The 275,872-nt window shown below is 55.9% G+C and overlaps 10 protein-coding genes and 2 long non-coding RNA genes across 31 annotated transcripts in view; 6 read left to right on the forward strand and 6 right to left on the reverse strand.

Annotated features, from left to right (window-relative positions):
• Positions 1-206: 206 nt before the first annotated feature.
• Positions 207-24,627, reverse strand: NTRK1 (neurotrophic receptor tyrosine kinase 1). The gene is made up of 17 exons (XM_067569733.1): positions 24,425-24,627; positions 19,787-19,861; positions 19,303-19,374; positions 16,741-16,809; positions 15,440-15,594; positions 15,063-15,211; positions 14,369-14,495; positions 13,327-13,656; positions 12,190-12,207; positions 11,726-11,784; positions 10,020-10,122; positions 8,585-8,731; positions 7,847-7,977; positions 6,945-7,117; positions 3,489-3,729; positions 1,843-2,001; positions 207-536 (listed from the first exon to the last, which is right to left on the reverse strand). Exons 1-17 carry the CDS (start codon positions 24,625-24,627, stop codon positions 351-353), a joined length of 2,397 nt encoding a protein of 798 aa, XP_067425834.1. The 3' UTR covers positions 207-350.
• Positions 24,628-31,827: 7,200 nt separating this feature from the next.
• INSRR (insulin receptor related receptor) lies at positions 31,828-65,580 on the reverse strand. The gene is made up of 22 exons (XM_067569732.1): positions 65,466-65,580; positions 55,569-56,120; positions 49,934-50,246; positions 49,612-49,754; positions 48,629-48,773; positions 48,005-48,219; positions 46,252-46,378; positions 45,291-45,529; positions 44,636-44,803; positions 43,908-44,103; positions 43,347-43,388; positions 42,762-43,057; positions 41,917-42,053; positions 40,676-40,841; positions 39,534-39,639; positions 37,495-37,565; positions 36,441-36,670; positions 34,817-34,927; positions 33,658-33,817; positions 32,997-33,126; positions 32,535-32,669; positions 31,828-32,152 (listed from the first exon to the last, which is right to left on the reverse strand). The coding sequence occupies exons 1-22, from the start codon at positions 65,578-65,580 to the stop codon at positions 31,828-31,830; spliced, it is 4,122 nt and encodes a 1,373-aa protein (XP_067425833.1).
• Positions 65,581-67,191: 1,611 nt separating this feature from the next.
• Positions 67,192-99,771, reverse strand: LOC137167376 (death-associated protein kinase 2-like). Of its 13 annotated transcripts, none has more exons than XM_067569488.1 (14): positions 99,481-99,771; positions 98,272-98,474; positions 97,352-97,532; positions 77,812-77,933; positions 76,086-76,307; positions 74,495-74,633; positions 73,504-73,633; positions 72,700-72,748; positions 72,052-72,078; positions 70,958-71,110; positions 70,405-70,450; positions 69,852-69,941; positions 69,195-69,278; positions 67,192-68,718 (listed from the first exon to the last, which is right to left on the reverse strand). In XM_067569488.1, exons 4-14 carry the CDS (start codon positions 77,871-77,873, stop codon positions 68,638-68,640), a joined length of 1,083 nt encoding a protein of 360 aa, XP_067425589.1. In that variant the 5' UTR covers positions 77,874-77,933; positions 97,352-97,532; positions 98,272-98,474; positions 99,481-99,771; the 3' UTR covers positions 67,192-68,637. The 13 variants fall into 13 exon arrangements, with proteins under 13 accessions (XP_067425589.1, XP_067425591.1, XP_067425583.1 ...); XM_067569490.1 differs by having other exon boundaries at positions 99,687-99,758; XM_067569482.1 differs by lacking the exons at positions 97,352-97,532; positions 98,272-98,474 and adding an exon at positions 80,642-80,713.
• Positions 99,772-112,158: 12,387 nt separating this feature from the next.
• Positions 112,159-130,173, reverse strand: PRCC (proline rich mitotic checkpoint control factor). The gene is made up of 7 exons (XM_067569710.1): positions 129,383-130,173; positions 125,830-125,877; positions 123,120-123,704; positions 121,560-121,655; positions 118,790-118,933; positions 116,700-116,765; positions 112,159-114,481 (listed from the first exon to the last, which is right to left on the reverse strand). Exons 1-7 carry the CDS (start codon positions 129,902-129,904, stop codon positions 114,395-114,397), a joined length of 1,548 nt encoding a protein of 515 aa, XP_067425811.1. The 5' UTR covers positions 129,905-130,173; the 3' UTR covers positions 112,159-114,394.
• Positions 130,174-137,140: 6,967 nt separating this feature from the next.
• HDGF (heparin binding growth factor) lies at positions 137,141-164,905 on the forward strand. Of its 2 annotated transcripts, none has more exons than XM_067569711.1 (6): positions 137,141-137,592; positions 159,608-159,684; positions 160,856-160,994; positions 163,510-163,695; positions 164,004-164,221; positions 164,636-164,905. In XM_067569711.1, the coding sequence occupies exons 1-6, from the start codon at positions 137,506-137,508 to the stop codon at positions 164,640-164,642; spliced, it is 714 nt and encodes a 237-aa protein (XP_067425812.1). In that variant the 5' UTR covers positions 137,141-137,505; the 3' UTR covers positions 164,643-164,905. The 2 variants fall into 2 exon arrangements, with proteins under 2 accessions (XP_067425812.1, XP_067425813.1); XM_067569712.1 differs by having other exon boundaries at positions 137,143-137,592; positions 163,513-163,695.
• An 8,923-nt stretch (positions 164,906-173,828) lies between these two features.
• Positions 173,829-178,719, forward strand: MRPL24 (mitochondrial ribosomal protein L24). Of its 2 annotated transcripts, none has more exons than XM_067569552.1 (6): positions 173,829-173,956; positions 174,341-174,559; positions 175,103-175,198; positions 176,324-176,427; positions 177,037-177,167; positions 178,375-178,719. In XM_067569552.1, the coding sequence occupies exons 2-6, from the start codon at positions 174,377-174,379 to the stop codon at positions 178,509-178,511; spliced, it is 651 nt and encodes a 216-aa protein (XP_067425653.1). In that variant the 5' UTR covers positions 173,829-173,956; positions 174,341-174,376; the 3' UTR covers positions 178,512-178,719. The 2 variants fall into 2 exon arrangements, with proteins under 2 accessions (XP_067425653.1, XP_067425654.1); XM_067569553.1 differs by having other exon boundaries at positions 173,929-173,947; positions 174,338-174,559.
• Positions 178,720-179,730: 1,011 nt separating this feature from the next.
• On the reverse strand, positions 179,731-188,485 carry METTL25B (methyltransferase like 25B). The gene is made up of 9 exons (XM_067569551.1): positions 188,411-188,485; positions 187,115-187,246; positions 186,630-186,751; positions 185,784-185,997; positions 184,193-184,255; positions 183,064-183,207; positions 181,502-182,331; positions 180,872-181,056; positions 179,731-180,170 (listed from the first exon to the last, which is right to left on the reverse strand). Exons 2-9 carry the CDS (start codon positions 187,223-187,225, stop codon positions 180,052-180,054), a joined length of 1,788 nt encoding a protein of 595 aa, XP_067425652.1. The 5' UTR covers positions 187,226-187,246; positions 188,411-188,485; the 3' UTR covers positions 179,731-180,051.
• Positions 188,486-188,723: 238 nt separating this feature from the next.
• On the forward strand, positions 188,724-195,815 carry ISG20L2 (interferon stimulated exonuclease gene 20 like 2). Of its 4 annotated transcripts, XM_067569576.1 has the most exons (5): positions 189,447-189,645; positions 190,290-190,462; positions 190,914-191,781; positions 193,338-193,538; positions 194,233-195,815. In XM_067569576.1, exons 3-5 carry the CDS (start codon positions 191,038-191,040, stop codon positions 194,344-194,346), a joined length of 1,059 nt encoding a protein of 352 aa, XP_067425677.1. In that variant the 5' UTR covers positions 189,447-189,645; positions 190,290-190,462; positions 190,914-191,037; the 3' UTR covers positions 194,347-195,815. The 4 variants fall into 4 exon arrangements, with proteins under 4 accessions (XP_067425679.1, XP_067425677.1, XP_067425678.1 ...); XM_067569578.1 differs by lacking the exons at positions 189,447-189,645; positions 190,290-190,462 and adding an exon at positions 188,724-188,800; XM_067569577.1 differs by lacking the exon at positions 190,290-190,462 and having other exon boundaries at positions 189,447-189,639.
• A 9,413-nt stretch (positions 195,816-205,228) lies between these two features.
• LOC137167396 (uncharacterized) lies at positions 205,229-228,610 on the forward strand. The gene is made up of 2 exons (XR_010924107.1): positions 205,229-205,395; positions 227,475-228,610. It is a non-coding gene; the product is annotated as an uncharacterized lncRNA (long non-coding RNA).
• Positions 228,611-231,089: 2,479 nt separating this feature from the next.
• On the forward strand, positions 231,090-247,416 carry CRABP2 (cellular retinoic acid binding protein 2). Its single transcript, XM_067569479.1, has 4 exons — positions 231,090-231,461; positions 243,159-243,337; positions 245,226-245,342; positions 246,659-247,416. Exons 1-4 carry the CDS (start codon positions 231,392-231,394, stop codon positions 246,707-246,709), a joined length of 417 nt encoding a protein of 138 aa, XP_067425580.1. The 5' UTR covers positions 231,090-231,391; the 3' UTR covers positions 246,710-247,416.
• A 4,797-nt stretch (positions 247,417-252,213) lies between these two features.
• LOC137167414 (uncharacterized) lies at positions 252,214-261,578 on the forward strand. Its single transcript, XR_010924108.1, has 3 exons — positions 252,214-252,306; positions 259,685-259,870; positions 261,376-261,578. It is a non-coding gene; the product is annotated as an uncharacterized lncRNA (long non-coding RNA).
• A 10,163-nt stretch (positions 261,579-271,741) lies between these two features.
• Positions 271,742-275,872, reverse strand: part of LOC137167366 (dnaJ homolog subfamily A member 1-like) — a 13,864-nt gene continuing 9,733 nt past the window's right edge. For all 3 annotated transcript variants that reach the window (XM_067569471.1, XM_067569472.1, XM_067569473.1), the window contains exon 8: positions 271,742-275,611. In XM_067569471.1, coding sequence (XP_067425572.1) covers positions 275,399-275,611 — 213 coding nt within the window. In that variant the 3' untranslated portion in view covers positions 271,742-275,398. The remainder of the gene's footprint in view (positions 275,612-275,872) is intronic.

The raw sequence follows: 275,872 nt of genomic DNA on the forward strand, positions 1-275,872 counted from the left end.
CTGAGTCTGAATGGCCGGGAAGGTGCGGGCAACCGCATGTCCTCCCGCCACCGCTTTTGGAGGGCAGAGGGAGCAGGAGGGAGACCCAAGGGAGCGACTTCCGGGTGAGTTTCGTGGAGCCTTCGGGACGCCCTCGGCAGCGGCCCCAACCGAGGGACCAGGACAGCTGAGGCCAGAGACGGGGGAACCCCTGTGAGGTCCCATCACCTCCATCCCCCTTTGCCTCCCCAGGATGGGGGTGGGACCCTGGCTGTTGCGTCGACGGGGTGAGGGGTAGGCGAGGGGGTAGGCGGCAGATCCTGGTGGGGTCATCCCGACGGAAGAGCGGGTTTCCTTCCCCGCCCCCGTCCTTAGCCCAGGACGTCCAGGTAGACAGGAGGGGTCTTGACCAGGGCCTGGAGCCGGCTGTGAATCTCCTTAATGTTCTGCCTCTGCTGCGGCTCCCGCTGCCAGCAGCCCTGCATGATGTCGTACACCTCCGAGGGGCAGGTGCGGGGCCGCTCCAGCTCGCGGCCCTGCGTGATGCACTCGATGGCCTGCCGAGAAGTGGAAGAGGAGATGAAAACCCTCCTGCCCCTGTCCCTGCAGCCTCCCCGGCGGGAGGGCCAGGGCAGGCGTTTTCACCCCACAACATCTAACCCCGCGCGGCGGACACGGCCGACGCGCTCTCTCTGCCCAGAGCTCAGCTCAGCAACGCTGGAGATAAGTCACAGGGGTGGGAATCAGGACCCCCCCCTCCGGGTCCTTTTTCCAGCTCCGCTGCTGAGTCCCCCTGTTGCGTCGCCGCTCTGTGCCTCAGTTTCCCCATCTATAAATTTGGTGATGGGCGAGGAGGGGACAATTCCGAGTGGCCCTTAGCTGTCCTGGTCTGGAGGTCGTGGGAGTCTGTCCTCTGATGCCAGCAGACTGGGGGCGCTTTGCCACCCTGGGGTGAATGACGCCATCCACACAAGACACTGTAACAATCTCCCCTGTGCTCGGCTGGGCTCCTCCCCCCAGAAACCTCCTGGGCTCAGCCGACGGGAGAGAAGGAGCCATTAATCAGCTCTGGGGGCTCCCCCTCTAGGCCAGGGGGCTCTTAGGCCATGCGGTGAGTTCATTAGGAGCAGGTCAGGTTTCATCCCAGGCTGGCAAATTGGATCAGATCTTTCATGCTTTGGAGAACTGAAATATTGCCCCGCTCATCGCCCCCCCCTCCTTTCCCCTCAGCCCCTGCAATGAGCCCTTGAGCCAGGATGGCCCCTCTCCGCTCAGCCCCAGCCATCCTGGAGAGTAGGACAGGCTGGGCGATGTTAGAGGGGGAGGGTGTCTTGCCCATCGCTGGCACCTCGCAGTGTGACGGTCCTGCAAGCCGGTGCTCACCGATCCCCGCCAGGGGAGCGTTCGTGGCCCTGATGGACGCAGGGGAGAGAGCCGGAGAACACGCGAGTCCGTGGAAGAGCTGGGGATAGGACCCCAGGGTCCTGATCCCCAGTGCCTGGCTCAGACCCCAGACAGTACAATGGAAAGCACGCGTCCTGACTCTCGGTCCGCCCCTCTAATCCCTAGAGACCCCTCCCAGAGCTGTGGACAGAACCCAGGAGCCAACTCCCAGTTCCCTGCTGTAACCGCTAGACCGCACCACCACATGCTGGGCAGAATGCAATCGCCATCCTGCTTTAGCCATGTGGGATGGGTTTCACCCCCTACTCCCAACCCCCCCTTATTTCTTAGCCCATCTCCTTCCCCCTAGCTGCCTTCTTGGCCGCCAGAGACCCAGCAACCGCTCCAAGACCCCGCTCTTTGGAACTAACCCAACCGTCCTTCCTGTCCCCAACCCAGGCGCTGCCACCCACCCCTCACCTCAGTGTTGGACAGCTGGTACCAGGGCTGCTTCCCGTAGGTGAAGATCTCCCAGAGAACCACCCCGAAGCTCCAGATGTCGCTTTCGGCGGTGAACTTCCTGTAGAGGATGCTCTCGGGCGGCATCCAGCGGATGGGCAGCATGGTGCGTCCGCCCACCTGCCGGAGAGAGACCAGGTGTGGGTGAGATAGACATAGGGCTGGGCAGGAGGGCAGGGCCAGGATATTGCAGCAGAAAGAAAGAAAGAAAGAAAGAAAGAAAGAAAGAAAGAAAGAAAGGTTTGAGAGACAGCAAATTAAAAATAAAAGAAAGGAAATCAGGAGAGAAAAGATGAGAGACAAAGAATGAAAGAGAGAAAAGAAAGAGAAGGAAGAATGTAGAAGAATGAAAAAGTGGGAGAAGAAAGAAAAGAGAAAAAAAACAAAGGCGGCAGAATGACAAAGGGAGGAAAAGACAGAACGGGGCCCAGAAAGGCTCGCCGTTCATACCCTCGCGCCCTCTCTTCTTTCATTAACCCTTTCACAGCAGCCCATCAGGGCCTACTCCCCGCTTCTTGGCAGTGCCGCTTTTCCACTCGCTAAGTGCTCTGCGCTCCCTTTTCCACCGCAGGCCCCATTAAATATGCATACGGGGGCTGAGGCGGGGCAGGAGCTAAAAGGGAAAATTGGAAGAGGCCCCCTCGGAGCCCCCGGCCTGTCACAGGGGCCGATCCCAGCAGAGCCAGAGGAGATGGAGATGGATGGGTCTCCCGCAACCGACCCTGCGCTCTCGGGCCACAGGGGAGAGGGGCTGGGGTCTTCGAGGGACACACAGGACGAGATAGCCCTCCATTGGCACTGAACGCAGCCTCGTGGAGAAACTGCTCTGGGCAGAGGCGGGGGCCTGGGAAATGGGGCGGGGGGGGGGTGGGCAAAGAATTTGCCTATGGGACCCCCAACAGGATTCAAACACGGGACCTCCAAAGCAGAGATTTCTACCAGAGTAATTCTGATAGCTGGCAGCAGTAGTAGGCTGTTATCCTTTATCTGGCCCAGCCACTGAACTCCATTAGCTGGCAGCATTAGGCTGTCATCCTCTATGCAGACCAGCTGCTGAATTCTCTTAGCTGGCAGCAACCAGAGCCTGTTATTCTCTACATGAACTAGCCCCTGATCTCCTCTAGCTGGAAGCAGTAGTAGGCTGTTATCCTTTAAGTGGCTGGATTGTCCATGGGGGGACGAGACACAGAGGCAACCTGCATTTTCCCCACAACATTGAGGCCTGAGCCTTCACCCCACCCCAACCGGATGGGGGCTAATCAGAAGGGAGACAGGCACTGGGGGTGGGGGAGGGAAGGGGAGGAGGTGCTGGAAGGCTGAGACGGGAGTAGGAGTTTGGAGACCCAGCGCCACGGCCGCCCTAGTCAAGGGAGGGCCAGACACAGCGTGGAGCTGCTGGGTCAGGTGGGCGCTGTCGGAGCCGCCATCCTGAGTTCTCGGAGAGCGCTGCAGGGGCCTAGGTCTGTAGCATCCGCTCCGGGAAAGGCCCCGCTTGACTCTGCCAAGTTGTGGATCGGGCCCTGGGCGGGCGTGGTGGCAGTATCAGGCCGTGGGTGGATGTGGCGGCCGGATCGGGCCCCTCCCTCCCACCCCCGTGAGGCTCTCACCCGGTAGTAGTCCGTGCTGTAGATGTCCCGGGACATGCCGAAGTCCCCGATCTTCACCACCAGGCCGTGGCCCACCAGGCAGTTGCGCGTGGCCAGGTCGCGATGGACGAAGTGCAGCGAGGCCAGGTAGACCACGCCCGAGGCGATCTGCGTGGCGATTTGCAGCATCTGGCTCAGGGTCAGCGGCCCGAAGGACTGGCCGTTCCCGTTATCCAGGATCTTGGCATCCGGCCCGTGGGACCTGGGCAGGGCAAAGGCGAGGGGCTGCACTAAGGCCAGGCTCGGAGCGGACGGGAACCAGAACCGACCCGATTCTTGGTTCGGTACTTCAGTCTGACTCCCGGTCACACTTGGGCGCAAGAGAGCCTTGGCGCGGGTAGAAACGGCCCCCTGAGAATCCTCCCACCTGTGCACGGGGAGCTGTGTGCGTTTCACAGAGTTAAGGCCAGAAGGGCCCATTGCATCGTCTAGCCGGACCTCTAAGCACCCCCCAGACACACCCCCCAGGCACACCCAACAACGGAAACTTGCCTGAAGTGTTGCCGTTCCCAGGCTGAGAACAGGTCAGGCCAAGGTGTTACCAATGGCCAGGCCCGGCAGCGAACTGGTTAAGAGGGATATGCCCAGGTGATCCTAGCAGGCGAGCCATGCCCCAGGCTGCAGAAGAAGGCGGAAACCACCCTCCACCCCCGCCAATCTGACCCGAAGGAAAAATTCCTTCCCCGGGTGTATGTGTGTGAGGACACGTTCCTGAGTGTGTATGTGTGTTGATGTGCATATGAATGTACCCAGTTGAGTGTGCGTGTTGATGTGTGTGTGATGGGGTGTGTGTTTGGGCATGAGGGTGTGTGCGTATAATGGGGTGCGTTTGGACGTGTGAATGTGTACGTCTGATGGGGTGAAAGTACCCTATCGCCTCTTTATAAATTCATGGCACGCCCACATGTTGAATGCTGCGTGCGGATCTGGTCGCCCCATCTCAAAAAAGATAGATTGGAACTGGAAAAGGTACAGAAAAGGGCGACTAAAATGATGAGGGGTGTGGAACAGCTTCCATATGAGGAGAGATTAATAAGACTGGGACTTTTCAGCTTGGAAAAGGGACGACTAAGGGGGGACATTACAGAGGTCTATAAAATCATGGCGGGTGTGAAGAAAGTAAATAAGGACGTGTTATTTACTCCTTCTCTAACACATGAACCAGGGATCACCAAATGAAATTAATAGGCAGCAGGTTTAAAACAAATAAAAGGCAGTATTTCTTCACACAATGCCCAGACAACCTGTGGAACTCCTTGCCAGAGGATGTTGTGAAGGCCAAGACGGTAACATGGTCCATTAAAGAACTAGATCCGTTCAAGGAGGATAGGGCCATCAATGGCTATTAGCCAAGATGGACAGGGATGCAAAACCATGCTCTGAATTGTCCCTAGCCCCTGTTTGCCAGAAGCTGGGAATGGGCGATGGGATGGATCACTCAGTGATCGCCTGTTCGGTTCATTCCTTCTGCAGCACCTGGCACTGGCCACTGTTGGAAGACAGGACACTGGGCTAGATGGACCATCGGTCTGACCCAGTGTGGCTGTTCTTGTGTGTGCATTTGGGCGTGTGAGTGGGTGTTTGGGGTGGGTGTGCGTGCATGTAGTGTGCGAAGCTAGCTCAACTCCCTGCACCCGCAATCCTGCGGGGCCGGAGTTCGAGGTGCATGCCCGGCTGGGGGTTGGGAGGAGCTTTCCCCCACACTCCCAGGGCTCATCGGATGCCGAGCGCGGCTGCCAGCGCCGGGCGAGAGGGACAGGGACAGGACCGCGTGGCTCCCGGGAAGCAGAACCATTAGTGCCAAGTCCCATTACAATAATAATCCAAGCCACGTCTCAGAGCTCCTCCTGTGGACACGAAGCGATGCCGCCGGCAGCCCCCCCGTCTATCGGCAATACCTCGGGGGCCAATCGAAAAGTCTCTGCTTATTTCAGCTGATGGCCAATCTCCCTCTATTTAAGCCTCTCAGACAGCTAATCTAATCAATATTGCAAAGAGGGCTGCATTAGCAGGGCCGGCTGTCTGAGCTGCTGTGGTAATGGAGCAGCGGGGAGGGGGGTTCGAAGGCAGGGAGCGCCGCAACCGGGCGAATACTCCAGAGTAACGGGCCAGGCAGGGCTGGGGGGAAGCCTGGAGAACTCTGTGTGTGTGTGTGTGTGTGTGTGTGTGTGTGTGTGTGTGTGAGTTTGTGTCACTCAGCGTGTCACTGAGTGTCAGTGCGAATCTGATGTGTGCTGACGGGCGTGCACCCTGGTGTGTGTGTGTGCGCTAGTGTCAGTTTGCGTGTTACTCAGCGTCACCGAGTGGCAATGTGTGTGTGGTATGTGCCGGCGGGTGTGCGCCACGGCGGGTGTGTGTGGGGGGGAGGGGGGTGATAGTGTATAATTTACAGGGCGGGTGGGGCGTTGTCCCCCCCATGGCGGGCTGTCATCCCTTTCGGCCTGTGCCACCCCCGGCAACCTCCATGCCAGGTCTAGCGAAGGGATTGAAGCAGGGGTGTTATTTAGCTGTCCTCAACCCCCCTCTTATCTCTGCGGGGGGCCCCCGTTCTACCCAGGGCCGTCTGCAGATCCCCCGCCACGCCAGCACCCTGGACGCTAACTCCTTCCAGCCCAGGGCCATGCCTGCCCCGCCCCGCCCCGCCACGCTTGGAGCTTTGCATTTACCAGCGGCTCCTTAATGCCACCAAGAAGACAGAGCTGGCCCGGGCAGAGGGGCCGGGCACCGCACACAGGTTGCCAGTCTGCGTTTCCCTCGCCACCCCCACTCTCCACCGCCACCCCACATCCCGGCTCCCCCCCAGCGTAGCTTGCCCCAGCTTCATCTGCCCTCCCCCATCTTCAGACCCACTTGCTCATTTCAGGATCCATGTATCCACCATCCCTCCCCCCGCCCCCGCATCTCAGCCGACCCAGCGGGGCCGCGTCTCTCCACGCCCCGGCAGCCAGCACTACCCTCTTCCCTGCCGCTCTCCCCAGCCCGGGCACGAGCTCCTTCTCCCTCACAGCCTGCGTCGCTCCCCTGGGGACCCCCCAGCGATTCCTGAATCACCTCTCCCCACGGACCCTTCATTCCCCTGCCTCCCGCCGGCGCTGGAGCCCAGTGGGGAGGACGCTGCACCTTACTCATCACGTGTGGGGCTGAGCGCAGGGGCTGTGCCAAGGAGGGGCCCAGGGGCAGGGAGGAGCAGCTGCAGGGCTCTGGCTATTCTGGGCTGCCGGATGGTGCCTTAGGCTGGGGGCAAGTTAGAGCAGCCCCAGTGGCTGCTCTAGTCCACGCTGGGGGTGGAAGCAGCACAGAGCTCCCTGCCGGCCTCCTGGGTGGCACGGCTCAGGACCTCGCAAGGGGCGTCTTCCCCTCAGGGGTTCACGCCGTTTTCCATCCCCTGCCCCGGGCTGGCTGCCGGCCGGTGCCCACCTGAGGAAGCGGTTGAGGTCGCCGAACTTCATGTACTCGAAGACCATGATGAGGGGCTCGCCGTCCGTGCACACCCCGTAGAATTTGACGATGTGCTCGTGCTGCAACACCGTCAGCAGCTCCGCTTCCCGCTGGAAGTCCAGCCGGGCGTTCTCCGTCGCCTCCTTCAGGGCCTGCAGGCGAAGGAGACAGGCCCAGAGCGGGCAGGGTGAGGTCAGGGCGGGCGGAGCACCGGGGCTGGGGGGCGGTTCCCAGGGGCCGTCTGCTGCTGCTGCCATTTCATCTCTCTGGGCCTCAGTCCCCATGTATGGCACGGGGAAAAAGCCCTCCTGGTTAGACTGTCAACGCTTCGGGGCAGGGACTCTCTCCCCCCAGGGGTCTGTGCAGCGCCTGGCGCAATGGGGCCCAGATTTCAGCGATGTGCTGTGGTGATAGAGATGGCAGCATTCAGCGAGCTGCCTCTGGCCCCATCCCATCTAACGGCCAGGAGGTTTCACTGGGCCAGTCTCTCTTCATGTGAGGTTGTGGCCACATCACAGTAAGAGGAGCACGGGCTCCTTTGGGTCTAACCCAGAGCTAGAACCATAGGCCTGATGTTGGATCCGGCCTCTGAAGGGGTCTAGATTGGGTCCATGTTTAATGCATCGATGTGTGTTTATAGTGCCCCTGTGGGATGGAATCAGCATGCCTCAGACATGTGTCATATGGCCTATACTGCTAATGGCTCATGGGGATTCTCCTGTCGCTCAGGTGAATCTGGGTTCTAGTCCGACCCTGCCTGTTGCGAGTGGCTGCAGCTTGCAGCACCTTGACGGTCGTGAAGTCCCGGGCGGGTCCTGGGATCCTCCCGCCCCCCACCCAGCGGAGGTTTCCCTTGGAGCCGGGGGAGGAGGGTGTTTTACCTTGACGGCCACAAGCAACTTCTCGTGCTCAGCGATGAGGTTGTAGCACTCGGCCAGGAAGACCTTCCCGAAGGCCCCTTCCCCCAGCTCCCACTTCAGCACGATGTCCCTGCGCTTGATGTGGTGCACGCCTGCAAGGAGAGAGGCCTGCACCAAAGCGCCCTGCACCACCCAGGCCTGGCTGCCCCCAGCCCGGAGGGAGGATGCGGAGCTGGGCGGGGAGCGGCTGTCCCTCAGGGGAGGGGATCTGGATGGGAAAGAGGGCCGGGGGGGGCAGGGCAGGCCGGGGGGGTTCAATATGGAGAAGCAGGGAGCTGGGGGCTCCCGTCAGGAGAGGCAGGAGAGAAGCCAGAGGGAGGCGGTCCAGAGAGACTGCGGGATCAGGCAGGTGGGGTTAGGGGACATGGAGGGGCCAAGGGATCCAGGGGGACCCCTTCAGATCCACCGGCCCCCTTCCTCTGCTGTGCTCCCCACAGCCAGGACTCCCTGTCACCAATCAACACTCGGACCCATGGCCAGCCAGGGCCCAGCCCGCATTGGCTTCCCCCTGCAGGGAACTCGGACGGGCCCCCTGCATGGAGTCCCGCGTCGCTGCGCCCACTTACACCCCTGTCTACCCACGTCCTTTCCAGCCCCTCCACCCTGGGACCTGCCCTGCCCCCCCCCCCCCCCCCCCGCCACTTCCCGGGACCCACCCTGCTCCCCGTCCTCCCCCCCCGCCGGCCCCATGGCCCTTACATGTGTCGCAGAAGTACTGCGGGTTCTCAATAAAGTTGGTCTTCAGCCCGTCCAGCTTGCTCTCGGCTGAGGACTGGGGGCTGCTGCCCAGGTTCATGAAGTGCAAGGACATGGCCAGGTCGTCCTCCTGGGCCAGCACGGCCGCCCCTGCGTGGGGCGGGGGAGAGAAGAGATGTCAGGCCCCAGCAGCCCCCTGGTCTATCTCCCTCCCGCCCAACCTCCAGGCCTCTGCCGTGAACAGAGCAGGTAGCTCTGCAGTAATGACTGGGAATGTATCCCGGCCGGGAGCGACAGGGGACGGAAATGCTCCTGGCGCTGTTCCGGGCACAGCTTAGAACAGCCTCTGCTGTTGCAACACCTAGTGTCGACGGGGCCAGGGGAAGCTGCTGGGAGGAGCAGGCTATATCAGTTTGGCAAACTGAGCTCAGTTTCTAGAGAAAGAATCAGTCGATGGGAGTGAGAACAGGGGCTAGAAAGAAAGAAGACCCCGAAGCCGGGAGCTGAAGCGGACACCGACCGGTTTATTAGCCCCACCAGGCTCAGACCTGGGCCCCTTTTCTCCCCCCCGGCGACACGAGCTGATCAAACCCATTTCGAGTCCGAATCCATTCGGGGGGTAAATCAGCAGCTGCCACCTGCCTTGCTTGCCATGTGGGTGGTGCGGGGAGTGGAAGGGCAAGGGGGGCTCAGACCTGCATCCCTGCGCTGCCCACCTGCGGCTCATGCCACCCACGCAGGGCCGCTCGCACGGCCTGGCCTACAAGCCACTCGCCTCTGCCTAGACGCGATTGGGCACCTGGCGGGGGGAGCCGCGGCAACTTGCTCCGCACTGCCCTGGATCTCCCCCGCCCTGCAGGCGAAGGAGCCGCAGAGGAGCAAGGACAGACTGGCAGAAGCAGGGCGGGTGCGGGGGAGCGGCCGGGCCTCGTTCGGCGGGCGCAGAGGGGGATCCCTGCGGGTGGTGGGGCAGACCCCCCAACACTGCCCCAGGAAACACGCCCCAGATCAGCTGCTGCACTGAATTCTGCCAGCAGCCTTTTCAGGTCGCCAGCTGACCTGCTGCCTTCGGGGCAGCGAGATGCATAAGCTCCGAGCTGTACCACACGGCCCAGCTGTTCCCACCGTGCTCCCCAAACCCCAGATGGGTGGGGAGGGCTCGGCCAGAGAGCCTCAATGCTCCAGAGACACAGGGTGGGGGCCGGAAATCAACATAGTTAATGAAGGGGTGTGTAATGAGCTCACTAAGGGCCCTGAGGCCGGTCCACTTAGCAGATAACAGCCTACTACTGCTACCACTTAGTGGAGTTACTCCTTTAGCTCAAGCGGCAGAGGTCCTGCACTTCTAGTGCTGAAGGTCACAGTATCGGCGAGCCAGGAGATGGGGGGGGGGGGAGTTACCTGCGGCTACAGCGGCGACCAGGACACGGGGACTTACGGTTAATGCCGAATTTGGAAGGCCGCCCGCATTTGTTGAGCACAATCAGCATGATGGAGAGGAAGAGGCAGGCGAAGACAGCCAGTGCCACAGCCACGGAGACCTGGAGAGGGGAAGGAGACACAGCTTGATCCAGAGCGTGATCTGGGCTTGGGTTCGGATCCCAGGGGCTCCATCAGGGCCCTTGATATTTATTAACTAAGCCTCACCAGCCACCTGGGAGCTGGGCCAATGTTTCACAATGGGAAACTGAGGCATGGAGAGGGGCAGTAACTTGCCCAAGATCACCCAGGATTTTAATAGCAGAGGTCAGAACAGAACCCAGGCGTCCTGGCTCCCAGTCCTGCCTGTTCTAATCACTAGACCTCACTCCCCTTCCAGAGCAGGGGCGAGAACCCAGGAGTCCTGGCTCCCAGCCTCCACTGCTCTAAGCACTTGACCCCTCACTCTCTCCCAGAGCCAGCTATAGACCCCTCACCCCCTTGCTCTAACCACTAGGAATTCTGTCTCCCTTTTAAATGGGGGGAATGCAGACTGCCCACGCACACCACAACATATCCCGCCGGGGATATCGGCTGGTGGCTCCTTCACGGAGCCATGAGCACGGGCGTGTACCTGGCGCGGTTCACCCCCATCCCGAAGCCTGTCCCTTTTGCGGCGCGAGGGAGGCCCTGGCGCACATCTACCTGGAGTGCGCCAGGTTGCAGCCCCTATTCCGGCTCCTCCAGAACCTCCTCCTGAGGTTCTGGCTACACCTTCTGCTCCACGCACACCCCATCCGTGGCCCCACAAAGTCGCGGGACCGCCTCATCAACCTCTTCCTCGCCTTGGCCAAGGCGGCCACCTACAACACCAGGCAGAGGAGGCTGGCCGAGGAGGCGCTCCGCGACTGTGGGGCCTCCTCCGTTCCTCCGTCCGGCCACGTCTCTGGGCAGAGTTCCTCTGGGCCGCGTCCGCTGACTCCTGGGCCACCTGTGAGGCGCAGCGGGCGCTGTGCGGGGTCCTCTGCTGCGTGTAGTACTGGAGCCCTAATTAAATGGGGACTGGAAGCAGCTGAGTGAGTTTACGGGGACTGGGCTAGCGAGGAGCAGCTGTGCGGCGCATTAGACAGGCCCTATACAGGCTCAGAGGCGGGCACTGCAGGGGATGATCAGCGGGTGCTGAAGGGAGGAAGTAGGCGCAGTAGCCGGCAGGGGTCAGCTAGAAAGGGGGAGACCTCAGTGGGCGGTGAGCTGCCCTGATCTGGTGGCTCAGACTGAGTGGCCCCAGGCCCGAGACTGTACCTGTAACTAGTTGGTGGTGGGAAGAAAGCCTGTAAATAAAGAGCGCCCCACAAGCTGAAACGCCAGGGGGAGCCCAGGTTGTCTGGAGGTCGCCGCGCAGGCCCAGCTGTCAGGACTCCTGGGTTCTGTCCCCAGCCCTGGGAAGGGAGTGGGACCTCGTGGTCTGAGCAGAGGGCTGGGAGTCAAGATCCCAGGCTCTGCCTCTAACCTGTTGTGGGGAACTTGGGCGAGTCACTGCGTCGCTCTGTGCCTCAGTTTCCCCACCTGTAAAATGGGGGTCGAGACACTGACCTGCCTCACAGGGGGCTTTATTGGTTCCCGTCTGCCAAGGGCAGCGAGCAATAGGCGCAACAGAGGAGGGCAGCAATATTCTTGGTGACCTCTGTCCCTCCCCCCCCCAAAATCCACTTTCCCAGGGCTCACCCCAAACGTGTGCTCCTCCGACGTTTCCACCGGCCCGTCCAGCGTGCTGTTCCCCTTGCCTGCAGCAGGGGAGAAGGGCAGCAGCATTAGCTCAGCCTGGGGAATTACATCGGGAGCCAGAAGCGAACTGCAGGAATTCAGGGCTGGAGGGATCTCAGAATTTCCAAAGTTTTATTTGGGGAATCAGTGAGGAGTCTGGGGTTTGGAATGGGGCTAGCTGGAAATTCTGGGGATCTAGATTTCAAGCACCGCTTGGGGGGCAGGCGGGTTGGCTACAATGGATGGGCCCCATAGAACGCCCCACCCCACGGATCGCCCAGCTTCTCCGACCAAAGAAGGGGGTCTGGAGTGGGCGGGCGGGATGCAGTTCTGCAGCTTGCAGTGCCCAGGGTGGACAGTGCCTCTCGAGAGCCTGGGAAAGTTCTAGCAAAAAGCGGAGCGGCCACCACCTAGGAAATACTCACCCACCGGGGGCAGGGACACTGCGGCAGCGGTGGGGGGAAAAGGGGGAGGAAACGCGTGGTTATTCTCAGTACAGCATTAGCACCAGTCCTCGGGAACCCTGCCCTGGCCACCCTGCAAATCCAGCCCTGGTTCCCCCTCAGCCTCCAACCTTAGCCTAAATCCCATCCGGATCGAAGCACCCCCGCTTTGCTACTGGGGGGCGGCGGGGGAGGGGGGCGGCCCCAGTGGATCTTGCAAATCTCAGCTGACTTTTTGCTCAGCCCAAACCCAGGGCCTCAATTTCCTTCCACTCCTGCCCGTGTAAATCTGGAGTGACGCCCCATGGAGTGACTCTGGTGTAAAACCGGTGTGAGCGGGAGGAGACTCAGACGCCTGGACCCCAGCGGAACCGCGCTCCCTTCCTGAAGCTGGGGTGGGGGCGTCAGACACAGCAGCTCCAGTCCCGCAGCGGCCCTGCCCCCCTGGAGTCATTGGCCCTTGTGCGAAGCGAGTGTCGGGCGAGCTGTGGCATTTCACACCCACGGGGCAACAGCAGCAGCGGGTGTCGCTCCAGGGACGGGCCGGATTTTGCCCCTATCGCTTCAGTCTCAGCCCATCTCGACTAAGGATCTTGTCTGGAGCCGTGTGGCGGGCGGGAGCAGCCCTGTAACGGAGTGTTGTTATTCCGTGTGTTGTGACAGTGCCGAGAGGAGATCAGCGCCCCCATTGTGCCAGGCGCTGCACAGACACGGGGGCGACTGCAGCTCGTGGAGACATTTTAACCTAGCTAGAGCGGGGGCCGGAGCCGGGAAGATGCCGCAATACGGGCATGGGCCAGGGCGATCCGCCCAGGTACCCAGAGTACTGGCTGGGCTTGTGCGGCCCGCACTAGTGGGATTAAAGCTACCTGTAGATGTACCCTCCGGGCAAGAGACAGACCCTGCCTCAAAGAGGGGGAGGGGGAAACCGAGGCCCAGAGCAGAGAAGGGCCTTGTCTGAGGTCACAGGGCAGGACAGCGGCGGAGCCAGATACCTGTTCCTCCTAGCCACCCGCCCTAGCAATTCCTCCCCGCCCTTAGCACCTGCCCTCAGTGGGTCCCGGGGGGGGGAAGATGCTGTTCCCAGCCCAGCAGGGTTATTGAGGGGAGGGGGCATACCAACAATGGGCTCCTCGGGGTTGAAGCTGAAGGGGTTGTCCATGAAGAGGCCCAGGACGGTGCGGGAGTCGGCGCCCAGCGGGTTCCGGGCCAGCAGGGTGTAGTTGCCGTTGTTGACGTGGGTGGGCCGGTTCAGCTGCAGGCAGCCGTGCGCCACGGTGGAGTTGTGCTCGTGCTCCAAGATCTTGGTGTGGATGTACTGCCCCTCCACCAGGGCAGAGCCGTTGAACAGCCACCGGATAGCCGGGGCCGGGTTGCCATCCACCGTGAAGGGGATGCACCAGTAGTGCTGGGAGACGGCTTCCTGCAGGTCCACGATCACGGCGGGGACTGGGAGGGACGGAATGGGAGAGAAGACAAAGGGCAGCTCCAGGGACCAGTGGCGGGCTGCACAGCCACGTCATTAACCCAGCTACACGCCCACCTGGGCAGCCGGGGTTCCGGCCTGGGAGATTCCTCGGCCAAGGGCCTTTCTCACCAGAGCGAAAGGTGCGCTCCCGTTGGGGTTTGTCTACACTGCAGCTGGGAACTCAGCTGACCGGGCTGCTGGGAAAACTGGCTTATCAGCTGATAACATGGTACCTGTCTCAATCTTAGGTTCAACCATCACTGTAGTATCTGAGCCTCTCTCCCGCTCTGGGCTGAAGTTATCCCCGCAGCACCCCTGTGAGGCAGGGCAGAGCGACTAGCCCCCATGTCAGAATTGGGAAACTGAGGCACGGCATGGCTCAGGCTCTGCCTACACATTGCAATGAGAGGGGGGACACTGCAGCTCCCCGCCAGCCGTAGCCAAACTAGTTCTGATTTAGCTACGTCGAACAGTAGCTGGGAAGCCAGGGCAGCAGGAGCCGGGCTCGTCTTGCAAGGGCAATATTACTGGAGCAAGCTAGATCCAAACCGACTGCAGTGCAGACGGACCCCAGGTCACGCCGGGAGTCTGTGGCAGAGTGCAGACTTGAACCCGGATCTCCCTAGCCACTGGGCTATCCTTGCTCTTGTATACCGGCCTCCGGCTGCCCGGTCAGCCCCACGTGGCACTCACAGGTGACATTCAGCTGCACGGCTTCCTCGCTGGGGCCCGCCTCGTTCTCGGCCCAGCAGGTGATGTCCTTTCGGTTAAAGTCAGAGGAGACGTTGAAGATCTGCAGGGCGATTTCCGAGTCCGACCTCTGCGGGGACAGAGAGAGAGACCGCGCAGCCTGCTGTGACACCACCGCGGTGACAGACTCTGATCTGCAGCCCCCTGCACGGAGGGGCCATTCAAAATCTCCTGCCCCACCAGGGAAAAGGCTGAACTACAGGAGAATCTCCACTCGCTGCCACCAGAGTAGGGACTTGGAGACACGGTTGTGCTATTCTGACACCAGCCTGCAGTGGGCCAGTGCAGCACAAGTGAACGGGGTGAAGCCGAGGAGCAGGGAGTGGAATTTAAACGGGGCTCAGATTCAGTCTCCCCGGGGCACCCCTGTTCTCTGTGGCCATGAACAGAACCGGTGGAAACTTTTTCAATGAAATTTTCTTCCTTGAAAAAATGTGGGGTTTGTGGGTTTGTTTGTTTTTTTAATTTTTCTCCCCGAAAGTTGGAAATTTTAGACGTGGGGGAAAAAAAATCACAATTTCCCCCAGGAAGCGGGCAGCTTCGACAGGAAGTTTTCAACCAGCCCCAGCACTGACTCGGCGCCAGCAGCTCAGCAGCCTCTCTTGGCCCCAAACCCTAGTGAGCGGATTGCACTTGCCTTGGTGATGACAGGGGGCTCGGGCCCCAGGTCGGGGACGATCCAGCTCCCGTTTGCTGGCGGCTTGCCCGTGAAGTGGCACGTGAGGTTCACGTTCTCGCCCTCCCTCACCGGCATGTCCCAGTGCTCGATCCAGATCTCTGGCGGCTCTGCCAAGGACAGGGGAGGAGAAAGTCCACCAGGAACATGATGTTCACATGGGCCTGGGGAATGGGCTGCCCCCTTTGTGAACTGGCCAGGCTGGGGGCGGCAGGGAGGTGGGGCCCGGCCTCCATGGAGATAACGAGGGGACTCACAGGCCCAGGCTCTCCCCTCCTGAGAATTTCACACACACGCCCGTCCCCGAGCCAGCCATTTCCTCAGCAGAGCCCACCTACCGCAGTCCTTGAGCCGTAGGTCGTCCAGGGGGATTTCCTCTCTCTCCAGCCAGCAGCTCAGGGACTGGTTCCCCAAGTCGGCCCGGCCGCTCCCCTGCCACAGCTGCAACCAGCGGATGTCACACGAGCACTGGAAGGGGTTCCCCACGAGGACCCTGGGCGGGGGAGAGGGACAGGAGGCAGGTCAGGTGGAGCAGGGGGGAGGAGGGGTGCTAAGGGGTCTGTGTCAGAGCTGGGGAGAATCTGGGTTCTGCTGGAGTTTGGCGGAGGGTGGGGGGGACAAAGCTCTCACGCTGGTTCCTTCACCCCGGAGCTGACCCCACCCCTGGACTCCATGTCGCAGGCAGTCTGGGATCTAGGCGGTACAATGGTATTGAGCTCATCTCGCTCCAAAACAGGCAGAGCCAGCAGACTACAGGACCCCTCTAAACACTCACCCAACAGGGCCAACGTGGGGCTCTTCACCTCGGGAAGAGAACCCCTGATTTAGAATGAGTGGGACAGTTCTAGGGGCAAGAAAATTCACTTCACCTAACGTAAACCCGCTCGATAGCATCCTTCTAGAGCAGGCCTGGAAACAGGATCCAAGCACACGCGTCTAGAACTGAACTGGAAACAGGTTCCTAGCAGTCTAGAATCGATCTGGAAATGGGCTCCCGGAACAGCAGTCTAGGGCTGAACTAGGAAAGGGTTTCTAGTCGAGCTCTAGAACAGGCATGGAAAGCTGCTCGTAGAACACGAGTCTAGAGCTGACCTGGAGACAGGTTTCTATCGGAGTTCTGGAGCAGATTTAGAAGAGGGCAGCGCCCCCGAATTCAAGCAGAAACCTGACCGTGGACTCGGAGTGTTCTAGAGCAGGCCTGGAAACCGTTTTCAGAACAAAACTGGCAAGTTCCCGGCGCTCTGGCGTCTGCTGAGTTAGAGAGACGGAGGCAGGACTTTGGGGTTACACTCCATTTCCCCGGACCAGCAATTATTCAAATGAAGGGAGAGGATGGAAAAAAATCCCCAGCGCCCTGCATTTTATTGTCTAGCGTTCCGGTGCCTTCACTAACTCACTGACCCTCCGAGATCCCCCTGTCCCTAGGCTTGGGGAAGGCAGGACAGAGCCAGAGCAATTTATCAGGTGGCACCAGCTTACACCAGTTCTGGGGTTGGCCCACCCATGACAATGGCCCCCACCTTTGGCGAGGGGCTCAATCCTCCAGCTGGTGTCAATCCAGAGTGACTCCAGTGCAGTGACCCCCGGGGCACGCGATGGGGGCGTCAGGTTCAGGAAGGGCCCTTCTGGGGTTACTTACAGCTCCTGCAGGGCCAGGGAGTGGAACGTCCGCCAGGAGAGCGACTGCAGGTAGTTGGAGGAGAGGTTCCTGCCGACGGGAAGAGAGACACCCCCCCTGAGCTCCTGGCCGGTTGGAAAGACCCCGTCCCCACTTGCTGGGCTGTGCCCTTCCCCCCAGCCTGGCTCGAAACATCCCACGAAACTGGGCCCCTCACCCTGCCCTCGGGGGAGACGAATCCCCAGCCTCTTCGCTCAGCCAGGTGCCTGTGGGACTCCGCCCTGCACATCTCTTGGGTGCTGGCAGGGCCCCCTTACCACAGGGGCTGAGCATCGCACAACTGGTATCGTATGTATCCTCACAAGGGCAGGGCTGCTATCGCCATTGGGCTGGTGGGAAACTGAGGCCCAGCGACACTAAGTGACCTGGACCAAGGTCACACAGGGATTCAGTGGCAGAGACAGGAATTGAAGGCAGCTCCCCTACCCATTAGGCCACCCTTCCTGTCCGCCCTCATTTGCCTGGACTGCCTTATAAATTGGAGCGCAGGAGTCTCACTCCCTCACTGCCCAAGGTATTTAAACACCCGTGGCATCCTGGCACAGGGGGGCACAATCCCACGCGGTCCCTCCGTCGGCAAAGCGCGTCAGCGGGGATTTAAGTCCCACTGACATCCAGTGAGGCACGTGCCCCCGCACTGAGCTGAATCAGGAACACAGGCACACGGCGGCCCAGGGAACCCAGACACGACAGGACCCGGCGAGCGGTTATTCCGGGTTTCGCTTGTTACGACACAATCAGAGCCGGAAGGGGATTTTACGTCCCTCCTTCGGGGGTCGGCCTGTCAGAGCTCCCACGCTAAGAAGGGTTGGGCTAGGCCAGTACTTGGGAAGGAGAGCCCCCCGCTCCTAAAAACCTGGGGGTGGGGAGGCCAATAAACAAACAGACCTGTCAATTATCCCTCTTGTCATCTGCCAAGACTGTCAGTTCTTTGGGGCAGGGACTGTGGGGGGCGCCTGAGAGCCCCACTCGTGGACCAGGGCCCCGTGGGGCAAGGCACTGTAAAGACACCCAGCGAAAGCCCCTGATTCAAAGAATTTACAGTCTAAGCGGAAGAGAAGAGAGCGGGCGGAGGAGAGAGACGGCGCACCAGGGAACAGCAGGTCAGCGTGGCGGGCAGGGAGCGGCCCCAGCTCGCCAGCTGGCTAAGGGTTGTTGCGTGTTGTGGGTATCACTCATGCCAAAGGGAAGTTTGAAGGAGACACTGGGTGCCTAACGCACTTAGGCACGTCAGTAAATTCCCCCAAGGTGCCTCTCTCTGCATCCCTAGGTGCTTAAACCCCTCGGTCAATCCAGGCCCCTGCAGTGGGCCCCTGTCGCTTTCAGCAGATCCGGGAGCTGAGCGTTTGCTGTGCTGCAAAGCAGGGGAAGGGGGTGAATCAGGGCCCCGGCATCGTGCGCTGGGGGGGGAACAGGTCCATCCTCCCCGCCAAGTTAAAATCATCTGGGGATCATGGGGAGTCCCCCCGCACTGCCACCGACACCCCCCTGCCCTGCCCCAGAGTCGTGCTATCGATCCCCCCGCCTTCACTCTGACGGCAGGAGCCAAACAGCTGTAAACACCCCGAGGGGACGCCCTCATGTGGGGGGGGTTGAGGAGGGATGGCGAGAGAGACACCTGTCCCGGGGACGGGGGCGGGGCGATTACTGCGGGACAGGGACACCCGCCCCAACACAATCGCTGGCTGAGCACAGGCCTCCCTCCTGCTCCGGTCAATGATTTCTCACTCAGCAGCGAGGCCCTGCGGCCCCTGTCACACACACCCCCCCTCCCCGCCCGTGCTCCGCTCTCCCCCCCCCCCAGCCCCAGCCCCTGAGCCCCAGCTGTCCGGAGATCGTGTTCTGCTGCTCCCGTCAATTTCAGTCCGAGGGACAGCTGGGCCCGATCAATCCCCCTCGCCTCCAGGCAGGGGGAAGCCAAGCCACCCAGCAGCCAGGACAGGAGTGGGGGTTAGCCGGTGCCTGAGACTGATAGATAGATAGATACATAGATAGATAGATAGATGTGAATGGGGATAGATACATAGATAGATAGAGAGAGAGAGAGAGAGAGATAGATGGGTGTGAAAGGGGTTGTGTGAGGCTGGGGGGCAATCAATGGGGCCCAGTCAAAGCGTGGGCCCTTTCCAGAAGCCTGCGGGGGCAGCAGGGTGAGAGGCAGAAGCCCTGGAGGCAGAGATGCAAGAGATCAGCTGGCGAAGCTGAGAGCCGGCTCACAGGGCAGCCTGGCCCAGTGGAGCAGGCATAACCCGAGATGCAGGAGACCTGGCTTCTTGTCCCAGCTCTGCCCCTGGCCTGCTGGGTGACCTTGGGCCAGTTGCATCCCCTCTTGGCGCCTCAGTTTCCCCTCCCAACCTTTGTCTGTTTCGACCGCAACCCCTTCAGTGCAGGGACCGACACGTGCGCAGCAGGGCCCCGTCTCAGGTTGCCCATTGCCCTAAAAAGACTGGGGAAAAGCCAGGCTGCAGGGAAAGCAGCGGCATGGAGCGACGCGACACGGGCCCTGCCGGGGGCGCTACTCACAAATGGGTCAGCTTGGGGTTGGCGCGGAAGGCGTCGGCGGCGATGAACCGCAGGCCAGAACTGGCGATGGTGCTGGCAGGGGAGAGCAAAAGAGAGGTTGTGACTTGCCGACGCCGCAGATGCGTGATAGGTATTCTCTTCCCCCAATGGGTCCAGCACACATTAGAGCAGCCTTAAGGTTGCTCTAAGTGACACCGAAGCATGGGGAGCACAAAGGAGAGGGTTAAATCCACCTTAACCCCCCCACACACCCATATCCCTGCCCCAGGATCAATCCCAGGGGCCCCCTCAGTGGAAGCGGGGTGCAGAGAGGGCATGGCTGGCAAGGGGCGGTGGTGATCGCTAGGGGAGCCCCGTGTGCCTCCAGCCCTGCCCTGGATCACCCCAGGGGCTTTTGCTCCCCATTATAAACCGCTTGTGTGCTCTCTCCCCTCCCCCCCCCACCCGCGTGCACACACACGCACGTGCAAATGGGGATACTCACAGGTTCTTCAGCTCCCGCAGGGGCTTGGTGTCAGCGCGAGTCAAGCTCGTCACGTCCTTCTGGTTCTCGATGATCCTGCCGGGGGGACACAGCCCAGAGCGGGGATCGTCAGTCCCCCCGTGCCCCCATCCTGCCCTGCCCTGCCCTGAGGGGGCGCCGTGGCTGAGAATGTGGGGGGCAGCGGGGAGAGAGTGGGGGAGGTTTTATTACCTGGCCTAGGAGGCACAGGGTGACGGGAAGGGAGGTGGGGGGGTTCCTGGGAGGCTGGGGCAGGGGGAGCGGTCCAATTTCCAGGGGAGCAAGCAAGGTTTCAAAGGAAGTTTCCAGATCAGAACAATCGGGGCTGATGAGCCGGCAGGAGAGGCAGCTCGGTGGGGCTGAGTAAACAGAGCCCGGGATTATCACACACCAGCCTTCGGTTCTGTTCCTGGCTCTGCTGCTGGGCAGGTCACCTCCCCCCCCCTTGTGCCTCAGTTTCCCCCACGTGTACAATGGCGATAATAATGCTGACTTCCTTGGCAATGCACTCTAAGAGTCAGGGCTTATTATTAAAGGGGCCAAACAGACGTACCCGCACAATGCAGGGAAGGATCATGAACCCCACTTTATAGAGGGGGAAACTGAGGCACGCAGCCATGAAAGGCCAGACAGGTCCCCGAACAGAGCAGCCAGTGACCTGTCCATCCCCCTCCCCCTTCAGCGCTCTGCCAGGCACATCGAGGGGACTGAAAACAGTGCCAGACACCCCTGGGTAACCACAAGCAGGGAGAGCTCCCCTTCCCCCCCTCCCCCCGCCCAGGGGTCTCCTCCCCTATGCTGGAGAAACCTCACCCCCCAGTCCATGGGGAGGGGGCTGAGTCACTCTCTGGCCTGACTGCGGCTGAGACCCCCCCGACTCGTTGCACGTGGGCCCTGATCCTCCAGCAGCCGGTGACCCTCCCCTAAGGGCGCTGCCGAGAACCAGCCCGCCCCCCCCGGCCCCAGCTGCGCCCGCACCCCGCGGCTCCCAGCGCCCGGCCGCCCGTCCCAGAGTCGCTGAAGCGGCGGGGCAGGGGCGGGCCGGGGCCTGGCCGTTCACACGCTGCCCTCCCCCCGGGCGGCAGGAGCGGAGCGGAGCGGGGCCGGGGCTGATTTACAGCCTCTGGCCGGCCTGGGCCCGTCTTTCATCGTCAGCCCACGCCAGCTGCGTCCTGTCAGCGCCCTGCCACCTCCACCGCCGCCCCGCGCCTCCCCAGCCACCCAGCCGGCCTCTGAGTCCCCCCCCCCCCCAGCGTCTACCCAGGGGGCTCCGGATGCCTGGGTTCTGTCCCTGCCCCCGTGGGAGCTTGGCCAGCGTCCGTGCCTCAGTGTCCCCGTCCGTACCGCAGGGAGTCAGCCCGCCCCGCTCCGGCCTCGGGTCAGGGGGCTCCGTTCTGCTGCCCCGGGGAGAGGCGCTAGTGCCTGGGGTCTGTCCCTTTGCCAGCCAGGACAGGGGGCGAAGGGCCTGGGGGCGCGGCGGGGGGGCGAGTTTCCTATAAAGATCTTTACTGGATCCGGGCAAAGGCTCTGTAAGCAATGGCCGAGCCGGTCCATGGCACCGAATCCGGGGTGGGTGTTTGTTAATGTTAGTTGGGTTATTGCCGGAGCTGGTCCTCCCCGGGGGGCCTGTTGTTCGTGGCTGCAGCTCCCACCCGGCCCCTGCCGCCAGCCGGGGGTAAATCCCTTCTGGCTCCAGGCGGCACCGGGCCCGGCGCGCTGGCTCGGGTCCAGCGGCGCGCCGAGCTGCCAGCCCGGGGAGAGGCCGCTGGGTTTCCACGGGGTTCCTTCCCCGGGGGCTTAAACTGAAGCAGGTGCTCGAGGGCTGGGCCGGACGGGGGCTGGGGCCGTCAGCCCCCACACAGGAGCGGGGCTGCAGCCCGGGCAAGGATCGGAGCCAAGTGGGACCCCAGAGCAAGGACCCCTCGGAGCGCCGGGGGCCGCCAGGGTCACCCCCCAGTGGGCCGGGAGCAGGAACTGCTGGAGGAGGCTCCCTGGCCCGCACTGTGCAGGTCTTCTGCTCTGCACCGCCCCTGCCAGGAGAAGCCAGGATCCGGGGGGAGGTCAGACAGAACCGAACCCCCCCCCCCTCCGGGAGAGCGAACCGCTTGGCGCTGTGCTCAGGGGAGCGCGGAGGACGCGCACCGAACTGAAGCCCGGACAGTCGCCGGCTGCAAGCCAGAAACCAGCCCCTGCCCCCGGCTTTGGTGCCGTTACCCTGCCCGGGGCCGGGGGCCAGCTGTTGGAAACTCTGCATCCCCCCCCCCCCCCCCCCGCGCGGCAGGACCGGACAAGGCGCAGATAAAGGCAAACGTTAACCCGGGCAGGAGGGGCAGAGCATTGCACCCACCGAACAGAGAAGGGGAAACCGAGGCACGGAGAAGGGCCGGGACCTTCTGCAAGGCTACGCCGGGGCCGAGCGGCCAACAGCGCCCAGCTCTTTCGGATGCCTGGTCCTGGCTTTTAAGCACCGGGGGAATCCTGCCTCCCGCCTCGTCCCAGCCCGCTGGGGACAAACCTAGAGCAACCCCAGCGGGGCGCCCGAAGCCTGCCCGGGGTCAGAGCCTGGCCGTGGCCGAGGCGCAGCATGGGTGGGTCTAAGCGCCCGACCCCTCAGCGCACCAGGCGGCTCGTCACTAAGGAATTAGGGGGCGACGAGGGGCCCCCCCCTCAGCGAGTGGATCCCCCCGCCCCCCCAGATACAGCAGCAGGTGGGAATCAGCCGCAGGGACTGACCGCGGCTGGGGCCCTGGCCCCACCGACTCCAAGGGAGCGAGACCCATTTACACCAGATGGGGATCGGGTCTGGTGTCACCGGGTCACGCCCTCCCAGGAACACCTCCCCCCCCACCCCCACGGGGAGCTGGGGGGAGCAGACACGGGGGGGGGGAAGCAGGCCAGGCCATGCATGGTACAGCATCGGCGGGGACTGACTGGGGCGGCTGCCCAGGCCGGGTGGGGAGATAAAGGAGCCCCAGAGAAAGTGGGGTGAATGGAACCGAGGGGGGGGGGGGTTGGAGAGAACAGGGGACCGGGCGGGGCGGGGTCTCTGCTCCATTTCCTCTGGCAGTTCAGGGCCAGATTTCTCCTCCCCCTGGCGCGCCCCCTCCACCCCCCCCCAGCCCAGCCCAGCACCATCCCTTTGCCCAGCCGCGCCTGCTGTTATGGGGTGGGGGTGGGGCAAAGGCGTCTCTCACAGAGAATTGGGGCCGGCCGCTGCCCTCAGGCCCGATCGCCCCACGGGGGCAGAGCCAGCCCAGCCCCACTTCGCAGGCCGAGAGCGGAGGGGACGGAGCGGCCTGAGATGACACAGCGAGGGCGGGTCGGTGCCGGGAACTGAACCCAGGCGTCCTGCTGCCCTGCTGGCCACACTAACCCCCCCCCCCCCACACACACACACACACACCACACACACACACACACACACACTCACACACACACGCACACGCTGCTTCCCCGCTCCGGGAATGGGACCCAGGAATCCCGACTCCTTGCTCTGACCCCGTGGCCCCCCTCCCCTCCCGGAGCCAGGGACAGGACCCAGGAGTCCCGGCTCCCAGCCCCCCTGCCCTAACCCACTAGCCCCCCCCCCGCCCTCCCGAGGCCGGCACAGACATTTCTGCCGAGACGCGGGGCGAAGAGGGCAGCTGCTCCGCATGACCCGGCCGGGATGGAAATGGGGGTGTGGAGGGGTCTGGAGAGCCCCTAATGCGGGGCGGGTGGTTGGGGTAACCAGTAAGGTGCAGGGCGTGAGTCGTGGAGAAGGGGGACCGAGAAGATGGGACGATCCGGACCAGCTGGGCGGAAACCGCCCCACATCCCGCGCTTCGGGGGCGCTGGGCTTACGGGGGGGTAGATGCACCCCAGCCCAGGTCTCTGCAGCTACAGGCGACTGCCCGGGACCGGTGCTAACAGCATCCCCTCCCCCTCTGTGGGGCAGCATCAGGCCCCCATCGCCGCCCCCACAGAGCCGCCGGCTGCCCTTCTGTCATTTCAGCCGCCCCTCCCCCGATGCCTCCTGGGGGCGCAGCCCGAGGCCCCCCCTCTGGGCCGTGCCAGGCCGTGGGGCACAGGGGCCGCTCCAAATCCGTCCCGGGGTCCAGCCAGCTGGGATGGGCAGGGGTGCAGCTGGGGAGCGGAGAAGGGGAGCCGTTCCCCTCCTGGTCCCACAGCCTGCTCCGGTCCCAGCCGGGCGGTCACCCGGCCAGGCTGACACTCTCCTCCCGGGGGCTGTCGCCCGTCCACCCCCTGGCGCTCAGCCTCCCCCGTTTCTGCCTGGACCAGGGGTCATGGGACGGGCCAGTGCCAAGGGCTTTGCACCCACTCGCCGCCAGCTTGGAGGTGGGGGGAGCCCAGGGGGTTGGTTTGGGGGGGGGTCGCCTGACCTCTTCCGTCTCTGAGCCTCCCCCACCCAACCCCCCATACATGCCTCTGTCTCCCTGCTCCCCCCACCCCGATCTCCTGGGTCCCTGAACTCCATACCGGGCCCCCCCGCCCGCATCCACCCGCCCCGACAGCCGCACGCCCCATGTTCTGCGCCCGCCTGCCTGGGCACCCCGACGGGTCATGGCCCCCCCCCGCCCCGCCTCTCACCCCCCCCCAGCCCCGGCCAGCCCCACTCACACTTCGGTGAAGTTCTCCGCCCCCAGCAGCTCCCCCAGACCGCCGATGCTGTTGGGCTCCAGGCACTGGAGCGAGATGGTCCCGTAGCACCTGCACGCCCCGGGGCAAGGGGCCGCCCAGCCCGGGGCCAGGAGCAGGCAGCCCAGCCACAGCAAGGCCGGGCAGCGGCCAGGAGCCGGGAGCATCCTCCGGGCACAGGGCATGGTGCTGGCTTCGCTCCCCAGCCCCGGCACGGCTGGGAGCGGGTGTGCAGCGATGTGCCCGGCTTAAAGGCAGAGGCTGGACCAGCCCGGGCGGGGAGGAGCCTGTCTCCCCCTTCCCCCCCCCCCCAAGAGCCGGGCTGAAAGTGTCAGGGGAGCCTGGCTCGCTGCAGGCCAGGGGGAGCCCGCAGGGACTCGGGGGGCGGGGGGGGGGGGGGCTCCGGGCGCGGGTCCCGGCCCGGGGAGGCAGAGGATGGGGCAGAAGAGCCGGGATCAGCCAGGGGCCAGCCTCAGACTATCCGCTCTGGAAAGAGGCAGAAGACAGCCAAGGATGGAAAGCGGGGGGGGGGAGGGCACCAGCGGGGGGGGGGGAGCCCCGTACTGGGCTAGCGGGGGGCAGGGGGGAGCAGTCCAGACCGGAGGGGCGTTGGCAGAGCTGGGGGTGGCAGGGGGGCGCCAGTCGTGGGGCGGGCGGCTCGGGGTCTCGGGTTGGGTGCCAGGACCCCCGGGGGCCTGGCGGGGCGGGGCGGGGCGGGGTTCCCAGGAACCCGACCCCGCCGCCGGCGCGGGTGTCAGCCCGTGAGTCAGGTTCCGCGGAACTCCCGCCCCTGGGTGGCCTGAGAACACCTGCTCCGACCCCGGAGACACCCCCCCCCGCTCCCCCCGCCGTGCCGGGGCCGGGCCCGGCTCTGCTCGGCACCTGCCCTGGAGCCGGGGGAGGTCCCGGGGGTCACGAGCAGGGACCCGGCGTGGCCTGGCCCCAGAGCAGGGGCGGGGGCGCGCCGCGGGGGCGCGGCTCACTAGGGGGCGCTGTCCCCTCACACCCGCACGTCCCCGCCCCGCACACCGCACACACACACACACACACACCCCACAACCTGCGCCACACAAATGCAGCCCCCAGGTCTCACTTAATGCACACGCCCCTCCTGGCAGTTGGCAAACACACACACACACACACACACCGTCCTGGCACGCACACTCCACTCCCCATCACACGCACGCACACACACACACACCACACACACACTGTCCTGGCACGCACACTCCACTCCCCATCACACACACACACACACACACACACACTCACTGGCTGCCCCCACCCCGCCCTTCACATCCCGCGAGACGGGCCGCGCACAGGAAAAGGTGCGTGTGAAAAGGTCTCCCCTGGCTTCTCCGATCCCCGCCGGGGGGGGACAGGCCGCGATCGATTTACCCCACATCGAACAAACTCTCGGGGTTCGCTGCCGACCAGGGGCCCTTCCAGGCCAAGCCCAGCCCTCCTGCGCCGTGCACCTCGCCCCCAGGCAGCGTTTTCTGGCTGCGCCCGGGAGGTGGCTGCATTTTAGAGAAGCGAGGGCGGGGCGCGTCTCTTTCCTCGCCTGCTTGGGGATCCTTTCAGCCTCCCCCGGCCCGTCCCGTCCCACCGCCTTGGAGCCGGGGCGGGAGAGACTGGGAACAGCCTGCCTGGGTCTCGGATAACGGATGGCTGCCTCCCCGCTGGGGAATTACCGGAAATCACGGCCATTCATAACCGTCCCCAGCGCTTGACGAAGGAGGTCGGCACCATCCTCCCCATTTTACGGAAGGGGGGAAACTGAGGCACGGAGGTTGCCCAGTAGCAGAGCTGGGACGGGAACGCAGGTCTGCCTGCTCCCAGCCCAGTGCTCTAGCCCCCCGTGGCGGGGCTTGCCAAGGGGCAGAGTTAAGGCCGTTAGGTCACCCCAACGGGACGTTTCCTCCCTCCCAGCATGTTCCCCCCCCCCCCACGCGGCCACCCCCACGTGTTCAGAAATCGCCCGCACCTTTCGAGACGTCCGATAATTGATCAGCTATCTCAAGGCCCTCCAGACCCTGGCCCTGTACAGAGGGGTTGCATATCACTGCCCCTCTTGTACAGCGGGGGAAACTGAGGCAGAAAGGGTCTCCTCGCTGGCATTCCAATCCCCCGGGCTACTGGCCCGTGCTCTCTCCCAGGGACTGTGGTACAAGATGGGGCACCGGGGCCGGCTGGAGCCCCCAGGAGGGGGGGCGGAGATTATACGTCTTTGCCACGCCCTGAGAAATCATTCCATCCACCACGCAGGTGCAGCCCCCTCTGGTGAGGAGCGCGGCAGCGGGTTAACGGCCCGCACCAACGCTGCCCCGCCCTTGTTCCCCTTTGTCTCTGGTGCCCGGCCCAGCTGCCTGGACAAGAGGGGCTGCGGGCTACTCATTAGCCGGCGTGGCCGGTCCCCTCTCCCAGGGCCGGTGGGCAGCGTGTGAAGGTGCCCGGCCAGGTTAACAGGGGATGAGTGGTGTCAGACAAGGCCCCGCCCCGGGGTTGCTGGTTACAGCACGAGCTGGGCCGGGGAGGGCCACGGATCCAGGAAAGGGACGGCGGGGTCAGAGGCTCGGCGGACTGGGGGCTGCTGGTTTGGAGCTAGGGTGGGATTGAGTCCCTCGGACTGGTCCCTTGCCGGTGGCACCCGACCTGTGTGAGGTGCAAGCTCTCCGGGCTCCCGGGAGAAGCAGAGCTGCCCTGGCCCAGGGGCTGACTCCTGGGTCCTAGTCCCGGCTGTGCCACCTCCTGGCTGGGTAAGTCACTGCCCCCCGGGGCTGTGTGCCTCAGTTTCCCCAGCTGTCAGACAGGGCCGACGGGGACGGTCTTCTGACACTACGTGTTCACTGACAAATGATGGGGCGCTGGGGTCATTCTGCAGCCGGACTGAGTCCATCCCTGCAGGCGCCAGATTCACTCCCCTCCCCTTGCACTCGCTTGCGCCCCGTGCAGCCCTGAGAGAGGCGCCGAGGGGGAACCTGTTCCTGGCAGAGCAAACCTGGACGGGAACAACATGGGAACCATTGCCCCTGGCAGGATCCCGGGCAGCCCTGTTATCAGGGCATTGTCTGCCGGGATTTGCTCCCGTTCCAGCAGCCGGCTGGGTTGCCAGGCCCAGCGGATGGATAGTCAGGATGTTTCTCTAGCCCCAAAGATGCTCAAGGCACGTCCTGCCCAGAGCCCCATGACCTCTTCCCTGGCACTGTTACCCCCATGGTGTCCCCCTGTCTGCTGCCTGGCTCTGCCCCAGCTGCACAACTTCTGGTCTCCTCCTCCCACTCTCCCTTCCACTCCACCCTGTGGGAAGCCTCATCCTCCCCCTCCAAACCAGCTCACCCCTCATGGGTTTGAGCCCAGCAACCATTGGTACCAGAGCACAGATCTCCAGCTAACAATGTGCCTTGCTGGCAGCAGTAGTAGACTGTACTCTAGCTGCCAGCTGTTAGAGAGGGGGCATGACACACATTGTAGGTCACCCCAGTGAAGGCTGTGGAGCCAATAACCCGGGCCTCAGCACCCCCGGCCTGTCACTTTGTGTTGCTTCCCAGTAGCTAATCCGTTCAGAGGATAACAGCCTACTACCGCTGCTTGTGTAATCCACTGGTCAGCATGGGTTACACACACCCCCGAGCCCAATCCACAGCTATGGGACTGTTAGAGGGCCAGCTACAGAGCCTGGCGCTTTAGCTCACACTGTAGAGATGGGTGCTTTTAATTCCGGAGCGTCCTTGGCTTCATGTCCAGTGCTGGCTAAGACGACTCCTGGCAAACAAGTTCTGAGTTAACTTCCTTAACTCAGGTGGTACTAATGGGTGCTGAAAGCCATACGCTCAGACCAGAGCTAGCTGGAAAAGGGGGGTGGTGATATTGGTGGGGAGGGGAGGTTTTCCACAGAAGATTTCCACATAAACCAAAAAAGGAATTCCATTTTCTACAGAACATTTTTCGTCAAAACATTAGAAAAGTTTCCAGGTTGCAGACGAGAAGCGGAAATTCACTGCAGAAGGCAGCCATTTTTCCACTAAAAAAAAAAAAAAACAGGTTTGTCAAAATCCCAGTTTTCCCCTCCAGACATTGTTTTGACAGAACATTGGCAATGGCCCCTCGTTCGAGCCCCGCTGGGGAACGTTGAAATGATGCAGGGCCACGCGCTAGCCATGGCAAAAAGAAAACACGGAGCTTTATTACCTCATTTCTTTGCACGCCTCGGTGCTGTGGCTGAGGCTGGCTTATCTGAATCTCCTGCCAGCAACCAGCTACAATAAACAGCACATAAAACATGTTGTGTACCTCCCCGACAGACGTCACTGAGGTTGCAGGTGTGTAAGTGAGGGCATGGCTTGGTCCGGAGTGGGAAGGTTTTAAGCAGTGCCGCCTAGTTGACAGAGCACTGGACTGGGGGCAGAAAATCAGGGCTCTATTCCTGGCTCTGCTGGGTGACCTTTGGCAAGTCACTTCCCCTCTCTGTGCCTCAGTTTCCCCATCTGTGCAAGGGGAATAATGATACTGACCTCCTTTGTAAAGAGCTTTGAGACCTACCAATGAAAAGGACTGAACAAGAGCTAAGGATTATTAAAGAGGAGATGCTCAGAGATCCATAACCTCTTGGCTTCAAATCTTCATGAGACCAATCCTGCTTTCACTCCACCGTCGTCTGGGGGTTTTCTGCCCACAGTGGAGTTACCCCAGCACAGTTTTAAAGCTTTCAATTTTCCTTTCCCCCCAAAAAAACAAAAAGAGAAAAATCACCTTTGTATGTTTTTAAAAAATCAGTCAAACCTATCCTCCCAGATCCAGGAATGTGTCCCAAAGGGGATCCGAAAAAGGGCAGTGGAAAAGCTACTGGGGGATTGAAGTTTATTCTGCAACAGGGAACACAAATGGAGGAAGGGTCTGTCATTAGCAAACACTTTCTTTTAACCACATAGCATGAAATACAATGGCTGGAGAATCCTCAAAGTTCTCAGCAGCGAAGTTTTCATGGCAAAATGTGTCCGACTTCCCAGCCTTATGGAACAACATTCCAAGTCCAGGGATGTGTGAGGCCCGAAAAAATCCTGAGATTGGCTTGAAAATCATGAGGTTTTGTTTTTTATTTTTTTTAAATCGACCCTGGGTTCTTTGTCTTTGTCAGCTGCTTTCTGATCCATTGGGGGGTCATGTTTTCAAGGTTTTCTCCACAACCATGAGAGTCAGAAACGTTAAAAAAAAAAAACTGAGATTCTCACATCATCACATGACACCAGGAGCTGGCACTTTCGTGACTCATGCTGATACTGGGAATGATGCTGCCGACGTCCCGTGCAAAGCTCTCATTGATGTTCCCAGGGGAACAGAGCCTGGCACTGGGTGAGTAGGCAGCTGGGACAAGGAGATGAGTTTGCATCTTCCTTGATGCAAAAAGGTTGTCAACGTGCATGGAGAAAGGTTGGTGAAAAGCAACAGCCACCTAAAGGGCTGGTGAGGCAGGGGCGGGGAGGGCAGATTAGGAGAACGAAGGACTTGAACATCATGTTCACCACAAGGGGCTACTCCTCCAGTCAACCCACAGGCAAAACTCCCGTGGATCAGGGTGGGGGGTAGGGGTGAAGTCCATAAACCAAGCACAAGGGTTTGTCATGGAGGGAGAGGAATTGCTTCATCCTGCAATGCCCATGCAATGCACTAGGTGATCTAATGTCTCTGCACCCCTGGCTCCAAGGGGAATGCACTTCATGGGACCAAGGAAATCTTACCCCTCATCAGCAGTCCGGAGAGGAAAATTTTGCCCTAGCTGTTGAAATGGCCCTAAAATTGTCAACTTTTGGGGGTGGGGACCAACTTTTTGGGGTGTGTTTGTACAGCACCTAGCACCATGGGGTCCTGGGCCATGACTGGGGCTGCCAGGCACTACTCAAATCAGATAATAAATAATAATAATAATGTCTGGAGGCTTTCCGCCCATCCGCCTTCTGACGCCCGTTGGCCCATCGCCCCAGAGGACAACGCTACACCTTTGCCTGTGCAGATCCTTATCTGCGAGAGGTTGCTGACCTGCCTGAGAGGTTGGCTGGAATGCAGACTGCCCTGCGGTGGGTTTTAGAAAGCAACCCCGGGGTGACAGCCCCTCCGGCACCCATCTAGGCCTGGCCCGTAGAACCAACCGTGTGTCCTTGGGAGCCGGAAGATGCAAGTTCTCCTCCCCTGGGAAAAAGGGAGGAGGGATTCGACAGAGACCAAGTAACTGTGGGGAGCTGGTGGGCAGACCCCACCCAGCCAGTGGGAAATGCCGCAGCTGCACTCATGGCAATGGAGCTGTGTCCAGTTACACCAGCCGAGGCCTCCGTGTGACCCACGGGCTGGACGCACTGTGAGCACTGAAGGGTGCCGGCCCGTGCACCCTCCACGCAGCCACGCTGGTGTCCCCGAGAGCCCTGCCCAGAGATCCAATTCTCTCCAATGCCTGCTCTGAGCCAGAGACCGGCCGGTGCTCCCAGCAGCCCAGGGCAATCGTGCCGGTACAGTCCTGGGGCAAGCTGGACCTCAGATCCTCAGCTGCGAGAAATCACAGCTGCACCGAACTCGATGGGGCTCTGACCTGTCGGGTACAGGGGCGCGACAACAATTCCAGCCAGGGAAGGGTCTGTCTGCTCCTTGGCCGGAAGGGGAAAAAACATCCCCAAAGCTCAATCCCCCCCTTCCTCCCCAAAACAACCCAAACAAGAACCAAGAGAAGAAAACACAGGGCAAGAGGTGAGGGTCCCTCCCGACAGGAGCAGCCACTCGCCTGTGCTTCCCACCAAAAGGGAAAAGACCCCGGTGACCAGGGAACGGCCCAGGCCCCAGCTGCGCGGGCCAAAAGAAACAGGACATTGTTTTCTAGCCCAGCAGGTGTCTCGGGACGTTGATTGTCCCCGTGGCTTCGCCCCGCAGCGACAGGAGTGTCCATTCCGGGCACGTCACCCCCCATCCCGCCTCGAAGCCATCGCTGGCAGAGCAGGCTCTGTCGTGCGTCTCCCCTTTGCCCAGACACTCCACGCTGGCAATTCAAAGGCCCATTCACCAGCTCCCCCAAATAGTTCATCAGCCTCTAGCTCTTCCGCCCCTGCTGGAAGTCTGCCAGAAGCCCCGGCACCCAGGAGATGGGTGACCCGAAGGGCGTAGCCGGGGGAGGCTTTCCCCAGCCAGGAGGGCTGAAAACCCGCTGCGCACGCAGATCAGATCCAGTCCGGGTGCAGCAGGGAGAGGAAGGGGTGTCCGGGCTGGGGATCTGGGCCTGCGATGGCAGGGAGGCTGGTGGCCGATGGTGCACTGAACGGTCCTTACGGAACGGAGAAGAGCCACGGGGTCTGCTTTGCAATCGAGCGCTTCGGAGACAGCTGGGGCCGGGAGTTCACCTGCTCTCAGAGGCACGGCGTCCCGTTCAAGTGACAGCACTTCCCAGGATAGCTCTGGTCCTTCCACGGGGCGACGGCCGGCCCGGGGCTGCCGTCGGCGGCCAGCGGGAGGTGCAGGGCAGCCAGGGCGGTGGGCGGCTCCTCCTCCAGGAGGTTGTCTGTCTCCACGTCCGAGGGCTCGCAGGAGCCCCGCCGCTTGTTCTCGGCGCTGTAGAAGAAGGAGAGGCTGCGGAAGCTGGGGTTCATGTCGTCCTTGATGCTCTCCAGCAGCTGGGTGAAGCAGGGCCGCTGGCGGGGGTTCTGCTGCCAGCAGCAACTCATGAGCTCATGGCTGGGGTGGGGGGGAAGGAGGGAGATGGGTTTCAGTAGGGTCCAGCCAGCCAGGGGATCAGCCCTTCCTCGCCCCGCATTCCAGCTGGGGACTGGTGCCCGAGTTAGCGCCTGAGGGGCTAAACGTCCCCCCCAAGCCTGCACTAGGGCCGGCTCGGGGCTGAGCAGGGGGGAGCTGAGTCTCCCATTCAGCCCTTGGCCTCTCTGCTGAGACTTGCCTCCCCCAGCGTTGGGTCTTATCTAGAGACCTCTGAGCTGGAACATGGGCCAGGGGTGATGGGCACCATTCACGGGAGCTGGCCGCCCAGGAGAGACGGGAAGGGGAAACTGAGCCACGGCCCCCAGGTGCCGCCCCGGGCGGGGAGCACAGGGGAGCGACTTACAGTTTCTCCGGGCAGTTCTCGGGCCTCTCCAGCACGCCGTTATCCATCACGAAGCGCAGCACCTGCTCATTGGACATGCCCTGGTAGGGCTGCTCGGCCAGCGTGGCAATCTCCCAGAGCACCACGCCAAACGACCTGCCGGGGATGCAAGCACAGCTCGGGTCAGCCGCCTGCCTCCCTCCAAGAGCCGCGACAACTGCCTGCCCATCGAGGCGGGGTTCCCCCCGCCGATCCTCCCACCCCCGATGGAAATCACCCAACTACAGCCCTCATACGCCGGTCGCATCATTATTATGGAGCCAATTCCCTGCTCCGAGGCCCCACCCAGCACGGCTCAGTCAGCCAGGTGCATTATGGGAGGATCTCATCTTCCTCAGAGGCATCAGGGACCGTCCGCTGTTGGGAGCAGGATACGAGACCGGTCGGCTCCGTCGCAATGGCCCCGACTCCTCGAACACCTACCAGACGTCGGAGTGAGTGTTGAAGATCCCGTCTTTCAAGGCTTCCGGGGACATCCAGCGGACAGGAAGCAGCCCTTTGCCGCCTTTCCGGTAATAATCCGTCTCGTAGATGTCTCTGGTCATGCCGAAATCTGTCAGGGAAGAAGGAGCCAAGAAGAAAGGGGTCACTCACCAGGACCCTCCGCCCCAGCCAGCGCTGGGCCCTCTGCTAATAACTCGGGCATCTACACAGAGCTTCCCACCCCTGCAGCATGAGGAGGGCCAGCACCGTTATCCCCATTGTGCAGGCAGGGGACCAACACCCCTCCAGTCTGCTCCGTTGTGCAGCTTGCCCCCAGTCGCCCGCCAGGTCAGCTGTCATGCCAGGAAAAGAACCCAGGAGTCCTGGCTCCTTGTCCAGTGTGCTAAGCATCTCCTGTGGGATTCAGCCCCGCTGCAAACCAGGCGCCAGGTGGCCCAAAGCAGAGTTGGATTCGGATCAGTGATGGTCCAACTCCAAGAGGTCCATGGGTTCAGCCTGGAGCTGGCCCGAACTCTCCAAGCCCTTCGGGCCAGCAACATTTACATGCAAAGTCCACGTGCAGAGAGGTTAAAAAGGGAGGGGCTGGCAGCGGGGGCTGATGGAGGCCAGTCCAGCCGAAGCAGAGATGCCCATCACCCACCTCCAATCTTCACCGTGAAGTCCTCCGACACCATGCAGTTGCGGGCGGCGAGGTCCCGGTGCACGAATTTCTTGGCGTTGAGGTAGGCCATGCCGTCGGCGATCTCCCCTGCCATCTGGATCATGTCCTTGAGTGACGGAGGGGGCAGGCCAGGGTTGTTCTAAGTGACACATCAAAGTGGAGGGGGGATGAAGGGCATGTGGCTACTGAGGGGCGGGCACAAGGGTGGGTATGCAAGCGCATCCATCACCATCCGTGGACAATTTCTATGGAAGGAGCCGCTGAACCGGAGTCCTGGCCTTCCACCCGTCCATCGCCATGTACTGTGAACTTCATGGGCTCGGAAGACCCAGCCCCACGGGGAACTAAATTATTTTTTTATCATCTGCACCCTGGTGGTGGCTAGCAGCCACAGTCATGGAGCAAGACCCCATGGCGCTAGGCGCTGTACAAACCCAGAACAAAAAGAGAGACCCGGCCCCAAGCCCTTCCAATCTCCCCCCTCCCCCACTCCCAAATGTGGGGTTTAACTCCTTCCAAGCCAATTATAAATCACCCACGGGGTGGCTAAGGAGTTTGACAGCGGGGCAGGTAGGGAGATAGCTGGACAGATAGACACACAGAATGTGTAGGGATGGATAGACGGATGGACAGCATGGGGTTGGATGGACAGGTGGACAGTATGGGGATGGATGGATAGATGGACAGGATGGGGATGGATGGATAGATATAGTGTATATGGGGATGGATGGACAGATGGACAGGATGGGGATGGATGATGACAAAGAGTCAGTGGGCCATGGAATCTGGACACGGCCCCTCCAGATCAGGCCTGGGGGGCTCTGGCCAGGGGCAAGGTGGGGGAACTTTGCGGCCATCCCCCTTCTATGCATGGAGAACATCTGCGTCCAGGGACGTCAGCCCCACACACAGAAATACCCTGGGTCCACGCCCGGACAGCGAGCACCTTCCGCCTGCCCGAACGTTCACTCCCCGCCTATCAATAAGCTGACTGGCCACTTCCCAGCAGCCTCTGGTTGAGTCTGGGCACCAGCCGGAGCTTGGGTCCCATCTCCTCTCGCCCCGGCCGGCTCCTGGTGCTCTGCGTTCCAGGCCTGGGAGTCAACAGCCCGAGGCCCGGCCTCAGGAAGCCACCCACCTCTGCGTCCGGTCTGAGAGAGCGGAGGTAACTCTTCAAATCCCCTCTGGTCATCAGCTCCATAATGACCAGGGCTGGCTGGCCCTGGGACACCACGCCCAGGAGACGGACCTAGGGCCAAGGCAAGACAAGAGTGAGATGCCCCGGGTTATAAAAGCAGCACCAGGGCCCAAAGGCCGAGGCCAGGCTGGGCCAGAAGAGGTCGACGAGGCAGAAGGTCAACCAGACTAGAGGGGCCACTGATCCCGTCTGGGCAGACGGCAGGAGCTCACGTTAGCCAGATCCCTGCCCTGGTCTCGCTTGACGGGAGACGCAACACTGAACTGGACGGGCCAAGAATCTGTTCTGATACAGCAGCTGGTGGGATCCCGGAGTTCACGGGCCACTGGTCTGTCTTGTGGGGCAGGACCCCTGATTGGATGGACCTTTGGGCTGGTCTGTGGGGCAGGACCCCTGATTGGATGGCCCTTTGGGCTGGTCCATGGGGCAGGACCCCTGATTGGATGGACCACACATTAGTTCCAGAAAGAAAAGGGTCCGGATATCAAACTAAATGGTCTGGCCTGATATATTAGGAGATAAGACAGCAGAATGGATGGACCATCGATCTGCTCTGGCATGGCAAATCCTTTAGCTCGGCGGTTCCGACCTGTGGTCCATGAACCCCGGGTGGTCCGTGAGGCTACTAAAACTAGTAACGTGGTGGACCGCAAAACATTTGGAGGCTGAAAAGGAATCCACACACGCGAGGAGGTCGGGAACCGCTGCTCCAGCTCAAACCCGTCTCCCCTAAGGAAAGTGACAGCGGGACTGAGCAGGAGAGAATTAAAATAAAAAGCAACACAGGGGGAGACCCTGTCTCCAGAGTCTGGAACGCCAAAGGCTGAATTTCGCACTAAGCAGATCATCAAAACCGTTCTGTAGGAGAAAATGGCTCTTTGGTTTAAATAGACGTGTTTGCAGGAAATGTCTATTTTCAACGAGAGTTTTCAGGTTTTCATTAAAAAAAAACCTTAAAAGTCATAAATGTTCCTGTTTTCAGTGAAATTTTTCAGTTTTTGGCTTTTTGATTGAAAACCTGGGGGGGGGGGGGGGGGGGGAATCAAGGACATTTTCAGCTAAAACTATTTCATCTGAGTCAACATTTTTCACGGGAAAAAAAAAAAAGAGAGAATTTTCTCAACCAGCACTTCCGTGAAGTTAAAATTGGAACTGGTCCGAATTTTTCAAATTCCATGTAGACATTTTGCTTGAAAACTTGAATTTTGAGGGGAAAAAATGAGAAATGAAATTTTAGGGAATTCCCCCATTTTTCAAGGAGCTGCTCAAAATTTCACATTTTGATGAAAGAAAAACAAAACCAAACACCGGGAAAGGTTCTAAAAAATTGTCACGATTTTTTTTTTTTTAAATTAATAGATTCCAGGGCCAGAAGGGACCGTTCTGATCCTCTAGTCTGATCTCCTGCATCGCACAGGCCAGAGAACATCACCCAGTATCCTTCCACCAATCCCAGCTAGAACATTTCCTGAAAAAAAGACTTGGACCGAGATGGAGACTCCGCCACGACCAGCCCTTGTCAGAATCCAACCCCCCGTCCCTTCCCCACCAGACCCACACGTACCACGTGGTGACACTTAAACGCTTTCATGACTGAGGCCTCGTTCAGGAATTCAATCCGCTCCCTCATGGTGGCCAGCTCGTTGACGGTCTTCAAAGCCACCTTCGTTTCCTCGTCCTCTTTCTCGATGCCTTGGGCGATCCCTTCGTAGACCATCCCAAAAGATCCCTGCCCCAGCTCCCGGATCACTGTGATCTTATCCCGCGACACCTCCCACTCATCCGGGATGTACACTGGTAAGGAAGACACGGGTCAGGATTATGCCATGCTACCACAGTGTGCTTCACAGCTCCCACTAGTGGCTGAGCCACAAAAGAAAATCAAAGTCTACTACTGCTACCGGCTAAGAGAGCTGCTCCTTTAGCTTGAACTGTTCGTGCTGGGACCCACACCAATGGGGGGTTTTACTTCAGGTGCCGAGCCGATGGGTGCAGGGATGGGATTAACCCTTTAGGCGACTCTTAGATGAGACAAACGGCTGGTGGTTTAAAGGGCTGAATCCACGTGCCCGCGGGAACCTCGCGTGCACAGCTCCCCAGCCATGGGATCTGGCTCGCTCACAGCCTGATCCTGGTTCCTCACAGCTGCCTCCAAAATCACTGGGAGCAGCAGGCGCCCACCCAGCACCTCTGGGAAGCAGACTGGAACAGCTGCCTGCCGGCGGCAGATGTGTGGAGACTGGTTTAGCCTAAGTGTCTGGGTTTGAAAAGCAGCCCCGTGCACAGGGGTCTTTGAGAGTGGAGCACGCTCTCGCTACTCCAAGGATGCATCCAAGTGCAGGGCTGGGGCCAGAGAAGCCGTCCCAGAGGGCTTCACAATAAGACTCCTGTCCTGCTCTAAGAGAGTGTGCAGGGCCCAGGGTTCAAGCGCAGGATGGCAGCACTGACACAAACGGCCTATGCAATCCTTCCCCGCTCCGTGCCTCAGTTTCCCCTATCCATAAATTGGAAATAATCGTTTAGCGGCTCCTTGGCGCTGGAACCAGCAATGGCTCTTTCTTGGAAGCTGCCCCAACTTGCCCCCGTCCCGGCCCCTCTCCGGAGAGCTTCATACGTACTGTCCACGGTGCTGAAGTATTCCGGATTGACCGAGGCATAGAGCGTGCCGCTGGGGTAACCGTCACTGTTCCTAGGAGGGGGAAAAGCCGGACAAAAAATAAGCGCGTCGCTCCGACAACGTCCAGAGAGGGCCGCAAGTCATACCAAGCCAAGCAAGCTCCTGGAGAGTTCTCCCGCACCTGCCATAACTCATCCACATCCCAAGCCCCTGCAGCTCTGCTCCTCTCAAGATACGGCCGAGGCCTGGCAGTTCTGGAGCTGCTGTTCTCAGCGAATGTGCACGAGGGGACTGGTGCTCCATGGCCTTGCCCCTTGCACGGTCATTTGATAGTATATGGAGCGACTGCACCCAGAAGGCGACGCCCTGGTGCAAATGACTGCACGAGGGGCAGGGCCGTGAGGATCTGGCCCCGTTCAGGAGGAAAAGAACCCCAGCAGGGGCCGAGCCTGTGTTCCAACAAGCCTGAACTTTGGAGCAGTTTGTGAAACGCTCCTGAAAGTTCAAAGGGGGAAGTGGCCGCTACCAAGGAAAATGCAAACCCGGAAAATTCCAGTCCAGTTCAAATGCAACCGGAAGGTCCCGATTCTCATTGACAGCCAGGCCCCCTTTATGCCCCGCTTTTGGTAGCACAAAGGGCTCTGGAAGCCTGAGTCAATGACACTTGAGACCCCTTTTACACCGCAATGTACACCGGGATGTAGATAGGAATCGGGACCAAAGACAGGAAGGGGTCCGGCCCCTTTGAGCTGCACGGAGATCCGGGGCCATCCGAACACCCCACACGGATCTCAGCTCCCACATTCCCACTCAGATGTGCCTCTGGTTTGTGGCACAAGCATGGAGCAGCCCGGTCTCTGCAAGCCAGACTGCCGTCCACTCCTACCAGCCACGGCAAGGGCCGGGCCAGCCCCGTCTGGATGGCTGAGGGTTCCTCTGACTCTGCGGGGAGGTTATTTTCTGAAAACTGATGCGATCTAAGGCTCAGCAGCTGGTGTTTTCCTGTTCTGACTTGGGCAAGAAAATAAAACTGAGGGAGGTGGCGCCCTATCTGGGCTGGGATCTGAGAGCTGCTGTCACGTACTCCTGCTCCCGGCTGTATGAAAGATTTGGAGGGGGGGAATCCGCGGGCTGGAGGGGAAAGTGAAAGCCAGTGAACGCAAAGGAGTCCTTTAATTCTGGTGTTGCCGTCCGCTGCTGCTCCCCCCAATTCCTTTAACCGCCTCCCCCACCCCCCCAAAAAAAGCCCTGCAGCTCTTCATGCTTACTTTTTGCTGGCTTTTAAGCCAATTTGACCTCATCTGTCAAGAGTCATTGTTATTCAGTGAATATACACAACACGAGTGGCTAGGTGCACGGCTGGTCTGGTTGGGTTCTGGCAGCTTCTGAAGCACAGAACACAGCCTGTTTCAAGGGATATGACCCTCGTCCTGGACACGACAGTAGGGTTTTCAAGCACCAGGAGCCTGAATCTCAGTGTCTCCAGGCCAGTTGTACACTTGGGCAGGGGGATGAAGGTGCGGGGAGGGGGGGTCCCGTTGGCTCTCCCTGGACTCCAGGGACTGGAACACGGCCCACTGAAAAGGAAAGCGGCTTGTCTCCCGCTGGAGGGCTCAGGACACGTCGCTGTGCAAAAGGCAGGCAAGTTCCCAGCTCCCACTGGGAACAGAGGCCCAGATCCTGTGGGGCGCCCGTCTGGAGGCCCAGCCGGGCAGGAGATGGGAGGAGGGGTGGTTTTGTGCCTCCTGAATTCTGAGCCAGTCCAGGGGACCCAAGGTCTGCCCCAAACACAAAGGAACATCCCACGGCTGGTGCATGGACCGGTCCAGCCACGCACCTTCCCACACTGGGGAGGATGGGATGACTCAGGGTGGGGGAATCTCTCCCGGCTGGGACCTGGCTCCTTTTGGGCCACTCCTTCCCGGGGCCTAGCACCTGGGATTCCATAGCCTGGTCCCGGCGGTGACTATGGCTCCAGGCCCCCAGAGCCAATGGTTCCTGTGCCGCCAGCCTTCCCCCGCTCCAAGCAGCGTGACCTACCGCCTCTTGTTGTAGAAGAAGACGAAGACGACCAGGCAGGTGATCAGCACCATGACAATGGGCATGACGGTGAGTAGCACGTAGAAGCCGCCGGACTCCTCTTCGGCTGCATGGGGGGTGGGGGAATAAACAGGCCCGTGGGCACAGAGAGCATGGTCCCGATGTGTCCTCTCCTACGCCAGTGGCTGCTCTCCACAGAGGATAACTGCCTACTACAGCTGCCAGCTCATGGAGTTAAATGGCTGGTCCACATAAAGAATAGCGGCCTACTGCAGCTGCCAGCTTAATGGAGTTAAATGGCTGGTCCATGTAAAGATTAGCAGCCTACTACGGCTGCCAGTTTAATGGAGTTTAGTAGCTGGTCCGTATAGAGGATAACAGCCTACTACAGCTGCCAGACCTTCATCCCTGGGGGTGGCCCACATGGGGCAGTCCTGCCAAGGGGAGAGTGTGGAAAGCAGGGGTAGATTACGGGCTGTCCATAAATCACATAACACGTTTTTGGGTGATTTTTCAAGACACACCCACCCCTTGTAACACTGAAACAACTTTGCCTAATTAAGGAACCCCCCCCTCTTCCCCCCGATGCATTACGTAATTTATGGACAGCCCCGTAAAGCAGGATGTGCGGATCCTGGGATGGAAGGAGCCCTCGGAGACACAAAGGAGCTCCCCTGCTGCCGAGAGTCTCCCGTGGGGATTGAGAAGCCGAACAAAGAGCCAGAAGTGCCATGAATACCCTGTGCAGGGGGCTTCGGTTTATTGAGGGGCCCTTCCTCTGGGCTTCAGCTGGGGTCTCACCGAGACTTGGTTCGTAGATTATAAGCCCTGAAGGGACCTGAGCTGCTGCTCCCCAGTGATTCTTTCATCCGGCGCATAACTTCCAGCTCAGAGAGACAGCCATTTACAAAGACTCTTCCCCCCTCCTGCCCCCCATGGGAAGGAGCTGTGGTCTCCTGCACAGACAGACTTCCCAGACAGACTGTGGCTCTCCCAAGCCAGCAGACCTACCCCCTAAACCTCGGGCAGCAGAGTCTAAGGAAAGCAGTAGCCGGCAATTTTCCCCCATCCCCACCGGGAACTCCCTCTCCAGCCAGCCTCCTGCTGGGGGAGAGCTGGATCTGCCTCTCCCAGATACGTACCTGGGCCCAGGATGTAAAATTTGATGAGTCCAGTCCAAGACCCATTCCCGGCCAGTGAGGTGGCCCGGACCTTGGCCGAGTAATTCCCTGGCTGCAGGAGGGCCAGGTGGACACCCCCGTATTTGGCGTAGCGGTGGCGAGAGACACACACCACCGTGACGACCTCCTGGGGTGGGGAGAGAAAGAGACACCGAGGTTCCCGTGGACTTGGGGCCACTTGCCGACTAGCCCAGGGTTTATTCTGAGGCACGTTACGGTAGCACCTAGAGCAGGGCCCGGCTGAGCGGCTCGGACACACCGTGCAAGCCGGGACGTGCCTCCAAGAACGCACACGCTAAAAAGGAACAGGGTGGGAGGAGAAGGAGAGGCACGGGGAGGGGGTGGGACTTGCACCTGGTTAGCCAGGAACAGAACCCAGGAGTCCGGAGCCCAATCTGTGGCTGCTAAGACAATATCCAGCAAATCTCCTGGGCAAATCCTACTGCCTTACGTCTAAGTATTTGAGGAGCGCCTTTGTGATTAAAAAGGCAAATGCTTCTGTACTCCTGAGGGGTGGTCTGTAATTCCATCAGGCAGGGGGTGCACAGCGGAACAGAGAGGAGAGGGGATGATCTCGGGTGAGCTGGTTAGCCGGCACCTCGGTCCTTTGATGGGGTTAATGACTGCTCTGTAACTCGCTTTCTCAGAAGCCACCGCGTACTGCCTGAAAGTGGAGCAGGCTGGGTGCAGCTGTCTGGGGATATCGCAGTGTAGACCGGGGACGCTGCAGCCTGGAAATGCCCCGCTCAGGAGGGAGAGAGCCGGGGTCTCCACCCAAGAGAGGCCACAGCGGAGGAGCCGGAGCCCTTGCTGGACCACAGAGAAGTAATGCAAGTGCAGCTGCCCTGAATAGAACCCAGGTGTCCTGAGCCACCCCCCGCCTCTCTCTACCCAGAGCTTCAGAGACATTCAGCAACACGGCCGCTATTCAGGGGATGGGCCAGAACCGAGCCCTGGCTGGGCTGAGCCCAGGACAGCGGGTGAGCGTACACTGGCTGCTGTCTTAGCCGGCCCCAGGGCTAGAACCAGCGACCCCCCAATGCTGACTGCAGCCACTGGAGCTAACCGAGCAGCACCCCTAGGTGGGAGCCACAGCAGGCTGTTTTTTGGGAGTGCGGGGGGGTCTCCTATCCTGAGGCAGGGCAGGCAGGTGCGACGGGCCCGGCAGGGGAAGGGGGGGTGGGTGAAACTGGTCTGGTCACCTCGTTTTCCCGGCTGTACTTGATCTCGTACTTGAGGATGAGCCCGTTGGGGTTCTTGGGCTCCTCCCAGCGCAGCAGGACGCTGTTCTTGCTGGCCGGCTCCCAGGTGACGTTGCCGGGGATGTTATCCGCTTCTACTAGAAGGGCAAAGCAGAGAAGCCGAGGCGTCGCTCAGCGCGGGGAGCAGGGCGGGGTGGGAGGGTCTGAGCGCGGCCATCTGCGCCGATACCCAAAGCCCCCAGCCCTGGCCCCTGGCCCCGCCACCAGGACGCACAAGGTAAAAGCGGAGACCTCCCGGCTCACCCCAGCAGGGGCCGGCGGCACGTGGGGAGTGGAGAGGCTGGGCCCGTGGTCCCCGGACAGGCTGAAATGCACTAGCCCAGCAAACACGCCGCCCGCGTCTTGCGTCGACTCGCTGGTGCCGGAGCGAAGCGGGCGAGCGGCGCTTTGCCCTCCCGCGGCGCTGGGGCAGCTGGTGGTCTCAGGACCCAAGGGCGGAGTTACGGCAGCCAGGAGGGTTGCAGCAATTCAGCCGTATTCTGTTGTATTTGAACCCTCCGGCCTGCTGGCCCCGGACCCTCAATTCTGACCCTCAGCTCCCCCTGCCATCCCAGCTTTGGGACCCCACTGGACCCGCAATCCCCACCCGCAGCCCCCTGCTCCCTCAGCCCTGGGCCGCTCTTGAGATCAGGCTGGTGGATCTGAACCGCGATCCCCAAGGCTGAGATCGGGAAACTCGTTGCACGTGTGGGTGTCCTGCGGGCCATGACTTGCAGTGCCTTAGCCCCCGCAAACACAAGATGGAGGATTCCCGCGCCCCCCCTCCCCGCGGGGCCAGTACGTACACTCGGGCATGGTTCGAGCGAAGACGAAGGTGGCCGCGCTGCAGCCCACGGTGTGGGCCGCGTGGTTGCAGGCGTGGATGTCGATGCGGTACTCGGTGAAGTGGCGCAGCTGGGAGATGACCGTCCGGTCCCGCACCACTTTGTCCTCAAAGATCCGGAAACGTGCCTGGGCCTTGGGGGCGGCGCCCGTGCGGTTCAGGTGGGGTGGGTTCCCTGGGGGCTCCGGGGAGGCGGCATCGGGGAGAGGGTGGCCAGAACTGGTCACTGCCAAGATGTCCCTGCGCCTCTTCTGAGTCCTGCGGGAGAAGAAGGAGTGCCTAGTGGTTAGAGCAAGGAGGCAGGACCCAGGTTTCTATCCATGGCTCTGAAGTGGAGTGAGGGGACCAGTGGGTTAGAGCAGAGGGGGCTGGGAGCCAGGACTCCTGGGTTCTGTTCCCCGCCCTAGAAAGGGAGAGGGGTTTAGTGGTAAAGCAGCATGGGCTGGGAGCCAGGACTCCTGGGTTCTCTTCACAGCTGCTCTTAACCTCCCCCATGCGTGTTAATCGTTGTGCTGGACCCTGGTTCACACAGGGGCTCCTCACTTACCTCTGAAGGTTCTTGTTGACAGACGTCACCTTCCAAGGGGGTCTGGAAAGACACAGATCGAAGGGGACCAGTTAGCGGAGCCGCACGGACAGTGCTGAACCGGGGAGTCCGGGGTGGCAGGCGCACCAGAGGCAAAGAAGTGACTCCCTCTGGCCGGCCAAGCCCCTCAACCTCACAATCAGGAGTGGAGCAAAACTCACTCTTAACGAACAAGTGAAACTTACCTGGTCTGGAATTGCGCTGCAAACCGCCCCTCCCCCCGGGGCCAGGGTCAGCAGAGAGATCAGCAAAGCCCTTTGCAAACATTAGCGAAACCTCATCCCCAGGCCCCCGTCCCGGCCATCATCCTCCACATTTTACACGTGGGAAACTGAGCCGTGGAGAGGCAGGCAAAAGGACTGGCCCAAGGGCACAGTGCAAGCTCGCGCCAGAGCCATGGCGAGGATAGAACCCAGGAGTCCTGGTTCTCGGCCCCCAGAATCCCCTCCCCCAACTAAGCCCCGCCCCTGGAATCCCCGCCCCCAACTAAGCCCCGCCCCCAACCAAGCCCCACCCTGGTACCTGGGGATGATGATGGAGTTGTGCAGGAAGTTCTCAAACTTCTTCTGGAAGGAGACCGCCTCCCCCTCCACGTGCAGCTGCCCGCCGTCCCAGTGGCAGGGGCAGCAGCGCTCCTCCGCGTCCGCTTCCAGCTCGGGGCCCCCGCTGTCGTCCACGTCGAAGCGGGTGTCTGCGCTGCTGGTGGGCAGCTTGAGGCCTGGGGGTGGGGGCAGAGAGAGTGTGGCCGGGGGTGGGCGGGGTGAGACACTGCCCCTCGTGGCATCCCCACCGACCCCCTCCCAGAGCCCAACGGGAACCTGCAGCCAAGGCCCCAGGGGCCGCGTCCATTCCCGGGCCCTTCGACTCCATCCCCATCACCTCCCCTGTCCTCTCCTCCCACGGGCTGAAAACTAGGAGGACCCTGACACACACACCCGCCCTCCCTCTGCCCCGGCTCCCCATCCTGCCATCCCCTCTGTGGATGGGTCCTGGAGGGTCCCCCGGGAGCAGGGCTGAGCCATCGGCCAGGCTGGGGGAGATGCCAGCACCATCACTGCCTGCATCCCGCTGCAGCGGGCGCTAGGTATCATCTGCCCAGGGTCAGATGGATCCCCGAGACCGAGCTCCCCATCTTTGATCTACCGCCAGGGCCCAAGGCAGAAGCACCTCCTGTCGTGGCTCTGCAGTGGCCCCGCTCCCCAGGGCTGCCAGGCTGGCCCCCCCCCCCCCCCCCATGGCCGCCGCCTCACCTTTGTGGCAGTAGTCGTTGACGTAGAGCTCCATGTCCTCGGCCAGCTGCTGCCACAGCACCAGGTAGTAGGAGATGTTCCCGTTGCGCTGGGTGGGCGGCTTCCAGCGCACGATGATGTGGGAGGAGGAGTTGGACATGAAGAGGACGTCCCGGGGCACTGTGGGGGCTGGGCACCGGCATGGCCGAGACAGCTACGTTCAGCCCCAGAGATCCAGGGCTGGAGCGCCCCACCTCCCCCCCCACTTCCTCCCTGATTCCTCTTCTGGCTCCGCATCACCCCCTGGGTCCCGTCCCCCCCGCCATCCCGCTTTGCCCCCTTGTGTGTCGCAGAGCCGCCTGCACTAAACCACAGCCACCCTGGCACCCCATGGGGCTAGATCCTCGCAGGGTGAGACCCTTCAGAAAGAAGCCCCCTGTAAGGGGGGGGAGGCCATGTTGTAACGTGCTCTTCGTAGCTATTCGGGGAGGGATTCAAACCCAGGAGCGTCAGCACCAAAGCACCGGCCTCTCCCAGTGAAGCTAAAGGAGCAGCTCTGTTAGCCGGTAGCAGTAGTAGGCTGTTATCCTCCCTGTGCAGCAGCCCTCTAGGGGCTACACATGTTTTCTAAGGGGTAACCCACTCCAGTGCCCCCCCTGTGGGCACCCCCCCCTACCTGCGGGCATGGTGCGGATGTACACCACCTCGCTCTGCGCCCCGAAGTTGCGCCCCTCCTCGGCCGTGGTCAAGGTGATGGCGCGGACGAAGATGGCGTACTGGGTCCAGGGCTTGAGGTTCAGCAGGGCCACCCCCGGCTCCTGGTCGTTGTTCAGCGGCAACTCCACGTCCACCACATTCCAGCTGTTGGCGCCGCAGGCATCCTGCCCCACGTACTCGGTCACGTTCTGAAAGGGCCTGGCCCAGCAGATACGCCACAGCCCTAGCTCAGTACACCGGCCTCCTGGGGCCTCTACGGGCCCAGCCCCTCTCCCCTCCCACAAGCCCACAATAATTAGGGACGTTCCCCATAGCCCCAAGGGGCTCAGGGTACAGTTACGTGCCAGATGGGTGGAGTGGAGCGGGGCCTCTTTATGCCACTGGCTATCGTGGCCTCTTGCAGGAATTCCTTCTCCTGCCACTGAAATGCAGCCACCTCTGGGGTGGAGCACGGCAGCTGTTTAACAGCCCCACCGCAATGCTACACAACAGTCCGGGACCACACGTATGAAGAAGCAGGGAGGGAGGTGGAATGGCTCGACTCTGTCTCCCCCCTGTCGGCTGAACTAGCCGAAAGCAGAGCCGTGTTTCCCAGCCCCGAACGTGCAAAGCAAGGCTCCGGAACTGCACAGCCAGAAGATCAGCAGCGTGGCTCAAGTCTGCCCTCTCCCAGCCTCCCTGAAATCCCAAGGGATGCCGTGGAAGAGCCAAGCCTGCCAACGCATCAGCCCCGGGCCCTAGTTCTTGGCAGGACTGGAACCGCCAGCGCCGCAGCTGAAGGAGACACATCACTCGCCGGCAGCAGTAGTAGGTTGTTACCTCCTTGGGTTCCGGCCACATGAGAGGGCGGCGTGGCCCGCACTGAGTGGGTGCAGCAGGGCCAGGAGCTGGGCAAGGGGGGGGGGGTGGGGGGCACTTACGATTCCTTGTAGTAGACGATGAAGCTGAGGAGGTCACGGTACTCCGGGGGTCGGTAATGCTCCCACTTCAGGAAGATGCGGTCGGACTCGGTGACGTTGGAGACAAAGTGCAGAGTCTGGGTCTTGCCTGCCGAGGAAGCAGAGCATGGGGGGGGGCTGCGTGGAATGGGGCCACAGGGGAGCTCAGGGGAACTGTGGGGTGCGGGGCCTGAGGGGGGCTCGGGATGGGAGGGGGTGTGCAAAGTGGCATCTGGGGAGGACTCGAGAGGGGCCATGGGGTGTGAGGCCTGGGGGGAGTTTCCTGACGGTTCTGTTCTGCCTCTTACAGGGCGGATTGCAGTCCCCACTAGGGTCTGCTCCACAGCCCAGCGCAGCGGCGGGAAAGGCTCCCTCTGACTGCGACGGCCCCTTGGACTGGGGCCTTCTCCTCCAGCGACCACACACATGCTGCCCCCGGCCTGGAAACCCAGCCTGGGACCCAATGCCAATGGGCAGCGGGCACAGCGCGGGGGCCCACGGGTTACAGGAACCCCGGGCTGGGGTGTCTCCTTCCTACTAGATCACCAAAGGTTTGTACTGACAGTCCGCATCACGCTGGTCATCACAACCACAGCAAGACAGACGGACGGACCGTGTGTACGGCGCTGCATGTATGAGAGCGTCCGTCAGGCCTGCGACGGGGGGGGCTGGTCACCGGAAGGCGACAACCCAGCTGCTTTCAGGCAGACACCATTGATGCGGCTGGCTGCATGTCACTGGGGAGTGGTACGGTCGCCCAGTGGGCGCCCACTGACCTATTGCCATAGGTACAGAGACACACCCTGCACCCTTCACCTAGCAAGCGAGCCGACACAGGCGCCCGCTTCAGGAGAAAAGGATCGTGGCCACGCCTGGCTGAGAGCCGCTGGGAAGACACTGGGGCAAGCCAGCCTTAATTTGGCGGGGGGGAAGGGGGGTGTGTGTCTCTCTCATGAATGAAGTCTGTGCTCTCGAACGCGTGCTCTGATTTGCTTTTCCCATGCAACCCTGAGCTTCCCACGGCGCCACTTGCTACCCCTTGCCTCACGGCTCGTCTTGTTTTCACTAGAAACAAAGCTTGCTGCTGGGTGTCACGCGGACTGGTGCTGGGAGGAAGCCGGGGTGCGCTGTTCCGCTGGGAGCAGAGGATTTGGGAGGTCGGAGGACCCGGGCCTGGGTACCCCAGGGGAATGCTCGGGGGACTCTGGCGTGGGGGGCCTGCAGAGGCCTGGAGGGCAGGGCCGGTGCAGCCGGCGGCGTGCGGGAGCTGAGCCACGACAGGCACGGACGAGGCCGCTGAGGGCAGGTGGCAGCTCACAGCCCTGGGTCCCCCCAGGAAGCAGCCTCGTGCCCCCCCCCCCAGGACTGAGCGCAAAGCTCAGCCTCAGAAGCCTGTCCATCCGTGGGGAGCGCTGAGACCCACCCAGCTCGTGTCACCCACCGCCCACAAGTGCGCGGGTCTGGCTCTAAGAGGGGCATCCACCCAATTGCTCCCAGAAGCCCCCCCAGTTGGGTTTACTGAAGGGGAGGAAGGGGGGGCTCTTCTAGGGGCCCATCCTGTAAAGCCTCTCCGTGCAATGGCCGGGGTCCGGAGGTACGTGGCTTCATGGAGGCTCCCGGCTCCCCAGATGGGCACATGGGGCTCTCGGCAGCCAGCCCAGTGGATGCTGTTGGCTTCCCCACTCCTGAGGCTGCAAGGGTGTGACGCGACCCCCGCCGGGCGCCCGGGACTCACAGGAAGCCCTGTCGCCATTGGTGCGGGGGTTGATCTCGGCCTTGTTCTGCCGGCCCTTGGTGCCCGTCACCTCCTCCATGTGGTAGATCTCGGACAGGCACAGCTTGGGGTTGAAGGCGAAGTACACCTTCCCCACCGGGATGGAGAGCGTGTGGTGGCTCCAGTCCCAGAGCTGCTGCAGGTTCTGGTTGTCCAGGACGTACAGGGTGTAGTTCCTGAGGGCAAAGGGAGAGGGCGGCTGGAATCACGGGGCCAGGACTGACTCCTCCAAGCAGGGGGGTTCAAACACACGCTTCCCCCGGACGTGTGCATGCACGCCCACACACACGCAGAGCTCGCTCTCTCTCACACACACACCCCTCCATGCGATACGGGAATGCAAGCCGTGTTTTGCAAGCAGCTCGCCTAGTGCCCTGGACAAGGCAGGGTAGCAGTTCCCCTAACACCACCCGTCCTGCCCTCTGTAAGAGGAAAGGGGCCCCTACCCCGGAGCTGGCGACACAGACGTGGGAGGAACTGACCCTGGAATCCGTGCACGGCAAAGAGGTCACGGGCTGAAGGGGAGGAGATGGAACGGGGGCTACCCCCCCCCTCACCCAGACGTGCCATTTCCCGGCGTCTCACCCGTCCACCATGGAGTCCCCCCGGATGAGCTTGAGGTTCTTGAAGAAGGACAAGGAGACGAGGGCGAAGGAGTGCTTGATCTTCAAGAAGCCCGTGATGGTCTCGATGAGTCCCAGGCTGCCCTGCAGCTCCGAGGCCAGGTTGTCTGGGAGGGAGCAAGGAGAAAGAGCCCCTCAGACCCGGCCGCCCACCGAGGTTCACCCACGCCAAACGCCGGGTGGGCAGGCTGGGCTCTCGGACGCGGGTGGGGAGCGGTGAATGGGACAGGCACACAAACCTGGGTGCCTCTCACAAGTATCTGCGTGTGTACGCCACACCAATACCAGCACTGCACTTCGGCCCCCCCCCCTCGGGGCTAGGCCCTGTGGGGCCATTGACGAGCCAGTTAATGTCACTTCTCGGGGTCCCTGGTGTCTGACGGGGGGGTTTGGAGGTTTGGATGATTTCTGACCGTTCGTTGGGCCCCACGGAAATCAGACTCCGGCACCAGGGACACTTGAAAGATGGCGAGGCCAGACCCCCGGCGCGCCCGCAGCGCTTTCCACCACGTGTGTGTGTGTGCGGCAGCAAAGGCGGGGGACCGTGGGCCGGCGCTCAGCACCAGGGGCTCCTGGGTCCGGTTCCCAGTTCTGCCACCGGCTCAGCCCCTGCCCCTTGGCCTCTCTGCTGAAGCTGCCAGCCCATGGGCAGAGGGGCATCGCGTGGTGGGCTGGGACCCAGCGAACTCATGTCACCCACTGCCCCCGGGCGTCAACTGCTGGCCGAAGGCTGGATCTCAAGGGGACCTGCAGGAGATGGGTCCCCGCCGCTGGAGATGCAGCGGGCCTGATGCCAACAGGCGGCATAGATTTGGGGCTTCTCACGGCTGTGCGCTAACCCCTGGGGGGTGGGGGTCTGAAGCGGGCGGGGGCATTTGCACAAGGATGGGGGCTGGCCCGTCTGGCACGGGGGGGGAGGGGGAAAGGCGGGGGGCCAACACTCACAGCCCCTGCGGATGTTAACGATCAAGTTGCCCTCGACGTAGGTGCAGCCGGCGAGCTCCAGCGCCGCGCGGGTCGAGTCAATGGTCTTGGTGCCAACCTTGCACTCCTTGGGACACAGCCCCTCGCACTCGTGGCAGAAGATGCTGGGGAGGAAAGGCCAGAGCAGGAGGGGGCAGAGAGGTGGGTGCAGATCTGTGAGCGCCCCACTGCCCTGGGGCCCCCCCCCCCCACCCCTGCCAGCTCTGCAGTTCCAGGTGGGGGGAGGAGGTTCACCCTGGGTGCAGGGGGGACGGGGCCTCAGCCCCCAAGGAGAGGCGCTCACCTGCTTTCGTTGCGCGTGTACCCCGAGGGGCACTCGGACAGGCAGCCCTCGTGATGGATGACGAACTTGGAGGCCTCGCGGGGGTTCTCGGACACCTTGCGCAGGCTGGCGCAGTACTCGGCCGTCACGCAGCGCCAGTCCTCGTAGCGGTAGGTGCGGGCCGGGCAGGAGGGCAGGCACTGCCCGTTGAAATAGAAGTGGCGGCAGGCCACGCAGGCCTTGCTGTCCCACGGCCGGCTGCAGCCTCCCAGACACTCCGGGTGGCAACACTCCCCTGCGGCCGTGCACGCGATGCCGCCTCCGCAGGGACACACTGGGGTCAAGAGACGGAGAGACTGAGTATCGGTTAGTCCATTTCCCCCCCACGAGAACCCGATCAAGGTCTCAGCTCTCTGGGTCTGTGCCCCAGCCCCTGGAGCCGGGGCTTCACATCACAACCTCAGCCGCCACGGACAACCGATTTCTCGTCCTCTTGCTTTCGAGGACAGCTGGAAAATGGGACCTGAGGGTAACCACCATGGCAATGCCAGCCTGAGTGTGCAGAGAGCCTGAGTCCGTCGCTCCGAGAGGGGCGGAGCTGCCCCATTCCTCTCAACAGAGCATTCGCTCCAAGCCCCTCTGCTCTGACGGGCCCTGTCATACCCACCCCAGCAAGGAGCTCCCTGTGGGGCAGGCAGGGGAGGCGTGCAGCAGTCCTGCCCCCCGGCCCCCATTTTCACCTAGCTGCTGGGGTCGGTAATGGGGGGCCCTGCTACTGAAGACAGAGTTCCCCTACCACTCCCTCCTGCTATCTGGAAGGGGACAGAAAACATCCTGCCACTCCAAAGGGGGCAGGGCCACCGTGCAGGGCGGGGCCACGGTCACACCATGCCATGGCATGTCTCAGTCCAGTCTTCACCTCGCTCCCAGCTCCCTCAAACTGGGTCCCCCACCCCGTCCGCTCTGTGGGGATGGACTCCTCCCACTACGTGGCTGCCCCCTATTGGCGGAGGCTCCCATATCCCTTCCTAGTCCAGGCTTCCTGGTCAGACTATATTTCCCATGATGCTCCCTTTGGATGAGGCAAAGCGGTGCATCATGGTAGTGGAATGGCTGCACTGCATCATGGGAGATAAAGTCCAACCAGGGAGCCCAGTTTTTAGAGAACAGGGACATGATGCACCCAACTCCCATGGGGCACCACAGCGACAAAATATTTAGATTTTCGGCCAAAATATTTCACTCTTGGATGAAACACTTCGATCTTCCGCTGAAATGTCTCCGTTTCTGTGGATTCGGCTTTTCCATGAAAAATTAAAACTTTCCACTGGAAGTAGACACTTTTTGCTACAACAAACAAGTGCAGATGAAAGCTGAATAGTTGTGATGGAAAATTTTCACACACCCCCCAGCCAGGACTCCTGGGTTCTATCCCTCGCTCCACCACCAACTCCCTGTGGAACTATGGGTGCGTCACCTAGGGAAACTGAGGCAAAGAGCCTAGCGGCCAAGGGCTTTTGCCTTTCATGAAAGGCGCCGCGTGATCTCCAAGGGAACAACTTCCACCAGCGGCCAACTCTTCCGCCGCTTCATTCATGTGATTCTGAAGCCTTAGGGAGGTCAAGCGAGGGAGCTGCCAGATGCGCATAGGTCCAAGCGCCGCAGGGGTCCAAAGATCTCATGCTGACGCCAGATGGGGTCTGGGTTCTAGCCTCCACTCTCCCACTCAGTGGGTCCTGGGCGAGTCAGTTTGCCCTCTCCCCTGCCTCAGTCTCCCCCATCTGGAAAACAGGGCTGATCACGCCTGGATTGAGGTGTGACGCGTGTGCCGCTAAGACAGGGCATCGCCGGGTTTGGATGAAATATCTGAGCTTCCCGGCCCAGGGGCAAGGAGGAAGGGCTACCGGATGACGTTGGACCAAAGGTCTCACGGGGGACTTTTCTGGCTCAACTTTTAAAGCAGCAGGTGCCTGAGAGATAGTGCTGGAGAGAGAGAGAGAGAGATGGATGGATGGAGCAGTGGGGGCGGTGGGGATGGATGAAAGGGTCTATATGGATGGATGAATGGAGGGGTGCATATGGGAAGGAAGAAAAGGAGGAAGAGGGGGTGGAGGGATGGATGGACGGACGTGTGGAGAGATGGACGGATGAAGGGAGGGGGGAAATTGACGGACAGTGAAACGGATCACTCCAACCATCCCTACACTGAGCTGAGCCCTGCAGTTCCCTGGCGAGGCCTGCGGTGGGAACGGAGCGACCGTTGGTGCAGCCCTGTCTCTGCGATGCAGCAGCCGCAGGAGGTTACAGCCCCGATAAGGATCTGTGTTTACAGTGTATATTTCATTACGAGGCCTCCTGTTTACAGCAAACGAGCCCGGGTGGGTCCCGTATTTACCCCACCGCTGGGAAAACACCGCAGCTGGGAGCTGGCCTCTTCTCTACAGGACGATACAAAGCAGATCCTATTACTCCCCATTGTGCACCGAGCGATAAGCGCCTCACTCCGCTGCATGGAGACGCGGCACTCTGTCGGCTATCACGCAGCACCCATCCAACGGCCCCTCTCCAACGGGATTTTGCGGGAAGTCACAGGGCCTGCGTACCAGGTTTTGAAGTGGGACAAGCCCCCATGCAGCAACACCAGGGCAGGGGGATCTCCACTGGGGTTTAGACTGGTGCAGTTATCTACACCTTGCAGCTACATCTGTCCAGAGATCTCCAGTGCAGGGAGGCCCCAAGAAAAGGATCAGAGTGGACACCTTCCCTGCTCCGTCTGACTCAAGATAGCTGGTTGAACCAGACCTGCTAGGTCATTACAGAATGGGATGTTTTTCACAAGCTCCTAACCCCCTTAGGTCTCTAATGCCCATTGACTTTCAGCTCCCTTAGGCTCCAGGGAAAAACTCATGCAACCCAAATCCCAGTCAGAATTTCAAGGCGTGTACAACCTCAGAACCAGATCTGGATCCACATTTTGCCAATGATTCTGTGTCCCACGCCCCCCAACGCACACCCACAATGGTCCAAAACCCCAATCCCAAATTCAAAATTTGGATCGTTCAAAAGTCCAGGTCTGAATTTTGTGATGTGAATCCTTGTCTAGTTTAATGCTTCAATGGGGGGTGGGGAGGTAGCTTAGCAATGACAAATGGGAAAATCTCACCTCTAGGCCCAGCCCAGGTCATTAGACACTGAGGGTTCATTCAAACGGAAGGGGCCAGAGTGGGGAGAGGTGGGCTGGGAGCAAGGTAGATGGCAGAGTGATTATGGGCCACCTGGAAACAGGAGTTTGCGGTGTACAGTACAGCTACAGATTGTGATGGGTTTAGTTTTCTGTGCACCACCCCTCTAAAACTTCTAAGCAGCAGCGATTCTGTTCTCACAGTGGCTGCAACTTGTTACCAGATGACACACACACACACACACACACACACACACACACGGTGCACTTTCTCTAGGGAGACTTTACTTTTGTTCTTTTTGTCATTGGTTTTGCCCCTTGATCTTAACAAAAAAAAAAAATCATTTTAGGCTGAAAGTTAGCACTTTTCACTCTCTGTTTCTGCAAATTGTGTCAGAGCCGGGCACTTTCCTGAGCTGCTCACCAGCTGTTTCACAGATGAAAGTTATTTCACCAAACATTGGCAAGCCCTCTTCTCCACTTTTCTCAGGGACTGTTATTTCTTTGTCTCCCCGATCCTGCCACCCATAAACTCAGGTGGCCAAGGTAGTTCATGCGCCCCAGCAGACGACCCAAGATGAAAGGATATCAACAATAGCGCCCGTCAAATTTAAACAAACAAACTAACCATTTTCTAAAAATAGATGTCCTCTTAAATTTGTCACATCAACAGAACGTATGAAGGCGTGGCAGGTGTGGGATTCATTCATGCAGGAAGTCTAGCCTAGTGGCAGTGAGTTCCACAGGCTAATTACGCTTTGTGCAGCATTTCCTTCGACCAGTTTTATAGCTGCAGACCCTGGCTGACAGGCACATCCTACTTCTGACTTTGCCACTCAATGGCTATACCGAATTCTTGCAAATAAAATGAACACGGTTATACACGGATAAAGGTGACTTTTACTGGGATAGCTTATTTCCCTTCCAGGTCTACTCTTACACTTTATCCTGGCATAGCTATGTTGGACCTCAGGGATGTGAAAAACACACACACACACCCCAGTGAGGTAGCTCTGCCAAACCGCCCCCTCTGGGTAAACACAGCTTTGCAGACAGATGAGTGTTTTGGTCTGCGTTTTGGTTTTTGGTTTTGGTTTTGGCAGAAAAACCCAGTCTGTTAGCTACCACTGAATCCATGCTAGGGGCACAGGTTCTGTCACGCGGACATGGCCCAAGGGGTGTTTGTACCATTTTAGCTACACCAGGGTAATTAAAACAGCACAACTATTGTGTCTAGAAAAGCTCAGTTTCTCCCTGATACTGTAAATGAAACCCTGGCCCCCTTGGAGTCAATAGCAGACCTCCCACTGACTTCTCTGGAGCAGTGGTTTTCAACCTGGGGAGCTGCAGACTATGTCTAAGATTTCCAAAGGGGGTCACAGCTCTATTTGAACATTTTTAGGGGTCTGCAAATGAAAAAAGGTTGAAAACCACTGCTCTGGAGGCAGGATTTCAGCCTGAATCTATCTATACCAAAGCAATATTTCATGTCCCATGGTTTAGCATTTATTATTGTATAATAATATTGCATTCATACATCTAATGACTTTATTAACATTTCGATTACTGTAACACCCAGAGGCCCCAAACGGGATCAGGGACCCCATTGCGCTAGGTGCAGGACAAAAGGATGTGAAAACATAGGGCCTGATTCTTAGTTACACCGAGGCCTCTTTTCAATGCCAGAGGAAGGTTTACCCCAAGATATGGTGGGTTCTCCATCACGGGCCATTTTTAAATCAAGAGTGGCTGTTTTTGCTAGCTCCAAGGATTAGTTTGGGGGTGTTCCCTGGCCTGCATTACACAGGAGTTTCGACTACACGATCACAATGGTCCCTCCTGGCTTTGCAATCGAGGAATCTATGACGGGGGCCTCCGTGAAAAGGAAAAAATGAGGCTCCCAGGCCTGGCCCTGAGGAGTTTCCAGTCTAAGCTGTGTCGATGGCATCCAGGTGACGAATTGCAGTGTTGCGTTAGCCACTTCACTGCCACGCGTCTTTGACCACCTCACTTGCACTCCCCGCCCACTAATCCCTCTTTGCCGGGACTACTTTTAAACGCACCAAGCTGCTGGGCCAACATTGCCAGGCAGCCACCGCTGAGGCGAGATGCGGCAGCTGTTCGATAGCTGCCCCCGCAGCTTAGAACAGGAAGCAAATAACAACCCCCCGCTTGAAACAGCAGAAGCAGCTGATGGACAGGGGTCTCCATTAAGCACCAGGGAACTTCCCAAGGGGAAAGCACCCCCTCGGGGTTTGAAAAGGCCCACCTGCAGTCAGGACCTTGCTTTTGCTCCTCTTGTGTAGGGGGCAGAATCTCAGGCACGCCCCAGAAGCACTGGCTCAGAGGGGAGAGCACAGCCGGACCCGTCCCTGCAGCTCTTGGCCACCGTCCCGGTCCCCCAAACCACAGCTGCTTAGCTTCCCAAGCCTGCCCAGCACCTAAGAGCCAGAGCCGGGGGCGGGGGACACCAACCTTTCTGGCAGTAGCTAGATGTCCAGCAGCGGTACTCCAGCTGCCCGTTGATGCTGGTCTGGACGCAGGGCTTCTCCACGTCCAGGATGCCCGGGCACACATCGGCGCACTCCTCCACCAGCTTGTTGCCCACGATGTAGTTGTTCTCCACCGAGTCGAGCAGGAGCAGCCCCCAGTCGATGGTGGAGATGTGGCAGAGCTCCTGGTTGCGCTCGATGCGCACCGAGCCCCGCAGGACGTTGGTCAGGCTGTGCAGGCCGAGGTCCCGCAGGTGGGGCATCTCGAAGATGACCAGGGCGTAGTTGAAGAAGAGGCTGGTGCCACGGATGACGGAGAGGTTGGGGAATAGGTCGCGCAGGCTCTCCAGCCCGTAGACCCGGAAGAGGAGCAGGTACTCCGTGATCATGTGGAGGCGGGGGAAGCTCAGGCCCCGGAAGTCCTCGGCGGCGGTGGTGAACATGAGGAGGATCTGCAGGTTGCCCTCGACGACGGTGCAGTTCTCCAGCTTCCGCAGCTGGGAGACGTCGTTGCGGATGTCCATGCTGCCGCAGACTGGAAGAGAGCAACGCAAGGCGTGAGCGCTCCCCGCTGACTAGGAAGGGTGGCCGGCAGCCAGGGCCGTGGCCCAGGTTTTGGGAAACCTGCGTTCTAGTCCCTGCTCACTTAGGGCCAGCTCCTCAAAGGTATTTAGGTGCCTAGTTCTGCTTGTGATCAATGGGAGCCGGAGGATCTGGGCCTCAGTTCTCCATCTCTACAATGGGGATAATGGCCCGGCCCTGCCTCTCCGGGATGCTGTGAGACACAATACATTAAAAATGGTAGGTCGTCAGACACTACGGTGCTGGCGGGGCAGATAAGCACCTGAGGAACACAGGGCTGGCTGGAAAATTGAGAACAGAGCACTTCTGTCCCGCCGGCAAAGGGGGTTTTGTTGACATTTTTGGGGGGCGGGGGTGGGGGGGGTGTCAATTTTGGCTGACTGCTCCACTGGGGTAATTTGCAAAGAGACGTTTCATTTCAGGTTGGGATCATTACTACATCCAGCTGAGCCACTGCAGTGCCTCATGGGAGATGTAGTTCTAGGTCTCTCACGCTCCCGTTCTCCCTAAGGGACATTGCTCCCCGGCAGGACTACATTTCCCATGATACATCACGGTTTCCAGCGGTGGTGGCTGAGCTGCCACGGTGTGTCATGGGAGATGTAGTACAGCTGGGGAGCAGGCCCCATAAGTGAACGTAAGGGCATGAAGGATGCAGAACTACAGCTCCCATGAAGCACTGCGGTGGCTTGGGCGGCCATAGTGATTAATGTCAACCCAAAATGAAACATTTTGGACAGATTCCCAAGGAGCGAAAGAGACGCCTCCCCGTGCATTCACTTGTCGGGCGGAGGTGCATTGGCAATGGACCGAACTCTCTTTTCTACAACCTTTTGATATTTCAACTTGTTGTGACGATTCGGCGGGAAAAAAACCTGACAAAATCCCAGAATTTCCCACGGGCTGGAAATTCTACTTTTCGGTCAGTTCTACAGCACTCTCACGTGCGCTAGGAAAGCGGAACCGGCCCCATTCCAAAATCGATCTAGTTAAACGCAGCCAACAACTGAATGTAGACAGATAGACAGACAGACAGGGCAACCGAAAAGTAGACAGATAGTTATGCATGGCGACGGAGAGTATGTCTACACTGTGGGACTCAAGGCAGCTGACCTGTGGCAGGGCTTGAGCGTCTACACTGATTCTTACTGGGTTGCTAGATTATATGCGTTGCCTGTTAGTCGCCTCCTCATAGTGTCTAATGTCTAGTCGCCTAGCATTCCACATAGCAGGGATGGGCTGGTACCAATGGGAGGGAGGGATGGAAAATCCCAGCGATGGAAGGCAGGTGACCTTCGCAGCCTTCCTTCAGGCAGATAAGCCTGCAGGGAGAGAGGGGCTGTGCCGCCCCGGCGCACCTGGGACACTCCTGCATAAGAGAACCGAGGCCGTATGTGAGGGCAGCCGGATCAGACAGAAGGACAGATTCCTTGGGAGAGAGGCGCCCCCCCCCCCCATACATTCACTCCTCAGCCCCAGGCGCATTGGAAGCTCCAGCCAATTTAAACAGCTCACAGTCCAGATAAGCCCAAACTCAAACCCCCTAGACAGTGAAAGATTTGGGCCTCAGCACCCTCCTCTTTTCACTTTGGTACCTAGCTGATCCAGCCCCCCGGGGCTCTGATCCACCCAGACCAGAGCCCCATTGTGCTAGGTGCTGCATGTACATGTCATATGAACCATTCCCTGCCCCAAAGAGCTTACAATCTAAAGCTACAACACAGGCAAAGGAAGAGGAGTTCTCCCTAGGTGATAAATGGGGGAACACCCCCATTAAGTGATTTGCACAATGTCAGCCAGTGGCAAAAGAAGAACCTGGACTCAGCTCTCCTGTGCCCCAGGTCAGTGCTCTAACCACAAGACCAACCTTCCTCCCTAGAGCCTGCTGTTGGCACACCTCTAGAATCCAGGCCCCCCCATTTCCCTCCCCCTAAACCTTGATGGGTGCTGACATGGTTCTAAAATATGGATGCACAGTATGGTGGTAGCATTTAAAACAGTGTGGCTCAGTGGTTAGCGCATTCATCTAGGAGACCTGGATTCTGTTCCCAGCTCTGATTCTGGGTGATCTTAGACAAGTCATGCCCTCTGCCTCAGTTTCTCCAGCTGTCAAATGAGGATAATGATACCGACCTCCTTTGCAAAGTGCTTTTAAACCTACTGCTAAAAAGCAACATGGAGATGTTATCATTATAAGCTGAATCAAAGTCCCAGGTCCAAAACCACCTGAATTTTGGAGATGGGTGGGAGCAGTTTGAAATGATGGTCTGAATTTTGTGGTGCGGGGGCCTATATCCATAAGATGGGCAAAAATCAAAATTCTATGTTGGATATGAGTGAAAAAGTGTGTTGGTTTATTTCTCGGACCCTTTCCTCACCCCCAGGAAAATTTTGGAATGAAAATGTTCATTTTGAAATTTTTCTCAGGAAATTTTGAAACAAAGCTTTTCCATTTCAATTTGGTTCACATCGAAAATTTGATTCAGTTCAGCTTTGGAAAAAACCAATCAGTTTGACTCTAAATGAAATGAACATTTTTCTTTGTTTCGTTTCAAATTTTCCCATGGGAATAACCAGAAAACTTCCATTGAAAAAAAAAATGACATTTTCCAGTGGGGAAAAAAAAATCAGTTTTGACATCCTCTAAAAAAATCTTTTTTTTTTTCAGCGGGAAAAAATTTTGGTGGAAGTATTTCAGTTGGTTTTACTCCACATACAAACCACCCATGATGTGCCTTTCCCAGCTCAGCTCCTCCTTCAGCTAACACCCTGCTCCACCTGCCTGGGTCAGAAGCTGGCTCATCTGGTTGGTAGCAACCATCCTAACTCCCTGGCATCTGACTCTCTCTTCCCCAAGCACCTCTAATCTCTCTCCTATTGCTGATATTTACCGAGGGGGTTAGGTAACCTCCCGAGAGGCTATTCTCATTAACTCCCCTCCACCTTCGTGCCAGCATTGCTAAATATGTGTGTGTGTGACACCAGGACACACACAAACACAGCATGTTCTCAACTCCCCACGCCCAGGGAACTTGCACTTTCTGTCCCACACAGGTATTTCTCATTTGTTGCTCTATGGTTTTATATACAGGTTTCCCAAACAATCAGACGAAGGATGGTCTTAGGGATAAAGGCCTGAGCTGGACCTCACCGGTCAACTCCCAATTCTACTACAATCCCCCCTGCATGAGTCTGGACTAAGTTCTTGGTGCCTAATTTCCTTCTTAGGACAAGAGTTCTGTCTTGTCTATTTAGAGTGCGAGCTCTTCAGGGCAGGGACCATCTCTTGCTATGTACAGCACCTAGCACAACAGGACCCTGGTCTCGGCTAGAGCCTCAATGCTCTGTTGTAACACTCTGAATAGCTGATTCCGGCGCATGTTCCATGCTTGTAACTTTCAAAACAAATCCAGTAAAAATCTCATGTTGGCATTAACTTTAAGTGGTGGCCACCAGCCCTGCTATTAGACCAGCAGGGCCCTTTTTACATAAAACAAGGATAAGGTAGAATAAGATTTAAAACGAGCTGGCTTTTTAGGAACAAGTTGTGTTTGTTGGTAAACAGTGTCATAAAAATTATTTATTTACAGTGTAAACCTTTTAGGTACAGTGAAGGGCAGGGGAACACGGTGTGGGAAATTGATGTATTATGAGAATTACAGACATTAAAAAAAATGAAATAAGACGTTAATAGCACAAAACCCAAAGCGCCTTTTATTCTTGAATAGCGCCCACCGGGGAGAAAGTCGCCAACAGCTGGTCCAGACAACTTCCCCGTGTCCTTCACCCCACCTAGGCCTCTCATTGAGGTCAACACCAAGTTCCTGTCTGCTCAGGGGAACATTAGAGGACCCCAGGCGCTACGTGCTGATCCCAGAGGTCACCGGTTCTCATACCTTAGCCTGCTGGGCGTGACGGCCCCGCTGTCCTCCTCCCCCGGCTGAGACGCCTGGGAATTGCCCGTGGGCACAAAGGACTGAGTCCAGCAGCTCGTGAGGACTGGAGCTGCCCCACGGATTGGAGCTGGGGTCCCCTAAGACCTGCCCGAATACAAATAACTCTGGGGCCTGGAGTCTTCGATAAATGTTCCCTTGGCAGAAGACGCTGCCTGGACGCTCTCCTGGCTCACGTCTGCCTGTGCAGGCCCCTAAACGTGTCTGGATGCTGGCCAGGAAATTCACTGTGGGTCTGATATGAGAGGCCAGCGGGCAGAGAGCTGCGTGCCACCCACCCCTTGCTTATCACCACGGGGCCAGCCTCCCAGCGCAAGCTACCTGGTTCCCAGCTGGACAGAGCAGCCGGGGCACACGCAGACGACACCGCCCAGCATGCCATGGTACCTCAAGAACTAAGCAATGGGGCAGCGGCCTTGTCCGTGGGGCTGTCAGGAGAGAGAGCTGCAGTCCCCACGGCCAGCTGCCCCCCCGCCCATGTTATGCCAGAGGTCAAACTCCACGAGCCCCCTTCTGCCCTCAGAAACCAAGGGCGCTCCCCTGTTCACACCGCCCGCCTGAAACCCGATGCCGAGTTATTATCAAGAGAACAGTTTTTAGAGCAGCCTGTTTCCCAGCGAGGAATTTACTGTAAACACCCAAAATCAACACAGTGAACTGGGCTTCAACCCTAAACACGCCACCTGCCAGGAGAACGCTTCCAGGGCGAAGGAGCAGCCGACGAAGCTTCGCCAGGGAGCTGTCACGGGGACAGGATGGCTCGGGGAGCTGGGAACCTTGCAAGAACTTACGGAGGGCTTTATTTTCTGGGCATGTCCCTAGTCCCAGGCTCTGTCAGCTCCTAGGAGCTGGCACCTCCTGGCCGATGGTCCGTTTCCGTGGGACCCTGATTTTCCTAAACTCTTGCAACATCAGAATCCCAGGTGGGGTTGAGACACAGAGCTGCAGCGCTCCCAGGCCCTGCACGTTTGCTTTTCCCCTGCCTTGCATAACGTGCTATCACTTACACCTGTGCAAAAACCTTACAGGCCTGCTCCTCTGCCGGTGGAAATCAGCAGAGCCTCAATGGAGCCTTGGCCATTTACACCAGCGGAGGGGCTGACCTGCGCGCTGTTCCGGTCCGGTACCATTGGTGCGCCCGGTTTGCACAGGTGGAGACGCCAACACGAGGTGCCAAACCGTGGAACAAAGCCGCTGGAGCTCACATTTCTTTTCACCTTTGCCCCATTTTGCATCGCCGGGGTATTTCTGCTTTGCAGTTCGGGCAGTCCGCCAGCCCACTTCAGCTGGCATCGCCGGTGGCACATGTCACAGTCAGTAGTTTTCCCACCTCCGAGCTCTGTTTAGAGCAAACACGCTTTTCAATTGCAACTCTGTCATTACTGTGGTCATTCATTAACCCCCCCTCCCCCCCCCCCCCGCCCTCTGTCAGAGCAGGTGAGACGCTGGAGTTCTCCCCCAGCCCTGCTTGCCTGCCAACAAATTGTGTTGTGACTAAATTTTCTTTATTCTTTTAACTGACACTTTTCTTTACATCCCCCAATACAGTTTATGCCCCATGAAGCTTTGAAATGAGATGCCAGATGCTACTATTTTGATTCCTCTCTGTTTGTAAATACAAAGGGGTTTCAGGTCCTTTTGTTCCCTGCCTATAAATCCAGACAACAGAAGGCAGCCAGAGCTTGTCCCAAAGGTTACAAGCAGCAGATATTTGTTATATGCTGTAAATCAGGACAAAGCGACTGCAAAACGGTCACCAATTGCATCTCCATTCCAGGAACTCCTCACCAACACCACCATCTTCCAGATCATTGCATTGGTAGAACGACCCAAACGTTCCTGGGTCACCCAGCTAACCCCCAGCTGAACTCACAGCTCTGCAGTGTTGCTGTGAAATCCCCACAAGGAAATTAGAACCCAAACTCCGGCGTAAAAGATGACAGCTTGACAAGAAAGAGGATGGACGAGCTCGCAGTTAAAATGCTGGCTGAAGAGTCAAGAGGACTAGACCTTGCCCTGTTCGTAACTTTGTGACGAGTTCTCCCGTTATCCTACAGCCATTTACAGCCGGGCACCGGGTTAGCGAAGCAGACTGCACCGAACCCGGATTGATAGAGAATCAGACTTCCCGTTTCCCCATCTGTAACCCTGGCGTGATAATCCTTCCTTGGTCTGTCTGGGCTACACAGACTGCACACTCTTCAGGGCAGGGACGCTCTCTTACTGTACTTCCCAGCACAATGGGGCCTTGCGCTCAGTTAGGGCTGCCGGGATATCAATTCGAATAACCTTTAGAGTGGGGCAAACACTTAGGGCAAGCTGGGATTTCAACCTCCCAAATGGGGGCTGATTTCCAGGCAGGGTTTATATCTGGCCCTTCACAGCACCCTGTACCAGGGTAAGAAACACAGGAGACATCCCAAGAGAAGCCTGGAGCTGGCTCCAGAGCGGAGGTGCCGGGTTTTGATCCGTCATCATTTTTTCCTGAGGGGTCATCGAGATCGGGCGGGGCTTTACCAATCCACAAAACCAAATGGCCAGATCCCCAGCTCCACTGGCTAATCCATGTGGCCCACTGGGAACCAAGCCTCCTCCTGTTTACACTGCCCTAAATCAGGAGCGACTCCACTCAGACCCTCTCTCCATCTATAGCGCTGCAGCAGCTCTGTGCGCAGCGGCTCCAGCCGGCGGCTCACCGCAGGTCCCAGCCCCAGGGGCGTAATCCCGGCCCCCTTGAAATGAATGACAAAAATCCCCATTGCCCTCAGCGCAGTCCCAGGTTCCATCCCGGCGAGGCCAGATGTCCCCCTCTCAAGGCTGAGCAGCCGTTCCCACTGGTGCAAAGGCAGCTCCTGCCACAAACCACACCCAGCGCTCCCAGTTCGCTCTAGGGCCCCGATCCTGCAAGGTGAGGAGGGCCCTCCCCACCCCCCACCACGGGGGCTGAGGAATGCAGTTCGCCAGCAGGCTAAGGGAAGCGGCCCTCCCCCTCCCCAAAAGAGACAGCTGGGGCGCTCTCGCCCTGGGCGCTGGCTTTTTAGGCAGACCAGCTCCCACTAAATACGAAGGCCCAAAAGCCACATTCTCTATTCCCCTGCAGCCCCCTGGGCCCCAGCTCTGCCCTCTGCGTTACCCCAAAGCCCCTCAGCCACTGCACAGGTGCCGCAGCCCATTCTCTGTTACCCCAAAAGCTGCATCCTCGCGGAGATAGAGTGACACACACACACATCCTTTTTAACAGTCCTGCTCCAGCCCCAGCCCCCTGAGGCTCTCAAAGGGCTTCCTGCCCATTCATTATTAGTTCAACCTCCCCCTCCCTGGGAGATAGGTCAGGGTCATCCCCTGTTATTATCATTATTCCCCACTTTACAGATAGGGAAACTGAGGCGCAGGGGAAGGGCCGTGCCAGGGAGAGCACGGCAAAGCCAGCCATACTCCACTGCCCTTGTCTCAGTCCGTAGGCCAGACTCCCGCAGAGCTGGGACTAGAATTCAGTGGTCTTAACTACTTGCCTTCTCTTTCCGGTCCCTATGCCCAGAATGAACCGTTCCCATAACCCCCTTGTTCCCCAAATCGCCACGGGACATGGCAGGATTTTCTCCGCTCAGTCTCAGGCTCAGTGTTCAGAGCAGGGGTTAAAGTCGTGCCTTTGCTCACCTCCACGCTGATGTATTTCTTTAGATTCCTCCAGCCCCCTCTTAGCTACAATTTTCCACTTTCACGTCTCTTTCCATAGCTCCCTGCAAACCTGAATTATTTATGTACCTGAACTCCTGTTTTCTCCACCCACCCCCCAGGATCAATTCCTCATTGCCAGCCAAAAGCCCGTTAAGAAACCAAATAAGCAGCTCCCCTCCTCCTCCCTCACTCAAAAAACTCCTGCTGCAGCCCTCTGTTTTGAAGCCAAGCGACCAGTTTCTCGGGGACACTTTGTTCCATTGTCCACTCCACCGTTGCACTGAAAAATGAGGGGCTATAGCATTTACTGCTGGGGAAAGGCCAGTGGGTTTAGCAATAAAGGACCCTCAGAATTCCCAGCCTGTTTCAGACCGAGGGGCCCATCTACCCCGGTATCTCGTCTCCTGCCGAGCCCAGCACAAGCTGCTTCAAAGGATGGTGCAGAGATCCCTGTAGTTATGAGACAATGTAAATCACACCCTGTCAAGGGGACACTTGGTTCCCTCCTCATGGTGTCTGGGCCACAGATCGTGGGTGATGACCTGGCTGTAGCCGTGCTCCTTTTAGCTCAGACAGTAGACGCTCATGCATCTTTTGAGCCTGAGGGCCCAGGTCCAAATGACCACTAGAGGCCCCCTTGTGCCAGGAGCTGCACAGACACGCTAGTCAGCAATGGCCTCAGCCCCTGAGGGCTCACAATCAAAGTAGAGACCAGCACGTGAGGGATTGTTAACCCTGCTTTACAGACGGGGAAACCGAGGCACAGAGAAACAAAGTGACTTAACCAAGGTCACAGAGGGAGTCGGCGGCGGAGCTGGGAACTGGGCCTGAGTCCCCTTATTATTTTGTTGTCTGTATTACAGTAACTGCGAGAATCAGAGCCCCGCCGTGCGAGGTGCGACACGTACACATAGCAAGAGGCCATCCCAGCTCCAGGAAAGTTTACTGCCTAAAAAGACACGAGTGAGAGGGGAAACAGAGGCCCCCCTTCGCATTACACAAAAACTAGGGGTCACCCAATGAAGTTACTAGGCAAGATTTAAAACAAGCAGAAAGAAATACTTCTTCACCCAGCGCACAGTCAACCTGGGGAACTCCTTGCCAGAGGGTGTTGTGAAGGCCAGAAGCATAGCTGGGTTCCAAAAGGGATGAGACATGCCTGGAGGATGGGTCCAGCAGTGGCTATTAGCTAAGATGGTTGAGGACGCAACCCCCTGCTCTGGGTGTCCGTAACCCTCTGACTGCCAGACGCTGGGACTGGCCGACAGGGGATGGATCTCTTGCTAATTGCCTTGGTCTGTTCATTCCCTCGGAAGCAGCTGGCACTGGGCACGGCCACAGCCAGGCTAGGGGCTAGATGGCCCTTGGGCTGACCCAGTACGGCCATTCTTATGGGACTCGCCCAAGGTCACGGAGCGGGTTAGGCGCACAGCCGGGAATAGAAGCCAGACTGTCTTGCTCGCCAGCCTTGTTCTCCAGCCCCTAGCCCCTCTCTCCCCCCCACCACTGCCTCTGCAGTCCCAGCCCTCCCTGCCGTCACCCTCACCTCTGGTCACCCACCCCGTGGCACCTCTGCCGGGAGCGGCTCTGCCGAGGCCACGAACCCCGTCTGGCTTGGAGCCCCGGGAGCTGGCTTTCGAAGCCTGCTAGCTGGGTGGGGAACTTACTTCCAGGGGTAGCCAGGGCGGCCGTCAGCGGGAGAAGGCTGAGCACCAGCAAAGCTATCCCGAGCGGCAGGAGGCAGAGGGGCGACCAGGCGGCTGTCTCCTTCTTCGCCCCCATGGTCCATGAACAGAAAATCCGCCGGCCGTTCTCCACAGCAGGGCGAAGGGCGGTTACAACATCCCCCCGTCCACACGCACCCCCGGCTGCTCCTCTTCTGGGGCGGGAAGCAGGCGCCACTCCGGCCGCGGAGCTCGGGAAGGGAGGGACCCCCAGAGCCTCCCCCTTAATTCCCAAGGGGACGGCAAAGTCAGCGCCGGTCCTTGGCCTCCAGCGGCCTCGAGTCACCTTGCTCTGGGCTTCAAGGAGCAAGGCTCCAGCTCCCGCCCGAACCCCCTTCCAGCCTCCGTGCATGGGGCTGGGCGAGCTACGCAGCTGAGCAAGCGAGCTGCACACCTGGGCACCGAGGGGTGGGCGGAGCTGCCTCTCTGGGAGGCCCAGGTGAAGCTCCAGCCGGAGGGGCAGGGCCAACGCTGTCCCACCTTCGCCTGCCGCCCTGCACAGCTGCCCTGGCTGGGGTGCAGGCAGGGCGGTGGCATAGCCGGAGCTGCTGGGCCCGGAGCAGGCGCAAGGGGCAGTGGGCCGGGCTCTGCTTCACTTTTGTTTTCGATTGTTACATTCAAAATATTTAGCCTGACAACTGAACCGAGATGGGGCTAGGCCGGGGGGGGATAAGCTTGTTTGTGAAATAAGGAGCCAGAGAGAGAGAGAGACAAGGCAAGAGAGATTCCCCCAAAGGCTCCAGCTACCTGAGCGGGAGGGGATACCTCGCCTCTTGCCCCAGCTCCGCCACCGATCAACTGTGCAACCCCAGCGAGGCTCTGTGCCTCAGTTTCCCCAGCCGTAAGCGCAGGTGAACGAGAGCAGGCAGAGGATTCGGGGGCTGTTCCTGAGGGAACGTGCTGTGACCGACCGCCCGCCCGTTCAGTATGGATCAGCGCCCAGACGCCACAATGATGGGCGTGATGGCCGAGAGGGGCGTGTATTTGATCTACACCAAGGGGGACTCTGGAAGTTGGCTTACAAAAAACAACCAACCGCTGCTCACTGCTCTGAGCAGCTGCTTTTCAAGGGAGAAAGCCCAGTGCCCAGGCCTCCCTTCAGACGAGTAACCTGCGGTTTGTGGCAACATTAACCACTTTTCTGCGTCCGTGGCTTCATGGGCTGGGCTTTTCCACCGGTCACCTTTCGGCCAGGTGAGAACAGGCAGATCTACACCCACCCACCCAGGGTGAGCTCCGTTCCTGCATGGGGAAAGCTGCTGCTTTGCCACAGATGATAAAAAAGGGGGGGGGGGGGGAAGAGGGTAATAAAACCCCATCTGCAGAAGCAAAGAGCTACACTAACATGAGCTAATGCTCCCAAGCCCCCGGTGTGTCAGAGCTGCTTTGAGATTATTTGCATCATGGTCACTGCAGCCGGCTGCGTGGAGTCAGACGCATCAAGGGAGCCTTCGGTCCGAAGGGGGATGTGCAGAGGTGGCTGCTACCATTGCCGATAGCTGCACATCCAGCTGCTGGCTGCATTCAACGTCCCTATTCTTCCTCTGCAGACAGGCCGGCCAGGACAGGCCGGGAAGGCGTATCGTTCCCCCCCCCCCCCAGCGCGGGCTGCAGTTTGTTTCAGCTCTGCAACAGGGCGACTGTTGACATCTATCCCATGTGACGCCCCTTTAAAGGGACACGCCCTGCCCAGGTGTTGTCTGACCACTAGTCCTTCCTACCCTTCCAGGGACAGGCAGGCCCCTGAGATTGCAAGTGCTCCAGGGCAGGGAGAGCCATTGGGCTCTGTCCTGCACATTACGCAGCCTGGGTCCAGCACCCCAGAGGGCCCAGTTACCAACCTACCTCAGCCATCCAGCACAGGAGATGCCAAGAGCCATGAGCTGGGGCTGAGCGCCCCCCAGGGGCCAGAGCTGGCTCTGCTCGGATGATTCAGGTCCCCGCTCTGGAGCACCCCAGGCCAGTTCCTGAGCCCTCTTTGCTTTGGGGGTTAGAGTCCCGCCCCCCCGCCGCAAAGGCAATCAGCGCAGCCAGGGGAGATGCTTTGCACCTTTATTTCTTTAAAAATAAATGTGGGGGGCGGGGAGGGTAAACCTTCCCTGGACAGCAGCGGGGGAAGGGGGGGGGAGAGCTCTCCGGCCCTCCCCACTCCTTAGGCAGCGTGCAAGGGTTGTGGGGAGCTGGGGAAGGGGCATCCACCCAGCTCTCTGCCTGCCCCTCAGGGGCTGCAGCCGGGGCAAAGGCCCATGGCACTGCGTTCCAGCCGTTCGTGCCCGCGCAACCGCCCCCCACCCCCATCCCTGGCTCTTCCCCAGCGCCCGGGCAATGCAGGCTGAGCCTGGACGGGGAGCATTGGGGGGGGGGGTCCCCCCGACTCATTAACCCCATGAGTGCTGGAAAACCCAGGGCATCTGATGCTTGGGTTAAGGGGGGGGGGAACCATTGGATTAACCCCCTCAGTACTGGTGCCCACTGTCTGAAAGTGACAGAGGTGGGAGTTTCCAATTAACCCCCCAAGGGCCCAACACAGCGTCCCCACCGGGGTGTTTCTTACTGGAAAGCGTAAGAGGGGTGCAGAAAATGCACCCCTGCCGGCCCGAATGGTGCGGGGAGGGGCTCAGTGCTTGAGCAACAGAGGAGCAATGAAAGGGTTAATAGCGGGATCTCCTCCCCGCCCCCCCACACACACACCCCCACACAGTCACTGGGTGCCAAGGTGCTGCAAACACCTCACCACCCTCAGCTCCTCCAGCTGAACCTGGCCCCTTGCACCAGCTCCATCCAGGGCCAACTCCCCTTCCCCGGGTCCTCGGGCACCAGGACAGGGAGGGGCACGGGCAGCGGGGTGGGGGAGAAGAGGAAGGATCCCCTTTCCAGCCCCCGCCTGCTCACAGCCGGCCCCTGCCCAGCCAATGCCGCTTCCTGCCCTTCAGGCTGTGGGGGACGGAGCCCAGCTGCTGGGGGGGGGTCTGGGGCGTCTGATCCAACAGGGCTGTGAGCAGGGATCCCCCCCCACTTCCCTGCCTCTCCCGACGGGGGCTGCCCCTCCCCAGCTGATGCAGAGGGTGGGGGGCAGTGGGAGCATGCTGGAGTCTGCGGTTGTGGGGGGGCGTCCTCAAGAGCAGCTGCTTCTCCGCTGGCGCAGCAGCGTCACCGGGTGGCTGGTGGCATCCTCCTGGTCACTCTCGCAGTCGCGCTACAACCGGGGGGGGAAGAGGCCAGAGAGGATCAGGGAGGGGGGATAGGATGGAGGGCACGCAATGCCCCGTGCACACACAGCTGCACCCCCAGGCCCTCCCCCGTGCACGCACACAGACACACACAGACACACACACACACCCCCAGCCACAGGCCCAGGCCCTGCACTCGCTGGCCCCGGGCAGACCCTGCGCCGGCAGCTGCGGGAAGGTGGGGTTGGTTTGGTACCCGGACAATGAACCCTACCCCCAACATCTAATCCCGCCCCAAAAGCCTCCCCCACCCCCCCTGTGACCCCTAACGCTAACCCCTGCCCAGAGCCCTACCCCCACTCCCTACCCACCCCCTATGAGGCGGGCCAGGTGTAGACAGTCACCCGCGCTCTCCCCCCATTGCCACCTGCCCAGGGCTGGGATCCCACCCATGCCCCACGGGGGCGGCTGCGAGTGCAGGAGCTAATCAGCAAAGCCTCACCAGCTTCTCATCCTCCTTTCTCTGGCCACACAAGAGCTTCAGGTTGCAGAGCCGGTTGCAGGCAGACACCATGTTGTAGGAGAGCTGGGGGGGGGATGGGACACATGCAACAAGGCAGTTTAGGATTAAGGACACTTTGAGCCCCCAGAGCCCACATATTAGGAGGGTCCCCCCCCCCCCCCCCCACCAAGCAGCGACGTCCCCTCTTAATGAGCCCGCTGTTTGTTATGCCGCCTCTTTCACCGTAAGGGATTTCTTCCCCGCCACCAAAATGCAGCCACCTCTGGGGTGGAACAGCTGATGAAAAGCTTAGGACGGGGAAGCGAAGAGGAATCCTGCACCCAGCTGAGACCAGCCGGGAGATTTTAGGTTGGAGGAATGTGGCCAGAGCTTTGGGGTTACGGCCAGTGTGGTTTCAAAGGGTGCCACAGACTAATGAACGGTCTTCCTGTGGTACCGGGCTCCTTCTGGGACGTCTCTGAAAGATGGCAGCGTGACGCCCCCCAGTGGCGTACTAGGGACTGCCAGGGGAGAGCACCCCCTACTGAGCACAGCACCCCTTCGGCGCTGGAGCTCGGGGGCCAGCCCTGACTGGGAAGGGAGAAGGTCTCCTGCAACAGCTGGCTGTCCCTGGGGCTGGGCCCCCGGCCCATTTACCTTCCATTTCCTGCGGGCGTTGAACTTGCGGAAGTTTTTCATGTTGATGGAGGAGCGGCTGCGGTTGACGGCCTGCTTCCGGCTCAGGGGCTGCCAGGGGACAAAGGCATGAGCCGTCACTGGCTCCCAGCCCCCCCACCCCTCCAGCACGCCAGCCCAGCTGTGCCTGCAGGCAGCAGGGAGAACCCCGCACCCAAGGGCGTGCACAAGATGGGGGGCAAGCAGAGGCACGCCCCTCCCCCCCAATAATCGTCAGGGGTACAGAACTCCTGCCGCTCTAGGGCAGGGTGACACCGAATGTGCCCCCCCAAAAGGGGCCAATTTAAATGTCTGTGCACGCAGGGAATCCCCTGGGCCCCACAAACACCCAGCAGAGACAAGAGCTGAGCCCCGGGCTCCCCCGCTTGGCTCGATAGCTGGTCCCTGTGGGTTCCCTGCTCATCTAGGGAACCAGGCCTGGGGTCCCCCACGCCCCTGGGCATCTTGCTGCTGGCTAGCCTGGCTGTCCCTGCCTCCCCCAGGGTCCGTCTGGGAACGCAAGCAGCCCCCTCACCTTGATCCACGGGTGGACGAGGCACTCGGCCGCAGTCATGCGACTCCTGCAAGACACACGGCGGGGAGCACAGGGACGGTTTGCTGCTTTACTACCAGGGAAAAAACAACCTCTTTCCCCCTCCTCCTCTCCGGGAACCCTGGGCCCTTTCCCTTCACCGTGCATCCCCACGGAGAGCCCCCGGCCCTGGCATCACGGGGCCAGGCTGCACCCTCCTGCCGGCCTTTCCAGCTAGGGTTATTGGTGGGTGCATTGGCTTTCGTGAATTCCCCCTCCCACACACACTGGGATCACACCCCTGGCCTAGGTCCCTCGGGGTGTATCACCCTGTGCCGGGCGACAGAACGAGGCCCCCTCAGCTCCCAGCTGCGCCAGATTACGCTGGCTGTACCCAGACGGGACGGTCACCCACGCGCGGCCCGTTCCAGCCGGTGGATGAAAAGGGCTCCTGCTTTCTGATCTGCTCTGCCAAGGGAACTCTCTGCCCGCGGCTGGCCGGGGCCAGCCCCAGGGTCTGGCTGCCCACTGGGCCGCGGCAGCTGCCAGGCATTACCTGGGCTCCTTCACCAGCAGCTGCCGGATGAAGTCCTTGGCCATCTCGGTGGTCTCACTGAAGTACTTCTCCTCAAACTCGTAGCTGCCGGCGACGACATTGGAGAGGGTCTCGGCGTCCGTCTCACCCTGGAAAGGGGACATGCCGCTCAGCCTGCACGAGACAAGGAGCCGTTGAGAGCCGGCCCCCAAGCCCCTGCACTCCCCAGGGGGAGCCGCCAGGGACAGCTCCGGGCTCCCTACCGGATCCCTCTGATGCACAGAGGCAAAAGGGGTCTGCCAAGGGCGTGACGCCCGCCCACGCGAGGGGAGCCCAGCCTCGTCATCCAGAGGATATGGACTCCTGCAGCCACGGGAGGCGGAGAGCTTGGCAGTGGGGACTGTGCAGCTGACCCAGTCCTCAACTGATATCAAAACCCTCCCCACCCCCACAATCCACCCCCCAGTGCTGCGTTCTCCCCCGAACGCTCAGGTCAGGGACCCTTCCACCTGCCCTCTCACCCACATTTACACCAGCCAAGGATCGGGGCCCGCACAGGCCAGGATAGGGGCCCCTTTCCGCACACGCCCTGTCCCAATGGCATTTGCAATCGAAGGCCCAGATTTCCCTTTGCCCCCAGGCAGCTTAGAGCAGTTTTAAAGAGGGGGTGAGGTGCAGCGACGGTCACTGCAAGGATAGCGCAGCGTAAAGGGGCCTCGATGTAAATGAGAATCGGGCCCAATGAAAGGACGCGCACGTCCCAGGCAGAGGTATCCGAGGGCGGATCAGCCAAGCATCCCAACCCCCACCCTTGGAGAAGGGGCGTGCTCCCACCATCAGAGCTCGGCTCTGAACAACTGCACCGCAGGCAGCAGGGTCCAGTGGTTAGTGCAGGTCTGGCGCTCCGGAACCTGGGTTCTGTTCCTGGCCCTGCCACGGAGCCCCTGGGGAAGCTGTGACTCTGTGCCTCAGTTTCCCCACTCTGTATTATGATATTGACCTTCTTCAGGGACATGCTGGGGGGGGGGGAGAAGGGTCTCTGGATAACAAACAATGCAAGGGCTAAAGATGGGAGAGACAGGCAAAAACAGACACCCAAGAGGCTGGGTACTTACAAGATGTAGGTAATAACGCCAATGCTCCTGAAACATACAAAGACACGCTCTGGGTTAGCCAGCAAGGGAACAATCAGTACACACAGATGACGTTGGTAGGAATCCATGAGGGGACCCAGCTAAATAAACAGCAGAGCAGGGTAAGTGTCACCCCTTTTCTGCTAGCGACCCGTCTCCCAAACCCAGCCCAGCCCTTCGTGACGCCCGCGCTTTCAGGGAAGCGTCTGGACAAGCAGTTTTCACTCTGTGGGGTGTTAATCTGCAGTTGACTCCCACCGTTCCTGGCGATGGCCGGGATTGCTCCTGGACGGAAGGACAGAAACCTTTTTTGAAGCAGGAGGATACACTAGCTGCAAGGGGATGCAAGTCAGACAGAAAAACAGGCGCTGGGGCATTCCAACACCCCCCTCCCCCCCGATCATTTGTAGGGCTTTTCAGTTGGACGCGGGAGGCTGGGGAATCGTCTCGTCACTCGGGGTGTTTAAAACAAAGACGACGCCCCGGACAATGTGCCCGGGAAAGCAATCCCGGCCTGGGACACTGACTGGGGGATGATAAGAACTTCACCGATCGGACGCCAGCTCACGTTACACCCCAACCTGACCCACGACATTAAGGAGAAGCGGATGTGCAGGCTCCTGCCCTTACCACATGTCTGTCGCCGAGTTCAGGGGCTCATAATTAATCACTTCGGGAGCTGGAGTTAAAAAACAAACACACACACACACACACACACAAAAAAACCAGGAACACAGAATTGTCATTTTGCACCCACTGCCTGGCTGTTTCTGCCCCCTACGGGACACAAGATGTACAGCAAATCAGAGCAGAAAGGACTTCTCTACATACAATCCCAGGGTCAACACCCCCCTTAAACCTTGCTGGGTTTCCATCTCTGAAATCCAGCCATTCCCACTGCTTCTGAGCGGTGCTAGGGGACGCCGGGCTGCTCTTCCAGGCAAGCTAAGAACCCAGAGGCCTGGTTGGGGGCGGTCATGAAGATTCCCTGGTTCTTTGAGCAAAGGGAGGGCGGGTAAGAACCGTATCTCCCGCAACCCAACCCTCTGGTTACTACGTTCTGCCTCCTTAAAATCCACCCCCAACTTCAGGTTAGCAGGAGACAAGACTCTCCTTCGCTTCCCATCCTAAAGGGTCTGTGCTCAAAGCAGCTGCCGTGTTCTGCCCCAGAGGTGGCTCCAATTTAGATGGGGGTGAAATTCCTTGCTCTCGAGTATTCCCAAACGCTTTAGGATGAAAGGCGCTGCAGAAACACACCAGATTATTTTTCAAGTCCCCACCTAAGGCTTTCAGGAATCTTGCTAAACCACAGGCCTCAACAATATCCTGTGGCAGAGAGTTTCACAAGTTAACACCCACAGAATCCTATGCCAATGAGTCCCAGAGGGTCCTGGCGACCTTCCCAGTAGGGGATTGTAGTGCTCAGCGGTTTACCTATGTACTGGGGAGTCCCACAAAGGCTTTTGAAGGTCACTCCATCTTCCAGCTTTTGGGCCAGACCAAAATCGATTATCTTGATTTTCGGGTTGGGCACGTCTTTCTCCAGTAGCATAATATTCTCTGGCTGTGTGGGAGGGGCGGGAGACACCATGAGCCCGGTTCCCCACGGCCCCCCCCACGGTCATTGACACCCGTGCAAAGTGAAGCGTGGGAACCTGATCAGATCCCGGCCCCACCCCACAGCCTCCCCGGCTGAACCATGGCTGGGTTGCGGCGGCAGCGGAGGTCGGACCCGTGGCTCAGTGGGCGGGTGACTGGAGGCGGGGAGGAATCAAGGTGGGAATGCAGAGGGCTTCCCAGAGGAGCACCTTCTGAGCCTCCTGCCAGGCGAGGCTGAGTGCTCGGAGAGCCATGCAGCCAGGGAGAGCTGCCCTCCCGGTCTGGCCTGAATCTGAGCCTGCCGCCCTGACCCCGGTGTGGAGAAGAGGTCGAGTTTCTACAGCTGCTTTCTAAAGGGGGGGCCACAGCTCCAGGGAACTGCCAGCCCACATACACGGGTCCATCACGGACCCCTTTGGACGTGGGAAAAGCCACAGGCTGGGCACCAGGGGCCTGGGTCTCTGAGGCTGCTCTGAAAGCGGTTTGGAAACTCCCCCCTGCAGGGGGCTTCTCCAGCTGGCGTGGAACTGGTGTAAGGGCCCTGCACACGCCCGGCTGGAGTGAGCTACATGATGGGTATTTTCAGCTCCTCAGGGGCCCTAGGGAGAGGAGTGTGAGTTACAGCAGCCCTGAGGCTGCTCTAACTTACACTGAGAACCAGGCAAGGCACCCAAGGGCGTCTCGCCCCCTCCTACCCGTCTCCAACCTGCTCCCACACACCGGGCGGGAGGGACTGAGAATCAACGGCTAAGGGGCCAGAGGCAGTGGCCACGTCGGGCTCCTGGCCACCTGTCTGGGGTCGTCCGGCAGAGAAGGGGCTGGGTACCTTGAGGTCGAAGTGGGCCACGTTCCGCGAGTGCATGTAGGCAACGCCCTGCAGGATCTGCTGCAGGAACTCGATGGCCTCCGCCTCCGTCAGCATCTCCTTCTCAGCAATGAAGTCAAAGAGCTCCCCTCCACGGATCCTAAGAACAGAGAGGGACGGCGGGTGAGGACCTGGGGGGCAGAGAGAGGGAGGGGCTGCCGGGGGAAGCCGAGAGATGCCAGAGGGCTCAATCCTGCCCCCACTTACAGCAGGCCCCAGAAAGCGGCTGGAGCTGCGCTGGCCTGAGAGTCAGGAACGGCAGGCTCACGCTAGAACCGATGTGATGTAAATGCTTGGCCCTCCCTTAGCGCCCTGGCATTGCAGGATCTCAAAGCCCTGACGTGGGCGGGGTCAGTACCACATCCCCCATGGGGAAACTGAGGCATGAAGAGGGGCACGATTAGTCCTGGCGTCCTAGAGCGGGACAAGGCAGCGCCGGGAATAGAGCCCGGAAGTCCTGACTTACAGACCTGTGCTCGATCCACTAAAGCACGCTGCCCCGATTCCACTCTGCACTTCCTGTCCACCACAGCGGCCACGTTCCTCCTCAGAGGTGGCTGCATTTCAGAGCAGGGTGAAATGCTCCCTGTTCAATACTGCTGTTAAACAGCTGCAGTGTTCCACCTAAGAGGCGGTTGCACTTCAGTGGGGGGGGGGGGGGGCAGGGAAGCGATCCCTGCATAGACATCATGCAGAAGCCTTCTACACAGGAGGCGCTATCCAGACAGATTGTCATTCCATACGCGCAGGAGGCACATGGATCTGAACATAGAGATGCACATACAGCATGGATTATGTCAGGTCCCGGCCACCATGGGCAGTCACAAGGAGGGAGAGTGGGGGGCCGTGAAAGGCTACCATGGCATCCGCTAGGTGCAGGCCACTGGAGAATCAGGGCCTTTAACCACAGGATTAAATATTTGCCTGGATGGAAAAAAAAAAATAAAAAGCCAGCCAACTGAGCTCAAAGTGGATGCTAAATCAAATCCATGCTCCTCACAGCAGAGAGGCGCCATCCCAAGGGGAGCGCCCGGTATTTCCAACCCTCAGCTGCCTGCCCCAGAGAGCTCAGGGCCGGGAACTCACAGCGCCGTCATCTGGGGCTTTGAAACTCAGCACAGGCACCTCGACCCGCCCACGGGAAGCTGGCTCAGAGCCCAGGGCTGACCCGTTCGGGGAAAGGAGGGAGCCGCTGTGCTCTGCCAGGTTAAGAGTGGGGGCTAGTGGTTAGAGTGGCAGTGGGGACCGGCAGCCAGGACTCCTGGGTTCTATCCCCAGCTGTGGGGAACGGGGGGGGGAGCCAGAAGTGATGTATTGTGGTTAAAGCAGAGGAGACTGCGATCCAGGACTCCTGGGTTCTCTTCCCAGCTGTGTCACTGAATCGCTACATGATTTTGGTGCTAGTCTTGCCTGTTTCTCTGTGCCTCAGTTTCCCCATGGGTACAATGAGGATGATCCCCCGGCGAGTAGGGGAGGCTGAGGTTCTACAAACACAGATGGTTATTACAGGGGGATGAGGGGGAGCCCATGTGCCCCACCCCCACCCACTCACAGCTCCAGGACCAGCACCATCTCGGCCTTGCTGGCGAAGAGGTCGTGCAGGCGCAGGATGTTGGGGTGCTCCAGCTGCTGCAGGATGCTGACCTCCCGCTCCACCTGCTCGCGGTCCAGCCCCAGCCGGCTGCCTTTGCACTTGCGCATCTTCACGAACTTGGCGGCGTAGAAGGTCCCCGAGCTCCGCTTCCGGCAGCGCTTCACCACCCCGAAGTGCCCGCTGCGGGGACAAGGCGGAGAGAGACAGCCTGCTGGGGCGGGGAGGGCAGGGGCTGGAGCAGGCGGGGGAGGCAGGAGTTGGGCAGCGGGCATCAGTAAGCAGTGCCTCCTCCTCCCGCCCCCAACCATTAGACCCCACTCCAGAGCTGGGAATAGAACCCAGGCGTCCTGAGCCCCCGGGCCCTGCTCTAACCCCTAGACCACACTGTCCCATGAGCAGCAGCAGCCAATGGACTATTGAAACATCGTGTTTCCATGCAAGTTTCCTGCGCAATTAAAAACACATTCCAAGCAGGGAGAAGCCCAACCCACGCCCTGATTTCGAGCAGTTGGTCCCGTAAGAGCAGGGGCCAGCCCAGCCGCTGGCTGACACCACACACGGCCACCCCGAGGGGAGGAGGAGACATGGATCTGGCTCCTTGGCGTGGGACTCCCTACAAGGCATCAGCCATGAAACTGCCTCCTGCAAGGAATGTACGTTCGGGGTCCGGAGGGCTCTGGCATCTCCCCCGGCCCACCCAGCCCACTGCGAAACACCCGGCCCTCTAAACGCCCGGCCCTCCCGGCTTATCGCCTCGCTGCATTTCTCCTCGTTGTGTCAGCAACGCGAACGAGTCCTCTGAGGCTTGGCCTGGGAAGCGCCCTGCCTGCAGGACGTCAATGCCATCCAGATGTTGGGGCCGGGGGGCGGGAAGGGGGGGAGCCAGATGCAAGCTTGGATGTTGTCGACAGGCGGGAGCAGTGTGATCCACGCACAGGGCGGGCAGCAGGACTCCTAGGTGCCAGTCCCACTTAGGGAAGGGGAGTGATGTCTAGTGGGGGGGGGGGGTCAGACCTCCTGGGGTTTCCCACCCACCCAACCTTTGAGAGAGAGTACGGTGAAGGGTGGAAAAGTGGGAGCCAGGACTCCTGAGTTCCCATCCCAGAAAGGGGGAAGGAGGGAGGTCAGGACTCCTAGGTTCTATGTGGAGCTGTGGGACGGGAGGAGAGCCTAGCGGTTAGAGAAGGTGCCCCAGGCATGGCTGATGCTGGCTCAGCTCAGCTGAACCCACCTCCCCCGTGATGCCATCTGACCCTCTGAGCTGCAGGGGAATCCTGCCCAGAGCTGGCCCGAAGGGAAAGTCTGAGCCTAGGCGCCGATGGGTCCCAAACTGGGAGGGGGGGGAAGGAGGATGGTGACAAAAAGCCATGGGGGGGGGATCCTGCCGGGGAGGGAGGTGAAGAGCAGTTTCCAGCTGTGGTTGTTCCGACCGGAGCTGGGGTAGAGACACCCTCAGTTGGTGAGAGAGAAACATGCACGCAGGAAGACAGACAGCGCAACCGGAGCTCTCCCCATCGCCCCCGGAGCCCCGGCCAGCTGCTGGGCGGCACCTCCCCAAACCCTCTGCACCGGGGCGCGCACGCACAAAGGATCCTGGGGGGCGCTGGACCAAGCAGCAGCTGGGAGACAGCTCAACGGAAGAGCCCCGGCGGCGTCCTGCCCTGGGCCCACAGCACCTTCTCACCTGCCCAGCTTCTCCAGCAGCTCGTACAGCTCCTCCACGTTGCCGGCTCGGAACGTGGCCATGGCGGTGGGGCTCAGCGGCTCCCTTAAAAAGACCTCATCGTCCTCCGGGCAGCTGGTCTCCTGCAGAAGGCAGCAGAGGAGACACTGACTACAACTCCCCGGCGTAGCCAGCAGGACCCACGGCTCCCCTAGGGGTGGCACAGGCAGCTGCTGATGGCCGGAGGAGCCCCTCCTTTAGCTCAGCGGGTACAACCCCTGCGTTTGCTGCAGAAAGTCACCAGTTCAAGCCATGCAGAGCCAGCCAGGGGTGGTTCCCCAAACGCAGCACGGGCCCCCCAGGGGCCGGTCACTTACCCAGGCTGCATGTTTGAGGAACAGCCAGAGTCGTCACGACTCCTGGTTCCTACCCTGGAAGGGGAGGCTGGTGAAGAGGTCTGGAAGTGCAGATTCCCAGGTATAATCTCCCGTTCCAGGAGAGGAGGGGGGTGTAGTTTGCTCAAACATACCAGGCTGGGAAGCAGGACTCCTGGGTTCTATCGCTGGGAGTGGGGTCGAGTTAGTTCAAGCAGAAGGGCGTGAGAGGCAGGACTCCCACATTCTGTTTCCAGGTCCGGGAGGGGAGAAAGGGGCTGGGAACCAGGACGCCTGGGTTCTTTTCCTGGCTCTGCTACTGAATCCCAGCATGCCGCTGGACAAGTCGCATCCCTTCCCCATGCCTCAGTTCCCCCCCGGCGAGGGGGCTACTGGCAGCAGGGGATTGGGGGGCTGAAACTGAGAGAAGGTTTAATAGAGCTTTTGGGATGCTTGGCTGGAAGGGAGAAATGCCCCCGTTTCCGAGGTTAACATCAGCCCTGCCACGGTCACCGTGGGGCCTGCACCTTTAAGGTATACTGAGGAAAAGCAGGAGTTTCCCACCCTGCATTGCTACAGTAACACAACTGATTGTGCCTGCAGAGTAACAGAGGTGGGGAGAGGGGCCCGGCTGGGATCCCTGAAGACTGGTCTCCTCTGCCGCCCCTGCTTCGGCCGGCACGCCTCTGTCCACGCCAGCAGGCCTGCAGTAACTCAGCATCCTCCATCCAAACGGGAGGTTGAAGACCCGGCACTCTGAGAAACTATAAAAATTCCTCACACCATGAGCGACATCAGAAAGCTCCGACAGTTCCCACACACGGGTACCTCAATGCTACGCTGCCCCAGCATCTAGGACATGGCAGAGTGGTATGGTCTCCACCAGCAAGTCTTGACTCTTCAACGATAACCAACATACGGGGTGGCTGCGATGCAGCTAGCTCTGGGGTGGGGGTGCAGCAGTGGTTTGACGGCACATAACACTGCTGCACAGGGATCGGTCACCTGCCACAAACGCAGCCAGCTCTGGGGCGAATCGTGGCAAAAACAGCCAACTGCAACGCCACCGTGGGATCATTCCCCGAGCGGCAAAATGCAGCCAACTCTGGGGTGAGGCATGGCAGTTGTTCCGTCGTGCTGCACAAACTGCAGGGGAAGAATTGTGTGTGCATCGCACTCTCTAGGAGAGTTCAGGCTCTACAGACCATTCAAGTCTTGGCCTCTTCGTTGAGGCTGCCAACCAGGGGCCAGTTAGCGCCCCATGCAACGCGTCTGAGCAAACGAAGAGAGAAGAGCAGCCCAGGCCAGGCCGCCAACCGGCCCTCAGACGGTAACGGCTTGCAAGCCACAACTGTCCCTGGGAGGAGCCGAACGAGCCGGCGACAGCACGGGAAAAGACCCTCCAGCCAGCACGCATCCCCCTCTGTGCTCAATTCAAACTCAAAAGGCGTCAGCAGGCAGGCCTGAGAGCCGAGTCCTGCATCGAGCCCAGCAGTGGGGCAGATCTTCCCAGCAGCTGCCCATGCGCAATCTGCAGACTCCACGTGACGGAGACTCCGCCACGTCCCCCAAAAAGGCTAAGCCGGGGCGACTCAGCCCCGCGCAGAGAAACCTGCCCCTTACTTCCAGTCTGGGTCAGTTTCCAGCCACTCGTTCTGCTGCCGCCTGGCAAGTTAAAGAAACTTCGGCTACCGGCTACCTTCTCCCCTGCCTGGGTCCATGGCCCCGGACCACCCAGCTCTCAGCCGGATACGAAGCCATGCACAATTAATCTGTTTATAGAACAGCACAGCACTGTTAATCAGATCCTGCCCCTTAGCAGCCAGCCGCCCTGACGTGTCTCACAAGCTGGTCTGCAGATGGGGGAGTCGGGCCGCAGGGACCGGGGGAAAGTTGATAGAGACGAAAGGCAGCCAAGAGAGGCTGGTTTAGTAGTAAGGCAACTGAGCAGGGGCTTGGGAGACCTGGGTTCAAGTCCTTACTCTTCCCCAGACTCTATATGTGACCTTAGCGGAGTCACTTAGCCCCTGTGCCTCAGTTTCCCCCATTGGTACACTGAGGATTGTTTCCCTTTCTCAAGAATAAATGCATTAACGACTGTGAGGCGCTCAGGTAATAGGGGGCCAGATAAGTACATCAGCTACATTTAAAACTGATCAAACCAAGTTTTTTTAAAATGCAAAAATTAACCTGTGGAACTTGCTGCCACAGGATATGACTGGGTCCCAGCGCTCTGCAGGGTTCAATAAAAAAAGAGCCGATCCAATGGTTCCTGGTAAAGGGCTGCTCACGGGAGGGGGGAAACCAGAGACCCCACCACTATCCCAGCATCCCCAGATGGGAAAACGGAGACGGAGAGAAAGATCAGCTCAAGCAGCCAGAACAGGGTTATTATGCACTGAGCCAAGACCCCCGACCCCTCGAGGATCCAAGGAGAGAGCAGATCCCAGCCACCAAGCACCAGGGCCACCTCTCACCTTGATGGTGTCGGTGGAGCTCCCAGACCCCCCATTGGAGAGGCCCATGGCCCCACCATCCTCAGCCATCAGCTGCAAAGACAAACGAAGGGCACAGGTTAGCTGGGAAGGGACGTGGTGCCAAGGGGTGGGGGGGACAGGGCAGGGCCTGGCCGTGACGGCGAGCCGTGGTGCTTTCGCCTCCTGGGCTTGCTTTTGCTGTCAGCAAAGGGAGCCCTGCTCTCAGCTGGAGGTGCTGTTCGGGTCCCGGGTTCTCTCCCCAGCCCCCTGTCACCGCGGGGGGCAGGTGGACTGTGGGGTGTTGTCTGCAGCACCAGGACTCATTGGCTGGGAATGTCATCAGACAGAGAGAAGCAGAACGTGGGGGGGGGGGCTGATGCCCCTCCATCCTGACCCACAGCCCCACCCCACTCATTCAACCCTGAGCTCCTCCTCCCTCCCCCCCAGTTTTTCTACTGCCCTTCAATCCCAACCCACAACTCCCCCCGCCCCCTTTCTATCCCGGCCCTGAACATATACACAGCCCCGCTGGCAGCCCTCAGTCCTGACCCGCAGGCCCCTGCTATCCCAGCCCAGGACACACACCCCCACATAGTCGGCCGCCTTGCTCCACGCATCCAGCAGAGGCCACGGAACTCACTTCACCTGTCACCGTCCCTCCCCACCCGGAGGGCTGGGTGCCCATTAACCCCTTTGCTCTCCCTGCTCTTCGGCAGCCCTCGGGCTATGTCTGGAGGTAGCCCAAGTGCAGGGATGCGGAAGAGTGCCCATGTGAACCTAAATCAGAAGCAGAGGCGAGACAGACTTAACCATACACAAGACGCCCAGAAACTGAAGCCAGGAGAGACCCTGGAGAGCGATTACAAGGGAGATTATTCTGCCAGGTCACCGCTGAGCTGCCGAGGGATTTATGGCATTTGAGTCAGCTGTGGAGAAGGATTTAAAATCCCTGGGGAGGAGGAGGGGGGTGGGAGGCAGCTCCCCCTCTCCACCCTCAGATCTTCCAATGGGGCCGCTTCTCCACTGACTTAGCAGAGGAGATCCGGAGTCGCTGCCCTGAACTCAGTGGGGCCTGAGTCTCAGTGGCATTAAGGGGCCCCTTTGTCAACTTGCTGAGGGGAAAGTCACCAGCTCCAAGGCCTTGTTCGGCTGCCAGGGCAGCCTGACCAAATGGGGAGGGGCGGGGGGACCAGAAGCAGCCTGTGGTGTGGGTTGAGCTGCTAAGATTCATCAGGCAGGGTGGGAGGGGGCTGTCATTCCTCCTGTCCCCCCCCCCGCCCAGGGTGGCTGCAGAACCAACCCCAGAGAACCCATCCCCTGAGACCACGGTGATGGGCTGCCTGTGCAGGTCTGGCTACCGCGGTTATATACTTGTTTTTCCACCCCTCTCTGGTGAAGTTCAAAGGGCCCCGGAGGCGAGTCACGGCTGCCGCTGGGGAGGGACATGGGTGGGTTGGAAACAGGACAAGCCATCATCTCTGGATTAGTTTTTAAATAGTTCTCCCTCCCTGCCCCCTGCCACCTCGTGGCCTGAAACGACAAGCAAGCAGCTTTCACAGGTCTTCCAGATCAGCCAGACCAAAAAACTCCAATCAAACGGAGTACTGGAGACCAGGGCTCGCCACGTATCCCAATTCTGCTCGCCAGCAGGGCCTCCAGAGGATCCCACCCCTAATTCATCCTGAATCCCGGAGCCAGCGAGATCAGGGAGACAGGACAGAGACAGAACCGGGGATGTCCGGGAGGAAATACGTAGACAACAGCCTGCTTGCCCCAGAGGTGATCGCAACGCTAGAGGTCCCTGCACCCCCCACAAACCCCTCAGACTAATCCCAGCCCCCATATCCAGGCTGCTCAGACTTCTCTCCCACATGCCCCAACCAGTTGCCAGCAACATATCGTGACCACCAACCAGTTGCCATCTGGAGAGGAAGGTTGGTCTTGTGGTTAAGGCAACAGACCGGACTCCTGGCTCCTGTTCCCAGGTCTGGAGGAGAGTGAGGTCTAGTGGTTAGAGACAGGGAGGCCGTGGGAGTCAGGTCTCCTGGGTTTTATTCCCAGCTCTACTGACGACAGTTTGGGGGATTCCTTTCCCTCCTCCCTCTCCCTGTGCCTCAGTTTCCTCATCTCTACAAAGATGGGGGTAGGGTAAGAACGTTCCACCTTGCAGAGGGGTTGTGAAGCTAAACTCTCTGATGTTTATAGGGCTTAGATGCTCTGGGGAGAGGCCCATAAATCCAGTGTGTCAGCACCACAGTCCAGCAGCCGAGCCCCGGTTGGGCTGCCCACCCCGCCCTCGTTCCACGAACGCTGGTAACACAATCCCCCCAGCACCTTGTTAAAGGCCCCGGTATCGTTTACCCCTACTTCTTCAAACACCCTGCGTCAGTGTTTGCGTTTCCCAGGCCCTGCTCACGTGCCAGCTACAGACTCTTCTCATCTCTGTCCCTTGTTTTCCCATCAGGAGCACAGGGGTGATCAGACCGGTTTGATGCTCTGGTTATCTATGCAGACAAAGCCAGTAATACAAAGCCAAACGGGTGATCTGTCCCCTGCAGCAATTCAGGGGCTTGTTTAGCAACCCCAGGCACTTGGGATCTGAGTTTCCCCCCTTTCTTATACTGGGGTAAATCAGGATTAACTGCACTGAAATTAACCGGGGTGAAGCCAGCATAAGGAAGAGCAGATTGTATCCAAGTTTCGGCCTAGCTGCAAAAATTTGTTTAGCACCAGATGCTAATCGTCCGTCAGGTCTCCCATCCAGACCCGGGGCCAGCTACACAAAGAAGTGAGAGGCCCCCGGACAACAGCGGAGCAGCAGCTCTGCTCTTGTTACGGCTGAGACTCGCTTACCGTTTTACTACCGTTTTCCCCCCCCCCCCCCCCCCGAGGCCATGTCTACACCATCACTTTTGTCGGTATAACTTACGTCGCTCCAGGATCTGAAAAAGCACACCTCTGAGCGACGTAAGTTACACCGACAGACGCGCCGGCGTGGACAGCGCTAGGTCAGCGGGAGAGCTTCTCCCGCCAACACAGCGACTGCCGCTGGCGGAGGTGGTTTTAGTATGCGGACAGGAGAGCGCTCTCCCAGCGGCACGGAGCGGCTACACGAGCGATCTCCCAGCGGCACTGCAGCCACTGCGTTGCTGCAGGCTCTGTATTGCAGAGAAGTCCTAAGCGCTCTTCAATTCACGGGCAGACTTGGATGGTCGTCAACACTAGGGTACCTCATAACGGGCTGAGAAGATTAGGGGTCCAGATGTGGGGCCGTTTGAGTAAGGGGTTCCCGACAGAGAGTCCTCCCCTGCCCATCACAAAAAAACCACCAAAAACAACAACAAAAAACCAAACCAAACCAGCACAGTATCGAAATGACATGGTTCTCATAAACCTGAAACACAAGTGCTCTGTGGCTTGCATTCGCCAGTCCATAAAGTGAAAATGCCTAGAAAGAGGAAGGGAAACTGACCAGTGCTGTCCACAGAGCGTGACACAAAAGAGACGTCAGATTCTCAGCCTTCTTCTGGGTCTGATAAGAACAGGCCTTCTCGACGTCACCGACAGCAGCATTTGCCTTCTAAATATACCTCAGCAAATCTGTAGGCACTTATCACGTCATGGGAAGAAGAATGGACAAAAGACCCCAATGATTCATGTGGGAAGCGTTCACTGCAGCTGTGATATAAGTGATTCCACCCGCTGTTGTCATTGCTAGGCTGCAAACCTGCCAGAGTGTCCTGGTAATGCTGGGGACAGAACTTGGATCCTCCTGATCCAAAAGCATGGGCACCTGCACTAAAGGAGGATCCCTGCTAGCAGTACAGGGCTTATGACACACTGCTGAGCAGCGCTGATTCTGTCCAGTAGAGGGCAGTAAGTTCAGTAGTAGCTCAGAGGGGTCACCCGCCCCACTCCCCACCACCCTCTAGCACTAGTTCAGTGGGGAGAATGCGCATATGCCACCTGGGGACACTCACAGCAGCCTCCCAACCAGCCAGCGCCGGCTTAGTTTAACGGTTCTGAGATGAGCACAGCCGGAGATAGCACAGATGAAAAAACAAAGGCGCTACCCTGTGCTGGATGATCAGAGTGTCCATTGTGTAGTGCCAGCCCCCCCGCTCTCGGACGTGGCTGCCTGCTGTGCGAGCGCTCCCCGAGGGCAGCATGACTGACTGCTCGGCAGCCCCCGCGTCCTTAGCATCCCCCTGCTTCCTCTCTGGGGAAATGTGGGGTCAGGTTTTTCATACAGAGGATTGTCTAAATGCTTTATAAGGAGCCTGGTGAAAGAACAATAATCACCATTCCCAGCTCTTACGCAGCCCTCACAGCACTTTACAAAGGAGGGCAGTATTATTATCCTCAGTCTACAGATGGGGAAACTGAGCCACACAGAGCCGGGAAGTGATTTGCCCAAGGTCACCCAGCAGACCAGTGGCAGAGCTGGGGTAAAGCCTCCTCAGGCCTCCTGAGTCCAGCCCAGTACGTGACCCATGGGAAGCCAATTTCAGTTCTTTATCCTTGTTTCCTTCTAAGCAATATTAAAAAGTGCCCAGATTATTGTATGGACTGTACATACATTTGTATGGACAAATTATTGTATGGTACTGAGGCTGGCAATTGCTCTGAGGGCTTCAAGAAAGGTCCATGAGCACCAGTGGGACAGGGCAACGATGCAGTTACAGAGGGGGGACATGTCTTGCTGGCTCCTGGCTGCAAGTGGCTGGCTAACCATGCCTGTATCTCACTGCTGTCCCGTCTATATTACAAACCCAGCCATGCCAGAGGACTCAGAACAAAGACTGACCTTTCAACATAAAATAGAGGTCTCACCCTGGCACGGGGAGGAGGAGCCCAAGGTCTGAGCAAAATTTATAAGATATGGCAAGAGCCAATCTATACTGCAAAACAAAACTAGTTCCCCCTTCACTGTTGCACCTGGGGTGTAGATGGACCCTCCCTGAGGTCACAGTGAAAAGTGATGGAAGCCAAGAGGCCAACATTCTGGATCACTGCAAGCAGAATGATAAAGGGACAAGCCGGCTGAGTTTTGTTTCATATTGAAAAGAACCACCAGACATCAACAATTCAGATGCTTCAGGGCATGAGCCACCAGGGGTCAGGAAGAAATCTCTGTCTTTACAACACAGCACTACACAATCTTGTGCAATCTGCAGAGAGATACACCTGCCTCTGACGCATCCCTTCTAAAGAGGAGAGACAAGGCTAGACAGAACATCTGAGGGGTCTAACTGTGCAGAACCCGCAGCTTCCCCCCCTCCCCCCAGGTCACATGAAGCATCTGTGGCAGAGGTGGGAATTAAACCCTTACTTCCAAAGCCCCAGGTCCCCACACTAACCACTAGGCCATCCTTGTGCTGCTTTGCTCTACCTCCCAGCCCCACTCTGCCCTTGCACTGGGGAGGTACCTCAACCAACATGTACAACGGATGCCCAGGGATCGGTTATGTCACAGCTCCAAGGGGTGGGAGAATCCCCATCTCACGGGGTTTATACCCTCCTCCTTGGAACGCCCTCACCTGCACCCTGCTTAGAGCTGCACTTCCAGCCCCATGGGACCATCTGCAACTGCCCTCTGCCCAAGCAGCATCCCTGGATCCTGCACATCCCCACCCTGGTTTGTACATGCTCACGTCTTCCCCATGCCACCGCCCACTCCCTGTGTGTGTGTCACTGGGCAACACACACTTCTCCTTCTCCAGCAACTCCAGCCAGCTGCAAAGGTTATAGACACAACTTTCCCAGGCTGCGCACACCGCTCCCAGCGCACAACAGCACCAAGTGTGACATACTCACACCCTTTGCTCGCTTACACCCACCACACACTTCGTCTTCCCCAGCATACACACAATGCTCCCAGGACACAAAACACACTCCTCCCTACCATATGCACCCCGCTCCAAATTCCATATACACAACACACCCCTTTCCCAGCAGCCACACAACACCGCAGATTTATACACAATCCACTTCCCAGCATGCATCCACCCCTGCAAATTCTACATACACAACACACCACCCTTCCGCAGCATGCACATAATGCTGCAAATATCTCTCTCACACACACACACACACACACACACACACACACACACACACACACACACACTCTTTCCCAGTAGACACAAGAGGCTTCAACACACATCTACAAACTCTTATATAAACACCCGTGCGCCCCACAGCACACACCATTGCAGAGCTACGGTGTGTACACACGTACACACACACACAACCTACCTGCGGAGATCGCCCCCAGCCAGGCTGCTCCACCGCCAGGACCCCCCCAGCCGGGACGCCCAGCCAGGCGCTCCCCCCCACCTGTGCTCGGGGAGGGATCCCGTGGGGCCACCTTAAAGCCGTGCCAGGGCAGCCAGACTAGAACGTCCCGGCCAGCTGGGACCCCGCTCCCAGGCAGGGATCCTGGAGAAAGTGCTCCCCCCGGAGAGAGGCGTAAAACCCCCGCAAGGGGTTGGGTGGGGGGGGGAGGAGAGTTTTGCCTGCCTCCCCCGGCTCCCAGCGCACCTGCAGCCCAAGCCAAGACTGCTGCTCACCTAACGCCTGGAGGGCTGAGGGGGGGGTTAAAGTCCCAGAGAGGGAGGCGGAGCCGCAATGAGGGATCCTCTGAAAATTTTAACTCAGTCTGGGGCGTGAAAATCCTACCGGGGCGCCGGCTGGACACAAGGACGGCCTCCCTCCCCCCACACACACACTTCTACGGGAGCTCACACCCCCTGGCCCTGCTGCCAGGGGCTCAGCCCGTGCCCATTCATGGGGGGCCAGCCGGTCACTGGGAACAGGCAGTGTAAATTGGGGCCCTGGTTTTTAATATATTTATGTATTCATTTATTTTTTTTAAAACGATGCATTGTACATTGGATCTGCTGAGGGGCAGCAGCTGCTAGGGGGAACAGTTGATGCTGTGTCGGTCACTGTCCCCTTACCCTGCTGCACCGGGAGCTCCGCTGCGCTAGGTGCTGTACAGACATAGGGGGTGACCCAATCCTGGCCCGAAGAGCTTCCTGTCTAGACTGACAGAGAACATGGCGGAGGGGTGAACTCAAGGGAGGGACTGGCCCATGGTCACCTGGCTCTCCTGAGGATCACGGGGTGGGGGGGAGGGAGAATGACCCTAGCCACTAGACCACACTGCCTCTCCCATAGAGCAACCTGGAGGCAGAAATGGGAATGCCTCTTGGCTTCCCCCTATCCCCCCGTTCCAAAGCACAGCATGCTCAAGGAGGGCTCAGATTGCAAGCACTCTGTTCTGCGTTTGTACAGCACCTAGCACCTCAGGGTCCAGGTCCAGGCTTAGAGCTCAGAGGTGCTAGGATAATACAGCTAACCCACCCCATTCGTAACCATCCCCATTTTACAGATGGGGACACTGAGACATGCAGCAATGAGGTGACTTGCTCAAGGGCAACCGGGGAGGACAGCCTGTCCATGAAGTCAGTCACACACACACACACACACACCCCCGACCCCCTGTGCGAGGACCACTGCAGAGCCGGCTACAGCCCACTGCCTGCACCACCAGCCCCTGCCCGCCATGGGGCAAGCCCCACTGATATCACTCTGGGGTGGGGGGAAAAAGCTCCTGCGTGGGGGAAGAAGAGGAGAAGATGTCACGTGGGAGGCTTAAAGCAAGAAATGACAAAAAGAAGGGGCAACTGGGGGGTACTAAAGTAACCCTAAGCGGCTTTCCCCATCCCTCCCCACTCCTGAGACCCACTGGGCCTTGGGGCTCCTCTCCAAAGAGTCAATAAGGCCTCCACCTTTCTGAGCTCAGGGAAGGGGCCGAGGAGGTGGAGAGTTATTTCAAGCCAGTGATTGGGGGGGGAAGGGGGGGAGTTGCTCAGACCCTTTAGCCTCTCCAGTGGCTGGTCCCAGCAGGGCAGGTTATCGAGAGGCTGGAGCATGGCCAAGGTGTTCAGAGGTTTTGGCCTGAGCCTTCTCTCAGAGGCAGGGGTGAGATGCAGGCCATGCCCAGGGAGCCTCGGGTGCCCGGCCAGGCTCAGGCCCGCACTACGCACCTTGTGAGCGGCCGCAAGCTACGGCCGGACGTCCCCAGCACAGCTCCCCCGCTCGGGCCCCCAGGCTCGCTTCCCCTTCCGAGGGCTGGAGGTGACAGGCAGGACTTCTGTATTCTCCAGTAACCAGTTCCTGCTGCCTCGGCCCCAGCCTCGCAGGCCGGCAGGCTGCAAGAGCCGGGCTGACCTGAGGTTAAATGAGATGCCAGCTCTGGTTTCCCAATGGCAGTAATAGCCCCTCCTGCAAACACCCCACCTAGGGACCCAGCTGGGAATTGCAGCGGGTTATTAGTGGAGTCTGCACCGCTCTGCGGCGAGCAGCACGCTTCCAGTCTAGGAGACACGTCTGCAGCCAAAAGAAGCGACGAGGCAAGAACGAACCAGTATCACATTTCTAGGAGATAACGGCGCAGTCTGAGTCCAAGCTCTTCCATCTCACCCCCCTTTGCTCATGCTTGATTAGGGCTGGGTGAACAAACAACTTTTCGGTTCAGCGGCCAACTCGGAAAAACCTGGTTTTGAACTGAATTTTTTTTTTTTTAAATAAGGTTTAAACGGTTTTTTTAAAATCACATTTAAGTCGATTCCAAAAATGTCTTTCCCAAACAAAGCGAAACCGTTTAGACATTTCTAATATCTCTCCCCCTCCCCCGGTCCCCAGGCCAAACCTATTTGTCAAATTTGACCCAAACTCATCTATTGGTTCAGGTCCACCCAAATCTGCATTTTTCAGCCAAAAAAAAAAAAACCCCAAAAAAAACCACAGAACAAAAGAAACACCTGTTTACATGAAAAGTTTCCCACAACTCCATTCTCAGTTCCCTCCAAGCTGCAAAAGAAAAAGGAAAGATTTGCCATACAAAAGGGAAATAGAGAATTATTTTTTTTTAAGTTTTTCAAGTACATCCTTTTCCCTCCACTCTGTCCAGTCTGGCTCTTGTCCACATGAGGCTGCATGAAGAGGATTCCTGGGGTCTGTTCCCAGCTCTACCCTGGATTTGCTGTATGCTCCTGAGCCAGAACTATTATTTCTATTCCAGAAGCACTTAGAGGGCTCAACCAGGGCTTTATGCCCTAGGCCACAGTTTCTCAGCCTGTGGTACGCATACCCCTGGGGGTACGCGACACAGGCAGGGGGTGCCCAGGGAAAAACTGAGTGAAGGGGAGGCGGGCGGCAGCTGCCTTCTTCTGGGGGAGGTGGGCAGAAGCCCCCCCACTTCCCGCTGGGTCCCCGCTCCCAAGTGGGAGCCTGGTGGCAGCCTCCTGAGTCTCGCGAGCTAGGCTCGCAGCTGGGTGGCAGCCACCCACACCCCAGCTCTGAGCCGAGGAACAGCCTCCAGCGCCGCGGCTTGAAGGCTGCTCACATCCCTGGGTCCCAGCTGGCACAAAAGCTTCCTCTGCACCAGTTTGGATTGGGTGGCAGTTGCCCACCTCCTGGGCTGGCAGCCAGGCGGCAGCTGCCTGCAACTTGCCCAGATGGCAGCCCCTCTCCCTGGCTCAAAGCCCAGTGCCCAGAAAACTTGTCCATTTCACTGCTCCAGCTGAACAGTGAACTTGACAACTATGACAGCCCCAGATTTGACCAGTGACCCTCTTTTCTTGTCTCTCTCTCACCCCTTCCTCTTCACAAATCTATGGCAAAACATTCAGCGCAGCGCTTTATATTCCCCAGCACTGGCATGCCGCTCAAAGCCTCCTAGCTTTGGCCAACATCACCTCTAGCCCAGGTTCACACTTGAGTTGTGCACCCCTGGTGTAAAGATGGTAACCCTGCCCACACTAGATCTGACATATCATGGCCTTATGTACTCAGCCCTTCTTCCAAGGTACGGCTCACGTTCGTCTGTAAATATAAAATCCCGTGGAATATTGAGTGCTGGGCCCTTATTAAAGTTTTCAGAAGCTAGGAGGTACTTGCCACTTAAAAGGTTGAGAAACACTGGCCTAGGCCACGCCGCTTCGCACCCATGCCCTGCTGAGTACACACCAGGCCCTGGGTAAACAGCAAGTTCAAGGTGGCCAGCAAGGGAAATGGAAGGCAAACAGGGCGGGGTCTTCCCACAACAGGAAAAAAAAACAGCACCTGGAGGATTGCCAACAGAATTTCTGGGCATGGAGCTCAGCAGAAGCCCCAAGGTCCTGGGTAGTGACCCCTGTTGGGAAGCGCTGAGCCACTAAATGCCAAGAACGCAGCTCTGGCCTTTCCTCCAGACACGGATGGAGACGCTGGCAAGATGGATGGCTGGTTTTATCTCAAGTGGAAAGGACACAGGGGCCTGGATCCTCCACGGGTGCAAATCAGCATCTCTCTATTGACGTCAACGGGCCCAGTTCTCATCTGTGTCTCTGTCTGTCAGACGGCAGCACAGATTCCAGCGACACTTGCGTCGAGACCCCTTTGCTCTGCCAGTGCACATCGGAGCAGCAGGAGGAGCGGCGTTATTTGCACTAGCTGGGGGTCTGGCCCAATGACTCAAGTGGCAAGGGCCTGGCTGGAGAGAGAAGAGATGAAAAGGAGGCCGGTGGGTCCAGGCGGGGGGAGGGAAATGCCAGAACCACAGGGGGAGGGAAAACAGCTCTCGGACAATGGACTAGATGCTAACGGCAGCCAAAATCCCAGGGCTTCAGCAGCAGGTTGCTAACACAAACGCTCCATTGCCCTCTGGCTCTCACTGTGTTTCCCCAAACACTAACCAAGTCCTTCTGGGGACCATCGAGATTATCCTCATTTTTCCAGATGAGAGAAACTGAGGCACAGAGCGGGGACGTTACATGCCCAGCGCTGCAGAGCAAAATAAGAGGCTGTCAAGGGGCTTGGGATAGAGGGGGAGTGACACGTTTAGCTCTTTATAGGTTATCCGTCCATGGTGCCCCTTAATAACACCCACCTCTTGTATAGAACTCTTCACCCCGGGATCTCAAAGCAGAGGTCGGTCGGATTACCCTGATTTTACAGATGGGGAAACTGAGGCACAGAGCAGGGACGTGACTTGCCCACGGTCGCCCAGCGGCAGAACTGGGACCAGAACGCAGGTCACCTGACTCGCACCAAAGTTCTCAGCCCCTGCCCAGCGCGGAACGAAAGGCTAAAGAGAAGACACTCATTCTGCCGCAGGAATTTCACTTCCTGCCCCGCGGCAGCAGGGGGGTGATCGGGAGCGTCCAGATGTCCAGTGTCCAAAGCGGGGGAGTGAAGGAGGGGCCAGGAATGAGAGCCCCCAGGCTGTCTGGGAGAAGTCTGGAATAGCAGATGGCGGCTGGGGGCCAGGACCAAGGGACATTGGCACAGCTAGACATGTAAGGGAGCCTGGGGTGGAGATAGCAGGGGGCTGCAGGATGGGCCTGAGGGCACTGGCAGAGCTGGGGGGCGGGGAGCCCAGGGTAGGACAGCAGAGGGCTGTAGATCATGACGGAGGGGCATGAGCAGAGGTGCTGGGGGATGGGACCAATCTCACATCAGCCTCGCAGAACCCCACGGCCAGGGTAATATACTTGACCATGTCATTGTGATGCTGGGCAAGCAGGTTTGGTGCCTGGGCTCGTATATTTCTGTGGCCATGTTGCAGAAATTCTGCCCTTAAACGTGGCTTAAACGAGACCCATCAAAAGCCAGTGAGAACACGCCAATGCATCTGCAGCGTTTCTGCATTGCTCCTCCATCTGTGCGCCACCAGCGGTGGCTAGAAGCAAAGCAGGGTCCCTGTTACTGCCCAGAACGCTCCTAAGCCCAGGACTTCGTACAATCCAAGTCGCTGCAGGAAAACCCCTTCCCCAGAGGGAAGGCAAGTCTTGGAGTGGAGACTGATTTCTCTGGAGCGTCCAGCTTGTTCAGAGCTATCCCTTTAAATCTGAACACAATGGACTGTCCCTTAATTCAGAGTATGGGGAAGTGGTCTGGCTATATTTACGGACATGAAAACATGTTGCAGTTGCTAAATTCCAGACATTGTTTGCGCTAAATTCCAGCCCTGTTAGTGGGATGAAACGTCCATGGGAAGATCTTGGCAACAGCACGCCAGGCTGCTGCTCCTTTTGTCAGGGGCTAAAGGGAAACAGATGATACTGGGGTTATCTGACTCCTGGAGAAAGCAGGGTAGGAGCTGTTATCTCCTCCAGTTGATACAGGATGTGTGGCGTTGTCCATTTCCCTGGCTGGCCCCAGACTGGTGTTGGGGTTGTATCCAGAAGAGAGACAACATGGTTAGGGCAACATCCCGATTCCTGAACTCACCTGGGGGAGGGGAGTGTTCTCCAGTGGTTAGAGCAGGGGACTGGCAGACTCCTAGGTTATATTCTCAGCCCAGGGAGAAGAGAGGAGGGGAGTCTAGGGAGCAGAGCAGAGCCGGACTGGAAGTCAGAAAATCTAGCTCCAATTCCTGGCTCTGTCTGACCCTGGCCAAGTCACTTGTCTTTTCTGGGCTCAGTTTCCCCATGTGTAAAAAGGGGTTAATAATACTCCTGAGAGGATGAACGCCTGTGTGGGGGGGGGACTCAGGTAACACAGTCATGGGGCTGGCAAAGTATCAAGACAGAAGAAAAATCTGCATCACTTGAACATGAACTTTCAGCAGAGTTTTGCTTTCAACAAGATTGTTTCTGAAGCAGGAGAAGGATGTTTGAGCCTAAAACTAAAGGGGTTCCACCCATCTCTCCACCCACAACTCTGCTGCCTTCAATAATAAATCTCTACCCTCATTCATCACAGCTTCAGCTCCATCCCTGCACCTTCAGCCTGTTCGAGAGAGGAGAATGAATTAAATTCAGAGCTCGGGGAGCGTGACAGTCCCTGTTCTAACATTAAGGAAACTGAGGCACAGAGTGAAAGGGACTTGCCCCAGGCCACACACCGAGTCAGGAGCAGAGATGGAAATTGGTGTTGAGAATCCTGGCACTCAGTCCTGTGCTTTAACCACTAGCTGATTGCATTTTGCAAGGACACTGGCCCATCTGTGGTACCGAACATTGCAGAGACACAGGGCTGGGCTGTGATGGATATAAAGGGGGCAGGGAATTCCTTATTGAAGCTGCTGGACAGACAGAAAGACCGGCCCCCTGGTTCTCTCTGCCCTGAGCTGCCAGCCAATGCTACCTGTCACCACACGGGGTCTCCCTAAATCCTGGCCTGGACCAAGTGCTCATGCAATGGACTGAAAACCACCCCCAGGGCAGATTCAATTGGCCTTGGCCCCAGATTGCACAGAGAGGAGGGGGCTGGGCTGAGATGGACCACACAAGCTCCCAGGCTACCAGTGAGGAACCTCTGGCTCAATGGACCTCTCCACAGCCAGGGTCAAGTTTGCGCAGGAGGCAGAATGTGTGCAGTAGCTTGTGGAATGAAATCACCCAGGAAAAAAAGGATCATCCCAAATCTCCCCCCCTTCCACCCCTGCTACTCCCAATGCAGCTTACCAAGGGTCCAGGGGATTCTCCAGCCCTAGCAATTTTCAAGTCAAGATGGGATGTTTCCCTAAAAGATCTGCTCCAGGAGTTACTTTGGGGCAGTTCTCTGGCCTGGCTTTGATGAACACAACGGTCCCTTCTGGCCTGGGAATGTATTTGGCCTGCCTTCGGTAATGCACACAGAGCAACCTGTGTGTTTAGAAAGAAAGCTCAATAACCACCAAAAACCCCGACCAAATAAACAAAAGACTGCACTGCACGTGTATCTCCCCTTGGGACAGGAGGAGAGAACCACAGACAGATGCTAGGCACATTGCTTAATACCCAGGTGGAAGGCTGTCAGAGACAGCAGCAGGGCGGAAGAACCTATATAGAATAGAAGGCAAGAGATAAGTGAACGCCCCAAACCAGATGGCGAGCCCAAATGGTTGAAGGCCAAAACTGTAACTGGGTTCAAAAAGGATGAGAGAAGTTCCTGGAGGACGAGTCCATCGATGGCTATTAGCCAAGACAGTCAGGGACGCAACCTCTGACTGCCAGGAGCTGGGACTGGACGACAGGGGCTGGATCTCTTGCTAATTGCCCTGGTCTGTTCATTCCCTCTGACGCACCTGGCACTGGGCACTATCAGGAGACAGGGCTAGAGGGACCATTGGTCTGGCCCAGAATGGCCATTCTTATGTTCCAGAGGCCATCTCCAAATAACTGCAGTGGGGTCAGGATGCTTGCTGGACCCACGCTCCTGGAAGGATTGTGGGGAAGGAGGGGGACAGCTGGCAGTTGTTTCTCTGCCTGGGCTGACAGCGTTTTGCCAATGGCGTGCGGTGCTGCTGTTATGATCTACAGGAATTCCATTAGGGAACCAGCCAGAAGGGAGGAGGGGGAGGCTAAGTGGCTCTGGGTCTGAGCCATACCCACAGTTAAGCTTGAAAATAGTTCAACTATTCCTCAGAAGCAAAAACCACAAAACAGACATTCCAACCACACCCGTCCAGAGCAAGAGTACAGTTAACACCACCACCACGACCACCCCTAGTTCTCCTCCAGCACGTTTTGTCAGCGGATCTCAAGGCACTTGCCAAAAGGAAGTCCCTATCGTTATCCCCATTTCTCCAGATGTGGAAACCGAGACACTGAGAGGGCAAGTGACTTGCCCAAGGTCATCCAGCAGGTGGCAGGACCAAGAATAGAACCCGGGTCTCCAGACTCCCAGTTCAGTGCACTGTCCACCAAATAGGAGGCACCCACATCTGATGCTATTGCAGAGCCGGGCCAGCGATCAGAAGCCCACTGCACAGATTCTTAGCTATCGCTGGAGTAGCATAGGCCAGCAAGAGACTTTGCAAACACGCGGGGCCAAGATCTTCAGCTGTGCGGCCAACGTTCTTCGGCTTTGTCCTTGTTGGGGTCCTCTCAAAGGGCCAACAGGGAGTTAGGGCTCCGTGACCCACGAAGATCACCAGCCAGAGCTGGGCAGTTACGTGCCAGGTTGACACCTGCCCTTCTGGAAGGCAGTCTGAGACAGACCCATTTCACAGACACCACTGGGCACATATTAGATGGTTCTGTTGCTCTTTTGGGCTGATATTAGCCAATATTCAGGGTTCTGCTGGGTCATTACTATTAGGAAGAGAAACCGACAACATGAGGTAGGTATATTCTTTGGTGCCATCCTGTTTGTTTACAAAGAAAGAGCAGAGAGTCCCATGCCCCTGAACACAGTAGAAACAAACAACAGCTGCCATCTTCCTTGTTCAGTAATCCCCACGCCTGCCTCTCTGGTGCATTCTGTGCCCAAGAAGATCTGTGTCTGTTCTCTCTCAGGACCACTCTCACCACTGCTTCGCTTGCTGTCTGCTGCTCTCACATGCAGCTTGCTTAACAATCGCCTCATCTCAGCATTTACAGTCAGGGAACCCCTCAGCCCACACAGCTTAGCACTTGCAACTCATTGCTTTGGGCAGTGGCTTCTATTGTTTCCAGCTCTCACTGTGTAAAAGGGGCTTAATTGCTCCTTCCATTTCCATTCCATGTGGAAGAAGGCTGCTTAGCTTTAACCAGGTCTGTGATTGTCTTAGATCAAAGCCCTGCTTGATGGCCATTAGCATATCCTGGCATAACAGTAACAGCAAGAGAAAAAGCTTCATAACCCTCTCCGCAATTGCCAGCTGTGTAATTTCTACACAGACATCGATTTCCAGATGGCTACAAACAGGATTTAAAACACCTTTGACCCAGCTCACGCTGGGTTGCTCTCAGCTGGGTAAAACTCACATCACTATCAAGCCAGGGAATTGTGTCTTCAGTTCAACAGCGCTAGCAACCAAAGCAGTTCTGCTCTGAACAGACCAACCAGACAAAGCAGAAGCTCAGGAGGTTTCAGCAGCATTTGCCACTGTTCCTGGTAACAGGTACCTAGTGGCTCCTATCGATAAGAGTCCTATCCCCTCCTGCTAGCTGAACAAAACATAAATCAGCACTCCCTGCTGGTGCCCAGAGGGGCAGTTTACCAAAATCAGCTTCCTCCCAGCTAGGCAGCTGTATGAAATAAATATTATTCACAGCACTCAGTAAGAGGAAAATAAGCCAGCCAGTTTTCCATGCGAATTTCCAAATACAGGACCTCACTTTCAAAAGACACAAAGTGGGGAGGGGACAGACAAAAATAGGAACGGTGGATTCCTTTGATTCAGACATTCCTCTCTCTTCCTGTCCCACTAGCAAAAAGCAGAGAAAGTAGCCCACAGGTGGGAATAAACAACAGCTTTGCAAAATTCTGCTCCACTCAGGCAAGTAAATGTGCCCGATGGGCAAGTAAAAACATCCTTTGCTTTTTCTCTGGAGTGGGCGAATAGATTCTGTGCGTGGAATAATAAATGCTCCTGCCTCCGCATGTGGGCGTGGGGTGGACCTCTTGGGGTCCTTCCAGCCCCATATTTCTATGATTCTATGTCTGACTGTTTTGCAGAAGCGGTTCTGAAACTTGCCGGTTTAAAAGCATCACGACAAGATAATACGTCACCCTCCCCCACTATCCCATTTCTAGATAAAAATCACTGACCGTCCAAAATACCCCCCGAAATCTTCCCCGCTGCAGCAAAACCACAGAGGGCTAGATTCCCCACTAATGCAAATCAACCTCACACCACTGCAGCCCAGCTGGATTACAGCAGCGGGGGATCTGCTGATCACAAAGACAACAACCTGTTTGCACTGGGTGAACGTGAACAAACTCCGTGCTGCATCCGTCATTACTCACCAAGTTTTCAGCTCCAAATCCTCCCGGCTCCGGTGATGGTTCTCCTCTTGGGTTCCTTTGGAACAAGCCTCCCCCCAAACACAACCAATATGGACAGTCACTCCAGAATTTTCCTGGGTAACAAGAGGTCTTGTCTCCCTAGCATATAAGCAGCTGAGATGAAGCCACTCCAGTTAGTTTTCTGTTGAGAGGAGATAGTTATGAAAGAGCTTTGATCTAAGACACCTCTCCCAGTGGGGGAATTCTGGTCAGTTTCCTCTGCTATTGACAAATGCCATCTGTTTCATTCCTCCTCCTCTTCATCTAACTACCACCCCCAGACTCAGCAAAGCAGCTCCAAATAAAGTGACTCAGGTTTTCTAGATTTTCTTGCTCTTTCACGGGCTCCAAGAAAAATATCAACAGCAAATCCTGAAATGAGCAAGATCCTGAGAAAATCCATTAAAAATATGATCCTTCCTTCAAGTTCTCTTGAGACAGCCCGGAGATAGGCCTTGCCAACGGAAAATCATGGCCTACAGCAAGGAGAAGCTAGGACAGGTTTCTTAAGGACATTTGAAGCCGCATTGCCCATTGCCTTGATTTTTCCAGGAGCTGGAACAGCAAATCCCAGGGTATTTGAGTCCAGCTGCTCCCAGAACCACCTGCTCTCCTGCCTTCTGCTTAGCAGTTGCTCAGCTTAGAGACCAGGGTAAAGGCGAGTGAAAAGAAAAAAAAAAAAGGCGTCTCTTCCCCTTTCTCAGCCTTTGCTCTGTGGCTTGAAGCTGGGGGGGGATTGCAAACAGGAAACCTGTTTGACAGATAAAAATATTCTAACCAAACTGCCCTGAGGGGAAATAGGGTAAGAGTGGGAGGCTGCTAAGGTGTGAAGAGAAGGAGGAGGGACAGCTCCCTTAAGGAAGAATAAAACTGCATGTCACCTGAGGGGGAAGAAAGAGGGGAACTGAACCTCCAGACAGCTAAAGGAAGTTGGTCTTGCATGGAGTCCACCAAGGCAGCCGTGCCACAGTGGCTTGATTGTGGGTTAGTAGCCGAGTCCATAAAGAGCTACGTGCTTTCCAGGCATGGAAGAAGGGACAGAACTCGCAGTCTTGTCCACACAGGATAACTGCACCCGTGTCACCTAGGGAGAGAATTTAAACGGACACAGTAACACTGGTACAAGGTGCCCTGCGTGGACGCATTGATTCTGGGATGAGGATATCTGGCAGCGGGAGGCAGTGTGGCCCAGTGGATAGCACACTGGACTGGGACTCCGGTGAGCAGCAATCTGTTCCCGGCTCCGCTGGGTGACCTTCAGCAATTCACTTTGCTTCTCTGTGCCTCTGTAAAGCTCTTTGAGAACCACACATTATAAAAGCCCAGGGTTATTATTCCCCTCCCCCCCCCCAACTTTAGTTCATTTTGCTTGAGAAGAGGTTTAAGCTACAGCAAAGAGTCAAATGTGTTTAACGCCTTGTCCACGCAAGGAAGTTACCAGTTACGCCAACGTACACCCTCCTGTACATACTCTGTTTCAAGCACCAGAGCAATCAAGGCAGTGCTTCCACCGATTCAACTAGACAGATTGAATTAAGCATTTCTCTGCAGAGGGAGTTTCCACCTGACACACCCAGCTAGGTAACTGCAGAAAGCCAGGGAAAGAAAAAAAAAAAAAACCCAACAATGACTAAATTAAGCTTGTGTTACACCAGATAACCAGCCTGGCTGTTCAGACCCATAGAATTTGTAGGGCTTCACAAAGGAAGGTCAGTAGCATCACCCCCATTTTACAGAAGGGAAACTGAGGTACAGAAGGGAGACATGCCGAGGAATAGAACCCAGGTCTCTGGGAACCACTGTCACGGGAACAAGAACAGCACACGGAGTCAGCCCCCAGCCAATTGATGCTTGGCCCCAAAGGGCAGGTGATCTGTTCTCAGCCGCCATTTCAGATCAGTTTGAACAGCTCTACCTGACGTCCCTTCATTACCACAGGCCCAGTGGATACAGTTAAGGCCTCTTTTCTCCATGCGTTGCAGTCAACGAGCGAGCAGGAATGCTGGCGATCCCAAACATTTTATCTGGTTTCCCTTCGGCTGGGCCCACCCGCCCCTGACTCTCAGATTCGCACACAGGGGAACCCTTACCTGCCCTTCACGGGGGTCTCACTGCAAACATCCCCTTGTCTCCTGTATATTTAGACTATCAGCTCTCTGCAGGCGCTGCCTCTCACTCTGTCTGCTGACAGGAGGGACTGTAATTATTATCCCATGGCTCTAATGTAAGATTTATTACACATGGGGACTGATTAGGCTGTACGGAGAAGTTTGGTCCACTAGAGGGAGGCCAGTACCTTGCAGTTGCCTGCATTGGGTTGGCTCCAGTTTTCCTTATAAGTAAATTACAGGTTTTTGCCCTTTTTCTGCTTCTCGGTAGCTCACGACTCAACCCCCTTTTCCTGCCAAGGATGAAGGTTTCCAGCTTTTTATGGGAACCATTCATGACGTGTGATTGGCAGCCTCATACTCACCCCATGGGATTGTCCCGCCTTCCTGGACAGGACAGACTGGATTCGCTGGATTTGTGTGGGTGGGGTGGAGAGAATATTTCTATGAAGATCAGCTGTTTCTCCCAGTTGTGGTGGGTGGGGCCGTAACTTTTGATCAAGCTCACACTGGCTTTACAAGCTCTGGTAAAGTTAGCTCCCCCCGCCCCACTGAGAAGGAGACCTTTGCACTCACAGCCTCCAGGGACAAATATTTTAACCCCCATTTTGCAAGGGGAAAAAAAAATCAGGCATAGCGAAGACACTCACCCAGGGTCACTTGCAAAGATAGGATTTAAACCCTGGGGGTCCTGTACCAGTCCTCAGCTCTAACCACTAAGACCTTCCCTCCCACAACTGGGAAAGGAACCCAGGAGTCCTGACTCCCCAGCCACTTCCTCAACCCAGCACTGACAACTTTTAAATCAAGGCAGGATGTTCTTCTAAAAGATCTGCGCTAGGAATTGTCGGGGGGCAGGTCTTCGGCCTGTGTTATTCAGGAGGTCAGCCGTGATCACCATGGTGCCCTCTGACCCATCTAGCCCGTCGGTTTGCTGGGTCCAATAAACAACCAGAACTGGCTCTTTTCTAGCTATTTAAGTTCCCAAAGCCCTGGCCAACCGTTAATTGGTTAATTGACAAGCCTCCCACTGGATCACAAAATATCCTGCCTCGGGTGAAATCCGGGCTAGATTCTGGGAACAGAGAATGGTGCTGGTGGGGGAAGCTGGTGTCTCTAGCAGGTATCCCCGTCCTCATCCAGACGCAAAGGGAGAGTGTTGCAGGAGAAGGGGCAGCGTCAGGCGTTCTACAAATGCAGAGCTTCTCAGGTGCCAGAGAATCCAGGATCTTCGCCTCTCACAGGCCCCTGGCTCCCTGTAGGCGCTGCGTCCCTCCCCCGGCGGCAGCTCACCCCCCTGCACTCCTGCCTCCTTCTTCCTCAGGAGGAGGATTAGGCCACTCATGACTGCAGCAGCCGGACACCTCAGCCCATCGCACCAGGCACTTCGTGGACCCAGCCCCACAGAGAGTCCCTTCCAGGCTGGGGGGGGGGTTATAGGCTAGGCAGACGAAGGCGAGGTAATTCTCCGTTATACCAAAGGGGAGCCAAGATCAAGTGATTGGTCTAAGGCCCCGCAGGGCCGCTCGGGCAATGCAGGGACTTGAACCCAGATCTTGTGGTTGCAGCACCAGGCCGGCACCTCAGAGGGCTCCTCTAAGCATCTCTGCTGCCGTGAGCTGGCTGGGTTTTCGGACCCCCAGCAAATCGGTGGTGAGCACGTGGGCAGGGAAAGAACGCCGAGCTCCGAGTCTCATTTATACCAGCAAAGGGGTGTAAGTGCACTGGAACACCTGCTTTCAGGCCTCTGATTCCTGGCCCGGAGGGGCGTTGGCCTAGACAAGGATCAGAGCCATTGAAATAGCTCGCTGGTGCCTTCTGTCTGCTCTGCAGCCATCCCTCGGAGCAGGGACGGAGTCCAGCCTTTCTCAGCGTCTCACACCCAGGGACGTTCCCATGTCCCGGCCCTTGTGTCACAGGCCCGGTCTGGCCTCCCGCAGCTGTGACCCCAGCCTTGTATCTCCAGCCCCAGCACCTCGCCACTGCCTGACCCTTCTGCTGCTGCGCTTCCCTTTTCCATGACGTAGGCCTAGCACCTTCGCTTACCCGTGCATGAAAAGTGTCTTGTGGCTTCAGTCGCTGCTTCCTGCCCTTTGCGCGCAGTGAGAGCGCGAGGGAAGCTTGCGAGGTGCCCTGCCCCCAACCTGCACTCCTGCCAGGACCTCGCCAGGGGGATCAGAGCTCGGCTCCCCACGGGGAGCGGCTCAGGGCATGGACTTCAAGGTCAAGGAGGGGCCTGGGACAGGTAGGAGCCCCTGGGGGGAGAAACGGGAGGGAGGTCGTCAGCTGGTCACAGGCTCAGGTTCGTTCCCGTGAGGGAGCGCGGTGAAAGGGCTCCGAGTGAGAGACTGCGGGACTGGAGTCTAACTGGGGCAGCGCCCCACGCCACAGAGGGGGCAACTGCACGCAGAGAGTTGTGATGATGCAATGCATGAGTCCTGCAGCTGTTCAGACCCAGTTGTGGAGCCCAGGATCCCTTGGAGGGGACCTCAGTGCCTTCCCCCCCATGCAATCCTGGGTCCCTTTATGGAGGTTGCCCAACCCAGGGGGGTTGGGTTTGGAGAATGCAGCCCCACGCAACTCGTTCCATGCCAGCATCCGGAGGGCCGGGACATCCGCTCCCTGAGCTGCTGACCTGGTCTGGAGAACCTGATGGGCCACTTGCGATCCTCCAGGCGGCCCTTAAAACGCCTTCTCGAAGGGCCGGGGTGAGCACATCACCTCCTCCTCCTCCGAGCAGCTACGCTTTCAGACCATGGCCTGATCCTCCCTCACCCCGGGCTGCTCATTTGCCCCTGTGCAAAGCAGATGCAAACTGCTACCTAATGAGAACGGCCAGCAACCCACAGCCCTGGTGGTGCTTATGCTAAACAGAGGGGCTGGAGGGGGATCAGCTGCTGCTTTTTCTTTCTTAAAGGAAAAAAGCGAGCGATGAGGTGGGGAGGGAGGGAGGCGATCTTTCTTATGGGAACAAACTCGGCTGGTGAAAGAGAGACGCTGTCGAGCGACAGAGATCTGCAGAAGAGCTCTGTGTAGCTCGAAAGCTTGTCTCTGTCACCAACAGAAGTCAGACCCCTCAGAGATATTGCCTCCCTCACCTTGTCGCTCTGATGTCCTGAGACGAACGTGGCTGTGGAGGGCAACAAGAAACAAATTGTTAGCTCCGTTTCCAGCGAGGTTTCTCTCTGTAGCACAAGTGGAGGCCCTGATCCTGTGGGCACAGACACGTATTGATCCAGTTACAGGTGTGGGGCCTTCAAAGGCTCTGTTAGTTCTGCTCTCCGTTGGAGTGGCAGGAGATGGGATATTATTCAAAGGACTCAGAATCATCATGCCCTGGCAATCATGGGCAGATGTCTCTGGGAGGCTAAGAAGGTGGGATGCGTCGACTCGTTTCAATACTCACTGCAGGTTTTAATCAGTTCTCATGAAACACGGAGAGTTCACCAATACTTGGAGCAGGCCTATAACACAATCGAATAATTGGATTTCCTGTCATTATTACCGAAGCCCTCGAGGCCTCAGTCAAGGATTGGGGCCTCCCTGGGCTAAGTGCTGGAGGTAAACGTTGTGAGAGGCCCTGCCCCGGAAAGTTTGCAATCATGTCAAGAAACATAAATCGAACATTAAGGTTGCAAAAAAAAATCAAGCCTTCAAAAATGTAAGAAGTGCCCAGTAAGGCTTCCTGTGCAAACTGAATCCAGCCCCTGGTGCACCTGCCTTATGAGGCCGTCTTTGATTACACGCTCACATACGGGATAGTAAGCATTTTTTCCGCATGGGTAAAATGACGGATTTTTCCCTACCCTCTTTCTCAGAAACAGCCGATGGTTTTAGCTGAAATTTTCCACACAAAAAAAAAAAATTCCGCCCAAGGCCGGTACCCAGCATAGGAAACTTCAGCCGAACGGTGGAAGTGGGGCAAAGTTAAAAAGCAATCCAGAATTGCGTTTTATACGGGAAAGCAGTGCACGCACAGCACTAGGCACAGTCTAGAACAAGGACAGAGAGAAGGTGACTAAGCTGAGGGGCGGATTTAGCCGCCATCCCAGCACGACAGATGTCTTACTGCAGCCTCAGCGAAGATTCAGCCAAGCAGCTGCTTTTTTTGTTGTGTTTTTGCACCTTCTTGCTAGGGCGGAGATGCACGATGCTCTTTCCACCCTTCCTCACGCACCTGGAGCAAAGCGGCTGCATTTGGAAGCTGTCTGCACCCAGGGGATTAATTCCCCCACCTCTATAACATCATGTACACCTAGGGAAAGCAAGCACGCAGGGCTACCTGCGGGGTTCAGTTCTGCCGACTCCAAGAGGTCAAAAACCATGAGTCAGAGCCCAGAAAATCGTGAGATTGGTTTAAGAGTCATGAAATTTTGTTTTTTAAAAAAAATAAGCTGACATTCTCCCGCCAAGCCACCATCGTGAGTTCAACCTCTCCTGGAGTAACGGCATCCTCTAGACTGAAGCCCACCTAGGATCCTTCAGCCCAGCCAAACGTGGCATCTAGCCCCCTTCCTGCCAGGCTGTTCCCGGCACCAAGGGCTGAGGCAGGCCCCAAGCCCCCAAGCTCCAGGGAGACAGTGGCAAAGTTCCCATTTTCCTCACTGGGCTGGGATTTCCCTCTGGGCCGGAGAGGCAAAGTTCAGTGCCTGACAGCTGTCGGCAGACATGCCCTGTGGGCCGGGAGGCAGCGTGACCCAGTGGCTAGTGCATTAGTCTGGCACTCAGGAAAGCCGGGTTCTAAGCCTAGCGCTGGCCTGCTGGGGGTGACCTCGGGCCAGTCACGTCCCTTTTTCCCCCCTCTGTGCCTCAGTTGCCCAGGCTGTCAAAGGGGGCTGGTGACACCACCCTCCTGTGGCAAGCCATTTCAGATCGGCGGCTGAACAGGGCTAGGGATGATTCCACCCCCCGCTTGAGGTGGCCCAGACAACACCCCTGAGGCCAGGAAAGGCATTTTATCTCAAAGCCCTTCTGCGGATATTGTTATGGCTTGGAGGGTTCCTGGGAACCGGGGCAGTGGAATCCAGGCCGCTCTGCATCCAGCGCCACCTCCTTCTGCCCACCCGGTGCAGCCTCCCAACCCACCCAGGCAGCTCGCAGCAGAGGGAGCAAAGGCCAGGTGGGAAAGAGACCTGGGTGCGGGACAAGAGGTGCAGAAGAGGAGACCCTTGCAGGGGCAGGAGGGCAGGGGAGCGGGACGGCTTCAGACCCTGGGGGAGGACTGAGCCCCCCGTTTGTTTCCATCCGCAGGGGCCGGCGACTGGGACGTTCACGGGCCCCTCCTCTTCAGCACCTTCAAACCCAGCGAGTTCGGCGGAGACAAGGCCGACGAGTCAGCCCAGCCGGACGGCGCCAGTGCCGGGCTCAGCGGGGGGCCAGCTGGGGCCCAGGAGGAGCGGCCGCCCTGTTCTCAGAGGGACCAGGGCACCTACACCAGGGTAGGCAGCGGGTGCTCTCGGGCCCGCCCGGTCTCAGAACCGCCCTTCTCCAGCTGCTGGGGTCTGCGTAGGGCCCCTCCTGCCGCTCTGTGGTGCAGGGGCAGCGTCTGACGGGTGCCCCCCCCCCTCACTCTGCAGCATGCCGGGGTAGGGGGCCGAAGGTGTCTGAGTGTCTGTCTGCTGGAGTGGGTTAAATAATGGAACGAGTCTTGGACGGGGGGGAAATATATCAGGCACATTATCCAGCCCACCCGTGTGTCTAACGACCCAGCTGTAACTGTGCCTTCACCCTACCGCGGCCCCCCCCCCGGCTCCGCCAGCCTCCCCTCATCCAGACCTCTGTTGTTCTCACACCCCTAGGTCCCTCCTAGCTCGTGGGCGCCGGCCAGCACCAAGCTGGGCTGGCCTCCGCTCGGGGACGCCGCGGAGACGCGGGCGAGGCTGGGGGCCGGTCTGGACCCTCCCGAAGCCCCGTCGGCGCTGCAGGCACAGACCCGGGCGTGGTTTGAGCGCACGCAGGCCAGCCGGATCCGCCAGCAAGGGGAGCTGCCGCCCTGGTTTCACGGCTTCATCAGCCGGAGGTGAGGGGCCAGGGAGGGGAGCCCGGCAGGTGCCCCAGAGCCGGCGGTGGGAGATACGTGGATGGCAGGTCTAGGCCTGGCCGCAGCATCCCCAAGAGCCTGGGGCCGTTCTCGCAGACGGCAGGACGCCCTGCTCCTTCCCCCCCTCCCCGAGGGCTAAGGAAGGAGTTTCAACCTCCAGCCTATAAGAAGGGAGTGGTGAGCAATGGTTAACGTCGAAGGCCAGGGAGCCAGGACTCCTGGGTTCTTTCCCCAGCTCCTCTCCTAACCCGCTGGGTTCGACCCCGCTCGCTGGATGCCAGGCCCCGAAGACGCAGCGGCGGGAGGTGACGGTCCCAGCCATGCTGCCGAGCTCCATAGCCAGGGGTGTCCCGTCCCCCAGACCCTCCCGCTCCCCCTTCCACGCCAGCCGACCTTTCCCGGTGGCTGCTAGATACAGGACGTTGCAAGCCTGCAGGAGCCCCCAGGCCTAGACCGTCACTTTCCAAGCAGGGGGAGGGAGCCTGAGACAGTGTCCCCGAACCGCCGGCAGCACCTACCAGGCCCCCTCCCGCCTCGGCGCTGCTGCCCCTGGGTTTTTCCTGATGCCCTTTGCCCTTCCCACGCAGGGACACGGAGCAGCTGCTGCAGGACAAGCCGTTGGGCTCTTTCCTGGTTCGCTTCAGTGAAAGCACAGTGGGATTCGTTCTGTCATACAGGTGAGGTCACCCGGCCACCCCCTGCTCCTGCCCCAGCCCCGCAGCTGAGATCCCCCGGCTGCCCCAGCCCCACGCATTGCCCCTGCTCCACCAGGGCCCCATGGATGCTGACAGCCGAGCACCCCAGCTGCCCCCGCTGGTCAGTGTCTCAGAGCGAGGGATCATTGTTATTACAAGGAGCCACACGGTGCTGATGTGGGTAACCTGCTCGTGGGAGGGCGTCTTCCAATCCGCCCGGCCCCCTGGTGCCTTGAAGACCTGGGCGCTGCTGAGCCAGACCCCCTGGGTGGAAGTAGCACAATTCCCACTGACTCCAGCGCAGCTAGAATTTCACACCACCCCCCCGTGTTGATTTCTCTCCGGGCTTCAGGGGCAGAGACCGCTGCCGGCACTTCATCCTAGACCAGCTGGAAGACGAGCGCTACGTGATCCTAGGTGAGCAGAGCGCCCACGCTGAGCTCCAGGGCCTGCTCCAGCACTACACCACCGCCCCCGTCACGCCGTACTACGAGTTCCTGACGGCGCCATGCACCAGGGTAAGAACGACTCGCCCCGAGCGCCTTGCAGCCCACCGCATGTGCAGGGGTCGCTGGAAGGCCATGACTGCCATCACACGGCACGGGAATGTGCTGGTTGGTGGGGGTCTTCGCTGCCCTCTTCTGGAGGGGATCAGAACTGCTCCACTGTGTGTCATAGGCCCTGTACTGCTAGTGGGGATTCTCCAGGGCCTGCACTTTTACAACAGGAGGGGCTGAGGTCAGCACAACGAGCGCCGTGGAATCCTAGGCCGTCACAGGCATTACAGTAATTAGCACCTGAATGAACCATCCCCGCCCAACTCCCCGAGAGGGGCAGCAGCACAGAATCATCCCCAGTGCTCTGGGAGCGTTTCCCCCACAGGAGGGAATTGAAAGGCAGGGAGGTCAAGGTGGCACGGTGAGTTAATGGCATAGCTGGGCATAGAAGCCAGGAGTCCTGTGCTCTGCTCTGACCAGTATGCCCGGCACACTAGCAGAACTGGGAAGAGAAGCCAGGAGTCCTGGCACCCTGCCCTGTGCTCTGCTGCTGTGTATTGTTTGTATTGTCATAGCACCTAGGAATCCCCCAGTCATGGAACCAGACCGTGTTGTGCTAGGTGCTGTACGGACAGCAAAAAAATGGTCCTAACCACTGGCTCATGCTCCCTCCCCTTTCTTTTAATGCCGCATCCGTCACTCAGGAGATTTTCCTTTTGCTGCAGAGCAACGAAAGCCAAGAGACCGGCGGGATCCCGGCCGGAGCCGAAGCAGCGTCAGGCACCTTGCCCGCACCAGCAAACGTCCCCCCAGCAGCGGGTGGCCAAACGTACAGCTTGGTCCTCAGACAGCCCCAGGCGCCCGGCCAGCAGCCCTGCCTGCTGGCTGCAGAGCAAAGGAACGAGGGATGCCCTTCCAGGGAGGTAAACACGGGCACAGTCAAGGGGAGGAGGGGCAGGGCTGTGGGATGGAGATGGAGGCTGACTTCATTTCATTCCTCCCTTAGGCTTCCTGTTCCGTTCCCCCACTCCCCGCCAAAGCCGGTCCCACTCAGAGGCCGAGCAGCCCAGTGCAGGAGGCAGCGGCCTCTGCAGATCCCTACGCCCGCGTCAGCAAAGCGCCCGTCCCCGCCGAGGGGCCTGCGCCGGCCCAGCCCGCAGAGGTCAAGTACCAGCAGCTGATGCGCTTCCACACCTACGCCGAGCCCCGCGAGGGCTTCCCGTCCCCCGAGCGCCGCATCTACTATGAACCCGACGACCCCATCCCCTTCTACGCCATGGGGCGGGGCTGGCTGTACGGCCCCGGCCCCGAGAACGTCTACGCGGAAGTACAGCTGGCGCGCCAGGCCCTGCCCCAGACTCTACCCCGAGTCTTTCAGGACACGGCCTCCACCCTTCCTCGGGGCCTGTCCAGACCTGCCGCCGAGCCTTCGCCTGGGCACCACAGGCTCCGACGCAGCAAGTCGAGTCAGGGGTCCAGGAGCAAGCGGCTGCCTGCAGCTCTCACCGTAGGGGTGGCCCTGGGGAGGCCAACTGGGCCGTCCTCAGAGGTAGGTGCCATGTGGAAAAACGAGTGGGGAGCAGCACTTTAAATGGCTACCTGGGGGCAGGACAAGTCGCGTCTGAGGGGCCCTGAAACCCTCTAAGTGGCTGGTTCAAATCCAGCTAGTTACTCACACACGCTGGCTGTTCGGGACCAGTGTGCAATGAGTTTGGTGGGGCTCAGTCCAGACCTTAGTGGGTGGGGGGTCTCTCCCACACAACCCGCCAGTGCCTGTTCCCCCTTCTGTTGGCACAGAGACCAAGGACTTAATGAACTGAGGGGACTGATTTCCCCTGATCCCACCAAGGCACCGGCATCATTATTATTTTGGGGTATTATGGCAGTGCCTAGTGGCTGCATCTAGGATCAGAACCCCGTTGTGCCAGGCACTGCAGATACATGGCGAAAGACTGTCTCTGTCTTACAGTCTAGGTAGAGAAGACAAAAGATGGGAAGGGAAACCGAGGCACAGAGTGGGGACATGACCAAGGCCACTCAGCGGAGCAGTGGCAGAGCTAGGAACAGCTTTCCTGAGTCTCACGCCAGTGATCTACCCACTGGTCCACACTGCCTGTGAAATCAGGGCTGAGGCATATTGGTGGAGGATGATGGGTGGGTGGCAGGGGGGGCATGGATGAGCTGATCTGCTACCGTCCCTGCTCTGTGGGTGCACCGGGAATCCCTGCCCCACCCGTCTCCCCCGCGCCACATAGCGGGAATAGGAAGGGCACAGAGCTAGACCGCTTCCTGGCGTAGATTCTGCATCCCTTTCACTTTCCTTCTCTCTCCGCCTTCCTCCCAGAGCCCGCTGGAGCTTGATGACCTGATTTACAGCGGGAAGGCAGCCAGCCTGACCAGACCAGCGCCCACCAAGGGACAGGAAAGTCTAGAAAACATTTACGAGCTGATTCCTGGAGACCGTCTTAGGCCGCAGGCCTCGGGGAGCAGTCACTCCTAAGTAGGTATTAGGGGAAATCCAGAGGAAATCAAGTAAGCAGTCAGGAAAAGCCAGGCCTTATGCATCGTGTCAGCCCACGGGTAACGTTTACATCCACTGGGGCAAAGTGCAGGGAGACTCGGGCCCCTGGGCCAGATGCTGTCTCCGTTGCAGTCACTGAGTTTTGATTTCACTGGGGGTAGGATCAGGCCGTCGATGGCTGAAATGGTCCCGGTGCAGAGAGAGCCCACGAGGCCCATGCGTCACTGCAGCTCTGAACTTACCCCCGGGTGAGTGAGTTTCACTTGCAGGTGCTCACGCTCCAGCCAGCAGCCCTGCTCCGGCTCTCAGACCCTGGAGAGACTGACCGGGGGTGGGATTTAATCAAGCTCAGAGGAAAACGGGGAAAGGCATTTCGAGTAGTAGCGTTTTGGGGAGGGGGGTGGGGGGGCAAATTTTGCTTTTTAATTAAAAAAAACAAACCAACCAAACAGTTGCAGGCTAAACCGAGGGGAGCGTCCCTTCAAAGGTGGGTTACCATTTTAACACAAACTCGAACCTGAAAGGGAAGCAGCATGGGCTAGTGGCTAGAGCGCAGGACAGAGTCGAGAAACCTGGGTTCTAGGCCCAGCTCGGCCACCCGCCTGCTGAATGCGCTGGGGCAAGTCGCTTCGCCCCTCTGTGCCTCGGTTTCCCCATCAGTAAAAAACGGGGATGGTACTGACCCACTTTGAGATCACTGGAGAATAAGAGCTGGGGGGGAGGGGTCTAACATTACAGTTGCCCCATTCCTGGGTTTGGGGCTGGGATGGACTTTGAGCCACCTTTGCCCCCCCCGTGCCGCAGCCTGGAGCCTGCGTTGACTTACACTCTGCTTCCCAGGGCCATCGCTGGGTCGCTGGCCATGTGACCGCCTACCCCAGCACATGGGAGGAGGGCCCTTATACCAGCTCCACACCATGCAGGGAGCTGGGGGATCCTCAGCGAGCCATTTCCACCCACTTGGCAACCCCTTCACACTGCCAGGGCAGCAAACATGGGCCTGAGTGACCCAGAACCAGGCCCCTGCCGCTCAGTCTTTATATTCATCGCAGTATCTACATTCTACAGATCAGAAAAGACACCCGCCGAGGCCCTGTTTGCTAGTTGGTTTATCTGTAAAACAGTAGCACAGTTAACACCGGCTCAGTGGAAACAGCCAGCCACATCCACCTGCATCAGGGCGAAGAAAGAGCAAGGACAGACAGCACTACGAGACGAGGGGCGGGGAGTGTTAACTTCGCAGGACATGGCTAGATTTTCTCACAGGCCTAAATACGTTTTCTGCCGCCACCAAAGTAGGAAACCACGCACTTCATGGCTTGTGTCACTACACCCCCGCCACCAGCTCCCTGCGCCCCCTGCATCTCCCCCCAGCGAGCCCCGCCACTCAGCCCCTGCTGTGCCACTCACCCGCCCTCCCTTCTCGAGCCGGGAAAAGCAGGATCCTGCAGCTAACAAGAAAAGAACAAAGGTGAGACCCTTTGGAAAGCTTGACGCAAGCATTTTCTCTCTTTTCAGAGCCCTCCCACATTCAAGGCGACTGCAGGACACCCACTACCCACTACCAGGGCTTGGGAGCCTGGCGGAGGCGACTTCCTCCCCATCCGCTGTTCTCTAGGACACGGCGTTGCTGCAGACAGAAGCCCTCATGACACTGCTGCGCCAAACGTCCCCTCCTCTTTGTGCATAGAGAACCCTGCTCCATTCAGGGAATCACACACACTCTGTTCGGAGATTCAGGAAGATCCTTCCATCCGAATGACAATACGATACAATGGCAATTTAAAAAAAAAAAAAACCCACCCAGCAAGAGACTAAGCTCACAAAATCTGTCCCTCACAGCTATGGCACCAGCTTTGTCATCCATCCCGCACTCACTCCGGGGTTGTTTGGAACCCAAGACTCATGCCCTGGAGAAGGGGGGGGGAGGTCTTTGCTTCTTGGTGTCATCGGGCAAAAAGTCGCAAAAGCTGCTTCACGTAGCAACCTACCGAGTCCAAATGAGGTGACGGACGCCCACTGGCACCGATGGAGAGTCCCTCTGACTGGAAGCAGCAGAGCTGTTCAGATATGAACAATTCTTATTTTTAAAAAAAGGGAATAAACAGAAGCAAATGGAGTGAAATCAACTCGCTTGCAGGGGGTCAGCATTTAAACCCCATTTAAATGATGGATGGGCCTCAGGGTTTAAGTTCCATGTGAGACCTGCAGACCCTCTGCTGCTTGATCTGTAATGTGGTGGATTGTATTTCGCTCCCACAACTTCTCAGGGCAAGAATTTATCACCACCCTCTGCTGTCTATTAAATAAAAGCAATGGGCGTTCACTGAGCTGTGAACTGCCCTTAAGGTAGCTTAGCATTCTCAGAATAGAAAGGAAACTATTTATGTAACAGCTCTCACCACCACCCCCCGACAGGGCCAGGCACATTCAAAGGCAGCATTTTCAGAAAGGAAGGATGGTCTTTAGTTTCAGGCCCAGCAGCAGACACAATAGCCTCATGCCATCACTGCTGCAAGGAACAGCTGCCAGTGAGGAGTGGCACGGGCCGAACATGGCAGTGGATGGTCGAGATACTGGGGGAGGGGGGCACGACAGAGTAGCAGAAGCCCCTCACAGGCCCCAACATGATTCAGCTCCACAGTGAGAAGCCACGTGAATGTTCCCTGGCCCTGAAGTCTCCCTTTAAACTCTGGCTTCCCCTTCACACCTGCAAGAGAAACCTGAGAACCAGCCGAGTCTGTGCCTGGCGCTTTGAGATGCAGCCATCTCCTCAGACCCTCACTGGCCTGTCCCCCCCCCCCCCCCCCCAAGCTGTTCAATTCCAGGGGTCGAGGGAATAGTTCTGGTTTCCAACTTTTGGCCAGAAGGGTCACCTCCTCGTCCCTGATGTATAAATACTGCCAGTACTCAGACACAGAAAGTCAGCTGTGTGTACACTTAGAGTGGTCCCAGAGATTCAGGATCCTGGCCTTGATTCTCATCAAGACTAAGGGGTGGTTTACAGTACAGATTCATGGCGGAACAACTGCGTGGCTCAGGCATGTGGAAAATCTACACCTGAGTGCTGCAGTTATATTGACTGAAGTCCTGCTGTACATAGCGCTATGGCGACGGGAGAAGCCCTCCCATCAACACAGCTGCTGCCTCTCAGGGAGATGGAATACCTAGGCCGACAAGAGCAGCTGGACATAGGTAGCTTCTGCACTAAGCACTACAGTAGTGCCACTGCCTGTGTAGATAAGCCTAGGACTCCTTTTTCACAGCCCTGGCAAAGGAAAGTGGGTGTACATTACAGCTGTACCCATTGTAAAGCTCCTCTGTTCTGCGAGTATGGTGCAAGGGGGCCTTGCAGTACAGGAATCAGGCACTATGGATTCAGTGCATTAACACTGGGAATAGCGAATCACTCCTGTGTCCGTACAGTTACTGAAAGCGACAAGAGCATGTGAACAATTCTAGTCCCTGGAGATGCAACCAGAGGGAGGAGGGTGGTTCATTTAAAAGTTTTATTCCTTTATCAAATCTCTTTTCAGAGGATTTCACTGTACAGATAAGATATGAATAAATTACTCAACAGTAACTTTATTCTGCTCATTGGAACACTCAAAATGGGCTTTGCAAAGTACTAAAACATCCAGGGAACTAGCTAGAAATCCGATTTTAAAATACCCAGACTCAGACTTCATTCACCAGGTACCTTTTAAAAAAAAAAAAAAACCAGGGTAGAGAAGAGCAAGGTGTCCTTTGGCGTTTTCCTCCATGGAATCGCTGCAATCAGCTGCTTTAGTTGTAGCTACAACAAATAAAACCTTTGATGTTGGGAATGTAACTTAAACAACTGGACCGACTCACTCCTTGCTTCAGCATCGTAAGAATTCGGCAGCAACCAGGGTCAGATGAACAATGAACAAGGAAGTGAGGCCAGAAAGAACTGGACAGATACATGTATTTGGATGGCTGGTCTATGTATTATTTGCAGACATGCCAGTCATGGCTGTGGGAAGTCCACCAGCTTAAATGAAATGAAGAAACTTTCTTTTTTTTTTTTTTAAGTGTTCTGCGAAACAAGTTTTAAGTCTAAATACTGACTCCCTTTTCGAGCCAGGTACATAGAGTTAACATTTAAACCAGAATTGATGACTCGGCAGGAAGTAGAAGTGATACAGACAGGCTGATAGGTTAAAAAAAAGATTAACTGCAGGCTTTTGCCTAGGATAGGATTATTACAGGAAATACTGCTGTTTCACTTTGTGATTTAAGTTTGTGGTGAGCTGCAGGGCACCACATCACACCAGAAATACTTGGATTCAACTAGTATTTAGATCAGATTTTTACAGTGCTGTAGACCTTGGTTCAGAGGCCACACACCCAACATCTACCCCATTTGTATATATCCAAGAGCTTACAATAGCTTCTTGTGCTGGCAGAGGAAACCAGAATACTTCCATGAAGTCCAGAGATTGGGGGGGAGGGGTTTCATATTGAAACAAGCACCAACTTGTTAGCCAACATCCTCCTTGAAAACAAAGTTCCCCCTCAAAGTGACTCAATCTGCAGGATGGCATGGCTAGGAAAACAAAAAAATAAACTAGACATTTCAAATCTGCTGAGATCGCTTGTAAGAGGAGAAGTGTGTCGACAAATACAAATTGAGATCTCAAAGGGTTTTTCAAATAATAAAAAAAGTTTGCTCTTGAAACTCAAACTGCCTTTCAGAAAGGAAATCACACTCTCAACACACAGTAGTCCAAGGAAGGGAACAATGTCTGACTTGGAAATTTATTGAGACTCTACCTAAGGTTCTGGTGACTAATTTAAAGAAAAAAATTGGTAATCTACAGGAGAGCTCAAAACCTTGTGCCAGTCACGTCCTCTCTGGACAAGCCTGTGGCTGTCCAGTGGCAGAGTCCCCAGCTGTACAAACCAGACTTGATTTGAACCTTCTATATCATTAAAAAAAAATTATAGTGTGGGTTTCAGAAATGGTTAGCACTTAACTTTCCTCTTCACAGATAGGAAGTGCTGTATCCTCCCACCCACACAGCACACAGTTAGATCCAGGGGCCTCAATTCCTGGCAGGCCAGGAGAAGTCTGACGTGGTAGGTCACCTGGGCTAATGCCTACAGGTGAGGAGAGGTGCTAAAATCCATATTTGGCTTGGGTCTGACGCCGACTGAGTTTGTTTTCGGACCATGTGTTTTTCAGTTCCAGCTCTCGCTCCTTTGCCTGAAGAAAAGGAGGTGGAGAAGAGATAAAAATCAGACCAGTTGTTCCTTATTTTAGTAGTTCTTTGCCCTTCTTTGTCCCTTCACAATGAGAAGCTCAGAGCACTTTGTTCTCTGGTACCAAGGTTACGGGTGTAATACAGTGGTTTTGAACTTTTTGTCATTTGTGGACCCCTAAACAATTTCAAATGGAGGTTCAAACCCCTTTAGAAATCCTAGACAGTCTGTGGATCCCCAGGAGTCCACAGATCACAGGCTGGAATCACTGGTGTAATATAAATACCTCGATGGAGACATGAATTAGGAGGTAAGGGCTGCCTAGGCATTATTTCAGCCATGCCTGAAATGCCACTTCCTTTTGGGTGGAGCCTTAGCAAACGGAAGACAGGAAGTGTATAATCTTGTATTCAACTGAAACTCGGGGAGAGGGGGAGGAGGGACAACAGAGAAGCCAAGCTGGAACAATGTTTAAAGTCCTCAATCGTGTGAGAAGCGCCATGGGATCTTTAGTGACAAACCAGAGGGCTAGGCCCTCTGGTTTAAGTCCCAGGCACTGCAACACCGCCCCCTTTAACTCCATGCTGGGACACTGGCTCGTGCTGATTCTGAAGGAAGGGTGCTCCCTACAGGACCACTTCCTGCAGCAGCTAGTTTCTTCCAGATTTCACTCTGGAGACTCCCTAGTACTTCTGCTTACTTCTTAAGAGGTTCACAGACACGTTTCAAGCCTCAAAAGCCCAGTGGAGTTGGCATGCCACCCCTCTGCAAAGTGAGGGGACTGGGAACCCAATAGGTTAACGTGCCTCAAACCCACACAGCAAGTCAATGCAGAACCAGGAACAGACTCCAGGAGTCCAGACACTCAGGTGCCTGTTTTAACCACTAGTCACTAACTCCCTTTAGCTGACTAACAGTGGGTGACCCATCTCGTGACCTCACGCCACGTGACCTCCAAATAGAAACCTAAGACAAACAGTCTCTCTGCTGCTCAACATCGGGATGCCGGGTCTCAGACGGGAAGAGAAAACACTTTCTGCTGAGGAAGGCAACTGCACCGACTCGCTCACCCTCCAGCCAGAAAGCCAGAAGTGCTGGGGGAGCAGGAGTGGTAGTGGTTAGGGGCAGTAACTGGAGGCTCTCTGCCATCTAGTGACAAGACACTACTGGTTGCAGCATTCTGGACCCCATCAGAAGCAGCCCTAGATGGGGGGGGGGGGGGGGCGGGAGGGGGAGGAGGGGTGTCAGGGATCTACCAGAAATATCTTTAGAGGTATTGTCTGTCAGGATCCTCACCTTTCCCCCTCTGGCCTTGGCATGGCTTTCCCTAGAACTGAAGACATTTGTTACAGCTGTGCAGCCCATGGAGAGGCTGGTATACCTAGTCAAGTGTCTGGGGAACCCAGAGAAGTCACACAGTAACAGTACCAGCATTAATGCACACACTGTGAAGCTTGCCAAAGGGAGGGCCAGGCTGTAAATGGTTTGCACAAACCCTCTCCACCTACCTCTGCTGTTCTGTTTCCCTAGGTCATAGGCAGACCTGGTAAGCCTGGTGCCAAAGCTCCATTGCTAAGCTTTCGCTCATGGTGCAACAAAAGTCCCTGGCATCAGACAAACAGCAATGCTGCCTGCTATTCCAGACACACGTGGTATCAATGCACTGTCCTCTACCACTTGACTGTTGTCTCTTAGGGCTTTTATCTTATGCAGGCCAGCCATATAGATACCAGCCTGCACAGTACAACAGAGGCAGCACATTCAGCCCCGCTGGGGAGGACAGAAATGGGTAGAAAGGAGGTGGCTCGACCATTTCTGGTAGATGCATGGGACACAAGAGTTGAGAGGGAGAGGAGAGATACTCATGGCTCAGATGGGGTCTCAGAGGACACCACAAATGGATTCAACCCAAGGGGAGAAATTACTGATGCACCAAGAGTGAGCTCAGCCTATGTACGGAACAAAGAAAGCCACGGCCTCTGCCCCATACAGCTGGCTGCTGCCGTCAACTCCCCCACAAAACCGCCACAGGTTTCAATGGGAGTCCATCATGCATACACTGAGGTCTGCCTGAAGTAGGAAACACAGGGGGGCCTCTCTCCTGTAACTGCAAAAATAACTGACTCCTCCAGCTCATTCCCACTGATACTCCCTGCTCTTAAGTGACATCACATTTGTAACACTGTTGAGGGCTGTTTTCACACCCATGGTAGGAAACTGACCTGGTGGATCAGGTACGTGATCTGGTGTTTTCTTCTCTGCTGTCCTGTGGGCTGCTCTCCTTTTTTCTATTAAAAAAAAAAAAAATTCAAAATAACTATCAGTGCTGGCAAGATACTGCCCTGGCTAGTGAAATCAGCAAAGGGTGGTGTCACAGAGATAGGAAGCCAATACTACAGAAAGCAGAAGTGTTTGTTTTGCTTTAAAGACCTTGAGGATGGCAGTGATAGAAAAATAATTGCCAGTGATGGAGAATCTGTTACAAGATATGCTCTAGCTTAAAAGGAATATTGTGGGGAAGTTCTCTGGCCTGTGCTATACAGGAGGTCAGACTAGACAATCCCTTCTGGCCTTGGAATCTACAAGTCAGATCCCATGTTGAGGCAGCTCCTAGCCAGTCTTCCCTGCTCACATATTGGGGTCAAGTCCTTGTTTCAAGATGCTCTATCACCCTGCTGTACCTAATTACTTTGTATTTACACAGCACCTTCCGCCACACGCTCTGAATTTCATGAACACTGACTAAGCCTCACAGCATATACAGAAGCTAGGTGTTATACCCATTTTACAGACAGGGGAATGGAAGCAGAGACCGGTGAAGTGGGTTACAAGATCATAGTGAGACAAAGCCAAGATGGCAATAGAACCCAGACGTCCCAATCCCGAGTCTTCTGCTCTAACCTCCAAGCCATGCTGCCTTCTACATGAAAAGTTTTAATTTTGCAATTCACTATTTCTGTGGTCAGTCAATTGCAGTAAAAAAATATAGTTTGTTACTATTTCTGTTAGGGGAGTGGTCAGCGGCTTTAATAAGGATCATGTTCATGCTGTGCTAAGTGCTGTACAAATCCCTGAAGGTATCACTGTAGCATTCGAGTGCCTTACAAATCAAGACACCGTCCCCAACCTGAACAACCTGCAGTGTGAGCAGTAAGCTAGCTGTGGGTTAAGTTCTCAAGGTGCTCCATGACAGAGCAAACAGCCCTACTTCTCCTCCCTTTGACAGGGTTTACATTCAGAGCACGAAGGTAGACGTGAACTACGTCTTTGGTATCTTTATTCAAAGATCTAGCAGCACTTCGGGGACATCACTAAAGTCTTCCTGCTTCAGCTACTCACTCACTACCAACTTCATTTCTGTCCCATCGCTATTGGTTTCCAGTGATCGGCTTGGGAACGGCACCCACCCTACAGGCCGCACTGTCATCTGGATTGCTTCCCAGCTGCTCTCCCCCTTGCAGCTGGGTAATTGGAAAGGTTTATCCTTTAATTTCTATTCCTCTCTCTATTAGATTCACAGATTATAAAGCCATAAGGGATGATTAGATCATCTCGTCTGATCTCCTATATTTCACAGGCCACAGAATCTCACCCATTTACCCCTGTATTGGGCCCAATAAATTGTGTTTGGCTACAGCGCCTTCCAGAAAGGCATTCAGTCTGGATTTGAAGATTTCAAGGAATGGACAATCTACCACTTTTCTTGGCCATTTGTTCCTGATGGGTGTGTGTTATTTCTAATTTACATCTGTCTGGCTCTAACTTTCAGCCATTGGTTCTTATTCTGCCTCTTTCTGCTCGACAAAAAAGCCCTTTAGTATCCAGTGTTTTCTGCCCATCAAAATGCTCTACATCATAAATCAAGTCATCGCTAAACTAAACTCTCTCATTATAAGGCATTTTCTCTATGCCTCAAATCATTTTTGCAGATCTTCTCTGCACACTCTTCAATTTTTCAACATTCCTTTTAAAACAAGAGTATGAGAAATGGACACAGCATTGCAGCATCGGTCTTGCCAACATGAGTCAGAGATGTGAAAACAAGTTCCCTATGGCTCTTAAGGGAAAGCTGAACAGCAATCCCATGACTTGTCACCGTCTGCTCCACATCTACTTATCTGACCCGCATCTGAGCAGCTCACAATCATTAATGGATTTTATTCTCAATGTCTCTTTTTTACAGATGGGGAACTGGGACACAAGGTCGATGAAGTGACTTGCCCCTGGTCTGGGGCTGAGCTGGGAAAGGAAGGTAGGTCTCCAGCAGACCAGGCCAGTGCTCTACCTTCTAGGAAATACTTCCTACCCATACCTTGCTGAAAGATTTCATGGTCTTCTCCTCTGTTAAGGATTTGGTCATCCACTGCTGGGCTCCACTCAGCTGATCATCCCCTTTGATCTCCACAAAGTTGATCTCTTCCCTCCCACGGTTCCGCTTGCCTTGGAGACGCTTAAACTGAAAGAAGAATTAAAAACAAAAGTCAGAAGAGAGTTACCCTCATATTACATAGCCCTGCCACACCGGACCAAGCAAAAGTGACTGGGGTTTGGAACAACCAAGCTTCTCTGCGGTGCTGGGCCACCACCATGCTCATATTCCCATCCAGAGTCCTTCCTTTATAGAATAACTCTGCTCTTCTACAGATCTCAAAGCACTTTAGGAACAGTGAGCCCCCCAAACTCTTTCCCCACCACCCAACCCATAAGGCAGGGAAATCTATTTTAAAGATGGAGAAACAGACACAAGTGAAGATATTTGCCCTAAGCCACTGGCAAAGCCAGGAATGGAACCCAGCAGTCCTGGCTTCCCATCCCCACATTCTAAGAATCAGGGAAGCACAGAAAACGTTCAGCCACTGACAAATCCACCTTACACGATTGAACAGGTCTCCAAAGCAACACAGCAGGGTGGTGGCGTATGAAAGGGACTGAGGCAGCTGGAAGGGAACTGCACACAACAGCCAGTGCTTTCTGCAGCATCATTTGATTCCAGATGCCAGCTTTGCTGGCAGTTTCTGGATGGCAGCAGCAATTTGTAGTGCATTTCAAACAGATTTTGAGGTAAAGCTGCTGAGCCCTTGGGACATGAATGGAGTACATTGCTGAATTAAGTAAGGTAGATCCAAGGTATTTTAGCTGCAGTTTTTCTATTGCTTTGCAGCTGTAAGCCAGCTAGCACCTGTGCCGGATACCATACCAAATTGTGTGAGATATCCACTTCTTGCTACATCCTGTGTGAAAACTATGCTGGACTTGCTGGATTGTCTCCTGCTAGAAATAGCTGATATCAGCTTATAAACAAACTAGATCACCTGGAGATCTCTGGAAAGGGCTGAGGAGTGAGAAAAAATGCTTCTGAGCTGCCCATCTTGCAATCAGTGACCTTACAACGAGGACTAGTGTAAGAGGAAAAAAGGCAGGAAAACCTAATGACATACCTAGAGTGCTACCTAGTGGTTAGAACAGAGGACTGCAAATCCAGGAGCCTGGACTCTATTTCCCGGTCTGGTAATCGAGCAGGGGACTGGGAGTCGAGACCTGGGTTCTATTCTAAAGCTAGTTACTGACTTGACATCCAATTGGGGCAACTCTGTCTCTGCCTCAGTTTCCCCATCTATAAACTGGAAATACCCACTCTGACTTTGCGACTAGCTGAAAAGCATTACAGAAGAGCAAAGCCCTCAGACTAACACCAGCATACACCACTCAGGACTCGCTGTTTTAAGCTTTGATAAACAGTCGGATTCAGGGAAAGCTAGAAGAGTAGGAGTCTTAGCCACATGCCTTGTGCAGAGATCTGTAAACCAGCCACCTGGAATTCAAATCCCACTTTCACAAAACATGAACCTCCAAACAGAGTCAAGATCAGGTGCTCAACTGGGGAGAGGAATGTTTCAGTCTCCAGTCAGTGGTACTTCTCAGCACTCCTTTGCAACTTGTTCCTTCTACCTAGTTTTCCATAGCAGAGACCTGCAGAAGCAATGTCACAGAAGGGACTCAAATCTTACTTACTCAAGTGTTCATGAACCAAAGGAGCTGCAAGCACCAGCAAAGCAGAGTTATATTCCCAAAAAAACACTCATTCATTTGGTGCATCCATCCTACTCTAATTACTGTATTAGCCATACTGTGGTCAACGCCACTGGCTTTGACGAACATGCTTCCAAGAACATAACACAAAAACCAGGGGTCACCTAATGAAATTAAGAGGCAGCAGGTTTAAAACAAGCAAAAGGAAATACTTCTTCACACAACGCACAGTCAACCTGTGGAACTCATTGTCAAGGCCAAAACTATAACTGGATTCAGAAAAGAATTAGATAAGTTCATGGAGGATAGGTTCATCAAGGGCTATTAGCTAAGATGGTCAGAAATGCAACCCTGTGCTCGGGGTGTCCCTAAGCCTCTGACTGCCAGATGCTGGGAGTGGATGACAGAAGATGGGTCACTTGAAGATTGCCCTGTTCTGTTCATTCCCCTTGAATCATCTGGCATTGGCCAGTGTCGGGAGACAGGACACTGAGCTAGATGTACCATTAGTCTAACCCAGTATGGTCATTCTTAGGTACAGGCAACAAGGCCAGATCCTCAGCTGACGTAAGATGGTGTAGCTCCACTTACTTCACATCAGCTAAGGATCCAACCAAGAGTTAGTTTCCTTCTTAGCACGGGAGATTTATTAATTTCTGGGGACTGGTGTCAATGTTAATACAGGTTCTCATATCTTCTTATTTGGCTGTGTTGCTTATTCAGATTGGTGGGGTTTTTGTAAGGCACTCAACACCATTAAAAGCAAATGTATTATTGTTACATTTAAGGAATTCTTCCCTTTTCCCATGAGATTTGGTATTACCAAACTGACTGTGTGCACTTTAAGGGAGCAGAAGAGGGTAGCATCAGGTGTTGACCACTGACCACAACAGGACACTAGACCTGAAACAACAACAGCTGGATCTGGCAAAGCAAGTAGTGAGACACCATGCTTGAGAGGCCAGTGTTTTGAGCTGCCAAGCAGACCTTATGTTCCTATAACCTTTTAGCATCTAAATGAAAACTATGTGGTAGGATAGATAAATGCCAACCGCTTCATCATCCATGAAGGACGAGTCGGTGCCCATCTCCGGTGGTGGTCCTAGGGCTGGATCCGTCTCCTGGTAATAGCCACTGGGGTAGTAATCCTGTTATCGAGAGGAAAACAAGTTTGTCATCAAGGTGGAACGAGACTGACACTGGAACAAAACTGGACAGACACCACTGACTCTGGAACCAGATGCCCTTAGGGTGAAGTAACTTTAAAAGACTGCCCTCAGGGATATCACCTGACCTTAGACGTGTGTTAGCCTGTTGATGCACATCACGAATCATGCACATGCCTTGCCCTGAGCCCAACAAGAGAATGGATTTCCCCTCTCAGGAGGATGCTTAGTGCTTTAAACCCTCTTCCCAACTCAGATCAGCTCATCATTACTTTGGCAGCACCATAGGACTGAGTGGCTTTTTACACATGTACCTGGTGACTACCTAACTTAGACTGCAGTCAATTCTGCTGTGGCTGGAACCAGAGCTTTGAATCTTCACAACCAAACCTAAGGTGTACAGTACACTCTGATGTACTGTTCACTGCAGTTTTGCCTATTTTCAGGATAAATCCGACATGCGTGGATTTCCTCCTGCACTAGAAAGGGGTCCATGAATATTTGGGCAGCTCCTGAACTCCACTACATGGACAGTATGTTAATGCCTTCTCCCCACCCTATGGCTTCATGTGGAAAGTAGGTTAGAAGTGGTTAATGCTTGCATGTAAGACCACCAAGGCAGACTCAGAATGCTACAGAAGCAGAGTTAGTGTTTCAGTCCATACTGACTCAGTAGGAAGAGCACTTCGAACCAATATGCCAGTATAGTGTTAGGAGGCGCTGTGCCAATGGCAGTCATTTGGAGATGCAGTAAAGCCAAGTCCTGACTACCTTCATTAAAGAACCCAGGGGACCTTCTGCAAGAGCAGAGATATTAACTCCTAGTGTCCCCCAGCCAGATCCCATTCTTGGGAACTACAGTCAGCCTGCCTAAGCTATCCTTGCAGTTTCAGCCGAGTGTGGTGTATGCTTCCGCATTTTCTCTCCTAATGTTTAAAAAAACAAAACAAAAACAAAACAAAAAAAAACCAACCAAACCTAAAGACCCTCAAAGAACTTTCCAGCACATTTTCAGACATTACGAAGTAGCAAATAGGACATACACTCTGTTTTTTCTCCTTTAAGGTGTATACATATACTCAACTACTACTACCCTCACATAACCCTTCTGCTGGATCAGTAAGAGCCAATCCTGTCTCAGACACTGGCTCCAGTTTCTGTAATGGCTTTGAACTGGCGCCCGATTTTGCATCAAGACAATGGCAGCTGCAATTCAAAAAGTTAGGTAAACATTTAATACTGCAGTCATGCCTCAAGACCTCACAGCAGGGGTCTTGGTGTGCTGGGTGCGGTATGTTTCTTAAGTGATAGCCCCAAAGACCTCACACAGGCTCGATTTCCAAGAGTTATAAACCTGCTCTGACAGATAATTCAAAGCACCAATTCAAAGGCTTGTTTTGAAGCCAAGCCCATTATGTTTTACCCATTGATAATCCAGGTTCTTACCTGATAGTATGCCGCCGTAGCATTGGCATCACTGTAGCCAGGGAACTGGTTATATTGCTGGTTGCCATAGTCTTCTCCAGGCTTGGGTGCCCAGCTGTGCTGAGTGGTGCTTGAACCCGCAGCCGTCTTGAACTCCAGAGGGGCATTAGCGGCAGCATCCTGGAATTCAGGCTCCGGCTCCGTGCCAGGGGGCAGATCCTCTGTCAGTATGGTGCTGGAATACACATACGTCTCGGTGCTGACCATGCTGGGCTCACTCTTGTCAGACAAAGAAAAGAAATTCTCCGGCTCCACCTCTTCGTCACTGTCATCCTCCTCTTGGGTGATCTGCTTGGTCACCTGGAGGGCAGCACTCTTGGCAGCCGCCTTGATGGCAGATGGTGAAGGAGTCGTGGCCACCGCCGGCTTGGACAGAGGTTTTGGCTTGGAGGAGGAGGTCGGAGTCTTAGCTGGCTTTGACTCAGGGGCATTTTCTGCTGCTTTCCTCGAGAAAGAATAGGGCAAAAGCAACCGGTTTGTCTCTTTTACCGTCAAGTTTTTGGGTTGAGGAAGCAAAGCAGACAAGCCAGAGCCCTCACTGAGTCCCTGTTGCGTTTCATTCAGGAAAGATGGTTCACAAAAATAGAAGACAAGAAAATAGATGAGCAAGTTTATTTTCCTAACTCAGTGCCCAATATCTCCCCCTTTTCAGTTCTGTCTAATCTTGCCAAAGGGGGGGACACCGCCCCCGGCTCAGCATGCACTGCAGAGACTGAAAATTACATTGGCCTGAGATACAAAGGAGACTGTATTCTGCTCTGAACCGGTGACAGGAAAATCTGACAGACCAAGGGGAGTTGTAAGGGGTTTTGCAGAACACCAGCGCTGTGAACTGAGGCTTTATTTCACTTCTACAATGGAAAGGAAAAAAATGCCAAAGGCTTCCTTGCCCAAAATTAAGGGGAGCTTTTAAGTGACTATATCGCTCTCAAAGGCATTAGTCTACCTTCTCCAAATTAAAGCAATGTTCAGAGCCTTATTCTAAAGAAACTTTTAAGAAAGGTATTTGATCACTTATACCGTAGAGGGGTTTAATCCAACCTTCATACATACAGGCTGGTTGCAAGTAAGGGAAAGATTGATGAGTTATTCCTGCCAGCTTCTCACACCACACAGCCTAGTCTTCATCCAGCAGGCTATTCATTATGCACTAGTCATACTTAGACTGTAGGTGCTCAGGGTCGGGAAAGTCTCTGATGTGTTTGTAAAATGCCAAGCACAATGAGGCCCTGATCCCTGACTGGGGCCTGTCAGAACTATCGTAACACAAAGCATAATAAATTCCATCATTAAGTTCACACCTGGAAGTAATGGCAGCAGAATACTGGGGGAGCAAGACACTAGAGAGAGTCCCTACAATCCCATGCTTTTGAGCATGCAGAACTGTACTTTAATGATTTGTTCGGATAGTTCTCCTGTCCTGGAGGTCTAGTTCAGTCCTGATGCCACATCTGCTTTTGCTTCTCTTACCATTAAAGTAATATTGAAGTCTAGCCTCAATATCAACTGAGGATGATAATCATCACACCTAGGTCTTATATAGTGCTTTTCATGATTAGATCTCAAAGCACTTTATAAAGGAGGTCAGTATCAATATCCCCATTTTACAGAAGGGAAACTGAGGCACAGAGCAGTAAAGTGACTTGCCGCAGTCACCAAACAGGCTAGTAGCAGAATCAGAAACAGAACCCAGGTCTTCTGAGTCCCAATCCAGTATTCTACCCACTAGGCCATACTGCCTCATGACAGGTGTTTCCTAAGTATATCAGCCACTGCCCAACAATGTTGAGACCCATATAGGACAAGAAGCAATAAACGGTTTTTTTCAATTCTGCTGTTTATCCAACCTGCAATCCATCTGCAGGTATATTACTCTTTTTTAAATGTTGCTGCTATTATGAGCTACCACCAATTTCTGGAGATGGTTTGGTTGGTCTGGTAGTTTGAAAACACTGGAGTAACCAGCTTGTCTGTGGAGGTCTAGAGGATTTGGCTAAGTAATAAAGAAATGGAAGCAGGGTTTTAGGCTGCCTAGACTCCCACAGGGTCCTTGAACTGAAAATCTTGCTGCCCAAGTGCAACAAGTTGCAGGATCAAGAACTAAGTCCCCAAGGTCACACAGACAGTCTATGGGAGAGAGCCAAGAACTGAACCTCCATTTCCCAAGCCCTGTTCCGGTGTCTGAACCAAAAGACCATCCATTTTGAAGTCAATGCAAAACACCTCTTGACTTCAAAAGCAGCAGGGTTGGGCTTATGTCATTTTTCTGAAGTCTGCTGCATTTTAATAAAGTGTCTGATTATTTTCCTTCAGTTTTATGGCTTGGAGGCAAATTCAGGAATCCAAGTGACTGGACTGTCTGCCAATTATTCTGTTTGCTACCAGAGATTAAGTTTCATATGAAATGAATTTACTATGTCATCTAATCTGATTCAACTGACTGAAAGTTTTAGTATCAACCTAACCAGTTGTTGTACAGCCTGAATACCCTATACTCGTATGCCACAGAAAGTCCCCTCCAGAAACTCTGCCCACTTGCCACTGTACATTGGTGCCCCCTGAGTCCTGATAAGAGCCTGAGTGAGAGGCCCCAGGCGTAAACCCAAGATTGTGATAAACAAATTGGTTTCCCAGGAAGCATAAATTTGAGAATTACATTTTAAGTCATTACCTGAAGAGAATTTTTCTTCTTTGCTGGTTCATCTTCCTCTGAATCTGACTGAGAAAGAAAAAAAAAAGATCAATTTAGGCAATACTTGTGACAGTAAAAAAAAAAACAAAAAAAAAACCCCACCAGAATAAACGTACTCATTATCAAAGAGATCATGTTAGCAGCAGAGTCAGCTTTTTGATTTTCAAGGATCCTAGCTGCTGAAAAGGGGGTGGGAGATTGAAGTTCTTTCACTTGCAGTCCTTCTGACGTGGGAAGAGCAGGTCAAGAAATGCTGTCTTGTTAAAAGGCAGTCCTGGGTTATCATCATGAGAGAAACAAAACTGTCCACAATGGAAGCAAGATTGTGCTACTCACTGCTATGTTTAGTGACAGTTGTAACTAGTGCTATTTGGACAGGGCCATATATAAAGCACTAAGCTGATGTCAAAACTATAGCTATATAAACAAGTACACTGGTGTTAGTACTTTAAATCTCATAAGAGCAATTTCAATGCAACTGAACAATGTTTTGTCCAACTTAAGATCAAGCTCATCTGTTTAGTATGTGGACCAAAAACCACATTTAATTAAAATTAAGCCAGGATTTAAAATATTAAGGCTGTCACTTTAATACTGTTATAAAACAGGTGTGTGGGGAGAAAATGAGAGGCACAATTTACACATATTTAGCTGCTGACCAGTGATTAGCATGCAGAGTGCCAACAGCTCAGACATTTTAAAGATCTTTTTTGTTGTTGTTTTAATATGAGAAACGAAACATTTGAGGCAAAACTCAGTTTGAGTCCTTTATAAGTCAGGGCTCTGTTTTGAAATCACAAAAAACACCCACTCCAAAACTGAATGCCTTCTGCTTTTGTGTTTAGACAATGTAAACAGAAGTGGAAAGACAAACTCTTAAAATTGACAATCTGATCATTTAATGTGGAGACTTTTCAAAGGTACTTATAAGTTTTGGACACTCAAGTCCCATTAGAAATTAGTGTTTGGAGACGGATTCTCTTTTCCACTCTGCCATCATAAAGCGACCTTAGAATATAAGGAATTTATACAACCCTATAGCTTTCCATGGCACTTTACAGAGATTAAGGGAGACATGGCCCTTGTCCCAGTTTATTATCTCAATTATACAAATGCAGAACATGAAGCTAGATAAAGGAAATAGATAAGGAGAGCCCAAAGTTAAAACAAAACTCATCATGTAAGTTCTGATATGTTTAAGCAGAGACTGATAGAATTCACTGGTGGGATACAAGGTGACAGAAGGGAATTTTGAGAGGGGGTTTGAAGGACGACAAGGACACCTGTCACAAAGGAAAAGAGATTTCATTCCAGGGGTACAGAGTAGTAAACGATTAAGAATGGCCCCATTTTTATGCATTTCTTTACCAACCTTTGCTCATCAACAGGATAGCTAGTGATAAGCTGTGCCACAACTGTTCAGAGTTAGTATGTTGCTACATGAGAGGAAGGGATCAACACACGAAGATAAACAGATCCTTTTCATGTAAGATTATCCCACAATAGTTGTCAATAAGCCTCCTTATTAACTTTATTGCAATAGGTTAGCATCTGCTTTATTATGAAATGTGTGTTTCTCAGCCATATGCTGTGAAGAAGGGAATGGGCAAACAGGGGATGTAAGAGAGTGGAACACTACTAAGTGGTTTGCTAACAAGACTGATCAATACATTGCATTGCCAACAGATGTACATTGTCATTGGTGCCAGCAAAAGAGATAGAAATAAGAGGATTATGAAACAGGATATTAGAGATGGACAGAATGGAGCACACTTAGTGAAGTCATTTGCCTCCTATCACTCTAACCAGGATGGAGACCTGCACATTGCAAAGCAGTGTGAAGTTAGACAACAGGACAATTCATTCATTCTATCAATGTTTTCACTAAAGTCAAGTTCCCTATAAACAGGTCCCAAAGTATAACAACAAGATATTCTCTGCCACATCTCTGATGTTTTGGGCACCTTGGCAGAGGGACCTTTGGTCTGGAATTTGTTAGGCTACGCCACTTAACAGACAAACCAGAGCCCTGAGTTGTTGGGACTATGGAGAACAGTGTACACTTTGTAGTGTCCTCTCTACCATGCCTGCAGACTCCTAGCAAGGTGAGAGGGGAAAGAAGATTGACAAAATTCAAATTCTCTCAGGGTTAAGATGCTGGCTGACCAATGATATCCCTGCAACTATTTATAAATTCATGCTCAGAGTCCACCTCCTGCAGCTGCCTGTCTCAAAATAGGCAGTCTGTAGTCTCTTTAGAACTTTGCTGATTACTCTTTGCACCCTACAAAAGGAATAGGGAGACACTGTGCCAGTGAATAGGTCATCTTTCAGCAGAGACCTAAAACAAAGTCCTGACCATATGTGGGGTTTAACTCCAACTTGTCTAGTCAAATTCCAACTACATTCTGCCTACCTAAGATTTTGCCACAACAGCAACTGAATTAGGATATTCTTCCACTTCCCTGTCTGGTCTTGTAAAATAGGATTTCTGGTCACTGTTAAAAAGCTGTCACTTTCCACTCAGGAGGAGGTTGTATTCCTATACACCACAGGGAGTTTATAGTTAAGTCCTTCAGCTAAAATACTATGGCATCTTTCAGAATAGAAGGCATTGCTGAACCAATGTATCTCCTAATGGGAGTAGTCCTAAACACAACTAGTTTCACTATTAGATTTGACAACAAATCCCAGCAACGCTGACTATATCCCTAATCCTTTAGCGGTAAAGGAACTGAGTTTTGGGCAGGCTCTTTCAAAAGAGAAACTGAGCTCCTATCAGTTCTGCATACTCAAGAATGACGCTTTCCGCAGAAGTGGTTACCCTCTGTTCTTGACCAAGAATATTCCCCGCCTCTCCCTATTGTACAGCACATAAGCATCAAGAAATTGCAGCTGGTTAGGAACCCAGTGGGATCAGAGGCACCATAAACACACAATGGCAGATAAACAATGTCCCAAGGGGCATCCAAAACCTTCAGATAATTAAACAAATTTTAGTTATAACGTGAAATTTGGGCTAGCAAACTAAAAATTATTGTGAATCTCCCAAAACTGGTACAGTCAGGCTGCGGCTCACTAACTAGCTAACTTTTCTAACGAACAAGCCTGTGGATAAACCGGATTTGCTGCATTAAGATTGTAAATAAGGTTTCTACGAAAGCTTAATTCTGCAAAACACTTTTAGGATTAGATTTGCCGGCTAGGACCTACCTCCCTTGAGATGCCGCAATGTCAGGGTCAACTTTGTTTCGGCACCTTAATGCGCTAGGGTGTTTGGGGTCACGACAACATTTCATAGGCACCTGAACCGGGCACGGGGTCACCCCAAGAAGAGAGGAACAGTAACAAACATGCTCTCCCGGGGCGTGGAGGGTAGGGTGTTCTCCCCCACCGGTGGTGGAAGAAGACGTCCCCTTCCCAGGAGCGCCTCCACTCCGTTATAGAAGATGCTCATTTCCGGGGGCACCCCGCCACCCAGGGTGGCAGTGTCACTGGACACCCCCAAGAGACGGCTGTCTTTCATACTCACATCCCCCTGGTGCAGCTCGGGGGCCGCGATCCTCACTGGCTCCATCCTCTTCTTTGGCTTGGGGAGGCTGGAGCCCACCCCAGCCCCGGGGGGAGCAGCGGAGGCCATGGCCGGAGGGGGGAGATTCAGTGCAGCAGGGTCCCTGGGCGGGGGTAGGGGGAGCCCCCCGAGCCTGGGCTGCTCCCCCCCCAGGCTCCCCGCGGCTGTTGGCTCAGGCAGGCCCAGGCCCAGAGCAGCGGCCTGGGCGGGGCTCATCCCTGGAGGCGGGGTGCTGAAGCCCCGGATCCCGGGAGGGGGGCCCAGCAGGAAAGGAGGGGGAGGCCCCCCGTGGGGCGGGGGCAGCAGGGGGAAGCCGGAGGCCAGGAGCTGGTGGGGGGGCAGCAGGGGGGGCTTGGGAAGGGGCAGGGCGGAGAAGAGGCCCCTGCTCAGGGGGGGCTGGGCTGGGAGGGCCTCCTCTTCCTCGCCTGCGGCCTCCTCCGCATCGCTCTCCTCCTCGCTGCTGCCATAGGCCACCAGGGACATGGCCCCCTCCCCCGCCCCGCGGCCGGCCGAGGGGCAGCCGTGGGCGGCAGCGGCCGCTAGGCGAGCCCGGGGATCCGCCCGCTCGGGCTAGGCCGCGCCCGCTTGCCTCGGTTACCGTCGTTGGGGGGAGGGAGCGGGACTAAGCCGCGCGGGCCACCATGGCGCTGGCAGCTCCACCCCCGGCCCGGGGGGAAAGGGGAGGCGAAGGCTCCCTCCGGCAGCCGCTCAGCCCACCAGCGAGCGCGCGCGCAGATAATGGCCGCCGAGCGCGCCCTCCCTCCCCCCGCTTCGCCTCAGCACAAGACAACTACAACTCCCAGAGGGCACGGCGGCCCAGCCCCGTTGGCTCGCGGCAGGGGGCGGCCGCGCTGCACCTCGGGAAGCGGAGTCCATGCTTCACCCTCTCCCCCCTCCCCCCGGGGCCGGGACGACAACTCCCAGCCTGCCCCGCGCGGCCGGCCGCTAGTGATGACGGCACCATCGCCCCCCCCCCCCCCCCGGCCGCCCCAAGGAGAGACTAGAATTCCCAGAATGCACCGCGGCAGAAGGGCGGGCAAGGGGGATTCCCAGAGTGCACCGCGGCTAAATCCCATTGGTTCCTATGGCGACAGGAAGCAGAGCATGCTGGGATTTTGTAGCCCTTTGGTCACTCTTCCCGCTACCTAATACGGCAACTCCCAGAGTGCACTGGGCCCATAGGGATTTAACAGCGTTCCCAGATTCAAATGACTGTAACTCCCATAATGCACTGCAACTAATGCCCCCTCCTCCCCCACTATTCATTGTCTGCAGAAACGGTCTGCCGGAGAGAGCATTCTTAGAGCCTGGACTACAATTCCCATGGTGCACTGCAGTGGGTGGCCAGCGACGCCCACAATGCACCAGGGCGAACTCTTGATTTGCTACGGACGTGTGACCTCACGCAGTGCGTGCCAGGACTGTTAGTTAATCGCCAAATCAGGACCCAGGATGCCCTATGGCAGATGGACTACAACTCCCATAATGCTACTGGACAACTTCTCCATCCCTAACAGCAGGGGGTGCTGTAGTGCATCCTGGGATGCGTAGTCCTGTGGCCACCAAATGGAGAGCTCCCCTTTGAGTCAGTGCTGACTCCAGTGCCTCAGTGCCCTGACAGGGGTGCAGGGTGAGTGGCTCAGTAGGGGGCACTCTGCTCTCAGAGCCACTGCTGACCTCAAAGCCCCACCGGTGTCTGGGATTCCATAAGAGCCCTTTGCTAGGAGCCCTGCCTGCCGGTCTCATGCTCCTGCCTTAATCACAACCCCATTGTTCCCCTGAACTGCTCTGTTGGTCCCTCAGTGTAAAAGCCGCCGGTTTTCCCGTTGGGCGCTGTTTCCGGCGGTACAGCTGGGACATTAGCACTTCGCAGTTTTACTGTTTAGGTTCCACGTGTCAAACAACGTGCAACAGGCGCCTGACAGCACATCAAATCGTCATTCTGTAATGGGGCCCATCTTTGTATACACCTCCCAGTCATAAAGAACTTCGGGTCAGACCAACGGTCCATCCAGCCCAGTAGCCTGTCTTTCGACAGTGGCTAATGCCATGTGCTTCAAGAGGGAATGAACAGAACAGGCGATCATCGAGTGATCCATTCCGTCGGCCATTCCCAGCCTCTGGCAAACAGCCATCAAAATACCTACTTCCCTTACGCACCACGTACTGGATTCCACGTTCCCAGCCTTTCCTCTTTATTGCACATGCTGCTTTGCCATATCATTGCGCTCTATTTACAGGGATACCTCCAAATGAAAATCACCCAGCCAAATCCCTCAGTGTTTAGGATCTGGACCAGAAAGGGTAGAATCTGGGTTAGCTACAAACTGAGTAATTATTGCCCAAAGTCCCACTTCTCAGCACCCTTAGCGAAGAGCTGTGCAGTCCAGGAATGAATTCTGACTAAAAGGACCTTGGTTCTATTTCCACTTCTTCCACTGATTTGCTGCTTACTTAGTCAGGTCGCTTCTTGCACTACTACAATAGAAATGGATAAATAATCATAATAATCTCATGCATGCTGTTTTTACACTGGTATCACTCCACTGACTTCAATGGAGGTCCTCCTGACATGCAAGAGCAGAACGAGGATTTGAGATATTATTTCTCTTTGAAAATGCGGGGCCTGATCCAAAGCCCGTTGTCGCCATTTTCTAGTATGCTGTGAAGTATTAACATAAATAATTTAAGCTACCTCAAGAGAAATGAGCAAAGTACATTTTGTGATGCAGGTGCCTTAATTTTATCACTTTGGATGGATTGAGTGTTGGCTAATCTGCAGTTGGTCCCCAGCTCCTGGACATTAGCCTGAAGAATTGGCAAGTCCCTGCTGTATTAAAAATGGATGTCCTCCCCTGTTTTATTAAGACTTCAGGTTACAGAAGCTGAAAGAAGGTCAAATCCCAAATTTACTTCTCACTGGTTATGATCTTTACTGTGACTTTCTCTCCGTTTCTTACAAACTGGCACAGTGAAACAAAACTGGTTGGTTTTATTCATTTTTAGTGAGTTTCACTTTCTTGGCCATGTTAGAGCATGGGAGAGGAGGGCTGGTCTTGTGGTTGAAGTAGTGGTTTGGTACTTAGGAGAGCAGGATTCAATTCTTGCCACTGTTGCAGACTCACAGTGTGACCTTACAGAGCCGTTTCCCCTGTGAGTGCCTCAGTTCCCGGTTTGCGACACAGCAATATTAACCCATCCTCTGCCTAATCCATTTTGATTGCAAAGGCCTCAGAGCAGGGCAGTCTCTCTCCCACTACATGTATGTACAGTGCCTGGCACAATGGGGCCCTGATCTTGGGGCCACTATATGCTACCATACATATCATGAAGTTTGGGTTTCCATCAGCAGGGAAATGTTTAATTCTTCTTCCTGCTCTCTCTCTCTTTTCACAAGCCAATGAAAACCATTTCCACGTACAACAACCAAAAGATCGTGGAAGCTCAGATCAGGTCCAATCCTGCAGTCACTTCTCAGGCCAAACTCCCACTGAAGTCAATGAAAGTTTAGTGTGATGAAGGATGTCAGAGTCAGGACTTCACTCCCACCTCCTTTGACACCCATCTCAAAAATATATCGTGAGCTTCCAAAGACTACAACTGTCAGTGCCTCTTTACAAAAGATCTCCAGAGCTCCCTTAATGTACACACTTGATTCCATGTTCTGTAGGTTTCCTTCTCCTCCACCAAAAAAAAAAAAAAGGTATTTTTGCCCATGGTATTTCCTTAAACACGCCTCCTTGTAAAATGTGTTTCCAGTGCAGCACATTCGCACTGTCATTAAAACACCAAACCCAATCATTTTCCAGCAAGGGCTGTTTCAGTGCCAGAAGCCATTACAATCCGTGCAGGGCAATGAGAACAAAAGAGGAGAGAGGTATCGCTCTGGGAGTTGCTGTGGAAGCTTCTCTGGGATGTTCACAATTCCACATCAGTAGGTGGCAATGCACAGCAGCTACGCTTTCAACTCACTGAGATGTAACCTTGCGGAAGGAGCTTTGGTTAATATGTTTATGATATGGCTGGTTTCACACGGCTGTCTTACCTTTGAATGGTGGGGGAGGAGTAATACCTCTGTCTATAAGTTTGATTTATTTACTTAGATCATTATAATATGTTATTGTTGGCAGCAACCTGGTCTAGTGGTTGGGGCTCTAGACGAAGTCAGAGACCTGGGTTGTATTCCCAGCTCAGCTACAAATCTGCTGTTTGACCTTGGGCAAATCCGTTCTCCGCGCTGTGTCTCTGTTTTCCCTCTCACTCTTTGTCTGTGTGGACTATTTAGACTGAAAAGATCACCAAGGCAGGGGCTGTCTCTTGCTGTGTGCACACAGACCCTGATTTCAGCTGGGACTTCTACGGGTTGGCGTCAGCCAGGATCTGGACCCTGTTGTTCTAGACGCTGTACATAGATGGAGGGCTAACAATCACAGCCATACTTACACCGAGTAGCACATTGGCCTCCTTGATTTCAATGAGACTCTGTAGGGCATTAGGCACAATCTAGTGTGAGTCACAGTAGCATGATCTAGCCCATGGTAAGAGACAGTGCCTTCTGTCTTCTGTCAAATTGGGAGGTAAAAGAAAGGCAGCATGAACCTGAACGAGGACTGCTGGGCAGCCAATCACAATCACTAGATGGGAGGAAGCGTCCAGGCTTCGGAGCTCAGGAAGCAGATAGTTCTAGACGCAGATGGTAAAGGAAATGCTTAAAAAGCGGGGAATAGGTCTTCTCCCGCGAGATAAAAGATTGTGCTCCTCTCTCCCTTCCAGCAGTGAGAACGTTACCGTTATCATCATTAGGGTTCAGAGTGATCAACCCATTGAGATTAGTTGGAAAGTTCCGACCTTTTGAGTTATTGGTTCAGGCTGGTGGCAGACTCAGGCAGACATCACCGTTTCTGCGTACGACTGGTTCCCGCTTCACAGATTATCTTTGCCATCGCAGGGGCTTGAACTAATGGTAATACACATAAATTAATCATCATCATAATAGAGACCTAATTTTTTCAATGAAATCTGTATTTTCCTTCTGCAAATGGGGATAATAGTATTTCCTCCTCCCCACCCTTTATCTGTCTTGTCTATTTAGACTGGAAGCTTTGTGGGGCAGGGACTGTCTCTTGCTGTGTGTGAATACTCACAGCAATGTTTCTGCAGGGGCCACTAGCCATGGCTGTAATACTAATTATTATTATTACTAATAATAAAGCCATTGGGGGGAAATTACTAACTCTCGAAGACCCTGATCCAGCAAGGTTCTGAGCACTCTGATCCTGACCCAGCAAAGCACGTTAGCACACACACAAAGCTAAGCACGTGAGTGGTCTTACTGAACTCCATGGGGTTGCTCCTGTACTTACTTTGCTGGATCAGGGCCAAAGCAGCCCAGCTGAGATTCTCAAAGGAATTCTGGGGCCTATCTCCTGTTGAAATGAACCAGAGTTAGGTACCTACTTCTCTTTGATGATCTGGGCCTCAGCTCCTTGCAAGATCAAGCCCTCAACCCCTGGCCCTGCTATTTTGACTGTCCATGTATGAAAGGGAAGGGGGAGTACAGAAGTGGAAATCCCCAACATTCAGACCTTCATCAGTTTCAGTCCTGATTTAAGTTGAAGGCTTTTCATTTTAGTATTGGGGGAAACCATGGTCGAGAGAGATTATGAATCATACATTAATTCAGTAACCTCCCATCCCTTCATGGACTTTACTTGAAAATTCTCTGGCCTGTTCATAACTTTGGCTGCATTCCTGCAAAGATTTACTCACAGGTTTAACTTCACACCTTGTGAGCAGTCCCTTCATTCAAGGCCCCCCGTTCCTGGAATTGGACCCACACAACCAGGCCATTGGCTTAAAAATCATGAGATTTTAAACAATAAAACATTTTGGGTTCTTTTTATTCACCTTCTCGTTCTGGAGTCTTGGGGTGTGTGTGTGTGTGTTACATTTCCAAGCTTTTGTCTGCAACCGAAAGGGCTAGGAACTTTTCTTCTTTAAATGAAAGCTGAGATTCTTACCTAGTCCCATGACTCTAGCTTTAAGAAACACACTAAATATAGCCAGAGTTGGCCACATGGATGTGTACACATAAGTAGTCATTATTGGGGCCTTAAGTGTTGGCCCCATTGTTATAACTGTAGCTGGAAACTTTATTTACTTATTTATTTTTACAAGACTAATAGCAGCTCTGCACCAGGACATTCTGTCCATATACAGTATTTTTAGTTGGATTGTCTTGTATTTTCTTTCTTTTTTCCACCTTTTTTGCAACAAGACACATTTAGGCCCAGTTCCTGCATTCCCTTACATGCGTGAGTAACTTAAATACACTTTGCTAGCCTCATTGAACTCACAGAGGGAAAGTTACCTGGGTGCTTAAGGGGTTGTGGGAATGGGGCTCTTAACTACATTTAGTTTTCTTTTGAGCTAAAACAAAACAAAAGCCTGATCCTGCAAATTGTTTCAGAGCTCTTCGCAAGACTAGGCCCAGAGCAGAAGACAAGTTGAAATCAGCTCAGGTCCTGATGATAGCCACATGTTTAACTTTAAACCTGGGCATAAATTCCATTGATTTCAGTGAGCTGGCAGCTGGGTGTATATGCCAGGGTGCTGGAAAATTTTGTACAGTGGGGGTGCTGAGATCCCCTTGTTCCAGCACCTACCCACATATATGAAGTTAAGCAGGTGCAAGACCGAAAACAGTGAACCAAAACCCTGTCTGATTACTTATTTGCCAAATGTTCATCACTTTACCGGGCAACTTTTTTTTCCCTCCAAAACAAATGTAGCTGGATATTTCTCTTGCCCCCTACCCCAGGAAGTGACCCGCCCCTAGGTAATAAAGTATCATTGGTGCTGTGGTAATATTTTATTATGATTTTGCAAAAAGACAAATCGAACTGGATACTTCCTGCCCCATACAAAAAAAAAAAAAAAAAGTGGCTGGAAGCCGGCTATTTTATCATGAGCAAATCATCATGTTGCAACAAGACAAATTTAGCGGGGTGCTTCCTCCCCCCACCCCCAAAAATGACCAGAGACTAAATACTTTAGTTAGCATTGTCACTACTCATAATAAACACATAATAATAACAATAATACACTATTATTTTACAACAAACAAGACAAAGAAATCGAGCTGGGCTATGCCCTGCCCACCTCCCAAAAAAAAGCCACCTGCAGCTGGCTGCTGTGATCATTTCATGTTGCATTTTATGTGGCTGGATCCCTCCAAAAAAAATAAATCAATCACCGGGAACTGGACCCTTCATGGATTATTTTTAACTCTTCAGGATTGCTTTGGCAACAACTGTAGCCAGATCCCTGCCCCCCCGGTAGCTGGATACTTTGTTCGGCGGGATGTTCTTTTGGCTACCAGACCAATGGAGCTGGAGCTGCATCTTCCCCCCCCGCCAGCCACGCGGAGCCGGATGCTGAGCATGGCAACCTCGCGGGCTGTTTCTTTGCAACAAGTCCGGGGAGCCGAGGAACTGCACCGCCGGCAGCTGGGATTTGCTCGCACGCTGCCCCCTGCAACCCCCCCGTCCCGCCCCCATCTGTTCACTCTGAGCTCCGCGCCTTCCGCCTGCATGCACCCCCCCCCTCCTTGGGGGAGGGGAAAAGGGGGGGGGGCAGCCTTGCCTCCAGTGGTGCGCCTGGGACAAGGCATCAGCAAGCGAGCCTCCGATCGCATCCACCGCCGGGGGGGGGGGGCGGGGTGGGGGTGGGGGGGTGTGGGGAGGGGGAGGGGACGGAAGGGAGGGAGCAATTGAATTTCAAACACAAACAACTGCTGCATGGGGCACCCAGCGGCCCGTCGCCTCCCGGGAACCTACCTACTACTGCTGCTGCTGCGAGCACCTGGGCGCCGAGCCGCCCGCCCCCACCCCCCCGCGCCGCCCGCTCGCCCGAGGGCTGGGGGAGCTGCTCGCTAGATCGCTGGGTTTCGCCTCCAAACTTCGCCCTCAGGCCTGCTCTTCCCCCCCCCCCAGCCCCGCCAATTAAGGACCCCCCTCCTCCTCCTCCTCCGCCCAGCGCCCCCCCCCCACTTTCCAGCAGCCCGCCCGGCGCGCCAGGCGAAGATGTCCCGGTCCCACCGGCAGAAGGAGTACAAATGCGGGGACCTGGTGTTCGCCAAGATGAAGGGCTACCCCCACTGGCCTGCTAGGGTAAGGAGCCTGCGGGGGGGCTGTGTGTGGTGCAAGGGGGGGGATCAACACTGCCCCCCCCTTCAGTTTCAATGGGATTCTCAGTCCGTTGCATAACGCGGGCTGTTGCACGTTGCACGGAGCGGCGGGGTGGCATGGGTGGGGGGGCGAGGCTGGCCCAGGTTCGCTCCACCCCCCCCCGCTCACCCCACGGCTGGGAGAGTGCACCTCGGGCTGGGGGGGAGCAGCAGAGCCCCGCGCAGGAGCCTGTGGATTTAGATTATCCACCCGGGGGATCTGGGCTCGGGCACAGACTGGGAGCTTGCATTTTAGATTAGGCGCCTGGTCTGTGGGGGGCCCATAGAGGTGGAAGTGTGGCCATAACCTGGGGCCGGGGATTGGGTTATCAAACCGTCCATAGACCTGAAATGAGCCGGAGCCAGGGAGCCTTGCCTGGAAAACAGAGATTGCACGCCTCAGTCTGGAGAGTTGGATGGGAACGTGGCCTGGGAGCCCCCAGATTAGAACTGGAGCAGCCCCGTTTGCCAGGGATTATAAACCCCCCAGATTATCCCCAGAACCCTCAATTGTACGTAGGCGCACAGGAGTCTCCTATCCGCCTTCAGTGCTTGTAGTTTCTTAATGTCGCTTTTCCTCCCCATTTGAGAGGATCTCCTTTCAACTTCCACGTGAGGGGTGTGTTTTGTATAGTTGGGGTGGAAATCAGATCAGACCAGTTAGATTTAAAAAAAGAAATTAAATGTATATGGTGTTCTCTACATCAGCCCCCAATCTGAAAGTAGGCCGTATAATGAATATGTAGGAAACAAAGTAAAGCAGATTATAACTATGCTAATCTGTTACTTTATTTTAATGTATTTTTACATGTATTGTCTCCTGGGCACTTTCATGCTGGACAATATATTGCTATGAAACAAAAGACCAACTTGTAAATAGATGACAGGCAGGTGAATATTTATAAAAAAAAAAAATGTGCAGGCGAATCTGATTAGTGTTCCATGTGTGTTTACATGTGTATTGCAAGCATGAAAACAGAAAGGCCCATCTCTGAGAGCAGAAATTAGATCATACACATATATATGGGAGTCAGAAAGTAAATTATAAATGCATACCATGTGTTTTTGTGGCTGTTTTTTATGACCTCACCTTTATGAATATTTCCTGTGATCATGCCTTATTATTCCATCAGCACTAAAAGCTGCTGCAACTTAAAAATAAATATCACTTATACTGTGGCCTGCTAATGAAAATGGTGCAGTTGGTTTTAAAAAGTAAGCCCAGTTGTATTCAAAGTTCTCTGTTAGGAGAGTCTCTTGCATTTTTTTTTTCTCATCTCCTTGGAGACAGTAAGTGAAACTAGACTTTCCCTGTTGTGTTTTAGTTGGAGGAGGGGAGCCGGAGGGGCGTACCAATGGGATTGTCATATTTCATCTTCAGGGCAACAAACAGAGCTCTTTTTTTTTTCAGCATTAGATTCCAAATAGATTAAAGCTATGGTCAGGGGATCACAGGTACCAACTTGTGCCATCTTTGTCAGAGCTTCAAGGGTTGTTGTGTATTTATCTTGTAAATTGCATTTAAAAGGGCAGTAGTTCCATTCAGGCTACTGGGATCTGTGGGCCTAATTTTCAGATGATGAAAAGTAGCTCCAGTGTGTTACACCAGCTCAGGATCTGACCCTGTTGGGGTTCCTTTGTAGTTTTATTGATTGGAATTTTAACTTTGCACGTTACAAAACAACAAATGCACAGCTAACCCTAATAAAGTTTTTCTGTGAGGCTGTTGGCTCAGCCTAGGAAATGCGGGTATATTTCTGGAAGCACGTGTGCGTTGCCTGCCTGAAGGTTTTTCAGGTCAGGCCTGTAGACGACATATTTTATAAGCTTGTGACATAAACGTGGAGTGTGTTTTCTCCATTAGTTCAAGCTAAAGATGGGGGGGGAAACAAACCACACTAGAATTTCAGCTCAGAAGTTTCCTCCTTATTTTGACCTAGTTTAGTTTTGTGTGTCTGTTACAGAGAAACTCTGTTAAACGACCTAGTCCCGCAGGCTCAGGAGTCTGACCATTTGGTTCCCTTCTCAGGATCGGGGCCCTGTTTTGTGTGTGTGTGTGTGTGTGTGTGTGTGACTGGCTCAATTGTAATATAGGCCTGTGTGTAATTTCAGAGCACGTGTGGGGTCCTTAGAGTCATGTGGTATGCCAGATGCAATGGAGCTGGGCTGGACTAGGGCAACGTCCCTCAGTGCAACCACATGGATGAGGATACACCCGTGCAAACCCCTATCATGCAGTCATGCTGCACTGGTACGGAATGGGGTTACACCAGTGCAAGGAGGTAGTAAATCAGTGCAGGCCCCATATTGCACCAGCACAGTGTGTTTGTGTGTGTGTATGGGGGGGGAGGTGCAGTGTCTATAAGTACATCGGTGGAGCTACAGTCGTGCAAAAATCCCAGCAGAGACAGTGACGTGCAGGGCATAGCGAGACGCTAAGATGCCAGGGAAGTTGTGCATTGGTTGTAATTTAATTTTGCTCCTTGGTGGTGTTGCTTCATTGTACTTCGTTATTTCATAAGAGCTTCATTTGCTGTTACGGCTGTGTCCGAACAGCTGGGTGTTCTAAAGCGGGATTTATAAAGATTGCCCGGATCCTGCAGTCGGATCAGTGCCCCTGGACCCCTTGCGTAGCTCTGATCTCTGGATGCCCCTGTGGAGAGCCTGATTCTGTTGCTGCTGGGAGAAGTTCTGCCCTTGTTTGGGCTGGAACCAGAATGGGGCTGGTTGGAGTGTGTGTGAACAGCTACATTTTAAAAATCAATATAAATATTTGGAGCGTTATGGGGGAGCATTCTGCCGCTCCACGGGCTGGGCCTGTCCAAGTCAATGGCAAAGTCCTGATCCAGGCTTTTGGGCCCTGCCATAGTGTCGTTGTTTAATAATAATAATGGGAGTAAGATCAGGCCGATGTGCAGGCCTAGGACCTGATTCAGCAAAGCCCTTGGAGCACGTACATAAGCGCCGTGGATTTAAGCATATGCACCGTATGTGAATGCGTTGCAGAATTGGGGCCTGCACCGTGAGTGTCCTGAACCCTTTGATGTCACCAGAACACGTGAGAAGGGGCTGCAGTGCATCAGCCTGGGTGCGGGTGGTTTTCCAGGCTGCTTTATCTGTGCTACTCGGGGCCGGATCCTGCTCTGACAGAAAGACAGCAAGAGCTTTTGCTGTGCACTCCAATGGCAGCCAGCCTCCAATCGCTCTGGCACGAGAGGGTGGGGAGAGAGACTCTTGCTAGAGAATACGTTGCAGGTTATTTTTAAGCGGTTGATGATGCAGTTTAAAATTTTCCTTGGAGGATTTGCCCCCGCCCTCTTCCTCCTCAGCGCAGACGGTCCCGGGCTGAAAACGAAAGCGATTTCAAATGGAAAAACGAATCCAAAGAGCAGCACGTTTGAAAGCCATGGAGGTGGTTCTGCGCCCCACCCCACCCCAGTCTCACTCTCCTCCTTGCTTTTGTTGAATGACTTTTGTTTGGTTTCATATGGTATGTGGGGGGGGGGGGGGAAGGGGAGGGGATTATAACTTGGCACTGGCCTCCAAACCTGTTTGAAAGCGGCTTTTCTAGGAGGAGCCAACAGGCTACCCTGACTGAGCGTTTCCAGTGCCCCCTTCCAGCGCGGGGAGGGGGGAAGATTAGGAAGGGGGCAGCATAGGCTGAGTTCTTGTTCGTGTGCTTTTGACCTCTGTCTCGAGGGCGGCATTGATCTTCCGTTCACATTCGTTCCCTTTCTCCCAGCCCGATTAAGGGAGTCGCCAAAAAGTAGCGTTAGAGGCTTGCTGCGTTTCTCCGGCACCTCTCGAAGGCACGGAATTTCATTCACTGCTGGAGTTTCGCTTCGGGAGAGGGGAAAACCTTCTCCTTTGGCCGTGTGGGGCTTCGGGGCTGCAGATCAACCTGGGCCTGATTCTCATCTTCACTCAGGCCCCTTTACACTGCACAGAGGGGCCTAGGAGTGTGTGTGGGGTGGGGAATTACAGTAGCACCCACTGTTAGGCCTCTTGCCGTTTGTCAGAGCGGTGCAAAGCGGGCCTCGGCATCAGCGGGAATCCGGCGCTGAGATTTCAGGTGGTAGTTCTGCAGGGAGCAGCAAGCGTCTGAGCTCCCAGTAGATCAAATTATAAAAAGAGTGTGTGGGGGTGGGGGAGGAGGGGAACACAGGCAGATTTCATATTGGGCATGTGATCAGCTCAGTGCACACAAAGAACCGCTTTATTATTCTTATTAATTGTTTGTATGCCAGGGACGCCTACCGGCCCCGAGACACAGCGACAGACAGTCCCTGCCCCGAAGAGCTCACGGTCTATTGTTTCTCGGTGGCCAGAAGCAAGTTCGTCCCTTCCCGGCCGTGTAATGATAAGGGACCAGATTCTCCCTCCCCTGCCCTTTGTGCAGCTGTTTCCACCCGTGCAAAGTGGATGGAAAACGTTGCCAGAGTGGAACGACGGCATTCTTCTCTCGTTTTGCCCTGGTGTAAACGATGCAGCCAGGTGCAGGGTGGTGGGGAATCGGACCCCGTAGATTTGCTCGCGGTAGGAAGCACCACTCTCCGAAGCGAATATCCTGCAACTCGGGGTCTAGTCCCGCAGCTCCCCTGGCAGAGAACAATCCTGAGTCAGGGCAGGATGCAGCCTTAAAAGGGCAGATGCTCCTGACCTTACTCCCACAGGTAATCCCGTTACTCGCCTGAGCAAACTGAGCAGGGTTTGCTCCCAAAGAATGGGCCATTTTGGTTAAATGTTATGGATTTTTTTTTTTTTAATGTGTGTTTTGGTCTGGTGCATTTGTGCAAAAAACCCTGGGTCTAAATCAGGTGTGAGTGGAATTTAAAGAGACAGTCAATAAATTAAAAGTCGAGAGGAATAAACAGGAGGAAGGAGTTGACCCTCAGGGGATGGCTCGAGAGCCAGGTTATTTAGATCACAGCTCATTTCGGAGGTCAGTGCTTTCAGGCCAGCAGCTGTCTGGAAGCTAGCACAATGAGGTTCTTGGCTGGTCCCTGGGCTCTGCTGTAATTAACATGACTGACCAGCCCTCTGGCTTGCTCCTTGTAGGTTGAGATCTACTAGGATCCTCACTGCGTTTAGACTCATGGGACCCAGGCAGCTTTGCGAGCCGCCGCCGCGCCCCCCTCTCCCCCCACTTAAAAGAAAAAGGAATCCCGACAAACTAACCCATGAACAATGTGTGTGAGTTAGGGCTTGCAGGGGAAGCTTGGCCTTGTGGTGGCGGTGCGAGCCTGGGACTCTGGAGATCTAGGTTCAGTTCCCAGGTCAGCTGGGTCCAGTCGCTCCATCTCTCTGTTCTGCCTGCTAATAACGACACACATGATGGTAGCCCCTAGAGGCCCTGACCAAGACTGAGATGGTGCCAGGTGCTGTACGTACATGTGAGAAGAGACAGTTCTTGCCCTAAATATAGACAAGAAGCTGGAGGGGAAACTGAAGCACAGAGAGGGGCCTGGTCACCCAGGGGAAGGGATGGGCATAGTATCCAGGTCTGTGGAGCCCAGCCCTTTAAGCACAAGGCCACGCTTTCTTGGTGAGACCTTTGTCGTGTCCGTTCAGAGTTCCAGCTCGCGGGAGCAGGGACTGCGTCTCACACTGTCTGTGCAGCCCCTGGCACAAGGGTGCCCTGATCGATGCAGGGGGACACACGCTGCGTTCAGCGGCTACAGTCCCTCTGTGTTCCGGGCCATAGGTGTCCACTCCGCCGTTGTCGGATCCACGTCCCTTCTTAATTACAGCCACCTTATTTATCTACAGAGCATTCAGATAAAAGTGTAGCAGGTTTGCTCCTGATCCGTCCGGGGGGGGACGGGACTTGGTACCAATCCACAGGTGCTCAGCACCTGGCTGAATCATGGCCTCCAGAGGCTTAAGGAAGCAGGCTCATGCAGCTGGAGGCACGTGGTGGTTGCAGGTGCTGCTGGGGTTGGGTGGGGTGGATCGTTGGCGCCCTGCGGGATCGGGCCCGTCAATGCTTCTTGGCACTTCCTTCCTTGCACTCCCTGTCTCTTTAAACAAGAAACCGGATACAGTCGGCCTTGTCGCTGCAGGCCACGGGCTCTGCTGCTGCTCTCCGCTGGCCAGGCCGTTTGTTCTGAAAGGCAAGAAAGGAGTCGGGAGTGTCTTAAAGGGAAAGGCCCTTTGAATCTCCGTCTTCCTTCTCCATCCTTCTAGAACGATGCGGAGCCCCCACCTGCCAAATTCTGACGCGGATCCAGGGTTTGGTCCCAACCCGCCACCCGAGAGAGGCGGCAGCCCCGGCTCCGGGTGCAGGGGAAGGATGGGACTGGGCTGAACGTGGGGCCCGCTGGACTCCGACAGACCCCCGTTGTCCTCAGCCTGTGTTATAAGGGCCCAAGTGTTTTCCTTTCTTTGGCTGATGAGAGGAAGGATCTTGTCAGCACAGAATGATGGGGTATATGAGGGAGAGGGGATCTGAGTGGGCTTAGGATGCCAACACGTTAAGGTCTCTGCTTAACAGATCAGCTGTGGTCTGGTTTAACCGGACACTGACTCAGAGCAGGTCCTACTGAATCATCAATACCACTTCCAGCAGGACGGGGGGTTTCCCTTCCAGTCGCTGACCGACGTGGACCTTGCTTAGCTTGCCCTGGGAGAGGTTCCCCCGGCAGCGTACACGTTCCACCCATAACCCTCCTCCTGCCTGAAGAAGACCAGCAAACGCCCCCCCAAAGATGCAATCCGGTCGGTCACGCCAGTGGTGCCACCCCAGCATTCCAGAGCCGGCCCTGGGTGAACGGGCAGCACCCAGCAGTTCAAATGCCTCACCCAGCCTCCGTTCCCCCAGCGCACGGCGCCCACGGCTGTGCAGCTTTGGGCAATCCAAATCTGTAACCTCCTTCAGCAGGGGCTGTCTCTTAGTCTGTGTTTGCAGAGAGGCCTGCCGAGGGTCCATGGCTGCATATCTGACAATGGAAGAGATCGGCTGTATCCCCTGCCCGCAGGGAGCTGGGTAGGAACCAGGATTTCTGCTTTGTGGGAAATTGCCTGACTTCTAAGTCGGCTTTAGTTCAGTATCTCCCGCGAAAAGGGGTTCCCGCCGGTTTTTGTTTCGTCGAAATGTTCTGCTCGTCTGGTCGCGTCCAACGTAAACTCGAACTTCGGATGTCAGAGTTCAAAACGGACAGGCATTTTTCAGTGTAAAGTCAAAATGTTCCCTTCTGCAAATGGCAGACATTGAACAGGACGGCCTAATCAAAATGCTTCGTTTTTTTATTTTTCTTCCACCCTCTTCCCCAACTAAATGTTGTCAAAATCCCCGCATGTGGGAAGTTTCTGTTTCAATGAAATGGCATTTTCCAACGGGAAAAGGTCCTGCTGGAAAATTCTCACTCAGCTCTGGTCCTGGGGTGAAGTTTTCCTTGATTAAACGAGACTGCAACAGATTTTTCCGTCTGGATCTTGGTCTCGAATTTGCTGATTTAATTCGAGTTATTCTGGCTTTACACTGAGATTAGAACTTGGCCAATTTTCTGCTTTAGCGCATGCATGTACGCAGGGAGCTCGGCGACTCACCGAGTAGCCTTTTGCCACCCACCCATGAAAGTTGGTTTTGAGGCCTGCTTGGGAATACAAACAAACTCATGTCATCTGCACTCAGCCCAGCCTCTGCCTGTCTGGTGGACATCTGTCTGCCTCACATGGCGTGATCCGGTCAGCGGAAAGGGGTGGGGTGCTGTTTGGAAGAGGAGGTGCAGAGGACAGCTGTGTAGATGCCTCCGTTTACACAGAGCCCTAGAGCCCATGGGAGTTAATGTGGTCTCGCCTTGCCTGCCTCCTCTCAGCACTCCTAGGAGCCTCCAAATTGCAGGAAACCCTCATTGTGCTCCAGTCCCACCAGGTGCTCCTTAGGAGAGGCAGCCCAACCCCCTTCTCCTCCCCCCGCCCGGTGCATTTCATTGCTCCAGGCCTGCGTGCAGTAATGCAGACGCATCAGATGCCAGGCGGGGTGAGCGGCTGTCTGGAGCTCTCCGACGGCAGAGAGCAAGTGCAGCCTTATTTTCTTTTCTCTGTCTCTGCATCAGCCACTGTTCATAGGCCTGTCCCCTGCCCTGCTGCTTAGGCCCGTTTGTTCGGGGCAGTGCCTGGGGCTGTTGTCGGAGCAGATCCCTTGCTGGGAGAGCCGGGCTCTCTGAAACAGGGGCTCTGTCGTTCAAGGATTCAGCCTACGCTCAAAATGCTATGGTACCAAGTCCAGGAGCACTTCTGGGTCTTGCATTGCATTGCTTGCCACGGCAGTGGAGACCAAATGCTCAGCCTCCTGTTCCCACAGCCCACCTGAGCGAGGGGAGAATCACCCACTAGTTGTGAGCAGTCTAGGGCCTGTGACACACCACTGGCCTGCTCAGATTCCATCCAGCAGGGGGAAGCAGTGCATGTATTTATGGTGCACATTGGGGCTTCTTGCCACTACCACAATCATGGACCAAAATCCCCTCGTGCACGGCGCTGTACGAACAGATCCCTGTGTCGCTTATGATCTAAATAGCCAAGACAGACAAAGAATGGGAAGGGAAAACTCAGGGACAGGAGGGGAAGTGACTTGCCCAGGGGTCACCTAGCAGGGAGACCCTGTCTCCCGAGTCCCCCAGTCCAGTGCTCTAGCCATTAGGCAACACTGCCTGCTCATGACACTTTCTAGCTAAACCGGTAACAGACGTTGCCAGCCTGTTGCACTGCTACAGCAACGCTCTGAATTTTCACGGTGTGTCCTGTGTGGGTCATGATCCCCAATTTTACAGGTGGGGAAACTGAGGCACAGGCCTATGAGTTCCCATGAGAAGCTGTGGAAGAGAGACCCCGGCGCGCTCTGTGTCCTGACCACAGCCCCTGCTTTCAGGTAACCGAATGCTCTAGTCTAGATCACAGGACCCGTGGCTGGGAGCTGAAAGTGAGATGGAGAAAGGACACGGGGAAAGCTAGGGTGTGGAAAGCCGGCTGAGCAGGCCCCAGGAGAAGATAAAGGAGTCCTTTGGTTATCGCTGGGTCTCCCTGCACTGAGCCGGCGCCTGGCGGCTGGGTTGCTGCCTGACCTTCCTGCTTCCTTTGCACCCAGGCTCCTTTCGGCCGCTCTGGGCCCTGGCGGCGGGTGTCAGTTACATCCCTGCTCACCACGAGCGCGGTGTCCATGACACAAGGTTGTCTCGTGCTGCGTCCCGGTGGGCCTGATCCTGCCGGAAGCAGAGGGCGCTTGGCCACTCCCTGGCTTGCATCCCGGGGCCTGGAGTCATTTAGACCCTCTTGAAAATGTCACCCGGGGTCTCTCCGCTCCTGGTTCCCCCCAGGGATTGCGCCTCATGCAGGTCGCCCACACACAGCGAAACACCCTGCCAGGACCGCACCTCCAGCAGAAGAACTGCTGTGGGGACTGCGAAGGCCATGATTCAAAGCCCAATGGAGTCAGATTCCTCCTAGCTTAAAGGGCTTTGGATGGTGCTCTGGGAGAGTGGGACTGAAGGTGAACAGAGATGCTGTGCGGCCCACTGGTTGGATCTGGGGGGAGGGGGCGGGGGAACCCAGAAATGGTTCTCATCTCTGCCATTGACTCTACTTTTGGGAGAGGCTTGTGGTTAGGCTGTTGTGTCAGGAGCCCTGGGTTCTGGCCCTGGCTCTACCACTGCCCTCAGGGAAGTCACTTCCTCTCTTGCATTGTCTCTGTTTCCTCTCTCTGGTCCTTCTTCTCTATTCAGCCTGAGCTTTTTGGGGCAGGGACCGTCTCTTGCTCTGTGTCTGTGCAGCGCCCGGCACAATGAGGCCCCAATCTCACATGGCGCCTCAAGGGGCTGCCACGATACACAGAATGCCGTGGGCAAGGAGCTCGATCCCTCTCTGCCTCAGTTTACCCATTTGTAAAACTGGGTGTAACCCCTATTTCCCAGGGACACTGTGCGGTTTGAATTATGTGAGTCGGACTCCAGGGGGTCGTCGGACTCCTGGCCCATCCCGCATTTACACCAAGGCTCCTTTTCACTGCCGGAATTGTGTGTGTGTGTTTGTGTGTGTTTGTGTGCGTGTGAAATCAGGAGCCTAGCCTGCCATGATTCTGACTCATTGTTCCTTTCTCAGCACGGATCAGGATTAGTCGTAGCTGCTCCGGAACGGGTCCGGGATGTGGGAATACCTTTGCCACGCTCCCATTCCTATTCAGATTTCCTATCCGAGGTGGAGGATGTGGGGGGAGGCGGGCGGCCCATGCAACACAAACTCTTGAAAGATTAAGCCCTGTGATCTTGTAGTTGCTAGCACAGCCTAGGGCGGGACAGCTGCGCGGGAGGGCGGGCCTGACCTTTGTCCTATCGGATCAGGCTAGGGAACCAATTCCAATCCGCATCAGCTGTGCTGGGGCCGCTGGTTGGCTGGGGCCAGCCCATGGTTCTCTGCTGCCTGGCACGTGCATGTTGCTGCCTGGGCAGCAGAAGCCATGGGGCTTTTTCATATCAAAGCGGAGACTAGCACTAGCTGCTCTGTCTTTAATCTGGTGCCTTTCATTGGGGGCGCTCCTGAAACACTTTGCAGACGGGGCGCCTGCCAGCACTGGGGGAGCCCAGGGCTTGGACTAGCAGGAGGGCTGCAAATCAGGATTTGAGGGGGCACTGATGGAGCTGGGGGGGCGGCAGTGGTTGGAGCAGCAGAAGGGCTGGGGGCGGGATTGACGGGCATGGGCAGACCTGTAGCAGGGGAAGCTTGCCTCATTTAACAGAGGCAAGCTGGATTAGTCACCAACCTTGAGTCACTTCTCCCCGGTCCACGTGACCGCAGGACGGAGCTTTCCACCTTCAGCCTGTCTGGTATGGGTGGGCTGCGGGGCCTGGCTCCGTGGCCTAGGACTCGCCCCTGCACTGCCAGGCCGCTGAGCTGGGCTGGATCCCCGCCTCCCGTAGTGCCAGCCTCGGACTCTGAGCGGGTGGGACTCCCCGATGCTGCGGAGGAGAACCGGCGGAGGAAGGCAACAAGCCTTTCTCAGCATCACCCTGCTCGGCTTCCAAGGGGACACCCTACCCAGGCCCCCCCTCGACATTGTTCACAGGAATTGCACCGCTGAGCCGCACTGCCCCCGCAGTGGTGGCTCATATCTCATGGGGCTGGGCCCATGCTCTGCGCCCCGGGCATGTGGGGTCACAGCACCGCTCAGGTTTGGCCCGGCCGCCCCTCCCTCACGATGGCCTCTCAAACGGGGGGACCTGAGGCAAACTGACCCTTTCCCCCTTCTCCCCCGGGGTGGACCTGTCCCTGCCCATTGTAATGTGCGCACGGCTGCGGGCACCACCGCTAGCGGAAGACTGGGGTGTGTGGTGGAGCTGCAGAGATCTTGGGGCTGTGATGTCAGGAATCGTAAAGGTCCGCCCCAAGGTAGGAAGGATGGTCGAGTGGGTCGGGTCCTAGAGTGGGAGGCAGGATATCTGCTTTTCAAAAATGAAAGAAATAAATGAAATTTAAAAAAAAAAACAATCTCATTTTCGGAAGGGATTTATGCACTTGGGAATTAGGCTCTTCAGTGCATTCAGTTTGCAACGCTGAGCCCTGCAACGCTTCCAGGCCTTAAAAGTCTGGGCCGTGGTCGCTCTGTGCCTCAGTTTCCCCATCTGTAAAATGGAGATAACCCTTCCCTGACTCCCAGAAGGAATGAAATCCATTAATGATTACGAGGGGCTGAGGGCCAGGTCGATAGCCAGGGTGGTGAGGAATTGTGGAGATACTTTAATCCAGTAGCACTTAACTCTTATGCAGTGCTTATCATCGGTGGCTCTCACTGGCGTTATCCTCATTTTACATCTGGGGAAACTGAGGCACCAGGCGGGTTGACTTGCTCGTGGTCACCCAGCATGTCAGTGCCAGAGCTGGGAATAGAACCCAGGTCTCCTGATCCGGTGCTCTATCCACTAGGCCACACTGTAGCCCCTGCAGTGGAGTAGCTGGGGCCTCCCTACGCTCAGCTCCGCAGCATGCCTGTGAACTGCACGCAGCTCTGCTCTAAGCTGCTTAACCACACGTGGGTCCTCGGCTTGCGGCACCTGCTCCTTTGCTCCTAAGATTTCCAGACAGTAGCCAGTGCGTCCCCATCACGTGACTCCTTTTGCATCCAGTCTTTACCTCTGGCCTCCTTCCGGCCTTGGCTATCCGGTACCCAGGGGCACAGAGGCTGCATTTATCAATGACACCAAGAAAAACTGGCTTCTGGAGATGCGCCCCCCCAAGAACTCTTGGGCTGGGTCATCTTCCTCCCTAATCGCTGCAGGCTTAAGGGATCAGTGGGGTTTTTGCACCCGCGTCGCTGCATCAGTGCAAATCCCTAGGGTAGATACGTTGCACAGGTGCAAGCCGCACGGGGGCAAGCCACTTTTTTACACCAGTGCCGCAGCTGTTCCATTAGTTGTTTGCACAAGTGCAGCGCGCCACTACTGGAATCAACCCCCCCGCACCCTTACCGGTGCATGCTGGCATTAAACAGAGTCTCGTGCAATTCAACTGATGTGGGGTCAGGAAGGATCCCTCCACTAGTCCCCCAGACAGTGCATCTCATGGCAGCGCTTAGCCGTGTGCTCCTGGCCCCCAGCCTTCTGTGCGGCCCACTCCTCTCTGTCCCTGCGTGACTGGAGTGTCGTAGGTGGATGCTGCCCTGGGCGGTGAGATCTCAGTGCGGGGCTGGGCACCGCGTTGGCTTTGGCTGAGTCACTGGATGGGACTCCAGGGGCTGCTGGAGGACAGAACCGCAGGATCCACCTGGGGAATGGATCAAAACAAGAAGGCCCAGTCGTCCAGGGTGTCGCTGGAGCCAGCCTCCTCTTCCCCCCCATCTCCTCAATTGGAGCACAGAATCCATGGTCAATGAGTTCGTTCCATTCTTTGCCAGGGCAGGGGGCGTGTGGCTGGGGGGCCGGGTCAGTGAGGCAGCAGAGGGCCTGAAATCGAAAGCCCTGTTGCTTCCTGTCTGTTGCGGGCTGTTAACAGCTTCCCCGGCTGCGGTGCCACGGTCGCTTGGCAGTATATTTCCTGATCCTCCCGCCTGCAGCTTTGGCGCATGGCCCTGCCAGCGACGGGAGCGAGGAGTAGATGAGATGGGACCTGACCCTCCTTCCCCCACCCGCCCCCCTTCGCAGGACGCGCCCGGGATTCTCCTAAAATTGCTTCAGAGCCAGGTCGCCGGGATCCCAGTGCACGCCAGGGAGAGCTGAGCCGATGGGTCTAGAGATGCCCTGCCCTGGCACTCTGGAGCCCTGGATTCTTTTCTTGGCTCTGCCATGGACCTGGTGGGTGACCTTGGGCAAGTCATTTCCCCTCTCACTGTCTCAGTTTCCCCTCCCATCCTTTTTCTACACAGACTGAGAACTCTGGGCAGGGACTGTCCCTCAATAGGTGTATGTACAGCACCTGGCACATTGATACCTCTCGGCACCGCTGTAATAATAAAAATGGCCAGAACAGAAGACTGGGAGCTGGAAATTAGTGCGTTCTAGTCCTGGCTCTCACAAGACTTCCCTGTTTGATCTTGGACTGCTCCGTCTCTCGTTCTGTGCCTCAGTTTCCCTATCTGTAAAACAAAGAGGATGAGCCTGACCTTCCGGTTTCACCAGCCCAGGAGGGAAAAGTCAAGACGTTGATATGTGCATGGAGTTCAGGGCTGTGAAGCAGCCTGTGCTCTGAATGCGAGAACCTTCCTGAGCAGACCCCTCTCCTCCCCCCTCCCCCCATGTGGTTTGTCTGTATTACAGCAGATGCCTAGAGGCACCAGCTGAGATCAGGATCCATTGTGCCGGGTGCTCCCCGGACAGCCCCTGCCCTGAAGAGCTCATGGCCTAAACAGAGAGACAAAGGATGGGTGCGAGAAAGGATTATCATTCCCATTCGCCGCTGGGGAAACTGAGGCACAGAGCAGTGTCATGGCCTGATTTCCAAGCAGGTCCGGGCAATAGGAGCTGCGCTTTTTTAATTTATTTTATTTTTTTAAATTCACACCTCCCTTTGGGGCGCAGAGCGTCTGAAAATCCAGCCCCACCTCACGCAGCCGAGCCAGGCCTTGCACCCACACATCCCAGTCCGGTGCGCTGCCCACTGGACCCCATTGCCCCTCTGCCTTGCCGGTGACGGGAGACCGGGCTAGGTAGACTGCTGATCCCATTCCTCGTCAGTCTTGCAATTCCCACCCAGGGAATAGTCCTGACCTGGCCCTTCATTTTTCCCCGACGCGAGCTCTTTGCCCATTCAGAGCACGCTGTTCTCTGACTTCCTTCTGGCTGAAGTCCATATTGATTGATTTGTAACTCTTGTTAGCAACCAGCTGCCAAGAGTCCGGGTCTCCCCGGTGCTCACTGGCTTTGGAGGAGCTTCTGCTGTGGTGTCGGGGGTTTTTTAAACACTGGGGTGGTGGCGACAGGCAGCAGAGAGTTAACAGTGCACTGGGTGCTGTAGTAACCTGCTACTGCCACAGGTTCTGAGCCAGGAGCACTGCACCAGGCCACAAAAAAGGCAGCCCTGCAAAGCACCTGGGCTAATCTTTAACACGCTCTCTGGCACTGCACTTTGGGTGCTGCATTTGTCCCATTAGGGCTGATTGTGTATATGACATAAAAACATGGCATGCTGTGCCTACGCAGCCTTCCCTCCAAGGATCTCTGAGCCCTTTCACAAACCAGAACAAACTCTTCCCAGAAACTGTGTGGTCTAGGTAAGTGTGGTGCCCATTTTACAGATGGAGAAACTGAGGCAGGAACATGACTTGCCCAAGATCGTGCCGTGTCAGAGCCCAGGAATAGAACCCAGGAGTCCTGGCTCCTGCGGGTAGGCGGTTTTGATTCTCGCTCGTCTCTGTCAGAGCCCAAGCTCTGATTCCTCTGAGATCCCACCCGGGCCTTGTGGAACCAACTCCTCTCTCCGGAGTTCTTCCAGCCCTCCTGGGAGGCTTTCCCTGGACATTTTGGCTGGATTAGTTCTGGCTGAAACCTGGGGCTATTTTTAGAAGCTATAAAAAGCTTTTTGCTTTTATTCACACATGGGTGGCTGGTGTGTGTGATTGTTATTTGCTAAAACAACAGCATCTGCTGTAAATTTTAACTGGCTGTCATGGAGGGGCGGGGGAAGATGCAAACCAGAGAGAAAGGATGGTCCAGAGCTTGGGGCACAGGCCTAAGTTGTGGGGAGACCTGGGTTCAATTCCCTGCAGTGTCATGGACTTTCGGTGTAACCTTGGGAAAATCCCTTAGACTCTCTGTGCCTCAGTTCCCCATCTGTACAGTGGGGGTAATAATGCTTCCCTATCTCACAGGGGTGTTGGAAGGATGACATGCTAAAGATCGTCAAGCTCTACTGATGAAATTGGCTTTGTTATTAGCTAATGAGACCTCAACTAGGTATAAATGCCCTGCATGGGATGATCATCCACATTTGGAGCCATAACCTGAGTTGGTGTAGACTGGCGCAGACCCGCTCCCCGGAGCTAATTCACACCATTTGAAGCTCTGGCCCTTTAACTGTAGTTGAGCCACCCAGCTAGTGATTTAAGTCCAACAGCCTGAGGGGAGTGGTTGTCTGGCTGGGGAGCCAGGCCCATGGAGGAAAATTGGGACAGGAACCAACTGAACTACAACTCCCAGAAGGCACTGCAGCAGCGTTTCCAGATTGAAATATTTGGGTGTTCAGGCTGGGGGGAGGGTGTTTCTGATCGACAATGGAAATTTCCCGCAGGAAGCCGGCGCTTTCTGCAGCAAGAATCCTTTGGTCAAAACCTGAATTTCCTACCAGAAAACCAGGTGCGACGGAACCTTTTCCCCCCCAGCTCGAGTTACGAGCCCTTGTATCCCCTGTGCCCAAGCCGGGCGCTGGCTGCCTGCTGGAAGGGCAAATCTCCTCCCAGGGATGGACAGACGGTTCCATAACTGCCCGTTAGCTGCCTTCCGCTGCAGCTGGTTGGGGCTGGAGACTGGGCGGGCCAGCGGGACTGAGAACATCTCGGGGAGCCTCCGCCCCAGTTGGCTGGAGTTGTGTAGCAGAGGCCAGGGCTCTGCATGGGCCATGAAGACCCATTTTGCCCACTAGATCCGGGCTGACCCTGCCTGGGGCATGCCCGCTTTGGGCACAGGCCAGAGGTCTCTGGTCTCCGGGGCTGACATCCTGGCCCATGTGCTAGCTAGGAGGGAGATTCTTGGGGGCGGAGGTCCTCCTTCTGGCCTGTGGTGTTGTGTTACCAGAGCGTCTTTATCCACAAAGGCAGGTGTGGCTTGTGTTCCTGGCTCCCCAGGGAGACCCCCACACCTGGCCAATGTTCACAGCCACTGGGAAAAATAAAGACAGGGAGCTGCGGTTTTCTTTTCCTCTTAAACAAAGAGATTAAAAATACGAGGCGTGCAGAGTTAATGGTCCTCCCGGGCAATGGCCCCTGAGTATTCCAGATTAACGGCATGCAGGTGCTCCTGTTCCAGAATAAAAGGGCCTGATTCTGGATTCCATTTGATGTGGGGCCCATGCACGCAGGTCCAGGGGAGTCGTCAATCCCCTCTAAATTCACACCCCGCTGTATTGCGGATTAACTTTTGTGGGTAGCCAAGTCCGGGGGGTGTATTGTTCTCTGTGTCAGAGCAGCGTGCTGGGGGGCAGGACTCCTGGGTCCTAGATCTGGGAGGCCTCTGATCTGCTTCATTAATAATGGAGATGGGCCCAGCCTGAAACCTCCCTATCCAAACTCCCCCGAGCCTGGGCGGGGGTTGAGACTAGCATTGAATTTTGCCGCGGGGTGGGGGGGTCCGTCCCTCCGGTCTGGCAGCCACCCTGCCCCTGTTCCTTTGGCTCTCCCCGCACTACACTCCATCTGTAGGTAGCCGTGTGTCAGCGACGCGCCTGTGGCACTGTTGATTTGGGCGCGTGCGGGTTTCGCGCTCTGTCCTGGGCATGTGGTGATCCGCAGGGAGCAGGGTGCGTGCGGCAGGGAGGGGAACAGAGACCGTGGCTGGGGGCGGGGGATCGGGTCCAGCCAGGTGGTTGTGGTTTCCTTTATGGCACGTCTATCAGGCCTGGCAGTGGGTGGCAGGGCGGATGGGGCTGCATTTTTCTATGCTGAGTCGGCAGGGGCCGAGCAGCTGGTTATCAGACAGGCCAGAGAGCCAAGGGGAGGAGCCTAGGGTGGCATACAATGGGGTGTGTGTGTGTGTGCATCTGGTGTGATAGCGGGGGCAGGCGATGGTGGGATGCATTGTGAGAGTGTGATGAGGGGCCTGGTGTGTGTGTGAGGGGGAAGGGCTGCTCTAAGTGTGCATGGGGGGCAGGGTAGTGAGATGTATTGTGAGCATCTGGGGGTAAGGGGACCCGCAGTTGTGAGCAAGCAACTGAATGTGTGTGGAAGAGCTGGTGTGACGATGTGTGGAGCTGGTGTGTGTGGTCACCTAGTGGGACTGTGTGTGGAGGAGTGGGGGGTGCGTGGTGTGTGGGGGTTGGAGTTGTGTGTGGAGGGGCGTGGCGGAGTGTGTGTGTGTGGAGGGGTGTGGCAGGGAGTGTGTGTGTGTGGCGGGGGTTGTGTGGGGCGTGTGTACATGCAGGACAGAGGTTTGTGTAAGGGGGGGAGGATGGCTTAGCCCCAGGCCTGGCCATAGTTGCTGAGGGTGGCGCGGCTGCTTTGCAAATCGGGCGCCTTAATCCTCCAGCCGGCGTGTGAAATACGTTCCCTGCTGTGGGGCCTCGGAGCGTGGGCCCAAGCCACGGACCATGGGCTGGCGCCCCCAGCCTGGTCGGGGGAGGAGAGGAGTAGGGATCCCTCCATCGGCTGATTTCTGCCTGGGGGAGCGAGGTCCACGGCCAAAGGCGTCATGTTTTAATGAAGCGTCTCGCCCCGTCCCATTCGCTCTAGACTCTCACGCCCTCCTCATCACCACCGTATCTGACCCCCTGGACCTCAGGCTGTTTGCACTTACGCGGACAGATCTCAGAGCTCTTTATAAATGGCTTTACCCCCCACCATTTCGTCAGTGGGGAAACTGAGGCACAGAGCATCGGGAATGCGACTTGATGGAAGCCACGCTGCAGGTCGGCGGCAGATCTCCCTGAATTCCTGACTTCCCAGGGCCTTTTTTGCTGTAACCCCTGGATCACGCTTCAGAACCCCGGAGTCCTGACTCCCAGCCCCCACCTCTCTCTAACCACTCGCCTATGCTGCATCATTTGAACCCTGCCCCAGGCCTCTGTAGATGTCTTTTAGCCGATCCAATGCCAATTATCTCCCTTCCCCCACTCCTGCCCACTTTCTAAACCAAGGGAGTGCAGGACAGAAATTGGAGAAGTGATTATTTCTTTTTAGTCAAGGGGCTTTCAAGTCCCTGGCTGCAAACGCCCCGGGATATGACCTCCCACCCCACAGCTCCCCCCACAGCACACACCAGACATCCCGCAGGGCAGCCTTTGATCACCCTCCAGCCCGGTGGAAAAGCTGCATTGTTATCCCAGCCTGCTCTGGAGAATTTTAATGTTGTGGTTGAAGTCAGACACCCCATGTTGCCGTGGAGCAGAGGTGTGTGGTGGCTGAGGAATTTCTCTGTGTCATGGTGTCGTGTTCCCTAGACCAGCTGCTGCCGGGAAGGGCGATTTATGAAACAGGGAGGTGGGGGCAGGGGGGGACGGATGATTTGATTCTTGCATGTAGGATTCTGCCCAGCCCGTTTTTCCTGGATACCAGCGCTGCTTCTAGGAACAGCCTGGAGGTTTGCTGTGGAAATGGGCTTCCCTCTAGGCCTCAGAAATGCCCAGATCTAGTGCTACCGTGAGAACGGGATTTGAATAATCTGAATAATCCCGAAAAACGGAGGAATAACCAGAAAAATAAATGCCACTGAACTTTCCTGGTTATCTTCTTGTTATTCATTTGTGTTGCGCTACCAGCCAGGGCCCTCGGGACTCCCTGCTACCAAGCACTGTGCAAACACAGACCAAAAAGACCGCCCCTGCGTACAGCCACTGGATCTGGGCAGGGGGCTGAGTGGGGAATTCAAAAGCTTGTTGCGATGTGCAGATGTGTGGTGTCGGAGTTAGGGGCCGGTTGGTGGAAACTGTGTGTGTGTGTGTGTTTGTGCTAAATCTCACGATGAAATATTCCTAATTTAATTCTTGGCTGTTTCACTGGGTGAGCAGAAGAGAGAGCAGATTTTGGCTCAGTGGCGTTTGGATTTATTTTGTTTTGTTGCCCTCTGAGGCAGGTCGAAATCACTGTGTCCGGTTGTAGGAATCAGTCACCACCAAAACTTGAAAGCACTGCCCCATTTCCAGCCGCACCGTTTCATCCTCCATCGCCCAACCTTGGTGTAACTGTCCTGGTGTGGAAGGCAACTTACCGCGCAGGGTTGGGTTAAAGCTAAGCGGCAACGAATCAAAGCCCTTCCGTTTGCAAAAGGGGCCCATGCTCTGTCCTGCTTTCCAGTCCTAATGGACTTCCACCGCAGCCAGCCAACTCCCTTATTTTTAGAGATATACTTTGCAGATCCGTGGGCCCTCTCCCAGTCCAAATCCATGGATCCTTGGTCCACCCCCACCGATCTATGTATGTTTCAGATCATGCCCATGTGAGACTAAACGGAGGAGTGAAAATACTAGCCACCAACTCCATTGCATGGGAGGAAAAAGCGTCTTGAAGAGTTGCTTGGAAATTTCCCTTTCCCCATCTCAGCCCTGCCCTGAGTGGATCTGATCTGTGGGTTTGTTTTTGTTTTTTCCCAGCTTTGTTACAACCTTCCCCAGATTCTCTGAAACTGGCATTCCTTTTAGCACAGGGCCCTAGAGCAAGCCCGCGAATTTGCTGAGCTAAATATGTCTGAGCCAGTCTAGACAAGAGCTTACGGTTGGCTAGGAAAGCAGCCAATCCTAAATCATTGCTCTTTCATCGGTACCCGGCCCTGGATGTTGTCACCGGTTGCAAAGGGCGGGTTGGGGGTGGGGGCAGAGCAGGAAAGTAAGGTTTTAACCAGAGGGAGGCTATTTTTGTGGCGTGCATAATTTAGGAGCAGGAGTTTAATTGGCTGCCTGAGAGGTTGCTCTTTTTCCAAGCAGGAGTTGGAGTAAAATGTCCATGATTGCTATGAAGCCAGAGGTTATTTGCACACCCGGCCTGCGCATGCTGGGTTTCATTCCTACTGCCTGCCTGCTGGAAGGCATTTAGACCAGGCCAGGACCTGGGGGTTTGGTTGTGTTTCAGCCCCCCAGTTTTGCACCGGTGTAAATGGCTGTGCAATGGTGGTAAAGGATCATGCCTCGGTCTGCAAGGTTCAATATGTTAACGTCCGCGGGGTGACTGTTCCAGGAACCTGGGGGCCACTGACCGTCTAGGGATCAGAGCTGTGCTTAAAAGCTGGAACTGCTCTCTCCACGGTGCCCAGGGACGGAGAGCGGCTGGAAGCGCTTCGGGGGCAGGCACCATCCATTTGTTCTGTGTTTGTACAGCACCTAGCCCCACAAGGCCCTGGGCCATGACTGGGGGCTCCCAGGCACTATCATTGTTAATAAAGGATGACGTTCCAAAACTGAGCGTGCGTACCCTCGCTTTGCCCTGGCTGGGGACAACACCCAGGGTGGAGCTGTGCCAACGCGGCGGCTTTTGTCCCAGCGCCGCCACACATCACCTCTCTTTGTGGGTCTGCACCAACCATGACACCCGACTGGTGCATTCTGGGGAAATGGTTAATATTTCCAGAGGCCACGGCTGGGATTGGTGGCGAGCACATCACAAGAGACAGTCCCTGCTGTGCGGGGGGGAACCCCGGGCAGCTATCCCATAATACCTCAACAAGGACAGACAGACAAAGCAGCACCAACAGCAAGGGGGGCAATGCATTCTGGGATGGCTGGTGTGTACAACCCAGGCTGTCGGGACATAAAATCTCCCTTCCCACTGGGCAGAGGAAGCCTGGCGGAGAGCCACCTGGGAGAACCTGGGCTGGAGAGCTGGCTTCAATCCCTGGTTCTACCCTGTGCCTCCGTTCCCCCCTCTGTAAAATGGAGGTAATAAATCCTTCCTTGTCCGTCTGGACTGTGAGCTCCATGGGGCAGGAACAATCTCTCGCCCTGTGTCTGGCCATGATGTCCGCTGAGGCCGGTAGGTGCTGCCATAACCACCTACGCCCTGATCCGTGTGTGACCCAAGAACACACTGGTGCTGATAGCTTCTTTCTGCTAACCTGGCCCTCGGATCAGGGTGCACTTTAAAATAATCTTCACTGCTAGTGTTATGTTAAGATTTCTCCCACCGCCAGCCCTGCCAACTGGCAAATCGTTTAATTTGCAGATAAATGTTTTTGTTCCTCGTCTAACCCTGCAGCTAGTTGGATCCTACTTTGTCTTAGACAAATTATTTGGTTTTTTTTCCCTGTGTGTTTGTGTGTCAGCAAATGATTCATTTCCAAGTAACTGGAAACTGTCTCATGCCATGAGATGCCACTTAAGGCATCAAGAAGGCACCGCATCCCTGTCTATCCCAGGCCGCTCTTTGCATGTCCTCTATCTCCCCGCTCTGCCTGCTGGGTGACCTTGGGCAAGTCGCTTCCCTGCTCTGTGCCTCAATTTCCCCATCTGTAAAATGGGGGTGACGATACTGACTTCCTTTGTGAAGCGCTTTGAGATCTGCCGAGGAAAGGTGCTATGGGAGAGCAAGGCGCTGTACAACCTCAGAAGATTTATGTTGCTAAGTCTCATACGTTGACCCGTGCTGAAGGGTGGAGGGATGCTTTCTGGTCAGCCTCTTTTGGGTGTGCGCCTCCAGCTGGCCCATGATATTCCTGCCCCGACAGACGCTCCGGCTTCCTTCTTAACACGTGTCCCAAATAGTTCCATCTTCTTTCTTGGAGAACTTCGCAGATCAAGGGTTGCTGAGCTCCTTGGCCTTTGTTCTCAGTTCATCTCGAAGCATCATTGGACCCATTGTTCGTTCTCGGTTTCTCACCCCACGATTTGTGTCCCCTGAACAGATTGACGAGATGCCAGAAGCCGCAGTCAAATCCTCCTCCAATAAATACCAAGTCTTCTTCTTCGGGACCCATGAAACGTGAGTGGGATTTAAAAAGGGGGCGCGGGGTGGGAGGAACGCGTGCCTGCGTGTGTTGGGCAAGCAAGACGGGGGGTGTCAGTCAGAGTCACGTGAGCCGTGTTCAGGCAAACGCACCAGTTGGCTGAGGGTAGGATGCTCCCTCAGGATGCAAGAAGGTCTTGGGTCCAAATCTCAGCAGAGCTGTCAAGGAGTGCCCAGTCTCTTTACAGCGAGAGCCGCCCGTGCTCTCATGAGATGAGGTGCATCCGTCGCCGGGACAGCCTTCCTCCTTGTCAGTTACACTGAGGGTGGAGGAGAGATGGTGATGAGGAAGGGGCGTGTGAGGAAGATGGGAGGGATTTGGGGGGGCGGGAAATCTGAGCATGAAAGAACCTTTTTATGACCTTTCTCCTTTCCCGGGGTGTAACCAATGCATCCCTCTTCCAACAGACTGGCACTAAAAATAAGATGAATGTAAGAGGCCATTGTAAGCTCCTTGGGGCAGGGCCATGTGTTTGTACAGCACCTGGCACCATGGGCTCTTGGTCCATGACTAGGGCTCCAAGGAGCCCCTGCAATGCAAATAATAATAATAATAAAAAGTCACTATCCCCCCGACCAGCATATGCCCGTCTGCCCCAGAACCAGCCTCTCCAAGCTCAGTCCTTGGGTGGGGTCGCGTCAAGGTATTTAAGGCCACTGGGGCAGCAGTTTGATCAGTGTGGTGCTAGGATTTTACCCAGGTTTGTGTTATCTGTGCGGGGGTGGGGGTGCTGTAGAAAGGTCAAGAGACCCCCCCACCTTCCCGATGACATAACAAAACTCCCCAAAATGCCAAGTTCTGTTGAAACAACGGAGGGTGGTTTTGTTTTGTTCTGTTTTGTTTTTTTACTAATTCACCGACACAAAACTTTGATAAGGCAGGTCCAGGAAATCAGAGCTAGGTTTTATGAAGGTCCTAAGGGATCAACTGACTTTCTGTGGGAGTTAGGTGTTTATCTTCCAGGGGTGCCTTTGAAAACCCCTAGTTACTTCCACACCTGGTGCCTCAGTTTCCCCATCGGACCCCGCCTCCCAGACAGGTCATGGGAGCTTAGCGGTTTACCTAGCAAGCCTCAGCTACGGGGTGCTGTGGAGGCGCATAATGTGTTGTATGTCATCATGGCTTCTTTCCTTTTCCACCACGCAGAGCATTCCTGGGTCCCAAAGACCTCTTTCCCTACGAAGAATGCAAGGAGAAGTTTGGGAAGCCCAACAAAAGGAAAGGGTTCAGCGAAGGCTTGTGGGAGATCGAGAATAACCCGACCGTCAAAGCCTCTGGGTATCAGGTGCGTCTACCTGCTAAACCTCTCTGCTTGCCCCTGGCTAATTCACGTAGGGCAGAACTCCTCCTTGGTTGGAGACCTGAGCCTCTTTTGCCCAGAGCAGCGACTCCACTCTGGTCTCCTTTGTTATACAAGAGTAGCTGCTGGGACCAGGTACTGGAGGGACGTGTCCTACATACCAAGTCTGGGGTAGTCAAGTTGCAGGGCGGGAGGTCTAGGTTGGACATTAGGAAAAGGTTTTTCACTAGGAGGTGGTGAAGCTCTGGAATGGGTTACCTAGGGAGGTGGAGGAGTCTCCATCATTAGAGGTTTTTAAACTGCAGCTTGACAAAGCCCTGGCTGGGATGGTTTAGCTGGGGTTAGTCCTGCTCTGAGCAGGGGGTTGGACTAGATACCTCCCGAGGTCCCTTCCAACGCTAATCTTCTATGAGTCTATTTACTTGCAGTGGCTTGGGTGTGAATTGGGAGGGCTGAGCGGGGGTGGTTGGAAAGGGTCAAAGGGCCCCAACCCCACTGATCTTTTCAGGCATGTGCTCGAGATACCACTGTCCTAAAGAGAATATTTAGGTAATCCTCAAGGGGGAAAGGGAATTCAGTCGTGTGGTGGAGCATGAGACTGGAAGTCTGGACTCCTGGATTCTGTCCCTGGCTCTGGCAGGAGAATGGGGTCTAGTGGTTAGAGCAGGGAGAGACAGGGCTCTGAGGTATGACTCCTGGAATCTATTCCCAGCTCTGCCTCAGTTTGCTGTGTGATCTTAACCAGTTACCGCCTCTCTTTGTGCCTCAGTTTCTCTATGGGGACAAAATGGGAACAGGAAAGCTGACCTGAATCTCTCCTGCCCTGATCCGTTTGTTGAAGTTAATGGGAGCCTTATTCCTTCAGCCCCTTACAGACAGGGGACGAGTGACCGTGGGGAAATTATTTCTTCCCCTATACTCATGAAATATTTTTAGACTAAAACTTTTTTGTTGAAAAGCCAAAATCCCCCAAAACTGAAAATTTTCCAGTTTAAAATTGAAAAAAGTGGGCTTTCGGTTTCATAGTGAAAAGCCAATTATTTAAAAAAATTTTTTTTTTAAGTGGAAAATTTTCACACAAATTTTCAGTTTAGTCAAAAAGTCCCTTTGTGGCGGTGGGGTGTGTGTGAAGGGGGAATTTCTACTGGGAAATTCTAATCAGCTCAAGATACAAGGGTTAATCTGTGACTGTCTGTTAATGAGGATTGTGATAACAGTACTAAAGACCCCAACCGGTATCAGGTGGGAGGAGCTGTGTGCGCACACAGTCTAAATACACCAGACGGCCAAAGGGTGGGAGAGGAAACTGAGGCAGAGGTGATTTGCTCAAGGTCACCCAGCAGAGAGCTGGGAATATGACCCAGATTCCTTGAGCCCTAGTTCAGTGTTTTGTGCCATGAGCCCTCCCTCTTTCCCAGGTCAAGTGTTAGAGGTTCTTAAGGTGCCAGGGGGGACTATGCAGCTCTCAAGCCGGGTGTATCTTTCATCCCTTGAATCAGTGAGTGAACCGGCTGACATCCTCCGAAAGCTGCAGTCTGCATTGACGTTTCGGGGGTGGGTTTTCTCCGCAGGGTGCAGAGCATGCGGGGATCAAAGCGGCTCTGCTTTGCGATCTCATTGTGTTGACTAAAATATTCCTCTGGGTAGCCTGGAGCAGCTCTGCTTTCTGCTGTGATGCTGTCAGGTCTTATTAGATCAGCGAGGGCTGGTCTTTCTGGGCGGTGGAGGGGAGATCACCAAGAAATGTCTAGGTGCTCAGCAAGTGGGTTGGGGCATTCATACAGGGGAGTTCTTCTCTTGGCGGCAGGTTCCCAGAAGCACAGCACCCTCTAGGGTGGTGCCATGTTCTGGAAGATAGCTAAAAGCAAGGACTTACGGTCATTCAAGACCCCTCCTTTCATAGGAGTTGGGGGCGTTCGCCCGAATCCTAGCCAAAATTCTGGAAACTCAGTCCTGCCTCCCTAAATTCCCCCTGCAATTTAAACCGAATGCAGGGATCTCTTCCACTTCCACCAGCTGCTGTTGTGCCCCACCCCAGAAGTGGCTGCAACTCCGTGTATGTTCTTTGGCCACAGCTGCACAGTGCTTTGAGATTCCATGTGCCCCAAGGTGCTATAGAAACGTAGTTGTGGACAGGAGGTGCTCGCTGTGTAGTAGACCCCCCCCCTCCCATCCCTGTTTCCCTGCAAGGGGGAAACTGAGGCACAGAGCAGGGATGCTGGGCTGGGGCTGCCCTGGCTGGTGGCTGCCCGGTCCGTTTGTCTCCAAGGGAACGTGTTAGACCCTTGCCAGGAATAGAAACAGTTTTATTTCTTCCCCCATGATTAAAAAATGGACTTGTGTGGACTCATCCCTGGCCCTGAATACCAGCTGGCACCGGGGAGCAGCTTTTTGGGAGGTGTGGGGCACCGGGCAGTGTCTTCCTACCACCTCGCGATAACTGTGTCCCATGTCCATCTTCCTCCACCTCTTCTCTTCTCTTCCTCCCCATGCCCCCCAGCAGCCGACCCAGAAGAAGAGCTGCCCAGAAGATGCCGAGCCGGAGCGGGAGCCGGAGGGCGACGGCGAAAAGAAAGGCAACGCGGAGGGCAGCAGTGACGAGGAGGGCAAGCTGGTGATCGATGAGCAAACCAAGGAGAAGAACGAGAAGGCCGCGATCAAGAGGAAAGCGGAAGATGCTTTGGAGGTAGCAGGAAGGCTCTGTCCTGGGGTGGGCACGGGGAGCTGCCCAGGGAGGGAGAAGGCTGTAGCTCAGAGAGAGACCAGGGCATGGTGACCGGGCTGTCTTGAACTCAGCGCCCAGGGAATAAAGATCGGGGGTTGAGGCATCGGGGCAGGGCTCTGAGAAAAGATGTGGGAGTATCTGTGCCTGCAGGCCAGGGCCCGGCTCCTCGTGACGTTAGCCAACTCAGAACCACTCCCAGATCCTGGGCAGGGAGGGGGCGGCATGGCAGGCGCCGTCACCCCCCAGGTTGACCCCTTCCCCATTGGCAGGACTCCCCGAAACGCGCCAAAGAGGCGGAGGGTCAGGAAGGGGAGAAGAAGGTAGAAAACGAAGAAGCCCCCAAGGAGGGAGAGAAGCAGAAGCCCAGCCCCCCCGAAGGGGAGACGGAGAAGAACAGCGACCCGGCCGGAGTTCCGGACGCCAGAGAGGCTAAACAAGAGGGGAAGGAGAAAGCTGCTGCGGAGGAGATCAGAGATCACAAGGAGAGGTAGGGGCTGGAGGAAGTGTGGAGGGTCTGGCACGTCACCCCTATGGGGGGGGAGGCTAGGGGTCTGGTTCCCATCACAGCATGGACATCAGCAGGGACTTTGCCCATTGGCTTCCAAGGGCGGAGGACGTAAGAAATGGGGGAGGCTGGGAAGCATAACAAGACATCAGCGGGGTCAGGCTTGGATGCTCCTTGGATGGGTGAGCTCCCAGGATCATAGAAAATCCCAGGGTCGGTTCCTCCAGCGTGAGGACCACGTCCTCCAATCCTGCAATGGGATCAGCGCCAGCGGAGGCCGCGGGGATCCGGCGGCAGGAGAACAGCCTCCGTGAACCCGCCCCGCGGCCCCAATCCCCCAGTCGCCCCCGTTCGTCCCTTTTACCCTTCTTCCCTGTTTCTTCTCCACTCCTGCAGTCTGTAGCTGGCCAGCCTCCCCAAGCTGATCTGATCGTCTGGGCTGTTCCTTTCCCGCTGGGCTCCCTGGGTGCTAAACAGTTCCGTTCCTCATCAGCTCGTCGCGTCTGCAATTCGGGGAAAAAGAAATAAAAAGAAACCAGTCGCACACGTGAACCATCCCGTCTCTCCCTGCCCACCCGTCGCTGGGCTCATGCTTGTAATAGTGATTTCTAGGGGGCGCCGCTGATCAGTCGATTTGAAATAAAAGCGATTCATGCCTTTTTAAAACGTTTCCTATCACTTCCTGCGAATCACTTTCTCTTCGGTGGCGCTTACTCGGGGGTTTAAAGTCAGGTGATCTCTGGAAAGCAGGACGGGGAAGGGCAGAGTTGGAACCTTCCTGAAGGATTCTCTCTCTTTCATGAATTGCTGGATAGTCTCCCCCACCGCCCCCCCCCCCCCAGGTTTCCCTGATGTCCAGTGAAGTTAGATGAAGTTAGGTTCCTTGATGCTGCATGAGCTGTGTTAAAAGGGCCTTAAAGTGGGCATGAAGATCCCTTTACGCTGCCAGAGCAATATCAGGGGGGCTTAGTGTAAATGTGAATCATGGCCCACTGGTCTGTTTCCAGTTCTGAATCCCGGAGGAGCAGCAGCAGAGGGAGACGCACCAATCAGGTTTGGGCCTCTTGCCCTTGTGAGGTTGCCCCCACAGAGATCCACGATCCTAACTGTGCATGCCCTGCTCCGTTTACCATTGGCTCCTGCTTCCTGCTCCGTTAATGGGCACAAGTCCCTTTAAACAGGACCTGGGGTGTTAATGTCCCACTTTGCCCCAGCGGCTGTTTTCCGAAGCCGCTGTCTTTCAGACAGTCTTAGATGGGTCCTGTTCCTTACAGGGTCTCCCCTGACACTCTGTAGCGAGGGATACTCTGGTGTCAGTGCCCACTTTCTCAAGGAATCATTTCTCTAAGAACAAAGCCACCACTTTGTAGCAGTCCTAAGCTGGCTTCGCCAACGTGCAACTCAGTGTTACCAGGTGATCTTTCATGGTATCTCAGCAGGTTGTTTGGCTGAGCTATTGAAGGACGGGGGTGGGTGGCTCAGGAATAGAGGTGGTTGAACCACCCCCACACCCCCTGGGAAAATTTAAGATTTTTTGGACAGGAATTTCAACACCAAAAAAATATGGCCAACAACTGAAAAAATTTCAACTTGGAAATGCTGCTGCAGGGCCTCATGGGATTATAGTTCAGGCCTGGCTCCCTGGTCAGAGTACATCTCCCATGATGCACCATAATCTCCCCTCTTGGAGAAGGGAAGCGGTTCATCACGGGAGACCCTGGCCATGATGCATCCTGGGAGATGGCGGGAGATTCCCATGATGCACTGCGGCAGCATTTCCGAATAGAAATATTTCAGTTTTCCGGCATTTGGGTTTTCAGGAAAAAAACAAACAAAAACCCAGAGACCATTTCCATGGGAAAAGCAGAAAATTTTCGCAAAATATTTAATTGAGTCACAGACCCAATTTCCCATTAAAAAAACTGGTTTTGATGGAAAAATTTCTGCCAGCGCCAGGCAGGAGATTAGTGGTAGATTGTGAAGTTCTTTGTCTCCGGAGCCCCATTTTGGATCCAATGCAGCAGAGGAAGGTCATGTCGTTTCGTGTCCTGAGCCCGTGGACGGATGTCTTAATTTTATCAGCCTTTTCCATCCTAACTGTCTACGTTCGCGAGAATCCAGTCACTGTCCCTGGTGTAATGCCATAGATTTCGGTGGAAGCTGCAAGCAGATCTGAGCTTTTTTGGCAACAGTTGACAAGTCCTTGCCCCAAATTGTTCGGCTGATCAGAAATCCCTTGATTTGCTGCACTCTCTGCCCCCTTTTCCTGTTGGGGGACGTAATGAGTGAACCTCTTGAAATCAATGAAGTATGTGCACTGAATATAGTGACATCTCTTATTTTATTTCTGTAGGCTTTTTTTTTATATATATAATTGAATTGCTAAAGTTTTTTTTAACACTTCTAGCATCCACCTGGAGGATTGGAATTAGCTGAGGCCTGTGATCTCTGCTGGTCCTAATTCGGTCTGATCGGTGACATAGTGGGGCTAGAAGGGCAGACAGATTTCTGCGCATTGCTGTGTTTTATCTGAGTGTTTTCTTACACAGTTGACAGAGACAAAATTTCCAGAATGTATGGGGGAGGCGGGGAGGGGAAATGGGGACAATGCAAACCACTTGCGTGCAGTTTTCCCTGTTTTCCAAGCAGTTCATAGAGGTGATTGACAAATTTGAAATTTTCAATTGGAAATTTCAGTGGAGGAAAAAAAATGGGAGATGTTTACCCAAAAAAAAGAGTCTCTAAAAATGGTTTCTTTTTAACCCACCCGTTAGACATCAGGGTGCAGTTAGCGACCTTCCTAAAACTCAGATACTTGAGTTCCCCAGACTGGTTTGATCTTTTAAGGGAAGCAAAGGAAACACCCAAAGATTTGCTCAGCTAGATGAGGGCTTTGATACATCTGGCTGCCACCCTTGTGATATTTCTGAAACTTTCTTGACCAGAACTGGTAAAAATTCCTGCTGGGATTTTAAAATTTTGACAAATTTCTTGTTGGAATTTTCATTAAATTGGTCAAAATTTCAAAATTCCAGCATTCTTATTGGGATTCTGAAACTTTTGCTGCCCTTTTGACAACCATTTAAATTGTGACTAAATTTCTATTTAAAAAAAAAAAAAAAAAAAAAAAGGGGGGGGGGGGCAGAATTTCTATAGCTGATTGGAAAATTTTCCAAAAAAATAAATTTTGTTTGAGGCAATAGGGGGAAAATTTCCCCTCCTTGCTGGTTCCTCCTTCCCCCCCTCACTCCTAACCAGCTGTATTCTTGATCATCACGTGGAAGGAAAAAGATAGCAAAACCTAGGAGGCTATTGATCATTGATTAGCTGGCACTTTGATGTTGGCTGTTACCCAGAGCACGACAAAGATCTGGGTTGAATGTAGTTTCAGTTCCAAATCTAGTGGCTTGGTGTGGCAGTCCTGGGGCATAGCATTCTGTGTAGATCTTGTGTGATCACAAATCAAGATGCTTCCCACCAGACCAAAGCAGTGTGGACCTGGGTTATTTGAGCTCTGGATTTTGGTCTTGATCCTGCTGCAGGTTTTTCCTTTGACGTGAATGGGAACAGGAACAGACTCTGCATTTCCTCTAGCCCAGTTTTTTTCTGTCTAATGGGCCTGGTTCTCCAGCGCCCCATACCCGGTGCCGTCGTTTACACTGGCACAAAATGCTCCTGATGTCACCTGCCTGTGTTGCACTGGTGTCAACAATTATCCCAGGGACAGACCAGTAGAGAACTGGGCACCAGGTGTTTGTAGATCTCCACCCCAGAAACTAGCAGGGCAGCTGCTGTTCTACAGAGAGACAGCTGGAGGGTTTTCAAGCATAAGCCCTTGGATTTTGCAGGGGAGGTGCACGTGGGCATTCTGCTTTGCAATGACAGGATAGGGCCTTTACAGGAGTCATCTGTGTGCAGAGGTGTCCCCCAGAAAGGACTCCCCCACTATCCCCTTTCTCCAGAAGCCCCACATTCCAGCAGCTCCCGTTGGCCAAGGGGAACTCATTAGTGATGCAATTTTGGGGGTGCTGCGGGGTGCTCCCTTCCCTAGGAGCTGTGTGCGCTGCCCCTCCAGGGATCCCAGACCCATCATCCCAGGAAGCAAGGGACAGGAGTCGGGGTGCACCTCAAAGCATGACAGTCTTAGTGCCCTCAGGGGCTCTGCCGGACTCCTAAATGGGGTAACCGGAGACCAAGGCCAGGGCTGAAACCTCAGGGAGAGACACTGCTTTGATTATTGGTTGCTCTGTTCCTGTGCTCTCGGCCCAATTCCCCATCACCCGGCACCGTGTGTGCTTATTTACACCAGTGGCTGTGAATCACGACCAAATCAGACCACGGAATCTGCTCCCCGTGTCCCCTGTGGGCCCTAGGAAGCAGAGAACAGCCAGAGCACGGCACGCTTTGGTCCCAACCCTGATCTATCCCCTGACACCAACTCTCTGCCATGGTGCGGGATTCTCAGAGGGCCGTTTCCACCTCTTTTAAGCCCCTGAAAACAGTCAAAAGGGACCTGAGTGTGACTGAATCAGAACGCTAACCTCAGGGCCGCCAGTCTGACCCCAGGGAACGTGCCTCTAAATAAACCGGAGCTAGGCCTCACTCGTGGTCCCAGTGGCAGCCACGATGGGGTTACCTAGGCAACCGGAGCCCAGGTCTCCGGAGAGATGTAACACACGTTCGTTCCGCGCCTGTTGCGGAAACGTGCCCAGGTTTGTTTGTTTTTGGCATGCGGTCACAGATCCAAAGGGAAATTCAAAAAGGCAGCGGAGTTAACTTCCGACCCTTTGATCTTCACTTCTAGGGAATATTTATCAAACTATTTTAAAAAAGGAAAAGGGAAAAAAAAAAAAAAAAAAAGTAGGGTAACATTTTTAATAATAAAAAAAAAAAAAACTTCTAAAAAAGTTCTTACAAACAAAACTCTGACAAGTAGCTGGAAAAGTGTTTTAGCTAATGGGTTTTTTTGGGTTGTAGTCTGGCTTATGTTTAAACTCGTGTTTCTACCTGTCGCTGAGCCCAGGTGTCTCCGCTCTTTCTCTCTCTCCTGTCTTTCTCACTACGTGATGTAATCGTATTCAAATTTGTAACATATGGAGGACAATAAAAATAAAAATCAACCCTGCCTTGGGTCTGTTTGAGGCTGTGATGAAGACTGTTGTTGAGTTTAGCTTTGGAATAGTACAGAGAAGAAAAAACAAAAAAGTTAGATGATTTCAATGCTCTAGGAAAATAAAAATGTTGATTATTAGAAGAGTGTCTGTTATTTATTGGTGGTGGTTTTCACTGTGACTTTCTGGGTTATTCTTTCAGTGGGTCTCATAGTATTTACTTCTCTACCGACGGTTTCTATTGATCTGTGGTGGCTACTTACCTGTGGTGTCTACCTACTTTCTGATCAAGCTATTTAGCTGGTTCCTCTTACTGTGGATCTGAACACCTCACAATCTTTAATGCATTTATCCTCACAGCCCCCTTTAAGGAGAGCAGTGCTTCTCACCCCATTGTACAGATTCTACACAAGCCCAAAGAGACTACGGACCAGATTTTTAAAGACTTTTAGGCACCTACTTAAGAATGGCCATGCTGGGTCAGACCAGTGGTATATCTAGCCCAGACTCCTGTCTTCTGACAGTGGCTGGGGCCAGATGCTTCAGAGGGAATGAACAGAACAGGAGAACTGTTGAGTGATCCATCTCCTGTCATCAAGTTCCAGTTGCCGGAGCATGGGGGAGTGTCCCTGGCCATCTTGGCTAATAGCCATAGATGGACCTATCCTCCAGGAACTTTTTTGAACCCACTTTTGGCCTTCACAACATCCCCTGGCAATGAGTTCCACAGGTTGTGAAGAAGTACTTCTTTCTGTTTGTTTTAAACCTGCTGTCTATTCATGTCATTGAGCGACCCCTCCTTCTTGTGTTATGTGAAAGGGCAAGTAAAACTCTCCTATTTGCTTTCTGCACACCAGTCATGATTTTATAGACCTCTGTCAGAGGCCCCCTGTAGTCATCTCTTTTCTAAGATGAACAGTCCCAGACATTTTAATCTCTCCTTGTATGGAAGCTGTTCCATTCCCCTAATCATTTTTGTTGCCCTTCTCTGTACCTTTTCCAATTTTAATATATCTTTTTTGAGATGGAGCGACTAGAACTGCACGCAGCATTCAACATGTGGGCGTACCGTGGATGGCATGATATTTTCTGTCTTATTTTCTGTCCCTTTCCTAATAGTTCCTAACATTCTGTTAGCTATTTTGTCTGCCTCTGCACATTGAGCAGATGTTTACAGAGAACTATCTATGATGACTCCAAGATTTTTCTTTAGCGATAACAGCTCATTTATCATTTTGTACGTCTAGTTAGGATTATATTTTTCAACATGCGTTGCTTTGCACTTATCGGTGTTGAATTTCATCTGCCATTTTGTTGCCCAGTCACCCAGTTTTGGGAGATCTCTTTGTAACTCTTCGCGGTCAGCTTTTGATTTAACTATCCTGAGTAATTTTGTATCATCTGCAACCACTTTACTGTTTGCCCCCTTTTCCAGCTCAATTATGAATATGTTGAATAATACTGGTCCCAGTACAGATCCCTGGGCTCCCCCTCTATTTACCTCTCTCCATTTTGAAAATGAACCATTTATTCTCACCCTTTGTTTCCTCTCTCTTAACCAGTTACTGATCCAGGAGAGGACATGCCTTCTTATCCCAAGACTGCTTATTTGGCTTAAGAACCTTTGGTGAGGGACCTTTGTTGAAGACTTTCTGAAAATCTAAGGACACCATAGCCGCTGGCTCACCCATGTCCACATGCTTGCTGACACCCTCAAAGAACTCCAATAGGTTGGTGGGAGTTAGGTACCTTTAGCAAATCTGGGCCCAAGTGACTTCTTCAGGGTTACGCACGGAGCCGGTGATTGACTGGGTCTTCTAAATCTCAGATTAGCACCGTGCCCACTGCTCCTTGCTTGCCTGTTGCCAGCCACCTCTCTACTCCCCTTGATTCACTTTGTCCTCTTGGGCAAATTGCTTTCCCTCTCTGCGCCTCGGTTTCCCCATCTGTAAATGGGGAGAGTGACTCTTCGTCCTCTTTTGTAAGATGCTTGGCGAGTGCTGTGATAAGCTGGATGAAGGGTGGGTACGCCGGAGAGCAGGCTTCAAATTCTGATGCTGTCATTGACGCCTGGTGTGAGTGTGGACAAGTCCTTTAACCTCCCCAAACCTCAGCGCCACTGTGCTGGCCGTACAACAACTGGCACAATGGGGCCACGATCTCAGTCAGGGTTTCTGGATGCTACGGTAGAGCAAAATATATAAGACAGCCAAGAACTCCCCCACGAGGCAGTGCCGTTTGACTTTCCTGCCCCTATTTTCTGGGGCACGGGGCCTCCAAACTGCACGGTCCCTTTGGCTTCGATTCTAAACTGCACCGGGGCCCCAGGCCTGTGCCGCCTGTAAAACACCTCAAACACAGGGGTGCCGCTAAGAAATGTTCCATGCACAAGCCCGCACCCCTGGTGCTGTGGCCGAGGTTTAGCGACCGCAGGATGGGGAGGGGGGGGCCGGGCTGGCCATCTTAGAAGCCGAGGGGTGAAAATGTGCCACTGCTGCTGAAGGGAACTGGCGAGCACATCCAAGTGCAGAGGCTAGGAGAGACCTGCCCTGCGGAGCTAAGGTGGGGGCCCGAGCTTCTCAGGGCTGCAGCGCACCAGGAGCGAGAGCTCGAATAGAAAATGGAGAAGAGCTGGAGTCCTGCCAAGTACCTCCAGCAAACTACACTTCCCAGCATGCCCCCACAGTCTCTTCTGAGCATGTGCAATCATCGCTGGTGTTTGCTGCCTCTGGTGCAGGGAGAGGATGGGGGCTAGGCAGTCGTGGGGCAGTGCGGGCATCCTTCACTGTTTCCTGTGCATTTTAAGCGTGGGCCACCGAGGAGGCATCCGCTTCACCCTGCAGGGTGGCCATGAGCGTGGCATGAGCAGGATTGCCTACCACCCCATAGGGCTCTGGCCGGCGCTGCTGCGCTGGCCTGCATGGGTTATGGCTGCCGGAGATCAGGGCAGCACCGCACCCGCCAAAGCAACGGCTCCTGCTGCGCTGAGCCGCGTGGGCTTGGTCCCCAAGGCTCCCGGTGTGCAGTGCGGCCACAGCCCCCGGGAGGGATGTAACAACCAGAATGCGACGCGCCAGAGCTGTGTAGTTAACGACAGGGCCCCGGGGCCGTGCAGCACGGTGGTCTGCTTGGAGCAGAAATGCAGGTGAAGGATGTATTATCAGCGCACGCTCACCAGAGGCCCCAGTCAGGAGCAGGGCCCAGTTGTGCTTGGTGCGGTACAGGCACATGCTCAAAGACAGCTGGTCCCCTGCTCTAGGGCGCCTGCTACCGAGTGACGTGGGATTGGTTTGATACATTGGCCCCGCATGGCTGATGTAGAAGCGGAGCTCTGAAAGTTGTTATGGGGCTGGCAAAAGCTGCTGCCGTATAAAATGAACCAAACCTGCCCAGCAAGGGAGATCGAGGTTAGCTATTAGGAAGAACTTTCTATGGGGAGTTAAGCTCTGGAATAGGCTTCCAATGGAGGCTAGGGAATCCCCGTCATTGGAGGTTTTTAAGAACAGGTTGGACAAACGCCTGTCACGGATGGTCTAGGTTTACTTGGTCCTGCCTCAGCGCAGGGGGCTGGATTTGACCTCTCGAGGGCCCTTTCATCCCTACATTGCTATGAGCTGTGCAAAAGGGACAACATGCAGCAGGGCCGGGTCTCCTGCAAGCATTTTGCTTTCCAGCCAGAATTTTTCAGTATTCAAATTTTTTAGCTGAAAAGTACAAAGTTCTGTTGGAAAGTGCAGACCATTATTTTCATAGCCCCATTGTTTGCAGCTCTCCTGTGTGGTCAGTGGGTGTAGTCAGCTTGTTGCCCGGTCCTGAGGGGGGGACCGGTTGCTAGACAGCTGCGTCTGCCTGTCTGTTCCCCTAGCTTTTGGTCAGTGTGTCTATCGGTTTCCTGAGCTCCCTACCTAGTAGCTCTCTGAGCCCCTATGGCCAGTGCCACCCCCGTCCATCTACACTAGCGCACGCATATGTAACGTGCCTTTGACGTGCAACATGTCCTTTCTGCACTGGGTGAGCGAGAACAGCTCCAGGCCTCAGTGTGCCAGCAAACAGGGCACCAAAATAGGACTCACAATCCCACAATACACTGCAATGCAGAGCAAATACAGCAGAGCGGATGGGACCACAACACCCAGAATGCCATGCAACAGGACAGATGGGGAGGGAGAGGCGAGGATGCTGCAATATCCAGAATGCCATGCAACAGGAAGGGGGGGGGGAAAGAAGACTGCAATACCCAGAATGCAATGCGCTGGGGGGAGGAGCTGAAAACCCAGAATGCAATGCAACAGGGCAGATGGGAGGGGGGAGGGAGGAGAAGACGCTGCCATACCCAGAATGCAATGCAATCGGACAGAGGCCAGAAGATGGGACTGGAACACCCAGAAATGCAAACACGACCCAAGGCTAGGACTACAAATCCCAGAATGCAACGCGGCAGGACCACTCTGACAGAATCCCAGGATGCATTGCGATCGGGCGCCCGAGCAGAACTACAGTTCCCAGGGTGCCGTGCGCCGGGCCGTGTGTCTGCCTTTGCAGCTGCGGCGGGTGCAGAGCTGCGGCGAGGGGCCGGGGACGGGAGCAGCCGAAGCCGAAGCCGCAGGTGAGCAAAGGTGCAGCTGCCCCCTGGTTCCCGGGGGCTGGCCGCGGGGGGTGCTTGGTTTGCACGCAGGGGCCGTGGGGTGCTGCTGCGGGGGGGCCGGTGCTGCACGAGGCTGGGCTGCTGGGAGCGGAGACCAGGGCCAGCTGGGAACCCCCGAGGCGAAACTAGCCCCCAGCTGGTGCCTCTGAAACCTGCAGCGCCGTGCACTATTGCTGGGGCGGGGCGGGGCGGGGCGGGGCAAGCCAGGCCAGGGCTGTCGGGTTCCTTCCCTGGCTCTGGGGGTGCGGGAATTGTGGGGGGGGGGGGGGAGGAAGAGCCGGAGGGGGGCAGGACGCCTGGGTTCTATTTCCTAGCTCTGCCGCTGACCTGCTCTGCGACCTTCAGGCCTTTGCCGTGGGATCTGCCTGGCCGGGGGGGACCATGCGCCTGACCCAGCTGCTGGCCATGGCGGCCCGGGTGAAGCTGCCCCCCAACTATCGCCACGGCATCTACCGGCCCGGGACGGTGGGGGAGAAGGCGAACAACCCCCCCGGGCGCAGACGCAAGAAGGTGTTTGTGGAGCCCATCAGCAAGGAGGACTGGAAGGTGTTTCGGGGGGACACGGTGAGTCCGGGCACTGAGTCGTCCCCCTTTGGGATTTCTCTAGCGTGGGGCTCCCTGCGGCCCCGGTGCCACCGTCTGCCGGCTCCTGAAGGGCCCAGCAAGCTGCTTCTGCTCTGAGCCCATTGACTCCCAGCCTGCCCTGCAGTCATCGAGTCCCTTGCAATACTCCTGGGCCCAGGGCACCCAGAGACCCTGCTTTCCCATGGCAGCCGACTCTGCCTCCGCTTTCTCCTGCTCTTCTCAAGGACTCTCCTTTTTGAAGTCCTGGAGAAGTGGCTCCCCTGTGGAACGGGATCCGTGCCTCGGTCTCGGGCATGCACCATGCAGTCAGATGCCCCGGTTAGGGGTGCTGCCCGCCTGCACGGGGATTTGTGTGTGAAACTGACCCCTCTGCTTTGCCTCTGAGCTCACGGGAGGGCAGCAGCTTTTCATCGGTTTTTCCTTTCTCCCCGGAATGTCTTCCGGCCTGGCTGGTGTCGCTGAGTTCCTGTGCCCCCAGCTGGGTCCCCGTAGAGAGTTCTGACGGGGACTGTTGGGTTTCAGGTGGAGATATTAATTGGGAAGGATGCTGGGAAGCAAGGACTGGTGAACCAGGTCATCCGAGCTCGCAACTGGGTCTTCGTGGAAGGTTTGAATACGGTAAGGGAAGGACAGGGGGGAATCTTCAATCTCCCCTGTGTTGGCCAGCTGGAATTGGAACTGCTCTGCTGTGTGTCATAGGCCCCATACTGCCAATGGGGATTCTCCTGTGATTCAGGCGGCAGGGCCCTGACCCCTCAGCACAGGGGGATCTGAGTTCTATCCCCACTGCTGCTCAAGGGGTTCTGAGTCTCTGGCATGTGATGCCCAAGGGACCCCAAGAAGGACTGTGCCGTGAGCCTGTTCCAAGCCCTGATTGCTAAATGGGGCTCTTGGGAGGAGGAACTGATGGTAAAAAATGACCTGTGCAAGAAGGAGATTTGGTTGAGGTGTGTGTAGAAGTTTGAGCACAGAGCCAGGGAGTCAGCTTGGGGTCCTATGAGTGGGTGATGTGGGTGGAGCGAGGTGCCAATTGCACATTGGTCAGTGGCTGTGAGTGTGAGGGGTGTTTAAACTGGCCTGTTGTAACCAAGAGCGACACCAGCTTTTAAACTCCTCTGAATCCGGCTCTTTGATTCCAATCCCTGATGTTGAACAAGTGGCCCAAGAGGGTGGCTGTGTCCCACCCCAGAGGGGGCTGCATTCCAGTAGTGGTGAAATGATTCTTACATGCTTAGTCCGTGAATGGCTCTAACATAAGGGTGTGTGGTTGTGTTGGGTGTGTAAGACAGTGAGAATGTGAGAAATTACTTGCTCAGGGTCACACACGGAATCTGTGGCAGAGGCAGGCTGCAAAGCCAGCCCAGGGCCATCCTTTGTGATATGGGCCCGTGGTTAGAGCTGAGGAAGAGCTGGGGGGGTGAGGAGTCAAAGGTTTGATTCCCTGGTCTGCCACAGACCACCTTTGTATCCTGGGGCAAGTCACCCCCCCTCTCTGTGCCTCGGTTTCCCCATTTTACAGATGGGGATAATACCGACACGACATGGGCGGGCTAGGAGGTTTATTCATTTGTGGCATTATCCTCTCCCCATCGTCACTGGTGCTAGTGACGTGTGAGAGCGTAAAAAGCCACCACCTAGTTCTGCCACTGCCCAGCCGGGATGGTCTCCTTGCCCGAGGGTCCCGGAGTGAGGCCAGCGTGTGCGGAAGAGGCAGTGGTTTGAAACCCAGCTCTCCGTTTCCAGCATTACCACTACATAGGGAAAACCGCCGATTACCCGGGGATGTACGTCCCCACCGAGGCGCCCCTGCTGCTGCGACAGATCTCCCTGGTCGACCCTACGGACAGGTAATCTCCCCACTCCCGGGGCTCTGGGCCATGGCTTGGCTGAGCACGTTGGCGTCCTTCTAGCTGCCCGTGGGGGCTAGCGCTGTGTTAAGCTCTCAGGGAAGGCACAGCCATGTGCTCTCATGTGCTTTGAACGTACCAGAGCTGTCTAGCTAAGCAGTGCTAGGTCTGGCCAGTCCATGGTTAGTGTTCAAGTTCTTTGAGGCAGGACCTGTCTTTGTTCTGTGTCTGTACAGCACCTAGCACCGTGGAGTCCTGGTCAAAGACTGGGGGCTTCTAGATGCTCCTGTGATGCCAAGATTAATAAGGGAAATGAAGAGTAGGGCTGGGAGGGGAAAGGAATCAGTCAGTAAAGCAGAATTGACCTCAGTGTGGTGCTAGGGGGTGCTGAGCCCCAGGGAATGGGGGTTGGGGGCTCAGGAGGGGGTGCTCTCCCCTTGGCATCCGTGCCCCCCCAGTGCCGCAGCATGGTGCGGCAGCTGAAAGACATCCCAAGTCACCGATTAAAAACCTGCCCGAAGGCTTTTTTTGGCCGCCCGCTCAGCAAACCCCCTGGCATCTCCTCTGATCCCATCGTGCCCCCCACCCCCTGCCCGTCCTTCTCTCTAGGAAGCCCACCGAGGTGGAGTGGCGCTATACGGAAGAGGGTGAGCGGGTGAGGGTGTGTGTGCGAACCGGCAGGATCATCCCCATGCCTGTCCACCAGCGCCGGGACGGCGTCATCCCAGAGCAGTGGATAGGTGAGTGGGTTTGCCGGGGGTGTCTCCCATCTGGCCGTGGGTGATGGGAACTGGGGAAAGGAGCCGGTTGGCAGGTCTGAAATGGGACATCCTGTGGCCGGGGAATTGGTACTGACAGAGTGAGCTGTACCCCCGGCCCCCGCTTCCGTATGGGTGGAAGGGGAGCTCTGTGTGTGGCCCAACCAGTCCTTGGGATCTCTATTGCGATGTGGTTCCCATTTCCTGTGGTGTCTGCAGCATGGCCCGCCTGGTGCCTGATTCTCAGTCACTCTGGCCCTGCGCTTGGGAGGTGAAGACGGTTCCAAGCCACCTTCGCGCTCGGAGTTGGCCCTGCCTGGAGCTCGGTGTGAGTGAGACCAGCCACTTGACTGATGTAACTTGCAATCCGCTTCCCAGCACGAAGGGGCTGTAGAGCGGGTGCAGGTGGCGTTTTCCTGCTGGCGGGGTGCAGAGGGGCTTCGGTGTGGCTGAGGTTCAGAGCGGGCTGCGGAGCCCGCTCTGCCGTCGGGCCAGCGAGGGGCTGTGTTGCCTTGCGCTAGCTGTACGGTAAGTCTGCCCACAGCCTGGAGCCCTGACTGCACTGGCAGCTGCTAGCTGGGGTTAGGAGCCCAGGTCGGAAGAACCCTGGCTTCACCCGGACACAGGGCAGCCACGAGTGGGTTTTGTCACACTTGTCTGGAGCCCTGATTCCACTGCACTTTGTTTCCTGCCTGGAAAGGGGCTGTACAAACGGCCACGTGGCTTTTGAGTTTGTGCCTCCGTGATCCCAGCTCAGACCACCTCAGCTCCCAAGAGACGGGCCTGATTCTCCCCCACCCGCATGTGTCACCACTGACACCGGCGTGGAACGTGACCCAAGCAGGATGGGAGCAAGGATCCCTGGGAGTTGAGTGTCAAGCTGGACTTGTTCCGCTTGCTCTGGGTCCGATGTGGCCCTGTGACTCGGAGCCGTCCGGTTCCCAAGGCGTGAGCCGGACTAGAATCTGACCCCACCCCCCAGAGCTGGGCTGTTCCCACGGGGCTAACGGGGATACATTCTGGCTCCCCCCAGAGCTGGGCTGGCCCTGTGGGAGCAAAACCCCTTCTGCCCCAAAGCTGCCTCCGGCGCGCAGATCGGGGGTGGAAGAGGCGCTGTTCTAAGCGGGCTCCTGGAGACGGCGCAAGGTTGTAACGTGCTGCCCTCTCTCACCCTCTTCCCCCGGGGCAGATGGGCCGAAGGACACCTCGGTGGATGACGCACTGGACAAGACCTACCGGCCGTCCCTGAAAGTATTCGAAGAAGAAATCATGGAGTTGCAGGGCATCGTGGAGACGCGCAGAGCCAGGAAGTCCTATTGGTATTAGCGCCTCCGCCCCTGCTGAGACAGGGGTACCGCCACGTGGCACGTCCCGCTCGCCTGGAGTCCTCACTCGTCTTTGTACCTCTGGACAGCAAAGACCTCGTTGCTGACACAGGGCAACTTGCCCAGCCCAGCGCTATAACTGTGGCTGCAGGCTGCCCTTCCTGCCAGCCGGCCTGCAATAAAGACATCCTGACCCCTTTTGTACACCAGCCCTGCCCATCTTTCCTTCAGCGCCTCCTGCAGCTGTGAACACAGCCTCTCTCGCTGCCACCATCTGGGCGGAGACCGGCCCTTACGACTGAGTGGGCTGCCCGAGGGGAAGGGAGAGCAGAGCCTGGACGGGCTTGTGAATCCCATTTGTCACAGCCCCGTTGTGCTTGGTGCTGTACAAACACAGCTGGGGCCAGTCTCTGTGCTGTGGAGCTGACAATCCAAACAGCTGCAGGCTGGGGGAAAGGGGTACAACACCCACGAGAGGCGAACACGGTGATGGCAGGATAGTTCCCTGGGTTTTTTTGGGTGGGTTTAGTCGGGAGGGGATCGGCTGAACGGAAAGCAAGGGGGGCCTCTGAGAAGCAAGGTGTGGGGGCGGGGGCGGCGGGAACCTGAGTTGGAGAGCCGCCGCGGAAGGGCTGGACAAACAGCCAAGCAGCACAGGGCTGGGACAGTTAAGTCACAATAGTAGTAATTTCCCCCAAGGGTAAATCTGGGGGAGGGGATAATTCCTTCCAGCGCTGGGGGGTGGGATAAACACCAGAGGGGTGAGGAGAACCACAAACAACCCCCGAGGTCGGATTAACGCTGTTTGTTACAGCTGTGGACGTGTTCTGCTGGAGCTGCACTCCATGTAGACAAGGCAGGGAGCCCTCTGTTCTTTTGGGGAGGGGGGTGTTTATTTTGGGTCAGAGGATCAGCTGAATGGGGGCAGGGGCATATGCAAGGTCAGGGGGGGGGGTTGGTGAGGCAGGTGGAGGTGCAGAGACTGGGCAACCAGCCAGTCAGCACCTGGCACAGCAGCTGTCAGTTGTCCCACAGTCCCTGCTGGGCTGTTTCCTCGGATGCTTCGCTGGACCCCGCTGCCATGTGGCACGGAGCACCGGGAAGCGGTGGGTGGATGGGGGGAAAAATCATCCCTGCCCGTTTCTGAGGCGAGTGGGGCTGAAGGTTTGGTCCTGAGGGGGCTGCATCGTCCCTCTCCCCAGGTGCAAAATCTGCACAACTTTCTGAGGCTGCCGGGGGCCGCCCTGGACTCCCCCAGTTCCCTTTTCCCAGCTGCCTGTTGTGCTGCTGGCCCCTGTGTGCCCCAGGACACCTCACAGCTGAACCCTGCTTGGCTGGAGCAGTGTCAAAGGAGCTCCCAGCGGGATGTGCGCTCTCTGCCTGGCAGGCTAGGCTGACGTCCTTCCCACAGCCGCGTCCTGTGGTCTCCAACCACCAGCCCCGCTTCTTCAACGGCTGCTGCGTGCTGTTAAACGGCTGCCATGTTCCTCCCCAGAGGCTGCTGCAGGGCATCCGTGGATGGGTGTGGAGGCTGCTGGGAGTCAGTCTTCCTCTGCCAGCCAGGATAACGCAGAGTCCAGCCCCGCCTTGGCAGCCACGAGCACTAGGTTCCGGGGCGAGATCCTGGGGTCAAACAGGGGAATCACCTCGCAGTGGAACCCTGCAGGGGAACAGCAGGTGGGAGGAGGGGAATTTCACCTGTGGGTGGCCCCTGGACTTGGTGTGAGTTCTTACACACCTGGCTGCTTGTTCGAAAGGATAATCCTCCCCCCCCCCAAAATGCACACGTGAGCCGGCAGCCGTAGAGACAGACGGAGATGTGCTCACCCGGTGAGTGGGAGGCAGGGCAGATGGACGCATGCACCCACCCGCTCGCTATGCCAGGACAAGGTTTACGTCCTGGTGGGAGCTTTTGGGGGGGGGTGCCCCTGCCCAAAGGGTCAGCAGGAGGCCCAGGCCCCTCTCTAGCCTGCAGGGAGTCTCTCTTGGTGGGAGTGGGTTGATGTTGCTGAGAAGAGCAAGCCCCAGCCCTGCCTCCCCTCGGGAGTGCCTGCCCTGTGCTGCCAGGGGGTGCGAGGTAGGGATGCACGGCAGAGGCCTGGGGAGTCACTGGTGCTGAGGTCAGAGCCCTCCGTGCACTAGAAGGGGCTGCAACTGGCGAGGAGGGGGTGGGTGGAGGGGGAAAAGCCAGCGCGCTGCGTCTTGTGTGCCAAGGGCCGACATGCTCATCCCTCCCCCTCCTCCAGACTCCGCTGGGGTGCCAGGAGCAGCTCTGGGTAAGAGCAAAGGGGACGGAGGCGGGTGTCTGTGCCCAGGATCCAGGCCCTGGGGCGGGTGGATGGGTCCGTCTGAGGCACTCACCTTGCTCCTGCAGGTAGATCATCCTATCCAGCAGGATGAGGGTCTCCACCAGGGGAGCGAGCAGCAGGGCCAGGCTGAAGAAGGCCACCACCTTCTGTTGCTGGGCCAGCATGGCGTCGACGCAGGCCTGATCCAGGGGGGCCGCGGGATCCAGCCCCGCACGCTGCAGGCCCAGCCGGGCGTACCTGCCGAGGCGAAGCAGCACGGCCCTGTCAGCTCCACTCCCTGCCACGCACCCCAGGGCAGCTCAGCCGGAGCTGACTGTACCCTGGCGGTGCCCCAGCCCCCGGCTTCCCCTGCCTGGCACGGGCGGGCCCCCTCCTCCGCTGCTGTAAAAAGTGGAGAGCCGTACATCTAAGTTATTTAAATAGCAATCACTGGGGGTGGAGAGCCAGGTGCTAGGAACAAGGGGGCAGGTGCCTCAATCACTTTCACCCAGGTTCTGGATCCAAACAGCCCCTGAGTTCTGGGAATTTCTGAGCAGGGATCAGACAGAACCGGAGCCCCGTATCTGGTCTCCCCTGGCCTCTAGGGATGTAGGGATCCGGGTGACAGGACAACCTGTCAGCGTGGCCACTGCTAGTTAGCGAGGCCAGGGGATGCTAAGACACTCGGGGCTGGCTGACTCACTCCTCAAACGGCAGCTGGTGGGCCTTGTTGATGGTCTGCACCCCGAGGCGTCTCCTTGCCGGGTCAGCCGCCCGGATCAGCGTCTCCAGCGCGGCGCGGTAGCAGTGCGCCCGCAGCACGGGGCTCTCGCGCCTCAGCCGCAGCGCGTAGTCCTCCACGGCATGGCAGGCCACTTCCCGCGCCTTGTAGGAGAGGGCGTGGCCCGGCAGGCCGGCCACCCAGGCGCTCAGGGGGTAGCCGCGCTCAGACAGATTGGTGGGAGGAGGAGGAGCTGTCGCGAGGCCTGGCGGGGCTGGCTCCTCCAGGGTGGTGAGCTTCATGTAGCAGCAGGCCACTGAGGTCATGGCCACCACCTGGGGGCAGCGGGTGAAGTGTCTTAGCAGGGCCACGCTGAGGTCCCCGCATGCGTGCAGGCCTGTCAGGAGCACCCTGCCCTCTGCCAGGGGATTCCCTGCCCTTGGATGGCTCAGAGGGTGATGGCCAGGGGGAACGCAGCCAGACCCTCTGCTTCCTGAGGGATCTGGGGATCCCCCGTGCTCCTCTGTTGCGGTAGCCACACAGCCCCATCCTCCTGGCCCCTTCCCCCCAGCCTTGCCCATCTCTGCCACGTCTCTGCCCCCTCCCCAGGGTGCTGCGGGAGGAATGATCTTCCGTGGCCCTGGCGAGTTGCGTGTGGCACTGGCCTCCAGGGAGGGGCTGCTTTCGGCCCTGGGAGAACCAGTTGTGTCTATTTCTCGCTGCAGCGGGAGGAGGAATTCTTGCCATGGTGCCTGGGGATCAACCCAGCCTACCATGTGGCTCGGCCCACGGAGGGAGATCTGCCCCAGATCCTGCAGGGTGGGAGAAACCAAGAGTCACTGATGTGAAGCAGACAGCAGCTCAGCCGTGGTTGTCTGAACTCCGCACTGCAACAGCGGATCTGACTAAGGGGCCGCCTAGGCTGGGATCCTGCCTCCACCCCTGGCAGTAAAGGGTTAATTCCTTAGAGACTGGTTATATCCTGGTAGCCAGCGGAGATCAGAGCTGGCCGTCCTGATAAGGGGGCGGCTCAGACCCAACAAGCGATAAGACATTAACCAAAAGCCCCCCAACAGGTCAGTGGCAGAGCCGGGACGAAATCCCCGATCCCCTGACACCCAGTCCCATGCTGTAGCTACTGGACCGGGCTACCGCCGCTTCTTCCCTGGACAGTCTTCAGGGTAAAAATATTAACATCCTCTCCGTGCATGGGCCGCAGCTAAGATGTCCTCAGGAAGGGACGTGTCAGTAGGATGTACCTGTCCAGCACCAGGATCTGAGCACCTCACAATCGGAGCTGGACTGCAGGCAGGTAGGGGGCTTAGTCCCATTTTACAGATGGGGAACCGAGGCACACGGTAGATTAAGTGTCGCTTGAGGAGCCAGGAACACAAAGTCTCCTGGGTCCCAAGCCAGTGCCCTACCCACTAGGCCGTCCTTCCGACCCCGTAGGAATTTAGCCATTTCTTGGTGTGAAGAGTCCACCAACCTGCACAGGCCTTTAACCTTGGGGCCCGCCCTCCGTCCCCCACTGCACCGTTTACCTTGGCTCGCCGGGCTTGCTCCTTCTCCAGCACCCACACCAGTTCTTGGTCAAATTGAATTGCCATGTCAACCAGTTGTCCGTCTCCCTCGATCGCCGTGACGGACAAACCGAGACCAAAGGCCAGAAATCGAGAGAGATGGCCCTTAAAGGGGAACACACGCCACCTGTCAACACAACTGCTTTGGGGGTTCCCCAATCCTCCCTCACCCCCCAGTGCTGGAAGGTTCAATGTTATTGAGGAAGGAGAAGAGGATGATTCTTCCCACACCGGGGCTTGAGTCATGACTTCTGAGTGCTTGGGTTGGCAACCCTGCTGGGGACCTGCGACAGAGCACTGGCCACTGTAAATCCAATTTGCTCTCCTAGCCCAAAGGCCTGATTGAGGGAGAGAATGGCTAATTACTAGATTGGCCTGAGCTGGGGAGAGCTACGGAGATAATTAGCCCATTAACTGCAGGAGTAGAAAAGGAGCACAGGACGGCCATGCAAAGGAGAGAGACAAAGAAAGGCAGGGCAGCGGGGCCAAGGTAAAGGGAGCTCTCTGTGTGAAGCAATCTCCTCTCTCAGGCAAAGGGACGCTGACTGCATGTCACTGTAACCAGAATTGCTGCATAGGACAGGACGGGGGGGGGGGGTGGGGTGGCTGATATCCCACAAATAAAAGCCACAGCGGTGGTTACAAACCAGAGGTGTCAAAGCCACCTGTGCAGGAAGACAGGCGTGGAGAGCTCTCTGCCCTGCCACCGGGCCCTACTGCACAGTGCATGTGAAGCAGGATGTGGTGAGTTCAGTCTCCGGAATCCATTCAGTTCTTGGGGCTGCCCGCGAGGGGAGCAGCCAGCGCTGAGCGTGCTATTGAGTTTGGGGATACGGTCTCCTTGGAAGGGAGCTGCTCCCCACGAGGTCACACGCACCATCACCTGGCAAGGTCTTAAGGTCACCCACAGTCCAGGGTGGGACTCCACGCAGTGACATAGCGGTGAAAGGAACCCTAGGAAAGTACTCTGGGATCCAGCCAGTCACCCGTCATGCGCAGCAGGAGACAATGCACGTCACCGCTCCAGAGAGGGATCTTGTAACACAAACTAGAACGCGAACGATGGAACTCCAGGCTCCCAGAGACCTACCTGGCCAGAGCCAATATCTACCACCTGGTCACACTTGGTAATCTTGCTCAGTTTCTTCACCACCTGAGGGAAAGATAAATGTGCAGAGTCATTAAGGAACTTAGCAGCAAAAAGGGAGGGGCTGTCCAGCTTAGGTGCGGAGAGGTAGTCACCGAAATCCAGGCTGCAACGTTAGGAGGTGGCCTGATTCTCAGCGGAGCTTCCGCTGATTTCGGGGCACAACATCTTGGCAAATAAGGTCCCTTTTATTGGGCTGCTCAGTCAGGGACTCAGGGTCCTAGCACTCAGCTTGGAGAACATTGGCTGATGGTCTTTGAACGTTTCCTTACTGCGGTCCTATGTCACAACAGAAAAAACTGTGGGGACCCCCCGATAAAGGGATGATGGTGGTGACCCCTCTTGGACCTGCGTGAACCAGGACCCCAGGCTGCCAGGAATCGTGAGTCCGTGGCTCTGTTCCTGAGCACACTGCACCTGTTCCAATCAACAGGCATCTTTCCATCATCTTTGCAGGGCTCTGGATCAGGCCCCTGCTGAATCGTATTTTCACGCAGCCTGTCTCCCAAAATGGTTTACAGGGCTTTAATGAGCGGACACACCAGGTTCGGGTGAACCCAGTGCAATACTTAGACCTCAACATTTGCCACAATGGCAGCAGTTTGGCAGAAAAGAGGGTTACAGTGGACAAGAAGCTGGACATGAGACAACAGGGTGCCCTTACTGCCAAGAAGGCTAACGGCATATTGGGCTGCATTAGTAGGAGCATTGCCAGCAGATCAGGGGAAGTGATTATTCCCCTCTATTCAGCGGTGAGGTTGCATTTGGAGTACTCTGTCCAGTTCTGGGTCCCCCACTACAGAAAGGATGTGGACAAATTGGAAAGAGTTCAGCAGAGGGCAATGAAAATGATGAGGGGGCTAGAGCACAGGACTTCTGAGGAGAGGCTGAGGGAACTGGGCTTGTTTAGTCTGCAGAAGAGAAGAATGAGGGGGGATTTGATAGCAGCCTTTGACTACCAAAGGGGGCTCCAGGGAGGATGGAGCTAGGCTGTTCTCAGTGGTGGCAGATGACAGAACTAGGAGCAATGGGCTCAAGTTGCAGTGGGGGAGGTCTAGGTTGGACGTTAGGAAAAACTTTTTCAGTAGGAGGATGGTGAAGCTCTGGAATGGGTTACCGAGGGAGGTGGTGGAATCTCTGTCCTTAGAGGTTTTTAAGGTGTGGCTTGACAAAGCCTGGCTGGGATGGTTTAGTTGGGGTTGGCCCTGCTTTGAGCAGGGGGTTGGACTAGATACCTCCTGAGGTCCCTTCCGATGCTAATCATCTATGATTCTAATAGCCATGGTGCCGTGCTGCCTTCTCTTCTGACTACAAGGAGATGGAGCCTGATCCAAAGCCCATCGGACCGGATGGAAAGGCTCCCACTGACTTCAGCGAACGCAGAGCGCCCCTCAGAGCAGGGATAAAACATCTTGATGCTCCTGGAGATGTGCAGTGGGAAAGGAGGCTAGGATTGGAGAAACTGAGACCCCAGGGATGGGGGGAGACCCAGTTTGGATTCACACCTACAATGATGTCATCATCAAGAACAAACCTTCTCGAGCTGCCGGATTTCATGCTGCTTTTTGGGCTTCACGTGCTTCCGGAAAAGGGGGTTAAGCTTAGAGCTCTGACACCGGTTCTCCCTGAATTCCTCCGGCCTCCCGTCCACTGACGTGCCGCCTCTACCGCAAGGTGTTCTGGAGAAAGCCAATGTGTGTGCCGTAGCTTTAAAAGCCAGCAAGGACAGTGGCCACACCGCGCTGTAACTGAGAGAAGAAGAACTGCAGTGAGTGTATGGACAAGGGGTCACCAGCCCTGTCGCACCAAAGGGACTGAGCAGACTACAGCTGCAGAAATCACTTCACCCACCAGGGGAAATGCGGCCATCTCTGGGGTAGAATGCGGCAGCTGTTTAATAGCACAGAGGAACAGTATGCAGCAGTTCACACCGGGCAGTAACGAAGCAGATCACGTCCAAGTTAAACTGCACGGGGAATTTAAGGAGGCAGAATGAAGGTTTTAGGCCAGGTCATTGGGATTAAAACCCAGACTCTTGCAACAACAACAAAACAAAAATGCAAGGGGCCTTTAAAAGCAACAAGTCTCTGTCTATCTCTGTCTCTAAACCTTTCCAAAGCACCTGTCAACATATCTAGCCACTAAGTGTTTGGGGTTTCATATCCTCTCTGATAGGTGGTACCCCTATCACCACAGTACTCCCTAGCCCCCTGCGAGGCTAGGACCAGGACAGTTGGTCCACGGCTGACTCAGAGAGAAAAGCATCCTCCAGACACAAGCCCTGCCTGCAGTCATGTGACCGTTGCAAAACCCCTGCTGCTTAAACAAGCCCCCAGGCAATGCCAGTGAAGCCCCATTTAACAGAAGCGTATTTTCTTACCAAACTTCCTCTGGTTTTCCTTTCTCCAGCAAGACAGAGGCTAGTTGTGGGGAGGGGAGATCGGTGAGCACTGCCTGCCAGGAATAGGGAAGCTTCCCCCAAAGATTATCAGTGAAAAACTCCTGCAGGAAAGAAAGGGTGATGGGGAAGGGGAAAGTTTAGGCAACAGCACTCTCATCCAAGCCCCTCCCCCAGCACTCAAACCCCAACCGAGTTAAAGGCCCCATCGTGTTAGGTGCTGTACATATACCTAGTAAGAGACAGTCCCTGCCCACTAAGAGTTTACACACTGAATAGACAAGATTGACAAGGGTGGGAGGGGAAACTGAGGCACAGAGAGGGGAAGTGACTTGACCAAGGTCACACAGCAGGTCAATGGCAGAGCCAGGAATAAATCCAAGTCTCCTAAGTCTCAGGGCAGTAGCTTGCGTGCTGAACAATGCCGCCTCTCAGCAAAGCCCAATCTAGGTTTGAATAGTACTCACAATGATGTAGGAGTCCACGATGGAGCCATAGAGAGAGAGGATGTGGGTGATGTTCACCGCTAACTGCTTCTGCTCCTCCAAAGAGAGGGGCTGGCTGGAGAGACATGTCATGGCAGTGGCTGTGGGATGAATCTGAGATAGGAAATGAGAGTGGGGAAGAAACACTTAGAACCTTCTAAATGAAAAAAGGGGAGTGAATCCCCGAGCAGGAAGGTTTGAATGAACCTGCTTGGTTCCTTTAATGACTCGTTGCAGCCAGACAGCTATTTTGTAAAGGGGTGGGGAGTGAGGGGCACTTCCTGGGGGAGAGGGAAAGTCAGTTCAAAGGGGCATTCACTCCCTGGCATCTCTGCCCAGGCATGGGGGTGGCTCCTTTCCACTAGCAAATGGGCTGAGGTCCAGCGAACTCATTTCACGTATGAAGCTGAACAGCCCTCTAAAGGTCTGGATCCAAGCTGCCGCCTGAGAGGGGAAGGCCCCGTATCCCATTGCGTGGGGCCATTGCTGCACCGCGCCGTGTGGCAGCAGCCTGTGCCACGGCTCAGTGTGGGGCTGTGACACGCCATCCTGGCACTGGCTTGCTGCATGGACCTGCCGCGGCACCGTCGCACGGCAGCACGGGTTTGTGGCGCTGTGCTGCTTTGTGCTGTTTGACCGGGCGTCACCAGGGCATTGTGGCGATTGTCATGACGGGCTATAGGCGTGACATCGCTCAGCGAGGTGCTGCGGTGCCACTGCATCATTGTGACGTCACCCCGAGCCGCTGCCACGAGATTACACTGTGACATCGCATCGCTGTGAGGTCAGGACGCGGGGCATCAGGGCGACATCGCTCCGGGCGGCGTTGCCATGACACCGGGCTGTGACAGACAGCCCAACATGGCGTGTCATTGTGACATCACCGAGGTGTTGCCATGACGTTATGCTGTGACATCGCATCGCTGTGAGGTCAGGACGCGGGGCATCAGGACGACATCTCTCCCGCCGGCGTTGCCATGACACCGGGCTGTGACATCACATCACTGTGACATCACCTAGAGGCGTTCTCATGGCATTACACAGCATCGCTGAGATGTCATGTCATGACGTCAGGCTGTGACGTCACACGCTGTGACGCAACCCACGACGCGTTCTGTCTGTGACGCAATGCCACGGCGCCAGCGGACGTCACCTGCCCCGGCCGGGGCGGGGCGCTTCCCCTTGCGGAGGCCGAGTCTCCGGGCCCAGCCCCATTGGCCCCATAGAGATCAGCCTCCTCACGGCTAGAGTGCCCACCAGCGCGACGCACCCACTCACCGCCAGCTCTCTATGATCTCCCTCGGGCCTCGCCTCGCCGCAGAAGCGCGCACGCGCAAGCACCAACACGGTACCTCCTCCCTGCCCCCACGCGCCTCCCGCGAGACGCACACGCATGCGCACAATCTCGCCTCTGTTTCTCAACAGCCTAGGCGCCTGCGTAAACTGTCTTTGCGGCTGACTCCGCCCCACCCTTCCCCCCTCCACCGCGCTCACTCCGGGCGCATGCGCACGACTCTCCCCGGCCCATGCTTCTTCCGGACTTTTGTTGTGGCGTGGGTGGGTCTTCTCCCCTCCCCCCTCCGACGGCGGGGTAGTTTCCGCTTCCGGTTCCGGTTTCAACTGCCAGGCAATGCTTGTTGGCTGGTCTGATTGGCCCGCGGAGAGAGGGTGGTGGGGGGGGTCGGTGTTTGGTGCGGTAATGGGGGGTCGGTGGGGGAGGGGGTTGGGGAGATGGGGGATCAGTGGGGCAATGGACGGGATGGGGGGTAGGTGGGGGAGGGGGTTGGGGATCAGTGGGGGAGGGGTTGGGGAGGTGGTGGATCAGTGGGGCAATGGAGGGGGTGGAGGATCAGTGGGGCAATGGAGGGGGTGGAGGATCAGTGGGGCAATGGAGGGGGTGGAGGATCAGTGGGGGAAGGGTGGGGGAGATGGGGGATCAGTGGGGCAATGGAGGGGGTGGGGGATCAGTGGGGGAGGGGTTGCTGGGGCAGGGGATCGGTGGGGGGATGGATGGGAGAGCAACGCAAGAAGGGTGGCTCTGGGATAGAAGCGGGTCAGCGAGGGAAGAACGCGGGGGGGGGGTGGGATCAGTGGAGCGGGTATTGATAGGAGGAGATGTGGGAGCCGGGGGCACGGATGGGGGAAGGGGTTGGGGGGGTTGATTGATGGGAGAGGTGGGGGAGCGGCATTGCACAAGGGATTGGGGTTGGTAGGAGGTGGTCAGTGCGGAGGGTAAAGAGGGGGTAAGAAGGGGAGGGATATTGCTGAATGCTAAAAAAGGAGGTCCTTGGGGAGGGGTGAATGAGGGGGATGGATGATCTCTTGGGGGAAAAGCATCACTGAAGAGGTTCTGGGTTGGTTGGGGAGGGGATGAGCGAGAAGGGGTCAGCATGGCCATGTGTAGTTTAAAAAAAAAAAACAAAAAAAAACCCCCAAACCTGCCAGAAACAAGACCCATCACTGCATCCGCATCTTCCCCCAGGGCAGGAGGAGAGAACAAACACGTGGTAGATGTTGGTGCTGTCCCTTAATGCATAACTGGCAGGCACTCAGATACGGTGTTGCGTCTAAGAGCCAGTTAGAGAATAGACTCAGTAGGAGGGAGTAGGAGTAGTGGGGGAAGCTTTAATGCAGGAATTGGGGGTCAGTGGGTGGGTGTGATCACAGGGAGAAGGGATGTGAGGGGGGAATCATGGAGTCAGAGTGGGCTGGGACAGGGAGGGTTTGTCAGTAAACTCCTTTCTGCTTCCATGGAGATGGGTGCCTTGGAAGTGCCCGTAGACCTTCATCATGCACATGCTTTTGCATTTAATGCTGCTGCCAAGATGAAAACGATACTTTCTAGCACCGTTAGCTGTGTTGCGGCTGAGACTGTTAACGCTGAAAGAGTCTTTAAAATCCCAGTTCTCTCGCCATTTTTGCAGCTCATCTGGGCAGGTGAAACTTTAGATCAACCAGTTTCACTTTCCGTTTCCCAGGTACCAGCACAAAGCTGCTTTGTTTGGTTCTCCAGCGCTGCACTGGAAGATTTCAATTCAGAAGTAGTGAAAGGAATGCTGTTAATCATTCTGTACACCTTAGAGCTTTCTTTGTTTACAGTCCCCACCCCTCCCTTTATATTGACTAAACCTAAATTTTGTTTGGGTATTTTCCGCAGGCATGGATAAGGAACTAAACTGAGCTCCAAAGATGAGGCTTTCATTATTGGTTGGTTGATAAACTGCATAACAAGCTGTTCGATGCCACTCATCCAAATTTCTTATGGTGGTTGTATCTGCAGCCGTAGTGCCACAAACTGATCTCCACCAATCACAGGCTGAGCAAGGCTAGGTCAGTTTCGCACTGTAACAGAAAGCCTACAAGACAAACCCAGGGGGTTCTGTGCAATGCGGTCGGATATCTACTAGGTGTTGCACCTACCCTCTGGAGGAAAGTCCTGGGGCCCATCCGCTGCAGGTGTTGATTTTCAGATGACGCATAAAATGGAGACCTTAATTGTTATTACAAGTGTAGGAGTGTTCATCCGGATGTCCTGGCCAAAGTCCTAAACCTCAGTCCTCTCCTTTCAGTTGGGGACAGGATTTTTCTTTACTTCTTGGCCTAATCTGTGGGGTAGTGTCGCTGTGCCACTGGTAAACAGCTGCCACCAAGGTGGGTGCATTTCAATGGGGAGAGGAGTGATTCTAATGCAGCGAGCGGGTTCCTAGAGTTCTTAGAGATCCCTCCATAAATGTGAATTCTTCCGATGAGGAGTGGAAACATGCTTGACTTTTTGTTTCAGGTGAGGGCATGAGCTGCAGTCGAGCAGTGTGTATGGGGCTGGCTGCTTGACAGGTTAAAGACACAGGGACCCCTTCTCTGTCTTCCATCCTTCTCCTGTTTGCTGCCTTCCTCCAGAACACATCATGTCGGATTTGATCATAAACCTGGACTTGGGGCTCCAGCAGGCTCCCAAGAGGGGAACCGACAGCAACCAGAAACACCAGCGCTTTGTGAAGCGGCGCCGCTTCCTGGAGAGGAGGGGTTTCCTGAAGCAAAAGCAGCTGCCACCACCCCCCATTCGCCCCCCCCAAGGCCAGGTCTCCCAGCAGGACTCCAGCTTCTGCGGGAGGACCAAGAAGAAGTGTCTCGCCGGGGATCAAGCAGGGATGGATCAGAACTCTTTCCAGACAGATGGGCTTTCCCATCAGCCAAAAACGGTCCCCAAGGCAAATAACCATTGTCGCTTTACCCAGCCCAGCACCACCTTGGACTCTGGCTCCCATCTGCCTTGTTTTCCATCAGGAGCAAGGAAGGTGTCGTGCAGATCAACTAAGGCAAGTGGGACCCCGGGGAGCCACAGTACCCAGCCCCTCGCTGGCTTGCAGAAAGCCACCCTGCTGAGCGAGTATGACAGTGGCCTGCCCCCGGTGCCCAGGCCGGGCAAGCCCAGCAAACTGGTGGCCATCGACTGCGAGATGGTGGGGACAGGCCCTGGCGGACGGAGCAGTGACCTGGCCAGGTGCAGCATCGTGAGTTACCATGGCGATGTGGTGTATGACAAATACATCCAGCCCGTCAGCCCCATCACTGACTACCGGACCCGGTGGAGCGGCATCAAAAAGCATCACATGAAGAACGCCACCCCGTTCAAAACAGCCCAGAAAGAGGTAAGCGCCTTGGGTTGCCTGTGGGTGATTCAGTGGGGGGCATTCTCTCTCAGCCAGCGCCCATCCCAGTGTGCTTGACTCAGTGCGGGGGGGGGCGGCGTAGGCAGTGAATTATATGGGCCCGTGGTGCCTGGGCTCCACCAATATTCCTGTGGTGCTGGGGGGCTGACCACGGAGTCTCCAGTGGCACTCGGCCGTGGAGATGCAGAGTGCAGTGGCCCCCCGCGCGGCCTGGCCGTTCTGCTTCCCTCTTCCCCTCCCAGCACACTCAGCCGCTCCCCCCTCCCAACCCTGCCCCTCTTCCACATGGGTCCAGCCCCTGGCCAGGAACTGCCCCCAGCCCCCAGCAGTGCCGCGCAGCAGCTGCTTTCCCCTTCCAGCCCCCCCCTTCCCCCTGCCCCTTTTCACCATGGTGGGCCCAGTGCCCTGGCCAGGACCCGTTATGGGATTGGGCACCACCAAAAATTACACAGAGCTGGCACCCATGGGGGGCGGTGCGCTCTCTTCCGAGTCAGTCTGGGCTAAAGCTTTCCGATGAGAGCTGCCCTGCCGAGGCCTTATGTCTCTGCTGTGCTGGTCCTTGGGGGCTCTTTGTTTCTCCGTGGCTGGCACGTGAGGCCTCCCTGATTCTCTCCTCTGGTCTTGTCAGCCCTGATCTCCATGGGGGCCTGTAGGCATTACCGTAACACACACAATAAGCATGGCCTGGGAGGTGCGGGCACTCAGCATCTCTGAAGAACAGACCCTTAATTAAGGCTGCGTCTCCACGAGAGGCTTGAGCCCATGCTGAACAAGCCAGTGAGCTAGCGCTGGACTGTGCCCAGGCAGTCAGCACCCCCACACCAGCCACGCCCAGGTGGGCCAGGTTCACATTCTGAGTCCTGTGCTCCAACCCCCTCCCTGACTCAGAGTCCTCTGCTCCAACCACTGAGCTGCACTGCCTCTGCCTGCGTATAACCTATTGGGTTGAAAGCCCACTAGAGGGCGCTCCCGCCCGCTCTTTACTCAAGTGTGGTGTTGTCTGGTTTTGTTTCCCCCGATACCTCTATTCGTGTCCGAATAGTGGCGATTTTGGTGGTGGTTTACGGGTTTTCCCAGCGTCAGATCTGTGCAGCTGACGCCCGGTGGCATCGTGTATAACAGTCCAGGGAGCAGCCACTTGGAACGCCGTTGGCAGTGAGGCGCAAAGTGGCGCGCTGGTCTAAAGCAAAGGGATAAGGATTCTGGCCGCAGTGGCGTGGGATAAGCTGTGGTCTGAGCAGAGCTTGCACCCAAAGCTGGTTCGGGGTCGGTCACTGCTGGAACCAGAGAAAGTTTTGGGGTGGTTTGGGGAATAGTGTGGGTAACTCAATAGGGGGCGCTCTCCCCTCCGATCAGTGCTGACACCAACCGTAGGGAGTGGGATGGGTGACTCAGTAGGAGGTGCCGTCCCCTTGTAGACAGTGCAGATCCCAAAGCACCAGCGTGGCGTCAGTGCCGACCCCCGATCAGACAGCCGCGGCTGAGCGCCGGCCCCCAGCATTCATCTGCCCTGAGCTGGCCTCGTTTCCTCTCAGATCCTGAAGATCCTGGCAGGGAAGATCGTGGTCGGCCATGCCATCCACAACGACTTCAAGGCGCTGAAGTATTTCCACCCGAAATCGGTGACCAGGGACACGTCCAAGATCCCCCTGCTGAACCGCAAGGCCGGCTTCCCAGAGAACGAGTCGGCCTCACTGAAACGCCTCAGCAAGCAGCTACTGCACAAAGACATCCAGGTACCTGCTGCCTCTGGGACAGGCCCCTAGGCCTCAGCCACGGGGGCCACGAAATGCCCGGGGCATGCAAGGAGCCCAAGGGCTGGCTTGGTCCTAGAAATTTGGGCCCACGCCCATGTCTTGTCTCTTCCCTGCTGCCTGGGCTGTCTCTGTCCACCTCCCCAGCCTGAAAGGCCCCTTTGTGGTTCTGAGCGGCAGCCGGGGGGGCGGGAAGTCGCTTTAGAGCTGAGCTGCAGCTTTAAGGAGACACTCCCTCCAGAAGCCAAGGGAGGTCCCTGCCTGGACGAATAAAGTGCTGTCCTCTGGCAGACCAGAGGGTGTCACTGGGGAGTGATGTGAGGCATTTCCTTTTCCAGGAATGGCTTGCAGGGTGGCCTAGTGGATAGAGCACAGGACTGGGACCAAGGAGACCTGGATTCTGTTCCCAGCGCATCCGCTGGGTGACCATGGGCAAGTCACATCCCCTGTCTGGGACTCCGTTTCCCCCTTTGTGCAATGGGACTAAAGATCCTGCCCTCTGGAAAGCCCTGTGGGGAGCTTGGTATTAATATTGCCCAGCGTCCAATCCTGGGAGCTCTGGTCACCTGGGGAAGCACGGAGTGAGGATCCCAGCTGTCTGTCGGTCACACTTGCTAACGTCCCTGATTCTAACGCTCCCCCACGCATCTTCTCTCTCTTCCCTTGGTCCTCGCAGGTCGGCAAAAACGGCCACTCCTCGGTGGAAGACGCCAAAGCCACCATGGAGTTGTACAGGGTGATCGAAGCCGAGTGGGAGAGGCAACTGGCTCTGAACCCCGAGCAGGAGTGAGGGGCTGGTCCCCATGCTGCTGAGGAAGGAGCAGGCCCCAGAGCAAGCGAAAAGAGGGGATCAACAAAACCCAGGGACCTGATTGGGTGGGGGGGACCCTAGGCGGGGCCGGGGAGGAGGAATACAGACCAGCTGCCCAGGGACACTGAAAGCAGGCAAGGAGGTGGCTGGGGGGGCAGCTGGGAGCCTGGTGTAACATTTCTGACGCAGGTGGGAGTCAGGGGCAGCCATCACCCGTCGCCTCCAGCTCTGTGCTCGCGAACGTGCCTCACCAAGTGCTGTCTCTTCCGTCTTGTCTTAACCCTGGAGGGGAACCATGCTACCTCTGCGCTGGGGCGCCCAGACTTCGTCCAACCCCCCCCCAGCGTTCTGCACCCGGATCACGCCATGGGCTCTGCTGGCCGCCCCTCATCCTAGAACCTGCTTGGTCTAGGTCTTGGGGCAGGATTCATGCCCTCTCCCCATTCGGACAGGCTCTGCATCGGCCCAGGGGCAGGGATTGCGTTCCCTTCTGATTTCCGTAGGGGCCATGTTCCAATCAGTGAGTGCAAATAAGAAATGTATGGGAGACGATCTCGGGGGCTGAAAGTGCCACTGGCAAATAAACATCGCCAACGGTCCTTTCCCTGGGAAGGTTTCTGTGGTGGGTCGGGGCAGTGCCCTCCCCTCCCCCCATGGGTAATTGGTGTCTTGCCACCCCACCTCCCTCTGAGCTTTATTTTGGATCAGAAGTGAGGGACTCGGAGATCCCAGGGGTGCACTGTTTGTGGGGAACTCAGTGCCTCTCGCAGGTGCCTGATGAACGGCCCTGGAGAGCCAGAGTCCCAGCTGGTCTGTCAGCAGCACTCCACTAAAGTCACTGGATCTGCTGGGATTTAGCCCAGAGAATCGGGCCCCAAATTCCTAGACCAGCAGGGCCCCCCTGACCCATGCCACTGCCATTGCCTGGGAGGGGAGGAGATTCAGTCCTCGTGGCCTGTTCCCTCCCTGGCCAGTCTGCCGGTCACTGCTGGAGACGGTGGTGGTTTGTTATTGTGGGCAGGGGGCTGAGACCCAACCAAACATCTCACACAGGGGGAAGGACTTGGCCTAGACTCAGGCTAGCATTCAGCAGTGAGGCTCTGTACCCCGCCTTCAGGCCCCTGAGCCAGCTGGCACAGGCCCATGGTGATCCAGGCCTCTCTAGGGCAGTGTGGGGCTGGGGCCTAGTCACATGTAAGTCGTTAAAAGAGGTGGCAGAAGCCGCATCGCTTGGGCCGCTGAAACTTTCCATTAGAGGTCACGGCCTCAGCTGACTTGTTTCTGCTCCCTCCCCTCTTTGCTTCTGCAAGGGCCGGGCCTCAGCTAGGGGAACCCCGCTGGGCTGAGAATACATCGCCCGCCCGACACCCCGCGTGAGCTGCTGCCCTCCCTGCCTTCAGTCCAGCGAAGGCTGGGATCTTCTGGCTCTGGCCAGGAGGCCCTCTTTTCTGATTCCCATCAGCCCCTGCGGCGGGACTTGGCTGAGCGTTGGCTTATGCCGTGGTTGTGGGACAAGACCCCGGGGTGGCGTGTGAGGTGGCCCCGATTTGAAGACAGCAATGGCCTCTTTTTGCATGAGACGAGTCTGCAGGAGAGGAAGCGTGGTCTAGCAGTTACAGCAGCTGCCCTGGGGGTTGGGAGAGGGGGGTTCTAATCACCAAGGTCATTCTGGGTTCAATTTGGCGCTCATTTACATGGGCATAATTCCCTTTGACTTCAGTGGAGCTACTCCTGATTTACGTTGGTGTGAATGAGAAGGGATTCAGGCCCAATGGGTGACCTCACACAAGTCACTCTGTGCCTCAGGCCCTGTCTACACTTACCTCCGAGATTCGCGGCAGTCGACTGGAGTTAGGGAAGCTACGCAAAAAACTTGTGTAACTCCCGTCGACTTCTCTGCTTCTACTCTGCGCGCCATCTTCACTGCACTGCTGTTCCTGTCCATGCAGCGCTATGACACTTGAGAAGGTGGTCTTAATACGTCTATTTCTGGATCGACTGAGCGGGTCTTCACTGACAGCTCAGTCGATCCAGAGAAATCGATCTGACAGTGGCGAATTTGCTGCCATCAGTGAAGACGTAGCCTCAGTTTCCCCACCTATGAAATGGGGAGAATGATCCTGACCTCGGAGGGCTGGGAGTAGAACTGGCTGAAAATTTCCCGGCGAGCAGCTTATTTGATGAAGAATGCAGTTTTGGCCACCCCAACACTGTGAACTTGACACACATTTCAGCTGTTCACAAAACAGCCAGGGGCAGCGGCGGTGGTGTCAGCTCCCTTCTAGCCTTTTCCCCAGTGGTCAGGGCATTCACCCAGGAGGTGGGGGACACGGGTTCAGGTTCCTGCTTCTGGAGCAGACCTGCAATGGCCTTTTTGCCACTGAACTCAAAAATCAATTATTTGCCCCGCTGTGGTTGTGAATTAAAGTACTTTGAGATCCTTCGCTGGGAGTGGCTACAAAAAGGCAACTCTCATTTGGCATTTTGTATTTCCATTTAAAATCTCTTTCCACTCAATTGCCGCTGGCTTCTTTAAAGGGCCAGATCATTTCCAAACGTGCCAAGGGGGTGTGAAATGCCCATTCAGAGTTGGTTGTGTTTCCCCCTTGCGTTGCACTGGTGTCACTGGCGACACAGGCAGCAGGGCACTGGAGAATTGGGTCCAACTCTAGTGGTGGGGCATGGCTGGCATAAACTCTGGGGCCATGGTTGAGCCGTTTGGTGGGATGGCTTGCCCAGGGAACGGCTCTTGTGCCACAGTGCTCGGCCAGAAAAGCGTTTGTCCGGGGAATGGAGCATTTTCACATGTGAGTACAGCTCCACGTGCCGGCATTTTCCAAAGTCTGAGTGTTTCAGGTTCCTTTAACACCTGCAGCGATGAACTCTTTGGGCCTTTGTGGAAGTGAGCTGGGTTGTTTTAAAGTAAAATGCGGCACTTTCAAAATCACTCTGAAAACTAAATCCGAGAAGATGGATTCGTTTCTGCGGTCGCAGCCGTGTGCTTGCATGGGGCTCTGAACGTCTGCTGGGCTGGGTCCCATGTGGGGAGCTGTCGTTCTGCTTCTGGGCAGTGGGTGTTCTGCTACAATTCCCATCAGACACGGGGGCAGGGCTTGACAGCACTGGATACCCAGAGAACAGGGCCGGTGCAGCCACTAGGTGGTTGTCTAGAGGGGCAAAATTTGTGTGTGTGTGGGGGGGGGGGAATTGAATGAACTATTACAGACATCTTAAGGTCAGAAGGGGCCAATATGTCCATCTAGTCTGACCTCCTGCATAGCGCAGGACACAGAACCTCACGCACCCACTCCTGTAACACACCCCGACCTGTGCCTGAGTTAGTAAAGTCCTCAAGTCATGGTTTTAAGGTCCAGAGAATCCGTCAGCAAGTGAGCCGGGCCCCATGCTGCAGAGGAAGGCAAACACCTCCCCCCCCCCCCCCCCCCGGACCTTTGCCACTCTGCCCTGGGGGAAAAATCCTTCCCGGCCCCAAATATGGCGATCAGTTAAACCCTGAGCACGTGGGCAAGACTCACCAGCCAGACACCCAGAATAAATCTCTGTAATAACCCAGAACCGCCCCCCCCCCCCCCCCCCCCCAAATCTAGCATAAGTAAACAAACCGGCTCCGGCAGTGGGAATGAGAGGTCAGTGAGAATGTACAATCAGTATCGTAATAATAAATCTGTAATGATAAACGCCGGGTTTTTATTTGTACTGACGGACAATCTTCATTTTCGAAAGTTAATTGGGGGGGGGGGGGAGGCAAGGCTGAAGGTTTGCCTAGGGTGCCTGATACTCTTGCGCTGGTTCTGCGAGAGTCTCTGCAGTGCCGTGTTTTCAGGACACGATCCGGGGGCGGCGTATAGGTGGCACTGATTTCTAGGCACCCAGAGACTGCAACAGTCTCTGCCTGAGTGGAGACTTCTGGCTGGATCAGTGGGGCTGCAGTTAATAGTCCCGGCGCGCAGGCTGGCGGTCGGGGTGTTCTTGGTGACCTGCGGTTTTCAAAAGCAGCCCATGATTTTAGGGTGCTTCCGTTTTGTGGGGTGGGGGGGGATGTGGCTTGAGACACCTTAGAAGGGCTGCTTTTCACACACCTTTACACACCCCTTTAAGGGAGTCTCCACTTGGGCACCCAAAAATCACTGGTCAGTTTTTAGAAAAATCTTGGCCCCCCGATTCATTGGAAATAGCCAGAGCAGGCCCGGCCTCCTCCCTGCTTCCACCCAGGGCCTAGGCGCTTACGAAGGCTGGTTGTGGTCGGTAATTTTCCCTGGCCGCCTGAGGTCGTTGCAACCCAAGCAACTGGGAAGCGCTGTGCAGCGATGGCAGATCCCGCAGTGGGGCCCTGATCCCTGGTCTAGGTGTTTCCTGCGCCTCCAGCAATGCTCCCCCCTCCTCGGCTCCCAGAGAAGAAAGGACATGTGGGATTCTTTAAAAATCGGGGGGGGGCTTCTTCAGGCTCCCAGTGAATTAGCGGCTCTTATCAAGTCCAGGTGGGGGCCGGCTAATGCAGCCCAGCCGCTGCAGCCGGGGGGAGGGTTGTGATTCCACTCAGCCCCATGGCTGCTGCAGTTTGGCTGAATTCCTTCCTGCTAGTCCTCAGAGTGCGGGGTGGGGGTGTAGGATGAGGAAGGTGGGGGGGGGATGATGGAGGAATGCAGTGGGGACATGGGGGTTGGACATAGAGGGGGCGTGTGAGGGAAGGGGGAAGGGGTGTGGGCTGGGGGTGCATAGGGGCAGGGTGTCTGTGGGGGGGAGGCGGATGTATAATGGGGGGCATAGAATTCACACCAGCAGAGCCGGAAGGTGAAACCCAAGGGCCTGCTCCCCTCCCCCCATCCCTCCCGTCTCTGCCCCCCCCCCCTCAGCGGGGCTGCGCTCTGACCTCCCGCTGACAGCTGAGGCTGAGCAGGCCCTGGAGCTGCTGGGGGGCCGGAGGGGCTGGGAGCCTTTCCCACATCTTTCTTGCATTGGGGCTGAGCGCCTGGATCCCCGGGATGTTGCTTTTCCAAATCTAAACCAGTTCAGGAGGGGGGTCAGTGAAGGGACAGCCGGGGGGGGGGGGGGGGGGAGTGTTGTAACAACGGCTTTCCAGGCAGGGCAGGCTCCTGGCTAAGTAATCCCGTTGGGATGAAGCAGCAAAATGACCCCCTGACACACACACACACAGAGTCAGGAGGGACTGCGGGTTGGGAGTGAGGGGCATCGGCAGTGCAGGGGTGGGGAGCCCAGGATTGGAATAGTGGGGGGCTGTGGGTCAGGACTGGGGGCTGTGGGTCAGGACTGGGGGTGATCCTAGAACTGGAGCAGCGGGGACAGGGCCGGTGGGTCAGCACGTTGGTCAGGGGCTGAACAGACCACAGGGACAGAGCTCCCCTGGCGCTTTGGAGAAGCGGTCTTTCTGGGGAGGGGCCCCTGGCAAGCTGATCTGTTTGGGGGGGGGGGGGGGGGCATGCCCTGCCCCTCTGTGGGCTCAGCCCAGCACCTTCCCCTCTGCTGAACTCCTTGGGCGGGAGAAAAGTTCTCCCCTGAACAGCCCTGTTCTCTAGCTCCCAGCGAAAGCGGCTGCGGAGTTGTCCTGCAGAAATTCTGCAGCCCTGGAGTGTACAGGAACCCCCTAGGCCCCTGGCCGGAGCCCGCTTTTAGAAGCTGCTCTTTGTGCTGCCCTAGGTGCTCGGTAACGGGAGGCAGAGATGGTTGTAATGTCGTAGCGTGCGTGAAGCGGGGTGCTTCGGGACTCTGGGGATCTGCTCCCAGCCCTGGGAGTTGCAGCTAGTGGTTAGTGCAGGGAACTGGGCGCCAGGACGCCTGGGTTCTATCCCCAGCCCTGGGAGTGGGTGTGAGTTAGCAGTTAGAGCATGTGCCCGCAGGAGATCCCGCTCCCCCCTGACTCCCAAGCACCCCCATCTTAACCCGCACACAGCTCCTGTTGCGTTCAGATGCCAGCCGTCCCGGCCCCCGGGATGTGGCTGGGCAAACCAGGAGCTGCTGATGGCAATTCCAGGCAGCTGGCCCCACTCCAGTCCTCACAGAAAGGGCTGTGTGACTCCGGGCCCAGTGGGGAAATAGCAAAGCAAGGAGCTTCCCTACAGGAAGCGTTTTTGGATCCCCCACCCTGGCTGCAGAGCTGCAGCCCTTGGGCCAAGCTGTAGCAGGGTGACGCTTGTGACAGAAGCAGTGGCAGGCGGGAGCCAAAGGCACCGGTCTCCACGCAGCCCTTCGCGCTGTGTGTGATGGGGAGTGATTCCCGGGGCTCCGGTGAGCACCATGGGGATGATTCTCAGTGATGCCTTGGGGGCAGTGGGTGGAAATGGTCCCCTAAGAATCCCCACCCCACTTTGTGCAGTGGGTGGAACTGGGAAAAGGGCCCTGTGCCCCTCCTGCTCCAGCCCCCCATGTCGGGGGCACGGCCAGAGCCCACGGTGCTGTGTCTACTCCTGCCTCCCAGGGCCATGGGGAGCTGAGTGTAAGTTAGAGCAGCCCAAAGGCTGCTCTGATTGACACGGAGGCTGGGCTGCACAGAGGGGGCTTGAAGCTACCTTACCCCCACAAAGCACAGGGGCGGGGCAAGGCGGGGTGGAGGCCTCTGTCTTTCCTTTGGGCCTGAACCAAGAGCAGCGCCATTCCCATTAACCCTTTCTCTCCTGCAGTTCTCTCCAGCCCTCCCCCTGCAGTCACACGCCCTCCACTAGCCTGCCAGGTCCCAGCCTCCCTTTGCCGTTGCAATCCCTTCGCTCCGCTGTCTAGATGCCCCAACCCACCGCCCTCCTTTCCCTCAAGCTGCAGCCCAGACAAGGCGTGACAGAGGGATTTCTCTTGTCTGCACGGATGGGAAAAGCCAGCCCCACTTCCTGTGGGGGCCCGCCCTGATGTTCTAGCCCTGGGGGGAGACTCAAGCGGGAGGGCTCTGGATGGCTCTTCTGCTCACGCCGGGTATGTCTGCTCGTCGATCAGAGCCCCACAGCCTGATCCCCGGTCGGCTGCCCCGGGCCAGCCGTGGCTCTGCCACGTGTCGCTTGTTGCAGTGCAGACGTACCCGCAGGCCAGCCGAACCTGGGTGACAACGCGGCCGGAGCTGTACAGGGTGATTTCCAGAGGCCTGCCGGAGGTCGAAAGCTGGCAGAGGGGTTAGGGCGCTAGGCTGGGGTAGAAGAGACCCAGACTCAAGCCCCTGCTCTGCCGCGGACGCCCTGGGGGGCCTGGGCTTGGCCCCACAAAAGGACGAGACCTCCCTTCCGCCTGGTGGGCAGGGACTGTCTGTACAGCACCCAGCACCACAGGGCCCTGATCGTGATGGTCAGGTGTTCTTTACCAGGAGACGGGGCTGTGGGGATAAATACAGAAAAGGTTGGGAGGCGCCCAGACACTACAGTGATGGGCACCATGTGTAGGTAAGTGTCCGGGGGAAAGATGGCAGGCTGGGACTCGCGCTCAGCTCCTCCCAGGTATTTGGGATCCCAGAAGTTAGGGGCTGAAATACTTTCACGGGTGGGGCCTGAGCCCCTGGCAGGGGTGGAAACTGAACCGAGATCTCCAGAGTCCCAGCCCTCTCCCAGCTGGCCCTGAACCCTAGGAAATGGGCCAGCACCCCGAAGAGCTGAGCTAATAAAATCAGCTGCAAGCTCTGGCCCGTCTGAAACGCTAGGAGGGGAAAGTTGGGTTCAGGCAGTGAGAGGATGCAGGTGTGTAAGGAAGAAAGGGGTGGCGTGATTACTTAGGGAGGCGATCCCTCCCCGCAGAGAGAAATGCCTCCTACTGAGAGCAACTCACCCCTCTTGGATTTGCTTTTTGATCTCTCGCTAGCCTGCCGCATCCTGGAGCCAGCTTCACCTTGGAACGGCTTCACATTTTGCCATGGCCCGGGAGTGTTGTTTGATAGGGAAGAAAAGTGCGTTTTGCCTGAAGCGGTAGTTTGAGGCCGGGGGGAGGGGGGGGCGGGGAGTCAGCTCTGCAGGGCTGAGGGTGATCTAGTGGTTAGAGCATAACACTGGGAGTCAGGACTCTCGGGTTCTCATTGCGCTGCTGGGAGAGAAGTGAGGTCTAGTGGTTAGAGCAGGGGACCAAGACCTCGGATCCTGGGTTCTACTTCCAGGTTTGTTACTGAATTTCCACGTCAGCTGGTCCAAGTTGCCTCTCTGTGCCTCAGTTCCCCTATCTATAAAATAGCAATCATGTTTCCCTACCTAACTGGGGTAAGTTCAGGCTGGTGAGGAAGGGGGGAGTCAGTTGTTAAGGCCACATGCAGTAGTGAAATACTGTGCGAGGACGGGATCTGGCAGTCCTTTCACTACAGCTCTGTCCTTCTGGGGTGAGGTGTGGCAGCTATTTATCAGCCCTCAGCCACGTTGCACAGGGTTCACTCACCCAGCACTAAAATGCAGCCACCTCTGGGGCGAGGCGTGGCCGTGGTTTAACAGCCCTTAGCAACACTGCACAACCAAGGGAAATTTGGGCAGGCAGTCCATGGAATTAATCTAATTAGAATTTGGCCAGGAAAGAGGTGTGCTGAAGGGAACAGCTCGGTGACTCCTCTTTCAAAACGTCTCCCATAAAATACAGCTGTCTAATGTTTGCATCCAAAGTTTCTTCTCTGGTTTGCTGAGGATTTCCAGGGCCCAGCGTGCACCTAGCGGGAGGGGCAGGATGGATTCTGTCAGGCCGCTCTGCAGGCATCACCCGTCACCCGCCAGCATCTGCTTCCCCAGGAACTCTCTCCGCCTTCACCTCATGCCTGTTACAAATGAGCTTCTCCTTTCCTCCCCACATAGCCCAGAAACTGGTTGCGCCAGAGGGGCTGACAACCGGGCTAAGTGCTGATGAAAGATGGCTTGGCGGGGCGCTGGAGGGAAAGGGGGACTCCACAGTGCAGTTATCACCTCTCCTGCTGTCAGGCCAGGCCATGGGGCAAGCTGAGCTGTGTGAGACGGTACAGCCGTTCCAGCTGATGCAGATGGGCACGCCGCGGGGAGCAGGGGGGACAGGTCAGCAGGGGGATGCCCTCTCCTGAATCCATGTGGTGCTGTATTGCAGGGAATGATACCTCACCTTCAGAGGGGCTGTGCAAATTGCTCAGCTCCCTTTTGCTCCAGAAAGATCAAATACCCACGCAGGAAAGGGGCCTGAAGTCCTCTCAGCAGACACCCCCAGGGTACCTGAATTGCCAAGCGGGGCAGAATGCAGTCGCTCTAATCATGAGGTTTATTTTTAAGTGGGTTTTGGGGTTTTTTTTTTAAAAAGATTTTTGCCCATTTAAATTTTTCACCCTTGTGCGAAATCATGGGCGGTGCGCGGCGGGCAATAATTATTTATTGGCAGTAGCTGCTGGGATTGAAAAAGTTCAACTTACCGAAAGGGGATCCCTGCTCCACCCTGGGACAACACGTTTTGCCCTTGTTAAGGCGCAACTGTAAAAAGTTGTCAGGCAGCAGTTTGTGACTTTGCCCCAGCTGCCGATTTTGGTTGTTACCGGTAGCACAAAGAGATCGTCACCAGGATCAGCCCCCCGCTGTGCTGTGCGCGGCACAGACACATAGCAAGACGGTCCCTGCCCCAACCAGCTTACAGTCTAAACAGACAGAGGAAGGACTATGATCTCTATTTGACAGATGGAAACCTGAGGGTCAGAGAGATGAGGGAACTCACCCGAGGTCACATGGGGAAGCTGTGGCAGGGCTGGGATTTGAAGCCAGTACTCACCCATGCCCTGAAACACACGGCTCAAAGAGTCTCGAGACCGTCTTTACCTTGTACAGTGCCTTGCACAATCCAACAAACCCTTTGCAAATAGCACCAGTCGTCCCTCCGCACCTCCTCTCTGTTGCCTCCTCATCTTGCATGCCCTGACCCCAGGAATAAATAAAACAAGCCACAAGGCAAATAACTTGGGGTCAGGTCCCTACCTCCTCTTCCCCCAGACTCAGCCAGACCACCTCTGCGCCACCCCTCCCCTTCCCCTTTGATCCGTATAGTTTTGTGGGTGCCCTCCAGAGCCATAACAAAGGACCCTATCTGAGATCTGCTCAGGATGCTGTCTGGAAAGACCCCGGGCTCAGCTTTCGTTTGCTTAAGTGTTTTCAATCTCTCCCGTGCGGTGGGAACGGCTGGGATGGCGCTAAGGTTAGAAACAGCCCATGGGGCCCCTGCGAACAATGAAAAATGAAAACACCCACCCGGCATTATGACGGCAAAACCTCGAGACATGCCAAACTAATTAGAGCCTTCGGCTAACTCCTTTCACATCTGCAGGGTTTCTCATGCCGCGCGGGGGCTGCGTTTGGGGGGGGGGGGGGGGGCTGGAGGGAGGGGGGCGCTGGAAACGGGATATGGAATCTGGCACCTTAAAGTCACTGGTTTGCATCTGACCCCAGCTGGGTGTGAGCAAAAACTGCCTGAGATTTGTTCAGCAACTTGTGTGAAATGAGCCTGGGGGGAGGGTTGTCTCAGATGGCCCCTTCACTGGACAGGTGACTTCACTGCCAGGACAGCACCCTGATGCGTGCAGGTCCAGATGTCAGGCAGGGAGCTTATCGGGGCAGGGACTGTCCCTGGCTACATCTCCGGGCAGTGCCAAGATTGTAACACAAACAATAATCCAGACATTGACTCCACTGCTCCGATGGGATGGGATGGTCCCTACTCATGGTCCAAAGGAGGGAAACTCCATCATTTCCTTAGCCAAGGTCTCTGCTAACATGGCCTCACATTGGAGCATCAGGATAAACCTCTGGCTGGGAGCAAGGATCACGCAGGCCTGGCTAGGCATCTACTCCCAAATCACCACCTGTTTTCTCTTGGGTGCGTGTCTGCATTGTGTGCTTCCAATCAATCAATCAATCAATCACTCACGTATAGCCCAGGGGCCTTTACAAACACAGCTCTTTCCAGTCCCCCTGGCCCACTTTTTTCGTTGATAACAGCCTGTGTGGTAAAGCCAGAGAGGGGGAAATCTGTCAGCAACCAGCGTGTGGAATGGTAGTGCCAAAAACAACAGCCCTTGCCTGGACTCACGGCACCGATGTGAAGGTAATGGGTGCGGAGGAGGGTCTGTTCTAGCATGGGGTTATCATCCCTGAGGCCTGGTCTACGCTAGCCCTTTTACTGGTGAAACTTTTGTCTCTCAGGAGTAAAAATACAATGATCGGGGATGTTCTTGTCTGGCTTATCGTATTCTCTGGCTAGCAGGGATACCTGGGGGTCTCCCTTCTTCCTTGCCAGCAGAGAGCGCTAAATTGGTATCAGCAACCCCCAGGGTTTAGAATTCATGAGTTGGGGCCTAAAATCATGAGACTGGTTTAAAACTCATGAGATTAAAAATAATAACAGATGTTGGGTCCTTTTTCTTTGCCGTCTGGTGTCAGAGCCTTGAGGAGGATCATGCTTTCACGTGTGCCTCTTCTGTTCTGTAAATGGAAGCTGAGACCTGACCATATGACTCCAGGATCTGGGGATTTAAGGATGGGTGAAGGTTGGCAACGCTGCTCGTGATGGGTGGAGGAAAAAAAGGCAAACCAACAGGAGCCACTGTTCAAAGCAAAACATACTCCCCTCCCCTCCACGCACCCCTCCTTCCTTGGCAAACAGATGGCCTTTGCAGTGGAAGCTGAAGGGTCACAGGTGTTGGCTGTGGTGGAGCAGCAGGGGACATGAGCTGTAGATAGCGCTATAGTGCTAGAAGTACCCTTGGTGCTGGTAAGACGCACAAAAATGGTTCTCCTGGCCACTGGAAGTCCTTGACACTTCCTTGTGTATGCAAGAGTTGGGGGCTTTAGCACCAGAGGGCTGGCTTAATTCTGGTGTGCGTCATTGCATTTTACCTCCGTGATTGCTCTCTGCTTTTAGTTGTATCCAAACACCCCTGGCTTCCTGCACTGCACTGAGCTGTTGCTGGGCATTGTTAAACAGCTGCCATGCCCTGCCCTGGAGGTGGCTGCATTTCAATGATGAGTGAATGATCCCCATGCCATGTTCTGTGTGGCTGTTGTACGGTTGCCATGCCCCACCCCAGAGGTGGCTGCATTTCAGGGACAGGTTTGTAAAATCTGCTTGAAAGGCCTCTAGATAAATTCAGGACCCATTAACTATACCACCCAAGAGGAATTTAAAATACGCCCCTTCAGGGTCACATTCCTCCCGTGTATCAGATCCCGGGAGATTTTGCCTTTGATTTGTTTAGCTGCTGCAAACACATCACACCCACAAAGGAAACATGACCTTTGCATTGATATTTAATTTCTTTGGTACTTCACAGTCTGGGATGTTTGTAGCCTAGATTTTTTTCCCCCCCCGTTACCATGGTACGATAGTTAAAATGAACTAGGCAGTGGCGCTTAAAGCGTCCAACCTTCCAGCTATTCAATCTTATTAGAGGAATAATGGCGAAGTGAAATAGACATTAAAACACAATGGATGCCCAGAAATATTTCAGCCGTTGTGGCTGGTGGGTCCTTTCCAACATAGTTGGAATAGTTAGTGCATGTATCCAGGGGTCAGGGGGAGAGTACAGGAGACCAGATGCAGAGAAGGAAATGTTCCAGGGAAGCAGGAGATGGAGGGAGGTGCTTCGTCTGGGAGAATGCAAAAGAAGAATGGGCCAACTCAGGTGTGCCAGAGTCTTTCACAGCCTGTTCACGGGTTCAAAGCCAGCCCTGGGGCCGTGGCGACTAAAAGTTGTTTGAGAGCAACGGTTCAGCCGCCAGGTTCCACCTCAGAGGTGGCTGCATTGTACTAATGGATGAGCCATCCCTCTTGGGCAAAGCCTTGGCAGTTCCTTACGCACAGGGAGGAAGGGTGGACTTAGACTCAAGAGACCTGGGCTTCGTTCTTGGCTCTGCCTCTGGCTCCCTGCCTGGGCAAATCATTTCATCTCTCCGTGGGCCTTGTTTTCCTGCCCCGGGTGGAAATAATGAAACCTCCTGACCAGACAGGGAGAGAAGTGGCAGCCTGACAGAGAAAGCTGCTGTGAGGGGGGAGCCCTCTCCATCCTGCAGACATCCCCCCACCCCTGGGTGCTGCGTGTAGCCAGTCATCTGAGATGCTACGCCTGTTGGAGGGCGTATTCCTGGGTCCTAGCCACACAGCTCTGTGTGCCATTGCACTACGGGGCTGTCTGTCCGGCCCCTCTGGGTGGAAATGCTCTAAGTCCAGGGAGTTTTGTTTCCCGACAGGACCCCAGCTGGGCTGCGGTTCCCTCCTAGGCAGAGGGATCTGTGCGACGGCCGCCGGTTTGGCTGGGACACGAAGGACCTGAGCTGATCTGAAGAGCTTCATGTGCTTTGTGGCTCAGGCACAGACGCTCACTAGTGGACTGCAGCTGCACGAGACACCTTCTCCTCCAAAGCCAGGGAGTCTGGCGTGTCCCCTTTGGCTCTCTGAGCTTGGGGAGGGGATGAAAAACAGCCCCCCCCCTTTGCAGCATCTAAGGGAGCAGCAGGACCTTAGCTAGAACCACAGGGAGTCTCTTAGGTGTGACAAAGTGGGGATCTCTCGTAATATTTTTAGGGAGTCGGTGTGTGCCTCAGTTTCTCCTGCATGCAGCATTGTTACTGAGTGGGTGGACAAGGGCTGTCTGCTCTCGGGGCAGGCTGAGAGGCCGGTGTGAATGGCCTTAGGCCCCATCTCAGTGGAACATCCGAGAAGACAACTGCAAATCCAATCGCCCGGACGTTGGCACCTGGCAACTCACGACCCAGAGGGGTAGGGACTTCTCAGCCTCCCTCCGGAGAGGCGGGGCGGCATGTCCCTAGCTGGAGCGCAAAGGACCGGGACAAGGGAGGTGAGGATCAGAGCTGGCTGCTGGAAGGAGCCCGGGCTCTGACGTAGAGTTCAACCAAGGCGGGTGAGACCCAGCGTGGACCCATGACAGCATGGCTGGGCTCTGGGCTAACCAGACTGGACTGTGCTTTAACCTTCTTTTCTCTGGGCTACTTGAAAGACTTCCCAGGCTGGGTTCCCGATGACTAACAAACCCTAACGCTGTGACAGCGCTGTGTGAGCGTGGGCGAGGTGCCCGAGTCCCCGAAGAGTGGATGAGCCTCTGTCGCCATCGGTCTCCAGCGGCGCTGAGAAGCCGGGGCGCTGCCGGCCCAGAGGTTCGGTTTAAGGAGGCGGTGAAGTCACGTGGCTCTAGCCTGGAGGAAGTGTGAGACGCCTGGAGGGGGTCTGGCACTGAAGAGCTTCTCCCAGACACTGTTCCTATAGATCCGTGACAGGCGTCTAGGATGTCCCCTGTGAAATGCGATCTTGGGGCCCTCTCTTGTGCCGCCTCTGGCTGTCACCTAGAAAGACTGGGCTATAGCGGCCAGCGATTCCCACAGCACTCTGCGAGTTAGATTGTGCCCAGCCCTGGGTACGTAGCAATCACGAGCAGGGCCGGGAAATAAAGTTCTTTCTCTTACCAGCCCTCCTGTGCGTTACGCCTTCGTTGCAAGCGATCGCCGCCCCAGCAATGCAGCTGTCTCTGGGGTGGCGCACGCTGGCTTGTGTGGGCATTACGAAGCGCTTTGGAACACGTAGCGTAGGAGAGAGGGTGAGGGAGCCCAGGAAGGCAGGAGGTCGGGCAGGATCTACTTAGCTCCGATGTGGCTGTAAATCTTACAGAGAAAGTACGACTGGCTCTATTTGTAATGCCAATGTCCCTGAGAGCTTCACAGTCACTAATAGACTGGACCCTCACAGCATCTCTGTAGGGCAGGGCATGCTCTCATCTAGCTCCATTTTACAGATGAGGAGTCTGAGGCCCATAGACATGAGGTGACTTGCCCTGGGACTCTGGGTCTGTGGCTGAGCCGAGATTTAAACCCAGATCTCCTGAGTCCCAGCCTTGTGCTCCCTTAGTTCTCCCCAGAAAGGAAGGGGCAGAGCAGCCTGTCATACCTCAACAGGGCGTCGGTTGGGTGAACCTACTGCATGTCCAGTGCCCGCTCCCAACAAGTCTCTGGATCCCCGTCTAGCACAGGAGGGGTGGCGTTAAGGTGATAGTAGAGGGGGTCACTTGTCCCGCGGCTCCAGGGAATGTGCAAACTGGGCAGCATTAAGTCTAGGTAACAGCCTCACCATGGATCACCGCAGGGACTGGGACCTTCTGCCGCTTTCCACCCCCTTGAGCGACGCAGTTAAACTAACCAGCTGTATAGATGGCGCTCGGTCGAGGGGAGAATTCTCCTACCGACCTAGCTACACCGATGGGAGAACCCCTCCCTCCAGCATAGGCAGCGTCTCCATTGAAGTGCTGCTGCTGCACCCCTGAGATTTTTGCACACTCGCTGTTGCGGATGAGGGAACCTGCAAGAATTGTGTCCACATGGCCAGCTGTTTTCCTACTCATTGCGTCCACACAGCCGGGACTTAATCTGGAGTTCGGCATTCTGGAGGCATTTCTTGTGGTGATTTGCCCTGGTGCTGGGCTCGCTGCGTCCTGGGACGTTTCCTGCGGCGCACTGTGGGATACGTAACGGAAGCAACTGGAGTCCTGGGACGGAGGGGGTCAAACTCAGAAATCCCTGTGATCCCAGGGGGCAGTGCCTCCTGATTGAGGGAGGCACAAGAGACGCCTGGGTGAGCGAGCGACCATGGAATAATCTTGTCCACGGGAGAAATTTCTTCCGATGCGCCAGCGGCCCAAAGAATCGAAGGTGACAGCTGCTTTTGCAGACGTCTAGGGCTGGATTCTCAGCCTCTGAAGTCAGTGGTGATTCAGCAGTTCACACTGGCTGCGGATCCGGCCCTGAAGCCAGCTGCGGGCCCATACAGGACATGTGTCCACCAGACCCTAATCTGCTGGGTTACAACTTCATGATCCAACGTTCCTCCAACACGAACTAGCCGCACATGTTAATTCAACTGTTAAAAAGCACATTCACCCCTCGCAGCCTTTTAGCGTAAGCTTTATATTTTGTTAGGCAAGCTGCTGAAAGCAGTTTGATACAGACACACTTGGGACAGTTCAAGGGTTACGGTCTCATCTGGAAGGATTTACGGGCGGCTGTCACGGGAATCTTAGACACCGCTCAGTTTCAGTTGCTCCGGAAATGTTGCAACTTAAGGACTCGTTCTGTAGCTGTCGGCACCAGACTGGGACTCGGGACTGACTCCTGTGTTCTTTCCTGGCTCTGCGAGGTGACCTTGGTCAAGTCACTTATCCTCTCCATGCCTCAGTTTCCCGTCTTCTCCTTTGTCTGTAAGCTCTCGGGGGCAGGAGGAGGTATGGCTTCGGTCTCCACCATTCCCTGCTGCTGCAAAATTGCAAGGGGAGGGTGCACATTAGACGGTCACCACACCCCTAATCCTAACCCGGGGGCTGCCCACGCTTTCCAGAAGCATCACTCTAGGGGACATGCAAGCGTAGCCCACTGGAGAGTGTGTTACAGTCCCCCCCCCCCTTGGTGCTGATCCACAGGAGATGATTCTGTCACTGACCCAACCAGGCAGCTGGTTCTGGAGGTCCCTGGTTCAAACCCTGGTCCTTCCACCGAGGTGGTGGCCGTCACACAAGCAGCAGTTTCTAGTGCTGATGCAGGGACCAGGCAGGCCCTGCGTGTGTCTGGGATGATTGAGCTACCACCTCATTCAGGCTAAAGAAACAGAGCCAAGAAATTGCCCCGTGTCTCTGCCTACTAACTCAGTTAAATCTCGAATATATATATTATATATATATAACACCCCTGGCAAGGATAAGAGGGGAAACTCCTGTCCCTGTCTGTGTGATGTCTGTGTGCTCCTTCTGGCCTCTTCTCCCTCCGTCCGCCGGATCCCTAGGCAAGCTTCATCCAGCTCTTTTCCCCTGCTGATTGCCAGCCTGTGGTGAAATGCATGTGGTCCAGGGACTCAGGGTGCCCCACAAGTGCCCCGAGAGGAACAGAAGAAAAGGAACATGGAACAGAGGATCACCTGACCGGATTGGACCAGAGGGTCCATCTGTTCTGGTATCTTGTCTCTGATGCTCATCGGTACCAGCTCCTTCAGAGAGCCCAGCCAACAGCAGAGATGAAATGGGCCCCCAGGCAACGTTCCCTCCTGACCCCCCCCAGTGATTAGATGTTGGCTCAGGGCAACTTGATATCCCTTCCCAAAGCTGTTTTTGGGAGAGCCAAGTTCCTAAACTCTATGGTGGCGAGTGACTTAAGGGGATCCCGAGGCTGTCTGCGCCTGTGGCTCTGCTCTGCTAGGTCCGATGTCAGCTTGTGCTTAGGCAGTGCTCGGCGGCTGGATTTTTATTTCCTTTGGCTAGACGGAGGGTGGCAGTGGAGTAGCCTGGAGCAACTGAGACTGATGCTGGGGAGGGATAAATGGGGTTTGGGTGAAATAAGCAGTCCTGGGGGTTTGTTTTGCAGCAGTGCCTGGAACCTCCTACCCAAATCAGGGCCCCATTGTGCTAGGAGCTGTACATGTACCTAGTGAGAAACCGTCCCTGCCCCCAAAGAGCTTTATAATCTAAATAGAGAATGGGTGGAGAGGGAAACTGAGTCACAGAGAGGGGAAATAACTCGCCCAAGGTCACTCAGCAGCAGTGGGGCAGAACCAGGAATGGGACCAAAGAGTCCTAGTCCAGGAGGAGCCCAACCCCTTAGTTTAAGGGACCGGCTCAGAGCCTCCCCTGAGGACGGGTCCCCAGCACTTTTATCCCCAGGCGGTTGCTCAAGGCAGGTTTTACCATGCTCATAGCACTTCCCGTTGCCCAGTTCAGCCTCCTGCTTGCTAGGGTGCTGCTGAAAACAGCCATGAATTAGGTTCCTTCCTTCTGTCTCCTGGGTCACTATGCCCTTACCCGATCCCCTAGGCCTGGCCCCCGCTTTCCAGGCTATTCCCAGACGTCCCGAGGCTCAGACAGATGGAACGGCCCAGAAACCTTTCAGAGGAACTTTCATTAAAACATGGACAACGACTTCCTTCCTTGTCACTGAAACAGGCAGTCATAGAAACGGATGAGTGCTCCGGGGCATAAAAATGATAGATGGGCGCACAATGGCAGGAAGGTAATATACAGGCTCTAAAAGCAACCCCGTCTTCCACTGCCCGCGCTCGCTTCAGCATCTGCAAATGCACTCAGGGCTTCTAGGGGGCGGGATGGCTCGGAGCAACTGTGGGGCTCGCTTGGCGCGAGCGGCTCGCTGTCGGGACCGGATTCTGTTCACAGCTCCACCTGGAGTAACCTGAATCACAGCGCCGGGCGCTGCAGGTTCTAGGTTTAGGGAGATCCGTCGGGCCCTTCGTTTTTAAGAACCACCAAGGCTGGTTCTTCAGGGGGCCTTGACCTCCCCAGGACCCTAGCTGGAGACCGCCTGGCTCAAGGGATTGCAGATGGCACTCCAGGATGAGCCCCAGCCAAGTCGGCAAAGCTGTTGCCATCTGGTCCTGTGCAAAGCAAAGGTTTCTATTTCCTGCAGTTCCTGGCCTGCTGGGTGACCTGGGGCAAGTCCCTTCCCCACTCTGTGCCTCAGTTTGCCCATCTGTAAAATGGGCATAATACTGCCTTCCTCGGTAAAATACTCTGAGATCTATGGCTGGAAAGTGCTAGGTATTGCTGTTACTTATTAAAGCCACTGGCACTAGTCAGCTGCATGGTGGGCCGTCTGAGCACAGTAGCAGAGGGTGGAATGAGCGTGACTCCTCCGGGGCAGGGAAGAGATCCCGTACAGCCTGTCCAACACCGCATGGGGCCCACGCGGCTTTTCCCAGTTCTCCCTCTGTGTCCTGACGTTCAGCGGAGACACTCAGCCTCCAGGTGTGTCAGTCATCCCCAGGTGCGGGCCTTTCCTTGTCCTGGGGGGCTCCGCCCACCACCCTAGGCTTTAAATAAGCTGGTGTCTTCCCAGGGTAGCAGAAATCCATGAGGATGCAGCGAACTGACCCTGCACGCAGGAATCGGCCTTAGCCTTGACCATGGCTCACTTGGCACTGGTGGAAATGGCTGCAGGGCCATGGAGAGCCAGCCCACCCAGGGGGGAGAAGTCCGCAGCATTCCTAGCCCCCCGCTGTCAGTTACACCCTCCAGTGGTCCGACAGCAAGGCCAACGCGCGTCCCGTTCTCAGCCAGGCTCTTTTCTGGCCAGGGCAGTGCGCTGCTGCCCCTTGGGCCGTCTCCCTGGCACGCCGGGGGAGGTCTTGGGGGAGTGGCGGCTGGATGCTGTCCATGGCAAAATGGCCATAATATTAAGAGCGTTGTGCTGGGCGTGCGAGGCGTAGGAGTCAGGTGCGATCGGCTGATCCCGTCTCGCCAGGGTCCTGCCTCCCGCCCCAGCAGAGCCGGCCTGAGATGCCAACCGTTGTTAACGTTAAGGAAAACAAAAATAAACCTGCCCTCAGAGAGAGCGAGCGAGGGTGTGAAAGCAGGAGGGGTGGGCGGGAAGAGGGGAATGGGAAAAGCAGGAGGGGGAAGCCGGGTGCTTTTGTTTCTGGCCTATGCTGCTTTCCCAGCCGAGGTCAGCCAGGGTTCAGAACCGGCGGCTTATCACCCAGACAGGGCGTCCCGCGGGATCCGGTCACCTCAGGTTCCCCCTTGCGCCGGGCTGGCGCTCAGACTCCCGGTGGCACAGACGGGCAGGAAACGTGGCGTGAGGCCAACGGGGCCCGGCCCGGGGTCGTGGTCTGAATCTCTCCCGCCAGCTTTGGCTGAGCCGGAGCCCGCTCGCCCCCTCGGAGTGGGGGCAGGAGAGAGACAGGAGCACCTCCTTGGGAGAGGAAAAACCACTTGTCCCCCCCCCCCCACCCACAAACTACCCCCACCGCTCTGGGGCTGGGGCCCTGCTCTGCTTTCCTTCAGCCAGAGAAGAAGGGGCCCTCCCTGCCCAGCCGCTAGGCCCCCGCCTCTACCTGCATGCTCACCCCCCTGGCCCAGGAGCCTCACAATGCGTGAGGAACCCAGCGCCCCTGGCATGGCCAGCAGGGGCGCTGCAGATGGGCTGACGGGAGCTGGGTTCGACCTTGGGTCCGTGGGAGCCAAAGAACCGGGCCCCTCAACTCTGAGGCAGTCGCGGCCTCACCAGCCTCGCGGTGGGGCCCGGCGGAGGCGAGAGCCAGGCTGGGTTAAGTGTGAGTTACGCTGCCCCCAGCCCTGTCACAGAATCGCATCGAGCCGGGCATCGCTTTACCCAGTCTGTGAGTGGGGGGAAGCAGGATGCTTGGAGGGGGGCAGATGTCTTTCCACTGGGACTCCTCAGGCCGGGTTTGTGCCCCTCGCTCTGCCTCTGCACTGCTGGGTGCCCTTGACCAAGTCACTGTGCCTTCCCTGTGCCTCAGTTTCCCCACCTGGACAGAAGCGATACTGATGCCGATCTCCTTTAAGATCCACCTGTGGCAAGTGAAAGATAACAGCTGGGCACTATTTCCTGCCAGGCTGGCTGGCCTTTTTCATGCCTTCTCATCCTGCCTGAAGCTGCAGGGCCTAGGGGAGTAGGAGGCCGGGGCTAGACTGGGCAGGAGAGAGCTGATTTTTCAAGGCCTGAGCAAGTGTTGAGAGGGGGCTGATGGGTGGGCTTGGACCCACCAGATTGCCCCCCAACTTGGTTCCCCTCCCCCTCTCCAGGCCCTGCTCTGCAGGCCGTGATTCCCCAGCTAGCTGCACCTTCCTCTATGCCCACCCCCCCCCTCGAGAAGTCAGGGGAAGCCACTTGCACGTCCCACCGTCTCTCCACCACCCCCCGGCCCAGCGTGGCAGCCAGGATTGCGTTGCTCAGCTCACCCCCTGGGCGGGCTGGGGGGGGGAGGGGAATCCTATTCTCCCCTGGCTGGGCAGCCTCCATCCATCGCTCTATCTCATCGTTTTGTTCCCAGCTCCCCCTGTCCATCCCCCCCAACACATCCTTCGCCATTGCGTCCCCACACCCCAGCGCTGCCTTGGCCCGAGTTCAAAGGAGAGGGCGGCTGAGCGAGGAATTCCCCGCACCCCTTCCAGCAGCCCTCGCTTGTTAGCGGGGTTTTGAGGCGGGAGGGCCAGCCCTTTATGAAACCTCACCCCCCCCCCAGCTCCCCCTTTGTCTTACCAATATACCTTCATTAAACTACAAAGGAAGAATGTCTTGACAGAGAAAACCACAGAGGAGAGGGTGTGCAGGGGACGGGGCGGGAGAGCCAGCGGATTATTTATTTCCCGAGAAGGAAAGAGCCGTTCAAGTTGAAGGTACAAAGGAAGGTGAGAATCAAGAGAGGAGAGATCTGGGAGCCTGTGTGTCTGGGCTGGTTCGGGAGGCAATTAAAGCAGAGGGTTTACGAGCCGGGTTAGAAATGGCCAGTCGTTTAACATTTTTACGTCTTTGGAAATTAGAACCAGGCGTCCCAGCCAGGCCCCATCTTGTCGGCAGATGCTGGCCGAGCCCCTTCTGGGAAGGGGAAACGCTCCTTCCGTGGAGTTGGTTTGGTTGTCGGCATGAAACGTGGGGTCAGAGAGAGACGGGCTCGTGGGGGGGAGGAGGGCGGCTAAGGGAGCCCACAGGTAGGCGAGGTTCAGCTGGGAGAGACCTTGCTGGCATGGCATCTGAGCAGCATACTGGCCTTGGGGTTGGTGCTATTAGCCACCGTGACGAGTTAGGAAGGGGGAACCTGTGCGCATGTGGCTCTGAATCTGGGGGTTTTGGACAGACACCCCCCAGGAACGGCAAGATCAGACCCTCAATCTCTGCACTGCGCACGTTCCTCTCCCGTACTCATCACCGCGCCCTGTGAGTGCCTCTAAGGGACGTGACTCGCGGTCGTCACGTGTCTTGTTCTCTCCTCCGCTCTTGCCAGAGGGAGATGCACATGCAGTCAAGTGTCTTGTTTTGGTAGGGTCTTTTCCTGGTGGGTGGGCGGGGGACGGGGGGTTAATACACATTTGCTCCCTGTTAATGATAGAGAAGGCACGGTCAGAGAAAGGGAGCAGAAGGCGGGGTGAGTGTGTGATGGGCCCTAGTGCCTGGAATTCATTTCCTCTGGCTCAGATGGGCCCCAGAGACCGGTCTGTCTCCTACCCTGGCGGGAGAGGTTCCTCTTGGCCGGAGGAGCAGCTGTGTGGATCAAGGCCTTTTCGATTTGCTGGGCCCAGACCCGGGAGTGTCTGGAAGCGAAGGACCGAGACCTTTGAAGTTGCCCTGCCCTGCATGTTGGGTTGTCGTGTGTGCCAGGGCAAAGTGGGGCTGAAATGCTGGTGCATCAGAATGGCAGCGGCCAGCAAAGCACAGCTGGGCTGGGCCCAGATGCTCACATCAAACCGCCCCTGAGCTCGGGGGGGCGCTTTGGAGCCTTTCCCAGCAAGAGAGAAGCAGGGGATCAACGCTTCAGTGTCCTGCTGGTCGGATTTGCCTGCCTTGGGCCTGGCACGTCCGCTGTGCTTTCCCCCTGCCCCGCCCAGAGGTGTCGCAGACCCTGCCCCTGCTCTCGTGCTGGCCCAGGCCGGATCAGCTGCTCTCCGGATGCGCTGAAGTCTAAACCATTGTGCTGATTCCTGCAGGGCAAGGGATTTGGGGGGGGATGGGCCGGGCGCTAGTGGAGAAGTCGGGGTACAAAACAACCCACTGAGACCTTGGTCTAGCCACCGCGGACCTGATTCACAGTTACTCCGTTCCGGCGCTTGGGCAGGGGATGGGGAGTAATAGTGGCTTTAAGCCATGGGTGTGCGTCCCGAGTTCAGGGAGTGCGCAGGGCCCTGCCTGGCACCTAGCATCACTTAGAGCAGCCTCTGGGCTGCTCTGACTTACTCTGTGTCTCATGGACGCACAGAATACCCACAATGCACTGCACTCTGGTCATGGGACCCAAGCTGGAGTCTGGAATCAGGGTAGGGGCAGGTCCCTTACACCAGGTCCACACTGGCTGGGGAGACCCCCTGCATAGGGTGGGTCCATGGGGGCATTTCCATGCCCTTTAAGGCCAGGGCTGCACATAGTGTAATTGAGAATCAAGTCCTCTGTTTGTTAAGGGGAAACTTCTCCACTGATTCTAACGGGCTGTGGGTCAGGCCTTGTGCCAGGTTTTCATGTAGCTGCCAGCACAGCGGGTGGCACATGGGGCTCTACCACCAGCCCAGGCTGGCAGAGTCCCAACTCTACCTTCTTTCCTGTCTTTGCGGGATGGGTCACGGCAAGTGTGTCCAGCTGCATTTCATTTCCCCCTCCCTTGCAGAGTAAATCCTGCTTGGCCATTGTCCAAACCCGGGAGCCTGGTGGGAGTCATGGCTTCCATGGCACATGGGGTCTCGGCTCAGGGGCCAGTAGGAAGGGAAGAGAGGCTGGAACTGGGAAGCTGCTGGCTGGGGCCAGGGCACTGAGTCGAGCTGGGATGAGTTTGTGCTGGGATACAGAGAGAGGGGATAACTTTCCCTGTCTAGCAGGGGAATCGGTATCTCAGGTCGGGCTAGCTGGGGGGTGACTGGACAGGATGGGAAGGGCCTGAACGTAGGAAAGAGAAATGAACCAGCTCCATCCAAATCCCAGTGGAAGAGACGAGCTGGGTGCAAGTTTCCAGCAACCTGCAGGTGGCTTACGGAGGATTTCAGGACTGCTGTCCCCAAATCTTCCAAACTCGTGAGACCTGCTGAGAAAATAGCCCCATTCTAGATACAGCGAATAAATCCGGATTGGGGTCTTCTGATTTGCCTTCTGCTCTTTGAACCGTTCGGGATCAGGCTTTCAAGCTTTTCTGGTTATTTAGTGGGTGCAGTAGGGTGGCACAAAGGGGTTTATGGCCGTAAGTGCAGTACAAACACAGAACAAAACCACTGACCCCGGCCATGAGTAATGACTGCGAGAGGCAGGAGGTAAATGTGAACTCTGCCTGAGGTGCAGTGTAATGGAGAAATAGGCCAACAGCCTCCCCTCCCCCCGAATACCTCCCTCTTTACAAAGTTGAGTTGCACTAATTGAAATAATCTGCGGCTTCTGAAACTCTGAATCATCAGGTTGCCTTCCCCAAGCAAGATCTTAAGGCCAAGAATCACATTACGATGTGAAGAATGAAGGGCTGAAGGTCCCGAGCTCCGGCATTATAAAACCACACTCCTCCCTTCCTTCTCCGATCTGCTTCGGGGGAGGTTAGCAGGCTGGATGGGTGTCGGATCCAGCCCATTGCGGAGGTCCAGGCTCAGACTCTCCGCAGGTGTAAATCCACAGCTCCGTTGGCTCAGATGGGCTGAGGGTCTGGCCCTGTGAAGCTGCAAATCCCGGCCCCTGTTCTACAAACACTCCCATGAGCAGCCAATGGACCCCCGAACATTGCATCACTCTTTTATATGCCAGTAGCACCTAGAGGCTTCCAGCTGGGATCTGGGGTCCCATTGCTCTAGGAGCGTAATATACATGTATTGGTAGACAGTCCCTGCCCCAAAGAGCTTCCAGCCTAAATAGACAAGGCGAGCAAAGGGTAGGGAAGGGAAGCTGAGGCAGAGGGAGGGGAAGTGACTTGCCCAAGGTCACACAGCAGGTCAGTGTCGGGGCTGGAAATAGACCGTAGGTCACCCAATCTGGTGCCCTGTCCACCGAGTGACGTGACTTCTTTATACGTTAATGTCCGTCCCCCAGTCCACAGTGTATTGTAAAATATCGAAGGCTGCAGTCCTGCCAGGAGCTCTTTGGGTGCAGACTCCTGAGCCCCTCCGAAGTCAGCAGAGCTCCGCCCACCCAGAGCTGTTTGCAGAGATGGGATCCAAGGGCTCGGTATATCCTGGATCATAGGCACTGCCAGGCTGCGTGAGACCTGAGGTCTGGTTCGTCCCGTCTCTGACAGTGGCCTTCAGCAGCAGCTCCAGGGGAAGGCATGGGAATTTTGCGGCGGCAGGCATGAGATGATCGGCACCTGGAACATTAAGGCTTGTTCTGGTCTCTAAAAATTAGAGTTGTGTTTAAACGCTGAAACATGAGGTTTAATATTCCCCTTCCAGAATTGTCACTGGTTATGGTAACTCTAGAATTCAGGGCTCAACACTGAATTAGGCGTCAGGAGACTGGTCTGTATTCCCAGTTCTGCCACTGGCTTGCTGGGTGACCTGGGGCAACTCACGTCCCTGCTCTGTGCCTCAGTTTCCCCAACTGTAAAATGGGTTTAACGATACTTCCCTCCTGGAAAGTGCTTTGAGATCTACTGCTGAAAAGCACTGTGGAAGAGCTATTATTAATATGAATAACCATTTAATAGCGTTCTTCATATTTAATTAATAAATATAAATGTCAATCCCTTATTTTGGGTTCAGAATAACTTTTTGTTTTAGAAAGGTTTAAGTTAATTTCTAGTTAAACCGGTTTTTAAAGAAACGTTTTGAAATGATCCAAATGAAACATTAACCCAAACTGTATCCCCCCACCCAGATTCTTGGTGTGTGAAAATTTTCAAGATTTTGAATTTTTGTCCCAATTCAGCATCAGACGTCTTGAAATATGGAAAATTCCTTCCTGTGCATGGGTATTTATTTCACTTAGGGAAGGAGTATAAATTATACTGACATAAACTGCATCCACATTAGAAAGATTTGTCGATCTGGCTAGCCCAGTGTAGACCTGACTTTGATGTACAGATTCTGAGTGATGGAGGAATCTGATCCAAATGTTAATTACCCAGTATGGCCAACCTCCAGTGTTCAAAAACCATGAGTCCGTTCTGTCCCCTAAAAATCATTCAATTTAAAAAATATCTATATGATAAAAATGCGGTGGTTCTTCTTTGCTTACTGGGTCACATTAAGGTCACACTTTGTCTTGACGGCAGCCACAAGGGCTGGAAACTTCGCACATTATATATATATATATATAATATAAAATGTATATAAGGAAAGCTGAGATTTTCCCATGACTCCAGGACCTGGGGCTTTAAGAAACATCAGTTTATTGTGACATTTGTGCTAAAATGGCAAGAGCTGGGCAACATCTCCTTGTGAAAGAACATGGGGCCTTCTTTCTCCCCCCCTCCCCAGTCTGAATTTTTCTAGCTTCTTTGCTGTTTATGTCCTAATATAAAGCATCTGCACTACACTTCCGGCTCAAACGAAGGCCTGAGGCGTCTTATTCCCACACTGACATTGGTTATTTATTTCCAGATTCCAGTTCTGCATTTTGAAAGCATCGCCGCAGCTGGCTCCGATGCCCTGGGTAATTCTCCGTTTGTGCCAGCCCCGTCCCGTTCTTGGGGAGGATCGGGAAAGCTGGGAGAGGACGTGGGGCTGGTGGTTGGCCGATGGGGCTGTTGCTGCTGGGAGAAGGGTTGGATGCAGGGGGTGGGGGGGAGTGCTTAAACTGCTGTGGGGAAGGGTAGATTGGGTCTGGGGAGACCTGGGGGAGGATGAGGAAGGTCTAGGCACCTGGTAGGTGTTTGGATCCGGGGGCTGGTCTCATGGCATACTGGTAGGGGGTGCAGGGAGATGAGAGAGCGCCCTCCAGGGCAGATCCAGCTGTTTGCCTCTGTCGCCCACCCACTTGTGCCGGGCAGGGAGAGGGGGCGATGCGGCTGGAGAGAAGAAACTGTCCCTGCCTGTAGCTTGTCTAGTGACTCCTGACTAATCCCAGCCACAATGCCCGGCCTTCCCGTCTGTTGACTGGGTTATTTTGTTTTATGGGAAGATCAGAGTCTGGAATGTTTGTCTCTGAAAATCCTGCCTGCCCTGGGGGCTCCCAGAGGAGGAGAAAAAGGAAGAGTGGGGGGGGATGGGGGAGGGGAAGAATTGAAAAAGGGTTTATCTGACCTTAAAAGCAGAATTCTTTCCAGATGCGTGTGTCTGCCAGGCTCTCCCTCTCTGTGTTCAAGCCTTTATTAATAACCGCAGCGGGTTTCTGATTCCAGTGCCAGGTTGCCTTCCCTGTCCCATTTTTCTGAGCAAAATCTAGAGTGTGATCAGATGGGCACAGGCAGCAGATCCAATCAGTGTGTCCCTTCGAACAGGAAAAAGGGCAGGAATCCAGGCTGCTGGCTAGAGCCCGGGACTTGGCACGTGGTGCACCTGGGTTCTGGTTCTGGTTCCAGTTCTGGGGATTTGGGTCTAGTGGTTAGTGCGGGGGAGGGGAGGAGGGCTCTGCGTTCTGTTCAGAGCTCTGGAAGGGGAGTGCTGTCTAGCGGTTACAGCGGGGGGAGGGGGGGACTGGGTTCGGTCTCTGACTTTAGACAAGTCGCTTGCCTGCTTGTCTAATGGGTGGGGGCGGACGCTGAGCCTCCTTACTGATGGGCTGTGAGGTTTTATTCCCAGCTGCCGAGCTCCCAGAGCGAGAGCTGATCTCGGTGTGCAAAGGATTGCCGCTGTTACTGCATGGAAAACCGCCGTTCACTTTGCGTCCTCTTTGGAGCCTGGGCCGTGTCCACCTGCTTTATATTTATCCAGCGGCTGGAGGGAGTGGTGCAGACATGCTTGGGAATGATCTATATATTTTCCATTCTCGGGAAACACACGGGTTAGCATTTAAGCCTATGACTCAGGCTCTGGCCTCTTGTGGGCAGCCCAGATGTCATGGCATTGTTCGTAACAGCAGGGGCGTCATCCGTGCAGTGCTGAGCAAATTCTGACGGGGATCGCTAGATTCAGGCTCCTTAAACGTCACCCTGGAGTTTCAGCTGCCTGCAGGATGCTTTTCTCTCTGTTCCCTAACCCGCAGCAGCTTTTCCCCAAATGAGAGATGCTCTTAGACTTCAAGGTCAGAAGGATCCATGCATGATTGTCTATAGTGACCTCCTGCACGTTGCAGGCCGCAGAACCTCGCCCACCATCTCCTCTAGGATCCTCTGCCACCAGCCTGGGGTATGTGCACCCCATTCACTTCAGTGGGAGCTGACTCGGAGAGGATACTTGATATGTTAAAGATGCTATTTCGCTGCTCATCAAAGCCCCTGTGAAAGGGGAGGGAGGATTTGATATGGCCCTCGCAATGTGTCTACATTGAGTAAGCGCTCATAAAAATGTAGGGCGGGGTTGAAATGGAGCGGGGAGGCCTGGGGTGTAATAGCCTTCGTTTTTCTAAAGAGGGGCTCGGTTTTCAAAACGCTGGGAAACACAGGGCTATGGAGTCCTTAACTTGCTCTGAGATGTGCTTCTCTTGGAGCTGGGATTCTGCTTCACTTCCTGTCCAAAACCCCTTTTTCAACTGGTGACAGTATTCTTCACTTCCTGTGCTAAAGGGAATGCATCTTGCATCCGGGATCCTTTTTCACTTCCAGGCTGAACCGGCCGTGGTGCTGTGCAGCTCTTAAACAATTGCCGTGCCCCACCCCAGAGGTGGCTGCATTTTAGTGCGAGGGCCAGGGAGTGAGCCCTGGGCAGTGTTGCCCCATGCTGGCTAAAAGCTGCTGCATTCCACCCCAGAGGTGGCTGCATTTTAATGCTAGGGGAGTGAGCCCTGTGCATGGTGCCCCAGGCTGGCCAACGGCCGCCCCACTGCATCCCAGAGGTGGCTGCATTTAAGTGCTTGCTGCCTATAACAGTTTGTGGGGTGAGAGGCACTATATGAATATATGGCACTACTGGAGGATCTGTGTATTTTTCAGTTTGGTTTTATGTATTTTGCTGTGGGCTAGCTGCAGATATCTGACCACCCACCCGAACTCCGCTCACACCAGCTCCTCCTGTAACCTCAATGTCCTCTTCACACCATCGCTCGCTGGTAACATCATCCTTTCCCTCCATGCATTTATTATGGCTTTGCGTTTGCGATGCTGTAGGTAAAGTCATGTCAGCCCTTTTTGTTATAAATCCCTTTCTTTGGGGGATTAGAACTTGACAGTAAAAAATTCACTCCAGGCCAAAACTTGGCTCACAAAATTCTCAGCTGAGAAAGTTGGGGTGGGGGGTGTGGGCAGGGGGAGAATGTGAAGGGGGGGGGGAACAATCAATCCAGCTGTTTTGCTAAGATAGAAATTGTACAAAGAGCTTTAAAAGGGGATGGGGGGGAGGGGGGGAAGGGAATTTGGAATCTCTCAACTGCCTTGAAAGCAGCACATAATTTGCTATATAATCATTGTGTTTTAAGCCCAGTTGTGCAGATGCCGAGTCTCCAGGGCTGAGAAATCGTCTGGCTTGTTTTAGTGACTATTTTTGTTTTTAATTTAAAACAACCATAATTTATTAAGCTATAAAAGTTTACATGGTGCTGGGACGCTGGATGGGCAGGGCTCTGAGTTGCTGCAGAGAATTCTTTCCCAGCTGTCCGGCTGCTGGGTCTTGCCCATGCACCCAGGGTCTAACTGATCGCCGTGTTTGGGCTTGGATGGAATTTTCCCCCAGGTCAGCTTGGCAGACATCCTGGGGTTTTTTCATCTTCCTCTGTAGCATGGGGCACGGGTCACCTGCAGGTTTAAACTAGTGTAATCCTCTGTCATTTGAGGTCTTTAAACCATGATTTGAGGACGTCAGTAACTCAGCCAGAGGTGACGAGTCTGTGACAGGAGTGGGTGGGTGAGGTTCTGGGGCCTGTAACGTGCAGGAGGTCAGGCTAGATGGTCCTGATGGCCCCGTCTGACGTTAAAGTCTGTGAGTCTTTGATCACTGGTGGAAGGGGAGGGAAACAAGAATAAAACATCCCCGCGGTCGTGGCCCATGCTGCCTGCGCCCGCCTGTCTCACGGAAGATGATTAGATAAATAATCTATTGTGATTAGACAGATAGATAATCTGCTTAGACAGCTGGTAAACTAATAGATGACCAATGATCTCATTTATTTTAATGGGCGCGGCTACTCTCGACAGCTAATCGATGCAATGCTATCAGGTTATCTAGCTATCTGCCTTTTTAATCCGGTCGTCCATTTCGAATGCAGTGCCCGGCCCGGGATCAAGATGTGTAATGAGATGTAAAACCGCAAACAACTGAAATTGTGGCAATGATGTCACCCTCCAAACGATGCAAGGACTTTTGGAGATGTGCGCCGGGCGGGACGTGGTGCCCATTTCACCAGGTGATCTCCTAGGGAATAGACTAGCTGGAGTGGTCGGTCCATGCGGCATTTAGTCAGCAATCAAGTTGGAGCACCAGTGGGGAGTGGGGAGTAGGAAGGGGGTAAGAAGTGCAGGTGGTGCATTTATATGCTGCAGGGCAAAGAGGGGTTCGTGGGCAAAGATGGGGCTGGGATTCCCAAGCCCTGGGATCAGCTTTTGGCTCTGTCACGGGCGGTTTGGGGACCTGTCACTTCACGTCTCTCAGCTTCATTGACTAACAAGCCCCCACTTTGTTTGCCTTGTCTCTGTTGATGGGAAACTCCTGGGGGCATGGATGGTCTTTTGTGCTCTGTGCCGGGCCTGGCACCTGCGGATGGAGGCAATGCTGTAACACAAGTAAAAGCCAATAGCATTCCCTCCGCAGGTTGGACCCACGGCCTGGCGGTTACGACTGCCAGGCCCAGTTTGTCAAAGTATTTAGGTGCCTAACTCACAGGGGGAGTTAGTGCCTAAATACCTTTGACTCCTCTCCAGTCTCTCCGGGGTGATCTTGGCCAAATCACTTTAGTTTCTCTGTGCCTCAGTTTCCCCATCGGTGACAGTGGGAGATGAAACCTTCCTTTTCATGGGTTGTGAGCATGTGAGGCTAGGCCAAGGAGGACTATAGACGTACTTTTTAAAAAAAAAAAAAATCTCTCCTCTAGAAATTTTCCGCTGTTCTAGGCTTGCCCCCGTACTGGAGACATTAGGATTGAAGACTGGTAATACTCAGACAGGGTTTTGCTTTGCCTTTGACTCTACATTCTGCGGCAGAGAGGCCCCCCGAGGCGGCAAAGACTTTCGGTGTTTAAATAAATATGAAGAAACCCCAGCAGATAATTAATCACTAAAGCGGGGGCTAATTTCTCCAAGTTTTTAATTCAGCATTAGCAGTTAATCTTCTTTCTGGACCCCAGGCCAGGAGCCAAAGCAAACTTTACACAGCACAGTAAAGTCTTGTTTTTTAAAGGGACAATGTCAGAGCTGACAAGCGGCAGAAATTCTTTCATAAAAATGCCATACCTTTCACAAAAAAAAAAAAGCGGACCTCCTGACCCTAGAAAAATCAATCAGGGCTACCTCCAAAAATATCACATGCTAGCTGGTGTGTATCGCTGCTGCCCCCTATTGGATGGAATCAGACCTGGCCAACTGTGTGTCCTAGGCCCAATACTGCTAATAGTTGAGGGGGATTCTTTTCTAGTTCCGGCGGCAGTAGGCTGGAGCGGGATCTGAGTTCTGTTCCCTCTTGCTGCCGTGATGTTCTGAGTGGCCTGGTGACAACTGTGGAGTCCTCTGCCGCTGACTCCATGTGTGACCTTTGACACCTCACTCACTTTTCCTGGGCCTGAGTTCTCCCTGTAAAGTGAGGAGAACACTCCTTCCTTTCTCCTACTCTTTGTCTTGTCTATTTACATTATGAACTCCTTGGAGCAGGGACTGTCCACCGACGTGTCTGGGTGTTGTTCAAATAACAAATATCACAGGATCTTTTCCCGGGGATAAGGCAACAAGCCACATTTATTGTGAATACAGAAATTTGGTCAATAGTATCAATAATGCAAATACCAGGGAAACAGGATCAACGCTGTAACAATATCAGTGTTGTGCTTTACAAATACAGAGATTCTTGCTAATAAAGTGTACTTACTTCATTGACACATGTTTCAACTGGTACTGTCATTCACACTCACGCACACTGACAGGCACACAGACAGGGAGACAGACAAACATACACAGGGGTCTCACAGATGTTATAGTTACCAGACTCTTGGTGCTCGTGGTAGTCACTGGCCAGGTGACTGTAGCAGGATGGTGAGCAGCAAGGTTCTGCCGATGCGCACCGGTACTCCTGGCTGGTCGGTGATGTAGACCTGAACCTCCAGCCTTCATCTTTCTGTCCCATTTTATAGGGAAGGGACCCCATGTCAGTCTATGGGTTTTTGCTCTGTCCTGCTGCATCTGGCGTGATCCTTAAATCACTCACATTGTTGCAAGCCTGATCAGATTTTGTCCTTTGAAGTGGGCTGACTCCAAAGTTACCAGGGTGGGCTCCTCTTCGGCCAGTTGAGTGGTAAAAGTTATCATCTTTGCCCCTTTCTTCCTCCCTCAAACCTTTGAGGTGAGGCTGGTGTTTTCTTCCCCTTACTCAGACCAATTGTTCAATCACTCTCCCTCTCTACACCCACCTCAGTTGCTCGGCCATTCACACTCCAATCACTCAGTGCCAACTCCTAGCTGAAGAATTCACACATTATTTTTAAAGCAAACGTTATTTCATTTTTGCCAGTGTCTTTCACAATGAGGTCGGTGTATTACATTTCACCGCGTGGCCTTTTACACTTAAAATAGGGTTTTTACAAGTATATTGAAAGTGGGTAAAATGAACAGATAAAAGGGCCCGTGGAGTGGTTTTACAAACAATCTTAAACCAAATAGAATTATAGAAAGCAAAGGCAGACTTGAATTATTGTGCAGTAAATGGATATTTTAAAAAGGCTGAAGTGAACATTTCCAAGGGTAGAACAATAGGAGTCCGTTGAGGTTTTAGCTGTTGATTAAAGTTACAGTGGGTCAGGCTGAAGTGCCTCTTGGTAGGAAGAGGTGGGGGGTGTTTGTGGCTTTGTTCTTTCGTGTGGTTCATGAAAACAGGATTGGGCCAACACGTGTGGCTCTGGTCTGAGCTGAGGTGCTACCAGAGTGCGAGCATGACAATCACATTTAGCTCTTCCACTGCACGCGTCATCCATAGAGCTCCAAGTGCTTTGTGAAAGTAGGTCAGTCGCATTAGCCCCGGGGTGTGTGTGTGTGTGGGGGGGGGGGGGGGGGAACTGAGGCCCGGGGGCCATGACTTCCCCTGTAGTGTTGTTGTTGGTATGTCATAGCACCTAGAGGTTCCCATGGAGATTAGGGCCCCATGGGAATTAGAGCCAGGCCCTGCCCCGAGGAATTTACAATCGAAATCGACAAGGCAGAGAGGACGGGTGATATGCCCCCTTTTACAGAGAGGGGCGAAGAGACCTGCCTAAGCAGAGTGGGACGGGACAGCATTTAACGAAGGTCACGCAGCAGCTCCATGGTGGCTGCGCTGGGATTAGGTCTCACCTCTCCTGATGCCCAGCCCCGTGCTGGCCCCACTGCTCCTGGCTGGCATTGGTGGCTGAATAGCGGTGGACTATTTTGAGAGCTGTGCTATTTCCCCCACTCTGGTAAAGCCCCTGGAGCTGCCTGAACCCAGCAAATCGCTGTCTTTGCAGATGACACCAGGAGCAGACAGCCCAGCCACCTGCCGGCTTAGAAGGAGAGTGACATGTTGGAACGCCCCCTCACACACCTTAGATCCAGCCGGGAAGGCCTGGTGCCTGCCCTCTGTTTTCCCTAAACCCCATCCCAGGTCTGGGGCAGGAGAGGAAGCTTTTTACAAGCTTGAGGATGGCGGCAGAGAGCTGTTGCTGAGAGGGAGAGAAGAACTGGAGACAACTGAGAATAACCGAGGGGATGATCTCACCATCCGAGCCTGCCCGGCCCTCAAGGAGACATCGGATACTCTCGCCAGAGGGAGGAAATCTTGTTTGCTTATTTCCATTTTTATTTCAGAAACAATCTGAATTCTTGGGCCCTGATTCCCATTTACACCCCAGGTCCTTCACGCCACGCTGCCAGCCAGGAGACGTGACCGTCCTTTACACAGCCCCAGTGGTGTACAAGAACTTTAGTGGACGTAAGAATTTGGCCCTTGATTTTTTCTCCCCCTGCCTTCTGGTTTTTCTTTGTGCCAAATGAGGCTGCTAGAAAATCAGTCTTTGATCAGTTAAACTGTCTGGATTCCCTGCTCCTACCATCCCTGCTTTATTATTGTAGCACCTTTTGAACCCCACTCATGGGCCTGGACTCCAGGGCGGTAGGTGCTGTACAAACAGAGAACAAAACAATGATCCCTGCCCCAAAGAGTTTCCAATCTGAGTATCAGACGTGAGCATAAGGGCTGTCTTTTGTTGGCTGTCTGTACAGCCCCTGGCACCATGGGGGCCTGGGCCATACAAAAAGCAAGTGACGGTGGTTCTGGCTCTCAATAGTTAAGATTCTTAAGCCCCCGGCTGTTTTAAGGATGACTTTTCTTAGCGCTTCAATAACAAGAGGAGAGAGATACATGTGGGGGAGGCAAGGAAGCCATATTTTATGTTGTAGCAGCACCCGGCTACGCTCAGGGCCCCGTTGTGCCAGGTGCTGCATAGACACGTAGTGAGAGACCGTCCCTGCCCCAAAGACTTCTCAGCCTCTTGGTCCCCTTTGACAGATGGGGATACTGAGGCCGAGGGAGAAGTGACTTGCCCAAGGGGCATGGAGGAAATCGGCGGCAGTGACAGGAATAGAAGGCAGGTCTCAGCGGCCACGGGCAGTGCTCGCACCCACCCTTTTCCTGTCAGGGCTCAGCTTATGAAGTTGGCTGAGATAAAAAATCAGTAATTCAAGCCTATAGCAAAGCCATTCTTGGCCATTCAACCTGATGGAGGTGGAGAGCAGGCATCTGTCCTGCGGGATGTTGGCACCACCTGCCTTGCTCTAAATGGAGCAGAGGGATCTTTTGTTCATCTCAAGATATGTATTCCTCTCCCCCACTCCTTCCCCCCCCCCCCCCCAGCCCCGTGATCTCAACACTGTCCCTTTAAGAGTCTCCCATCCCCAGTCGCCTCTCCTGCCAGAGGGGCCCCTGCTCCTTGGCTTCCACCCTGCCATGGTTCTGCCCTAGGACTATTTTGTTCACCACCACCAGGCGGAGCTATTGCTTCACTAGAGGTTGTGACACCCTTGGCCACCCTCCTCTCCCCAAAAAAACAAAACAAAACAAAAAAAACCACCCCCCGAAAAGTCTGGTCTTCAGGAAAAACTCTCCCCTCTCAAGGTCTGTCTACACTGCACCAGGCTCTGACTCCAGTTTGACCTGAAACCCTGCTTCCGTCCACAGGTAAATCAGTCTGACTAGGGGCAGCAGGCACTCAGGACTCAGGCCCTGGGCCCCTGCTGGGGGTGTGAGTGTGGGGGGGTCAGAGCCCAACACCCCCCCCCCCCCCGGTGACTCGGGTCCAAGCCTTGTCATTTTGCGTCAGTGTGGACACAGCTCAAACCACAGACCAGTGGCAGAAGCAAGGCGGCGCAGGGCAGTGCAGACGCTGTCCTGGGACGCAGGCAGGAGAAGTGTTTAACTCTCCCTTGGGGATGTCCGTCTCCACCACAGCTGCGGGCTGTACGGAGAACGGGAGGGAGGAGGCTGCGGTTTGCTTGGGTGGGGAAGGAAGGGGCAGAGGTGGACAGAAAGGAGCCCGGCCTACTGGACACAGCGCCCCTTAAAAAAAAAAAAAAGCACTGGAGGATTGCGATAGCTGGGAAGTGCTTCTTCCATGGTTATAGCAGCGCCTGTCCTGTCCTAGGCGCTGTACGTACCTGCAGTAGAGATCAGTGCCTGCCCTGAAGAGTCGGAAGTCTCTACAGGTGGAAGATTATTGTCCCACTTACTGCTGGGAAGCTGAGGTGTGGAGAGAGAGTTTAAGTGATTTGCCCAAGGTCTCACAAGTTGGCTGTAGCAGAGAATTGAACCTGTAGTCTGCTGAGTGCGCGGTAAAGGCCGCCCCACAAAGCCGCCCTCCCCCTCTGATAGAGAAAACTGAATCCTGGTTCCATTAAAGCCAAACATCCAGTGATTTCATGGGGAAGAGATGGTTTTGGCTTCAAGCTGACAGTAGGTATCAGCTAGACTTGGGTGGATCCAGGACATTGGTTGTGATGGGCCTGAACCAAAACTCTGGATCCCCATGTCATGGCATTTCCAAGCCAAACCAGGTTTTGCAGGTGGCTCATATCTTTTTAACTGTCCGAGCCAAGAACCCTGGGTCACAAACCCCCTCAGGCCCTGGGGAGGTTTGGAATGTGGATCTGGACTGCGTGACCTGAGTCCAACGCTCCTACTGATTGTGCAGAACCTTGTCTGGGAGGGATTCGGTTTGGATCCAAACACTCCCACAATTCGGTGGGGAGGCCTGGGATGTGGGGTGGTCAGAATCTGTCTGGTTTCAGATCGATTCCATTCAATAGATGAGCAGAGTCGGAGAGTTACGCAGGAAAGTTGGGTTGGCAGGGAGCACGAGCCCCATGTTCTGTTTCCCAGTTCTGCCCCTGATCTGCTCGGTGACCATGGGCATACCATCCCCCTGCTTCGTGCCTCAGTTTCCCCATGGGTAAAATGATTCTTATCGCCTTTGTTAAGCCCTGGGAGAGCTATGGAGGAGAAGTGCTATATAAGAGGGAGGCATCTAATCCCATCCGCCCGGTCAGTCCTGATCAGATTCTGCTGCACATTAAATGGGTGTAAATCTGGAATAACGTGACTAGCGTGGAGTTACTCCAGATTTACGCTAGTGCGAATGCAACGGTGTTCCCGTTCACGGCAGTGGCTTTGCTCCACAGTTGCCAGAGTAGCTCCCAGTATCGCCCCACCTTTCCCTGGATTTCGATCCAGAGTTTCTCCAGGAGCTGCAGTGGAGGGGTCCCAGGGTGAGATTGGGACCTGACCCTGGGGGCTGCCTCCCGGCTGACTCCTTTAAAGGAGCAGAATCCCCAAAGGGGAAGAGACGATGACCAGAGCTGGTGGGGACGCGGGCACATGTGCTCCACGCCGGAGTCAGGCTGGATTATGCGCTGGGGCTGGGAGCGAAGGAGCATGACAATGGAGGGATAGATCGGAGTGACTCCTGCTGTTTAAAGCGACGCCCACACTGATTTTTCTCTTGCAGGGGGGGAGATCAGTAATTCTCCTCCCCCCCCCCAAACAGGTGAGACTGGAGCCATTTCTTCTCTGCTGCCAGAACTAAGAGGGGGAGGGACTAGCCGGGGAGGCTGAGCGAGAGCCTGACACATAAAGGGGTCGGAGCCCGGGCGAGGAGGACTCCGAGGAAGCCCGGGAGAGCGGAGGAAGGAGGCGGGGGGCGTGCGTGGGGCAGGGAGCAGCCGCTCATTCATTCCTGGAGCCGCCGATCCGGATCGCAGCCTCCGAATCAGCCGGGAGAGGGGCAGGTCCTGTGGAAAGGGTCGGGAGGTTTCCAGGGGACTCCCCAGCCCACCGCGCCCCAGGCTGGTCGGTGCCTTTCTCTCTCTGCCCCAGCCAGCCACCCGGGCCGCGATGCCCAACTTCTCCGGCCACTGGAGGATGAAGCACTCGGAGAACTTCGAGGAGCTGCTGAAGGCGCTGGGTGAGTGGGGGAGCCCGGCCCCCGTTACCCCTGCGGGGAAGCGGGGTCCGGCCAGAGCCGGGGGCGGGGAGGGGGGCGAGAAATAGCCGCTGACTCAGTGCGCAGCGCCGGGCACACGCCAGCTGCTTGAAATGACCCGCGCATCATCCCGCGGGGCAGGGCTGGGGGATTCCCTGCCGGGGTGCCGGGCTGCCTCTCGGGGGGTGTGAGCCTGACCCTCCCGGGTCGCATTCTGATCCCACTTCGGCTGGCGCAAATCCGGAGTCTCTTCCCCCAGTTGCTCTGGTTTTACACCGGTGTCCCCCTGTGAGACCAGGAGTAAAATCCGCTGCATGGAAGCGCCCTGGGTTTACACAGCAGGAGTCTGGCCGCTGAGTGCCTCTGCTCCGGATTCACGCTGGGAGTAACCGGGACAGAATCCAGCCCGGAGATCACAGACCTCTCCTGAGCGACAATATGGGATGATATAGCAGAGGTTAGTCCTGCTTTGAGCAGGGGGTTGGACTAGATGACCTCCTGAGGTCCCTTCCAACTCTAATATTCTATGATTCTATGATTCTATGACAAAGGAAATTGATTTCCCCTCCCGCACTGGTGTCAATCTGGAGTAACTTCAGTTGGGTGGCTCTGAGTTTACATGGGTGTAAGGGAGATCAGCCTGTCACTGGATTATAGGGAGCCTCAGAGCTACAATGAGGAGGATTCTCCTTGCAAACTGGTGTAAATCAGGAGTGACCCTGGCCAAACCACTGGTGAGTGCGTGGCTAATCCACCCCAGTGGCTAGTGTATCTGGGACTAACCTGCCTGATGGGGGCAGGGCATTTTCCCCTTCTCTTCACCCCCTTTTTCTCATTCTGGCCTTCAGCCTCCCTTGCCAGTGCCCTTCTCCCACCTCCTGTTTGATCCACACGGCAGCTGGAGTCAGTCAGGTTAGGACTGGCTCTGGCTGTGATTGCTATAATCCGCTTTGCGGATTGTCCCGGGGGCTGCTGCTGGCTGGAGCGGCTGGGAATCCAACGGGGATTCTCCCAGCTGCAACATGGGAGGCAAACCCCAATGCTGCCCTCTGGCTCTGTGCTGCCTGGCACGGGTGTGGGTTGCTCTGCCCAGAGCCTGGGAAGCGGCTGTACAGCCTCAGCTAGGCTCCCCGCCCGGCTTTTGTTTCCCCTGTGGATCCCCCCAGTGCTGGGAGGGGAGGGAGATGGGACTTTCCAACCAGCCCCACATATCTGCAGAGGAAGTGACTAAAAGCTGATTGGGGTGAGCGCGTGCGAGGAACCATGCACGCCCACCGGAGAGAGGCGGGGTGGGCTTGTGGCCCGCTAGGACGTGGTTCTTCTCCTGGCTTCTGCGATGAGCTCAGCCTGTGACTTGAGCGAGTGTTGGCGCTGTGCCTCAGTTTCCCTAGCTAAGGGCACTCCCCACCACCGCCCCCTAGAGGGGGTTGTGAGGCAAAAGGAATTGGTGCTTCGATTCTTCAGCAAGGGATGGGATAGAAAAGCCCGTGAAGCTGCAGGGAGGGGGTGTCTGGGGGGGGCCTGGTCTGGAGCCGGTGTTCAGGGATGTGTTGGGAACTGGGGTTCAGGCCTAGCTCTGTGAAGTTTTAAGTCTCTACTGCTCCTCCCCACCCAGCCCCTCTAAAGTTCACTTTTGTGGGGGGTCGTCACAGCCTGAAATGTTTTCAAAGGGGGTCCCGGCAAAAAATGTGTGAGAACCTCTGGTCTAGGGGCTCCCAGGGGATTGGGGGAGGGGGAAGTGGGCTGCTCCCATCGCACGTCCCTTGCCACCATAGTCAATGTTCTGCCTGCTAGTTGATTGTCACAGATTCATAGACTTTAAGGCCAGAAGGGACCATCGTGAACATCTAGCCTGACCTCTCTCATCCACCCACTCCTGTAATAGGGGGATTGTTGCGACTGTGTGTGTGTGTGTGTGTGTGTGTGTGTGTGTGTGTGTGAGAGAGAGAGACCCCCTTGTCACGTGAGACAGGTAGGGCGAGCACCTGTGACAAACACGCAGGAACCAACCTGATAACCCCTTTAGAGAACGATCTGTAATCCCCCCCCTTGCACCAAAAAAGGCTTCCTAATAAATTAGAGACGGGCTGAGACCAGCCTGAATTATTAACAACGCTCAGCACTTCTAATACGCTGATCTCCTGGGGCGTTACGAAGGCATGGTTCGTAGGGTTAGTCCCGTTTTACAGAGGGGGGGAAACTGAGGCACGGACAGTGGTGGGCGGGTGAGTGACCTGCCTGAGAGTCACATAAGTCATCACGTTGGTAAGAGAACAGAGACGTCCTGCCTCCTGCTCACTAGGCCCCACAGCCCTCACAGAGCCGGGACTAGAAGCCAGGAGTCCTGACGCTTAGCCCCCCCCCCGTCCTAACCCTGGTGCCCTGCTGCTTTCCCCTCTGCCGCTGAACTTTTCCCAAAGGCCGTGTGCACTCTTTGGCTCCAGGGCTCCTGCTGCCCATTATCCACCCCCTGTACATTGCAGAGGACTCTCGCCTTGCTATGAACACTAACCCTACTGACGCTTGGGCCGTTGCTGCTCGCTGCTGTGCGTGTACGTCCTGGCTGTATCTCTTGGCACCGGCCTGTGCCTAAATTGTGGGATGCCATCTGGGAAACCTGCCTGCGTCCCCGGCGCCCACAGAGTTGCCGGCCCTGTTGCTGTGGATCCTGTTACGACTGGCCTTACAGCAATAAGCATCAGCCGCCCCCCCGTGGCGGCGAGATCTCCCACCCTGGCCATCACGCTGCACAGGGAGGGCTTTGGCCGTGTCCTCTTCCCTCCCGGCTTGATGCAAACAATGTGGAAGCTGGTGGGGAGATCCCTTTTGGGTCTGACTGCACAGCAGAGGAAAAGCCGCGGCTCGCTGGCCCATGCTAGCCGACTGGGGCAGTGTGACTGTTTCATTCCGGCCTCGGGTTGGAGCCAGAGCTCCAGGGTCCTACAGCCTGAGCCCAGAGGTCTACACCACCCTGAAATAGCCCCGCAGCCTAAGATGCAGGTGGGCTTAGAGGATACCTCACTGGCGTGGGGCTTAGGAGATCTGGGGTCTAGTCCTGGCCTGGTGAGTAACCCGGGACACATCATGTCCCCTCTCTGTGCCTTAGTTTCTCCATCCATAAAATGGGGCTAATGATGCTTATCTCTTTTGTAAAGTGGTTGGCGAACTATGGCTGAAAAGTGCCAGGTGGCTGATGAGGCTTTCTTAAGTGACCGTGCTAACGTAGCCTGAAGGGGCCCCTCTGCTGGGCCTCGGTGTCTTTGCTCTCGTCCCAAAAGCTGAAGTGTCGATGGTGCTGGTGGGGTGGGCTATGGGTGTTGATCCCAGCAGTTTGGGATCTAACGGGTGTGGGATGCTGCGGGTGGAACTATAAAGGTCTGTTAGCTTAAAACCTGCCCCAGAGAGAGCATGGACTGTCTGATGTAAATCTGTATGGGATCTGGCCATGGGTGACTCAGAGTGCACAGCATGTTAGCAGGGGTGGATACGAAGCATCCCATCCCAGGCACTACAATGAAAGACGGGGGCTAGCCCGGGTCAGCTGAGGGCTATAAAACTGCAGGGTTAGACGTTCTGGCTTGGGCCAGAGCCTGGGCTCCGAGATCCCGTGAGGGGGAAGGGCTCAGACCCAGGTCCGAATATCTGCACTGCAGTTTCTAGCCCCACAGCCCAAGCCCCAGGCGCTCGAGTCGGCTGACCCGGGCTCTGAGACTCTATGCAGTAGGTTTTTTATCACCGCGTACCCTACACTGCATTGTCAACCTGGCCTGGGACTCAGGCTTGAGCCCCCACCCCTCCTACCATCCACACACCAAGCTGTCTGACGTGGGTCGGATTATTCTGCCCGGTTTCCAGGTGGGGAAACTGAGGCACCGAGTGAGGCCGTGAGCTGCTGAAGGCTGCAGAGACAGAGCGGGGAATTTGACCGGGGCTTCTGACCCTCTGGTGTTCTACCCACTAGATCACAGCCCCTCTTGTGGCTGTCCTATTCCTTGAAGGCAGTCACTGGCATGCCCTGCTCCTGACTGCAGGAGGATGACTCGACTAGAAAAGCATTTCCCAGTTCCCAGCCCTGCTGCTGCTGGAGCAGAAGCGCCCCTTCCCCCAGTCTCCTCCACGAAAGCTGCACTGGAGGGGGGCAGCTGGCTGAGAACTCTGGGGGTGCATGTGCAATGTGCAAGGTGTGTGTGTGTGTGGGGGGGGGGAGGACGGGGGACAGGAAGAGCCTTCTTAAAGAGACAGGCACCCTCCCTCCAAAAAAATCTATGCTGGGGGCAGCTGTGACCCGGGGTGCTGCAACTGGGCAGGAGGTGCCGGTCTGTGCATGGAGCTGGCCCTGCTTGAGGTCCGTCCAGGCAGAACATATTAGTGAGGAAAGCCCGGGGGGAAGGGGGAGGGCAGGGGCATCAGGCTCGTGGTGTGATCCTGGGATTTTAAAATTGGGGAAACCTCTTGCTTCAGGGGAAAGAGCTGCCTTCAGAAGTGGGCAGCGTCTAGTGAGGCCTCAAGCGCCTTCCGCGGCATCAGGCCCCTTCAAGGTGAAATGGCCCCTGATCTCGGACCTTTCAGGTCAGATTTCCCAGCACTTGGCATCCAAAAGCGTCCACTGGGGAACGATGGAGAACCCGCCCCCCCCCTCCCACATTGGAGAACAATGAAAAATTCCCCCCTCCTCCGCCACTGGAGAACAATGGAGAACGTGTCTCCCCTCCCCCCCCCACTGAGAACAATAGAGCTGCTTGGTTCTGGGCCCTTTTGAGAATTTGTCCCTAACTACAAAAGCCAGTGACCAGAACGGAGAGATTCCCCCCAAACCCTCATTAGGCAGTGGGGCGAAACAGCTCCACATTTCCAGAGCTGTCTCGCTCTCCCCTCAGTTTGACCCTTCCTCGGGGAAATGAGAAGCTGGTGGAGCAGAATATTTTCCAGGCTGGAGGATATGTAACAAATACTTCAATATAATTATCACTTACTTATGTTTCACTTGGTTCTCTCCTCCCCGCCCCCCGTCCCGGTCTCCGAATCACCGACGCTGAAACTCACAGGCGCTGGAGAACGCTTAGCAGAAAAATCTATCTGCCAGCTGATAGAGTAAATCTTGTGCTTTCCCACAAAACCAACGGGGGTCCCGGCTTTTATCAGGCCTGGGATTTCACTGGCATCTTAGCAGCGTTAATTGAAGCTGATCTTTCCTGGCACCTCCTGTTTTGTGGGAGGACTGGGTGGTTATAAAGGGGAATGGACACTCAAGATAATGAGCCATGAAATTTAAAGATCCGACTTGCTTCCCTTGGCTCCTTCTGTTTGACTTTTTGCATTTGGCTAAGTTCAGGTGGTTGAATTTGGTTAGTTGGTTTCCTCCCGCCTTTGGTTCTAGTCGATTTTGCTTCCTACGGTAGTAAAAGGCTGTTGTGTGAAGGTCCCTGGCACCGCCAGAGCCGGGTGTAAATGCAGCAAACTCGGGGGTTTATTCTGATCATCGCTTGTAACGCACAAGGCCAAGACTTTCAAAAGTAACAATGGTTTGTTTGTTTGTTTGTTTGATCTCGGATCCCTGCTAGGGGTTTATTTAAAGGGGTCTGGCTAACCCCACGAGCTGGAAAATCATGAGTCAGGCCTCAGAAACCAATGAGATTCCCAGAAACATTCATGAGGTTTTTAAAAATGATAATCGTTGCATTCTGGGGTCTGCGCTTTCGGGGCCACACTTGTTCGCCTTTTTAAAACTTCCTTCTGCAAGGGCTAGAAACGTTTTTTGAAATGGAAGCTCCCGTGACTTCAGGTTGTGGGGCTGGAAGCAGAACACCTAGCGTTTGTGCTGCTCACGAGGAACATCACAAGGGTTGGCCACCCTGTAAGAGGGACTGATTCCCCCCACCTCCGCGGGTGAGTGCTCAAAGGATCTTTCTGCAAATCACTGAGCTGGGTGGGACATCACGTCTGGGTTTGAATTCACCCAGATGGGGTAGGCAGCTCACCCCCACCAGCTTGTAATTTGTTCAATCCAGCTGCAGCACCAGATAGAAAGCATATAATTATTGGGTGAGGCTCTTTGGTCCGGGCAGGGAGGGGAGTCAGACTAGATGATCATAAAGGTCACATCTGGCTTTAAAATCTATTAATCTTGAGTTGAGCTTTCCAAGAGAGTCACCTAGGAATTACCAGGCTGGGCCAAACCAGTGCATCCGTCTAGCCCCGTATCCTGTCTACAATGGCCGGCGCTTGCTGGACGTTTAGGGGATAACCTACCCACAGAGAAACTTTCCGCCCTGATGCCTGAAGATTTATATCCAAAGCTCTTGGCTCCCTTTTAAACCCACCCCATTACAATCCTGGATGTTCTCATTATCCATAGACGTGTCCAATCCGTCTCCGAATGCTGCTAAGGTCTTTGTGGCAGTGAGTTCCACAGCCGCACGGTCGCTTGGCGTTGTTGAGACGCACAAGAATTGTCTGCGTCTGGTGGCTCCCTCTAGAAAGGGTGGCAGGGAGGAAGCCCCACAGCAAACACCCCAAACATCTTGGGAGCGCCGGCTCACAAACCAGAACGAAATGGCCTCACCCCAGGGGCAGGAGAGTCGTTTGTGCACTTAGCCCCTCTCCTAACCCAGTGCCCCACGCAATACGGGGAATGCCGTGGGAACCACAACTTCCGCACGAGGTCGGGCCGCTTCCAGGGCGTTGCATTGCTCAGAGACAGGCCTGTATTGTGAGGAGACGGGAGTGCCGAACAATGGAGGGGTCTATTCTGCCACCACCGCTCCTGCCTGGGCTCCTGGGGCTCGGGTCAGCTGGGACGTCAGACTCTCCAGGAGAAATGTCCAAGAATCTGAACTGTGGCTTTGTGCAGCCAAAGCTCAACCCCGCTTCTGCCCTTACCGCTTGCCAGCTAACCTGGGAACGAGGCCTGGGAGAGCAAGGCCTCCTGTTTTATACAAGCCAGATCTTTGCTACCCGAAGGGCTGGATTCTGGGCAGCTGGAGCGTGACTGTGTTGTTGCCAGTTGGAATAAGCCAGCCAACGACAGGGGCAAGCAGCTGGGCTGCGACGTACAGTCCCGGGCGGCTGGTCAAGGAGCTGCGAAGACGTCGACTCCTCCTGGAGCTAAGTGCAAATGAAGCAATAAGCAAAGGCCGCTCGTGTCGGATAGAGTCCAGCCGCCGCTGGGAGCGCTTCCGCGACCCGTGGCCAGTGAGCGCCGAAGGGGAAGGGGGATTGCGCCGATTTTTAGGAGCTGCGACGTTGCGGCTGCGTCCTGGCTTTGGAAGTCGTAGGTTCTGCTCTCCAAGACTCACGGTCTAGCGCATTGGCCCACGGGGGGGTTCTGGTCCTGGCTCTGCCAATCGTGACTGAGCGGAACCTCTTTTGGGCCCAGCCGACCGATTTCCCTCCTGATCTGACTGTTTTGGAACTGACACGACACTCCCCTTTGCCTGGCTAAGGTGACTTCATCACCCAAGGGAAATTCTCTTTCCATCCATAACAAGCTTCTGTCCGTGGATCTCACAGCGTTTGGCCAGCAATAACCTCCACAGCTGCCGTGGGAGGCGGGTCAGCATCGTTCCTGCCGCTAGACAGATGGCTGAGAGGAAATCGAGGCACAGAGAGGGGAAAGAGACTTGCCCAAGGCCATATGACGAGTCAGTGGCAGAGAAGGGTTTAGAACTCAGAGCCTCCCACTCCAGCTGCTGGGCGCCCTCCTCGTTTGACTCAAGCAAGAAAAGCATCCTGCTCCCTGCACCCCCCACCTCCATAGCCGCAGCGAGCAATGCAGGCAGCCAGGTAACACAGAGGCTCTTCCGTGCCGCTTCCAACCTGTGCTGCCTTGAGCCCCTCTGCCTCCCACAGCCCGGATCCCCGGCCGGTGTAAGCCCTCACCCTCGTTAACCCGCAAGCGTCAGCATCATCTGCCTTCTCCAACTGCAGGGTCAGTGGTCCTGTGTCCCACGCTCCCCCCTCCCCGACCCCTGCCCCATATCCTATGCGTGACTCAGCATCCGGAGCAGCCGGTCGGATCAGGCCCTCCTCTCTCCCCAGGCTGTGTGACAAAGGACCAGCTGCCAGCCAGAGCGGGGCAAGGGGGAAACGTATCGTGGCTGGGGCCCCCCACCCCACAGGGAAACGCAGCATGTGGGAGGCGCCTGGAAGGGGGCCAGCTCCCGCAGCCGGGTGGCTGGCAAGCCTCAGGCAGGCGGGGTGGGCAATAAGCATTTTTGTGCTCGGGGAAGCTGGATCTAGTCCTGTCATCCCCTCGCTCCCCCGCCCCGCCAGCTGCAGGCTGCCTGTGCAGAGGGGGAGATCCTAAATTCCAGAGCCCGCCCGCCCCCCTCCCGTTCTCCATTTGCGGTCAGACCTCCAGGGCGCTGCCGGGGAGTCTAGGGGCCCACGCAGAGCTCCCCGGCAGTGCATCTGGGAAGTGGGTTTTGTGCTGGGGGGAGCCCCCTCACCGACAGCTCCGGAGGCCTCGGTTACTCACTGTAATAAGGGGGGCAAAGGCAGCATCTGCATGGCTTTTCCTGGGGGGGGGGCAGCGTCTCAGCCTTGGGAAAGCCCTCACCCATCTGCGGAGGCTGCTGACAAGGGGATGGTACCATTCTTAGCAGCACCGGGGGCACTGGCCCGTAAGGAACAGGGCTGAGACCTAGCAAACTTGCTTCATGTAGGTCGCTAGTGTGTTCTGCCCCCTCCCCCCCCCGCCCGGTGGGTGGAGAATCACTGAGCCAGGCTGTGATCCCACCTGCTCATGTCACATGCACCACAGGGCTGAGACTGGTGCAAACTCGCTTCAGATGTGAAGCGAGCGCCTTAAATCCAGGCACTAGGGAGTGCCTTACATCCAAGCACTGGGACGCGAACCTGAGCGTCACTGGTGCACTCTGCGTTGGGTGGGCAACCCCACAGTACGGCCCAGCATGCACTGGGCTCAGAACAAGATGGAGGATAGATTCTCTAGGGAACGGCCTCTGGCTTGGTTACTCCAAAGTCCTGGTCAGGCACTGGGGGGTGGGGAGGCTTCTCCCCAGATGTTCCAATAGTATCCTTGGGGCAGTCCACTCCACTGGGGCCCTCCTCTGCTCCCCAGGGCTGGGGAGAGCTGAGTGTAAGTTAGAGCAGCCCTGAGGCAGAGGTGACTTGGAGTAACTTGCCCCAAGTGCAGGGACGGAGCAGCCTTCCCCCCCTCCACTCCCTCTCGGCTCACGCTTTGAACACGTTGAGGCAAAACCCACCCTCCGCAACAAGGTGCTGAGCCCCTGCAGCTCCAAGCACCTCACAAAAATCAGGCCCCGGGTGTCTCAGGCTCAAGAGGATGGTTCTGAAAATCTGGGCTGTGGCCACTCTCTACCTCAGTTTCCCCCATCTGTAAAATGGGGATGGCACTATTTCCCTGCCCCGCAGGGCTTAAAGTGTTAATGTAGTCATGTCCGGAGAGTGCTTTGAAGAGGGAAAAGGGCTCGCTAGGGTTTGGTTGTGGACATTGGTCTGAGCGCTCTTGAGCCTGTCCTCGTAAATAAACACGGGGGTGCTAGGGGGTGCTGTGTGGCAGGGAGCGGCGTGGGTGCGTTTCCCTGTGTGTCCGCTGCTGACCCCAACGCTCCAGCTTGATGCTAGGGGGTGCTGCGTTGCAGCAGGTTCCAGGGTGAAGATGAGATGTAAAACAAGACCCTTACTGCTTCTGGCTACTCAGGATCCCATGAGCTGCTAGAGGGTTGTCCTGGCCCACCCCAGAAGTGGCTGCATTTCTGTGTGGGTTGAGTGATCCCTGGGCTGCATTGCTGCGTGCTGTTAAACAGCTGCCATGTTCCACCCCAGAAATGGCCCCCGTGCATTGGTGAGTGAAGCAGGCCAAGTATATCCATTACCCTGAGATCATGCAGGACAAAAGATGCTACGTTACATGCCAGAATCGTTATTTTTATGACCTATCATCATGAAGCTCTTTTTACAAGAATACTAACCTTGCCGCGCCCTTAATAACATCACAGTGATCTCTGTTTGCATCGTGTAATCAATGTTCCCCCCAAAAAAGTAAAAATTGGCAGCATGTAGCACTTGAAACAAGTTCAGTTTTCAAAACAGCCTTTTCAGAAACAATAAAATGTTCCCAGCGGGAGAGAACGTTACTTTCCATCTCTCGTCTGCGGCCGGGAGAGTCATTTAACCTCTCTGGCTTGGGTTCACCCACGTGTAGAATTCCAGCTATCAGCGGGCTTAGGAGGATTAGATGGCTTGGCTTGACCCTGAGGGAATAACCACAGTCCCTCGCTCTTATCAGCAGTAGATCTCAAAGCGTTTCACAGAAGAGGTCAGTTTCATTGTCCCCATTTTACACATGGGCAAACTAAGGCACAGAATGGCGAAGGGACATGCTCAGTGTGGGAGCGAGGAATGGACCCCAAGTCTATTCTGTCTCAGTCTGTCACGCTACCCACTAGGCCGCACTGCATCTCCTGCATAAATCAAGAGTGACTCCACCGATGTGGAGTTTACATGGATGCGGCAGGGGAGGGGAAGTGGTCTCACATACCTTATACTGAGGCCTGGTCTGCATAAAAAACTTAGGTCGCCCCAGCTAGGTTGCTCAGAGGTGTGAAAAATCCACCCCCGCGAGAGACATAGTGACGCCGACCCTACCCCTGGCATAGGAAGCGCTAGGTTGATGGGTGAATTAACCACGCTGATGGAGAACCCCCTCCCGCTGCTGTCATAGTGTTTATGCGTTTGGAGTGTAGACGTAACCTTAGGTTCCAGGGCAAGAGATCAGTCCTTACCTGTCTGCATGGGGGAGCGGAGAAGGTTCCTGCTTTAGCTGCCTAGATAGGGGTAGGGATCCCTATTTACCTGCCTTGGTGTGAAGCCGGGCGTTTGCTGCTGGGCTGCAGCGCCCTTTCCCCAGCGTTATGTGAGCTGCCTGGGTTCCCACCATCAGCTCTGCCCGGCGGGCTAACAAAGCCTTCATTCTTCCTCTGTGCAGAGCAAGCTGTTCCCAGAGGAAGGTGACATCTCTCTGTCTAGGACGAGATCCTCCTTGTTGTCTTTGTCAGCCTGGGATTCGTCTCATTTCCCCTCCCTCCGGCTCTTGTGCAGATGAAGTAACAAGAATTCTGTCTCCCGCCACATTTCTCCCCCCACACAATGCCACCTTTCCTTAGGTTTCTACTGCAACAAAGCCGCTGTTGCATATGTCATCCCTGCCTCCTACTGAAGAGAACTGGAACTGCTCAACACTGTGTGTCATAAACCCTCTACTGCTAACGGGGATTCTCCTTTAGCGCAGGTGGCCCAGGAGTATCTGATTTCTATCCCCACTTATAATTTGTATTACAGTTGCTCCTAGAAGCCCCGAGCGAGACCAAGACCCCATCATGCTAGGTGCTGCACAAAGACCGTTCCTGCCCTGAGGGGTTCAATCTAACAGACAAGAAAGAATTATTATCCTTATTTTACAGATAGGGGAAACTGAGGCACGGAGGGAGTTGCCCTGTATTAGTTGGTGGCAGCACTGGGAATTGAACGCTGATGTCCCGAGTTCCAGTCCAGGGATTTAACCCCTAGTCCAGCTTATCTCTGCTGTGCATGGCAGTCTGGGAGCTGCGACGCTGGGAGCTCCTGGTGGGCGGCCTGTTACTCTTTCCTCCTGAAGTCCCTCCCTGGGTGGCCTGACGCCGTCTCCTTTTGCAGGCGTCAACGTGATGCTGAGGAAGATCGCGGTGGCCGCGGCCTCCAAGCCGGCCGTGGAGATCAAGCAGGATGGCGAGACCTTCTACATCAAAACCTCGACGACGGTGCGCACCACCGAGATCAACTTCAAGATCGGGGAAGAGTTCGAGGAGCAGACCGTGGACGGGCGGCCCTGCAAGGTAGGGCGAGCTGCTCTGGAGCTGCGCAGCCCTTGCAATTTTGAGCCCTTTATTGTATTTGCGGGGGAAGCAGAGAGACCCCTGGACCGCTCGGGCCCTGGCCGAGGGGCAGATCCTGCTCCCACCAAAATTCCCTGGCAAAGCCCCCGTGAGTCCGCTGGTAGTAGGAGGGCGCCCAGCGTGTAGCCTAAGAGCAAGCTGAATAGCACAGCTCCAGTCACTGCTTTGCTGCCGCGAATGGGGAGAGGGGAAATAGTCCCTCGGGTGTCCTCTTGTTGGCATAGGAATACCCACGGTGAGTGATGAGTCCCAAGATGGCGTCTCGGAAGGCAGGGAAGCTCAGGCAGTAGCAGGACTGAGCCTGTAGCATGCGGGTCACGTTCTTCGCTGTGGCCCAGCCTTTGTCACCGTTTTGCTTCTGTTAATGGGCGGGGGGGGGGGGGGGGGAATAGTCCCTCGGGTACCCCGTGGATGGGGCAGGGATACCCCGTGGTGAGTGCTGAGTCACAAGATGGCATCCCGCCTGCTCACAAGCCGGGCTACGCCTGGCCCATAAGGGCCACGTCCTCCGCGACCGCTCAGCCTTCGCCTGTGCTAGCACGGAGGCGGGTAAAAGAGTCCCTCGGCTATCCGTGGCGATGGCGTAGGGATTCCTGGTTAGGAACGATGAGGCACGAGAAGGTGTCCCGGCGGAGGATAAAAGCGCTGCCCAGGAGCGTGGCGAGTCACGAGCCGGCGCTGCAGACGCCCTCGCGCAAGGATGGCAGAGGCCACGTCCCATGGTACCCTCCTGGCTCCCGTCTCCAGGCAGCTGAGACGCTAATAAATATCCGAGCATGCTTCCCTCCTTAATAAATCCGGGGGGGGGACCCTTCTGAGCAGGCCATGTCCTGTTAATATTTACCTCCCCTGCCACCGTCCCCCTGCATGGCCCCGGCCCGAGACCCATCCATGTGCGCTGAACCTGGGAGTGCGCCGGGCCAGGACAAAAGCGACGGGGGTTTTTCCCTGCTGTGCTCTTCATCTCCCCACGCCACCGCTGTCGGGTGCGGGAGGGCGTGGCTGGTGCTCTGCACAGTGTCCTGGCTTGGCTTGTTTCTCTGGGGCTACTGAGGGTGGCCGGGTGGCTGCCCCCCCCTTTGGCGGTGAGGTCTGGACAGGTTTTCATCACGTAACCCCCCCAGCCCATGCAGCTCCACCTGCTCTTGGTTTGTGTCCCAGATCGAAGTCTCTTAAAGGGGCAGCTTACTCAGTGTGACAGGTACACAGTCCTGGACGCCTGCTCAGGCTGTGTGACACCCCCCAGCCCTGGTCTCCAACTTGGTATGACACAGACACACACACACACGGAACAAGTGTCAGACAGATACACACACACATCTGGACTCCTCTCTCTGTGTGTGTCACACACATTCTGTCTCTGGAGTGCAGTCACTTGGGTGTGACACTACACATGCAGACACACACTCTGGACCGCAATCACTCGCTGTGACACACACACACACACCCTGGACTGCAATCGCTCGCTGTGACACACACACACACACACCCTGGACTGCAATCGCTCGCTGTGATACACACCCACTCTGTAGCTATCAGCACAATCTCCTCCTCCTGTAGGGGTGAGGAGGGCTCCTTTCTTCCTTGTCATCCCACCCCCCCCCAGCGCTCTTCCAGGTGACGGATGAGCCCATGCAACTGTCACGCCACACTAGAGTGTGGAACAAATTGCCAGCATCTCTCTTGTCAAGGACTGGGCCTGTCAGGTGCATGATGGATGAGCCCTGGCTGTTGCCGGGCTAGCAGGGGCATGGCGGGGGCTTTGTTATTTAAAATGCCTCTTTCTCCCGGCGGTTGCATTGATCTTCTCTTTCTTTCTTCCTTCCAGAGCCTGGCCAAATGGGAAAGTGAGAACAAAATGGTCTGCGAACAAAGGCTGCTGAAGGGGGAAGGGCCCAAGACCGGCTGGTCCAGGGAAATGACCAATGATGGGGAGCTCATTCTGGTAGGCTGGGCTCTGCACGCAAAGGGTTAACTCCCCCCCTCCCCACCCCTGGTTGCTGTTAACCCACTTTGCTTTCTGGCACAGGGTTGGTAAGCAACAGCTGCAAATACAAGGGTTGCCCATGGAATGACTGCCCCTGTTTACACTACAGTTGCAACAGTGATTTGTAACCAGCTTCTCCTCTGAGATTCTCTGGGTCCTCCGTTTTTGTGGGTTGGCTGCCTGACTGGTGCATTCTGGGAAATCCTGGGCGGCGATCCCATAGTGCCTCAAGAGGGAGAGAAAAAGAATGTCCTGGGCACCCGCATCGCCTGAAGCGCACTGCATTGTGGGAAGAAGGAGGCCCAACCAAACTGGGTTGTACTGGGAGAGGGTCCTGCCTACACTGCAAACAGCTAGGGTGCTGAACTGGGCCTGGCTTCCTAACGACTCACAGACGCGACCCTCCCCCCCCCCCCCCGAGACTCCATCCCAGGAGTCACGCTGAGCCCAGTGCATGCTGGGATAGGACTTGGGACAAGGGGCAGGGCCTGACTCCGCTGCCTTGCACCGTGTGCAGTCGCTTACACCCGCACCACCCAGCCTGCACTGGTGCAAATGGCTGCCCCAGGGGCAGAGGTGACAGGGGCATGGGGCCCTGGGAGTTTGGGCCGCGCTGCACCGTGCACCCGTGCACTTCAGCTTCCTGGTGCAGACGGGCAAAGCTGCCCTGCTGCTTCAGAGCTGGGTAGGCTGCGGCGCTGCGGCAAATCCCAGCTCGTCGTGGCTTTGCCAGTGCAGAGGGGGCCATTTAGCAGGGTAGGAATCCAGGCAGATTCCCCTGGGTGACAGGCCTTGCTCCCAACTCTTGGACTTGAATTCTCTGGGCCCAGGCCCCCTAACACTGCCCCGGGGCTGCCTGGGTCCCGTAGCGTAACGCAGAATCAGAGCCGTGGTGCTGGAACTAAGGCTTCCCGAGCAGGGGCTGCGGGAAGGACTCCCTTCTCTAGGCACCCAGCTCCCATTGCTTTCGGTGGAAGTTAGGAGCCTAAAGACCTTTTTGGTTCTGGGCCCACGTGCTTGGCTTGTCTGCTGGGACTCTGCCTGCAGGTCCGGGGTCAGAATAAATCGACAGGGTAAAACCCTGAGCAGCTGGACTCGTTGGTTCTGTTTCCTGGGAGCCGGTTGGCTACTTTTGGGATCGAAAGACCCAGGAATGCTGGCCCGTGGGATGGTGTTGGCGGACTCGCGGGACGTGAGCCTGGGGACCCGGCCCCGAGCTGTATCCCCGCAGCAAAATGATGGCGCTCGTTCATTCCCCCCTCTTGCTGTTCCAGACCATGACAGCTGACGACGTGGTCTGTACGAGGATCTATGTCAGGGAGTGACCCGCCCCGCTGGGCAGCGACAGACACTCCTGGCACCACCCTGCCCCACTCGCCAATTCCAGCCTCTCCGCCGACCTTCAGCATCCACGCCGCTGAACTCCAGAGTATCCCGTTTACATGATGCAGGCCAGCGGCGTTGCTCCACTTCATATTCTGCTATCGGCCGATCTCCCCTTTCCCCTCCCCGCCCTTCACAGCCTCTCTTTGCCCAGGGACAGACGGTTTCAGGTAGCTCTGGTTAAACCCCACAGAGCAACGAGGGCCCCTCCCAACCCCTAGTGCAGGCGAGTAGAACAGAAGGGCGCCATGCATCCTCAGCCAGAGGGGACGCTAATGAATGAGGTGAGGGGGGGTGTTGCCTGGCTTGCACCATGATGGGGGAGCGTCCTCTCTTAGCCAGTTCACGGTGGGCCCCGGGGAATGCCCGCCTTGTTCTGTGCTCGGCGAGGCGATGGGCCTGAGCCAAAGCCTGCTTTCCGTCAGCTTCCATGGACTTTGGATCAGGCCCATCTGCTGAGCAAACCCAGCTGTCCACTGACGTCACGGCACCTTTGGGAATCGGGCCGTGAATTAACAGCCCAGGACTTGCTGGGCCCAGGGTCCTGCTTTGGTGCTTCAGGACGATTTGGGGGCTCCTGGATTAGGAGCAGGGTTGAGACCAGGGGTTCCCAGCCTTTTTGGCTCAACCCTGAAGGGCCGCCCGTCTAGCACCTCACAAAACGCAGCTTGATGGATACGCCATTAAGGGCTACAGATCACTGCAGAGTTACCGTCAACGTTTGGTGCCACTGGGCTCAGTTTTACATTCACTATTTTACACCGACAATTGATTCGCAGCCCGTCACACGCTCACAGACAAAGCACCCGTGTAGACGAGGGACGGTCACTCCGCACCGAAGCGCGTGGCCTGGCAGCTAGGTCACGGCGGGTGGCCTGCGAAGTGCGGGCCAAACTGGAAGGCACTGGTTTGAGTCCTGCCTCTCTCCGCAAGCATGGTGGGTCCTGGCTGCTCCAAACCCCACCCACCCCACTGCAGCCAGACGGAAGGAGTTCAGCGGGGAGGCTGCCTCCCTCCTCTCTGATCTCCCGTCCCCCTGGCTGCAGCAGGGAAACCGCCCCCGTCCTGTAGCCCCGAGCGCCCCACCTGGGTCCCTAGGCAGTGGTTCCCTTCTGCAGCCAGGAGGACAGAGATCAGTGCCCCCTCCCTCCGACTCCAGCAGGGACCCCAGGGCCTAGGGACCCAGGCGGAGCGCTTTGCCGTGCTCCCTGCTACAGCCAGGGCAGGGGACGCTGATCTCCCGTCCCTTGGCTGCAGCCAGGAGCCTGCACCGGTCTTGTAGCCCCGCGGCACCGCGCTCCGCTTGGCTCCTTAGGCAGCAGCTCCCTTCTGCAGTCAGTGGCAGGCCACTTTGAAAGACCCCGGGGACCACTTTTCGCCCCCGGGCCACGGGTTGGGAACGGCTGGTTAAGACAATGAGGGCCACAAATGCTGTAAAATCCACTGGATTTCCCCCCTCCACGCTGGTTTCGCCAACGGCTGCCGAAATGCTTGGTGGTGCAGAGATGCATCTGCATTTCCTGGTGCTTTATTCTGTTCCCGCATGTGTAGCAGGGATGTGGGTGAACGGGTGAAGGTGGCTCTGAGCCCCCTTTGCCCTCCTTGGATTCCAGCATTGTGCCTAGCCCTCAGGGTCAGTCAGAGCAGCCTCTGGACTCCCCTTCATTGTGCTCCGCTCCCCATGGCCTCCCGGATGTAGGGAGTAGCTGTTTACTGCGGTGCACTCTGGCAATGCCCCCACTTTCCCCTTCGCTGGGAGCAGGGCTAATGGAGAGCCCTTCTCCCAGCTCCACACCGGCCAGGGAGGCCCCCGGACAGTTGCACTGGTTTAACTAGAGGCGTGAATTTAAACTGATGCTCTTAAGCCAGAATAAGAGCATCCACACGCAGGGATTGGCCCTGGTTAAAGTGAACTGGTTTTAAAACCAATTCAAATTAAACTGCTGCAACTTTCCTGTGCAGGCAAGATCTTAATTCCCATGGGACGAACAGCTTAGCAGACACCTGCTGAGGAGATCAGATTCCCTTCAAGTTGCTTAGAGGGCAGAATCCAAAAGCTCCTGGACTGTAGAGCTGCGTGCTCTGAATGTATCTGAACTGTGGGCAAATGGAGCACTGATTCTCCCCCTCCTCCCCGCTTTATTCTCCCTCTCTCTGGATGGAATTTACCCCCGTGCACAAATCCACCCTGATGCAGTGCAATGCTTTGTTCTCCTCTGGTAAGAACAGCAAACTCCAAAGGCTCTGGCATTTGTTCAGTTTTGGGTTCACATTCTGGGTTCAGTTCCCTGTTGTGACCCACTAAGGGTGATCAATACCAGGAGCTGCGTGGGATTTTTTTTCCCCCCCGCTGTGAAAAATATCAGCACACACACACAATTTCAGATTTTCATTAAAAAAAAAAAAATTCAATTTTCAATGAAACCTCACATTTTGGACCCCTTTTTTTCACGAACATTTCCACTGCATTTATCCATGGCGGGCGGGGAACGCTCCGATGGGCACATTCCAGCGCGCTCTAGTTGTTTGGAATGCACCAGCAGGACACCGTTCAAAATGGAGTGTCAGCGAGTGAATTGGTGCCTTTGAGCTGGCCTTGTCTTCAGAGGTAAATTACGCCAGGGGTGCAACGATTTCAGCTGGGCCTCTGTTACACTTGGTTGAAATTTTGGGAACACAAAGGGGTACTTTTGTTGTCAAGAAGCGGCCTTTTTTTAATGGCCAATTTCAGTGAAAAACCCTTCCGTTCCCATTTTATGTATGTTACAATGGAAGCCCCTAATGATGTACTAATTGGAGATTGAGGAGCCCCTAAAATGGAAAAGTCCGTAAAATCGAACATCGCCAAATGACAGCAGGAACGAGGCATAAATTACAGGATGGTGCAATGCATCCAGTGCTTGAAATGGCTTGAAAAAAAGTGAGTGGGAGCAGCAGCTTTGGGAAGACCGTGCTTGAAGCGCGCCCCCTCCGCGGCCCTGCTCAATTAAAACAAATATTTTGGGCTGGGTTTATGACCCCTGGCAACCCCCTCCGCTTCAAGCACTGACGGCATGGCTGTCTTCACGTCCTGCCAACTACCTTACAAAGAGGTTCCCGGTGCGTTGAAGGTCATGGAATGGGAAGGGATTTGTTCTTCCTCAGCATCACTTGGTTTGTATAAACTGGTCCTTTAGAAAGTTGCGGTTCGTAAAATCGACGTTACGCTGCTTTTGGGGTCACTTACTGCACAGGCTTGTGCACTGGGGTAATTCACCGCCTCTGAGATGCTTTCCCCTGCCCCCCATCACATCCCTCTGGACAACAACATTTTAAAGTTACAAGGTGAAAAGTGGAAAGTACTTTTATTTTTTGTTCTTTAACTGGCTTCGATGTTATTTTATACAGAATATTTTTTCATAGTCCCGTAGGAAGAAGCTGTAACCTAGCTGAGACGCATTCCTCTTCCCAGTTAGAGCCTTGTACTTTCTCTCTCCTCTCTCAGTAGTTTAAACCTTTTTTGAGTATTTATTTGTTAATATTTTATTACCAAGGAAACAATGAAAGAACCCATCTCGTGTGCCTGTGTGCCGCATCGGATCTTCCCTGGACCACAACGTCCTTCCGACACATCTCTTTCTAATAAACGTTTGGTGAACGTGTGTCTTGTCCTGGTTGTTCTGGAAATTAGCAGCACTTCCCTGGTGGTGAAATTCACCAGCTCTGCTGGCTCACTCTCCGAGAACCTGATTCCCCTTTACACCGTCTTGGCAGCAGGTTCAGGATGGCCACCCCGCAGGGCTCAAAGGTCTGAGCTCCGATCTCCTGACACCTGCCGAAGCCTGAGCCAGTTTGGATCCAATGCTCTGGATTCAGTCCCAGCTCAAGTTTGAACTGGAAGCCCAGAAAGGGAGCTCCTGTTTGATGCTACGTAAGGGCCAGATTGAAGCCAATGTGGCTGCACTGATTCATGCCCAGCTGCAATGCCAAGATGGGAGGGAAATGCCCCCTCCCCTGGGATCTAAAGGATGGGAGAATCAAGGACAGAGAACTATGAGCAGTAGTGGCTATCGCTAGAAGTAATGGGGTGGAATTAACGGAAGGGAAAGCGTAGGCGGGGTAGCAGGATGAGGGAGGTTGAGAGCAAGACGTGCTGGCAGCACCAAAACCTTGGGAACTTTAGGCCTAGCTGGGATGATGCACCTGGGAAGATGCTGAGTATGGAGGGCAGGCCTGTGCTGCATGCGGGTCTCTCTTTTTTCTTCTTCACTTCCACCCTCTTCTGAGAGGAACCCTCTTCTGCCACCCATGCTGCCCGTGTGACCAAGCCACTTAATCAGTTCCCCACCTGTGACATGGGGATAATAGAACCCTCTCTTTCCTCCTGCTGTAGCCTGTGAGATCTTTGGGGAAGGGACTTTGTACAGCCCCTAGCGCGCCGGGGTCCCGCTCTCAGCTGGGGCTCTAATGTAACACCCATCAGAACAATCCCATTGCCCAGTGCCCTGTTCTAGAGCCAGGTTTGAAACGTCCCAAGAGAAAAAGTGGGAGAAGACAGGCTCGTTCCATCTTTCTTTCCCCTCCCCTGGCCCAGGTTATGCTCCAGCTCCTGGAACCGGTCCGGTAGGGACCCCTGGCTGTAAAATCGCTTCCTTTGATTCTAATTAACCCCCAGCTCTTCTAACCCAGCATGAACTAGCCTGGCTGGCGCGAAGTGTAACGACAACCAAAGCCATGCAGAGGCCCAGAGGGTGCAGAAAAGCACCAGCTAGCATCAGCCCTGCCAACCGCCTGGGGAAAGGACACAAATGCTGCCTTGTCAGCCAGAGACAATTTAGATTCCTGCTCCCCCCACCCAGGCCAAGCGGGGCTGCCAAGGAGACTCTGGTTCCATCCTCCCTGGTCGTTCCTCTTTATTAGCTGCCTCGACTCAGCTTGGCCTCCTGAATCGGGCCGTTTGCTGCTTCTGGTCCTGTTTGTTTTGGGTGTGCCGCTCCCGCGATGGCAATGGGAACCAGCCCCAAACTGGACCCCACTGACAGTGTTCCCCCTGCTGGAGATCACGCGTCGAGAATCGCCTCTCCACGCCACAGCCGAAGGAGGCAGCGGACCGGTGCCAGCCCTGACGTGCGAGCAGGTCAGGCTCCCTGACATGGTGCTGGTCTTTGTCCCATTGGCTGGCAGGGGGCCAGATCCTCAGTGGCTGCAAATCAGTGTTGACATGGACGGAACAAGGCCAATTTACACCCAGTGAGGATCCAGGCCTTTCTTCTGCCCATCTGCCTGTTGGATCAGTGTACACTATTCTGTCCTTCCTCCTTGTATCAGTGGCTACTACCCAGAGGGAAAAGGAGGCAGAATTTGGCCGGTGTGAGTACCCCTTTAAGAGCAGGGCATGATGGGAGCCCTCTACAGGGTATAAAAGAGAACACTTAGGGGCTAGAGCTCACTCCGGTGGCATCGACAATGAAGGGGAATGTAATGCCTGCTGTCTTGGGTTTTGAGCCCCGGTCCTTCAAATCTGACCCATAAGCCTCAGTATTTTGAGCTGAAGAGCTAAGTAATGGCAAATTCTATGGATTGGAGTGTGTGTGTGTGTGTGTGTGTGTGTGTGTGTGTGTGTGTGTGTGTGTGTGTGTGTTGGGGGAGGGAGGAATTCTAAATTTAGGGAAAATTTTGGTTTTTGGGCACTGATCCTCTGTCTGGCTGTGAATTCCAGTGGTAAACTTTGTCTGTGTGCCCAGAGCACAAGGCATATATTAGCAAATAAACCAGCCTGCGAGAATTTGGAGACAGCACCAGAGTTGCATCCGAGGTATGGCAGAGCAGCGGTTTCAGTTGAAAGGGGATTTTTTTCCAAGTACTGTCACATCCCCACGCACCGGCGCCATGGCCCAGCCGGCACGCCAGCTGCACAGACCCACCCCCCATCCCTGGCTCTGTGCTAGAAAGCTCCCGGCGCTGTGTCTTCCACAGGGCTCTGCTCCCTTTAGAGGCCAGTGCAAGTGGCCAATGCTCAGCAGCTGGGGCGGGAGGGGTCCTGGTGAAAATCTGGCTGGTCGGTGTCACAATGGCAGCTGCTCTCCCCACGGTTGCCAAGCCCCCAGGATTATCCTGGAGTGGAGTCTCCGAGCGTTAACGATGAATCATGAATGAAGGATTATGTCCTGTGATGAAACCTCCGGGAATAGGTCCAGGCAAAATTGGCAGCCCACCCTGGGGTGGGTGGAGGAGGGGGGGATGGCTTCCAGCTCTTCAGGCTTGTGGGTTTTAGGCCCAATTGAGTGAAACAAGAGCGTGACCTCCTCCCTCCGGGGCAGCGTGGGGAGTGTCGCCTTTCAGCCCGCTGGGATGCAGCTCCCAATGCATCTTCCTGACAGGCCAGCCTCTCCCCTGCTGCTGCCGCTTTGTCCTGGCTCTGCCCTTTGCTCTTGCGGGGCCCGCTCCGCATTTGCACTCCCCCATTCAGAAGCTGCCATTGAAATAATGAAGCCATTTGTCATGGGTGGGAGGGAATCACTTCCCTTCCCCAGAGGCTGGTTGCCGACCTGTGCGTCCTCCCCTCCCACCTCCACCTGCCCTCTGAAGGGGGGGGCTTTCTTTGCTCCCTTGGGGGTTGCATTCTGCTTTTCCTTCCTGGGGAAGGGGATCCAGGGAGATTTAATTCCCAGCAAACTAGGGGCTCAGTGCCCCCAAAGAGTCGGCTAACGCCTTTCTGAAGCCGCTTTGCTGCACTGCGGGCTGACTCTAATAGCATCCTCAGAGCGGAGAGCCCGGGTCTCTGCCAGACCCAGGAAATCATGCCCGGTGTGTGCGAGGTCACACTGCATGAGGATGCCAGTTTAAGAGTGCCTCATGCCTGGCACACATCGAGCAGGGCAAGGTCCTGTCGGTGGGGATGAAGCAGCGTGCTCTTCAAAGTGGTATCCTCTGGGCATGATATCGGACAGGGGACAAACCACAGAAAAACAGGACTGCCTGGCTCAAAACCGGACCAGTGGCCTGGCTACTCAAGAATTCCCCTTGTGCTGTTGTCCCTCTGCCAAGTAACAGTGGATCTATGGGGAGGGCAGCCTGGCAGCTCAGTTTCTTGTTGGAGGAGAACTTAGTGAGGCAGGATCTGGGGATCTTCTTAGTGAAACTTGTTTGTTCAGACTTTATACTCTAGCTCTGGAAGAGAGTGGTCGCAAACGGCCCTCGGGCAATCCCTTCGTTCAGACATCTCGCCCCAGTACCCAGGAAACAACTATGCACCCCAAAATTGACTCTAATTAGAGCAATGAAGGCAGAGAGCAAACTTCATTGATACGTGGAAGAGCTGCCCCTAAAAGAAACAGCAACAGAGAATTAACACCAATGCAGCATTTCTTCCAAGACTGAAAACTTGCTCACACGTTAAGAAAAAGAACTTGTAAGACTATGTGCAACAGCACCATCTGGTGACCCCCCCTCGCCCCCCAAACACATATTTATCACAGCTCTGCCCTGGGGGTTCTCTGTCTCTAAGGCCAATAGAACCAAAACCATGGATCCAGTCACCTTCTTCCTCCACGAGTTAGGGACGCTTTCTTGATAGAAATGTGATTTCAGGCCTGTTTCTAGCAAAGACCTTTGTATGTTTATGTCGGGGGAAAGGGAGAGGTGCGGGCTCTGTGTTCTCTGGCTTGGTGATTCTGTCTCAATAAGATGCATTTCGCTGAGAGCTGAGGAGGGAATGGTGATGCATAATTGCATCATTCTTCATGTTGTCTTTGCAAGGAGGCATGTTTAGTTAGATCAAAGCAGGATTATGCTGGAGAAACTGGAGGAGAACAAAGAACCAGCCCTTTAAAGATTACATCAGGGAGGTTCTCCTGACTCCCAGGGTGTGTGACAGATGCACTTTCCCTGAAAATAAAGCCAAGATGATTTCCTGAATGCCATCGTCATGACATGAGGAGGGAATGTGGTTAGAGTGGGACGACTGGGAGCCAGAACACCTGGGTTCTATTCCCAAGTCTGGGAGGGGAGCGTTGTCTCGTAATTAGAGCAGTGGGGACTGCTGGTTTTTGTTTTGGGTTTTTTTCTCCTCCAGGTCTGCGTGGGGAGCATGATCAATTTGTTAGACCCGGGGGACAGAGGAGTCAGGAGGATGGATGTGATCTATTACCAGCTCTGGACATGGAGTACGGTCTAGTGGTTGGTGGGAGGGTGGGGGGAGACTGCTGGTTTCTGTTTCCTTCTCTTTGTTGTCCTAGGCATGTTCCCTCACCTCCTTGTGCCTGTGGTTAGTGATATGAGGGGTATAATAATATCTGGTGGGGGTGTAATTAATGTACAGGTCAAGAATTTTGAGACCTTCAGAAGAAACGCACCGGAGAAGCTAACAATTACAATAGCTGTTCCTGAAATGCTCATGAAAAGTTCACATGCGTTACCCTCGGGGGAACTTGGTATATGTTAAACGTAGGGTCTGATTCGCATCTTATTGACCACGCAGAGACTCCACCGATTTCAGCGTGACGCCGCTGTAAGTGGGCTCAGACGCCGGCCAGTCAAGTGAACTCCAGCGTCTGGCGACTCCAGGAGTGTGTCACGGGGTTACTGGAGTGGGGCGTGGCTTGCTGTGTGAATTGTTCTTGCTATGCCATTTGAAGGCTAACGAACTGGACAGCTGGAAGCAAACAGGAGTCCCCACACCGCCCTCCATTTTTAAAAAACCAAAGTGGCCAATGTTTACCAAGGTTTTGTTTTGAAAGAAACTTAAAAACATTCTCAAAAGTCTTAAAAGCTGTTTTAATGAGACCCCTTCACTCTCCTCTAAGCTTTCTCTTCCTTAAAGTACTTCTTGTGAAAAGAGACCTCGCTCTTCCTCCGTCTCAGCCCCAGAGACATCTTGGCTTAATGGCCTGGGGGGCTTTCATTCAATAGAGAGACAGAATTCAGAGCTGAGGTTCTGGGGGCTTCTCTGCAAGGGCGACAGAACCTTTGTAGAAGTGGAGGGGGCTCAGGCCAAAGTGCCCCCTCCCTCTCCCTGCTTGGCTGCTCCGGCACTGAGCCAGCTGCCCTTTATTTTCACGCCCTCTGGTGCGTGAAAGGTGTAATCGCAGTGCCTCCCTGCCGATCGATTATTCTGCGTGCGGGAGGTATCTGCGGGGGACGTGAATTCTGCGCTTACGTTTCTTTTGTTAAAAAGTGGTTAGGCCCCGACCCCCCCAGTTCCAGCACCGGTGCTTCTGGGTAACAGAGAATGCCCTGGGCAGGGGCCCCAAGGGCTTCTGGGTAACAGACAATATGGTGCTGGGTCTGGACAGCAGCAGGTTTGGGTCTCTGGGTTTCTGTTCCAAGGGACGTCTTTAAAATGTATTTGTGCTGCTGTGTGCCACTGAGCCCCTCGGAGGCGCGGAGTGAGGCTGTTTCTGCTCCAGGGGTAGAGTTAATCCGAAACCACAGGGCTTGATTCTGCTCTGACTTACGCAGGCGTTAATCAGGTGCCACTCTGGTGACCTTCGTGCTAACTCCAGCAGCTCAAGGGTTTTACTCTGAGGAGGCAGGGTCTGGTCCAAAGCCCACTGAAGTTGCTGGAGAAACTCCTGCTGTTTCTCCAGTGGTTTGGGGAAAATCAGGCTCATGGTGCATGTGCATGGGGCATCAATTAGCGGCTGTGTGCTTTTCTGAGGGCTGCCAGGCCTCTGAGACATACGTATTTCCAAGCCCCAATTTCAGGGCCCATGCAACGCAGAAAAGCGCCACCAACTCCTGCCCCAGTCGGGTTGCTCTGTTAACACTGGTGCGTAGCTGAACCCTGCGCTGTAATTTTGCCCGCAGCGTTGGCACTGCAGTCACTGCTGTTTGTTAAACAAAAGAGAATTCCTCCTCCTGGGTTGTTTATTGTGTTAATACCGACTGGGAGTTGAATCATTTGCAAGACTTCTCAGAGAGGAAAGGTTGTCAGTGTGCATTTCGCTGATGCAGCGCTCTGCGCGGGGCGACTGGAGCCCGCCTCTGGCTTTCCTGCAGGGAGCTGGAACTTTTTGAAAGTCCGTCTGTCTTTTTCACACCGACTGCGGCTGTTGAGGATAGACTAGACCAAGGGTATCAAAAGCAGCTGGGATCGATGGTCTTGCAGTTAAGGCCCGGCGCTAAGAGATCTACATTCAAATATATTAAGGGTGGTTACAAAGAAAACAGTGACTGCTTCTTGTCTTACCTTTAGCGGGCGTAGAGAATTGATTAACTTAATTTGAACCAGGGCAGTTTCAATTAGACGGTAGGAAAATCTTTCTCACTAGAGCTGTGTAACCTTCCCAGCCCTGAAGACAGAGCTTGGAGTAGCTCGGAAGCTGATCTCTCTCACCAGCTGAAGTCGGTTCAATAAATAGGACCTCCACCACGTTGTCTCTCTCAGGCTACGTCTACACTAGAGACCGCACAGCTGTAAGGTCTCCCATGTAGCCGCTCTATGCTGATGGGAAAGAGTTCTCCGGCTGGCATAACTCAGCCTAGCGCTGTGCACACCGGTGCTTCTGTCGGTGAAATTTATGTCGGTTGGATGTGTGTGTTTTCACACCCCTGGCTGACAAAAGTCAAACGTGCTGGTGTAGACATACCCTAACTCGAAGAGGAGTTCAGCTCTGGAACAGGTTTCCAAGGGAGGCTGTGGAATCCCCAGCACCGGAGGATTTTAAAAGCAGGCTGGGTAAACACCTGCCAGGGATGGTCTAGGTTTACATGGCCCGGCCTCCGTGCAGGGGGCTGGAGTTGATGACCCCGTGAGATCCCTTCCCGCCTGACGTTGTGACTCTAAGCGGCAGAAAAGCTTCCCAGTGCCCCCTCCCCGGCCCTCCTGGCCCGGCTCTTGTCAGAAGGGTCGAGGAGCGCCTCCCTTTACGGTGACAAAGGGTTTTTGACACTGGGTGAACTGGGCCTTTTGGTTTAATCTGAATTTAATCTCCCCCAGTGACCTTAGACCCACAGCAACCTGGGGGGAGACGGTTTTGCTCTCCCGGCCACAAGAGAGGGAGGGAGAAAGGGGCACAGGCCCCTCCACAACCCTTTCATCCCTCCGAGACAAAGCCCGGCCCCAGTTGTCTCCCGGCTGCCTCCTGCCCAGATGGGAACCTTTTTCAACAGCCTCCTTTTCTCCCAGGCGCCTGTGTCAGAGGACCCCTCCCCCCGTCTCCCCCCCCAGCCTGGTCCATCATCGCTTTGTGTGATGGTTAATGAGTGCCCGGCCTCCCGGGCTGATGTGTCGCCCCCCTGCCCTCCCGTGTTTTAATTAACTTTCTCTCTGAAATTGATTGATGGCTGCATCCCATGTGGCGGGAGGGGGGGATTGGGGCTCTAATCTGGAGCTGCCATCAGGCAGTTTGGACGGGAGCTCTCCCACGAGTCTGTTCTCTGCAGGAGTTTGCCGTTTGCAGCCTTTCTCTCTCTTACTCCTGCGCTGCAGGCTGGTTTCCTCCAGCGCCTTCCCTGGCTTCTTCTAGGGCCCCCCCGCCACCATTGCAGAGGGGAGATCGTGGAGTAATGCTGAGGGACAATTCCTGCCTCACTGCTTCCATGGTGACTAGACAAGGGGAGAAGGGAAAATGTATCCTTCCCATTGTACAGATGGGGAGCAGAGGCACAGAAAGGCAAAGTGACTCGCCCAAGGTCATGCAGGAAACCTGTAGCAGAGCAAGGACTCACTCCCTTGAGCTTAGCCTCGGGGCCACATGGGTGAGCCCGTCTGATGCAGGGGTGCCAGTGTGCTAGGAGTATGGCTGTTAAACACTGTCACGTTCCACCCCAGAGGTGGCCGTATTTCAGTGCTGTCTGAAGCCTTGGTGTAAATGAGAATCACGTCTGGAATAATTTCTTTGCTAGTCCTGTGATCATAAACAATTGTAACAACCAGTGAACGGTAGCTGGTGGTGTGGTCACTTATCACATGGTGATGGGAAAGGATGACAGTGTTAGTATGGTAACAGCCAGCCTACACATATTTCAATAGGTAATCCACCAAGGTGGTAGCTGCTAAATTCCCACTCCAGTTTCAGCTGCTGCCTACCGCACTCCACTCCAGAGGTGGTTGCATTCAGTGCTGGGGGAGTGACCTTCGTGCAGTGGTGGGGTGTGGCTGTTAAATAACTGCTGTGTTCCAACCCCAGAGGTGGCTGCATTTCCTCGCTGAGTGAGTGACTCCTGTGCAACACACTGACTGTGCCCCTGATCCACCCCCTGATGCCAGGGGCTGGGAGAACAGATCACCACCAGCTTCACACCAGCCAAAGGGGGACTCTTGGGGGGCCACTTCTGATCCCTTTAAAGTTGTCTTACTAAGAATGAGGCCCTGATGCATGCGGAGGGATAGACACCTTTTTAGGGGTGACTCGGTCCTTTCGGACCCACATGGCATTGCTTTCAGTGCTAATACTCCGCTGGTCCCCATCCCTGGCCCTGCTGGAAGTGATCCAGTTCAGAGCATCTCTCTCCGCCCACCCGCCCGGGAACTAGCTCACACCACAGGGCTCTGAATCCCTCCCATCTGTGAAGGTAAATGATCCCCAGCTCATTAACCTGGGAAAAGCACTGCCCATTCCCCCACTGGAAGAGCAAATAGGCTTGAAATAAGCCCTGTCTGGAATGGCACTGCCGAGGGGTGGGGGAATTGCTCTGTAAACATCCACCCCCAAATCGCAACCCACTCCTCTTTAATGAGTTGTTCACCCATCAGCTGAGCCTGCCTAAAGAGAGGGATTCCCTGGTGGGCGCTATCTGTCCGATAACGTTGACTTAAGAACTGGCTGCTGTTGCTAAAGACACCCCCGGTGCCCGAGAGACGGCCCCTGCTGAGTAGCTGATGGAAAAATGGGTTACACCTCCGTTTACTCCTGGGTAGCTAAGTCACTGCGCCACTTAGCCTTGCAGCCCCCCCCGAGTCCATGGCATATCTGGGTATTAACCTAATTTTACAGATGGGGAAACTGAGGAACAGGGTGATGCTACAATTTGCCCAAGATCACCCGGCAAGTCAGCGGCAGCGCCAGGAACAGATCCCAGGAATCCTGACTCCCAGCCCTTCCCACTTTGGCAGTGTGGGAAACTGCCTGGGCGTGGAAACCGGCGCGAGTCGCTCACGTCCTCCAGGTGGGCTCGACAAGGTGAGTTAATGAAATGCTAACGTTACTCGAGCCGGGCTGTGGGTGGAAGGGGACGGAGGGGAACTGAGAGAACTTGGTCTGCAAAGGGTCCCCCCGACCCTCATGGCTTGTGCGCTCCCCCTGGGAACGTTCACGCATGGCAGGACCAGGGGAATTTCCAACCCGTGAGAGGAATGAGTTGGTTGTTGGTGGGTGATCTGTATCCAGAGCAAGCCCAGGGTTGCAAAAAACTGTGTATGCATCTCCCCAGTCTGACACCCACGCATGCACAGCTCATGGGCATGACAGAGCACGGGCAGAATATACACAACACACACGGAGCGCCCAGACACAATACATGCCACACAGAGAAAGACACGCAAACACACCTTTAGGCAATAAGACTGGGCAGACACACTGCACCAAAATAAAGACGCACATGTGTGTATATACACACACAAGAAGTAAATGGATACACAGCTGCAACATACACATCCAGACTCATGCACCAAAACACACCGGGAAACACAAGCACCACACGCAGGCATGTTGCACATCGCACACGCCTGCTGTCCCATCCCCTGCCTCCAAAACAACAAACCAACCCCCACGCTCGAGGTCGCACATGCAATCAAATGCACAGTGGGGGTCACGCCATGCAGCCAGGCACATCCCAGCGCACACACAGGTACACCACACACACAGCGCACCCCCCAATAACTATGCACCACACACAAGCCATCCCACCCGCAGGTGTGACACCCACCCACCCTGCAAACACAAAGGAATCATGCACACACATATGCAGTGTCTGCTAGGGCAGCTGTGGACATCTAGACACTGCTGGGCCCAATTCTGCTCTCACTTACGCTGCCTTTTGCCCTGGCCTGGCTCCATTGTCTACAATGGAGTTATTCCCTCTTGACCTCACGGTGACTGAGATCAGATTCAAACCCCCATTTCCCTGCTTTGCTGGGCTGTGGTGCTAGCTACAAGAAAAACAGACTGGCAGCAAGTCAGATCAGCTGATGGTCTGTGACAGCTCCTAGCACCCACAAGTGTGCGAGGGGGGTGTGAGAGCTGGGAGACAACATGAGCAGAGTCACAGCGGGTGACACCCCATGTCCCTCCACTGAAGCTGATAGATCCACATCGGTACACACCACCTGAAAGGACCTGACTCAACATCCCCATTTGTTTGACAGGGTGACCCAAGCCCACCCATCTCCAGGATCAGGATTTGGGTTTGGATCTGGTTTTACAGGGCCTGGTTCTCATGCAGCCATGTGTCTCGGTGCATGGCGTGTGGGAAATGCCGCCAGATCAGAGTTCCTTTGCACCGGCTAGATGACTGTGCGAGGTGCGGGGCGACACAGGTTGGATCTTGGATCTCCCTCCATCCCAGGACCTCCTGGACATTGTGTGTGTATGTGCATGGGTTTCGTTTAGGACAGGTTAACAAGCATCAAATGTGTGTGATCCTGGCTGGGATCTTCCTGCAGAAATGGGACTGCTATTTATTTTAGCCCTAGGAGCTGTAAACTGGTCTCTAGCTGTTTCCCCAGCTGGTCCAACTGAAGGCGAAGGGCTCCCGGTTCCGTAGCCGTTAGATGCGGGGCAGACCAGACCCAGGAACAGAACGGATCCGGGTTCCTAGCATCTTCGTGCCATGGTGGCTTCTACCCAGGTTTACTCCTTAGCTGTTTGCTGACGGACTCGTTTGTCTGCTTGTGCCTTGACCTCAAATGGAGCAACCAAGAGCAGGTAACACCAGCTAGGAGTGGCAGGCAAAGTGGTGCCAGGAGCGAGTGGTGCAACAGTGGATCTGGGAACTACTGGGCCTGGTGTTGCAAAACAGCCTGGTGAGAAACAAGTTCAGCCCTTCAGCCACGCCAGCAAGGGGGGCTGGTTGGCACCTGTGCTTGCTTTCGGGCTCCTGCTGCAGCCGGGCTGAGACCCGCCACGCTCATTTCATTGTGGTCACGGAAGATCGCACCGTGCTCCGGTCGCACCCGGGCGGAGCTGGATTTGAACTGACCCCTGTGGTGGGAAAGGTTCTGACGCCCAGTCCCTTCTGTCCCAGGCCTTTCGTGAACCAGGGGCTCAGAGCCGGGTGTCAAGTCAAGCACAGGCTGCGTCTCTGGGGCGACGGTGTGGAGAATCGTCGCCCCCACCCTCCGCACGACAGTTGCTCTGTGGAGCCTGCAGGCCGGTTCCAATTGCACAGCCTCTTCCAAAGGGCTGACTCGGCCTTCCTTCCCACCTGCTGAGCCGCATGCCCGGTGCCACCTCCGGTGTCAGACGCCCCCGTCCCAGCCTTCTAGAAATACCCGCCAGTTGCATGTCTGATTCAGCAGTATCCCCCGGGGCCGGCTCGCCAGGTGGTTAAATGGGGAAAGTGTCTCATGGCTCTTGACCTTACAGCCTGTGGAGAGAAGCATTTGTGGCATTTGCTCCATTTAGAAAAGGCGACGCTTCTCCGCGCAGCAGCCGTCCCTTTCAACGATACCTAAATGGCACGTGGGAGCTGGCAAATTGAAAATGCTAGTCTATCCTTCCGGGGAGCTAGAGAAAAATGGAAGCAAGATGGTAGGAGGGATAAATTGTCTGTCTGTTTTTCTCTCTCTCCATAGTATCCTCGCTTTCTCTCTACTGGAGCTGGTGGAAATTTTTCCTTCAAAACATTTTTTCAATGAAAAAAATGGCTTTTTTCATCAGGATGGCGATTTCCGCGGGAAATGTCTGCTTGTGGCAGAAGTTCTTGGGTTTTCATCGAGATCTGAAAATACCTTGTTTTGATTCTGGCAAAGAAGACTGAGAACAGACCAATTTCTGCCCCAGCCTGAAAGTTTTCTGGTTTTGGAAGACACCTTTCACTTTTTGATGAGCCAAAATCCAAACACGTCTGGCGCTTTGGTTTCGCCCCAGAAACCCGAATGCTTTTGAAGGAACGTTTTTGATGGGAATGAAAACTTCGCTGTTTTCATGGGAACAAAAAACCAACCTTAGCAAGCTTTGCTCTGCTCTCTATCCCTTGAATCTACATTAATTTATCCACCCTCCCCTCCTGTGGGGTATCTGTCTAGCTAGGATGGATGTACCCAGTCACCCACTACTGTAGTATCTCAACATCTTCCATGTAAAATTAATGGCAATAATGAAATCCCCAGCTTAGTGGACTTCATGGCGTCTCTCCCTTTTTGGGGTCAAAACTTTGGATGCATTAGGCTAGCCTTTTCTAGAAATTCCCCCTGGCTGCAACGCCAACTCTCCAGCCTACCATACGGGTGGGTATCTATCTCCCCCTCTGTGTACTGTAGAAATGGGGTGTCCACCTAAGGTCTGAACGTACCCAGAGTCTGGGGTGGTTAGCGTTGGAGTTTTAGACTCGGGTCTTCAAAAGTTTTGAGGTGCCTAACTTCTATTGACTTCAACAGGAGTTAGGTGCCTAAATACTTGTTAGGATCTGGGCCCTAGAGACTGGGGTCAAGCACCGGGTTAGGTTGGGTACCCAGTCCACCGGTTCTGGGTAATCTGGACTAGAAGTCTGCACGGGATCATGGTCCCCACGTCACAGCGGGAAGTTTGAAAGGGGACAGAACTCACCCAAGGTCACGCATGGCATCAGTGGCAGAGTTGGGACATTGACTCAGGTCTCCTGTCGCCCAGCTCAGGGCTTTGACCCCCCAACTCAGCCTTTTCACTCACTTTCCGTCCTATGGCTCTGAGCCCAAAGCGTGACCCAGCTCCAGTCCCGTCTGGCTGGTGACCCCTCTGTGCCGCGCGTCGGGGCGGCTCTGATTCCAGGCCAAGATTCTCGCTGAGTGAGACACCCAGGAGAGCCAGGACAGCTGCCAAATCGCACAGCCAGCGCTTTCTGTTCCTCCCCCAACTAATTATAGGGTTGGGCTGACAAGCCCGGAGGTGGGGGCTTGACAGGAGGCGCGTAGAAGGTGTCAGGGGGTCTGCAGGGGGGCGGAGGGGAGGCTTGTTCCCTGGTCACTAGATCCTGAGTGTGCTGAGGGCCTCTTTGGGGGAGTCTCAGGGGCGAGCTCCCCTTCCCCCCATCCCCGTGTCTGCTAGGCTGACCCCTGGAGACTCTGCCACGCCAGCTGGGGGAAGGGCTGGACCTAGGGGAGTGGGACACCCGAGTCAATGGGCACTGGGTGCCTCACTCCCTTCGGCAAAATGCCCAGCCTTGTTCTCCAGGGGAAGTGTCCAACCCCAGGGTCCCGTCTGCACAGTCAGGAGCGCTTGTGTAGACAGGCTTCAGGTGCTGTCACTGCACTTGGCTCCAGTGGTGGTGGTGGTGGGGGGCTGCCTCTTCTCCCTGCTGTCTGGTTATTGCTAACTCCCTTCAGGCTCTTCCCTTCCCCGTGCTCTTGTGGGGGGGCGGGAGGCACGCCCTTGCCCTCCCCCCCGGGGATCCTGGGCCCAGACAGCTGATTGCATGACGGGGGAGCGCAGGGCGCGGGCCGGGGGCGGTGTGAGAGGTTTGGTGCGGCTGCAGGCCCATTGCGCAGGTGGCGTCCCAAGCCACGCGGTTGCGACACCCTGTAATCCTAGCCCCGGGGCCGGGCCGTGCTGCCGTGACTCAAGGTGCCTCCCTGACGAAGGCTGTCATGAAGGCTTTCGGAGCCCAAGGCCCCTGCCCGGAGGAGCCTGCAGCTGGCAGGGTCACGGACGGGACGTGGGGTCAGTAGTTCAGCTGGAGAGCGAGAGAGCAGGACCCAGGAGCTCAGCGCCGCCGAGTTCCCATTAGCGGGGGCCTCTCGGCTGCCTCCGGCTCTCGGCCCCTCTCCCTTTGTCCTGCCAGTCACGCCGTCTGCCCATGAATGGGCGCAGCATTCCTGGAAGGGGCCCGCGAGCGACCCATGACCCTTCCAAGGGCCCGAGACCTTTTCAGACATTTCTTTTTCCCTCGGCACGCTCGGGGCAGGGAGAGAATCCCAACCCAGCCGCTTGCCGGGCAGCCTGGAGCAGCACCGAAGGCGGAGAGAACGCATCTAACAAGCAAGCCGAATCCTGGCCAGGGAAACCTACCCACCCAACGGCTCATGCAATTCGAACCCAGCTACGTTAGCGAGGGGACGTTCCCTGGCAGAAAGAGGTCAACACTGAATGAAGGAAAGACTTCTTCACCCATTGTGTGAGTGGCCTGTGGAACTCACTGCCACTGGAAGCTGTCGAGGCAAAGAACGTAACGAGATTGTAAAAAGGAACTGGACAATTCACAAGAATAGCCAGCATTATAATTACTGGTGGCACAGTTTTAGAGGGGATGTTGAATCTCACGTTTCAGGGTTTAAACCGAGCTCTGTCAGAGATCAGAGCAGCAAGGGGGGAGATTCGCCCACACGTAAAACTGGGAGTTTCTCCCTGGGGAGGAAATGGGGGAGGGGTGGGGGGTTGCTTGGTTTTTAATGAGCTGCTCATGTGAGCTTTATGGGGGGGGGGGGGGGGGATTCTGAATGTGTGCATGGACCCCAGTGAATGATGGTCCCCGAGGATGAATGAAGAGGAGACCCAGGACAGGTGATGGCTCTGTGTCGCCAGCGCTCAGGGGGTATAAGCTAAGCATCCGCGGCCCAAGGGTGTCTGTGAGGCTCCGGGCTGAGACCTACCAAACTCATTTTGTACATGGCTTCCCCTTTCTGACCAAAGGTAACAGGTGCGGCATGGGGTGGAACTAGAGGGTGAAAAGCCAAGTGGGGCTTTCACAGTAGACACCCCCCTCCCCGCCCCAGGTCCTGGTCTCCCGCCTTCCCTGAATTCCTAGATTGTGAATGCAGCAAAATTCCAGGGGTGTCCAGCTCTGAGGGGGGAGGGCGGTGGAGGGGACCGGTGGGACCCGGAGCGGGATTTGGGCGCTGAACCCTGTGGGTTTCAGATCTCAGAGCGAGGCGGCGCCATCGCTGAGGGCTGCTCCCGGCACCGGTTCTGCTGCCCGGCCCCTTTGCTGAGAACGTCAGACTTATTACACGGCTGCATCACCCGTTCCCAGCCTTCTGGAGCCAGCCGGGTTCCCTCCCCCAGATGAGAACGCCAGATTCATGACATGCATGGCATTCCCTTCGGTGACAGCCCCCAGGGGTGAGAGGTCTCACACACACACCCCCCCCACCCCCCCCCCCCCCCCCCCCCCCAGTGCCCTCTTACAGCCTGAATCCAGCTCTTGCCCCCATGGTCACTTGGATCCATAATCCCTTGTGTCTTGCAGAGAATTTGGCCTTGTCAACCCCCCTTCCAAAAGAGACATGATTGGCACAGATAGCCCCCCCCCCCAGCACCCTCTCCCCAGCCCCCCCCCCCCCCAATTGTGAATGGGGGGGGGGGGAACACCCCATTGGGCGGTGCTCGGCCAGCCCTGGCCTCAGTTGCCACAGCCAGGGTGCAGCAGGGGGCTGGGCCGGCGAGGAAGGGTGCCCCTGGGCGGCCGGGAACCGGCTGCTCGTTCACCGGACCTGCTGGCTGAGAGACAGTGAACCGGGTTCGAGCAGCAGCATGCGGAGCCGGCCCCCACCCCGGCCCCAGCGCCGGGAGCACAGCCTCGGCCGGGCCACAGCAAGACGGCGCAGGGCAGGGCGCAGAGCAGGTGCGGCCGGGAGCCAGGATTCCTGGGTTCCACGCCCAGCTCTCATAACTTGGCCCCTGACTCCTCTCCCAGAATGGGGCCAGGAACCCAGGAATTCTGGCTCTGAGGCCCCTACTGTAAGCATCAGACACCAGTCCCCCAGGAGTCCTGTCCCCCCGGTTCTCCCCCACCCCCGACCCTGTTCTGCCCCCCCCCAGCCGGGTGGGGGTGATGCCCAAACGGGTCTTTCACTCCCTCCCGGCCCCGGCCTGGCACCTTGCCAGCATTGTTCTCCAGGCTGACAGGAGGGAGCCCGTGTCCCCCACTCCGCATGTTTGGGTGTCAATCACGGTCCCTGGCTGCCCGCCCAGCGCTGCCTAGGGGAGTGAACCTGCAGCCTGTTTGACCCACAGCTGCTCTTCCAGTCCTGGCTCCCCTGGCCCCCCCCCCCCCGCCCCCCCCACTGATGCCCCTCAGTTCTAGCCCTGCCAGTCCAGCCTGGGCCCCAGTGCCCCGCAATCCCAATCCACAGCCCGCCGCCAGCTGTCCAGCCCCTGGGGCTCCCGGCCCACCAGCGCCCCTCTGTCCGGCCCCTCAGCACCCTGCCCCACTAGTCGTCCGTCCCCCAACCACTGCCTTCCCTCTCCCCCACCATGCCCATGACCCCATCCCACAGCTCCCCCTGCTACTCCGCTGCACAGGCGCGTTAGGACAAAATCGTGCTAGCGCCCAGCGTTGTTAATGTCCGCACCAGGACTTGCTGACGTCTCTTCCAATGCGATGTCACTGCCCCATGGTGCGGGGCTGCAAAATGCACATATTGGTGGCGGCTGGAGGGGGGGGGGTGCCTGACTGCACCTGTACAAAACAATGTGTGTGTGTGTGTGTGTGTGTGTGTGTGTGTGTGTTCCCCAAAACCAGGGTGCGGATGCATGGCTGTGTGTGTTGGGGGTGCACACGTTGGCCCAGGGCTCCCCCCCCCCCCGCAAAGGGCCTGCGTGGGTGCCAAATGCTGCTGCCAGCCAGAGCGTTTCCTGGCGCGACAGCCTGACCCTGGCTCAGGCTGGGTTGGGGGCTTGTAACCTTTGTGGTTGATGGCACAGCACATTGCCCCCCGCCCCCAACCAAAGGCTCCCCCAGCTCCCTGCTCAATCCCCAGCCACCCAGTGAAACGGGGGGGGGGGCCCCCCCCGAAGGCCCAGCCGTGGTGCCAGGCACGGTGGCTTTGCTGAGGCACTGCTGGCTTCTGGTGGCGGGCAGGCGCTGGCTGCTGCAACGCACCCCACCCGCGACACGGGCAGCGGGGCCAGCCCAGCACCCATCACTGGGATTTCGGTCTGTGGCCGTCACCTATTTCCTGTGTTGAAGGAGTGTGACGAATGGTTAGACCGGGGCGGGGGCCTGGGTGTCGGGATGCCTTGGTTGGGTCTGGGCCCTCCTTGGCCATTGATTTACTGCGCTGCTTTCGGGCACATCGTGGCACGCTGTGCCTCAGTTTCCCCAGCTGTGAAACGAAGCTAATGGTGCTGACTGGGCGGGCCTGTGTGTAGCCATCACTGACTCATATTTGTCATGCCCTCTGCGAGCCCACGCAGGGAGCTGCTGATGTAATTAGCTGCAGATGATAATGATGGTGCGGCTGACTCAAACCCGACTGTGAGAGACGCCGGGCTGCTCTGTGATGGCGCCACATACCGGCGAGGGGTGGCCTCTCTGGGATTCAAGCCACAAAGCTGTTGGGAAACAAAGGGGACGGAGCCGCAGCGGCTGTAGACAAGACAGGCTACAGCAAACCCTAGCGGGGCGCTATGGGACAGTGGGAGACGTGTGGGGCTGTCTTGGCCTCCCGTTGCGCTCACCGAACTGGGAAGGGGGGGGGTGTTGAGTAGCCGGGCCCTGAGGCCTGTGAACCGAGAGAACAAAGACACCTGGCTCTAAGGTGGGCAACCCGCTGGGAGGGGGGCAGATGTAAGCTCAGGGCTAGCCTGGGGGACGGACGTAGAGCTCAGCTAGACGGTGTGTGGGGCTTTAAACTCCTTGTTTTCTGCTGCTTTCTGCCACCCGCCAGGATGAAGCAATACTGTGGCTGGCGGGTCAGCCTGCTCCCGGCCGGTCCGGCCTCCCGCAGAGCAGAACCCACGCGGCGTTGGCCCTACCTGGTACGTGCGCTTGAGAGAGGTAAAGGTGCCGGGCCTGAGACCTGGGAAAGAGCCAGTTTTGGCCCTGGCCAGAGTCAACACAATGGGGAGAAGGAGCTGGATTCTACCTGGGCAAAAGGAACCAGCTACGTTTTCATAGACCAGGCAGTAGCACCCCCCCGGATCCATGTGCCCGGCTCACTGGGTCTGGCACTCACCAAGGAGGAGAATTGGAGCTCTGGTTACAGCCATGCTCGTGCTAACGAGGGGCAAATGGTGCAACGTAGTAGCTCCCTGCTAGAGCTGAATGTAATTTCAGAGCATATGGCTCAGAACCAGAAACGACCCCTGAACTCCCATTCAAAGCAGCCCCTCCAGGAGCAGGGCCGTTCCCTTTGCTTGTAAAGTTCTCTCCAGGCTGGTTTTACATCCCCCAAGCCGTGAAACTGCAGAGAAATCCATTTTACAGATGGGGAAACTGAGGCACAGTAAGGGGCAGTGACGTGCCCACGGTTCCCCAGCAGTGACAGGAATTGGACCAAGGGGTGATTCTTTCTGGGGGAGCCCCCGATCACACAGCAGATCAGTGGCAGAAGGGGTAACAGAACCCATGTCTCCTGAGGGCCGGTGCAGCGCCTTTTCCCACGGCCTAATCATAGACACGGAGGGCTGGAAGGGCCCGCAAGAGGTCATCTAGTCCAGCCCCCCCAAAAGTGAGGCAGGAGCAAAGAACCGCAGGCCACATCTGCCAGGTATTTGCCTAATTTGTTCTTAAAAACCTCCAGCGATAGGAATTCCACCACCCCCGGTTACCTGGTCCCCCGCTTAACTAGCCTTCGCGTGGGAAAGATTTTCCTAATCTCCAACCTCAACTTCTCTCGTCACAAACGGTGCCGATCCCTTCTTGTCACGGAGAACAACTGGTCACCGGCCTCTTCCTAACAACCGTTCAGGCATGTGAAGGTGGATCCTGTCCCTCCCCAGCCTTCTCGACTCTAGATGAAAAACGACCAGGCCTTTCACCCTGTCCTCACAGGGCCCGCTTGCTAAACCGCTCAAGTTTTGTTGCCCGCCTCTGGAGGCTCTCCAGTTTGTTCACATCTTTCTTGGTGCCCAGAACCAGCCCCAGTCCTCCAGCAGAGACCTTGCCAGCGCTGAGCAGAGCAGCACAATTAGCGGGTCTTACACGACACTCCTGTTAATCCACTCCAGAATTAACAGCGCTAAGACATTTCCCTTCTCTCTGCCTCCTCCTGCATGCTAACTAAATCGCCTCCCTCCTGCCCGGCTTTCAGACACTTCATCTCTCTGCTGCACCTTGTCACCTCGCTGTTGTTGACTAGGCTGGGAAGCCGGGAAGATTTACATGCTTTAGTCCATCTTCCTAAATCACAGGCTCCGGCTCCCTCCTTTCAAATCTTTCCTAAGTGAAGGCTGGATTCCTAAGCGCTCTGCAGAAATGGCAACCTCAGACTGCCAGATTTATCCCTGGGGTGTAAGTCCTGACAGCTGCACCAGTGTGGAGTACAAGGTGCAGGATGTTTATGATGGAGATGCTCCTCTTATGTGCATTACGGTAGCACCTAGGGTCTCCCAATGTGCTGGGTGCTGTACATACATATAGTCAGAGACAGTCCCTGCCCCAAAGAGCTCACAGTCCAAACCGATGAGACAGGCGCAGGGTACTTTATGCTGCCTTCAGTCCCTGAGATCTGGCCTCACATTGAGTGAGGTGCAAATGACTACGGATGCCTGCAGACCTGATTGGACGTCAGAGAAACGAAGCAGGTGAAACCTAAGGGCAAAGGGCAGGGATTTTGTACCCCCTCTTGGCTCAAAAGCTCATTAACAATGCTTACCTCAAATGCCCAGGGGACACTAAGGAGAAAAGCTGTCTTTGTTTAAAAAAAAAAAAAAAAGTCAGTCTCCACCCCTGCCCCTTTCCCACCGCTGGAAATCTGAGTAAGCCCACAGGCCACAGCTGCAACCTCAAAAGCAGCTGTGAAGCAAAAACACACCCCACAGGTCAGACCCGACTCAAGAGGACGGCTGTTTCTAAGGGTAATTAACAGAGCTTCAAAACCTGCCAGCCCATCATCAACAATCCACTGTCTAAACTGGAGGCCTGGCATCAGCCCCATTTTACAGATGGGGAAACTGAGGCACAGGCAGACTTTCCTCAGGATCACCCGGCATGCAAATGGCAGAGCTGGGAATAAACCCCACATTTCCCGAGTCCCAGGCCAGGGCTCTGCCCACTGGGCCACGCTCCTTCCCTGGTGAAGCCAATGCCAGAGTGTGGAATAGATCCCAAGCTGTCTGGTTCCCAAGTCCTGGCTCTTAACCTCCAAGGCCTGGTCCCGACCGTTGACTGGGTTGAAATAAAGCAGCAGACGCAGCCTCTGTCAGACGTGGATTTGCTTTTAATGCCATGTACAAAGTTTCCCAAAAGAAGAGGAGAAGTGCCACCAATTCAAAGGACTTTCAAAAATAAATTAAAGGGATCCTTTTTTCTGTGCAAAAAGGAAAGAAAATCTCCCCCCCCCCCACCCCCCAGCTACTCCATGGAGCCTAATTTAGGCTTAGAGCGAAGAAAAGGTTTGTACCCTGTAACCTCAGCCTGAATGAGCCTGGCCGGGACATGAATGTGCACCGAGAACACAGATTCCCTCCCCACATGCCCTGGGAGAAGCTGACGCCTGGATAAAGGTGCCCCCCCCCCACCCAGGAGCCTCTCCCTTTGATCCCAACACCTGCTTGTGACCCCCACGTGGAGAACCTCAGGCGAAGGCCTCCACCCCCAACCCCCCAACTAATTACATGATGTGGAAGCAGCTTGCCAGCTGCAGCCCTGAGATCCCGTTTCCCTGCCTGGGAAGGAATCTCCCTGGCCAATGAGGTGGGTTTGCCACGGGCTGGGGCACCCCAAGCAGGCACTGGTTCCTAGATGCAGAAAGGGAGGAGATCACCAGTGCGGGGTGGGGAGGGAGGAGATCAAAGCCAGGGCCGGCTCTGCCCTATTAGAAGTCCAGTCCCCCACTCTAACCAGTTCCACCTACCTGCCCCTCCCAGGATAAGACCCACAACTCCCAGCCCGTTCTAACCACTAGTCAGTGCTCCCTCCCTAGAGGGAACATGCATCTCCCACACACTGGATGGGGAGGGATTGTTTGGAGAATCGAAGCCCCGCTCTGGGAATGACTCTGCAGGACTCCAGAAGCCAGCTGGAGGAAGGAAGGTGAAGTGGCCTGGTATTTGGGCCAACGCTAAGCTCCTGCTCCAGGCAGAAACTGCGATGAGGGGGCATCTCAGCCACGCCTCCCCCCATTCCACGCCGGTTTTGGAGTTTCTGCCCCTGCAGTGGAGTCTGACTCGGTGCAGGATGCGGGGACGGATCCCACAGCAGGTGTTACTGTCTGGGGCTGAGCGGCTGGGGATCGTGTTGTGTTGAACATGCAGATGCAGCGACTGGGCCAGCCTGAAGTGAGTGCGAAACAACCGTCTCTACTCATCAGCTCTGCTCCTTGCGGGCCACAAGACCCGCAGATGGCGGCGGCACAGACTGTCCCTTTGAACTCCCATTAGACCTACAGCCAGCCGAGAACAGGCAGGGGAGCTAGATTCTAGCCTGATTCCCCCTGCTGCACCGGGTGTCCCCGAGACTCCTGGAACTTCACCGCTGACGATGCCTGAGACAGACACACCAGCTTGACTCTCAGATCCCCCCTGGGCTGACAGGAAAAGCTGCCCATCTTTTTACTCATACGGGGGGCACAGCTGCAAGCCACGGTGGATTCACTCAACAGCCGCCCTTTGAGGTGGGAGACGGACACCCCAGGGTCAGATTCACAGTGATAGCGCCAGCCCCACCGCAAGCAGTGCTACCCCATAGCACTAGGGCTTCAGCTGTATCTTGACCTGTATAAAAGACGAGCCACGCAACTGTCTTCACCTTGGGGGGCAGCTCTCTGCATTTCTGAAGTGCCTCTCACCCAGGCCAACACTTCCTTGTGTTTAATTGCCTGGCCCAGAACACGGAGGCGCTTCTCAAGCAAAACTGCCCCATGGCTTCAAGGGTGACCCTTCCTGACCGTTTAAATCCTCAGCCCAGATGTTGCGTTCCCATTCGGCCTGCCCCGTGCCACACAAGAACTGCCAGACCGGCTCTGTCCCAGAATCTGTCTAGTCCGGTATCCTGACTAACAGTGGCCAGCACCAGCTGCTTCACAGGACGTGGCAAGGAACGCTGCCGCAGGACTGCTGTCTTCCAAAGGAAGTGGGGTTCCTTCGACGCTCACGTGCATTCTCCGTTGCTTCCATGCCCCCCACCTGCCGGCAACAGGCGACTGGCCGTGAGGCAGCTCCGGAAGACCTAGGCTGCAGCTTTTCTTCACCCGAAGCAGGCTGCTCACTTGAAACCCTTCTGCTGCAGGGACTCGGGCAGCTCCAGGGCTAAGTCAGGGCCTCCAGGTATGACTCGGAGGAGCAGGAAGAGTCCCGCAAACCCAGCTCTCTGCTGCTCCGCTGTGGTAGCAGGAGGAAGGGCTTGGGACCAGTTTCAGGGCAGCTCTGAGTGCCCAGGCTTTTGCAACGTGAACCGGGCAGGGAGGTTTCAAGAGACGACTCTGCACTTCGCTCCTGCCATCCACGGAGGGCGAGACGCCTCCCAGCCTGCTCCCGCAATGTAGGCACGATCTTCACTTTATAGCTGGGGAAACCGAGGCAGAGCCTTGCCAAAGGCGCAGTAGCAAAGCTGGGAATTGAAGCCACATTGTCTGCTGCCCAGTTGCCTGCTCTAACCACTCAACCCCGCTCTCCTGCATTCTGCTAACAGGTATTGTGGGCCTACCAAACACAGATCAACTTCTTAACTCCTCTCTCAGCCCATGAACATCAATGGGGGGGGAGGGGGTTTCATGACCCATTCCTTAACCGCCTCCGAAATTTCACTGAGAAGGTGGCAGCACAAACCAGCCTTCGGCATGAATTGGTGGCGGCCTTGGCTGCTGTGAACGGCGTAGCAGATCTGCCGTCAACCACCCCCGTGGGGCGGGTGCTTTACAATGGAGTGCCTGGCACAGGGCTGATAACTCAGTTCAACGGTATTTGCACTGTAAAAAGTTTAAGGGGTTGGAGCGAGCCCCAGGTGAAGCCGCACGATGCACCATGATCAGACAGACCAGAAAGGGGATTAAAACAATGAGGCAGCCCGAGCCCTTTCCACCCGACTAAAAGAAAATGCAACCGTGTGACCTTAAAAGGAACGGCGGAGCCATGCTTTATTCTGGGACAGCGCACAGCTCAGGACTACCAGTAGATGGTGCTACAATCCCCAAAACACCTGTGGGCAGGGCCAGTTCTTCCTTGCCCTACACTCGTGCACTCATTTACACTGGTTCTGATCTGGTAGCATTTTGCACCCTGTGCCAGAGGTCCCCGGAGTGTGGGGCACACGCCTCCCCCCCAGAAGGGTGCGGAGGAACGTTTGGGAGAGGCACGGCAGGGCCAGGGAGGAAGCGCCACCCAGCCCTGCTACAGCCCCACACCCCAGCCTCCCACCACGGCTGGAGGGAGGGACGGAGGTGCTGACGGGGGTAAAGGGGGGCGCAGCATAACACGTCTGGGGACCACTGCACTATGTACCGGTGCAAACGAGCACAGGCCACAGAAACTGGGACTCAAGGCCTGGGATTTCAGTGCTACTGGCAGATGAGATCTGTGAAGCAGACCCAGGTTCCTGATACCAGATCTTGGCACCCAGACCTCCCATTTGACTTCAGCCAGGGTTGCCGGGCGGCTCCGACTGCAGGATCGGGATCATTTGTAGCTAAGTGCCACGGACTCCTCAGAATTTGAGGCTTTCCCCGTTCCGTTACTCGCGGAGGAAACGTGAGTCAATGGAAAACCCAGGCGGGCGGAAACGTCTTTGCGAAGCTGCTGGCGTTTTTCAAGTGGAGGAAAAGCGGCTTTGTTTCGTAAGTCCCTGTTATTCCCTCCCTGGGAAAACGGCCCCTTTCGCTTAAATGTGCAAAAGATCTCTAGAGCGAGTGAGTGCGTCTCTGTAGTTCAGGCGGGGAAGCCGGACAGTCCACCCAAAAGCAGAGCAAGAAGCGAAACTCTCGGGCAGATCGCGAAAGTGCAGGAAGCGTCTGGGCGAAAACCGCACGGTAACTAAAGCTGGTCAATTCCCCATGGATCTGAGCGGAGCATCTGGAAGGGGCTTAAACCCAAGGACCTGACTCTTGATGACACGAAGGTTCCAGCAGCACAAAAGGGGCCCTCCCATGGGCGTGGGGGACAGTTACCCCAACTTTAAGGCCTCATTAGTGGGGTGGAAAGTGGCCTCAGCGTGCGTGAGAATCAGGCCCAGAGTGCGATCGCCTGTAGCCATCGATCCTGACACACTGTGACCAGGGATCCTTCTACAAGACTACGGTCCTAGGAGGCAGCAACTACTGTCAGCCGGGTGCTACGTCCTCTCCCCGCGCCACGTCCCTGGATCCTAAGCCCTTACCCTGGCTCCATCTCCCTTGAGCACGTGCTTGTGGGCTGGGGGGGATGCGGGGAACTCCGCCGGGACTGCGGCGTGCAGCACAGAATCTCCTCCCGCCGCAGAGGCTCAGCGGCGCCCCCCCAGGGGGAGCGGCCGAACTAGGCCGAAGCTACGCTAGTTCTGCCGAACCGGACCAGTAGCCACGTTAACTATTCACCTCCCTGAACCGCAGGACCGTCCCAACCACTGCCATGTCCCAACCACTGCCATGTCCCCACCCCCATGCTCCCTCCCGCTTCCGGGGGGTGGGGGGGAGGCGGTCCGTGTGGCTACGACGTATGGCACTAGACATGCGGGCGTGAGGCCTCCTCGAAGAGGTTTTCGTGGTAGGCCTCGCCACCAGGGGGGTGCCACCAGTGCCCCCCCTGGGAGAAGCAGTCGCTCAGTTCCACCTCCTGCATGTCCTCCGTAGCCATGACCTCTTCCTGGGGCGGGAAGAAAGTTCGGAGCTGACGGAGACGGTCGGGGGGAAGCCAGCCTGGCTCCGGGAATCTCACCTGGGGGAGGGAAAGCGAGATGTGGAAGGACATCCGGGACAGAGGCACAAGGATGCAGGCCTAGTACAGCTCCTCCCTCCTGATGGAAATGACCCTGAATGAGTCAATGGAGGACTGAACCCAGGACGTGTCTCCTGAAAACAGGAGTTGCTACTGCCATAACCAAAGCACTGAAGTGGAGTAGCCGGAGGCAGCAGCCGACTCATAAGCCTCCCCTGGGAGGAGACAAGGGGGAGTCATCAGGGGCTATCGTCCACCACC

Source organism: Emydura macquarii, unplaced genomic scaffold (assembly GCF_026122565.2).
Source record: "Emydura macquarii macquarii isolate MOO-44397 ecotype Brisbane River unplaced genomic scaffold, CSIRO-AGI_Emac_v2 contig_2924, whole genome shotgun sequence".
NCBI lineage: Eukaryota > Metazoa > Chordata > Testudines > Chelidae > Emydura > Emydura macquarii.

What these genes read in the sequence shown, in the direction of transcription:
- NTRK1 (XM_067569733.1), bottom strand. Translation starts at nt 24,627, where the DNA reads ATGCCCTGTGCCCGGAGGATGCTCCCGGCTCCTGGCCGCTGCCCGGCC. An exon ending in CCTACGGCTCAAGGACTGCG is followed by an intron (nt 15,212 to 15,439) that starts GTAGGTGGGCTC and finishes TGTCCTTGGCAG; the next exon opens with AGCCGCCAGAGATCTGGATC. An exon ending in GCAGTACTTCTGCGACACAT is followed by an intron (nt 7,978 to 8,584) that starts GTAAGGGCCATG and finishes CTCTCCTTGCAG; the next exon opens with GCGTGCACCACATCAAGCGC.
- INSRR (XM_067569732.1), bottom strand. Translation starts at nt 65,580, where the DNA reads ATGGGGGCGAAGAAGGAGACAGCCGCCTGGTCGCCCCTCTGCCTCCTG. An exon ending in GGGGACTCCATGGTGGACGG is followed by an intron (nt 48,220 to 48,628) that starts GTGAGACGCCGG and finishes CTTTGCCCTCAG; the next exon opens with GAACTACACCCTGTACGTCC. An exon ending in CTTCACGGTGAAGATTGGAG is followed by an intron (nt 33,127 to 33,657) that starts GTGGGTGATGGG and finishes CTTCCCTGACAG; the next exon opens with ATTTCGGCATGACCAGAGAC.
- LOC137167376 (XM_067569482.1), bottom strand. Translation starts at nt 80,710, where the DNA reads ATGGCTGAGGATGGTGGGGCCATGGGCCTCTCCAATGGGGGGTCTGGG. An exon ending in ATGGTGCTGGTCCTGGAGCT is followed by an intron (nt 74,634 to 76,085) that starts GTGAGTGGGTGG and finishes CTCTGTTCTTAG; the next exon opens with GATCCGTGGAGGGGAGCTCT. An exon ending in CTGCTGGTGAAGGAGCCCAG is followed by an intron (nt 70,451 to 70,957) that starts GTAATGCCTGGC and finishes TGTGTCTTGCAG; the next exon opens with GAGTCGCATGACTGCGGCCG.
- PRCC (XM_067569710.1), bottom strand. Translation starts at nt 129,904, where the DNA reads ATGTCCCTGGTGGCCTATGGCAGCAGCGAGGAGGAGAGCGATGCGGAG. An exon ending in AGAAGAAAAATTCTCTTCAG is followed by an intron (nt 123,705 to 125,829) that starts GTAATGACTTAA and finishes GAAACGCAACAG; the next exon opens with GGACTCAGTGAGGGCTCTGG. An exon ending in TCACGTACCTGATCCACCAG is followed by an intron (nt 114,482 to 116,699) that starts GTCAGTTTCCTA and finishes CCTTTTCTTCAG; the next exon opens with GCAAAGGAGCGAGAGCTGGA.
- HDGF (XM_067569711.1), top strand. Translation starts at nt 137,506, where the DNA reads ATGTCCCGGTCCCACCGGCAGAAGGAGTACAAATGCGGGGACCTGGTG. An exon ending in ACCCCCACTGGCCTGCTAGG is followed by an intron (nt 137,593 to 159,607) that starts GTAAGGAGCCTG and finishes TCCCCTGAACAG; the next exon opens with ATTGACGAGATGCCAGAAGC. An exon ending in AAGCGGAAGATGCTTTGGAG is followed by an intron (nt 163,696 to 164,003) that starts GTAGCAGGAAGG and finishes CCCCATTGGCAG; the next exon opens with GACTCCCCGAAACGCGCCAA.
- MRPL24 (XM_067569552.1), top strand. Translation starts at nt 174,377, where the DNA reads ATGCGCCTGACCCAGCTGCTGGCCATGGCGGCCCGGGTGAAGCTGCCC. An exon ending in TCGTGGAAGGTTTGAATACG is followed by an intron (nt 175,199 to 176,323) that starts GTAAGGGAAGGA and finishes CTCCGTTTCCAG; the next exon opens with CATTACCACTACATAGGGAA. An exon ending in CTGGTCGACCCTACGGACAG is followed by an intron (nt 176,428 to 177,036) that starts GTAATCTCCCCA and finishes CCTTCTCTCTAG; the next exon opens with GAAGCCCACCGAGGTGGAGT.
- METTL25B (XM_067569551.1), bottom strand. Translation starts at nt 187,225, where the DNA reads ATGACATGTCTCTCCAGCCAGCCCCTCTCTTTGGAGGAGCAGAAGCAG. An exon ending in TAGATATTGGCTCTGGCCAG is followed by an intron (nt 183,208 to 184,192) that starts GTAGGTCTCTGG and finishes TTCCCCTTTAAG; the next exon opens with GGCCATCTCTCTCGATTTCT. An exon ending in GATCTACCTGCAGGAGCAAG is followed by an intron (nt 180,171 to 180,871) that starts GTGAGTGCCTCA and finishes GTTCCCCTGCAG; the next exon opens with GGTTCCACTGCGAGGTGATT.
- ISG20L2 (XM_067569578.1), top strand. Translation starts at nt 191,038, where the DNA reads ATGTCGGATTTGATCATAAACCTGGACTTGGGGCTCCAGCAGGCTCCC. An exon ending in TCAAAACAGCCCAGAAAGAG is followed by an intron (nt 191,782 to 193,337) that starts GTAAGCGCCTTG and finishes GTTTCCTCTCAG; the next exon opens with ATCCTGAAGATCCTGGCAGG. An exon ending in TACTGCACAAAGACATCCAG is followed by an intron (nt 193,539 to 194,232) that starts GTACCTGCTGCC and finishes TGGTCCTCGCAG; the next exon opens with GTCGGCAAAAACGGCCACTC.
- CRABP2 (XM_067569479.1), top strand. Translation starts at nt 231,392, where the DNA reads ATGCCCAACTTCTCCGGCCACTGGAGGATGAAGCACTCGGAGAACTTC. An exon ending in TGGACGGGCGGCCCTGCAAG is followed by an intron (nt 243,338 to 245,225) that starts GTAGGGCGAGCT and finishes TCTTCCTTCCAG; the next exon opens with AGCCTGGCCAAATGGGAAAG. An exon ending in ATGATGGGGAGCTCATTCTG is followed by an intron (nt 245,343 to 246,658) that starts GTAGGCTGGGCT and finishes TTGCTGTTCCAG; the next exon opens with ACCATGACAGCTGACGACGT.